Source organism: Pleurodeles waltl, chromosome 2_1, assembly GCF_031143425.1.
Source record: "Pleurodeles waltl isolate 20211129_DDA chromosome 2_1, aPleWal1.hap1.20221129, whole genome shotgun sequence".
NCBI lineage: Eukaryota > Metazoa > Chordata > Amphibia > Caudata > Salamandridae > Pleurodeles > Pleurodeles waltl.
In genome coordinates this window covers 751,306,085-751,594,442 of record NC_090438.1, presented here as the reverse complement: position 1 = coordinate 751,594,442, position 288,358 = coordinate 751,306,085, and the positions used below count along the sequence as shown (strand labels likewise).

The 288,358-nt window shown below is 44.2% G+C and overlaps 1 protein-coding gene and 1 long non-coding RNA gene across 2 annotated transcripts; one reads left to right on the top strand and one right to left on the bottom strand.

Annotated features, from left to right (window-relative positions):
- Positions 1-162,361: 162,361 nt before the first annotated feature.
- PXDC1 (PX domain containing 1) lies at positions 162,362-273,865 on the bottom strand. The gene is made up of 5 exons (XM_069217651.1): positions 273,088-273,865; positions 190,188-190,279; positions 180,123-180,240; positions 166,117-166,228; positions 162,362-163,626 (listed from the first exon to the last, which is right to left on the bottom strand). The coding sequence occupies exons 1-5, from the start codon at positions 273,341-273,343 to the stop codon at positions 163,509-163,511; spliced, it is 696 nt and encodes a 231-aa protein (XP_069073752.1). The 5' UTR covers positions 273,344-273,865; the 3' UTR covers positions 162,362-163,508.
- Positions 273,866-274,174: 309 nt separating this feature from the next.
- LOC138268213 (uncharacterized) lies at positions 274,175-285,425 on the top strand. Its single transcript, XR_011199957.1, has 2 exons — positions 274,175-274,310; positions 285,013-285,425. It is a non-coding gene; the product is annotated as an uncharacterized lncRNA (long non-coding RNA).
- Positions 285,426-288,358: the final 2,933 nt, after the last annotated feature.

Below are 288,358 nucleotides of genomic sequence, written 5' to 3'. Positions count from 1 at the left end.
TACCTTCAGCAAAATGCTAGCCTGCCAGACTGAGTGCTCTATGGAGATTATTTATAGATTAACTTGTTTTGAAACACAGGCCCAGATTTACAAAAAAATATTGTTCAGATGCTGGTGGGATGCTTAGTGGTGCTGTGCAAACCGGCACAAAGAGCAGCATCCATCAACTTTCTCTTGCGAAATGATTTTAGTGCTGAAAGTGGACCTGAGTGCAGCATCAAACTTGGTGTGCACCAGAGAGGCCATATGCCTGGCACAAACAACTCTTGAATTTGATTCAAGGCCAGATTAATTAAATTGGCATGACCTGGCTTTGTATCACTTCCATGTACCCAGTCAAACCAGCTGCAAACAAAACGGTGAGCCATGTCTCGAGCAGTGGCGGCTCAGCGGAGGAGCGTTGCTCCACCCCCTAACCCCCTACACCAGCAGCGACCACTGCAAAGCCTTTACCAAGGCAAGGATAATAAAGTATGTCTATTATCCTTGCCTTGTTAAAGGATGGGGCATATGGGGTGACGAGTAGTGCGGAAGTGCACTGTGCACTCCCCTCACTGCGCATGTATGTTTGGCCGGCCGTCTCGGGCCGGCCAAACACACATGCGCACTGTTGCTGGGCTGGAGAGAGCATGCACAGGCTCCCAGTCTGCCTGGGAACGCCCTGGCTGGGTGCTCCCAGCCAATCCTGACGCTGCTCTGAGCAGCGTCAGGATTGGCAGCAGGGCAGGCTGGGAGCCTGTGCCTACAGCAGCGATGGAGATAGACTGAGGTACGTTTTTTTTTGTTTATTGTTTTTCAATATTTTTAATGTCCCTCCTCCCCCGTGCGTCGCTCCGCCCCCTGTGACCCCTGCAAGCCGCGACTGGTCTAGAGTGATATATCAACGTATAACATAAGCGAAACCACACGTCTAACATGGCTCACTTTTGTGCAGGTGTCTGCGCTTGAAATGTGTATTTGACAGTGTACCTCGAGTAGAAATCCAATGTTGGACACCAGTGGCTCCCTTTAGGCCACAGTGCAAGGATGCGCATCGCGGGAAATAGGCTTCATTTTAATTACATCATTTTTGCTGACTTTTTTTATCCTTCACGTAATGCAGTGTGACATTTTTTCATACAGAGCTACTTGCACAATTAATAGTAAATCTAGGACATATGCTCAGTGTCAGAATCAACATCTAAATTTTGAGAGAAATAGTAAAATCTATTGGAGAGTATTAAAACATTCTGTAATTGAGGTGGGAGAAGATGCACTACAAAGCGCATGCACAACAACACTTCAGAGTCCTGGTGCGTATTCCTTCTCTGCGAAGGTAACATTTTAAAATGATGTCCAGCTAGTTGTATTAAGCTTTCCTGAGCAAAAGATAAGATCCTGCATTTGACACAGATTCATCCCCTTTTCTAAATTTCCTAGTTGAGGAGCTACTTGTCCTGAAATGGCCTCACTACCTTAGGGCTCTGCTTCTGATCCCTACAGATATATCACAGTTCCAGGCCTTCAGGACCGCCAGAGATGATCAGTCCATGGAGACCGGTAATTCAAGCAGGGGGACTACACATATACACTCATCTGTCTACATGCGCACTTACTTACATCCCCAAACATTCACCAGCATGCACACATGCGTCCACCATTCACATGTGCACACACATCCATTCACAGCATGCACTCACAAATACACAAATATTCATACATAGGCATTGACGCATGCACTAAACATTAAAAAACATAAAACTTATCCTCTACAGCTTCCTGATGAGGGAAGCCTCTGTGGCCCCAGAAGAGTTGGGACTGCTGCCTCCTCCCATAAGGTTGGGGCTGCTTCTTCCTTCTATTGGCTGACAATGAAGGGAGGTGGCAGTAACTACCTCGTCTCTGAGCTGGATGGGGTCAGTGAGACTTCTCACCCCACCCCACTCTGTGACGAGGCATCAGTGATAGACAAGCGACCCTGTGTATTTCAGCCCTTCAAACGGAAGCGCCCAGGTTGGAGAATATTAGTGCCCCCCTCTCATCATGAGAGGGAGGGCCTTGAGGCACTTTGCCATGCCGAAGAGGTCACATCCACAGGGCTGTGACATCTTGAGCCCAGGAATGTTCAACTCAGACAGGCATGTGCCTGCACATATGGTGAATGTCTAGCTCCTGGCTGCCTGATTTAAAAAAATAAAGATGGTCTGTTAGGATAAACTTTGCTCAGCCTGACAGACACTCTTTATGATGGCCAAAAGGTGCGGGGGGAGCTAAAAGACAGGCTGTTGCTGCCACAGGGAGAATCTATTCCACCAACTGAGGACTGATAGCATATATATGCCAGATCCACAAAGGTAACATACTTTTGAAGTAACCATAACTCGTGCCCCTGGCATGCACAGTTTTCTCATCAATAATTTAATTGCAAATGTTGTAGTGACATTATTATTGATGTCATAGAAGATGTCATGAGTGACGTAATATGTGGAGTAATTAGCAGTGCATGGTAAGGTCGCAAGCTGTACTTACCTTAGGGCACAAGTTACAGTTACCAGAGTACTACTGGGAATTTAAATAGTTTTTTATGTTTAAAATGTTACATTGTCACTGAATTTTTCACCTAACTATAACATTACTTTAAACTTTGATTTTTAAGTGAATATTTCAGGTCTTTTTTAAACGTAAAGTAATATTTTGTTACCATATGGAAAACCAACACCCCACTGCGCACGGCCTTCACCAGGTCATGCTTTCCAACCCCCGCAAACAGCCATTCCCACATTGCACATGGCCTTCGGCCACACCGTGTGATCAACTCACCCAATGGCAGCTAACCCCTTTGCAGGCTGCCAACCCCACGTTGCATACACCCTTTGGCGTGAGTGGTGTAGGGTTTGCCTGTGGACGCCTCGGACACTATCCCCCAGTGCCAAAACATATATATGATAAGGCTCTTGGAGGAGGGCCTGCCCCCCCCTCCTTTCTTCTTTTTACTGCTACTCCAGGGGATTGGGTCCCCAGGGAATCTCACAGGCTCCAGGATAGGGGCCATACACCCCTACCTTTACAAATATATTTTAACCAGCCCCTGAGGATGGGGCCTCTATGGGCCTCCTAAAAGCTTTGTGAGGGGGGTAATGCACTATGCAGACAGTGAGAATTGCGAGGGTGCTGGTGCACCCTGTGGCGACAGCATTGGCGACGGCTTGATCACGAGCCGGTGACAATGCTGCCACCACTTTCCCACTGGGCTGACAGGCGAAACCTTTGTTTCTGCCTGTCAGCATAGCTTGAAAGTCGTAATGGGCCCGGAGTAGAGGTAGCCAGCATGGCGGCAATTTCCCCGTTGGAAGTTCGGCGGACGGGTTATCCCATCCGCCAAATTCGTAATGAGGCCCTGAGTCCTGAGTCCTAGGAAGGCTGTCACCACTTCCAGGTTGATGTGGTGGCAGCCATTTAGACCTCAGCTTGAGGTCTGGTGGCTCCCCAGTTTCTCTGTAGCCTAAAATATACACAGTTTTTGAGGCTTAATTGCTTACAAAATACTGCACTGATTTACACCAAATCACAAAAAGCACTCGCTCTAGGTTTCTGCCAAATTTAGTGTAAATCTGTTCAGCGGTTCCAGCTGCAGCTGTGCCTGAAGTTCCTACAGAAAAATGAATGGGGAAAATGTGTTTTGAGATAATGTAAAGTATCTTTTGTGTCTACCGATAAGCCTTGCTCGTTTTCAAAGAAGTCACAAGTAGTTTTATTTCTATCGTCCATGTCTATAAGATAGGTTGAGGAAAATCAAAGTAAGGGAAAAATTCAAACATGCAAATTGAGAAAGGCAAAACTTTGAAACAAACAGTTCGAAAGTCAAATTGCTAGAAATTCATTAATGAAAAATTAAACCACATAGGTTTCAAGAAAGATTTCCAATGTTTCACAAGAATGGGCCGAAAATGAAGATTGTACGCTAGCAAAAAAGGATGTCGTTCAGGGGAGGAGCAGAGTACGAAAGAGCGAAGAGTCATAGAAATCTCATCACATGCATTCTTAAAGGGGTTATAAAAATCAATGGCCTCTGATTTACAGAATTAATCATCCAGGTGTTTCTCCAGTAATGGTTAATAAAGTCTTACTCATAGACCGGAGGATAGACTTACATTTATATCCTATAGCATACAAGTTTCGAGTAGTAATCATATTAAATTCTTCCAAGGAACACAAATAGGTGCCTAGAGGAGGTCACGAAAATGAGAGGATAGGATTTCAGATAGTAACAGAAATGTAATCAGTTTCCGCTGGAAAGGCTTTTCTTGTTTTTTCACGCCTCAGGAGCTAAGAAGTAAAAACAGCTCCACATCAGAGACAGGCACTTCCTGCGCACAATGTAAGTCTAAACAAGAAAACATAGCTGAAGCAGTTTATGATTAGTGAATTTAAATGTGTTTTACTCTCACATTTCCTCCCTTTTGCACTATTTTATCTTCGCAACTCAAGACACTGCAACGTTGATTAATCCATTCACTTTTTCCCACCCATCAATTTCACTATGTTGTAAAGTACCATATTCAATTTTTCAATAATCATTGTCATTGTTCTATGAAGTCAACTGGTAAGAAGAGGAAGTTCTATTGCCTATAGTAATGCTTGAGACTGAGGCGATACAGACTCAGTCACGGATGTATGCCAAACCCTGTATACATACGCAGGAGCATAACACAACCACTTTGATAGAGCTATTAGTTGTAATTATCAACACACTGTGGCAAAATGTAGAGGAGGGATCTAAGCAAGAGACACTGGACAGCATGCTGCTAACAAGAAGTGAATAGCAAGTCAGTGATGGTGGTCTCCTTGAACTTAGAGTACTTCAAAATATTACTGAACAACAATGGATATCTGATTGATGTCACATGAGGATTGCTCAGAAAGCAGCACCTTGAACTCTACTCGCAATGGGATAGTATGGCAACAGTGGCTAACGTTTTTGGAATGGATGTACCACTGCCACCTAATAGTTTAAACAACGGTTTCTATTGAACATTCACAAATACTCTCAATTCCAAATTGAACCCTTCTTTACAAATCCCTATTCCTCGCGAACCATCCTGTAGCTCTTGGAGGGGTGATCATTCTCAGCAGATCTCCTTTCTTCTCAAATGACCTATTATTTCAATGTTCTATTTCCAGCCTGCCTTGACTCAGACTACTGGACTGTGGTTACTGTCATACTTTTACCTACTCCGACCTAGCTTTAGTTCCTTGATGTTTACCAAAATTCCTCTTTACACAGCTCCTTCTACAAGATGGGCCTCGGAAGCAAACTGTACCTGTACGTGGCTAAGGATTTGACTTTCCAAAAGCAAGCATTCAAAGTCTCTTTGGAAAATGTTTTGTTCTAAAGCAAGAAGTCAAAGCTTATTCCAAAAATATCATAATTAGTTCAGAAATAGTCGATGCACAAAGTCAGTTAGTAACATAGAAGATTTGTGTCTGAAAACATTCTCCTCTTACAGGTGATTAAACCTGTCTTCCCCTAATGATTGGTTTAGAGTCAACCTTTCTAGTCCTGAGCACTATTGATGAACACCTTCTTTCAGCGCAATCTTGCCTATAATGTGCTGTTTGTTGATTAGCAAATGGCAAAGGGTGGAGCCTCCTTTTATAAGTGGGATCCACCTAAAATGTCCACGAGATCCTTTGATCTCCACCAGATCTCAAAAAAACTCATGCTTTTTCCAAAATTTGCAAGTATGTCGGCAGATTTTGCAGGATCTTGTACCACAGTGCAAACAATGTGAGAGACTACACTGGGGCCTAACACAATCCCTGTTGAGACACCTGGTGACTTCCACACAGGATATGACATATCCATCTAAGACCCTTAGAGAGTCATCGGTGCAGTGGATACAGGAACATGGCATGAGGTGATGGGGTTGAAGAAGGCAGAAGTGGTGGGACAAATGGGGAGCCAGGAGGGTGTTGGGCCCTAGGAGTGTAAATCAGCAAGGGAACTGTGAAAATGATAAAAACAGTCTAAAGAATATTCACCCCCCACACTCCAAAAGTTCTTTGCAAATATTACCGCACTACCTATTCTTCAAATACCATTTCATCATCGCAAATGCTAACGCGTCCCTTTGTGATAATTTATTTCGCATCAGGACTCATTTTAGGCCAATGAATCTTTTGATCCAGTTGAGAGACACCGTAGGACAAGATAGCTAATCAATATATCAATCAATACATCAATGACGTCATCAATATTTACCACAACAATACATTTCACCTTAGTCAAAGTCATTAATCAATCCAAGACGCTACCATGACCTTTCAGACATGAATAACCACACCAGTTTAATAGAATTTTTGGAATTGTATTCCGTATTAGTTACAATCTAAGATTAAGTGTGTTAACCTCAAAACTAAGAAACATAATAGCATAGTCACAATATGGCAAATTTGGTAAGCTTTCATTAAAGCAAGAATCACAAACATCAGAATATAACACGGCGTGAACATAGATCAAAATTAGCAGAGTGTTGATATTGTGTTAGTTCAACAAAGCATAGTCTCGGTCATTTGTCTATTTGCGTCAGTTTGATGAATACCTATCCTAACCACTGATTAGCATTCGCATATTGGGCTTCATGCAAAACAATTTAGAACACCAATTTGGAAAACATCTAGCTATGGTCACTGTCAAAAGCAAGCAGTTGGTACCTAGAAAGGAAAAGCGAAGAGACAAATTACAAATGCATTGTCATAATTACCCTCCAAGGATTGGGTCAGCGCACAGGTTCAGTCTTCGTCTTCAGGACATTGGTCAGATCACCATTAGTCAGGTCTCAGTTAAAGGGCAAAAAGGCACTTCCCTCATAAGGAGGAAAAGTGTAAATGGACAAACTAAGGGCAAGGATGGTTTTTCAATAATCTCAAGTCACCAAACAGAGTGACAGAGTTTCTGGATAAGATCAATAGCATTCCCTACCTAATTCCCCCTGACTTCCTGTGACATGGGTTTTTATCCCTTTTTCGTAGCACATTCCCACAAAATTCTATTGGTCATCTTCTATACCCCACTATCTTTAACCTATCAAATTAGACATTAGGTAATCCTAATCTTCACCCCATATTGGTTTACAAGTCTTTGATTGGTCCTCGTTATTGACGTCTTCAGAGGTGACACGTCCGGTATGACTTCATTTCTTGATAATCGTTTGCACATCTTTTGGTCAGCAGTTCCATTGTATTCACCGGTTTGAATGACCTTGTACATTACATTAATCTACACTGTTTCACTTCTTTTATAACATTTATTCCAGGGGCGTAGAAAAGGCGCCTGAGAATGGATTTAACATGGTTACATTCATCTTTCAAGTTTGAAGAAAAAAAACATTGTGGGGTCATGGCCCCTTGTGAGTCAGCACACTGAAAAATAGAAAAATGCATTTAAAACGAGAGCTAGGCAGCTAAACTCCAGCTCATGCTAACTTAAGGCCTATGAGAATTTCAGCACAGTTTCAATAACGCAAATGCTAGTATAAGCTTAACTAGAACGTAACATAAACATTTTGATCATCATTATTAGTTGACGTATACATTGGTGGCCACTCATCGTTGTCACAATTCAAGTGCACGTTTAAGCAAAATCGCTATTAATATAGTTTCTATGCAGCATCATCACACATTAAATATATATATAGATTATATAAGCTACACTCTCTCAGTCCCTCCTCTGATGACGTTCGTCATCACATAAACCTTTCCCTTTGAGCTTTCACTTAATTTTTCACCTTACGCATAATGCGCATTTCAACATCTTGTCCCTTGTGTGAACTTTCCCAAATTTCGTTAAACATTTTCTCCCTTTCACTCTCTTCATTCCTCCTGGTTCTTTTTGTCCAATTTCTTTTAATTTTGCATGCTCCCCATAATCCTAATAGACAGGCCAGAACAATTAATAGACCCCCTAATATTTTTGCAAGTACCCAATTCCAAATGTTGCTAAACCAGCTCCCCACTCTGGCAATTCCTTTTCCAAATTTCTCCCATACTCCAGGTTCCTTCAAATCCTTCAAATCTGCACTATCTCTAGTTAGGTTAGTAAGCATCCCTCTAATCTTTTTACTATTGTCAATTATAAATGAGCAACAATGACGCTCGTTGAGCATCTTGCAGACCCCTCCACTCTTTGCTAAAAGAATGTCTAAGGCAAGCCGATTTTGAAGAATCATAGCTCTTTCTGCAGCAAGTTCAGTATCCATCAGGAGTATAGCCCCTGTACAATTTGTCAGCATGTTATCCACAATAGTAGACAACCTTTGAATCTTCATGGAGTTTAAGATAACCCCTACCAAAGGAATTACATCTCCAAATATATCTCCGATGACAGCAGCCGCTGTCTCTCGGTTTTGTCTAGCATGTTGTAATTCAGACGTTTTAGGTATTTGCTTTGAGTCGTCAATATGGTAAATCTTTGAGAAAACTATTCCCAAATAACATGTCCCATACCATCCCTTAGGGAGACGGTAATAAGCATTAAATCCACAGATGTAATGGATCCCAGGGATCGCTGGATCATGTCCATTTAACATAAATGTCCATTTACTCTGAAAGAAAAACACATGCCTGCATTCACTCGTTCCCAAAAATAAAGTGTCTTGGTCAGATTTTGGCCTATATACACAAAGCCTACCTACATGTAATGCATCTATAGCTAGTTTGCCTTGCGTCTTTATTGCAGTGTAAGCATAATCATTTGCATATGTGCGTATTTCTAGTCCCTTTTCTAATCTTTCCTTCAATGCTTTGCGTCTATCATCGGTGTGATCTAAGAAGCTTTTCTCTATAGGTGTCAATAAACAGGTCAGATTGTTGCGGTGTGCATAAGCTGTCCCAAATGTAAACGTCAGTTCAAAGAAGCCTCTAACTAATTTTATACTATGCTCTTTAGCTAGTCTGTTCAGAAACTCAATCACAGGCACAAAAGAAAACACAACATCCAGATTTTAATAAAAGTATCGCACATGCTCTTGATTATAGAATCTTGTTAATAGCAAGCTACAGCTTATCCCATAAGTTAACGCAAGGCTATGGTAGGTGACCCCTTCTTGCACTGACGAAGGAATCTTTGTACACACATAACAGTTTTTCGCATCCATGGTCTCAACATACTCATTCAGCAAGCGATAGAAGACATTAGTAGAAAGTTCCCCCTTTGAATTAGTTCCCTTATGCAAGTGCTTTGCATCCTGTTCAAACTTTTCCCACGGTGTTAATGTTGTAGTCTCAGGTTTTGAAGCAGTGTTAGTTGCTTTCTTATCCAACCACGGCATTCCCACAATCACTCCCACAATTATTATTGCACACACAATACCTATTATAAGACTCAACCAACCACACACCTTACCCTTCTTGTTACTACCTCTATGATAAGCCATGTCTGTAAAGAATCAGATAGCACAATAACAATCAACTTGAGGACGATATAAACTTTTTCTTTTCTCTCTCTCTCTCTGCGTGTATATATAGCATTTTCATTCACTCCAGGACCCCTTTTGTCAAATCAGGTTAGCAGCTTGTCATAATCAGGTTTTTCAAAGTCAAAGCAGGTTATCAGTGTCTCATCCTGTAGTTTATAAGTCTCTTTCATTCATTTTTCAATTTTCGATTTTAACAAAGTCTTTTTCTTTGAGTTATTTCAGGTACCATAGTATTGGCCTGGTACTTCTCGATCAAAACAGAATGCTAAGAATTCTTGTTGCCATTCAGATGTCGTTGCATATGCCCACTCGGGACCTGCGTACCTTCTATTTGCGGTTCTCTTTCTTTTCAGTCTGCGTTCACCTTGCAATTCTCCTTCACTCAGATCTTCTACTCGGGATGTATCAGTCTCTTCTGTTATTGTTTCACCTGGTACACTTCTTGCTTTTGCAGCCTGTTTTTCTGGCCAGTTATCTCCCTTAGGCGTTTTCTTCCGATTTGTTCTTTCAGGACTCTGAACAGCACCCTCCTCTTGTAATATGGTGTTTTCTCTTGATGGACCTGCAACTGGCTCAGGGAAGGGAGTACTTTGATCTCTTTCCACTATTTCGCCTTCTTCTTCCTCTTCGTCTTGATCTGTAACGGGTTCAAGTTCTAACCCGTATCCGTCTATTTCTGGGAGAATCTCTCCTTGATTTAGTTCTCCTGCTGCCTCTACTGAGATAAGCACACCGTCACCTCTCTCGAACTCATTCACTGTTTGAGGGTCTAGGCTGTTCTCAGTGGGCTTTCCTGCAGTCTCAGTTCCCTCTTGACTGTTTTCTGGCCCTGAGACTTCTCTCTCTGGAATTGTTGTGCCGGAAACTTCAAGTTCTTCATCAGTTGGACACGTTACCTTTTTTGTGTGACTGGCATGTATCCAATTTGGAACGCCTGCACATTTCACAGCAGTGGTTGTTGTCAAAATTACTTGATATGGCCCCTTCCAGCGCGGCTCCAAACACGACTTTCTCACGTGCTTCTTGACAACCACCCAGTCACCGGCTTGTAGGGTGTGACCTGGATCACCGATCTGTGGCAATGTGTTAGCTTCTACCTGGTGAGAGAAAGAGCGAATCACATCAGCCAAGCCTTTGCAGTAGTCCAACACCATATCATCCGTGACATTCACTAGAGCGTTTGCAGGTACTGCGGGTAACCTCATAGCTCTACCCATTAGGATCTTGTGTGGTGATAGTCCTGTGTTCTTATCAGGGGTGTCCCTCATTGACATCAGCACTAAGGGCAATGCAACTGGCCATTTCATATTGGTAGCTGCGCACATCTTCGCCATTCTTGATTTCAAAGTACCATTCATTTGCTCTACTAATCCTGATGCTTCAGTTCAATGTCTAATGCAGCACACAAGAGTTTAATCACCTCATTGTCAAAGTGTCTGCCCCTATCTGATTCTATAGAGACCGGAAATCCGAACCTAGGTATTAGATCCCTAAGCAGCAGCTTTGCAACTGTGAGACTGTCATTTCTACGTGTGGGGTAAGCTTCAATCCAGTAACTGGAAACACACACAATCACCAACACGTACTTCAATCCTCCGTAAACAGGCATTTCAATGAAATCCATTTGCATCTTGCTAAATGGACCACCAGCTCTCCCTATGTGGCTCAAAGTTACCACAGTCCCTTTTCCGGCATTCATCTGTTGACAGATGATGCACCTGTGACAGGTAACCTCTACGGCATGTCTGAACTTTGGGTTAAACCAATCGATTTTGAATGACCTGATCATTGCATCTCTCCCGAGGTGAGCCTGTCCATGGTAGAGCCTAGCGCATTGTGACAGAAGACTGTTTGGCAAAACTAATTTCCCCTCTTCTGAGACCCACAAGTCGTCAGCCCTTTGTGCACATTGCATTCTTTGCCAGGAGCGTTTTTCCTCTTTGCTAGCACAACCTTGTAGTGTTTTTAGCTCATCTAGGGTATCAACCACCCTTAATGCAAGGTTCAAGCATGTGTCATTTTCAGTTTGCGGTAACAATTCCCACTGATCCTTGAACTATATACAGTTCAATGCGCAAAACCTTGCGACTTGATCTGCATAGCCATTTCCCATGGACACAAAGTCTTGTGACTTAACGTGAGCATTGCATTTCACCACTGCAATTTCAAGAGGTAACTGAATCGCATGTAACAAATCCTTAATTTGTTCACCATTTTTCACAGGAGAACCAGAAGAGGTCATGAAACCTCTCTGCAACCATAGTTGGCCAAAATCATGTACAATTCCAAATCCGTATCTGCTGTCAGTATAGATAGTGACTCTCAGATTTTCAGCTGCGTGGCATGCCTTAGTAAGGGCAATTAGCTCTGCCACTTGTGCGGAATATACTCTCTCGAGCCAGGAAGCTTCGATGATACCAGCTATGGTACATACAGCGTAAACGGCTCTCAGCATTCCGACTGAGTCTCTCAAACAGGATCCATCAACAAACATAATACAGTCATTTTCTTTTAACTGTGTATCTTGAATATCAGGTCGTGGCTTGGTACATAGTTCTGTTACCTCAAGACAGTCGTGCTCAACTTCCTCTTCATTATTAACTTCAGTTTTCTCAGCAGGAAGTAGAGTTGCCGGGTTCAACACAGTACATCGTTTCAGTGAAACATTAGGTGACCCCAATATAATTGTCTCATATTTGGTAAGGCGAGCATTTGTCATGTGCTGAGTTTTGGTTCGAGTCAACAAAATTTCAACTGAATGCGGAACCATTACTGTTAGGGGATATCCCATTACTATGCCTTCACACTGCGTAAGGCTCTGACCAACTGCTGCAACTGTGCGCAAACAACCCGGTAAGGCTGCTGCAACGGGGTCCAAAGTAGCTGAAAAATATGCTACAGGGCGATTTGCACCTCCATGGACCTGTGTTAAAACAGACAAAGTACAAGCATCACATTCATGACAAAACAGTAGAAAAGGCTTCGTGTAGTCAGGCATACCCAAGGCTGGTGCCCTGCACATGCACTCTCTCAATTCCATGAATGACTCAAGCTCTTCCTTGGACAAAGCTATGGTATACGGTTCATCCTTAACCTCTTTGCCTGTCAGTTTTATCAATGGTTTTGAGATAATCGAGAAGTTGGGTATCCACTTGCGACAGAAGCCCACCATTCCCAAAAACATCCTGACATCTCTCTTTGTTGTTGGGGGGTTCATTTGCAAAATGGCTGTTATTCTTTCTTTCGATATTCTCCTGGACCCTCTTTCAATTAAGTGTCCTAAGTATTTCACTTCTTTCTGGCAGTACTGCAGCTTCTTGGGTGACACTTTATGTCCATTCTTTCCCAAATGATTCAGTAAGGCAATTGTGTTGTACTTACAGTTATCCCTAGTCTTGGATGCAATCAGCAAATCGTCAATGTACTGTACTAGAGCCGAGTTAAAAGGCAGTACTAAGGATTCTAAATCCTTTTTCAATATCTGATTGAAGATGGACGGTGACTCAGAAAACCCTTGAGGAATTCTGCACCAACTGTACACCTTATCCAGGAATTTGAAACTGAACAAAAACTGGCTGTCCTCGTGAAGAGGTATTGAAAAGAAGGCTTGTGACAGGTCTACAACGGTGAACCATTCAGCATCACATGGAACCTGAAACATGATCACTGCTGGATTGGGCACTATGGGGCAACATTTTATCACAATCTCGTTTATTTTCCTCAAATCCTGCACAATTCGAACCTTCCCACAGGGCTTTTTCAGACCCATTATCGGTGAATTACATGGGCTGCTCAACACTTCCTTCAGGACTCCCTGTTTCACAAAGTCTGCAATTATTTGTGACACTTGAATAAGAACATCTTGTGCCATATGATATTGTGGCACCTGGGGAAACACTGCATTTGGTTTCACTTGTACTTTAACTGGTTCTACTCCTTTTATCAATCCCACTTCTTTTCCTGTCAAATCCCACACTTTCTCTGTCACCGTTCCCTGTAACTCGGCAGGTAAGTCGATCACTGTAAGCATCGGGAACAATGTAATCAAAGGGTACTCTTCATTTGCAGTTCCTGTCTCTAACTCTGAGAACTGACCATCTTCCCCTTCATCATCACTGTTTGTCTGTACTTCAATTCCGTCATTGGAACAGGTAATCAAACATTTTGTCTTGCACAATAAGTCTTTTCCCAGTAGGGATACCGGACTCGAATCGCAGACTACAAACTTGTGCAGTCCCTGGAAGTTGCCGATCTCAACCTGCACTGGATCTGTAATCGGATTTGTCAAGTACTGGTTTGCTACTCCGACCACCCTTATGGTACGCCCCGAAAGTGGTAATTTTGGAACCTCTGCACTTCTGACTGTAGAGCGTGTAGCTCCGGTATCAACCAAGAATGAAACTTTTTGACCCATTACCTTTCCCTCTACATAGGGTCCCCTCTGATCTACCTCTAGGGACGCTGCAAGCCTGCACTCTTCGCTATCTGAGCTGTCATCCGACCACTCCTCATTCATTCCATCCTCAGCACGCAATGGGAATTGCTGTACTGTATTATTTTGACTCATCACCTGACCTGTGACCTGCTGAGGAAGCATCACCTGTTGCTGTCCCATCGGAGCCATTGGTAATTGCATTTGTTGTCTAGGTACCATGGTTACCTGCTGTTGTACTTGCTGCATTTGTGCTGGCTGAACACGCGGCATTTGCATTTGCTGCATTGGCTGTAACCCCTGCATCTGAATCATGTTATTTTGGAAGTTCGGGTTTTGATTTCTTAGTTTTGGACCTTTCACATTTTGCAATGTACCGACATTAGTGCTTTGTTGAACGACACCATCCTGCTCCACATTCGGGCATTTCCGTTTCCAATGCCTCACGCCCCGCACGCGTGACATGGTGACATCCTTTTCATTCCCTGCACGTCATTTTGAACCACAACAGTATTCAAGTCTGGACCGCGATTCACAAAACCTCGACCCCTCGGTTGTGCCCGAAACACACCATTCACTTGCGGTTGTTGCTGTATCATCTGTTGAACTCCGTTTCCCTGTATTCCTGCCTGTGCAGCCCTTATCTGCATCACCATCACTTTTTCCTTTAACTTTTTCTGCTTCAGTTCAATTTCGTCACGACAGTATTTTGCGTACTGCAACACCTCATCAATCGGCTTCGCTTGCCAACAAATCAAATGATTCTTAATCATCTGGCTGACCTCTGGTCTCAGCCCTTCAACAAATCTAAACACGAGATTGTTCATGTCTTTCGGCTCAATGGTCTCAGTACCACTATAATGTTTGAATGCCTTTAACAACCTCTCATAGTAAGCATGTATTGATTCCTTAACCTCTTGTGAGGTCCGGTCGATTTTCTGCCAATCAGTCACCTTTGGCACCACTTTCTGCTTCAAAAACTCAATCACTTTATGATAGTACTTCATCACCTCCTCAGAGGGAGCTCCAGTCACCTTATCCCTTGCTGGCTCCTTCGTTGGCCAGTCTACCCCTCTCTTGCACTCAAGCCACAAATCAGGCAGAACAATGATCTCAAATAAGGTATTCAAATCTTCCCAGAGACATTTTACAAGCTTCACAAACCTATCTGTTTGTTGATACCACTCAATTGGTTTCTCCCTCAACCTGGGATAATCATTTGTAAAAGATAGGATGTCTCCTCTGGACCACAGACACATGAATTAAAACTCCACCAGCTGTTTCTCTCATTGGTAGTATTTTTACTGATTCTGTATCGGGTGAAGCTTTAGCCTGACTCGACCCCGGACTGTCCCCTTTCTCCTTATCTCTTTTCTTTGCCCATCTGTCTTCCCATTTTTCTAACGCACCCCAAATTTGCGCACTTTGCAGTATTTCTTTCAAATGTGCTTTCATTCCGGCAGACCTCATGTGCTCAAAGTCTTTTGAATCAAAGTCTAACCTGTAACTTCTTTTCAAATGTTTAGTGTTCTTGATATCAATGTTGTACTTGTCTGCTAGGTTCGCTAGTCTCTGATGTACCTTGCCTACCTCTTTAGTAATCTTAGGGCACAGATATCTCAGTTCTGCTTCTGTGTATGATTCTAATCTGTTTACCCCCATTGTTCCGTCCACTAGTTCAGCAGCTTCCACCCCAAATCTTACAAAGTTCAGGTGCTCATCTTTCCCTATCCTTTCTGGTTCTACTGCAGTCACTGTAGTCTTCTGTGAAGCATAGGTCTTTTCTAACCACTCATTCAACTGTTGTACTGTAAAACCTTGCAGTGAAATGTTCCCTGCATGCATCATTGGCGATTGTGAAGCATTCGTACGTATTGTCTGTGGAGTTAGCAGACCCAACCCTGCCTGTCGCATTGCCTCCAATGGCGTTTTAACTGGGCTAAGGTCTATTAAAGACCTCGGTTTCTCAACTGCCTGTTCTCCTGGGGCCATTAACTGGGGAGTTCTTATGGACCCTCCTCTTATTGCATCTTGGGTCATTACTCCCTGATCACATACGCCAGGTTTACCTTGTGCATACAATGGCACCGGCGGACCAACAGTAATCGGTAACGATATTGCAGCAGATGTCTGACCTGGCCCTAAACTTGGTGGAGCAGCGACTCCAAAGGTCTGTTCTAGTGATGCCGGGGCAGGTATTAATGGAGGACCTGCTACAGGGTTATATCCTGGTATCAGGATGGCTGGGGCAGCAATTGCGGAGTTGACTCAATCTGCACTAACCTCGATTTTGTATATATCGGGTCTGGCGGCACTATCAGATTTGTAGTAGTCTCTAGTACCAGGACGTCTGGATAGATTCTCTGTATCTGCTGTGGAGGTTGCAACTGTATCTGCATGTCTGGCGCAGTGGGTACACTGACACCATTCTGTATCAAAGCCGTATCACTAGTCTGTACTGTATCGGTAACTCCCTTCTCCTGCGTCTGGTTCCCAGGACCCGTACTAGTGCTCAGGACATTGTCGCTTGCCACATAAGGTGGCGGGCGATCATGTAATATCCGATCCATGAATTCTTCATCATCTGAATCGTCTTCCTCTTCCCAAGGTCTCTTAGTTTCCTAAGGCTTGCTAGAGTCTTTGTCTGTTTTACAGGTGGCTTTCTTCCCCTGCGTCTCTTCTCCCTGTGTTATTGCTGGGAACAATTTCAATCCATCAACTATTCCCCGTTTTGTTCTCATTATCCCACCTAGCTTCTGCATAAGACTTTTCTGCTCTTTTTAGTCTTCTTTGGAATCTTTCTTGTCTATGTTTAAGGGCCATTAAATCCCAAATCGCTAAAGCCTCATACTGAGCTGGCGTCGGAGGTGTTTTTTGTGTACTTAACATCCACCTTAGATTCTCTAGCACCTTCGTATTGAATGTCCCATGTTCTGGGAATGCTAAACTTCCCTCCTTCTCTGTTAATTTGCGCCAATGTTTCATCCATAAACAAGGCGCAACGCCTTTTTCTTCCATAACTATGTAAGCTGGAGTACCCTCAGGCAGGGTAGGCTCCCCTTCACTCGGCATAATGTATACATCTCCTTTCAAAGTACTCTTAAAAGCCTTAACAAAATTCATTTTTACGTTTTCTCTTATTTGTATTTAATCAGAAAATGACTTTAATTCCCAGGACACTCTTCACCCACCTTTCTTAACCTATTGCCCCTCACGGACGGCAGCCAATTTGTGCCCGACCCCTCTCCACAACTGACCTATCTCAGCACAGCAGCACTGACGTCACACTCACACACTGCAGCTGACAAAGTCTTGCGGCTCGTCCGCCCCTCACTGGATTCACACTAAACTGATGCAAAATTACTGCGAGCACCTTTAACAACAACACAAATCTGCCGGTTTACTACAGGAAGGGTAACACATTCGCTTCAGAACTTTACAGGGATTTCACTTGAAGCCTCGGCCGCTACTCTCTCCTTCTCAATGCCCGCATACGCAAGCAGAATTCGACCAGCAAATCCTACTCTCGACTTGTCAATGGTTCGTCCTAGTGCACTTTAGAACCTGCCAAATCTCCATCGAAGGTTTCACACATACATTTCGACTCAAACTCGACTTGTCAACCACGCCCGATTGACCTATTAAACCGCACAGATTACAACATAAACCCAAGTGTCTCCTACACTTGTCAATATATTCCGGAGTCTTAGACCACGACGGGTCCGTACATGAACAACCAACCACGTGAATAATTTTAAGCACCAAGCGCCACACTCATATGAAGTACGCCGACTTCCCTACTCTCATACTGCGGAGTACGCCCACTCCTACTAAAACAACATTTACCTGGCCTAGATACATACAAACCTCACCAATCACCTGCAAAAGGCATAAGCTGAGCAAGCACAAAACCCTATACCACACACGCTATGACGCCGAGAACATTCCCAACTCACTTAGGCAGGCTCCGAGATCCCGGGAAAGTCATGGTGAATTTAGAAACACATCATACCTCCAATTTGCATTATCACAGAAAAACAATTTAAACAATGATTCTCCGTCCTAGGGTCCCAAAGGGCCAAACAGTCGCTCTGCTACCAGAACTGCTAACGTGTCCCTTTATGATAATTTATTTCACATCAGGACTCGTTTTAGGCCAATAAATCTTTTGACCCAGTTGAGAAACACCGTAGGACGAGATAGCTAATCAATATATCAATCAATACATCAATGACGTCATCAGTATTTATCACAACAATACATTTCACCTTAGTCAAAGTCATTAATCAATCCAAGACGCTAGCATGACCTTTCAGTCATGAATAACCACACCAGTTTAATAGAATTTTATGAATTTTATTCCCTATTAGTTAGAATCTAAGATTAAGGGCCTGATTCTGACCTTGGCGGTCTGTTCGCAAGACCGCCGAGTTACCGCCGCGGTAAAGACCGCCGACCGCGGCGGTATGCCGCTGCGCGTATTCCGACCGCTGGGAGCGTTCCGCCGGAATACCGCCAGCAGCCACACTGGCGGTCGGCGGGAAAGTGGAGACTGGTCAACCTCCACCGCCACGCCAGCAGAACACCGCCCCCAGAATTACGACCCACATTTCTGTGTGGCGGTCTTCTGTTGGCGGTCTTCTGTTGGCGGTCACGTCCCTATGGCTTCCGTCGCCTCCCGGAGGACCAACGCACAAGGTAAGTTGATCGTCCGTGAGGGGAGGGGGTGGGGGGGTGTTGTGTGATGTGTGCGTGCATGGGGGTGTGTAGAGGGGGTGTGTGAGTGCGTGCATGCGGGCGGGGGGTGCTGCTGTGCCTTTGGGCAATGTGTGTAGTTCGGCGGGTGCGCATGTCGGCATGTATGTGTGCGGGTATGTGCCCCCGTTGTGTATGTGTGTGTGTAGGGGGTGTGCATATGTGCATGTTGGGGGTGCGTGCATGTCGGGGTGCGTGTATGTGCATGTCGGGGTGGGGGGGGCAGGGGGTTCGTACCACCTCTGGGGGGTGGCAGGGGGGTGGAGGGTGTGGGGGGAGGACTCGTGGGGGGCAGTGGGGGGTGGGGGAGACCCCTATCAGTGCCAGGGAAGGAATTCCCTGGCCCCGATAGTGCCTACCGCCATGGTTCGCATGGCGGTTCCCGACCGCCAAAAACCGCGGCGGTAAGCAGGGTCATGATACGGTTGGCGGTCTTGGGTCGACCGCCGGGCCGGAGTGTGCGAACTCCAGCCCGTCGGTCATGACCGCCGTGGCGGTCGGAGTGGGGAAGTGGCGGTCGATCGCGGCGGTGACCGCCGCCGTCAGAATGCCATTTTTTGGACCGCCGGTCTGTTCGCGGTCCGACCGCCGCCTCTCCGCCGACCGCCAAGGTAAGAATCAGGCCCTAAGGGGGTCATTCTGACTCCCGCCGGGCGCGGTCACCGTGCGCCCGGCGGGAGCCGCCAAAATACCGTACCGCGGTCGGAAGACCGCGGTGGGTATTTTGAGGTTTCCCCTGGGCTGGCGGGCGGCCTCCAAAAGGCCGCCCGCCAGCCCAGGGGAAACCGTCCTTCCCACGATGAAGCCGGCTCGTAATCGAGCCGGCGGAGTGGGAAGGTGCGACGGGTGCTGTTGCACCCGTCGCGTATTTCACTGTCTGCCAAGCAGACAGTGAAATACTCGTAGGGGCCCTCTTACGGGGGCCCCTGCAGTGCCCATGCCAGTGGCATGGGCACTGCAGGGGCCCCCAGGGGCCCCGCGACCCCCCCTACCGCCATCCGGTTCCCGGCGGGCGGACCGCCGGGAACTGGATGGCGGTAGGGGGGGTCGGAATCCCCTCGGCGGCGCAGCAAGCTGCGCCGCCTTGGAGGATTCATACGGGCGGCGGCACACTGGCGGGAGACCGCCAGTGTTGCCGGTCTGACCGCGGCTTTACCGCCGCGGTCAGAATGCCCTGCGGGGCACCGCCGGCCTGTCGGCGGTGCTCCCGCCGACCCTGGCCCCGGCGGTCTAAGACCGCCGGGGTCAGAATCACCCCCTAAGTGTGTTAACCTCAAAACTAAGAAACATAATAGCATAGTCACAATATGGCAACTTTGGTAAGCTTTCATTAAAGCAAGAATCACAAACATCAGACTATAACACGGCGTGAACATAGATCAAAATTAGCAGAGTGTTGATATTGCGTCAGTTCAACAAAGCATAGTCTCGCTCATTTGTCTATTTGCGTCAGTTTGATGAATACCTATCCTAATCACTGATTAGCATTCGCATGTTGGGCCTCATGCAAAACAATTTAGAACACCAATTTGGAAAACATCTAGCTATGGTCACTGTCAAAAGCAAGCAGTTGGTACCTAGAAAGGAAAAGCGAACAGACAAATTACAAATGCATTGTCATAATTACCCTCCAAGGATTGGGTCAGCGCACAGGTTCAGTCTTCGTCTTCAGGACATCGGTCAGATCACCATTATTCAGGTCTTAGTTAAAGGGCAAAAAGGCACTTCCCTCATAAGGACGAAAAGTGTAAATGGACAAAATAAGGGCAAGGATGGTTTTTCAATAATCTCAAATCACCAGAGTGACAGAGTTTCTGGATAAGATCAATAGCATTCCCTACCTAATTCCCCCTGACTTCCTGTGACATGGGTTTTTATCCCTTTTTCGTAGCACATTCCCCCAACATTTTATTGGACATCTTCTATACCCCACTATCTTTAACCTATCAAATTAGACATTAGGTAATCCTAATCTTCACCCCATATTGGTTTACAAGTCTTTGATTGGTCCTCGTTATTGACGTCTTCAGAGGTGACACGTCCGGTATGACTTCATTTCTTGATAATTCTTTGCACATCTTTTGGTCAGCAGTTCCATTGTATTCTCCGGTTTGAATGACCTTGTACATTACATTAATCTACACTGTTTCACTTCTTTTATAACATTTATTCCAGGGGCGTAGAAAAGGCGCCAGAGAACGGATTTAACATGGTTACATTAATCTTTCAAGTTTGAAGAAAAAGAACATTGTGGGGTCATGGACCCTTGTGAGTCAGCACATTGAAAAACAGAAAAATGCATTTAATACGAGAGCCAGGCAGCTAAACTCCGGCTCATGCTAACTTAAGGCCTATGAGAATTTCAGCACCGTTTCAATAACGCAAATGCTAGTATAAGCTTAACTAGAACGTAACATAAACATTTTGATCATCATTATTAGTTTGCGTGTACATTGATGGCCACTCATCGTGGTCACAATTCAAGTGCACGTTTAAGCAAAATCGCTATTAATATAGTTTCTATGCAGCATCATCACACATTAGTTCATAAACATTTCATGTTAATATAGATTATATAAGCTACGCTCTCTCACATATTTGATCTATTCAGGTAGGTCAACAGAAATGTTCAAAATAGCGGTATGGTATTCAACATCTATTATAATAGTCTCCTATCTAGGCAGCCAGGACAACCTCAGGGGCCATTCTCGTTAGCAAAATAGCAGCTCACTCAGTCACTAATTAGGTGGAAATTAATATTGGGCACTTGCAGTTGCATTTGCGGACTCCTCCAAAACATTAGCAACCCCACATATTTCAAAGAGAGTGCCATGCCATAGCTAGTAATCAAGATGGAAAAGAATTGTGACATTTCTGAAATTTCTCTGGACTGTCTTCTGCAAAAGAGCAGGAGGTCTCACGACACAGGCAGGATAACACGAGCCAGGCAAATCAAAACCAGTCCTTGAGCAGTGGATGCAGGATGAACAACAGGTGGGGAAATTGTTGGTCGGGCAAAGGCGTGGTTAAGCCATCAAGAATAATAAGAGTAGTGTTTTGTATTCAGAAATAAAATGGCAGTGCAGGTGCAAGCCCTCCACTGCTCCTTGCTGTCGAACAGAATTGAGATCATCTGCACTCCTCAATCACAGTCAATGGGACAAAAGGAGCACAACTAATATGAAAAGTGGTCTGAATTCTTTTGTGCTTATTCAAACCCTGCAAGGAAAGTATTTTTTGTAGATCAAATGTTTGTTCCAGCAGTGGAAAGCAGGCTCAGTGCAGTTGATTTCTTCCAGCCCCCAATCTGCCCTCTCCTGTCACAGCCATACAATCATCCGACCAAACACACTTGCAGCAAAGAAGGACAGCTAGACCCAAAGACGTATCAGGTAACTGGGAGGCTTCCCACTACTCTGTGTGCAGGATGTAATCATGAGCAGGAGGAAGGGCTGCATTCTAATTACATTCTTGCAGAACTGTTGCAGGAGCTGGTGCACTATGGTCAGCAGGTCTGGTATCTTTTGGATCCTTGCTCTGCTTGCTGCTTGTTGCATTTATCCAGACAGGCAGTCCTCACACAATATGGCGGTATTGGTAATGAGCAGGACTTCATGGAGGGCTTGCTACCAGGGCTGGAGTGCTGAGTTTCATGGGTGGATATTGGCTGGGTCTAGTATCAATCTGTGAATCATGGCAGACTTAAGCCAGGCTTGTGGATAGTGCAGCCTGAACCAGACTGGAAGCTGCGGAGAGAGTAAATCAGGTGTTGGCAATATCCTATATAAAATCACTTTGTCACTCAAGGGCAAACTAAGTAAAGCTGGGGACACTGGAGGGGTACCGGCAAGGATCATGCAATGGCCAATTAAAATCAAATCTCATAAGGACTTAGGGCATGGTTTAGAGTTTGGGTGAGGGATTACTCTATCACAATGGAGACGGATGTCCTGTCCACCTAAATCTAAATCCCATACGACATAATGGGATTTAGATTTTGGCGGATAATATATCCGTCACCATTGTGATGGAGTAACCTCGCTGCCAAACTCTAAATCAGGCCCTTAATTTGGTTGTCTCACCAGAGGAGGCTCAAATGTATCAGTATGCCAATGGTAAATAGTCAGGAGACACTTTGTTTTTCAAAATTCCATTTTATCTCTCAGCTTTTCTGGAAGACCCAGGGAGTTACACATAATGGAAGTGCTGACAGTTCCCTAGGAACTGCTTAGTTATTGGACCACAGTGGACACAAAATGAGTTCCTTTGTCACTCCCGATCCCAACTGTAATTCTAAACCTGGGGATAAAGGGGGTCAATATGACCCGGCGGTGAGTGGAAATGTGGCAGTAGTACTGCCAACAGGCTGGTGGTACATACCGTCACATTATGAGAATGGCGGGTTGGCTGCAGCCAACCCGCCACTTCTCCACTCAAACTGCCATGGCGGTGTTGGAAGGTGGGTCATTAGTTGTGTGGCCTGCACAAGTAATGAGTCCGCACACGACCGCCAATGGGAACCAAACACCCCATTGTAGCGCTTGACTCTCATAGGGTAGCATTGCAGAGCAGTCCAAGGCTTACTCAAGGGATGTGGTGTGGGCTAGTAATCCCCATTAACGAGCACACCAGCATGACTCTTAATAAATGATTGTCCAGTCTGTGCTTTTTCTTTTGATAAAGTAAAAGTACATTTATTACTCACACACACACACTACTCAATACTATGCAACAATCTACAAATATACACAAAGTGATGTAATCACTCTGGGAGGACATTGTGTAATCTCTCATGTCTCCTGTAAGGGAGGATATAAATCAACAACCTACATGGCAAAACAATCCCCGGTGTCCCCCTGCAACATTTGACAGCAATGTGGAATGAACACACCTGCATCTGCAATGAAGTACATCTATCTTGCCAAGAGGTGGCTGTCAGTCTCATTATTCAAATTAGCATCAACAGGGAACATATAGTACCATATTCAAGCAATTTAACCATTAGGATTACTTTTAGATTACTTTCAGATTACTTTCACATTACTCTTAATTAACCATCAAATAACAGTTGAATACATTGGGTAATACCAGCCTACTCCTCTAGTAGGCCCAGTCTCACAAGCCCGAACAAAAGTTCACGTAAGCTTGGGCTCTAACCACATGTGGCACCCTTGGGGGGTTATACTTAATTTGTCCCAACCTACCTAGGGTGGGGACACAAACTGCGTTGGAGGGAGGCTGCGCTGATCCTGCAGCTCCCCCTGTCCATGGGCATGGATTTGGTGGTGGCCTCATCTTCTGGGACCACCACAAGCTGGTTTAGGGGACTATCCCCCTGCTCCTGCCCTGTATAGCATGCTTGGGCGGCCACATATTGAATGAGCGGCTCTCCCGCTACGCCGGGGAGAGCCGCTGTGCTGGCCAAAAACAGATGCTTGTTTTGGGGGGGGTGCCAGTCCCACCCGGACACCCCCGCAAGGTAAATGCTCCCTCGTTGGAGGGCGGCACAGGGAGCCCACCTCGGGCTGCCCCCACCGGCTGCCCGCACGGCCAGCACCTCTGAGTGCTGCTGTGGGAGCCGGCCTTCTCTGTGCTGGCAGACGCGTGGAGGCTCGCGGCCGGACGGGCCGCTTGGGAGAGTGCAACGGCACTCCCCCCTTCCTCCCTGCAGCTTTGGGGCCCAGGGATGGGGTCTGGGGCCCCTCCTCATCTCCATGGGGAGCGCAACGGCACTCCCCGATGCCACCTTCTTCTTGGGGTACCCGGGATGGGGTCCGGGGCCCTCATGGGGATTTTCATGCGAAAGGTCCCAGATCATAGGGAGCCAGCCCCACTGACTCCCTGTGCAAGCCTTTCCTCTGGGTGCCCTCTTTTCCTTCTGGGCAGCGTGATCTCCTTGCACTAGCCCAGTCCTTCCCCCAACTAGTCCTTTAGGGGGTATGGGGGCCAGCTTGCCTGGCTCTGGCATTTGCCTCGCTGGCCCGGAGTCCTTTAGGAGCAGAGTCCCTGCCCCAGGGGCAGTCAGGAGGTTCTTCCTTCCAGTTGTCCATGACGCCTGTCTGCAGTCCCAGTGTCCAGCAGTGAAGCACAGCCAAGAGAGAGAGCTCTTCCCTGTGCAGGACCTTTTAAGTCGGGCGGAAGTGTCCAGCAGATCTGCGCCTCAGGCCTATCCAGATGTGCCACATCACTTCCTTGCCCCCGTCCCCTCCTTCTTGCACAGTCTTCTGGGATAGCTCAAAATGGCATCCTCCAGGAGTTAGTTGCCACATGTGCTCTGAAAGTATCAGCCCCTCCTCACTGACATTCCCCGCAGGGCCTCTCCAGTCTGCTCCTGGCACGGAATGACAGCTGGCTGATTGATGCAAGGCCCTACTCAAGCAACTGGACAGAGCAGTAATTGGACCTAATCCTGAGCTGAGTCAGAGAAAGATGACATCCATGGATGACCCATACGTTGTACAACTATGCTCTTGTAACCTACTGCATCATTCTTTTGTTACACGTTACAGTGTACTTTGGTGTGACTCTGGTCTCGGTGGACCCCAGAGAACTGGAGTTGCACCCCAGGCCCTCCTTTCCCATTGACATTTAATGAAGTATTCCCACAATGCAAATACCTTAAGCACTCTGACATTGGCATTTAACTGAGTGTCCCTACAGTGAAAACACAGTAAGCACACTGACTCTCCCTCACATGTGTACACCCCTCTCATGAGACCTACTCCAGGTCACCACCCACTCTGCATAGTTCCTCCTGCACCAGGCTTACCTAAGCGCAGTTCTTGGGCTGCGCACACCAGGAATCCTCGCCCCACAGCCCTCACATGGGTGCACATCCATGTGCACACATGATCACATGTAACCCGCCCGGGGCCTCCTGCCCTTGCTGCGTCCAGCAGCCTGTCCTTAGCACAGCGGCACCGGCGATAAACATGTGCAGTCCATTTTACCATGTGTTTACTGTGGGTGAGTCCCCTCATAGGAGGCTCCCTCACAGCAAAAAGTCAAAAACCAGGTGGTCAAAAAGTGAAAAATCAGGGCAGACCTGATGGTCAGAACCATCCTCTAACAGGCGGTATCAGCCACCAGGCTGGAAATCTCAATCTCCAGCCCAGCGGCAGGCATAGTACAGCTGATGGCATTATGAGCCTATCTATGGTTTTCGTGGCGTTAGCAACGTCACGAAAACCATAGCGGTAGGCCCCACAGGTGACAGGGAATTTATACCCTGTCCCTGGTAGGCAGCTCCCCCACCCCCAAACACACACCTGACATCCCCACCCCCGTCCATCCAAACTACCCCCACCCTCCTCTGATCCTCATACACCCCGCCACCTCCTCCGATCCTCACACCTCCCTCTGCCCCCTCTGATCCTCACACACCCCTCCAATCCCCTGCGATCCTCACACTCCCCCGACACCCCCATACACGCACACACCTGCAGATATGCACCACACATACACCTAATCACTCACACTGGCATACACGCATTCATACACACACTGGCATACACGCATTCATACATGCATATTTCCAGACATGCTAGCACACATTCCTACTCACAACCACACTGACATGCAGACACACATTCACTTCACAATTTTTACACGCATTCACTCACACACATACAACCACTCAAACAACACAACACACACAGACTCATTCACACACACACTTACACATTCATGCACACAACCAAACACCCCCCTCCTCTGTTGGAAGCCCGACTTACCTTTGTCGAAGAGGTCTTCCGGCAGGGACCGGGAAGGGGTGCTGCTACCGCCAGCAGCGCCAGCCAGCAGAACACCGCCAGGCCGTATCACAGGTCACGATACAGCAGGCGGCATTCAAATGGCATGGCAGTGCTGGAAGTAGCAGCGCCAGCTTAACACCATCCGCCAGTATGATCACTGACAGATTTCCGCCCTTCTTGTGGTGTAAGTCCGGTAGTGATCACAATATGGCGGACGGATGGTAGCCGCGGTGATGGTATTTTGGCAGCCGTTACCACGGCGGTAGGAGTTTTTTTACCACCATTGTTATAATGCGGGCCAAAGTCTTGGAGTAGTTAACTTGAGTTCACCATGTTGGACACATGGGTAAGCCTCGATTCATCCAGAAAACATACGCAGGCAAGCATAAGGCAAATAATTCATGTACTTGAGCAGAGTGCCCTTGGAGTAAATATCTGCTTCTAACAACTTCATATACAGTGCATCCAACATATCTAGCAACCAAGGTTCCCACTCCTTTTCTGAGCAGGAATTATCAGCATAGTTTACAAAGTCACAGTTTAACAAAGGTGTATCAGTGAGACCAACATGGGGCTTGGTCAGGTGGACAGTGGTGTGTGCGCAATTGTGCGATTCTCCATTAAAGGAAGTAGGCACAGTAAAGCAGGATTCTACACAGGATATGAAGCCAAGACATAGAAAGATGTTGAGTATTGTCAGTTACTAATAGCGCAGCCACACCATGAGGTACAACAACAGTAAGAAGTGACCCAGGTAACAGTGTCTTCAGTACTTCAGCCCGGTTGGTCGGCGCTGCAACTGTGGGCAGGAATGGAGACAGTCCTGCTGCCAAAGAATCAAGATCAGAGAAATATATGGTTTTTTTTGGTCACAATGATCTTGTGTCAGGACTCCTAAAGCAAAGATATCCCACTCATGGAAGTACAACATGAAGGGTTTTGTCTAGCCTGGTATTCCCAAAACAGGTGTGAGGACAAAGCCTATTTCAAAGACATAGGGTCCTATTCACAAAGGTAAATTTACACATGTAGATTTACTCACTGTAACTTAAACTTTGTTTGCTACTCACTTATCCAAATGTAAATTTAGTAGCTGTAGACTCACGTCTCTACTCCCTCAAAACCGGAGGTGAAGAATGTAAGAACAAGATTTATGAGTGTGAGCTCACTACTCATAATTTTTAACATGTAGCCAGAGGTCCCCGCACTCTGGTGTAGAACTCTCTGTGGTAAAGTGGAGGGAAAAATAATAGCATGTAATTATTACTAAAACATTACAAATATTTAATTGTGGCAAACATTGTAAAGTAACTTAAAATAATTATTAATAACCTAGCTAAAAAAATCACGTCATAGCAAAATAACTTCACAAATTAAATATTTAATAAATAAATAAAATGTATTAACTACATTTATAATTATGATTTATTAAAACAATTTAAAAAACTCAGCACTGCTACCATTGTTATATTTAATTGTACATTTTATTTAAAATCTGTTTACGTTTGAATAATTTTCATTTTTAATAAATGTTTTGAAATGTAAATGAAATACTTTTTACAAAATTAAAATAAATATGAATTTAATAGAACAATAATTTTAAATTGAATATAACTTGTAACACCTAAAATATATATATATATTTAGACATATGTGCAATTTAAAATTTTAAATAATTTGTTTTACTTTCCACAATTTCCTTTGGGGTGTTATTATAAGCCCCTGCCTCAGTTGTTTTCAAAGGGAGTTTGTTGCAGAACCTATGAGAGGCCAAATGTGGTGCTGCTCTTTGCTAAAGGCTGGAGTGCATGTAAACTGTTTTGGGACCTTTTTTAGTTGTATTAACTTTAGAAATGCAGTTTGTGAATACAAATGGTCTTACTCTGTTGTGGGTGGGTGTTGCATTTGCGTGTCCCTTCCTAAACCCCTCTTTACTGCTTCCTCAGCCCCCCTTTACCACATCGCCTCTACCCTGACCCATCCACATTTACTACTAACACATATACCTACATGTGCAGAGACCTACTTTACGTCTGTGACCCCTCCTGGGGAATAGACCATGGACCAGGACTCTCCCTTTTCCCTTGAGGGTTCCATCCGTGTCAGGGCTTGACTGTTGATGTTTGATGCAGACTTGAAGAGTGATTGAACTATCCAGCCCTAGCTCCAGTGTATTTTCATTATTTCTTGTGGGAAGACCTCCATAACTGGAAAGGAGAACTCTGCATAGTTAATATAAGGAAAGCCTCTGCATGTAGCTTGTGAACAGTATTATGTGGCACATGAGTAATCCTATTGAAGTACTACTAAACATATTACAGAGTACCTTTTGTGAATAGGCCCCACCAAGTCTTGTACTACCTCCCTGGACCAGGGCAATGGTTTAGGGATGTCCTCCCTGATAAAATATTGTAAGGGTTTAACACTACTAGAATATGCCAGAATCCATTGTCAGCAATACCCCACCATCGCCTGAAGAATGTATACCTGGAAGGAAGAGACAGGTCATGGTAGCTTACGGACAACCCTGATGAAGTTGGCAGATCTGTCTTTTTTCAGTCAAGAATTTATGACCTAGATATCAAACAAAGAGGTAACAAAACTGCAACTTGTCTCTAGAAGCTTTATGCTATTGCTTAGCTAATTCAGTGAGCAAATGCAGAGAGTCAATCTTCATTGGTCCAAGGAGTCAGCAGCAACCAGCATATTATCTCCGTACCGGACCAGAGAGAGCCCTTCAAAAAAGATGAAGGTGTCTACATATTTCTTAAGTGCCTGTTAAAAATAAGCAGAGAGACTGTATACCCCAGAGGAAGGAGTTAGTTGTGTTAATTTTAGCTGAGATCTGGAAAAACTGAAAGGGAAAAGGAACTGGCTACTGGCCCTCACGCTGGCTCTTTAGTTTGTGCAGCACAACTGCCAGGAGCCTCCTATAGTTTACCCTGGCATCCCCTGCCTGTATGGGAAAGCTCAAAACGTCTAATATATCCTCCTCCTTCTCTTCTATTGTTTTTGGAATATCAGTTGCTTGGGCATATAAATAGGGTGGTAATGGTGCTGCAGGTCTACAGGGTCAAACTTGTTGTCTAAAGTGACTAATTTGTGATCTTAATTTCTAATAGTTAACCTTCCCGCTCCTCACCTGAGATCCCTGCCTACATTTAGGCCCTCATTACAACCCTGGCGGTTGGGGTTAAAGTGGTGGTAATACTGCCAACAGGCTGGCGGTAACTACCGACAAATTATGACCATGGCGGAAAGATCTCCGAAAGACAGCCAATGTACCACACCAACCGCCAGGACAGAAACAACAGCCACCACGGCGGTAGCCACCTACAGCCAGGCGGAAGTCAATGTTCCGCCCACCATATAATGATCCTGGAAACCGCCACCTTTTCTGGGGCTGACATCAAAAGCCTGATGGACACTGAGCTCTGAAGGAAAAGGACTCACCATTGTAGACACAGGGAAGAACCACGCTGCCATGGAACCAGAACACCATGTCTTCCCCATGATCATCTACGGTCTGCTCCACCACATACACCAACGCCGACGAAAACTATGACGGTGAGCACAGCTGCCTAGCACACAAGGGAGGGAGGGAGGAAAACGAGAGTGACACACACACGCACCCCCCCACACACACCATACACACAATCAGCTGCATTACAAAAACAATTTTACCCCGTAACTCGGATGAATAATGCAAGGACAAAACGATTTTAAAAAAGTGAATGTAATGAGATCAACACAGCAGGAACAATAAGTTAGACAAGATATATACATATGTACAGAAAAAGGGACACAGCCCAGCCCACAATGTTCATAGGCCACATGGCCACAGGCCAAAGTCCAAGGCCACACATGTCACCTGCTTCAAAACGAAGAGAACACCGCAGGGGCATCAGGTGGTAAATAGGCAGGGACCTCAGGGGTACTGGGGATGGGGGGCCCTCAGCCAGGAGATGTAACAAGACCACTTGTTCTGGAGGGGGCAGCATGCCCTGTGCTTGGTCCTGGGGAGTGCAAGGTCACACTCTCCCATGTGGGTGTCTCACTCGCTGGTTCTGGAGGGGGCCTCGGGCCCTGTGCTCTTGATCCTTGTGAGTGTTGGCCATGTGGGTGGCTTACCCACTGGTTCTAGAGGGAGCCTTGTGCCCTGTGCTCCTGATCTTGGGGAGTGTTGGGCATGTGGGTGTCTTACCCACTGGTTCTGGAGGGGGCATCGTGCCCTGTGCTATTGAACCTGGGGAGTGTTGAGCATGTGGGTGTCTTACCCACTGGTTCTGGAGGGGGCCTTGTGCCCTGTGCTCTTGATCCTGGGGAGTGTTGTGCATGAGGGTGTCTTCCCCAATGGTGTTCTGGAGGGGGGCCTTGTGCCCTGCGCTCTTGATCCTGGGAAGTGTTGGGCATGTGGGTGTCTTACCTACTGGTTCTGGAGGGGGCATCGTGCCATGTGCTCTTGATCCTGGGGAGTGTTGGACATGTGAGTGTCTTACCCACTGGTTCTGGAGGGGGCAACATGCCCTGTGCTTGGTGCTGGGGAATGCAAAACCACAGTCTCTCAGGTGGGTGACTTGCCCACTGGTTCTGGAGGGGGCAACATGCCCTGTGCTTGGTCCTGGTGTTGAAGTAAGCCTCAGCAAGGCCTACTAGTGCAAGGGGTTCACCTTTCTCTGCACAAAGTCCTCCGACCATGTAGGAAGAAGTTGGCACAGAAACTAGAATAAAAGACAAAAGTTTATTAACCTCATGAGGTGGTACTACAGTTCAGACAGCACCCTTGGGTAATGTCTGAAGTAGCACACTGAACTGAGAGAGCATGGTCCTTTTATACCCACACAGGGGCTAAAAGGAGATGGTACAATTATGGAAACAAGACTTATATACATGTAAGGTCATGTGGAAAATGCACAGTCGACAGGTAGGAGGAGCTAACTGTTTCCAAGGACTAACAGCTGCAGACCTTACTGAGCATGTGCGAAAGTAAGAGATGCTAAATATAACTTGTCACTAGGCAGATTTCAAGAGCAGTTAACAGAAAGGTAGGACAGAGCACATGGTGAGCACATGGCAGCATGTAGCAGAGAAAATGGCTGCCATGAATACAAAATGGATTCCGCAAAATGTTCACAATAGTTACTAAATACAAGATGTCTTCTGCTAATGCTTAATCTAATCACTGCTAAATTACAACAGACGACCCTTTCAGCATTAGCTGAAGACATTCGTCTTTCTGGGATAATCTAAATATTCATCCTGTATATTTATGCTCATCATTTCAGCTATTTCCTTATCTAACATATGTTGTGCCTTCATTTCTGTAATATTTCTTTTGGTAGGCATACAAGCAGTAATACACATGGAGCAGAACATTGGACCACACTGAATACAGATACAGCATGTAAAAAATATTGCAATTATTACACACAGGACCTTCCAACAGGTAGTTGGTAATATCCATAGTTACCACAAACAAAATATGTATTATGTGAAGCTGTAAAACTACTATTATTTACACTCTCAATAGTTAAAATCAAGGTACAATCGCTTATCCCTACTGGAATTCGTCCAATGCTTCGTATACATAAATCTGCTTTAGTTTTTGTAACAGAAATCACAAATTGTTCTTTCTTGTCAGAGTCTTGTATATTTGTGAAGACATATGGTATTGAAACATTGTCCGGTTGATACTCTTCCGATTCCCATTTAGTTCCTTTAGCTTGGGGATACCCATCTTTGTTTTGGTAGCATACTTTATTAAGGCGAAAAAGAAGTCCGCCCTCTGTACGTTTTCCAGATGCAAACAAAAGCATGTATCAAGCTTAACAAGAACCATTGTGTGAAAAAGGAAGAGGAATGAAAGGTGTTCCTCCTTTCTTTTGATGCGCAGGTATCATTCCACATACCCAACAGTTAGTAGTATTTGTAGCATTATGAGTATGATGCAACATCTGAATGAAAGTATTATTGAAGTACGATTGACGGTGCTTCTGCTCCTGATAGGGAAGCGTAAAGTAATAGTGATCCTCTGGTACTGGAGTAGTGGCAACAAAAAACTCACGAGCAGGAGACTTCTTTTCAATAAACCATGTGATTGTTGCTGTAACCACCAAAACAACAACAAACCCCATAATACTAATAATCAATTTGTTATTCATTTTAGCAACAGTGATAATCGACCCTTTCAGAAATGAATTAAAAAACAATCGTTGGAGCTCTTATCCCTGGGCAGCTGCTGATTTCTTCACCACGGGCCAAGACGGGTGTCACTACTCTAATGCACGGCTGATCCACACCCCTTGCCACATTGGCTCTCCGTTTCACTAACCCAGGGTGGTAGCTCAACCAATCTTTTCAAACCAATTTTCAGATTCTTTGCTTGGTCTCAAATTATATTGCGACACTCCAGAAGTCGTATGGTCCGGGAAGACCTCTGCAGATTCGTCAGGTGATATAGCACGGCCTTTCTCCGTAGTCAAAATCTCTCGATGATCGGTCAGCACAGCAGGTTCCACCAAGGTAGGTAGCACTCTCTTGCAGTGAGTACTATGGACCCAATTCTTTCGGTTCGTCACTCGAACTGCTGTCCTTGTCGCAAGGAGCACCTGTTCTGGGCCTCGCCACCATGGTTCCAAGCTGCTTGATCTTTCAAAAGACTTAATCATCACCTGATCACCAGGTCGGAGTTCATGGCCTTCACCTGTAGATCTGTCAGGAAGTGCTTCTCGAACCTGTTGATGAATAGAAACCAAATTGTCGGTTAACTGTGCCAAATAATCATTCATCAGGACACAAGGTACATCATATACAGATTTTGGTTTAGGAACTCCCCAAATATTCATTGGTCTCCCAAATACTACTTCATAGGGGCTAAGGCCAAGTCGGGAGTGTGGCACTGACCTAATAGACAATAATGCCAATGGTAATGCATCCGGCCAAGTTAAGGATGTGGAAGCCTGTATCTTCGCTAATTTCAGCTTCAATGTAACATTATACCTTTCCACCAACCCTGCTGATTGTGGGTGGAAAACCGCATGGAACTTCTGTTTGATCCCTAATCCTTTCAGGACATACTTAATAACTTCCCCAACAAAATGAGGTCCGTTATCACTCCATAAAAGTCTGCAAACACCAAACCTAGGGAAAAATTCTTTCAAAAGCACCTTCGCTGTGGTAATGGCAGTATTATCCTTTGTGGGGTACGCCTCTATCCATTTACTGAAGGCACAAACCACCACCAAGACATACTTTAAATTGTTGCAGCGTTCAAGCTGAATATAATCCATTTGTAGAACTTCAAACGGTGCAGTTGGTGTAGCAAACCCTCCTGCAGGAGTACGTGTCCCTTTTCCAGGATTGTATTGTAAGCAGATCAAACAAGACTGTACTACTCTCTTAGCTGTACTGGAAATTTCTGGATGCTCCCAAACTTGCGTAAGCAACTTCGTTATTGTTGAAGCTCCAACATGTGCCAGCCCATGTGCCATCTGAACCATAGGTTGTACAAAAGCTATAGGTAATTTCCATTTATCCATCTGCTTATTCCGCCAACAGCCCTCATCATCCAATTCTCCATCTTTAGACCATTGCTCACGTTCTTTCACAGATGCAGATTTCTGTATATCTAATACGTCTTGTCTAGCATTATGCCAACGTTCAGCTTGTGACTTCACTACATACATAGAAGTAGTACTTTGCTGCATCACAGTCTCACATGCTACACTGTCTGCAAGAGCATTACCTTGCCCTATCTTATCGGTCACTTTCTTATGTGCACTACATTTCACAATAGCTAGTTTATTTGGATATGTCAATGCAGTCAAGAGGTTATGCACTAATTCTCGGTGCATTATCTGCATCCCGTGGGATGTGAGAAAACCTCTCTCCTTCCAAAGCAAACCAAAATCATGAGCCACTCCAAAAGCATAGCGGCTGTCTGTGTAAATGTTCACACTTAAATCAGTACTAAGCTCACATGCTCGTGTCAAAGCTATTAGTTCAGCTGCTTGAGCTGACTTCTGTGGTATACGAGCTGTCTCCACTACCGTGTGTATTGTGGTGATTGCATATGCAGCTGAGGTCGTACCATCTGGCAACTTCAAACAAGACCCATCAACCCACAGTTCCCCGTCTACATCTAAAAGGGGCGTATCTTGTAAATCAACACAACCCTTTGTCTGTTCTTCGGTAAGGAATATACAATCATGTGTTTCTTGTGACTGAGGCTGAGTCACCGGATATGGCAACAAAGTAGCTGGATTTAGTGTCGCACATCTCTTCAGTGTAATGTGAGGAGCCAACAATGTCAACTCATAACCTGTCATTCGGGCGCTAGTTAAATGTTGTGTCTTTGTTTGATTTAAAAGAGCATCAACCGCATGGGGTACTAGCACCAACAGCTTATGTGACAAAACTATCCCTTCACTCTGACGTATTGAGACAGCTGTTGCGGCAACTGAACGAAAACACCCAGGCAACGCTCGAGCGACAGGATCAAGTACTGCTGAAAAATATGCACAGGGACGCTGCTTATTGCCATGTGTCGGTACTAAAACTGACAATGCACATCCATCTTTCTCGTGTACGTAAAGTGCAAAAGGCTTCATGTAATCTAGAGTACCTAACACTGGTGCAGAACAAAGGGCTTGTCGCAGCTGCCGGAAAGCAGTCTCACATTCATCTGTCCATGGGAGGGGCATTGGAGTATCTTTAGTAAAAAGTGCTAGCAAAGGTTTGGCAATGTGTGAAAACCCTAATATCCATTGCCTACAAAAAGAAGTAAGACCAAGGAATGCACGAACATCTTTCTGAGTAGAGGGTACTGGTGTGTCTAAAATTGCTTGAATACGATCTGATGTAAGTGCACGGCCCTCCTTAGACAAAAGGTGACCTAAATAGGTTACCTTTGGTCTACAATATTGCAATTTCTTTCGTGACACTTTATGATGGTATGAAGCAAGAAAAGAAAGTAAGGACAAAGTGCACTTTTCACATTGCTCTGGGGTATCAGCTGCCAACAAAATATCATCAACTTATTGTATGAGAGCCACACCTTCAGGTAAAACAAAAGAATCAAGGTGTCCAAAGTCATAGTACAAGAACTAATTGCTCCCTCAACTTCCTCATAAAAGGCGGCTGGATTTTTCCGCTGGTCAGGTAATGCTGTTTTAAGTGCCATTACATCTGCCCTATTCCAAGGAGTATACACCCAATTATAAATAAAATAACCCTTAGCATCAACAGAAGTTTTATCATCACTTGTACCCAATCCTTTAGGAGGAACATACAAAGGTGTGGCCTCCTGCATTGGTTTCGTGTGAACTATCATAATCTTATCTGTTTCAAAGATGGAAGCTTGAGCCCCTTCGGTCTGAGATGCTAGTGCAACTGCGTCCGCAGCCCTTTTCTCTTCTTGCAAACGGACTGCCACAATACGTAATTTCATTAAAAGCCTGATTGCATCAGCCACCTGGGAGAAAACAAAAAGACCATCACGCATTTGCTTATGATCAGCTGCTACATCATCCGGGCTCTAACTCATCAGAATATTTCCGATATAGTTCAATAACTTCTGAGCCAAATGCCTCAGTAAAATATAGCTGCTCCTTTTCCGTCCACCCTTTCATGTTGTCTAAAAGTTCAGAAGCAGAAACAACGCTACGAATTGTTTTACGAGCAATAGATCTAAGCTCAGACGCACGGTCAGCAGGCAGCATAGAGCGACTGTCCAGCATCTTCTGTTGCTCCGAACTGGAGACTTTAGGTAACTCATGAGGGGCAGAAGGGACGACATATACGGAGGTGGAGGGCGATCTAGTGACAATAAATCATCATGTGGTTTATTAAGGATAGGATAGAGAGGTTGCCTAACAGTGTATTGGCCAGTTACCTGTAGCTTACGTTCTTTCTCTTCTAGCTCCTTTAAGTCATTTATTTCTTTCTTTCTCATTTCCAATGCTTTCACATATACATTCTTCCGCTGCTCTTTCTCAAGCAAGGCTTGCTCACGCTTCACTCGTCCACGCGCTTCTTTCTCCCACATTCGTACACAGTCAAACATATCTTGCCTAGACTTTTGCTTACACATACATTGTTCCACATACTCAATCTTTCGCAAATCAAATGACCCATGCATAGGCCAACGTAACTCAGGATCCGCGCGGGTGTATTTATTCCATAATGTGCTGTACATTATAGAAGAAAGACCATGTTTAACATACATATCTCTATTTGGCGTCCCCTCTGGGGGTGCCGGTTGCGATTCTTCCAGTCTCAAATTGGTACCATTACAAAAGCAACACATCCTACGAAGTGCGCTAAAAACAGGCATGCCAAAAATAGTGCAGAATATGCAATATTATAATCAAAGTAGCACTTAAGGTGCCGTTCAAATCAAAATTAAATTGGAGAAAATTCTCCTCATTACCTGCCTATATAAATTGCAATTTATATATCAAATCCAAAGAATACAAATTGACTAGTCACCCAAATCACGAGAGCCACAGTAAGTAGTGCTAAACTACATTACCAAACACAGGCATCAAAACCCACAGCAAGTGCCGTAAAACGGCTCTTACCAATCACAGGGTGTCCAGGTTCCAACTGCCAAGTTCTAAAATCGACCAAATGGTCACTGCATGACGAATGAACAAAAAGGATCTCAGTCGAGGACCGGCGCCACCTGGATGGTCAAGTCAGAAGGAAGGGAAAAACGCTGTGGTTGCCAAGACTCGGGTCTCCTCAGGCATTGATCGTCCGCAGCGAGATCCCAATCCTTCGTCGCGACCAATCCGTTGGGCATCCGAGTCACCGATGAGTCCCTGTTCGGGCGCCAATTTATTGAAGTAAGCCTCAGCAAGGCCTACTAGTGCAAGGGGTTCACCTTTCTCTGCACAAAGTACTCAGACCATGTAGGAAGAAGTTGGCACAGAAACTAGAATAAAAGACAAAAGTTTATTAACCTCATGAGGTGGTACTACAGTTCAGACAGCACCCTTGGGTAATGTCTGAAGTAGCACACTGAACTGAGAGAGTATGGTCCTTTTATACCCACACAGGGGCTAAAAGGAGATGGTACAATTATGGAAACAAGACTTATATACATGTAAGGTCATGTGGAAAATGCACAGTCGACAGGTAGGAGGAGCTAACAGTTTCCAAGGACTAACAGCTGCAGACCTTACTGAGCATGTGCGAAAGTAAGAGATGCTAAATATAACTTGTCACTAGGCAGATTTCAAGAGCAGTTAACAGAAAGGTAGGACAGAGCACATGGTGAGCACATGGCAGCATGTAGCAGAGAAAATGGCTGCCATGAATACAAAATGGATTCCGCAAAATGTTCACAATAGTTACTAAATACAAGATGTCTTCTGCTAATGCTTAATCTAATCACTGCTAAATTGCAACACTGGGGAGCGCAAGGCCACAGTCTCTCAGGTGGGTGACTTGCCCACTGGTTCTGGAGGGGGCATCATGCCCTTTGCTCTTGATCCTGGGGAGTACAAGGCCACAGTCTTTCAGGTGGGCGTAATACTCACTGGATTTGAAGGGGGCAGGCCGCATAGCAGCCCAATGAGGCAGGATTACATACCGTCCGCTGGCGGTGACGGCTGCTCAGTGGTGGTGCTGCTGCTGGTAGGGGGGAGGCTCCTGCCCATCCAAGCAACCTTGGACGGCTGCTCAGTGGAGGTAGTGGTGCTGCTTGGGGAGGGGTGGAGGCTCCTGCCCATCCCTGCAACCTCGGACGGCTACGCAGTGAAGGTGGTGGTGCTGCTGGGGTGGGAGGCTACTCAGTGAAGGTGGTGGTGCTGCTGGGGTGGGGGGGAGGCTCCTGCCCATCACCTGCAACTTTGGACGGCTGCACGCCCATGGTTTGTGGTGGGGGTTCCGTCACAGTTCCTGCCCCAAGCTCCTTGGTCTTCCTGGCAGCTGGGGCAGGCTCCTTTCCCTTCTTGCCTGCTGGTGCAGGCTCCTCTGTCTTCCTGGCAGCTGGGGCAGGCTCCTTTCCCTTGAGGCTGCCTGGTGCAGGCTCCTTCACCTGAGTGCTTGCGTTCATGTACCTTAGGAGGGGGGGACAGACACAGTGGGAGAGGACACAGGGGACGTGTGCATGACCGTCGCGGAGGTGTCTGCCAGTGAGGTGTGTGTTCTGCTTGGTGTGGTGATGATGCTGGTAGTGGATGATGATGTATTGCATGCAGGTGTGAGTGTAGATGGAACTGGGAGGGAGGTGGAGGAGGAGGGGGAGACAGTGGAAATTGTGGATGTTAGTGTGTCTGCATCTGGATGGTGTTTGTGTGAGTGCCTGTCGGATGAAGTGTGGCGCTTGTGTTTGCATGTACCACTCTTGTGTGTTGTCTTGTGTGCATGCTTGTCTGGCTTTGTGCTTGGGATGGGTTGGGGTTGAGGAGAATGGGACTGGGAAGAGGAAGTTGGAGGGGGGAGGGTAGAAACAGGGACAATGTCTGCCATCAGAGAGGAGGCCAGAGCCTGGATCGATCTCTGTTGGGCCGCCAATCCAGTGTGAATGCCCTCCAGGAATGCATTAGTCTGTTGCATCTGGGCTGCCAGCCCCTGGATGGCATTCACAATGGTTGACTGCCCTACAGAGATGGATCTCAGGAGGTCAATAGCCTCCTCACTCAGGGCAGCAGGGCTCACTGGGGCAGGGCCTGAGGTGCCTGGGATGAAGGAGATGCCCACCATCCTGGGAGAGTGGACATGGGCAACTCGATGAGGGGCTGCTGGGAGGGCAGTGCTGGTACAGGGGGTGTGGTATGTACCTGTAGCTGGAGTGGTCACAGAAGTGTCTGCCACCACCAGGGAGCTTCCATCGGAGAAGGTATCTGTGTCAGAACTGTCCCCTCCAGTCTCCGCTGTGGTGCTCCCCTCACCCTCCAGCCCAGTGGTGCCCTCAGCATCGGTAGACTCTGCCTCCTGGGTCCTGTGGGATGCAGCTCCCTTTGTCGCCAGTGCCTCTGCTCCTCCACCAGTTGATGCTAATGTACATAAGTACAGGATGATAAAAAGGGGGGTGGAAAGAACCAAAGGATACACTGGGTCAATGGCTGCACCAACACGACCGTTGGCGAACACAGCACCCTCACTCACAGGGAACAGGCCTACTCAATATGCCATAGCACTAGCAGAGAAATAGCTTGCCACCAAGGCATGGGGAGGGGAACACACCTCCAAATGCAGCACACCTGGGACCTAAGCAGCCTTGACCAGTAGTGGATGCCTACGAGCTAGGTAGCAGGATTATCCCTTCAAAACCTTAGCCAGCAGGGGACCTACGCTGCAATGTCAGGCCTGGCCTAGGGACTCCCACTGACACACATCCCCCATCTGAATACCACCCTACCATGCATAAGTTGTAATGATGGGCACTGTACTCACCCCTTTGTGGCTGCTGTGATACCCTCAAGTGCTCATCCAGCTCTGGATAGGCCACCACCAGTATTCAGGCTATCGGGGGTCAGGGTTCGACTGGCACCCCTTCCTCGTTGGGAGGCCATCCCCAGTTGGGCCTCCGCCGTCTTCCATGCCCAGCGACTCAGGTCCTCCCACCGACTGCCAGGGTCCGCACCTCCTTGGCGATGGCACGCCATATACCCTTCTTTTGATGGGCACTGGCTTGCAGAGGCAATACACACAGGAAAATTGAATTAGACTAACATTCCTGCCTGTTACACTTATGGCCGACCATACCCCTTCACATCACCATTTAAACACACATGGCCCAGCACACAACCTATACGCTGCCCAGAGGACATCCATCCACCCCCTTACACGAGGCCTTCACACACACCACTCCATGCATTCCTGCCAAATGCATTGTGCCCACAGTGTACTCACCTGTTGGTCTGGAGGCCCATACAGCACTCCGTACTGGGGTAGGACCCCATCCACCAGTCTCTCCAACTCCTCTGAAGTGAAGGCTGGGGCCCTTTCCCCAGTCATACGGGCCATGGTAGGTTCCAGACACAGGTCACAGCAGCACATGCAGTGTAGGTCCTCTCCTGTGGAAGATCAGGTAGCAAGTGAGGGATCAGATCGAAAATGGTGGTCACGTCCGCGGTGGTGCATACTGTCACCGCCGGCGTAGATCACCATTGGCCACTGTAACCCATAAGACCCAATGTTAACCAATGAGGAATTGCACAGCGGTTCCCAACAGCTTCCCGCCACGGCGCACAACGTCAGAGGAATTACCTCACTTCCACCTGTCCCTCAACACAGGACGAGCGGATGCCATTTCGGGGGGGGCGGGCCCTGGAAAATAGCTGTGTCACTGGTGAAATTAGGACATAGTGGACAAATCACACTGACCCATTACAAGTTGACAGCATGCAAAGTTCTGTTGTAGCTCAATTGTTCAGTTTGTGACCGGCTCCTCACTCTTTTGCCCCAGAGATTCCTACCACTGCGGATGAATAGGTGATGGAGACATACCCCATGTACAGACCCCTGGTGGACTTGACAACACTGGAGGACAGGCACATAACACTCACCTATAGACTTGACAGGGCCACAATCACAGAGCTGTGACCCCAATTGGAGCCTGACCTGATATCTGATATCCATCACCCCACTGGGATCTCCCCTCTTGTGCAAGTTCTATCAGTGCTCCATTTCCTGGCAACCGGTTCTTTCCAAGGGAAAGTGGGTTTGGCAGCAGGAATGTCACAGCCAATGTTCTCAATAGTGCTGACAAGAGTGTTGTCTGCCCTGATTAAACACATGTGCAGCTACATTGTATTTCCCCAGGTTGAAGATTTGGCAACAGTGAAGGCCGAGTTCTATGCAGTGGGACATATCCCCAACATAATTGGTGCGATTGATGGAACACATATTGTATTTGGCCCCCGTCAGAATGAACAGGTGTTCAGAAAACAGAAGAGTTTCCGCTCTGTGAATGTACAAATGGTGTGCTTGGCGGACCAGTACATCTCCCACGTCAATGCTAAGTATCCTGGGTCGGTGCATGATGCCTTTGTCCTGAGGAATAGCAGCATCCCAAATGTGATGGGCCAACTACAGAGGCACAGTGTGTGGTTAATAGATGAGCCCTGGTTCCCACCCAGTATATGTTGGTGTATGGGTACGGTGTGGGTCATATGGAATAGTGTGTGGCTAAATGTTGTCCCTCAATAATTGTAGGTGACTCTGGTTACCCAAACCTATCATGGCTGCTGACCCCTGTGAGGAATGCCAGGATAAGGGCAGAAGAACGTTATAATGAGGCACATGGGCGAACCAGAAGGATCATTGAGAGAACCTTTGGCCTCCTGAAGGCCAGGTTCTGGTGCTTCCATCTGACAGATGGATCCCTGTGCTACTCACCCATGAAGGTCTGCCAGATAGTGGTGGCATGCTGCATGTTGCATAACCTGGCCCTCAGACGCCATGTCCCATTCCTGCAGGAGGAGGAGGCTGGAGATGCCCGTGTGCCAGCAGTGTATCCTGTGGACAGTGAGGATGAGGAAGCAGAGGATGAGGATGAGGATGAGGACAACAGAACATCAGAGATCAGACAGTACTTCCAATGACACACAGGTAGGACAGTGTTACTTCACATTTCAATTAAATTTGTTTGAATTTCTGTGGCACTGGCATGCTGATATTTCCCACTTCTATGCCCACTTACTGTTCCCTCTGGCAGTTCATTTTGCAGATGTTGGTGACCTCACATATACTCCTGGTGTGATCACTGCAGCCAGCTACAGGTCATTAATGTATGCTTATTCTGTACAGTTGAATTGCAATGTTTGTACCTGTTTTAATGAATACATAATTGAAAAACATGACATACTCCAAACTTATTTCTTTCCAAGGATGTTTATTGAAGTGCTAAAATATTGAGGGGCAAGTGCAAGCGGATGGGGTGATGATGGAGGAAAGTCCAGGGTATTGTTCCTGTCTGTTTGTAGCACAGGTGCATTGCCCAAGGGGACATAGGAAGGGGAGCAATGGCAGTTCAAGGTGGACAGGGTGACTGAGCGGGACACAAGGGTGACAATCAGGAGAGTCTCATTTCCTTGGCGGGGGTCTTGGCAAGTGTCTCTGGCCTCTGTCTGGATCGCAGGGAACGTTTGCGGGGTGGTTCTCCTTCTGCAGGCAGAGGGGTGCTGGTGGCCTGTGAGTCCTGTGGGGAGGCCTCCTGGCCACTAGCGGCAGCAGAGGTGGAAGGCTGTTCAGATGTCTGGCTAGTTGTTGGGGCCCGCTGTTGTGTGACTGCCTCCCTCGTATTGTTGGCCATGTCTGCCAGCACCCCTGCTATGGAGATCAGAGTGTAGTTGACGTCCTGCAAGTCCTCCCTGATCCCCTGGTACTGTCCCCTGCTGCAGCAACCTGTTCTCCTGCACATTGTCCAGGATCTGGCCCATCGTGTTCTGGGAATGTTGATAAGCTCCCAGGATCTTTGCAAGTGCCTCCTGGAGTGTTGGTTCCCTGGGCCTGTCCTTCCCCTGGCGCACAGCACTCTTCCCAGTTTTCCTGGTGGCCTGTGCCTCTGAACCATGTGCCCACTGCCACTGACCCTAGGTCCCAGATTGTCTTGGGTATGAGGTGTGGCCTGGGGTCCCTGTAGAGGTGGACACACTGCTGATTGACGTGTCCTGGGGACAGAAGTGTGGGTACGCTGGGTGGGTGCTGTGGTGGTGTTTCCTGATGGGGGAGGCTCTGTAGTGGTGTGTGACTGGGCCTGGGCAACCAGCTATCCAGAGGTCCCTGATGGGCCAGGTTGGTCATCCAGATCCTGAAGACCAAAGTTGCTGTCATCACTGTGGGCCTCTTCAATTGGGGGACTGGATATTGCTGGCACCTCCTCTCTGCTAACACTGGCTGGGATACCTGTGGGGATGTAAATGATGTGTTATGGTTTCTGTTTCTGACATTTTGTGCTTCAGTGGCTTGCCCTCTTTGGTTGTATTTGCCCTGGCAGCTTTCACTTGTGTATGGTGGGATTGTTAGTTCTCTATGGTGTGCATGCTTTAGTGATGAGTGTCCATGCAGGGCTGTGAGGGATGTCCCTGCATTTGTAGAGCATGCAGGGCTTGGCACTGGGATGAGTGAGATGTGATGGTGGGGCGTGTGGGAAGTGGTGGAGTTATGGAAGTGAGGGTGGGGGTATGTGATGGCATGCAGGTAGGGGGGTAGCAGTAGTAGAGAGTTGACTTACCAGAGTCCAGTCCTCCTCCTACTACGGCCAGGCCCTCAGGATGCAGGATTGCCAAGACTTGCTCCTCCCATGCTGTTAGTTGTGGGGAAGGAGGTGGGGGTCCACCGCCAGTGCTCTGCACAGTGAGCTGGTGTCTTGCTGCAATGGAACGTACCTTCCCCCTTAGGTCATTCCACCTCTTCCTGATGTCATCCTTAGTTCTTGGGTGCTGTCCCACGGCATTGACCCTGTCCACGATTCTCCGCCATAGCTCCATATTCCTAGCTATCGATATCTGCTGTACCTGTGCTCCAAATAGCTGTGGCTCTACCCTGATGATTTCCTCCGCCATGACCCTGAGCTCCTCCTCTGTGAAACGGGGATGTCTTTGTGGTGCCATGGGTGTTGTGTGAGGTGTGTAGGTGAGGGTGTGTTGGGTAATATGTTGGGGTGTGTGATGTGGGGTGTGTGAGTGGTGTAAAGGTGTGTATAGTGTGTGGCTCTGGTTGTGTCAGTGGTCTTGGTGTCAATCTCCTAGCAGTAATTGTTGTTTGTTAAGGGTTGTGGGTAATGTGGGTGTGTGTTGTATAATGGTGTGGGTGTGTGGCTGTGATGTGTGTATGGGTGTCAGGTGTGTGATGTTTGGCTTGTCCAATGTGGTGTTGTTTTGTATGTGTGTGTCCATTTTGAGAGCAGCGTATGTACCGCCAATGGTTTACCGCCGTTGAATGTCCGCCGTGGTGATTCGTGGGTCATAATGTGTTGGGTGTAGTTCTGTTGGCATAACGGTGTGGGTTTTGATACCGCCAGTTTATCACTGACCTTTGGTGTGGCGGATTTGTGTCTGTGGCTGAATACTGACGGATTGGTGTGTGTGTGTGTGTGTGTGTGTGTCATAATATGGTGAATGGATATGCGCCGCGGTGGCGGTAAGTTGGCGGCAGTCAGCGTGGCGGTAAGTGGGATTTACCACCAATGTCATAATGAGGGCTTTAATGTCTTCTTCATACAATTCAGGCAAGTAAACCATTATGCTGAATTATATTTGTGTTTAGGTACTTTTTTTTTTATATAAAAATATTCGAGCACTCTCAATCAAAAGTGCATTTGTTGTATAGGACTTGTTATCATAACTATAAGTGCTCTTTATCCATTTTTCTCTATACCTGCACATGCACTTACCATACTGGCAATATATAACATAGGTGGGAATCCCTTTAGATGGAGTCCTATTCAATTTTGATTCTCTGTCCCACATTTTCCGCATTACACCCTCATTCACAGTAAGAAAAACACTTTGGTTGTCTGTCACCTTATGCTAAAGATCATCGCGTGGAGGGGGTGGGAAAGGAAAGTACAGAAGGTAAGAAATAATTATTCTAGTCAGCTGCCTGGCAAGGGGTCAGAAAGTACATTTACACTTGTCCACTGCAATTCTTGCAATCAGAATGCCTCTAGTCACAGTCTATGGAGGGTACCCCCGCCACCCCCCCCCCACCGCCTGCCCAAACAGGTCCTCTCCCGTTGTCACCTGCCCAGATGACACAACTTAATTCAGAAAATAAACACACCTAGTATAAACAGTAAACAATCAGATTCACTTTTCAATATTTTAAAACCCACCGAACACTGTCTGACCTAATCGGAAAGCTGAACAACGGGCTACCCTCCAAGCAGGCTCCCTGTGGGAAATTCTCTCTACCACTCCTGCCACCTAGGCCTTTTATGTGGAGGTCTGATCCGACTCTGGTCATCACATAAGCCAGAAGTAGGCATTTCCTGGCAAATACACCAGGTTCTGTCAAAGAAACCGCCTCATGGCAACAGGCATTTAAAATGGTGTATTGAAAAAAGACAAATTAATAGTCTGCAAATCGCAGAGTCAATTGGCCAGGGGTGCTCTAGCACAGTTTAGTGGAGGCTAGCTCATACACAGAAGGGAATATTTATATTTATAGGCTACTGTATAGCTTCAAGTATTATCCGGGTTGTAAATTTGTACAATAAATACAAGTTGATGCATAGCAGAGGTCATGAGAGTTGGAGAATGTGACCTTTAGGCGGTGACACCATTAAAAACGAGTTTTGGCTGAGCAAGTTCTTATTGTTTTTTTCATGCTTCTGGAGAAAAATGCAAAAACAACTCCATCTCAGAGAAAGACACTTCGTGTGCACAATGTTAGCTGGAGAAAGAAAACATGGCTGAAATAAGTTATGATTACACTAGTGCCAGTAGGTTTTATGTTTGCACGGAAGACTGCGGGGTTTCTGCGGATAGCTCATCATTTTGCTGGATTTAAAATGAAAAAGAAAAATGGAAAGGAGCCGGGGTGCTTGTTGAGGTTGTGTAGGCAGGGTTACATGTGCCCACCATGAAAGGAGCATTCAGCTAGGATACAGCTACGTTCAGGGAGATGCTTCACCTCATTAAGTAAGACGTTACAGATGTAAGGAGACTTTGCAAAGAGACGATGGTCACAAGTGGCATACACAAATATCCACACAAATTCACAGTTTACTAAAGCATCACATGGAAAGTGATATAGAGCCATAACATTTTGGTAAATAAGAGGAAATCATTTTCAAGTTCCCGGAAATCAAAATGTACTGCTTCAAATATGTTGACTTCCTAATGTAAACAGGAGATTTAAAATTTATTAATTCAAACATATTATTTAAAAAAATACGTAATACACTGTTCCAACCAAAAAAGAACGAAAACTAATGGCGGGGGTCCTAAATTTTAGGAGCAAGAAACCTCACACATCCATAGGATGTCATGCTTCATCATCGGTACTGCTCCTCGTCAGACCGGCGCTGCAATGTCTGACGGGCACCACCCCTAATGGGGGGGCTCTTTGCCGGAGATCTTTTGCATTGATGGTGCCGTGACCCCAGAAGTGAATGAGTGAAAAAGGAGATCGAAAAAAATCGTGGTTAAAATTGGCTCACAAAACTGCCACTGGGTCGATAGTTTTATTGGACCAGATGGACGGTCAGGGCCAAGATTAAAAGATATATATATGATATATATATCAGACCCATGATAGGGTAGGTTTTGGAAAATCCCCAATTCCCCCCTTCACTATCCTATACAGAGTGATTGAGCATTACCTCTGGTTCACTCTTTTGACTATATATATCTTTTAATCTTGGCCCTGACCGTCCATCTGGTCCAATAAAACTATCGACCCAGTGGCAGTTTTGTGAGCCAATTTTAACCACGATTTTTTTCGATCTCCTTTTTCACTCATTCACTTCTGGGGTCACGGCACCATCAATGCAAAAGATCTCCGGCAAAGAGCCCCCCCATTAGGGGTGGTGCCCGTCAGACATTGCAGCGCCGGTCTGACGAGGAGCAGTACCGATGATGAAGCATGACATCCTATGGATGTGTGAGGTTTCTTGCTCCTAAAATTTAGGACCCCTGCCATTAGTTTTCGTTCTTTTTTGGTTGGAACAGTGTATTACGTATTTCTTGACATTTCCACTGGGAGGATATACACTGGACCATAATCCCTCCTAAATCCCTTCATTTTTTGAACATATTATTTCAAATACATTGCTTTTAATTAAAAATATCACATGTATCCAAAGAAAACTACAGAAATCACTTTGAACTTGGCATACTTTACCAAGAAGGACAAAATGCGGGGGAAAAGTAAATTACAAAACACACTATTTGACCTCATTTACATCACAGACACAGACATCATTTAACAGTTTGTATTTGTAATATTTCTAAAGCACATAAGGCCATCAGGCATTGAATCACTGACAAATTGGGGAGAGAGCAGGCAATCCCGAGCCAGTCCAACCTTGCCTCAAAAAGAGGCAACCTACCCCCCACTAAAGAGTAAACAGCCACGTTTTATGATGTTTGCAAACCACTAAGGTCCTAGGACCACCAGACTTGCGGTGGCGGTCGGACCACCTCCAATGCAGTGGTCCGGCCTCCACATTACGACCGCGGCAAAAGTGCCATGATCGGACTGCTGGCACCGCCACATTTGTGCTGGCCAACGGTCTGGCGGTGCCAGCGGTCTGAATCCACCAGGGGAGCGCTGCTAGCAGCTTTGCCCTGGGGATTACGACTCCCGTGTCCGCCAGCTTTTGCATGGCGGTTCCATCCCCAAGCAAAGGCTGGCAGAGATGGGGATGGCCCCTGTACTGCCCGTGCACTTGGCATAGGCAGTGCAAGGGCCCCCATGGGAAGCCTTGTCACGCTTTTCACTGCCTGATTTACAGGCAGTGAAAAGTGCGACATTGCCGACGGCTCTATTACGATCCAGCGTCAATGTTGTGGGTAGTTTCCTGCTGGGCCAGCAGGAAACTCATAATATGGCCAGTGGGCGGAATACCAGACTGACGGTCTTCCGGACGTGCAAATTTGGCGAACGGCCTCTGCTGCGCACCAAACTCATAATGAGACCCTAAGTGAGCCTCCAGCCTGCGGCTGTGGAATTGACTATGAATGCCAGTAGCGGATGCCAAACGACCTTGATCCTGATGATAACGAAATGGACATCACTGAAGCCCAGTATATAAGATAAAGAAAAAATATACAGATAAATCATAGGTGGATGCACAAGTAAGAAGTTTAAATAACAATAGAGACCACCTGGATTAAATTATATGGGCCATACATTGAATATGAACTGTATTATTGCTTGATTCACTCCTCGTTGGTATGTTCTGAATTATAGCCACTTGGAAGGAAGTATTACCAGTGTGAAAGAGAGGTGACATTTATTTAAATACCTTTTCATGTAGTCCGAATAAAAAACCTGGCACGAATTTTAAACATTCATATGTTTTTTCATGTGTTTTATTTATGATGCATTCTAAACAGTGTGCATTGGAGTACTGAATTCATTTATTTTACCCAACTCAAAGTGCAATGTCCAATTGGGAGCTGCAAAAACTGAACAGTGCCCATCCGGAGGCTCATTATCATCTTTTATTGCTTTTAGCCTCTCTGAGGCTGGGGGTCCCACGGGCAGTATCAAAATCACAAAAGGAAAGGCAGTGGACCATCTGCTACGTTTGGTGACCCTTAATTACATCCATATTTACCCACAGGATTCAACAAAGGGTATTATCTCAGCAGAGATGCATTTTCAGCTTCTGTAACTATTGATATTTTGGGGGAAGTTCCTAGTGGGGAAGAATTACATTACTTTAAATGAGAGTTTATAGTGCCTCATCATTGAGGCCTTTTCTTCTGGTCGAATAAATGCCACAGATACACGTAAAATGTTTTTTTGTGGAATTAAAAGACGTTTAAATAACAGATGGGAAACTGGCAGAATTTCTAAGGCTGAAGAACCAGGTTAAGATGGTTTTGTAATAATGATATTTTCCCCAGGCAAATTGGCAGATGGGAGCTTAGTCCTGGTCTGCATGTGTGCGGTCTCTCATGGGATTCTAACTTGCGAGGGTGCGAGTTATAATTCCCTTTGGGCACGAGTTATTGTTACTTGAGGTAACTTTAACTATAACTGGTTAACTTCTATGGTTTTGCATGTTTACAATGTAACATAACATCCCAGTAACCTTTGTTTTATTAAGTGCATTTCTATGTTTTTTTATATTCTATTTCCTAACTATAACGGCACTGTAAACTTTGTTTTTTTCAGTGAATTTCTATTATTTTTTTAATGTATAGTAATTTTCATTACAATGCGATGTTGGCTGCAGCCTCTCTGGGTGTCAAAAACGGTGTGAGAGGATTATCTGGTGGTGAGAGTGGATGTGAGGGTGTCTTTCTGGGTGTGAGAGCGTGTACATCACTGTTTTAGTGGGTGCATCTGTGTGTGCGCAGGGGTGTGAGTGGGTGTATGAGTCTGCCAGTGGGTCTGTAAGTGGGTGTGTGAGAGTCTGGGTGGGTCTGTGAGTTGGCAAGTGAGTGTCTCAGTGGGTCTGTGAGTGGATTGGTAAGTGCCTGAGTGGGTGTGTGAGTTAGAGAAATTGATTGAAAGAGAGAGAAGAAAGCAACAGTTGTTTAGGCTTTGATGTATGATATACTTAGAAAGAGATATTTCCGTACAATTTTAAAAAAAGGTATCTGTAATTTTTGAAAATTAAAATAATTTGTACTTTTAAAAAAAGAAAAAGGAAGCAAGCCTAGCTAGACTTGAGCCCTGAGTGCTCAGGTCTGGGACCTTCACACTGAGCTATTGCTGGCTTTGTTTTAGCCCTTTATGGGCTATCAGGGACTGGAAGGGAGCCCTCAAGTGCCCCCGCGGTCCCTACGTGTATATATATATATATATATATATATATATATATATATATATATTTAAACATAAGGCTATCTGGTATTTAAACATAAGGCTATCTGGCACGACGAGGGAAGCCTTAAGGCTCCCTCGCTGTGCCATTGCTTCAGCAAGCACGGAGCTACTGAAGCATTTCATCTCTGTCCCCTGTATGTGTGCAGGGGACAGAGATGAAAGGTTTGGTTTTTGACAGCGGGCCTGCTTGACAGGTCCTGTTGTCAAAAACTGAAGTATTTACTGTGGCTTGGCTGCAGCTGAAAAGCTATAGCCACGCTACAGCAAACAGCTATTTCCCAGGGATGGGCACCCCAGGACATAACAGGAGCTGGCCCTGAGTGGTGCGGTCCCCAGGGCCATCCATGGTTCCATGAGGGTGCCACACGGCCCTCTCAACTGACTATAGCCCTGGGGAGATGGTAATGCTCGGGATCTGGGGGCCTGAAACAGACCACCACCACCTTTTTATTATAGCCACGGGGAGGTGGTGATCCCCAGGGCTGCGGGGGGCACACAGCCCTCTGCACAGAATATAAAGAATGCCTGGGGGAGATGGTGATCCCCGGGGCTGTGTGTAGGGGGGGTGCTGCACGCCACTCCCTTACAGAAGTTAATCAATGCCCCAGGGAGGTGGTGATCCCCAGGGCTGTGGGGTGGTGTGATCCCCTCGACAAAATATAAAGAATGCCCTAGGAAGGTGATGATCCCCGGGGGTTTTGGGGGCAGGGGGGCGCATGGGCCCCACACAGAATATAAAGAATGTCCCAGGGAGGTGGTGATCCAAGAGTAAGCGTGGCCCCTCATCCTAAATATTTGCAAAGCCCCAAGGAGATGGTGATCCTCAGGAGTGGGGGGGCAGGTGGCCCCCAAGCATTTACTTTTATTAATGCCCCAGGGAGGTGGCGGTCCCCAGGGCAGAGGGAGAGGGCCAGGAAGCCCAACCCCGGCATCATTATAGGAATGCCCCCAGAACTTGGCCCATCTCGGGGCTTTAAAGTAACGAAGCACTGGAGCCCACACTTCATTTTTCTTTCTGACTTTACAGCGGATCTGCTGATCCACCACGGCTCCGGCCATAAAATAAAGAAAAATGCTTTTTAGAATGCAGGGGACCTTTTGGGAACCCACCACCAGAGCTAAGGGCTCGGGGTGTTCATTCCCTGGCCACTCTTCTTTATTTTTTACCTCTAATCTAAACTAGGTCCTAACTATAACTACCTAGTGGCGATCTCAATATATATATATATTTATATATATATATATATATATTTATATAAAACCTTGTGGTGATTGACGCTAGGTAGTTATAGTTGAGACCTAGTTTCTTTATAAAAAGCGTTTTTTTACTTGCCTATATCCCCCTGGGCCCACTTGACGAAGCTTCACAAAACTTTCCCCAAAAATTTGCCAGTCGGGTCAGCGGCTGCCTGGAAAGTTTTGGGGTGATCCGTGGGGAGGGGGGGTTCGAGAAAAAAGGGGGCCCCAAAACACGTTTTCCCCATTCATTTTTCCATAGGGATTTTGAACAGCGATAGCGCAAAAAATACTGAACGGAATTGCATCAAATTTGGCAGGAAGGTTGATCCTAGTCCAGAAAGAATGTTTTTGTTGTTGTTTTGATTTAATTCCATTCAATAGTTTTAGAGAAATTTTAAAGAATCCAAATTTGTATATCTAGAGAGGCGAAGGATTTTCGACCCCTGACTCGCTCGTGCAGAGATCTGATAGGCTGATAAAACTTCAACAACAGAAGTTGTTGAAGTGTTGTCAGCCATCTTGGGACTCGGCTGAAGCTAAGTCCCAAAAAAAAGTAAGAAAGAAAAGAAAGGGGCCAGGGTACAAACACCCTGAACCCTTCGCTCTGGTTGTGGGGTCCCTAAGGGATCCCACTCAATGCAAAAAAGTATTTTCTTTTTATTTAATGAGTGGACTCACGGTGGATTCACAAATCCGCTTGTAAAATAACAAATTTAAAAAAGCACGATCTCCCATACTTCTTAGTCTGATGCCCCTGGGTGGGCCAAGTCCTGGGGGCTTTTTATAAAAAAAAGCTGGGGGGGCTTCTTGGCTCCCCCCCGATGCTCCAGGGATGGCCACCTCCCCGGGGCTTACATTTTTGTATGCGAGGGGCCTGTGGCCCTATACTGCCCTGTGGACTGCCACCTCCACTGGGCTTTTATGTAATATGTGGGGGGCGTCTGGCCCACTCCCACTGCCCCAGGGACCACCACCTCCCCAGTGTGTTGTGCTAATGTTATGCAGGGGGGCCTGTGGCCCCCCGCTGCCCTGAGGACCACCAACCCCCAGGAGCAACACTGTAGTTGGAGCAGAGGGGCCGTGCAGCCCCCCTGCGCCCCGGGTACCACCACCCCCTGGAGAAAAATGTATTTTCTTTGTGGGGCCATGTGCCCCCCCCCTTTCCCAGGGACCATCACCTCCTGGGTCAAAACTGTATTCTTAGGTGGGGGGGCCATGTGGCCCCCCGTTGCCCCAGAGATCACCACCCCCCCAGGACAAATGTTCAAAAAAAGAAAGGGTTCCCTATGGAACGCCTGTGCCCTGGGGACCACAACCTCTCTGGGCTAAGTACTTGTTGGAGGGGAGCCACTCGGACCGCCACACCCCAGGGCCAGCACCTTTTATTTCCCGAGGGGGTGCCAACTCCTGGGACATAGCTGTTTGCTGTGGCTTGCCTGCTGTTTGACAACGGGACCTTTAAAGCAGGTCCCACTGTGAAACAGCAGAGCTTTCATCTCTGTCTCTGGAACGCGTGCAGGGGACAGAGATGAAATGCTTCAGCAAGCATGGAGCTGCTGTCAATGCAGCTCTGTGCCTGCTGAAGCAATTGCACTGCAGGTCAAGCCTTAAGGCTTCCCCTGCAGTGCTAGGCAGCCCGAAAAGGGTGTTTTATTCAAATAACAATTATATATATATATATATATATATATATATATATATATATATATATATATATATACACACAAATATATATATATATATGTGTATATATATATATATATATATATATATATATATATATAAACACATATATATATATGGAGGAAACTCGGTGGAGCCTTTAAGGGCTCCCTCGTAGTCCCAGATAGCCCCTAAAGGGCATTTTCTTTTTAAATAAATAAATAAATAATAAATAAGGAGGGACCACGGGGGAGTCCTTAAGGGATCCCTCGTGGTCTGAGATAGACCATAAAGGGCTAAAAAAAAAAAGAAAAGAAAACCCACATAGCTCAATTTGAGGGTCACAAACCTTCACACTGATCTATGTGGGGTTGAATCACCTGGACTCCTTTCCATTTTTTTTTAACAAAATAATTCTTATACTAAAAAACCCAGCAAACATATCTCATTCTAAGTATATGAGATGTTAAAGCCTAAAAACTCTCTATTTCTCTCACTTTCTTTCTCTCTTTGTCTCTCTTTCAATCAATTCTCCCATTCACACACCCACTCAGACAATCATGCACCCACTCGCAGCCCAATCAGACCCTCATTCATCCACTCAGACCCACTCAGACAAGTATGAACCCACTCACATACCCACTCAGACATCACACACACTCTCACAGACCCACTGACACCCTGATGCCCCCTCTCACAGAGCCATGCACATACTGACGCACCCACTAAAACACTGATGTATGCACTCTCACACCCAGACACTCTGACAGCCACTCTTACCCCCACATACAGCCTGTCACACCTACTCTCACACCCAGAAAGGCTGCAGATAACTTCTGCAGTGCATGCGCAAAGGGCCGTGCACAGCATCGGGTTGGGTGGTTAGGGGGTTGGCAGCAGGGACTGGCTGCAGGCCAGTCCCTGTAGGCAACCTCTACTGCGCACGGCTGGGTGCTTATAGGCGGTTGGCCTTCAACCGGCGCCACACACGACCAAAGACCATGTACGGCCGTGGTTGGATTAATGTATAATAATGAAAATTACTATACATAAAAAAACTGTAGAAATTCGCTGAAATTAACAAAGGTTACAGGGGCGTTATAGTTAGGTTCTGAATTTACTCATACAAAACCATGGAAAATCACCAGTTATAGTTACCGTTCTGTCAAGTAACTATAACTCGCTCCAGCCAGAGCAAAAAAGCACTTTTTAAAAGAAAAATAACAAAAGCGGGTTCTTGCAATTATTTTTTGAAAGCCGCCACATGGGCCAGGTCTTGGGGGCATGTAAAAAAATAAGGAGGGGGCTTATGGGACCTCCTTTCCGGGCCTCTCCTTGCCATGGGAAATGCCACTCTCCGGGGCTTTAACGAAAAGTAATTCCAGGGGGCCTCACAGCCTCCCCCCCACAGCCCCGGGGACCACCACATACCTGATGCCTTAATGAAATGGTATTTGGGGCCGCATCTCTCCCCCGCAGCCCCGGGCACTGCGGCCTCCAAGGGCTTAAATGTAATGTAATGAGGGTGGACCGCGCTGCCCCCCCCCCCCCGCAGCCCCAGGGACCACCACCTTGCCGGGGCTCAAATGTAATGTAATGCAGGGGGCTGTGTGGCTGCTCCTCCCCAGAGCTACAATAAAAAAAATCAAAGGGGTCTGCTGCCGAGCCCCAAGGTCCACATCCTCCCCGGAGCAAATAGAATGGTGGAGGGGTGCTGCTCAGACCCACTCGAGGAGCCATTGATGGCCCTTGGGACCACCACCTCACAAGGCCGGCTCCTGCTTTGTCCCCGGGGGCCCACCACCAAGACATAGCTGTTTACTTTTGCTTTGACAGCTCTGACCAGGCCAAAGCAAATAAAGTCTGCTCTCTGACAGCAGGAGCTGTCAAACAGCACCCACTGGCAGAAAGCATAGCTGTCATCTGTTTGAAACAGATGAAAACATTGCTCAAACAAGCAGGGAGCTGCTATTTAAAGCAGCTCCCTGCTTGTAGGAGCAATGCTGGCTCCCAAAGGGTGAGGGATGGAAGAGAAGGAGAGAAAAAGAGAGAGAAAGGCATTGTCATTGCAATGGTCTCTCCATGAGATTACTTCAGAGAGTCAAACTAGCAAAATGTTTGGTACAAATGTTTTAGTTACGTTTGGGTTCAGAGCAAAACATGGTAATTTCCGGCCTAATGTTCAAGGTCTTGTGCTGTCACTCAGTAGGCTTAAGGTTCGAATCCCAGTATCACTTTGCAGTGTGTTTGTTTATTTACTAGTGTTTTGACTGTTAAACCTTCCTAGTGATGGAACAATCATGTTTCTTTCCAATCACATGCTTGGGTTTACTTTCATAGGTATGTCTGGAAGCAGCACAGTAAGGAGTCACCTATGGCCTAAAGGATAAGGTCACAGACTCTCACAATGAAAGTTAGGGATTCTACTCCAGGTGCGCCCATGGTCTTTTTCTTCTTTAATTTATTTTAAACTTCAAAAGTCTCACTCTTTTTGTCCATAAATATGTCATTCCAAGTATATATTCATCAAAGCCTAAAAAACCTCTCTATTTCTCTCCCTCTCACTCTCTCTCCTTTCCAATCACTTTCTCCCACTCACACACCTACTCAGACCCTTATGCACCCACTCACAGATCCACCCAAATACTTACGCACCCACTCACAGACCCACTCACAATCTCACACACCCAAAGACCCTCTGAAACACCCCACACCCCACTCACCAAACCAGATAGACATTGACACACCCACTCAGAGACCCACTAAGACACTGATGCACTCACTTTCACACCTAGACACTCTCACACTGAGATATACCCCATCACACCTATTCTCACACCCAGAGAGACAGGCCGAGACCAACCCCTGCTGCGCATGCCCAAAGGCCAGGCGAAGCATGGGGTTGGGTAGTTAGGGGGTTAGCCGCAACCACCCAACCCTGTGGCCATACCCCGCTGCACCGGGCCTGTGGCCAACCGCCCCTGCACATGGCCAAAGGGCGTGTAGCAGTGGTTGGATTAACGTACAGAAATGAAAATTACTTTATGTTAAAAAAAACACAAATTCATTGATAAAACCAATGGTTACAAGGACGTTATAGTTAGGAAATAAAATTAAAAGAACCATAGAAATTCAGTTAAGACACCAAAGGTTACTTGAACGTTATAGTTAGGCTCACATTTTAAATGTACAAAACCACAGAAATTCATCTTTTATAGTTAGAGCTATCTCAAGTAACTATAACTTGTGCCCTAAGGTAACTATTATTCGCTCTCTCCCCATGCACTGCTAATTACTGCACAAATTACAACACTCATGACATTTTTGATAACACAATTGATAATATCAATGCAATATTTGCAGTAAAATGCTTTCTGCCAAATTTGGTGTAATTCCGTCTAGCGGTTTGGGCTGTAGTTGTGTTCAAAACTCCTACTGGAATTAACATTGAAAACACACTATTTTCTACTCGTGATGACCAGTAAGTAATATATATTTATTTCCCACTTGATATTCCACGCTACAATCAGAGGCCCGGCATTATACCATTATTGACATGGTTGCTGGGTTTGAGGGCCCTGAGTAGGGTCTGCTATCTCTGTGTTGGTACTGCTCATCCTGAGCCACAAGTGAAAGACAAAACAGTGACCCTTGATGTAAAGCGAGAGAGAAAGACTGAGATACCCACCTGGTGTCCGAATTTCAAAATGTTAAAACAGATAGCCTGGAATCAATAGTGACCACCGTGCTTGTCCAAATTGCGTGCCTCTGATATTTTATTTCACATAGTCTCCTTTTTCTTTTTCTATCACATGAGTGCACTTTTAAATACTTGAGTTCAGGATGTACGCTGTACAAGCACCTTTTATGTTTGATTTACATTTGGGGTTTACATGAGTATTGACTTGCCACTTAGTTTACTAATGGCATTGTTGGGGGCAAGCCATAAATGAATCTAAACCTTTAATACATGTCTTTCTATGCAGTGATATAATCTGATATACTATGGTTAAATGTTTCTGATTGTTACAGAAATTCCCTTTTTTTAATTTAGAGGAGATTCTGTCATACTTTTGCATCATGTTTTTGCGCTATGTACGTTACAAACGTTTTAATAGCTTAGCTCATGCATGGACTCTTAGAGCCAAGCCGGACCCATGGCTTGTCTCTGGCTTGGCTCACCCTATTAATTTGCCTGCACGCCCTCCTCTATTTGCTACGCGGGCTTAGTACATGGAGCCATCAGTCACTTGATAAAATGATTTGTAAAAGGCGAAGGACCCAAAACATGAACCCCTGCCTTCATGAACCAATTTAACAACTCTATCATCAAGACCTCTTGTAGCATAGACGAATAAAAGTGCATGCAGTGAAAATACATTTATAAAAGTGATAGCCGGGCAAGGACTCCGGGCTGTTTTATTGTACGTGACCATAGTCATGAGTTCCAAGGAGTACTACCTGGCCCAGGGCAGTGGCATGGCGTGACTCCCCTCATATGTATTCTTGGTTTGGTAATTTTGTCTGGTAGCCCTAAGTTGATCTGCTATATCTGCGTCAGATTTGTTATTGTTCTCATTTCACTAACAGGGTTTAACTTGTTCATTTTTTTACAAGGGCCATGTGGGATGGGCAAGTACATAGCTTCAACAGGATTTTTTTGGGTGGGACACCCCTTAAATAGATTATTGATTTAGTAGATTGATCTGGCTGCCCTGAATCAGCTCTACTTTGCCGGTGTTGGTTTTTCTTGTAGTTCTCATTTCACCAAGAGGTTTTAACATGTTAATTTTTCTACCAGGACTAGGCGGGCCAGACAGGAACGAAGCTTCAACTGGGTTTTGGGTTGTGACACGGATTCTTGGTTTGGTAATTTGGTCTGCGGGCCCTAGATCTGCTATGTCTGTGTTGGTTTTACAAATAAATATATATATATATATATATATATATATATATATATATATATATATACATATATTAATAGAAACAGCGCAAATGAGTCAGCCCCAAACGAGGCAGGCTGTAACAGGGTCGCGAACCCTAAAAATCTACAACAAATCACTTCTTAAAAAAAGAAGAAGTTACAGCCACTCGTGTCACTCAGAAAAGAAAATTTTATGTGGCAGAATAAACAAACAGCAAATAAACTCTACTCTAATATTGTTTTCACGACTAGTTAATGCAAATGAACAGATAATTCTTCGTCCTTATTCATCCCTATAGGGTCCATCGTATTACATTTGATAATCAACCTGGATTCCAATTTTCTCAAATCCAAAGTCCTATTGCCACCTCTTAATGTCATTAAGATCCTATCCAGAACCATGAACTGTAGTTTGTTTACATTTTTATCATGATGGCCTGCGGTGGCCATTGGGGTGGTGGGCATCTCCTGTCTTTTCTAAGACAGGAGTCATGTGGTATGGATGGTTTTGATTCAGAAAATGACTCTAGGCAGGTTAGAGTCTTTTTTTTTTTTTTACTCTAACCTGCCTAATGTAATTTTTTGGTGCAAAACCCCCTTCTTCCATACCGCCAGCCCCTCCCGACTAATGTCATTTTTTTTTTACACTAGCCTACCCTTTGCACCGGCTTGCACCATTCCATAAATATGGTGCCCGGCTGATGCACAGAAATGGTGCAAGCTGGTGCTAAATGTTTTGGTGCAAAACTTCATTAGTGCAGTTTCCCCAAAAAAGTATAAATCAGGGCCTGACAGTACCTGCCTAGTTTAAGCACTGAATGTAACAATGAATGATGAAAACAGGTACATAGAATACGCATTCATAGGGACTTTTGTGGATGATGACGTTTGAATATTTCTTAGAGGCAAATGGTGTGGAGCCCTCCAGGCATTTGTATGTGAGTCAGAAGACCTCAAAGCTGATCCGAGCATCACTTGCTCACCAGTGTAGTTTCTTAGGTGAGAAGAAATTTGAAAGCATGCCTTAACACCAAAGAGAACCAGTTCCACAACATTGTGGACTTTTTGTCTGACACCTGGTGGATGGCTTGTGGCATCCTTTTTGCTGGGGATGAAGACTATTGTCCTTAGCCTGAGGCCAAGACAGGCAGATAGGTGACACCTTCATTGTGAATCATGGAATCAACATTCCCCACACTAATGGCCTGATTTATGAAAAGTTAGCGCTTCATTTACGTCATTTTTTTAACCAAAAGCGACGCTAACTTTTCATAAATCAGGCCCTAATACTGTTTGTGTGCACAATCCAGAACAATGTGTACCATCCACCATCCCTAACCCTCCTTCCCCTGGCAGCATCCACTCTATATTGAAAATGTTCCTGATGGATAGCTCCGGTGCTTTTAATGATACACTTAGCGTATCATAGTCTGAAGCAATATCTATCAAATTAACACGGCAGCATTAGTGTAGAACAATAAATATTCTCTTGGGGAGAGTCAAAAGAAAACAAGCATTTGCAATGCAGATGTTCTCGCTTTTTCTCGAGTTAGAGCTATTAGCATTGTAAACTCCTAACAGGACTTTTCATGCCACACAAATTGAAAATGAAAAGTAATATAGTTTCACTTAAGCGAGCCAATTCAAAGCACCACGGCATCAGCGTGAAGCAGCACACAAAAGGAAAAAGAAGTCCGCTCGCAGTCAAATGTATCGGCAAATGTGCAATTAGCTATGCAACAGGGGCGATGTCCAAGGCAGTAACTAAACTGCCCCAAGGAGGAACAAATGTAAAGCATTTACCTACGAAAATAAAGGGTTTCTGAAGGGTAAACCCATGAGCAAGTGATAGTGATAGGCGTGCGGTGGGCGTGGCTAAAAGCCCAGATACATAGCAACACGTAGGAAAAGCAGCGCTTGTGCGCTGCTATGCTCGACCTAAAAATCTGATAAGCTTGCACGCCATCTAGTGCAGAACTGCAAACGTTTCAGAGCAATGGAATGACTCCAAACTACAAAGACTTGTTTTTAAACAGTAATGAGACGACGGTGACTCTTCAAACTGTTTTTTTAAAACGTTGGTACGCTTTCACAAAACAGCAGGTCCACTGGCACTAACACCACACCTTTGAACCCTGAAGGTTTACACTATGCCAGTCAGAAGGCCTGGAATGTACCTAGAGGAAAGAGAAATCGCGCCTCGTGACAAACCCATTTAAATCAACATGGAAAATCAGCAGCATGTGATTGAACTGCTAATAAGGCTGCCACGAGACCGAGAGAACTAATATAATTAGCTATTCCTGATGTGTGAGTGGTCTGAAGTCAGCTGGCCGCAGACTAATGCTGCCATCTCTCGATGTGTTTTCTGAACTGCAGTCTGATTTCACTTCACTGTCAAAGAGATAAATTGGCTGGGCTTCGTGGAATCCTTCGAGATTGTTTTAAATTTTAATGCTCGGAAGTCCACATTTTATTAATGACACAGGCGTAAATATTATTCGTTTCTTCCAGGCTTTTCTTACAATAGCAGTCAAATAGTTAAAGGAATACAAAACGAAATTTACATTTGTGAATGTAATTTTGAACTTTCTTAATTCTTGGCTCAATAACTTGGGCCAGAGGTACTAAGAAATTATTCTCAAAACGTGGTCGCAAATTGCGCAGAAAATGTTTGCGACTCAATTCTGATTTTGTAAACTGGCCGTTGCAGTAAAAGGTTGGTTCACAAAATCACCATTGATAGTGGTTTGGTAACCAGTTACCAAATCATAAATTTGGTTTAGTATACTTTGTAAAAGCCAGTTAATGGCCACAGATCATATGACTTATAGAACTGCAGGCATTGTGGCTGCTAAATGACTTTATACATGTGCCCTTTTTTCCTTAGTGTAAAGTTTATTTCAGCTCAATTAACAGTGTTGTTTAATTTAAAGATGTTCTGATGGCTAAGCTATGGCTCTGTCAGCTAGACAGTGTTCTCCGTTAGGGGTAAACTTGTGAGTGTCTGCAGCCTTATATATTTTACTTATGACACATATAGGGTAAACATCCATTACTCAGGAGGTTGACTTGAATCTTTTGACTCAGAGTGTGATAATGTCCTGAATAACACTAAACATCAATTAAAACCCAATTTAAACAATCAAATTTGAATAGAAGTACATTAATTATTCATGCACCATGACCAATGTGGCCATGAATAACCACACCAAGTTAATAAAGTTGAAACATTTATTTCCCTAGATTAACAACGCTAAAGTCATGTAAATCATATGAAAAAGCAAATCATATAAGTACAAGAACAACATTGGCTGATCAAAGCAAATACAGAATCTATTTCTGCCAAGTAATTGTATTATAAGACATTCAAGAATAACAACATAGAATATCAACTAGATAATATGATATAATGAAACTGAATACATTGAGTTAACATGGTTGAATCAATAACAATTCATTTCAAATAGTCAAATTAGGAACATGACATTCTTAACTATCGTCTAATTAGATACGCATGTTGGGACATACATCCAAAAACAAAAAGCAGACAAAAATTAATTTGGAAAACATCTACCTAGGACGCTAGCCAAAATAGCTATTAGATTTCGAAAAGAGAGAAAATATAAAAACCTGTTAAGAACAAATGCACATTTTATACCTCTCCTTAATGGATTGGTTCAGAAAGCAGCACAGTCTTCACTCAAACAGGACATGAACAGGGGAAACAGTTCAGTAATGTTTGGCCTTATTGTAACTGAACCATTAATAGCATAATTACCAACAAAGCAGAGCATCGAATTGTACTCACTGAAAGTTAGAAAGGATCTCTGCTAACTTCACCTGAACTTTTCTTTTTTTAAATCCTAGAAAGCAAATAACTAGAATACTATTGGTCAGGGTATGGGGCGGTTAAGTGTTCAGCCAATTAGCTTCATTCCATGTTCAGAAGTATCTTTTCTTCATATTCTTCATTCACAATTGGCTCATCTTCTCTCACTGCAGTCACCAGTTTCTGCAATAGAATACAATTGCTGCAGGTTATATCGAGCACTGAAAATCATTGTTCTGGGTACACATCATTTCATCCCCGGAAGGGCAAGACTAAACAAATGCTACAACAGAGGAGCATAACTTTTCCACAATATGTGAGCTACACAAGATATTGAAAATCTATTTCACTAAATATTTGAAATATTATGTGAGGTCAGCAAGTGTGAACAATGAACATTGGCCTTCTAGAAACTGCTGAGAAAGAAAAACATTACACAAGCCTTTAAAACGCAGAATTAATTTTATGCCTCTTCGAGTAGGCCCACATTTATTAAATATTTTAATTTCACATTCAAACCAAATAATCATTTTAATTCATTTACATTAGTATTCAAATTAATATGGATTAATATATTATAAATCATTTCTACATTAATCATAGTTATTCATTGTTAAACCTGTATTGTTTAGGGTGTTCGTCATCTATGCCACTTTACACATTGCACATTTTAAACACAGATTCATTTCAGAACAATCTTTTAATACACATTTTACTCCTTTAATTAATACTTGAATTCTTCCTAATTGTATTAATTAACTTGCTCTCTTGCAATCGTTTCCTGTTTCAAAATGGCCTAAACCTTTTCTTCACTTGTAGAATATTCTTCAGATCTTGACCATCCAAAATGTTGTGCCGTTCCTTGTTTCAAAGAATATGAAGATTGCACGTCGACTCTCAGAACATTTGCTGCTAAACTTATTTTCTTAGAAAACTTAATTTACCCTTTTCCTCTTTCACCCTTGCAAGATGGGTAAAGTAGACATTGCACCATCCTGTGCTTCTGTCTCAACTTTTGGTGCTCTTTGGGGAGCTAGATTGAATGACATTCTTTATATGGGATTCCTAAGGACCTAGAAAAGGGGAGCAAGGAAGAGTCCCTAGCCACATTCCATTATTGCCTCACAAATAGGGTTCACCCCGAACCTGGAGTTAAAAGGCCCACCTTATTAGACCTGATGGTCACGATCAAGAAAGGTAGGCCATGCCCAAACATTTCCTGCTTTCTAGCTAGGGCAAGCAGGGCAAGTCATCCAAGCAGATAAGAAACACAGTCCATTGAAGTATGAAGATCAGGCGATCTAAATCTCAGTGGATTTGTTCTTCAAAAACAACCTGGAGAGTATAACTGACAATCGTGTTTTCTGGTGCCACTGGAAATGCGAGTCATGGACATTCAAGAATAGCTCGATCCACTCAAACCAGCCTTGAGACAAACACACTCTCCCACACTTTGGGGCAGATTTAAGAGCCCCTAGCCTCTCCTTGCACCACATTAGCGTAATTGTTTTTTACGCTAATGTGGCCTAACGAGGCCAAAATTGCCACGCCAAATATACAAAGTGGCGCAATGCATGCATTGTGCCACCTTGTAAAGCTTTGAGCTACAATATGTCTGCGCCAGGCGTAATGTATGCAAAGAGGGTGTTCCCCAATTTTGGAGGGGTGAAAGAATGGTGCAAAGAAATCTAGTAGATTTTTTGTACCATTTTTTGACACTTTTAATGCCTACCCAGAGCATGCTTTAAAAGGAGGCACACCATTGTGTGCAATAGGCTTCAATGGCCTTTGCCGGATTAGCGCCAACATTTTTTACGCTAATCCTGCAAAGCTCCTAACTATCGTCAATTTTTTTTTACGCTAATTCCCCTAACTACTATCATGATGCTCCGTATCTTAGATACAGCACACACATGGTGGCATTAGCGGGGGCGTTAAGGGGTGCAAGAAAAGTGGCGCTGCACTGGGTCAGTGCCATTTATCTTAAATCAGGCCCTTTGTGTCAGTACCAGGGACAGACATATCCTACACATGGATGCTCTCTTATAGAAAGGGTTTACACCAAGTGGCAGACATATTAACACATGTCAGGGACCAATCTGATGCCTAGCTAGCGACACAAGATTGAACCTCATGCTAAGTCTACTGGTAATATCTTTCATGTCTGACTTGCTTCTTTGATATCTGGTCTTTAGTAATTTTTTGCTTTGCTCTTGTTGAACGTCATTATTTACACTACACCTACCCTAACCCTTCACAATCCACACTATCTGTGCAATAAGGACACAGACCTGGGATTAGTGTAACCCAGCACAATGCTCCTTCACAGGATGTTCTCTCCCGATGCTTCCATGCAAGAAAACCACCAAAGACAGACATTTGAGCTACGTAACCTATAACTCTAGGCCTGCAATTTGCGAAAATGACCCATTGCATTTTAACATTCACATATCACAGGGAGAGTATGATGGACTACGAATAGGGAGTTATACAAGAATGTCTCCTTATCCAAAGCGTACTCGGCACCGTCCTACATGCCTGATGTGGCGGTGGCAACTCAACCAATGAGGTAGAGAATTAACAGTCCTCCTCATTAATTTGCTAGTTAGTACCTTTCTATCTTGTGTAACTTACTAGAGTTGTAGACCCACTAAACACTCTACATTTTAACCTAATATGCAAATGTCCTCACACCCCACTGCTCCCTCTCCCCCTTAATTGAATAACTCATGATAGTCTAAAAGAATTTTCTCTGAGCCCCACAACATTGTCCCTTTCCATCATCACTACATTGCTGCTGACACCACGAGAGTTGCAGATTGATACCCCACTTCATCTTGGCCAATCCCTGCACTTTTTCTAATTGGTGCCAATACAATCTTGTGGGCCTCTTCGGACCACGTTGTGGTGGATATCTGGAAACTAACCCTCCCTACGGATAGGGACTTTACATTTCTCTCCTTGGTCTATGGATCGAGCTTCCATATAGTTCACTTTCTGATATCCAGCAATATTGTCATAAGAATTACGGTGCAACATATGAGTGACTAGGCTCTCACATCATACACAAACCCACTTGCTATAGACGTCACCCTGATGAATAGTTACAAGAGTCTTTACCATGCAGATAAGTAACATGCAGCCAAGTATTTGTACCTTTAACAACCAGCTCTTTACCATGTAGGTAAGTTCTTTTCAAAATAACATACTAAGGGTAATGGTGATTTTAGAGCTTATAAGTAGGTAGACAGAAAGAGAGTTAAGGGTGATTTTAGAGTTTAAGAATGGGTAGAGGTAAATGACTGTAAGGGTTACACTAGGGTTTGGGGTGTTTAGAGTTAAAGAGAGTAAAGTGTACATTTTTGGATTGGGATGGATAGAGGTAAAGGGAGGTAATAGTAAATTTAAGGTTTAGGGGTAAGAAGAGGTAAAGGGAGATATGTGTAATTTTAGGGTTTGGGGTGGATAGAGGTAAAGGGAGATACAGGTAATTTTAGGGTGTGGGGTGGGTAGACAAATAGGGAAGTAGGAGCAATTTAAGGTAGGGAAGAGGTAAAGGTAGGTTAGGAGAAAAAAGGGGGCAGAGGGTTTTATGGGATTTAATGGATTGCATCCCAAAAATATTAACTATATGTAATGAGATGTATGGTAAAATCACACATAACTTTCTCTAATAGACCCCTTATTGTGGTAATCCCTACACTAGGTAAAGACTCCCTATGCCAGCCTAATTATCACTCAAAATGACTAATTAATACTGACTTTAGATTCTGTAGAAAGTACTAGAAAATCGACTGTGAAAAGCCGTCCCTTCCTTAATCAATGAATTCCTGGTAAGATTTTTCTCAGGCGTTCTACCAGACATCTACTTTGGACACTAACATACCTGTTTTGACACTGCAGAATTCACTCTATAAAGCAATGGGTGTCTTCTTCGATGCAGAGGAAGCTATTATCAAGTGGAGTAGGAATGTCTGCTTACGTTCCTTAGTAGGTTTGGCGTAGGAGGCAGCTTTATAACTAAAGTACACTGGCTGTATACAAAACCCACTGCCCAGGTGAACTGTGGTAGCTTCCCACCAGAACCCTTCCCATCCAGAGAGGTAACAGAAATGGTTGCCTCCTATCCCTCTTACTTTTCCCTCAAGACCTAAATCCATTGGACACTGCTATCCACACCACGTTGAGATCAAGTGAAGCTGCACAACAGCTGGTGAGGTGAAAGTCCGCCTTTATGCTGATGATATAGTGATCAACAAAGAGGATCCTGCATCACCTCTACCAGCTTTAATGTCTTTGATCAAGACATTTTTCACCTTTTCAGGATCTACATTATTTGGAATAAGTATGATGCTCCTCCAATTTAGTGAATGACCACCAAATCGACCATATAGTCATATTACTTCAAGTGGATAAGAAGCAACTTTGAATAGCTGGGCATACTGATCAAGATTGTACTATGGAATATTAACATCACAAATATTGCCATATATAAATATCAGCACCACAACATCATAGCCCTAAATCCCATAAATACATCGAGCCTACATAAAATGCCAAAATATTGAAATACAAAATATTGTTAGTAAAAATATCGAAACCTAACAATATTGCAAATAAAAATATAGCAAACCATAATGTCAATACAACCAAATTTATAACTACACACCATAAGAATATTAGCAAATTACAATATCAAAGGGAAAAAAACATAATAATATACATAAATACTATTTTATTACACACACACTTTAATACAACAACTAACAAATATGAACCAATTAAACTACATAATGTTAAAAAAAATCAAATACACCAATCACAACACTAGAAAATTAAATCAACCAACCAAATCTCATAAACAATGAACTAGTCAATGTAAAAGAAGTGCACAGTTTTACTATCCTTATACCTGCACCCAAATGAGAAGAAATAAGCCAGCAACTTTGACCAGACATTTACAAACCACTACAAAAAGTAAGCAAACTACAAATAATTTCATTAACTAACTCACTTAACATAATTTTAATACTGCTTCAACATGTAAGTATTAAGCAAACACAAATAGTTGTAACTAAATTGTTTAGATAATTAGCATAACACAAAAAACAAGAAAGATAAATGCTTTTACATTTCTAAATATAACAGACAACAACATGTCTGAAGAAGCAAGATACACTGTTTCCCAGAAAGGAAACCCCTGTTAGTATATGTAGGATACATCTACAGCAAAACATGTAGCAGCAAAGAATGTAGCCACTGAAATTGACATTTTATTTAAACGTGCATATGTAATTAAAACCATTACACTTATGGTAACATTCATGGTTAACACACAATTCACAATAAAATACAACGCCTCTACATACCTAGGATCTTTAAAGTGCAAATGTGCATATATTTTAAAGTGCATCAATCCCTGAGGTAAAGCTCAAAGTAATCATTTAGGCAGTCAATTTTTTTTTACTGCCAAGCAGTAGTATACCGTTTTTATGACCACAGGTTTTAAGACTAAAATAGATATGGAGGAAAATTCTCAAACCATTGATGATATTTTTCACTTCAGCAATGGAAGAGAGTGGGCCTGTGTTATGTGCTAGGTAGTATTAGTGACGGACAATGCCCGCTTCACCCTCGCAAGATACCTCACCGTTTGGGTAGTCAATCTTTGGTTTGCGGAGTTAAAACAACTTAAAACTGAATGCCTGCACTTGCTCACCCCAAGTTGTACCCATAACAGCCGCAGCAGTCTTTGTCATTCAGACAGGTTGTCGTTTCACAGGCAAAGCATGTGAGTCACAGTTTCAGGTCCAAGCCTGCATAGGCAACACGGCCCAACCTTTTCCGGCTTAAGCCATGGGCTCTCATGCCTGCTTACCGGAAGGATCCCAAGACAGTAGTGCAAATATTTCCTTTTTGTGGTGTATTTTAAAACTTCACCCAAATATAACTGAGGAGCTCGAGACTTATAGCTGTTTAAGATTAGCCTAGCATGATGCCTTTTCTTAAAAGGTATCTTGTCTTCTATCAACGACAATTGCTTTGCAACTTTTGGGTTACATTTTGAAAAGGCTTATGAATTACACTTGATAACCATAGGCTGTCCAGGCCTAGCCACTTGATTGTGGCGTCTATGTAGGCTTGGGCCGGAGAGCCAGGCTTCTTTGATATTTCCTCCCATATAAAACAGTTCATGGTGTTCTTTGTCGCATATCTTAATTCGAGGCAGAAATTAATTATATATGTTTTTTTTAGTATCATCCAGAACCCTGGAATCTCTACCACGAAGAGCAACACTTCCATAGGTCAGAGTGGGAATCACCTTTGCTACTTCTAGCAGTGGGCTGAGGGAGTACTTGCTAAGATTTCTTGAGAGCGTCCGAAGCCCTGAAGCCAAGGCAACCCCTTCCTGTCTTATTTCTTCCCTATGTCTGGTGAAGGAACTTTCACTATCAAACAAAATGCCAAGATATTTGTAGGTGGCGTTTTCTTCTAACTTGCTGTCATCTTGAGGGATTTCTTACCAAAAATCATGATTTTAGTCTTTTCATAATTAATTTGCACCCCATTCTTCAGAGAGTAAACTTTGGTCACGTTCAGTAGGTGCTTCATGCCCACCCTGGTTCTACTGAATAAAACAACATTGTTGGCGTACAAGAGGTTTGTCAATATCGGTGAGCCCAGCCTTGGTGCATGCAAGTTTGTGAAAGATAGAGCAGTTGGGAGGTCTGCCAAGAATAGATTAAACAAAGTTGAAGCCACATCACAGCCCTGTTTTAGGCCTCTAGTTGTTGAGATCCTCCTTAGGAGGCTAGAGATATCTCCCAGTTTTTTCCTGACCCAAGTTCTAGTATACAGATTTTTAATGGCTTTCAGGAGTTGTGGTGGGATTTGCCAGCTATTGAGTTTCCCCTAAAGCTTGCTACAATTGATGCTGTCCAAGGTGGCTTTGAAATCGATGAAACAGAGGAAGAGTGGAAGGTTGGCAGCCTTTGAGAGTCAAAGACCAGTGATAAGGCCATGATGTTAGTTTCTCTTCCTGTCTTGCTAGTGAACCCCGTTTGATTTGGGGGAATTATTGAATTTTCACTAGCCCAATCAAACAGATGTTCAAGAAGGACCCCAGCATAATATTTGGCTTCGTTGTCAATCAGCACTATCAGCCAGTAATTCCTTGGGTCTGATTTGTTCCCCCTTTGTAGTTTGGAGAAATGAGCGATCCTCTCCAGCATTCTGGTATTGACTCACCAGCTAGTGCGTGATTAAAAAGAGGGGCCATGACATCCGCCCACTTGGGTGGGTCAGACTTATAGATGACCTGTTATCCTCCCCTTAATGTAGCCACTGGAAATGCACCAAATACTACTCAAATGGTTGCAATGAGAGGAAAACTACTGTAAATGATGCTGTCGAAAGCACAACTGAGCATTACCATCTGCCAAATATGGCAGAAACAGAGGTCAGAAATATAGATCAAAACCTCAAACAAGCTTTGACAAGCTTATGTACTCAAAGTGCAGCAGTACTTAACCATAAAACCGACAAAATTCCAACCCACTACATAGCACAACTATCAACCGTGCCTAACCTAAAAACAAATATCCAGGAAAAGATGTTCTGACAAAATAGTTAAACAGACCCCAAAAACCTTCATAGAGATAGACATCCCCAACAATCTATTAATTGCTCAAACAAAAAACCCCACTATATGGCAATAAAATCTGCAAACATAAAAACAGTATCCTATATGGCTAAAGGATGGCAGCTTTGAAACATGTCCTCCACATTTCTACCAAGCGTATGCTATCAATGGACATCTGCATGAGAATAAAATACCATTGCTATTAACTTTACTACCCAACAAACAATCAAACATCTACTTAGAAATGGTTAGTGATATAAAAGAAAAATAAATGTAACAGTAATGCACCCTCTTAAATAATCATAGATTTTCGGTTTGCTGTGATATGCACAAAATGCAAAGTGTATCCAAAAACACAAACACAAGGATGCTAATTCCATTATGACTAGGCCATTTAGCACCACTTAAAAAACACCTTAATTATTGAAAAATCTACAATTAGCACATTCCAATTCCAACTTAAAGAAAATATTAGTAGTAGCAATATTCTAGAACTTACTAACAGATTTTAAATTTTACATAGAAAATGAAGGCAAACTAACACTGCTCCTAGATAATTTTGAGGACGCCTGTGTTGGTGGCCTCCAACACTGTGGAAACAGATGCCAAGCCAGATTCCATAATAACTGGCGAATCCCAAACAGAAAATGGAGGATAAGGAAGACACACCACATTTCAAGCCACAATTGGCAGACACTATCTAACGATCTAGCAGTTCATTGACATACTTCAAATAGAACACAGCTACCAAACCCAAAGAATACAATCCCTATCAGAACCCTAAAACCAAGAATAGGCAAACAAATCCTACACATGCATGAAATCCTTTCTAGAAAAGTAAACCTATACGAAGAGCTACTACCATAGAATCTAGAATCTAGAGCATGCATACTACTAAAAAAAACAAAATATACCAAAATAAATAAAATACACCAACAAAACCACACATAATCAATCTTTGTTTGGTTGAGAAAATAAAATATATTTTGCTCAACTAAAAATATATATTTTCACAATTTAACTATAATTCACAAAATAGAAGTACTCTTTTTTTAAACAAAATTATCATTTAAATAAAGGCATCTCAACACAAGACTAAAACCAACCGCACATACATAAAAACATTCCCAATCCAAATTAATATGAATATAAAACATATTTGCAATTCAGTAGCAATAGGGTGCTTTGATAATTTCATCATTCCAATATTAATCCACAAGGCTAAATAAATGCAAAAACCGATCAAAAAGCAATTTATAAAAATAACTGCATTACAAAATACATGTTAATGCAGTTTTAAAAATACAAAAATGTCCTAGTATAATAATTTAACAAAAATAAAGAATTAATAAAAGATATCTCTAAAATAAAAAAAACACATCCAAAATAAAGCTCCTCCAAGGAAAGCATCTTAAGTTCTGTAAAACAGAAAGCATGGGAATACACCCCACGCAACATAATCACAAATAATACTAAATAAACAACGAGAATTAACTTTTAATATACATAGCACATTTTATAACCACATCATAAAGTACAGCCCATCTTGAAAATCATCAAAACCATAGAAGCAAAATGCCTAACCTACCACCACCCAAAACAACAGCAACAAATCATAGCAAAGTAATGTAAAACATATCAACACTTGCAATATTTTATAAGTTATATAAACCTATTACACAACATTAGAACTAACTGGAACCTAAATTCTACAAACTACGTGAAATAATGCTATCTACAACAAAAACACAACTAACTAAACAAGAATACACTTACAAACACTAAGGGCCTGAATAAGAGTTTGGTGGTCGGACCGCCAGACTGCCATGTTGGCGGTCCTAAAAAGACCTCTGCGCCGGTGGTCCCCAGACCCCTGTATTACGATGAAGACAGGCAAACTGCCACCAGCCAAGCCAAAGTGCTGAATGCTAGTGGTCTGTTATCTTTGTACTCTAGTGCCGTCAGTGCCACGGCCAACCTCCACGCCTATTACAAACACACAGTCAACGTGGTAGTCCCCATGCGGCGGTTAGCCAACAGCAAGCAACCGTCACGGTATGTTTTCAGCAAAGCAACAGACAAATGCCCATTGGATGAATTAAAAAACAACACAGCTGAAAATAATGGGCCCAGTGGACACACCTGCAAAGCACACAATAAAACACACCCCTTCATAGACCATGATCCTTTGCATCTCCACTGCAGCCAATAGTTGATTTCTGACCAGAGAGATAAGGCACCCCTTTTTTCACTATCCCTAAAATCTCTTTCACAGACTTTACTCCATTTACTCCCAACATCACTTTCCTCTTGTAAGTAACTCCCTGTCATCCACTTTAATTCCCCACCACGTCAGATCTAAAAGCAACTTGTTTTTCAGAGGATGAGTTGAGAGTCATGGTGGATGAAATCATAAGAGTAGAGCCACAATTGTTTGGAGCCCAAGTCCACCACTCTCCTCTCAGTAGGAAAATGGAACTGTGGCAAAGGATTGTTGAAAGAGTGAATGCTGTAGGCACCACTCTGTGCACAAAGGACATCATTAGGAAGAGGTGGAATGACCTGAGAGGCAAGGTGCATTCACTGGCCTCCAGGCAACAGATAGAGGCCAATAAGACTGGCGGTGGCCCTCCCAGTGCCCCATTATAACTCTTTCCCTGGGATGAGAAGGTCTTGGCCATCCTGCATCCTGAGGGCTGGCCAGGAATACCTAGGGAGTGGAGTCTGGTAAGTTACAACACAAAAACTGTCACTAAACTGCAATGTCATACATGCTCACAGCTCAGCTTTTGCCACAGTTTTGTCAATTGTCTCTAACAACATTCAATACTCAGAGTATTTGAGATGTTAGACTGTCAATGTGTATTGTTGGACCTAACATCACAGCTACCATCACATGCCATAAGTTGGAATGGGGCCTGTAGGTGTTTCAATAACACAAATTCATCCCAAGACTCAGGGTATGTCTCAACATTTAAATGTATGCTCCATCCTAAATGCAGTCTGGCAACAGATATGTAACACCCAACAGCTCTCAAGTGTTGGTAAGTAGAGAGTGTGACCTGACTGCAACTCCTAGGAGGCCCTGTTTCTGTAACCCCAACCACCAGCCCAGTGACAACATGCCCAAATACATCTGTTAGTGAACTCTCAAATGAAGTTTACTCACCTGGGAGTATACCATTTGTCAAGTGTTGGAAAGTAGAGGGAGTGACCTGACTGCGAAACCCAATAGGCCCTGTTTCTGTAACTCCAACCACCAGCCCAGTGTTCACTTGCCCAAATACATTCGTTAGTGAACTCTCAAATGAAGTTTACTCACCTGGGAGTATACCATTTGTCAAGTGTTGGGAAGTAGAGGGAGTGACCTGACTGCAAAACCTAATAGGCCCTGTTTCTGCAACTCCAACCACGAGCGCAGTGTTCACTTGCCCAAACACATCTGTTAGTGAGCTCTCAATTGAAGTTTAATCTCCTGGGAGTGAGAAATATACAGATCATGCTTGACTCAGAGATGTGTCTGTCTAGCTAGCTACATTTTCACCTGGTGTCCCAAGATTAAACCATTGAGGACAGGAATTACACCTTACCAAGTGTATACACCAAGTATTCATAAAGCTGTAAGCTGCATCAGCAGACTGGTAACAGCAGCAAACACATTGACACAGCACTGCACACATGATGACTGCAGATGCATATACAACAAAGCTGTGTGTTTGCCCGTATCACACTCAGCTAGGCCTCCAAATGGTCAAATGCAAATGTTTCCTCTTCACTGTGTTGGCTTCACTGTTGGTAAGATGCCATTTTCATTTTCTCATCCAAAGTGCAACTGATCAGCACCGATAATGAGCTGCTTGAGTTTAAAAGTTTAGGCACACTTCACACATGTCATGTCAAATACTCCTAAACCATGGAAACATGGCACAATAGGCTAACCCACCACTTAAGAATGCCTCATGTCTCTAAATATTGTAACACAAAACCTTTGGAGATAGATTTCATACTTCAACCAATAACAATGTACCCTCTCACTCAACAGGTTGAGTTGGCACAGCCCCTGGGCAGAACCCGTCCACCCACCAGACTCACACTCCACCCCTGGATGAAGCCCTCAGTGATGATGAAACTCCTGGACTTGTGAACGCATATGACAGTTCTGGCACATCTGGACACCTGTTCAGACTGTAACAGTGAGTCTCACTGTGCCCACAACGACACCTCCCAGCCCTGTTGCATCAAAATTACAGGCAACAAAGCACCCCCTAACCTGTGTATCTAGCACCATTCCAACCATGTTGTGCCCCCCAGTCCTGGATCCTGAGGAGCAACCCAACACTCCAGACACTGAGGGTCAAGGACCCAGTTGGAGAGGGCATCCTGTGCCAAGGGCAGAGGGTCATGGAGGTAGGGTTCGTGGGAGGGATGCCATGGGCCAGAGGAGTTTGGACACTAGGGATCCTGTTGACCAGGATACCATCAACCATGTCTTGGGGGTCTATCAGGAGTCCAAAGGTGGGATGGGCCAGGTTTTAACTGAACTCCAGGAAATATAACAGCTGCAGAGGTACATGATCCAAAAAATAGATGACAACAATTCAAACATAGGCACCCTAACAGGGGTGCTGAGGGACATCCACACAACCCTGAGCAGTGCTGTTCAACCACCATCCACGCTTTTCTGTGGGCCAAATAACTCAAGGCCAATTACATCTGCAGCAGCCACAGGAAGGGAGGGCATACCAGAGGCACAACCACCCTCGTATACCCCTGCCTCTGCAGCAGCTGACCCCCCCTCGCAAGCGGGGACATCCGTGCAAGAATCCATGATGTGCAATGGCAAGACACCCACCACTGTCAGCAAGAAACCTCTTCCTTAAAGTTCTCTTTTGTGTATCACACATACATTTTGTGAACTTATCCTGAACCACTTTCCAGTTCCAATGGGAGGAGTACTCTGGACTTTGGACTTCCAATGGTGGCATCTACTCCAATGATTTCATTCACCTTGACTGACACCTTCACTGTACATTTTGTTTCTTTCTGTCCCAAATTATTTTTCTGTATTAGCATTGTAACAAATTCACCTGTCACAAGCTTTGCTGTCTTAAAATTCACATTTAGCTATGTAGAGCTGTATGACCATGTGAACTATACGATGAAGATACAAGCTACTTGTGCAAGCAGGGATATGTTGAATGTACAATGCGTCCAGCTCAGGATTACAAGCATTAACACCAACACATACATACAAGTGTCTTGTTTCAGAAGAGATTTTATTACATGGGCTGTCAAGATGCCAGAAACATAGAAATTCAGACGTGGCCATATCAGACTGTGTAGGACACCAATTATTCTGGTACTAACCCCCAGAACACTGTAGGAATGGACATATCAGACACTGACCTGTTAAATAGGCAAAAATGGTATGGTTGATGTCATCAGCTGGAACCATATCCTCTAGCTCTCAAAAGGAAGCCCACCTCATGTAATGCAACACCCAGACAGATGGCAGTTCAACTGTCCCTGATCACAGGCTCATTACAATCCAGTGCTACTGCATCTGGTGGTATGACACAAACAAATGTCAGTGATGTTCCACAGGCACCTTGGCCTACAATGATGAAACACATTAACAGTTACAAACAGTTCAGACAAAAAAGAGTGTTTAGCCAATGTGAGGAGGAAACTGACATGATTTTGGCCTACAACAACATTTTTGGTGACCACATGATGACACACATGAAGCATCATGGCCACACAACAACAAACAAGTCCAACAGAGCCTTCTGCACTTCGATTCTATCCCTGTGCAAGCTGTCTTGACACAGGACTTCTACACTCAAAGTCTATGAAATACATTCCGAGGAACAATCCATGTCCACTTTGTATGTACCAACAGCACAAGATATCTGCCAATGTCACAACTCTGAAATGCCCAAATGAAGATCCCATGGTGAAGGTACCTGAACAGAGAACAAAACAAGGAGTGTAGTTATGAAACCATACATATGACACAAGTCACAGAGCAAATGTCTGGAGAACAAAGTCCATTAGTAAAATCTGACACAAACAAAGCAATATCATCAAAATGTGAATGTGTCAAAAGCTTACTTATCAAACACCCTTTGGCAGAATGTTGCCTAAGCATCAGCTCCCTAACTATTTAAAAAAAATATACTCCACAACTACAGTTCATTGTACAGTCAAAGTCATGACATCTCACTACATACTTACGCTCATGAGAAGAAGCTGTCAATGAGATTTTGTCGTAAGTCAGCTCCTTCCTCTTCACCACTATCATCTTCATTGGCATTTCAGGATTCTCACCCGGTGGCATCCTAGGCTCCCCGACCTCTGGAATGTAAGAGATTTTCCTCCGCAGGGCCATGTTATGGAGCATGTAGCATGCTTGGTGATCTGACACACCTTCCCGGGTGAGTAGAAGAGGGCTCCCTCAGTCTTGCCCAGACAGCAAAATCTGGCCTCCAGGAGCCTAAAAGCCCACTTCACTGTCCGCTGTGTTCTTCAATGGGCCTCATTGAAGCAGATTTCCCATGGTGTAGTTGGATTCCTCAGTGGTGTCAACAACCAAGGGCAGTTTGGATATGCTGAGTATCATGTTTTGGAATGCAACAGAAGTGCCACAATGAGTCACTCACTTCATGATTGAAGCACCTGATAGTGCACACACAAAATCAGGACAGATGTGACTTACCAACCAGCCAGGCCCTCTCTGGTTGCAGTTGTGACATCAGCTGGGGTATGGTGCTGTTCCACAATACAAATGAATCATGGGCTGAACCTGGAAAATGGGCTCAGACATTTGAGATGTAGAAATCCAAAAAGCAGACAACTTGCATTTTAATAGAATGAAAGTGCTTCCTGTTGCCATAGACTTGTTCACTGGTCTGCAGTGGCACAAAGGCAACATGTGTGCCATCAATGGCTCCCACCACATGTGGGAGGTGACCAAAATCATAGAACTCAGTCTTCACATTGGCTAAATCCTCATGTCTCGGGAACATGATTTAGATGTCAATGTGTTTCATCGTTGCTAATAGCACGTCTCTTAACAGACCACTGAACATGGGTTGGAACATACCACCAGATACGGCCACTGTATAATGGAATGACCCTGTAGCTAGGAAGTGTAATACTGCAATGACTTTACCAATGGAAGGTATGCATCTTGGAGTGGTGTTTCCAGGCATCAGATCTGGCTCCAACTGACGTCATAAATCCACAATAGTTTGCCTATTGAGACAGAACTGTTTGATGATGTGATGTTCTTCCATTGTTTTAAGGTCTGGTAATGGACCAATACTGGAGTTTTTGGACTCCTCCTCCTTCTCCCAGAGTACCTATTGGTGGCATTAAATGAATTGGAGCATAAGTCACTGTGTCCACACCAACATACATGATGAATGGGACCTAAATCATGTGATAAAACATTACTGACTGGAAAAACATTACACCCATTACACGTCAAAGCTGTCTACTACTCAAGCGCCAAATGGGAGCCCCATGGCTGTCTACACATGTGTCAACAACATGGATTTGGGCATCACCCAACTACCTGCTCCTCATGTGTCCCCTGTAATATAGCAGTCTGTTCCAACCACCAAAATTACCGTCACCGCCGGTGGACATTGCACCGCAGTATCATGCCATCTGTGACCAGCAGCACACTACACTGGTGATTTTGTAGGAGAACCTACACAACAAGTCTGCTTTAGAATGTTTGTGATGATCAGACACATATATTTATGTTGTGACGCATTTAACATGGCCCAATACTGTATTTACAACTGCCGAAATGGCAGATGCCTGACCTAGTTCACTGGACATTAGGAACCGCCAATTACCGCTGGGGAAGTTGACCACTCGGTGGGCAGTTCTAACCATGGTGGACACAGCCATGGGCTAACATTGGTGACTGGCAGGGTCCCAGGCCCATGTCTGTGGCTATCTGCGGCGATGACCGTGTTCATGGCGTACATGTAAGCCCCGTTTTGCTAAATCACTCACTTGAGTCCTGACACTGCTGCCATCAATACCTCCACTACTTCAGCTGCTGTTTGCCACCTCTGTGTGCAATCATGCCATGCCAACCAGGGACCCTGCCTTCTCTCCTCAGTAGTTAGAGAGGCTCGTTGAGGAGGCCCTCCCCCTGTATGGCCAGCTCTATGGCACACCAGAGGGGCAGGTAAGAACCACATAGGCATATTTGACTCTGTTCAACACCATACTTTCTTTCCTCATAAGCTACAATGTGCCTCTGAGTGCCAGTGAGACTTTTTGGGTGCCTGTTGTCACATTTTGTATTCCATACATGGGATTTACATGGTGCTAGTAGTGGAAACAAGTACTCTGTGTATTTAACTTTACCGTTGTGTTGTGTAATACGCCCAGGATCCTCCTTCTGTTGCATTCATATATCTAGGCAAGGAGACTTTACAGTCCTACAATGACATATCTTTGTATTTGATATTTGTAAATGTAAAACAACATGTATGTGCATTACAGCATGAGCTGTGTATGTATACTGTTTTAGTCATTTGAGGATCTCATTAGCAATGTGTATAGCCCCACAGATCACTCAGCCCACATCTGGTCTTGCGAGACTGCTGTATGAGAACCATGTAAAAATCACTGTGACCTTCAGAGTGCCACACAACCCTGAAGCCACATAGAGAATGGGCACAGGATGTACTGTCATGCATGGAAGTGATTAAATTTTGAGTGTCACATAGGTTCTGTATGCTCAGCCTGCAGAGACCAGGGCCTGTTAAACGTTTATGCCAGTATGGGACATAGACCAGGCTGGGGTAGAGTTACTGTGGTTGTGCAGCTGTGGAACTGGGCCCACTCCCTGTAGACCTGCAGATCCTTGGATGTGGACAAAATAAGTCTTCAGTGGCAAAACTTGGCCTGAAAGCCTTTATAGATTGAGTATATTAAGAATGGGCCTTGACGTAATTCCCTGACCTAGAACATATTTGGTTTAAGCTTCATTGTCAATGTGTGTCATTGACTTATGACAGGTCCCTTACTTCCACAGCTCTGTTGTCACCTTTCCACAAGTCATATTTGTACAGTACAGGCATATTGCACAAGTGACAAACCTACAGTGCAGAAAGTTGGTTGATTTAGGGGAGGACATGAAGCGACTCATTAGCTTGGTTACATGCAACCAATCAGACAAAACATACCTTACTATGTTGAATGCCATCTCTGTCTGATTGCCACATACAGGGAAAGGTCTGTTCTGTGCTTCAAGTACATACCACACAAACCCACTTTGAAGTGGTATAAGATTATATTGGGTAGCCACCATGTCCACACATGCACAGGGAAGAGACTTTCCATGCCACCCATGGCAGCCCTTTCACTGTCACTTAAGTGTTAGGTTGTAGTCTGTACTACGGTAGTTGCCTGTAGGGACTGTATGAAGTGAGTCAATGTGGCTGGATGTCAATGTGTCTCTCCAGTCAGGCACAAGGAGTTGACCCTTCAGAAAGTTACAATAGCATGTTGTGTTTCATTGTGGCTCACATCACAGTACATTTTGCTTGACCCTGGGCTACCTCATGTCAGTAGGCTTGCTTAGTCAGTGTGGGGCATGAGCAGGGTAATGGGGTAGTCCGCAGATGACTCCAAAAGTGTATATTTATGTCCCTGTACTCATCAGCATGTGTGCTTTACACCTGTGGTGTGTTGACAATTACAACAGTTTTCTGTTTGGTGTTTCTGAAATGTGTGTGATACAAACAGTTGGCCAAAAAACTGGAATTGAAACCTTTTCATTTGTCTATTGTAACCATACAGGTCAACGTCTATCAGAAGAAAGGGATTTGAAGATCCATCGCCTGGAAGGTGTGGAACTTGGAGGTCCAGCTGTGGCTGTCTTCCCAATGTGGGGGTGAGGGAGAGGAGGGGCATACCAGAGCCTGACACCCCCCTGTAGCCTGAATTCTGGCAGTGACCTACCCCGAGCTTGATGGGCGTATGAGGGGAGCATCCTCCTGGGCATATTCTTGCCTGTTACATTGCCAAGTTGATGTGTTAGAGTCTGCCATCTCCCCCTGAAGATTGGAAATGAGTCATGTGTGACACACCAGATGAGTAATTGTTTGTATAGATATGGAAGTTGGTGCATGCTGATTAGCCTTGCATATTGGCCCAGTGACCTAGAACACAACAGTATACAGTCCACAACCACCAATTTACTCTCTAGGGCCAACACAATGCTATATACAGTGACCAATCAGGTCATGTGGTTTGTTATTGTGGGTGTAATTTGTACCCAATAGTCCACTTGTCTTCGGTGTGTCAGCCCCAACAACATACAACATGAGGTAATAGACCACTGTACTCAGCCATGTGTCTGCTCAAGTGAGTATAATGGAATCTGTCCCCTACAGGCCACTTGTCTCCAGTGTGTCACGAGTGCTGGTGCCTCACTACTGTCCCTCATGTGAAAGTGGCCATTATACATGTGAAAGAGCATACATTGCCCTTTGGGTGCAGTCACAATGCAATACTTTCCCTTGGTAAGTAGTGAATGCCCATTAAAATGATTTTGGTACCATCACTGTTACCATCATTCCTTGTGCCAACATGTTGGCATGTGTACCTTTCTCTTTTGTCATATCATTTTCACCACTGTTTCATGCATGGTCTACCTGTCTTTGTGGGATGATGTCTGATTCCCTCACATATGTGTGCATGCCAACATGTGTTAGGAATTGGACACGTGATGGGCCACAAACAGGAGTGTGTCACCATTGCTTGGTGGATCACACATACCCTCACCCATCACTCCATGTTATTTGGCATTGTACAATTGCAGAAGCAATGAAGGAAATGACAGGTAGTACTACGGTTTTTACTCACTATGTGTATTTCCATGCCATTGATGTAGAAAAATGTGTTGAAGTGCTTAGCACATGTTAGATATTAAAGATTCATTATCTAACTTTTGACATGCATCAGGGAGTGACTTGCAGGAATGTGGGAGTCATATGTGGTTGTGTACACTCATTCATCCAAGGGAATCTGTGTTTGCATGACAAAAAGGGACAGTGATGTGCCTTCCCGCTGAGCAACATATTAAGGGCCTTCCACAGGTACTGGAGAATCCCTGAGCCTCTACAACATTCAATTGACAATTGGCTTTTACTTATGCAATCTGAGTAGGGTAGTCTCAGTTGTACCAATCAAGACAGGTGATTTCCCTGCGGCTAGCTGATTTATTGTGGTGTGGATATTTGTAGACAAATCTCCTGGTCATTTTAGCCAAATGATCTTAAGTGTACTTTTCTGTGCAAGATGTATCATCTATCACAGCAACACTGGTACAACCTCCATGAGTCTATTTAAACAATGTTCATATTGTGCAGTTACCATTGGAGATTTTTAAGTGTGACATAGGTGTTTCTCTGTCACCTTCTTCTGGTTACTGTACTTCTTGCTGCAACATGGCTGGAATATTTGGCCATCATTTCATCACGATGTGGTATTTGGTATTTGAAGATTAGCTGGATGCATAATATAGTGTGGAATATGTGAGATTGAATTTGGCATTTACCATACTATTCTGTGAAAACAGTTTACTGAGGGATGCTACATAAGCCAAACCATTCAAGGTGATAAGGTCTCCTTCGTGCTCCTTTGGTATTGTGATTGCACCACTTCACCCATGCAATTGGAGTTGTCTATGATTCTGATTTTCCTTTGGACAACTGTTCACAGATAATGTAGCATGCATGCATATGGTGATGCAAACGTTGGGGCCACTTTGCTGAAGCTTGTGGCTGGGGACTACTGTACATTATGGTAATGTGTGGTAATCAAAGCACTTGTTCAAGTGTGTTCAGGCACATGTAATGACCCTATTTGTCTTTGTAATTTCAGTGTCAGCACAGGCAAGCAGAGGAGACAGAGCCAAAACCAGTGGGGAAGCAGCTGGCCACTGTACCGCCAGTCAAGAGACATCAGACACTGAGGGACCCAGTGGCCTGGAGGGTGAGGGGAGTGCCACGGAGGACACAGGATCAACATTTTATTTTCAGATTCTTCCACCAGTGGCCACCTCCTAGTGGTAGCAAAACCATCAGGACCTGTACCTATTCCATGCTTGTCTGCCACCCCCAGTTCCATCTCCTCCCTCCCTGTTGCTTCCCACCCAGTTGTCCATGCCCGCTCACCCAAGAGGGTGGGCGTTTCCTTCGTACCAACCACCTCACCTCCTGCCCCCGTTACCCCTACTTCCCTGAGTGAAGAGGCTATTGACATCCTGAGGAGTATCTATGTGGGTCAGACTGCCATTCTGAATGCCATCCAGGTGCAGGGCACCTAGCTTCAGCAGGTGGTTGTGTACCTGGAAGGCATTCATAGTGCCATGAATGGCCTACGGAGATCTCTTCAGGCTCCGGCTTCCTCACTGATGGCAGCCTTCTATCCTCCACAGTCCTCCCTCGACCAGCTACCTGTTCCTCATTCAATTTTTTCACTTTACATCTGACCGACACAGAGAGGAGTCATGAAGAATCTCTGGAATGCACTTATTAGTCTAAAGAAGACATTTATTATATCTCTTCGAAAGGCTCATGAAGGAAGGTCAGTATAACCGAAACTACGCTTTTAAAATGTGCAACAATAAAGTGAGAATATGTACAAAGAATCTTCAATCTATGAACAGCAAATATATACATGCAATGCTATATTGATGTATATATAGATATTCATAGACAATGTGAAGCAAATAATTAGTAAAGATGCATCACCGTAGGGCCTATCTGGAGCTTCATCCTTCTCCTGCCAGCAAGTCGTTGACCTCGGTATGACTGCAACGAGAAAGAGAGGAATCTAGCGTCACTGGAAATATATCAGGCATTGGACGTCTCAACCCTGATTGAGGTCTCTGAATCCCCCACTGTCGACCTGGGTCTCTTATATACACTTAAGCAAGCGAGGAAGGAGATTTATAGAAATACCCCTCCCTCTTCGCAAGAAGTATTAAAAAATGCTGGCTATTTTAGGTCAGGGTTGAAAGAAACTGGTTGGAACTGGCCAGTGTCACAAGGTGTCTCTCCCAAGCCTAAGCCCTTCGTTGCTGTACCATAAACATCATTCTAGTACATCCTTATCTTGCTGACTGACTGACTACTCCACGTTGTGTCCTAACCCTTTGGTGAGAAAAGAGCAAGCACACTTGTAGAATAGAAAACATGTTACATAACATGTTTTGTACAGGAAGATACTTGCACTTTTAATGTGGCGGTGAAGCTAAGCTGAATACAAAATGGAGTCTGTAACTTGTGACTGCTAATGTGATGGTGGACAGCTAAGCCAAGTGCAAAGTGGTGCGACATGGAGTCAGTGGTAAAAACACAAATATCACTACACCCTACCTGTCCCAAGAACACACACAGCCCCACGCACACACCTCAACAGACACAAGCAGAACACATAAGGACAGGTACCACAAGACATACCGGCACACAAGCACTCAACAGTCACTCACTCACTCACACAGACCACCACACCCACCATTCCCACAGACACCACCTCCACCCTCACTGACACACACTCCACCCACCATACCCACAGATACCACCCAAACTACCACACACCCCATTCACTATACCCCAAGACACCACTCTCACTCCCACAGACCCACACACCACACACACCATACCCAAGATACCACAACACCCACAGACCCACACACAACACACACACCATACCCACAGACACCACTCCAACACCCACTGACCCACACACATGCCCTCAGACACCACCCCAAAATGCACAGACCCACACACCACACACGCTATACCCCCAGACATAACCCCGACAAAGCCACCACATACACCATACCCCAGACACCACCCCAACACACAGAGACACAGCCACCACTCTCACCTTAGCCATCACCTCCACCTCCCGGCTCCCAAAGAAATGCAAATGCCCAAACTCACACATGCAGCAGACACCACCCAAACCCAAGCATACCTCAGGCACACATACCAGCAGCAACAACACCCACAGCCAAGACAAGAACCTCCTCAACCTCCCAACCCCTAATCCTTTCTGCAGACCCAACCCATTTTCCCACAGAAAGCTTCTTGTTTGACCTTGACCTTACCCCTGTGAAACCCCCACCTCCCAAAACCAAAAGGACCCCACCCACATACCAACCCATCCCTTCAACATTAAAGTCTTCCCCTGTAACACCTGCCCCCACCAACCCTGAAACCAGTCATACCCCTCCTGCCCCCAAGAAGAGGCCCACTATTCCCAAAGTGAAGCCAACCCCTCCCAAGGTGAAGCACACCTCTCCCAAGACCATACCGACCCATCTTTGAGGTACATTTGTTCTGCCATTACTTTTCCACCTTTATGCTGTTCCTGAGTAATTTGTGATATATGCCTGCAGTTGTGTTTGATTCACCCTGATTGCTGATCCATTCACTGCGGTTGGCAGGATCTGACTTTGAGAGCAGTGCTGGTGTCACCCAGGACAAGGGGAGATGTTCAATGGATGGATATGTGGGTGGTAATCTAATTGGGGTGTCATTGCATTGTGTGGTGTTTGATATGGTAAGTATTTCATGTTGGCCAATGTCAACATGTATTGGGTTAGATGTGTCCCCCTGATGTAGACTGAACATTCGTATCATGTGTGCAAGCTAGAGTTTTGTTTGTCCACACATGGAGTGTGTTCAATTGTGCTACCTTCCTATACATTTCATTGACCATGAGTCCATTTTAATGTATGCACCTTCCAGCTACTTAATCTAGATGTGTGACCCATGCAGTTGCTGTTGTATTTGCTTTCTTGACTTGCATTTATTTGGCATATAGGCATGTCACTTGGTTATACTACTGGTTGTCCCTGAGATACATGAAGGCCCAGTTCATGTGCAAATAGTGTTTTAGGGGCATTTGAAAATTGAAATGTATCCCAGGGCAGCTTCCTTCCTGCGGTCCCCCTGAAGCCGCCATCCCTATTCTGCAGGTATTATTTACATTGTGAGCTTTGTATATTTGTCTCTCAAAATATGTTGCATCCCATTTATCTTCCATTGTCTTGCAATGTGGGTGAGATGTGATGGTCAATGTTACAAATGGGGTCTCTAGTTGGCAGAGGTATACACCCTTATCCAAGTAGGGACCACAATCCTAGTCAGCGTAAGTCACACACAATCCAAATTATCCTGTGCCCACCCTCTGGTAGCTTACACTGAGCAGTCAGGCTTAACTTAGAAGACAATGTGTAAAGTATTTGTGCAATAACTCATGCAATAACAGAGTAAAAACACAACAAAAGTACACCACACATGTTTAGATATTTATCTGAGTGAATTAAGTTCAAAACTACCAAGATTTGATAAATTCAAGTTGAAACATCACTTTTGTAATGATAAGCAACAAGTGTCTATTGCAAGAACAAAGTAGCTGGTATGCATCAAAATTACACGCACTGAAACCGCAGAGGAGGGTATGCGAGGAAAACGAAGGGCGTGCGTCAGATTTCTGGGCGCACACAGACGATGTGTAGTTTATTTTCATGCAGCAAGGACTTTGCGTCGAATTCCGGCACGCAGGTTTGAATCCTCCTTGCGATGCCGGGTCTTTTGATGCCCAGGGACGATTTGTGGAAATCCTGGATGAAGTCACAGGTGCTGCGTGGATCCGGTGGGCAATGCGTGAGAGTTTCTGTGGCACGGCAGACTCTGCGTCGATTCCTCCCGCAGGAAGTTGGGCTGCATCATTCCGGCTCGCCGATGCGCTGATCCACTGGGCTGTGTATCGAAGTTCCGGTCGCAATGCTGGCGCTGCATCTATCCCCACTCGGGGAGCCAGGCTGCATCATTCCGGCTCAGTGATGCGGTGATTCCTTCACCGCTAGGCAGACTGTGCGTCGATTTTTGCTGCACAAGGAGTTCCTTTGCATAGGTGAAGTCTTTTTGGCCCTGAGACTTCAGGAAACAGGAGGCAAGCTCAATCCAAGCCCTTTGAGAGCACTTCTCAGCAGAGCCAGAGGCCAGCAAGGCAGCAGGGCAACAGCAAAGCAGTCCTTCACAGCAAAGCAGTCCAGGTGAGTCCTTTGGGTAGCCAGACAGCTCCTCTTGGCAGGTTGCAGGATCTGGTTCAGAGTATCTGTCCCAGGAAGTGTCTCTCTTAGTAGGGTCAGGGACCCAGTATATATACACCCAAAAGTGCCTTTGAAGTGGGGGAGGCTTTAAAGAGTGGTTTTGAAGTGCACAAGGTCCCCTTTCAGTACAACTCTGTCTGCCAGGGTCCCAGTAGGGGGTTTGGCCGTCCATTGTGTGAGGGCAGGCCACTGTCCTTTGAACTTCGTCAGGCCCTCCACCCTTCCAGCCCAGGAAGACCCATTCAGTATGCAGATGTGTGCAGGTGTGACTGAGCATCCTGTGTTTGTGGTTGTCTGGGTGAAATGCACAAGGGAGCTGTCAACCAGCCTAGCCCAGACGTGGATTGGAGACAGGCTGTAAGGCACAGAAGGATTTTAAGTGCAGAGAAATCCTCACTTTCTAAAAGTGGCATTTCTAAAATAGTAATATAAGATCCAACCTCACCAGTCAGCAGGATTTTGTATTACCATTCTGGCCATACTAAATATGACCTGTCTACCCCTTTCTAATCAGAACCTAGCACTCAGATAGTACGTGAGGGTAGCCCTGATGCTAGCCTATGAAAGTAGCAGCCCTCACAGTAGTGGAAAACGAATTTAGGAGTTTTCCACTACCAGGACATATAATATACACAGATATATGTCCTGCCTTTTACCTACATAGCATCCTGCCCTGTGGGTTATCCAGGGCCTACCTTAGGGGTGACCTATGTGTAGAAAACGAGGGGTTTCAGGCTTGGCAAGTACTTTTAAATGCCAAGTTAAAGTGGCAGTGAAACTGCACACGAAGGCCTTGCAATGGCAGACCTGAGACATGGTTAAGGGGCTACGTATGTGGGTGGCACAATCAGTGCTGCAGGCCCACTTGTGGCTTTTAATTTACAGGCCCTGGCCCCATGCAGTGCACTTTACTAGGGACTTACAAGTAGATCAAATATGCCAATTGGGTATGAGCTAATGTTACCATGTTTTAAGGGAGAGAGCATATGCACTTTAGCACTTGTTAGCAGTGGTAAAGTGTGCAGAGTCCTAATATCAGCAAAAGCAGTGTCAGAAAAGTGGAGGGAGGCAGGCAAACAGTTGGGGGTGACCACTCTAGGTCTGTCAGGTCTAACAGTTCATTACAGGGATGTTACATGGAAAGGGGTGTTTGGGTTAAATGACACATCCATACATATGGGTCTTCAATATCACAAAAGGCCATGGCATGTGAGAATGTGAGGGTATCAGTTCACTTAGTTGGTATGATGTCGATGTGGTGTTACTGTTGTGTGACACAATGTTATGTACACTTCACTGTCCCTGACATGGGGACGTGCAGATGTGTGGTTTTGTGGAGTTTAGCAGTGCAGTGTCAGTGACCTGCCCAAGGGGGTGTCATGGAGCTGTGATTGGGTCATACTTTGTGTATATCTTTGAACCGGGACAAACAGGATTATACTTAGTCCACAGACCACAGCCCCCATACCTGGTCTATGGCGACGCGTCGATTTGTTGTAGTGTTTGGGGACACGGTAGGTGTTGGTTGCGTCCATGACAGTGTTGATTTGGGCTCCATCTATCAGCAATGGCAGGACATGAAGGATCGGGTCCATGGTGGCAGCGGATGTGTGAGGCTGCCTACAGGTGAGTTTTTGCCTTATAAGCCTCCGTTTCAGCCAGCTGTGACATGGTGGTTGGACCACAACAGTCATGTCGGTGGAAGGCAAAAGTGGCACCGCCAGCCAAGCGCCACCCCAAGCACACCGCCAGCCAAGCGCCACCCCATGCACACCGCCAGCCAAGCGCCACCCCACGCACACCGCCAGCCAAGCGCCACCCCACGCACACCGCCATCACTTTTTTTTGTTTATAAACAACAAAGAAACCACTAACTAATTATAAAATAAGCACAAAATTACAAACACAAAAGCTCTAACTAAATACATGACAGAGATGCCAACCGTGAAACATATGAAAATATAAAACAGACAGCTAACGCTCACGGTATTTCCCAAAAGTTTTTCTTTGTGTTGTAACTTCTATAACAGCTGGGCACACACAGCCCAGGCTTTGAAGGGCATTCGGGGCAGTACATCCGTCTCTCCTTCCGGATTAATCTCCGGGCACATACTCTACATTTCTTTGTGGGCAAGTCTTTTTTGGGAGTGGGAGGAATGTGATCTGGAAAGTGCCGATCTTTCAATGTAGCCACATCCTCCACCACTTCTACTCTAGGAACTCTTGCCAGTTCCACCACAACAAGGCTTTCTATCACCGACTCCTGAAATTTAACAAATGTCATCCTTGACTCAGGTGAACAATCCTTGTATACAATAAAGGCATTAAAAGTTGCCAAATGAAATAAATGTAGGGCCAACTTTTTATACCACACGTAAGACTTACGAAGAGCAGTGTAAGGTTCCAATCTCTGATCTACTCTATCAACACCACCCATCTGCCTATTGTAGTCCAAAATGCACGCAGGTTTGCGCACTTCCGCAACCTGACCCCAAACAGTCACAGGGGAAGTACTCTCATCATGGATGGTAGATAGCATGTACACATCCCTCCTGTCTGAAAATTTCATAGCTAGCAGCTCATTATTCCGCAAGGCACTGCACTGTCCCCTCTCAAGTTTTTTACAGACAAGCTCCCTTGGATAGCCTTTCTGGTTAGAACGGATTTGGCCACAAGCAACAGTGTCCACTCTAAACAACTCCTTGAACAACTGCACTCCAGTGTAGAAATTATCTACGTACAAATGGTGACCTTTGTTAAACAGCCGTCTAGCAAGTTCCCACACAATATTTTTGCTAACTCCAAAAGTGGCCAGACAACCAGGAGGATCAATACTGGAATCCCTACCAGTGTAGACCCGGAAATTATGCACATATCCTGTACTGCTTTCTGACAGCAGATACAATTTAATCCCATACTGTGCCCTCTTACTAGGAATGTACTGCTTAAAAACTAAACGCCCCTTGAAAAGGACCAAAGACTCGTCCACACTTATCTCTTTGCCTGGAACATAAACCTCTGAAAACCGATCCACAAAATGATCAAGGACAGGCCTAATCTTAAAAAGACGGTCACAATCAGGGTGATCTTGTGGCAAGGCTAAAGCATTGTCTACAAAATGCAGCATACGAAGAAGAAGCAAATACCGATTACGTGTCATAGTTGCAGGAAATATAGCCGTTGCCATCAAGGGACTAGTAGACCAATAAGAAGCCAGTGACGGCTTCCTGATCAACCTCATCAAAAAAGACAAACCTAAAAACTTTTTCATCTCTTCCAGATATGTGGGAACCCACTGAGTAGCTCTAGACTGAGGCTTAAGTCTGGCAGCGTTGTCCCGCAAATATTGCTCTGCATACACATTTGTCTGCTCCACAATCTCTTCCAAAAATACATCGTCCATAAACAAGTGAAAGAAATGGACAGGCAAAAAGTTTTCCATATTAACTCTACACCCTGGGAGACCAGTAAATGCAGGTAACTGTGGCTGCTCCATGTTTGGGGCAATCCAGGTGTCAGGTCTTCTAATGGTAAACCCTTCAGCCCCAGGCTGCTGCACTCTTGGCACATCAATGTCCTCCTCTAACACAGGCCCTTCATCGGCACTGAGAGTAGCTTCCTCATCAGAAGAATACTCTCGGACAGAAAACTCACTTCCAGAATCTCCTGCTTCCTCCTCTGCCTCAGATGCAGAGTCAGTGTCGTAATCATGGTCTGAAGACGACTCAAAGAGCATGCGAACAACCTGTTGAGTGATCACTCTGCGGCTAGCCATGATCCTCACTAACAACAAATGGATTGCCAACAACAACTAGCACTAAAATAAGTAATAAACAAAGTGTAGCTTTATCACAAAGAGTTATGTACTAAAAAAACTACACCACTCACTTGCCTGAAAAAGCTACTCACCAAGCAACTACTCTGCACAGACACAGCAATCACCTATGATATCCCACTAAAAAGAAAAAAGAAAAAAGAAAAAAGCAAATTAGACATATGACAACACAAATATCATTGTGCTCACATCTAAGGACAATGTCAAACACACAATACTGCATTTAGTACACCACCTACAAACATGTCATTCATGCATGTCAACAATACTCCTTTGGAGTAAATTGCTTTCACTTACCTAAAACATGCAACTATGCAAACCGCAGGACAACTACTGCCAAAACCACAAGGATCCACAGCAAAGGAAGCAAAAGCGTTGAACTAGAAGAAAAAGAAGAAATAAATTGTTATAATCACAAATACAAATACTTCGCCAGTTGACAAACACCCCACCACCAAGAACTTAGAAGTTATCCCTGGTACCTAAGTGGATCCTGCCCCCCTCGGGGGCAGATGGGCGTAAAGCAATTGGCCAATCTGCCCCCAAGGGGGGCAGAAATGGGCAACACTTCTGTGCCCCCTTTAGGGGGCGACCCTTCCCAAAGCGGGCACCCCCAGCACAAAACAAAAAAAAGGGAAAAAAAAAAAATCCCTCGCGTATTGGTGGTTTCTGCCCTCCTTGGGGGCAGATGGGCCTACAAAAATAGGCCCATCTGCCCCCAAAGGGGGCAGAGGTGGCCAATACGAACTTTCCCCACTTTGGGGGGGCGACCGTTGCCCAAGGGGTGCCCCCAAACACACACCACACACACCACACAATCCCTGGCGCCTAGTGTGCTTCCACCTCCCCCGGGGGCCAGATCGTCCCAAAAAATGGCTGGTCTGCCATCGGGGGGCCGAAACAGAAAAAAAAAATAGCCCCCAGGGGAGCGACCCTTGCCCAAGGGGTTGCCCCCAAAATAAACAATAAAAACAAAATCCCTGGTGTCTAGTGGATTTCGCCCCCCCTTGGGGGCAGATCGGCCAAAAAATCGGCGATCTGTCCCCAGCGGGGGGGGCGAAATACTAAAAAAAATAGCCCCCCAGGGGGGTGACCCTTGCCTAAGGGGTCACCCCCAAAAGAAACTTTTCTTTACAAATAAATACCTGGTGTCTAGTGGATTTTGCCCCCCCCTGGGGGCAGATCGGCCGAAAAATCAGCGATCTGCCCCCAGGGGGGGGGGCGAAGCACTAAATAAAATGGACCCCCGGGGGGGCGACCCTTGCCCAAGGGGTCGCCCCCAAAAAACACAATAAAAACAAAATCCCTGGTGTCTAGTGATTTCAATCCCCTACCCCCCGGGGGCAGATCCACCAAAAAATCGGCGCTCTGCCCCCAGGGGGGGGCGAAATACTAGAAAAAATAGCCCCCCAAGGGGGCGACCCTTGCCCAAGGGGTCGCCCCCAAAAGAAACTTTTCTCTAAAAATAAATCCCTGGGGTCTGGCTTCCAGCGCGTCCCGGCAACACTTGATGACGTTGGCGCGCTGTGCGCGCGCTGATGTCATCAGATTGCCGGGGGGGTCGGGGGTGGAAGGGGAAGGTCTTCCCTTCCATCCCCGCCTTGGGGGGGAGGGGAGTGCACAGGGGGGGCGCGCTAGCGCTCCCCCAAGTTCTCGTGCCTTGGACGAGGTGACCTCGTCCAAGGCACACGGGAACTGTAGCCTTGGGCGAGGTCACCTCGTCCAAGGCACAGAACGGGTTAACTGATGAGACCTTCAGTGCTCTCCGACTGCAACTGCTCTGAACTCAAACTATAGAAAAAAGACTTACGCCCATATTTATTAGCCCAGTTGCATCGCACTTGCACAACACAACATGGTGCATGTGCAATGCAACTCACAAATGAGATTTCTGAAGCCACACAAATTGTTGCATTGTGTTACACTGTCCCATGGAGACATTCAATGGGTGTTGTGTGGATGTTCCCATGCAACATCCATGGAGTTTGACACATTCCCATATGTACCAGAAGTTGTGGGTGTGGGAATGAGCCAAAATGCTACACCTTCCCAGATGAGGAGTGACAAGGATAAATATCTTTATTCATCCTTGTTACTTTCTCTTTCTATGTGTACGGCATTCTACAGCACACTTAGAGGAATATGCCTCAGGGGATTGTTTTTGTGCATAAAGGTATCCCTTCCAGCACAAAAAGAATCCTCCTTACAATGCAGGCACCCTTGCACCATGATACATGGTGCAAAGTTGCCTGCGTTGGCGGTAGGCTTCCAAATTGGCACCAGAGCAGAGACAAAGGTAGGAAAGTTCTGTATTCTTTTAAATATGGCACATTCCTGCTCTTGCCCTGTGACACAGTGCAGCAAGGTGACTTGCTGTGCCACAATCCCATGAATATGGCCCTGTATACATTTAGACGTGATAAAAATGTCTTCTTGATAGAAATGAAAAATATACTAAACATCAGTAGTAGTCTATTGAATTAAAAGACTTTTATTTGTTTAAAAATATACTTAGGTACATTTTTTAAATGAGCATAAAAATTTGTATTATATCAAACCGGCACCTACAATCTACGCACTACACCAAATAATGCTATCTGCAACAAAAACACAGACACAGTGAGCTGGGACTTAGAAAAAGAAAAACTTTTTTTTAAAGTTGGAATTTTTTCTACGGGCCAGATTACGAGGCTGGCAGACTGAAGATCGCCAGCCCTTCGGTGGCTGTCAGACTGCCACGGCTGTAGCAGTCCGAACACCACATTATGAGGTTGGTGGGCAGACCCACCAACCTCCCGCCACCTCCCCCAGAATCTCAGATCCTGACGAGTTGACGGCGGTGCAAGTTGCAATCAGCCAAGGCGGCCCTGAAGTAAGCACCGCCCTGCTGATTACAGCCTTGTTCTCTACCAGCCTTTTCATGGCAGTACCATCGCAATGAAAAGGCTGGCAAAGAACAGGTGCAGGTGCCCACAGGGGGGGCCCTGCACTGAGGGGTCCCCTTGCCCCGCTCCCTTGAAATGCACACTGTCTGCTGTGCAGACAGTGTGCATTTCGAGGGTGCTGGTGCCCCCTGCTTGTGGCCCATTGTCGCTGGCTGTATTATGAGCCTGGGACAATGCTGCCGCCCCTTTCCCACTGGGCTGACCGGTGGAAATCTTAGGTTTCCGCCAGTCAGCCCAGTAGGAAAGTTGAAATGGGGCCAAGGGGGAGGTCCACCGCATGGTGGCGACCACCGCGTCTGGAGTTTGGCAGACGGGTTTTTTCATCCTTCAAACTCTTAATCAGCCCCTAAGTCCTCTCTCATATTTTGAATTTGTCACTCTTTTGAAAAAGAAAATAGAATTGGACGTTGCATTTTTGAGTGAAAAAAGCTGAGATTTTTTCTATGTCGCAACTCAGAAAGGGGCTTTGTCACTGTTTTGAAGAAAAAAGTTGAAACTGGATTTTGTCACTTTTTGGATGAAAAAAGTTTGCATCCAGAAACTGGTAAAGTCCCATTCTGAGATGATGTTTGAAAACATGTCAACTTCTTTCAAAAACTGAAATTTTCTCTAAATCCCATCTCAGAATGAGGTAAGATTATAGAAAAAAACCTCAACTTTTAGAAAACGATTTTTTTTTTTTTTTTTTTTTTGTCCTCATTCTCTTGATTCCCTGGTCAAGACAACCTCCAAACACCTTATCTAGATTATCTCAGGAGTGTCTTGACCTGGGCAAAGTCCTTCTTCGGGCTGGGTAACGCTCTGAAAAATAGTGGGTGAACCACTTCTTGGACTTTTAAGAGTATAATCATAGGACCAGCTACAGGTTATTACATGCAAACCAGATGATTAATGGCTCCCAAAATCCAGAAGCCCTACTGGTATCACCTTCTTTAGTGTCACATATTAGATTATAGAGTAATGAGCCTCTCCATTCTTCCAGAGTTGGGGGCAACGGGTTAATACACTTCCTGCATATCTCCCTTCTAGCCAACAAAATCATATAAAACAGTGGCTTAGCACCATCTTTTTTTATCCTGTTATCTCCTTGAGAAAAACCAAAAATAATCAAGGAAGGGCTTACCTTTCAATCCATGAGTAAAATCTGGTTAATACTTTCACCCACCTCAGACCAAAAACGTTGAAGACAGGGACAGTTAACAAACATATGCAGGTCTCCTACCGACTAAGCCCCACATTTGCGGCAGCATATCTTATTGCCCAACTCCAATCTTGACAGCTTCTCCGGGGTCTAAAAAAACCCTGTAGAATGTAAATAAATGGTTCCTTCTTAACCTCTTAGCTGCTGGGCCTTTTCCCCCCCAGTGCTGAGCCCTTTTTTGGCTATTTGGGGTAGTTCGCGCTTAGGGCTTCATAACTTTTTGTCCACATAAGCTAACCACGCCAAATTTGCGTCCTTTTTTTCCAACATCCTAGGGATTCTAATGGTACCCAGAGTTTGTGGTTTCCCCTGGAGGAGACCAAGAAAATAGCCAAAATACAGTGACAATTTCGTTTTTTCCAAAAAAATGGGAAAAAAGGGCAGCCGAAGAAGGCTTGTGGTTTTTTCCCTGAAAATGCCATCAACAAAGGGTTTCTGGTGCTGAAATCACTATCTTCCCACCTTTCAGGAACGGGCAGACTTGAATCGGAAAACCACATTTTCCAACACAAATTTGGCATTTTACTGGGACATACCCCGGTTTTACTATTTTTGGTGCTTTCAACCTCCTTCCAGTTAGTGACAGGAATGGGTGTGAAACTAGACAAAATTCTGAATTCAGCAAGGGGTCATTTGTGTAGATCCTACAAGGTTTTCCTACAGAAACAGCTGAAATAAAAAAATATTGAAATTGAGCTGAAAACAACAGCCATTTTTCTTTATGTTTTACTCTGTAACTTTTTCCTGCGATGTCAGATTTCTGAAAGCAATATACCGTTTTGTCTGCTGGACTCTTCTGGTTGCGGGGATATAAAGGGCTTATAGGTTCATCAAGAACCCTAGGTACCCAGAGCCAATAAATGAGGTGCACCCTGCAGTTGGTTTTCATTCTATACTGGGTATACAGCAATTCATTTGCTGAAATATCAAGAGTGAAAAAGAGGTATCAAGAAAACCTTTGCATTTCCAAAATGGGATCAAGATAAGGTTTTGAGGAGCAGTGGTTATTTGCACATCTCTGAATTCCGAGGTGCCCATACTAGCATGTGAATTGCAGGGCATTTCTCAAATAGACGTCTTTTTTACACACTCTCTTATATTTGGAAGGAAAAAATGTAGAGAAAGATAAGGGGCAATAACACTTGTTTTGCTATTCTATGTTCCCCCAAGTCTCCCGATAAAAATGATACCTCACTTGTGTGGGTAGGCCTAGCGCCCGCGACAGGAAATGCCCCAAAACACAACGTGGACACATCCCATTTTTTGACAAAATACAGAGCTGTTTTTTGCAAAGTGCCTACCTGTAGATTATGGCCTCTAGCTCAGCCGGCACATAGGGAAACCTGCCAAACCTGTACATTTTTGAAAACTAGAGACCTAGGGGAATCCAAGATGGGGTGACTCGCGGGGCTCTGACCAGGTTCTGTTACCCAGAATCCTTTGCAAACCTCAAAAAGTGGCTAAAAAAACATGTTTTCCTCACATTTCGGTGACAGAAAGTTCTGGAATCTGAGAGGAGCCTCAAATTTCCTTCCACCCAGCGTCCCCCCAATTCTCCCGATAAAAATGATACCTCACTTGTGTGGGTAGGCCTAGCGCCCGCGACAGGAAATGCCCCAAAACACAACGTGGACACATCACAGAAAACAGAGCTGTTTTTTGCAAAGTGCCTACATGTAGATTTTGGCCTCTAGCTCAGCCGGCACCTAGGGAAACCTACCAAACCTGTACATTTTTGAAAACTAGAGACCTAGGGGAATCCAAGATGGGGTGACTCGCGGGGCTCTGACCAGGTTCTGTTACCCAGAATCCTTTGCAAACCTCAAAAAGTGGCTAAAAAAACAAGTTTTCCTCACATTTCGATGACAGAAAGTTCTGGAATGTGAGAGGAGCCTCAAATTTCCTTCCACCCAGCATCCCCCCAAGTCTCCCGATAAAAATGATACCTCACTTGTGTGGGTAGGCCTAGCGCCTGCGACAGGAAATGCCCCAAAACACAACGTGGACACATCACAGAAAACAGAGCTGTTTTTTGCAAAGTGCCTACATGTAGATTTTGGCCTCTAGCTCAGCCGGCACCTAGGGAAACCTACCAAACCTGTACATTTTTGAAAACTAGAGACCTAGGGGAATCCAACATGGGGTGACTCGCGGGGCTCTGACCAGGTTCTGTTACCCAGAATCCTTTGCAAACCTCAAAAAGTGGCTAAAAAAACAAGTTTTCCTCACATTTCGATGACAGAAAGTTCTGGAATCTGAGAGGAGCCTCAAATTTCCTTCCACCCAGCGTCCCCCCAAGTCTCCCAATAAAAATGATACCTCACTTGTGTGGGTAGGCCTAGCGCCCGCAACAGGAAATGCCCCAAAACACACCGTGGACACATCACAGAAAACAGAGCTGTTTTTTGCAAAGTGCCTACCTGTAGATTTTGGCCTCTAGCTCAGCCGGCACCTAGGGAAACCTACCAAACCTGTACATTTTTGAAAACTAGAGACCTAGGGGAATCCAAGATGGGGTGACTCGCGGGGCTCTGACCAGGTTCTGTTACCCAGAATCCTTTGCAAACCTCAAAAAGTGGCTAAAAAAACAAGTTTTCCTCACATTTCGGTGACAGAAAGTTCTGGAATCTGAGAGGAGCCTCAAATTTCCTTCCACCCAGCGTCCCCCCAAGTCTCCCGATAAAAATGATACCTCACTTGTGTGGGTAGGCCTAGCGCCCGCGACAGGAAATGCCCCAAAACACAACGTGGACACATCACAGAAAACAGAGCTGTTTTTTGCAAAGTGCCTACCTGTAGATTATGGCCTCTAGCTCAGCCGGCACATAGGGAAACCTACCAAACCTGTACATTTTTGAAAACTAGAGACCTAGGGGAATCCAAGATGGGGTGACTCGCGGGGCTCTGACCAGGTTCTGTTACCCAGAATCCTTTGCAAACCTCAAAAAGTGGCTAAAAAAACAAGTTTTCCTCAGATTTCGGTGACAGAAAGTTCTGGAATCTGAGAGGAGCCTCAAATTTCCTTCCACCCAGCGTCCCCCCAAGTCTCCCGATAAAAATGATACCTCACTTCTGTGGGTAGGCCTAGCGCCCGCGACAGGAAATGCCCCAAAACACAACGTGGACACATCACAGAAAACAGAGCTGTTTTTTGCAAAGTGCCTACCTGTAGAATTTGGCCTCTAGCTCAGCCGGCACCTAGGGAAACCTACCAAACCTGTACATTTTTGAAAACTAGAGACCTAGGGGAATCCAAGATGGGGTGACTCGCGGGGCTCTGACCAGGTTCTGTTACCCAGAATCCTTTGCAAACCTCAAAAAGTGGCTAAAAAAACAAGTTTTCCTCACATTTCGATGACAGAAAGTTCTGGAATCTGAGAGGAGCCTCAAATTTCCTTCCACCCAGCGTCCCCCCAAGTCTCCCGATAAAAATGATACCTCACTTGTGTGGGTAGGCCTAGCGCCCGCGACAGGAAATGCCCCAAAACACAACGTGGACACATCACAGAAAACAGAGCTGTTTTTTGCAAAGTGCCTACCTGTAGATTTTGGCATCTAGCTCAGCCGGCACCTAGGGAAACCTACCAAACCTGTACATTTTTGAAAACTAGAGACCTAGGGGAATCCAAGATGGGGTGACTCGCGGGGCTCTGACCAGGTTCTGTTACCCAGAATCCTTTGCAAACCTCAAAAAGTGGCTAAAAAAACAAGTTTTCCTCACATTTCGGTGACAGAAAGTTCTGGAATCTGAGAGGAGCCTCAAATTTCCTTCCACCCAGCGTCCCCCCAAGTCTCCCGATAAAAATGATACCTCACTTGTGTGGGTAGGCCTAGCGCCCGCGACAGGAAATGCCCCAAAACACAACGTGGACACATCACAGAAAACAGAGCTGTTTTTTGCAAAGTGCCTACCTGTAGATTTTGGTCTCTAGCTCAGCCGGCACCTAGGGAAACCTACCAAACCTGTACATTTTTGAAAACTAGAGACCTAGGGGAATCCAAGATGGGGTGACTCGCGGGGCTCTGACCAGGTTCTGTTACCCAGAATCCTTTGCAAACCTCAAAAAGTGGCTAAAAAAACAAGTTTTCCTCACATTTCGGTGACAGAAAGTTCTGGAATCTGAGAGGAGCCTCAAATTTCCTTCCACCCAGCGTCCCCCCAAGTCTCCCGATAAAAATGATACCTCACTTGTGTGGGTAGGCCTAGCGCCCGCGACAGGAAATGCCCCAAAACACAACGTGGACACATCACAGAAAACAGAGCTGTTTTTTGCAAAGTGCCTACCTGTAGATTTTGGCCTCTAGCTCAGCCGGCACCTAGGGAAACCTACCAAACCTGTACATTTTTGAAAACTAGAGACCTAGGGGAATCCAAGATGGGGTGACTCGCGGGGCTCTGACCAGGTTCTGTTACCCAGAATCCTTTGCAAACCTCAAAAAGTGGCTAAAAGAACAAGTTTTCCTCACATTTCGGTGACAGAAAGTTCTGGAATCTGAGAGGAGCCTCAAATTTCCTTCCACCCAGCGTCCCCCCAAGTCTCCCGATAAAAATGATACCTCACTTGTGTGGGTAGGCCTAGCGCCCGCGACAGGAAATGCCCCAAAACACAACGTGGACACATCACAGAAAACAGAGCTGTTTTTTGCAAAGTGCCTACCTGTAGATTTTGGCCTCTAGCTCAGCCGGCACCTAGGGAAACCTACCAAACCTGTACATTTTTGAAAACTAGAGACCTAGGGGAATCCAAGATGGGGTGACTCGCGGGGCTCTGACCAGGTTCTGTTACCCAGAATCCTTTGCAAACCTCAAAAAGTGGCTAAAAAAACAAGTTTTCCTCACATTTCGGTGACAGAAAGTTCTGGAATCTGAGAGGAGCCTCAAATTTCCTTCCACCCAGCGTCCCCCCAAGTCTCCCGATAAAAATGATACCTCACTTGTGTGGGTAGGCCTAGCGCCCGCGACAGGAAATGCCCCAAAACACAACGTGGACACATCACAGAAAACAGAGCTGTTTTTTGCAAAGTGCCTACCTGTAGATTTTGGCCTTTAGCTCAGCCGGCACCTAGGGAAACCTACCAAACCTGTACATTTTTGAAAACTAGAGACCTAGGGGAATCCAAGATGGGGTGACTCGCGGGGCTCTGACCAGGTTCTGTTACCCAGAATCCTTTGCAAACCTCAAAAAGTGGCTAAAAAAACAAGTTTTCCTCACATTTCGGTGACAGAAAGTTCTGGAATCTGAGAGGAGCCTCAAATTTCCTTCCACCCAGCGTCCCCCCAAGTCTCCCGATAAAAATGATACCTCACTTGTGTGGGTAGGCCTAGCGCCCGCGACAGGAAATGCCCCAAAATACAACGTGGACACATCACAGAAAACAGAGCTGTTTTTTGCAAAGTGCCTACCTGTAGATTTTGGCCTCTAGCTCAGCCGGCACCTAGGGAAACCTACCAAACCTGTACATTTTTGAAAACTAAAGACCTAGGGGAATCCAAGATGGGGTGACTCGCGGGGCTCTGACCAGGTTCTGTTACCCAGAATCCTTTGCAAACCTCAAAAAGTGGCTAAAAAAACAAGTTTTCCTCACATTTCGATGACAGAAAGTTCTGGAATCTGAGAGGAGCCTCAAATTTCCTTCCACCCAGCGTCCCCCCAAGTCTCCCGATAAAAATGATACCTCACTTGTGTGGGTAGGCCTAGCGCCCGCGACAGGAAATGCCCCAAAACACAACGTGGACACATCACAGAAAACAGAGGTGTTTTTTGCAAAGTGCCTACCTGTAGATTTTGGCCTCTAGCTCAGCCGGCACCTAGGGAAACCTACCAAACCTGTACATTTTTGAAAACTAGAGACCTAGGGGAATCCAAGATGGGGTGACTCGCGGGGCTCTGACCAGGTTCTGTTACCCAGAATCCTTTGCAAACCTCAAAAAGTGGCTAAAAAAAAAAGTTTTCCTCACATTTCGATGACAGAAAGTTCTGGAATCTGAGAGGAGCCTCAAATTTCCTTCCACCCAGCGTCCCCCCAAGTCTCCCGATAAAAATGATACCTCACTTGTGTGGGTAGGCCTAGCGCCCGCGACAGGAATGGATCACACAAGGGTCAATGGTAGACCTTGCTTGAGGTCTACTGTTAACCCTGGAGTGATTCATTCCTGAAGCAGGCACTAGGCGCAGGCACACAAGCGGGGTTGTGTTTTTATCAGGACAAGTGGGGAAACATTGGGTGGTAGGAATTTTGAGGATCCCTGCAGATCCCTGGACTTCTGCTCATTGGAATGCAAGGAAAATGTGTTTTTTAAGCACATAATGTAATTTCAAGGGGATTCTGGGTGAAGGAAAACTGGTGAGAGCCATGCAAGTCCTGCACCCTTGGTCTCCCCTGGTACTAGTTTGTTAAAGTTAACCCACCACTCACACTGGTTGGTTTTAGCACCTCCAGAAATTATGGTTTTAAAGCATGATTACTTATCAAAGTATCTGAATGTTGAAACCAAGCCTTCTGAAGGTGGGCCATAAAGCCACGTCCAGGCACCAACCTCTATGGTCCATTCACACGCCATTCACGCACAACAAACAACCCTTTCATATCGCCAGCCACGGGCCCAATCCAATCAATCACTCCACTCACATTAACTTACCGCTGCCAGACAAGGGCCCATCACATTCACACGCCACAGAACGGAATAAGTTTGACTACATTTTACCACCTGTCAAGTAACTGCCTCCTTCTTCCTTAACATTACCAAATGCATGCGTAACAAACCTTTACTAATGACTCCTGTGACAGCCACCTGAGGCTCAGGAAGACATGTTTTTCATGCGCCTTTAGCGCACTCTCTGTGCTAAATCCAACTCCTTCCAGTTTGTGGATGCAAGTTGGGGGTGTCCGAGTATGCCGTACAAAGCGATTCCTCGAACTGAGTGAGCATATCTTCCTTTGAAACTAAGGGAGACATGCTGGGGATTTCTCATGCTGTTACCTAAAGAGAAGGTCATAGGCTACCTGCCTCCTTCTTCCTTAACATTACCAAATGCATGCGTAACAAACCTTTACTAATGACTCCTGTGACAGCCACCTGAGGCTCAGGAAGACATGTTTTTCATGCGCCTTTAGCGCAATCTCTGTGCTAACTCCAACTCCTTTCAGTTTTTGGATGCAAGTTGGGGGTGTCCGAGTATGCCGTACAAAGCGATTCCTCGAACTGAGTGAGCATATCTACCTTTGAAACTAAGGGAGACATGCTGGGGATTTCTCATGATGTTCCCTAAAGAGAAGGTCATAGGCTATGGAAAAGGGTAGTGTTTGGTACATAGGAGAGTCCATGAGAACGTAGCATATGTCCCAGCCAACATTATGTGCAGTGATGTGACTATAATGCACTTATACAGCAAACTGAACATCTACTAAGTTCTGATGGAGGATGAACATGAAAAGCAGGTCAAACACTGACCTATACAAGTCATTCTCCTTTAGTGCTGGGATGGCACCAATGGGTTTGAATCCATAGGTGTAGATGATGTACATCTGTACTACCTTTACTATCTGCCTTCTACCTGTGCAATAACCCTGTGAAGGCACTCCTACCATAAGCTTTCCTTACCCATCCATGTCTCTGTTCTCATCAGAGTCCTGGCTAATCCTGTATAATAGCCAAGTGAACCTATACTAGTTTGTGGAAGCAAGTTGGGGGCTTCCAAGTATGCCCTACAAAGTGATTTCTCAAACTGAGAGAGCATATCTACCGTTGAAAGTAAGGAAGACATGCAGGTGAAGAAAGGGTACTCCGTGGCAATGTGGCATATGTTCTGTCTACTAGTATATGCAGTAGGGGGAAGAAAATGCATGTTAATTGAACAGAACACCGACCACGCCAAAAGGAAGTCCATGATGAAGTAAAATTCTGTGGCTCCTTGCCTAACGAAGCAGTGGCCCATGGACGTTCGGTATCCATGCACTGCCACTGAAAGGATTACCCAACAGCAGCTCAACCTCAGTCGATTTCCCAGAACTTTGCTTTAGTGTGATACAACGTAAAGCAAGTAGGGATACAGAGGCCTGGTTGTGATGGACACTGGGGACAGTAATACCGACTCTCCTGCCGCTTTCCATGCTTTGAGCACACTTTACAGCGACGACATGGGCGATCCTTTTTGGGTGTTTTAGGTATGCGATCAGCAAAGTGTCGCTCCTGCAGCCTTGCCACATCCTCCAGAACATATGAGGTGGAGGCTGCTGCTTCTTCAGTAACAGCAGTGAGGCTTTCAATTACAGACAACTGGAAGTCAAGGAAAGTCATGAGTCTTCCTGTTGTTGTCTGACGGTAAACAACATACGCATTATATGTTGCCATCTGAATCAGGTGGGTAAACAGTTTCTTGTACCAAGTGCGAGTTTTACGACACGCATTGTATGGTTGAAGAACCTGGTCGTTCTTGTCCACTCCACCCATGTACTTATTGTAATCGAGTATACAGATGGGCTTGTGGACTTCAGCCATCTGACCCCAAACCGTGATGGGAGAAGTGCTCTCATCATGAATTGTAGTGAGCACGTATACATCACGTCTATCTAGGAACTTGACTGCGAGCAGTTCGTTAGAACGCAATGCAGTACTCTGTGATTTCTGGAGCTTCTTGCAAACAAGCTCCCGCGGGAATCCTTTGCGGTTACAACGAACTGTACCGCAGGCCACAGTGCCAGCTTTGTAGAGCTCACTGAACAGCTCTACTCCTGTATAGAAATTGTCCACATAAAGGTTATAACCTTTGTGAAGAAGTGGCTGGACAAGTTCCCATACAATCTTACCTGTGACCCCTAACGCGGGAGGGCAACCTACAGGGTTTAGGGTAGAATCCTTCCCTGTATACACTCTCAGGCTGTACACATAGCCAGTAGAGCTCTCACACAGCATGTACAGCTTTATGCCATAGCGAGCTCTTTTGCTCGCAATGTACTGTCTGAAAAGCAGCCGTCCTTTGTACAGGATCAAGGACTCATCGACTGCTATATTCTTTCCAGGAGTATAGATCTCTGGAAACCTGGCAGACAAATGTTCCACGACAGGCCGAATTTTGAACAACCTGTCATGATCTGGATGGTCCCGAGGCAATGCAGCAGAATTGTCATTGAAATGCAGCATGCGCTGCAGTAGCAAAAAACGATCTCTGCTCATGTATGGTGCGAAGATGGGAGTTACCCAAACCGTGCGAGTCGTCCAGTAGGACTGCAAGGTGGGTTTCTGTACTAACCCCATTTTGAGGGTAAGGCCCAAAAATATCTTCAACTCCGCCAGCGAAGTGGGAGTCCACTGGCGTGCCCTAGAACGGGGCCCTAGAGTGCCTCCGCGCTCCCTCAGAAATTGGTCTGCACGCAAATTTGTTTGCTGCACAACTTTCTGAAGAAAGTCAACATCCAAAAACAGATAGATGTAGTCGACTGGCAAAAAGTTAGCTGTATCGACTTTACATCCAGCGTCACCAGTAAAAGGTGGAATTTGGGGCTGAACCAAACAGGGGGGCTGCCAAGAGAGCACTCGTTCTGTGCTTGCGGCAGCAAGCACGTGCTCTCTGGGTTCGGCTAACCCAATGTGGTCCCGCTGCCCAGAATGTGCTTGCGAAGGGACAGCACGGATGTCGTCATTGTCTCCTTCAGACTCACTGGAAGAGGTGTCGTTAGATGGGACTCCGCCGACTGAAAAATCACTCCCAGAATCTGCCCCATTGTCCTCTCCCTCAGATGCTGTCTCAGTGTCTGCTGTCTCAGTCTCTGAGCCTACATCAGAACTGTCCTCCATAACCCGAGCTAGGGCTTGATCAGCAGTCATCCAACGAGACGCCATCTCTGCAACTGGCTAAACTGTCCCTCTAAATTACTATCCTACGTAGAAGGCAGATAGTCACAAAATTGCTTGTTGGTATGTTTGTTGTGTACAACAGGAAATGTCGTCACCTTACCTTCGCTTCTTCTCCAATTCTGCAGATTCTCTGAAAACACTGAAAAAAACAAAAAAAGAATGTATTACTTCACCTTACCACACACCCTGTGCAACAGTCATTTTTGGTGCTCTGCCTCCCATTACCTCCTCTTCTAATTCCCTCAGTACTATCCAGCAAAACTGCCACTACAGAAAAGACATGCATGCATGCATATTGTGTATATATATATATATATATATATATATATATATATATATAATAATATATATATATTTATATGTTTAGAAACAAAGTGGTTGAAGGGTTGCTGGGCGGCACACTCCACTGCCGGTGCCCAGTGACAGGGAAGACCAATCTAGAAATGATCTAATGCCGAAAAATTTCACCGCACTCCATGAAGTACAAATAAACGTGTATTTTATTGCAGTCAATAACCACCAACGTGTTTCAACTCACCAAGGAGTCTTGATCACGGTCCTCGTGGAGTGCGGTGAAATTGTTCACCATTATAAAACAACACACACAAGAATAACAAGCATTTACAATGCAATGGGTCTCGCATCTGCTCGAGTTAGAGCTATTAGCGTTATAAACTCCTAACCCAACTTTTCTTAACACATAAATTGATAATTTAAAGTTAAACTCTTTCACATAAGAGAGCCGATTCACAGCGCCATGGCCACCATGAGCATCATGTGAAGAGTTACACAAAAGGAAAAGAAGTTCGCTCGCAGTTAAACGTAACAGCAAAAGTGCAATTAGCCATGTACCAGGGGCGATAGCCAAGGCGGTAGCAAAACCTCCCCAAGGAGGGACAAAGTTAAATCATTTTCCAATGCCATCAAAGGAGTGGTAGTGATGGGCGTGAGGTGGGCGTTGTTAGAAGCCCAGATACACACCAACAAGTCAGAAAAGCAGCACATGGACGCTGCAATGCTTGTCCTGAAAAAAAAATATATATCTATCTATATATATATATATATATATATATATATATCTATATAGATATATATATATATATATCTATATAGATATATATATCTATATAGATATATATATGTGTATACATATATACACATATATATGAGACTCATGTCACAAATCTTTTTCTTTTTATACATGTGTGCTTGCCCTCGGCAAAGCACACATGTATAAAAAAAAAAAATGGCCCCATTGATGGTCACCCTGAGGGCTGACCACCAACAATTTGTTTTTTTTTGTTTTTTTTTACCCTGGGGGGGCGATCGGCCTCCCCAGGCAAAACTACGTTTTTTTTTTTCCCCTGGGGTCGGCCCGTGTTCCAAGGGCCGACCCCGCCATTTTTTTTTTTTTTGTGGGGGGCGCGATCGCCCCCCAAAACAGTGTAAATAATTTAAATATTGCCCGGGGGGGGGGGTGGCCCCTTTACGAGGGGGCTGACCCCCCCAAAGAAGATCCCTGGTGCCTAGGGGCGTTTCCTGGCCGTGGATCGCAGCCGCGCAGCGATCCACGGCCAGGAAACGGTGCCAGGGAGGCATCGATGGAAAGGGGAGAGCCTCCCCTTTCCATCGATGCCTCCCTGGCATCTGGGGAGGCCGTTTTGGCCTTTTTTTCCCCACCGGAGAAGGAAAGAACGCTTACCTCCGTCTCTCCTTCTCCGGTGGGGAAAAAATGTGACGTCAGCGCGCCTCGTGGCGCGCTGACGTCATAAGGGGGCGGGAGGGGGGTGGGATGGAGACGCGGAAGCTCTTCCGCGTCTCCTACGGTGAAAAAAAATAAATAAATAAATCCTCCGGTGCATTGCACCGGAGGATTTTTAACCCCCTCCCTGGTGTCGGCCACTGGTCGTGACCCGCACCAGGGAGGGAGTGTGGGCGTCGGCCAGTGGCCGACGCCCGCATTCAACGGGTTAAACAAGCTGGCTTGACTGTAGAGTACAACAAAGCTAGAGATACTTGCCATAATTCTGAAATCTGCACTCCTGGGAGATGATCTTTCCACATAGCTTCAGGCAGCACAAAATCACAATCCAACTTTTCTAGGAGGGTCCAATACCATCTTGAGAGTTCTTTTTTACCAACTTCCTCTTCTTGTAATAACTCCTCCACTGGATTTGTGCTGCCCAATCCTCCTTTAACTTGCATCACTCAACTCCTCATTTGCCAGTATTTAAATTTAGATAACTTCCCTGCTGTACCCCTTAAAAGTTCTCTATAAGGAGCCAAGCCTTCTTCTGTACATAATTGTCCCCAATGCGAAAACCCCGACTCCCGCAGCGGAACAGCCAGGATATCCTTTGTCCATTCAGGTGACCTAGGAGAATTCCAAATGGGTGCCTATTTACTATAATATGGCAGGTTAGTACCTCTCCTTATTTCATACCAAATCTGTGCTGAGTCGGCTAATACTCTAAGCCTCACTTTCTTGAAGAATTTAGGGTCTCCAAATTTATACAAAAAGCCCTCCTCCTTAAATTTTGCCACCTTCATCATCACCTTAAAAAGTAACCCAAGATCAGAGGAGACAGCCCCACTGCAAGCCTTCCTCACATTCTTTATAAAAGTTGCCCATACATACTACTGTATATCTGGCAGTGCTAAACCCCCTTTCTCTTTCCTCCACCTCAACTTTCTCCATGCTATATGGGCACTTTTGTTGCCCCAAATAAAACTGCCAATTTTACCTTGAAATTTCTGTATCCACTCCTTATTAAATCTCAGCGGTAGTGCATTAAAAATAAACAACAGCCTTGGCAGGAGCATCATCTTAACCAGGTTGACTCTACCTAAGATTGTAAGTGGCAGATTGACCCACTTCTTCATTTGCTTACAAACTTCACTCGTAACCCTCAGAAAGTTTCTTTCCGCAGTCACCTCCAAGTCTTATGAAATCTCTCTACTAATCCTGATGTTCCCCAAAGCGGTGATCTCGGGCATATTCCACACCATGATCTCTGTTTTATCTTTGTTAACCAAATAACCCGCTATTTCCCCAAATTCTATAACCGATTCTTCTAATACGGGCAGCGATTGACTTAAATTGCTCATATAAACTAACAAATCATCTGCATATAAAGCCACTTTCTTATACCAACTCCCATACTGAAAGGGGAGTATCAGAGAATTACGTCTGATGAAATTAGCCAGGGGCTCAATATATAAATTAAATAGCAAGGGGGATAGCGGACACCCCTGTCTTGTTCCTCTCTCGATCCTAACAGGACTAATTAGGGAGCCGTTAACCAAAACCCTTGCCACCGGGTTGTGGTATATCATCCATAGAGTCCTTATGAATCTGCTCCCCAAATTAAAATGTTGACAAAGCGTAACCAAGAAGGACCAGTTGACCATATCAAATGCCTTGGCGGCATCAATCATCACAACCGCCAAAGGGAGCCTAAATGTACTTGCTAGGTCTATTGTGCCTATCAAACCATGTGTCAATTCATGCATGTATCTTCCCTTCATAAACCCCTTCTGATCTAGATGGATCAATTTACCGACGAGCTTACCCAATCTATTTGCCAGGACTTTTCCGAAAATGTTATAATCACTATTCAACAGGGAGATGGGCCTGTATGATTCACATCTTGTCGGGTCTTTCCCTCGCTTGGCATTTAAAGTGATAGTTGCCTCCCTCCAAGAGGAGGGAACATGGCGGCCGGCTGACACGGGCCGCGGAGGAGCCCTGAGCCGGCCTGGAGGCGCATATGCAGAGCGCTCTCCACCCCTCGCCCAGTTTCTAGGGGGCGGCAGCCACAGCGGAAGCAACAAGGGACAGAGAAACTGCGTCTTTGTTGCTGCCCACGATTTGGACACGGGCCGCTTAGGAACTACAACGCAGAAGACGCGTTGTAGCAAAGATTCATCTTCGGGGAGAAAAAGGCAGTGTCAGCACAAGCTGCACTCCGGTTTCTTGGTCGGAGGACACTGCAAGGACGATAAATAAGGACGTTTGGTGCCCTGGAAAGATTCTGCCCTTCCATCCAGCAACTATAGAGGATAAAAGTACCGGGCTCTTGCAGGACATAGAAATTTGACTTTGTCACTTTTTGGATTTTCTGACATGGGACTTATAAAAATTACAAGTTTTTTCTTAAGTTGATTTTTTTTTCTGATTTTCATCTCAGAATGCGACTTTACTAATTTTGGAACAAAAAGGTTGAATTTGGACTTTGCCACTTCTTGGGTGGAATAAACCTCACATGTTTTCTTAGTCCCAAACTCATAATGGGACTTAAATTTCAACTTTTTTTCTAATGTTTACATTTTTCTAAGTTCCGTCTCTGAATGAGACTGAAATAACACTTTCTTTCTACGTCTTTCCAGAAACAGGACTTTGGGCCTCATTACAAGTTTGGTGATTCGTGGACTGCCGTGGACTGCCATTGTAGCAGTGGCAGTCTGACCGCTGCAACTTTGGTGGTCAGACCGCCGGATTAAGAGTTTGGCGGTTGGACCACCAGAAGACTGACAGTGGGCCACCGGCACTGCCATAGTCAGTGCAGCAGGGATAGCGATGGTCCTGATGGCAGCGGCCAATGTTGGAGATCCTGGCATTGGGTCTACCATGGTCATTACAACCTACAGGACTGCCAAGCTTTCAATGGCAATCCCACCACCATGGAAATCTTGGCAGTCACGCAGGTAAGGGGCCGAAAATGAGGCACACCATGGAGGGGTGAGGCAGGCGCCCACATGAGGGCCCCCAAAAAATTTGGGGTTCGGGGGTGCACTGTGTCCCGTGCACGACATGGTGCATGGGCACAGTCCCTCACACCCTGCTGACAGGTAGGGAACCATGGCTGGCAGTAGCTCCATTATACTGCCTCCTGCCTCCCCGGCTAGTCATGTCAGCCCGGTGGGGACCTCGTAATCCAGAGGTCTTGGGACCGTCGGCCTGACGCCCTTTGAAAAAACGCCACCATAGCAGTCTGGCAGTCTGGCGGTCCAACCGTCAAATTTGTAATGAGGCCCTTGGCCATCTGTTTGAAGGAAAAAGTTTAAAGTTGACTTTTTTGCTTTTTGGATCAAACAAGTTGATGTTTTTCATTAAAAAGAACCATTCTGAGAAGAAAATTGAAAAAACATCTCAACTTTTTTCAAAAGATGGATTTATTTGGAATGACATGGGATGAAGAAAAAACTAACTTAAAAGAATTCAACTTTTTAAAAACAATTGACATTTTTTTATGTCCCATCTCTGAATAGTAATTTGTCATTTTCCTGAGATGAAAATTGGAAGCAGACTTTCCACTTTTTGGATGAAAAAGGTTGACATTTTCCTTAGTCCCTACTCAGAAGGAGACTTTTTTGATAAAGAAGTTGAAATTGGATTCTGTCACTTTTTTGATGAAAAAAGTTGTTTTTTAATCCAAAAGTGACAAAGTTCCATTCTGAGTCTGGACTTAGGAAAATGTATACTTTTTTCAAAATTTGAATTTTTTTTAAGTCCCATCTCAGAATGAGATGAGATTTTCGACAAAAACCATCAACTTTGTGTTGTTGATTTTTTTATGTTGCAGCTCAGATTGGGAGTTTGTCAGTTTTTTAAAGAAAAATGTTTCAATTGGTCTTTTCACTGTTTAGATAAAAAGTTGCAATTATTGCAAAGTCCCAACTCACAATTGACTCTGCTACTTTTTTGGAATTTCAGAATGGTACTTTGTTACTTTTTGAAAGAAATAAGCTGAAGTTGGACTTTTTCAGTTTTTGGATGAAATAAGGTGAAATGTTTTCAAAGTAGCAACTCAGAAAGGAACTTTGTCCCTTTTTTAAAAAAAAACTTGAAATTGGACTATGGGCTTCATTATGAGTTTGGCGGTGTTCGCAGTGGGGCATGGGATGTGCAGGGGACCCCCTGTGGCCTCCAACAGTAGCTTTCTGCGGCCTTGCAATAGCAGTTAAACCACCATGGAAAGGCTGGCCTCAAACTCAACTCAGACAAGACCGAGATCCTCGTAATCGGCTCCACCGCTTCTGCCCGGAACGACTCCTGGTGGCCTACCGTACTAGGAAACGCCCCCGCTCCCACAAACCACGCACGCAATCTGGGCATCATCCTGGACTCCTCTCTTTCCATGACCCCCCCCCCAAGTCAACGCCATCTCATTGTCATGTTTCCACACCCTCTGACTCCTTCAAAAGATCTTTGAGTGGATCCCCTCTGACACGAGGAAGATAGTCACCCACACACTTGTCACTAGCAAACTGGACTGCAGTAATGCACTCTGTGCTGGCATCACCAAGAAACTGCAATCAAAAATACAAAGAATCCAGAATGCAGCAGCCAGGCTCATCCTGGACATCCCCTGGCACAGCCACATCTCCTCCCGCCTCAGAGACCTACACTGCCTCCCAGTCAACAAGCGCATCACATACAAACTTCTGATCCACACCTACAAGGCATACAAAACACAGGACTAGCATACCTCAACCACTGCCTTTCCTCCTATGTACCCAACAGACAACTCCATTCTTCCCAGCTTGCCCTCGCAGCCATTCCCAAGATCTGAAAAAGATCCTTCTCCTACCTTGCAGCCCGGACATGGAATTCGCTACCTCTCAAAGACAGACCACATCACTGAAGCAGTTTTGGAAGGACCTCACTTTTTGGCTTTTCAATTGAGTAGTGTTAAGCTGAAATTTTACTAATGAATATTCATGTATTCTAAATGTTAAATCTGCATAGAAAATGAGTTAACGTAGAAAATTAATACACAAGTTTGATAATATGCCTACTTGAGTGACCACCAATAACCGCGAAGTGTACTTAACAGCTTATTAATGTAAAATGTTGAGCTTATATTTGGATTAATGTAGAAGTATGTCATATTAATGGTTATGTATTATGTATTTGCTATATTAATCATAGGCCTTAATTTAGCGAGGTCTAGGGCTTAGTTACACGGCCTCATGTCAATTTGCATTGCTTAGACGAATCATAAAATGGTTGCTTAGAGAATTAAATTGTGATTACTCACTGCGTTGACGAAATGCTCGTAGCTGAAATTCTTTCCCATGAGAACTGCTTGCTAGAAAATGTTGTACTAGCTATAGATACTTTGTATAATTTAGTGTGTGTAAAGGCAAGGTTCCCAGGAGCAGACAATGGAAGCACTGGCTGGAGTATGAGCCGATACAATATTGATACCTGACGAGCACATCAACGGGAACAGGAGAAGAGGAGCATATCATCGGCATGTGAACACTGGGTTTAGTAAATTCTTAGATTTGAGGTTCTACTTTCATTGGACTAAATGTAAATGTACAATTATTTGACCAATAGCAACGTGGGAAGTTGTTTTAGGGAATCTAACTTTGCCAGACTGCACCGAGAGGAGAGAGGCCATTCTCCCCATTTTTCCTAACTGTCTTGAGAGGATAATTATTATTCTTTCTGAACTACATGAAAAGACAATTCCTATCTTGAACCTTAATGCTGAATTCCAATGCTTTGCTGACCGAACAAGATGTCCAATTGACGAAGACTGTTACAGCCTGCTGAACCATAATGAGACAAGGTATAAGACGATGTTACTGATTATTATGTCTATTTGCTTTTGCCTTTAGGTACCAACTGCTAATTATGATAGAGCCATAGTTAGTTGTTTCCACATTTATGTTGACTAAATTGTTTTGCATGAAGCCCAAACATGTAATTCTAATCAGAAGGTTAGTTAGGATACTCACTGATGATGCTTGCTAAATATTAACAACAGTTGATGTCTTTTCTTTGCTGAATCTAAATGTATATCATTTCATTTGCACAGTTATTCTTGCTATTGATTTGTATTGTAACTTTAGAATGTGTTGTGGTCCAAGCTTTGATTAAGTTGCGGATCTTTAGGAGAGTTGGTCAAGCAGTATTGTTTCTGTATGTTTATCATTTCATTTTGAGACTAAGTTACGTGATACTAACATTGTTAATATAGGAAAATAAACATTCTAACTTTTATATAAATTTGTGGTTATTCGTAGCCAAGACGTCATGGTACGTGGAAATTATTGCCTCCCAAGATTATTGATGTTATTGATTGGTATTGCTATTGATTTGTTTTAGGATTGGGTCTTATGTTGGGAACTACTCTAAGCACAGTCAAAAGATCTATCGAATCTCTAACGTGTCCTCTTATAATCTAACGATAAGAAACCAAATAAGGTCAGATGCCGTGACAGCAGCATGCCGGCAAACAGCGCATTGAGACCCTATGGGTGATTAGCCGTGCTTTACAAATATTGATTGATTGATTGCTCCTCCTGCCAGCCCTGAGTGGTCTGTTGCAAAGTCCCTGTCCCCTTCCTCTGCCCTCTCATATCTGTGTATAACCTACACTCCTTCCTTTTCCTCTCATGGTCCTTTGTGCATGCCCTTGCCCCCACTTGCCCACCATGGCTGTTGTGCTGTCACAAATCCTCCTGCTTACCCTGTATGGTATTTTGCGCTGACGCTAGCCCTCCCACCTGCCCTGTATGGTCAGCCTGCTGCCCCTGATGCCCTCCCACTTTCCCTCTGTTGTCTGTGTGTATGCCATTATAGTCTCCCTGTTGCCCTCCATGGTGGGTTGCACTTCCAGTGGCCATCCAGACTTACCTGCATGGTCAGCTTGTTCCTTCTGTCCTGCCACTTTGACTCTTGGCTTCTGTTTTCCTTGTGCTGTCCCCTATTCCCTCTCTCCTGCCTTCCATTGTCTGTTGGCATGCCCCTGCCCCCGCCTTTCTGCCCTTCATGGTCCACTGTGCTACAACTGCCCCCTTCTGTCTTCCCGGTATCGTCAACTTGCTGCCCTTGCCTACTTCCCTTCTGCCCTCTGTTGTCAGTGTTCATGGTCCTGTCCAATCCCTATTGCTTTCTGTGTTCCATTGTACTGCACTGCCCTCTCACATGCCATGTGTGGTATATTGCGCCCCTGCCTCCCTTTCATTTTGGTGCCCTGGAAAGATTTTGTCCTTCCATCCAGCAACTATAGAGGATAGAGGTACCGGGCTCTTGCAGGGGGGGTTATATATATGTTTGAAACCCCCGCAGCTGTTATTTCCCCGGTATGGAGTGGGTCCACCTACTAATGCTAGGATGCAGAATACAAAAGGGGTGATCCTAGGTAGAAGGAGAGGAGGAGGTGGAGGTGGGAATAAGAGAAGTGATTTGGGCTATTCCCTGAGAAGTAATAAGAAAAACTCAAGCACAAAGAGAAGCTCAGTACCTCAGGTTGTATCTCTGCCCCATGTAAGGGGCTGGAGAACTAGAGAATCGGGGGTGACTGGGGAGCAGTCACCAGGGAAGACCAGTAGCTCTAGTCAACTAGGAGGGGTTCGTCCGAATCCTAGACATTTAGGGGGTCATTTTGACCTCAGCGGTCTTTTCTCAAGACCCCCGAGGGACCGCCGTGTGGAAGACCGCCAGTGGTGGCGGTTTGCCGCTCGGTGTATTGTGACTGTTGGCAGCTCTCCGTCCTTTTTCGGACGGAGAGCCGCCAACAGCCATACTGGCGGGCGGCGGGGAAGTGGAAGTTGCTCCACCTCCACCACCACGTCAACAGAACACCGCCCACCGAATCACGTCCTGTGATTCGGCGTGGCGGTGTTCTGTTGATGGTGTGGTGTCGGCGGAGCAGCACCCATGGCTCCCGTCCCCTCCCGGAGGATCGTCGGACCAGGTAAGTCGATCGTCCGTGAGGGGGGTGGGGGGGTGTTGTGTGCGTGCATGGGGGTGTGCGTGTGTATATGTAGTGGGGATGTGTAAGTGCCTGTATGCTTGCGTGGGTGTCGTGAGTATGGGAATGAGTGCGTGTATGTCTGTAGATATGTCTGCATGGTTGTGTGCGTGTATGTTTGAATGTGGGTGTGCGTGTCTGACTGTGTGTGTGGATGTTTGTATGTATGTCGGTGTGTGTGCGTGTATGTGTGTTGGTGGTGCCTGCGTGCATGTTGTGTGTGCATGAGTGAAGTGATGTTGGGGGTCGGGGTGAGGAGGGGGGTCCTGCCACCTTTGGGGGGTGGCAGGGGTGGCGGGGGATGTAGGGGAGGGAGTCGGGGTGGGGGTGGGGGAGACCCCTATCAGTGCCAGGGAAGGAATTCTCTGGCACTGATAGTGCTTACCGCCATGGATTTCATGGCGGTTCTAACCGCAGGAAATCCATGGCGGTTAGCCGGGTCCAAATACCGCTGGCGGTATAGTGACGACCGCCGGGCTGGTCTCCAGCCCAGCGGTCGTCTCCGCCCTGGCGGGCGGAACGGAGAAGCGGCGGATGATCATGCCGTTAACCGCCATGGTCATAATTCCAAAAAAAGACCGCCAGCCTGTTGGCGGTCTTAACGCCGCTTCTCCGCCGTCCACCAGAGTCGTAATGACCCCCTTAGTCCCGGACTCTAGAAAAACCAAAATTACCCCATCACTCAGGACATATTTTAGGATCTTCCCGGACATGCAGGAGAAAGAAAAAGGGATGGAGGAAGCAGGTCTAGGGCCCCCTGATGACAGCCCGTAGGCGCGGTAGTGGGGCAGTATGGTTTCGCACATTGAACTCTCACTTAATAGGTTTCAGTTGCTTGAACCTCACAATTTACACCAGGTAAATGAGAGTGGCAGGGTTTCAGATCAAGAGGCAGATCCTACACTCTCTGTTGATGGTCCCATAAGGTGGCAAGATGGGAGACCGATAGATAAGCAGGGTGAGGAGGTGGTTCGGCACAACGTTGAGGTAGCTCCCACCCGGTCCCCAAGAGATGAACCTCTCGGCAATTCTATTGCAGGGATGATACGGGACCTAGCAGGGGAAGTGAGAGGTGGTTTTGAGAATTCAAATACTAATCAAAAAGAGATTAGAGGTTTGTGTGGAACTCTCAGGCAAAAATTGGACGATTTAGCTGAGCGGACGGCTGCTTTGGAATGTGAGGTTTCTAATTTGAGGAGAGCAACTGAAGAAAACAGGGAGGCGATTCATCGGGTGAAACAGGGAGAAGAAAGTCTGCAAGTGAAGTTGGAAACAATGGAGAACAGAATGAGGAGAAACAATTTGAGACTGCTGAAAGTCCAGGAGGAACTGGAAAAAGGGGACCTGAAGGGCTTGGTAGTCCGCTTGATTAAGCAGAGTACCCAGATTGAAGAAGAGGAGGAAGTTTTATTAAAGGATATTCAGCGTGTGCATAGAGACCCTTTTAGGAAAACAACTAATAGGGAGAAACCTAGAAAGATTTTGGTATGCTTCCACACATATGCAATCAAAGAACGTATTTTATCTATGGCACTGAAGAATAAGACTGTATCTGCAGAGGGTATTGATTTTGAGATCAGATCAGATTTATCTACTACGACTCTGAACAGGCAATGGGAGCTAGGGAAGAGAATTGACGTTCTGAAACGATTGGGGGCCATGGCCCAGTTGAAATTCCCTGCAGCCCTGAAGGTGATGGCAAACAACAAAATGTATGTATTTAAAGATATTCGAGACGTAGATGGTCTGATTAAGTCATTGGATAAGGACTACCAGCCTTTGGGATAGGAGCGCGTGTATGCATTTAGTTGTTAGATTTTTTTCTTGGTTATCTCCAGGCCGGCGGAGCCTTCCTACGGCAAGGAGCTGTGTCAGGAGAAAGGGTGGGTTCTCTCAGGGAAAGGGTGGTGGGATTAGGGGGAGATGGGGGGTTGGGGGAGGTTGGAGAAGGGCACAGGGTGGGGAGCATGTGGGAAAAAAACAAAATTGTCCTGATTCAGTTAGGAAATAGTTACTACATTCTAGGGCAAGGGTGAGAGTGTGTGTGAGGAGAGGATATTGGGAATGAAGGATGAAGAATTAAGGCTTCTCTCTTGGAACGTAAATGGTTTGAGAGTAAGGGCCAGACAACAGAGGTTATTGCAATATTGCAGGGACTCCAAAGCTACAGTGATAGTTTTACAGGAAACGCATCTGTCCGGGGATGAGTGCAGTAAGTTGTTTAAGCTGCTTGGTTGGATTCTATGCTCCTCCCAGGCGGGAGGTAGCAAGGGAGTGGCCCTATTAGTAAAGAACCATCCCGAGTTCTCTTTTCAGGGGGGAATAGCGGACAGCTCCGGGAGATGGATAATAGCAAGGTTGTTGGCTTTTAATCAGCCCCTCACGTTAGTGTGATATTATGGGCCAAATAGGGATGATGTCTGGCCTTTGCGAGAAATTTATTATCACCTGCTCCAGTTTACAGATCCAATCATTTGGGCAGGAGATTTTAATATTGTATTGGACTATGACCTTGATCGGTCTAAGTCGAGCAGGGCGAAAATTAATGAGAAAATGAGATCTCAGGTAATTAATATGGAAGTCCCATTTTGGATTGCATGATATCTGGAGAGAGAGGATGGGAGCCAGGCGGGGTGATACTTTTAATAACAAGAAGTATAAACATCAATCCAGGATCGACTATGTATTAGTGGACGTGAGAGAAAAGGAGTGCGTTGAAGAGGTTCTGCATGTGGGAGTGCATTTGTCGGATCACTCAGCATTAAGGTTGTGCTTCAAGTTTGGCAGGAGTGTAAGGCAGTTTAAGTGGACGTTAGATAGGACTCTCCTCTTAGATGAAGCTATTGTGGGAGAGTTGAAGAAGGACACAGAAGAGTATTTAAGGTTAAATGAAGGCTCAGCAGCACCAGAGGTGGTTTGGGATGCCTATAAGGCATTTTTGTGAGGCAGATTGATGAGAGCAGCCTCCTTTAAAAGGAGGGTATATAGAAATAAGATTACAGGTTTGGAAGAGCTTATACATATAGCAGAGGAACAACTTTTAGGCAAAGAAGGTCAGGTGGAAGAAAAGGAACAATTAGTCAAGGCACTCCAAGAACACCGCAATAAACTCACAGCTGAGTTAGACAGAAGAGTCAAAGAGAGGTGTGAGGTCAACAAGAGGACCCTCTTTGAATATGGGGAAAATTGTGGAAAAATACTAGCGTGGCAAATTAAAGCTAAGCAGACGAGTAATAGAGTAGTGGAGATTCAGGGGGGAATGGAGGATCTTCGTGTACAGGGAACAAGGAAATAGAGGAGGCGTTCTGGGAGTACTTCCAGGATCTGTATGGGGAAAAGTTAAAGGTGCCTCCAGGGCGGGTTCAAGCCTGGTTGCAGGGTGTAGATCTCCTGTCCCTGGGTGATGAGGATGAAGATAGAGGGAACTTGAATGAAGGAATTAGACGGGATGAAGTGGAAGGAGTGATTGCCTCTGGGAAATCTGGGAAGGTGCCAGGCCCAGATGGTCTACCTCTGGAAGTGTGTAAGGTTTTAGGAGATGGTATAACTGAGGTTCTGGTAGGATTGTGTGATGGCATTTTTAAGGAGGGAACTTTTAGAAAAAGATGACATTTTTTTTATGCCCCATCTCAGAATGGGACTTTGTCACTTTTTTAAAAACAAAAGTTGAAACTGGTCTTTTTACTTTTTTGATGAGAAAAAATGATTTTTTTTAAGTCCCAACTCTAAATGGGATTTTTTATTTTTTAATAATTTTCTAAGTCCCCTCTCCAAGTGAGTTGAGGTTTAGGCAAAATACCATCGACTTTCAAATAAATGTGACTTTTTTTCAGTCCTATCTCAGGATGGGTATTTGTCACTTTTTGGAAGAAAAAAGTTGAAAATGATCCTTTCACTTTTTAGATTAAAACACGTTGAATTTCTTTTCTAAGTCCCAACTCAAAATTGTTCTGTGTTATATTTTCTGAAAAAAAAACATTAAATTGGACTTCGTCACTTTTTGAATGAAAACGCTAAACATTTTCTAGGTCCTTGCTCAGTGTGGCAATTGATCATTTTTTGAGAGAAATAATTTTAATTTGGACTTGTTTGGAAAAAAAAGTTGAAATTGGATGTTTAACTTTCTGAATGAGAAAAATTGAAAAATCTTCTAAGTTGGGGCTTTGTCACCTTTATGAAGAAAACAAATGAAATTGGACTTTGTCACTTTTTGGATGAATAATTTAGACTTTCTTGATCCAAAAAGTAACAAACTTCCATTCTCACACGGAAGTTAGATAGAATTTAAACATTTTTAAAAGTTAAATTATTTTCTAACTCCCATCTCAAAATAAGTATTTTGCCAATTTTTGAAGAAAAATTTGAAATTGGATTTTGTCACTTTTTTGGTGGAAAAAGTTGATATTTTGATCCAAAAAGTCAGAAACTCTCATTCTAAAATGGGGCCTAAAAAGAATTTCAACATTTTTCAAAAGATGAATTATTTTTTAAGTCCCATCTCAGACTGAGATGGGACTTTGAAAAACATTCTACTTTTGAAAAAGTTGAATTTTTTAAAGTTCCAACTCAGAATGGGACTATGTCACTTTTTTTTAAAGAAAAACGTTTAAATTGGACTTAGTCACTTTTAAGATAAATTTTTAAATTATTTTTCTGAGTCCAAACCCAGAATTGGACTGTGTTACTTCTTCTGAAAAAAAAACTTTGAAAATGGACTTTGTCACTTGTTGGATAAAAGAAGTTGATTTGTTTCATCCATGTTCTGACATGGAAGTTTGACATTTTTAAAACTATTTTCAAAAAGTCCTAACTCAGAATGAGACGCTGTTACTTTTTTAGGGAAAAAAGTCAAAATGGCACTTTGTATTATTTTGAATGAAAAAGTTAATTTTTTTTATCCAGAAAGTGAGAACGGCCCATTCTGACATGGGCCTTTGAAAAAATGTCCACTTTCTTCAAAAGGTCAATTGTTTTCTAAGTTCCAACTAAATGGGACTTTGTCACTTTTTTAAACAAAAACATTGAAATTGGACTTTGTCACTTTTTGGATGAAAACTTTTGATTTTTTCCAAGTCCCAACTCAGAATTGGACTGTGTTAGTTTTTTTGAAAAAAACATAGAAATTTGACTTTGTCACTTTTTGGATGAAAAAGTTGATTTTCTGACATGGGACGTATAAAAAATTACAAGTTTTTTTCTTAAGTTGATTTTTTTTCTGATTTCCATCTCAGAATGCGACTTTACCAATTTTTGAACAAAAACTTTGAATTTGGCCTTTGCCACTTCTTGTGTGGAATAAAGCTCACATGTTTTCTAAGTCCCAAACTCATAATGGGACTTAAATTTCAACTGTTTTCAAATGTTTAGATTTTTTCTAAGTCCCGTCTCTGAATGAGACTGAAATAACAAATTCTTTCTACGTCTTTCTAGAAACAGGACTTTGGGCCTCATTACAAGTTTAGTGATTTGTGGACTGCTGTGGACTGCCAGGGTAGCAGTAGCGGTCTGACCGCTGCAACTTTGGTGGTCAGAACGCCGGATTAAGAGTTTGGTGGTTGGACAACCAAAAGACTGACAGTGGACCACCGGCACTGCCATAGTCAGTGCGGCAGGGATCGCGATGGTCCTGATGGCAGCGGCCAATGTTGGAGATCCTGGCATTGGGTCTACCATGGTCATTACAACCTACAGGACTGCCAAGCTTTCAATGGCAATCCACCACCATGGAAATCTTGGCAGTCAGGCAGGTAAGGGGCCGAAAATGAGGGGCACCATGGGGTATGGCCCCACGGAGGGGTGAGGCAGAGGCCCACATGAGGGCCCCCCAAAAAATTTGAGGTTCGGGGGTGCACTGTGTCCCGTGCACAACGTGGTGCATGGGCACAGTCCCTCACACCCTGCTGACAGGTAGGGACCCATGGCTGGCAGTAGCTCCATTATACTGCCTCCTGCCTCCCCCGCTAGTCATGTCAGCCCCGTGGGGACCTCGTAATCCAGAGGACTTGGGACCATCGGCAGATGCCCTTTGAAAAACCACCACCATAGCGGTCTGGTGGTCTGGCAGTCTGGCGGTCCAACCGCCAAACTCGTAATGAGGCACTTGGCCATCTGTTTGAAGGAAAAAGTTTAAATTTGACTTTTTTGCTTTTTGGATCAAACAAGTTGATGTTTTTCATTAAAAAAGGAACCATTCTGAGAAGAAAATTGAAAAAACATCTCAACTTTTTTCAAAAGATGGATTTTTTGGGAATGACATGGGATGAAGTAAAAAAACTATCTTTTGAAAAAGAATTCAACTTTTTTTTTTTAAATGACATTTTTTAAGTCCCATCTCTGAATAGTAATTTGTCATTTTCCTTAGATGAAAATTGGAAGCGGACTTTCCACTTTTTGGATGAAAAAGGTTGACATTTTTCTTAGTCCCTACTCAGAAGGAGACTTTTTTGATAAAAGAAGTTGAAATTGGATTCTGTCACTTTTTAGATGAAAAAAGTTGTTTTTTAATCCAAAAGTGACAAAATTCCATTCTGAGACTGGACTTAGGAAAATGTAAACTTTTTTCAAAATTTGAAATTTTTCTAAATCCCATCTCAGAATGAGATGAGATTTTCGACAAAAACCATCAACTTTGTGTTGTTGATTTTTTTTATGTTGCAGCTCAGATTGGGAATTTGTCAATTTTTTTAAGAAAAATGTTTCAATTGGTCTTTTCACTGTTTAGATAAAAAGTTGCAATTATTGCAAAGTCCCAACTCACAATTGACTCTGCTACTTTTTGGGAATTTCAGAATGGTACTTTGTTACTTTTTGAATGAAATAAGCTGAAGTTGGACTTTTTCAGTTTTTGGATGAAAAAAGATGACATTTTTTAAAAGTAGCAACTCAGAAAGGAGCTTTGTCACTTTAAAAAAGCAAACTTGAAATTGGACTTTGGGCTTCATTATGAGTTTGGCGGTTTTCGCAGTGGGGCATGGGCATGGGATGTGCAGGGGACCCCCCTGTGGCCTCCAACAGTAGCTTTCAGCGGCCTTGCAATAGCGGTTAAACTACCATGGAAAGGCTGGCCTCAAACTCAACTCAGACAAGACTGAGATCCTCGTAATTGGCTCCACTCCTTACGCCTGGAACAACTCCTCGTGGCCTACCGTACTAGGAAACGCCCCCGCTCCCACAAAACACGCACGCAATCTGGGCATCATCCTGGACTCCTCTCTTTCCATGACCCCCCAAGTCAACGCCATCTCATCGTCATGTTTCCACACCCTCTGACTCCTTCAAAAGATCTTTAAGTGGATCCCCTCTGACACGAAGAAGATAGTCACCCACACACTTGTCACTAGCAAACTGGACTACAGCAATGCACTCTATGCTGGCATCACCAAGAAACTGCAATCAAGAATACAAAGAATCCAGAATGCAGCAGCCAGGCTCATCCTGGACATCCCCTGGCACAGCGACATCTCCTCCCGCCTCAGAGACCTACACTGCCTCTCAGTCAACAAGCGCATCACATACAAACTTCTGATCCACTCCTACAAGGCATACAAAAAACAGGACTAGCATACCTCAACCACTGCCTTTCCTCCTATGTACCCAACAGACAACTCCATTCTTCCCAGCTTGCCCTCGCAGCCATTCCCACGATCTGAAAAAGCACATCAGGTGGAAGATCCTTTTCCTACCTCGCAACACGGACATGGAATTCGCTACCTCTCAAACTCAGACAGACCGCATCACTGAAGCAGTTTTGGAAGAACCTCACTTTTTGGCTTTTCAATTGAGTAGTGATAAGCTGAAATTTTACTAATGAATATTCATGTATTCTAAATGTTGAATCTGCATAGAAAATGAGTTAACGTAGAAAATTAATACACAAGTTTGATAATATGCCTACTTGAGTGACCACCAATAACCGCGAAGTGTACTTATTAACAGCTTATTAATGTAAAATGTTGAGCTTATATTTGGATTAATGTAGAAGTATGTCATATTAATGGTTATGTATTATGTATTTGCTTTATTAATCATAGGCCTTAATTTAGCGAGGTCTAGGGCTTAGTTACACGGCCTCATGTCAAGTTGCATTGCTTAGACGAATCATAAAATGGCTGCTTAAAGAATTAAATTGTGATTACCCACTGTGTTGACAAAATGCTCGTAGCTGAAATTCTTTCCCATGAGAACTGCTTGCTAGAAAATGGTGTACTAGCTATAGATACTTTGTATAATTTAGTGTGTCTAAAGGCAAGGTTCCCAGGAGCAGACAATGGAAGCACTGGCTGGAGTATGAGCTGATACAATATTGATACCTGACGAGCACAACAACGGAAACAGGAGAAGAGGAGCCAATCATCGGCATGTGAACACTGGGTTTAGTAAATTCTTAGATTTGAGGTTCTACTTTCATTGGACTAAACGTAAATGTACAATTCTTTGACCAATAGCAACGTGGGAAGTTGTTTTAGGGAATCTAACTTTGCCAGACTGCACCAAGAGGAGAGAGGCCACTCTCCCCGTTTTTCCTAACTGTCTTGAGAGGATAATTATTATTCTTTCTGAACTGCATGAAAAGACAATTCCTATCTTGAACCTTAATGCTGAATTCCGATGCTTTGCTGACCGAACAAGATGTCCAATTGACGAAGACTGTTACAGCTTGCTGAACCATAATGAGGCAAGGTATAAGACGATGTTACTGATTTTTATGTCTATTTGCCTTTGCCTTTAGGTACCAACCGCTAATTATGATAGAGCCATAGTTAGATGTTTTCCAAATTTATATTGACTAAATTGTTTTGCATGAAGCCCAAACATGCATTTTTAATCAGAAGGTTAGTTAGGATACTCACTGATGATGCTTACTAAATATTAACAACAGTTGATGCCTTTTTTTTCTGAATCTAAATGTATATCATTTCATTTGCACAGTTATTCTTGCTATTGATTTGTTTTGTAACTTTAGAATGTGTAGTGGTTAAAGCTTTGATTAAATTGCGGATCTTTAGGAGAGTTGGTCAACCAGTATTGTTTCTGTATGTTTATCATTTCATTTTGAGGCTAAGTTATGTGATACTAACATTGTTAATATAGGGAAATAAACATTCCAACTTTTATATAAATTTGTGTTTATTCGTAGCCAAGACGTCATGGTGCGTGGAAATTATTGACTCCCAAGATTATTGATGTTATTGATTGGTATTGCTATTGATTTGTTTTAGGATTGGGTCTTATGTTAGGAACTACTCTAAGCACAGTCAAAACATCTGTCGAACCTGTAACGTGTCCCCTTATAATCTAATAATAAGAAATCAAATAAGGTCAGATGCGGTGACAGCAGCATGGCGGCAAACAGCGCATTGAGACCCTATGGGTGATTAGCCGTGCTTTAGAAATATTGATTGATTGATTGCTCCTCCTGCCAGCCCTGAGTGGTCTGTTGCAAAGCCCCTGTCCCCTTCCCCTGCCCTCTCATATCTGTGTGTAACCTACGCTCCTTCCTTTTCCTCTCATGGTCCTTTGTGCATGCCCTTGCCCCCACTTGCCACTTGCTGTCACAAATCCTACTGCTTGCCCTGTATGGTCTTTTGCGCTGATGCTAGCCCTCCCACCTGCCCTGTATGGTCAACCTGCTGCCCCTGATGCCCTCCCACTTTCCCTCTGTTGTCCGTGTGTATGCCATTATAGTGTCCCTGTTGCCCTCCATAGTGGGTTGCACTTCCAGTGGCCATCCTGACTTACCTGCATGGTCAGCTTGTTCCTACCGTCCTGCCACTTTGACTCTTGCCCTCTGTTTTCCTTGTGCTGGCCCCTATTCCCTCTCTCCTGCCTTCCATTTTCTGTTGGCATGCCCCTGCCCCCACCTTTCTGCCCTTCATGGTCCATTGTGCTACAACTGCCCCCTTCTGTCTGCCCGGTATCGTCAACTTGCTGCCCTTGCCTACTTCCCTTCTGCCCTCTGTTGTCAGTGTGCATGGTCCTGTCCAATACCTATTGCTTTCTGTGTTCCATTGTACTGCACTGCCCTGCCACATGCCCTGTGTGGTATATATTGTGCCCCTGCCTCCCTTTCCTCTTGCCGTCCAAGGTTGATTGTGCTGCCACTACCTCTCGCACCTGGCCAGCGTAGTCAACTTGCTGCCTCTGCCCACTACTCCCTGCCTTCATTTGACCGAGTCCGTGCCTCTGATCTCTGCCTCCTAACAGTGTTTGTAATGAACAACTAGATTGCTAAGATTCTATATTACAAAAGTGTGCCACGCATGAAGTCATCTCGATGGAATCAAAACTGTAAAACCTAAAGCATTTCCTTTAGAAATTATAAAAATGAGGGGAGAAATTGTGGTTACTGCACTAAAAAACTAAAAGGAGGACACCTTTTCTGAGTTTTCATATAGTGGCAAAGCACTTTTACATTATTTACTAGCGTTATTTTTTTTTATCCAGTTGATCGCTTGATTACTTGTTACCTTTAGGAGAGAGGATGTGATGTTACAGCCAGAGCTGCCAGCTTTGCAACTGGGGAACGACATTTGAGTTTTGGTGTTGGCTCAACATTCTGTGATTCTGGGAAAATCCCTTCATCTCCTCGTGCCTAAAATGAAAATTAATGAGTCCTTGTATAATGTAACTACCACTCATATACAGCACTGCAATAATTTCGGGTCAAGTCCACACCTTATCGTACATTACAACAGGCCCGATTCAGGCAAGAGTCTCCTGATTTTTTAAGCAAAACATTTTTTAATGGAAGTCAATTGAAGAAATAAATTCTACTGATTACTTTTTAAAACCTCCCAATTTACTCTTCTAAAATGTTGCTATATATGCTATATAAAACTGCAAAAAAATGAAAAGAGTGTGTTGCATACTTCTGCCATTGGGCTATACTTGGGCTACATTTGGGTGAAATTTGGGCTCCTTGTTTTATTTTGGCCATCTTGGGAGACTTTTTTGTTCTGAAGCTCAGTTCAGTAAAAAATACTTTCAGTTTTCCACTTGGATTCCATTACTAGTGCGTTCAGATGTGCCACACGTTTGGCATAATTTCAAAATCTTAGCACTCTGATTGCTCATTACAACACTTTGATAAAGCTTCTGATCATCAGGGAGTTAACTGGCAGTCTGCTGTTGGTATTGAAAGTCCATGTTTCAGTCTGCATATCAGACTGTTTTAATTAAATAGAAAAGAAAGATATCCAAGAACTCATTTAAAATGTGTCCTAATTTTGCCTTCTACAGCACTAATCACAATTTCTATTACAAAATGAATCCCCTCATTATGTTCGTTTTTAAATTAAATGTTTCAAGTTTTACCAGTTGGATTCAATCAATATATCTTCAGCTGTGCCATGCTTTTTTTATAAGTAAGACTGTTAGTGCTCTAGTTGTTATTTAGAAACACTCTGGGAAGCTGCAGTAGAACACAGGGGATGAAACATTTCCTATCTAACGTGACGGAAAGTTTCTATTCTATTAAGGACACGGAGGTGAGGATTATACAGTCCTTTCTTCACTTGTATTAATTACAGCAAGTTTAAAGTTCAAACAAAAAAAATCCTAAAAAATCCAACTCCCATGATGCCATGAGCATAACCATTGCTGTCTCCCCGATCGTGTATTGTGCCATTATTGTATTTCTGATTGTGTGCTTTTCTTATTGTAACTGCCTGTATTTTTGCTCGTTTTCAGTGTTTTTGCCCCTTGTGCGCTCCCCGTTCCCTGCCGCTGCCTCCCTGCGGCCCCGCCCCCCTCACGCCCCCATTTGCCGCTCCCTCCCGCCTCCCAGCTGCTCCTCCCTCCCCCCTCCCTTCTTAATGGCTGGCGCTGCGCGTCGCGAGTGAGCGAACTCTGACCTGTTTCAGGTCCTGAGCTCGCCCCCCACGACCGCAGCACCAACCTGCTGCCCTCTGCCTCTGTCCCACGAGCACGCTGCCGTTTGCGTGTTCGAGGCCCTCCTCCACCCGCAGGCATCCTCCTGCGCCTCATCCCTGGTGGCTAGTGGGCTCTCTTGACCCGTGTGCCGCTTCCGCCGTCCTGTAAGTTGTTTTTTGGCTTTTTCGCTTTTTCAGCGCCTCGCCACCGGGGCATCTGCCCCTTTTGTGCCCCCCTGAATTGCTGTCTCCCCGATCGTGTATTGTGCCATTATTGTATTTCTGATTGTGTGCTTTTCTTATTGTAACTGCCTGTATTTTTGCTCGTTTTCAGTGTTTTTGCCCCTTGTGCGCTCCCCGTTCCCTGCCGCTGCCTCCCTGCGGCCCCGCCCCCCTCGCGCCCCCATTTGCCGCTCCCTCCCGCCTCCCGCCTCCCAGCTGCTCCTCCCTCCCCCCTCCCTTCTTAATGGCTGGCGCTGCGCGTCGCGAGTGAGCGAACTCTGACCTGTTTCAGGTCCTGAGCTCGCCCCCCACGACCGCAGCACCAACCTGCTGCCCTCTGCCTCTGTCCCACGAGCACGCTGCCATTTGCGTGTTCGAGGCCCTCCTCCACCCGCAGGCATCCTCCTGCGCCTCATCCCTGGTGGCTAGTGGGCTCTCTTGACCCGTGTGCCGCTTCCGCCGTCCTGTAAGTTGTTTTTTGGCTTTTTCGCTTTTTCAGCGCCTCGCCGCCGGCGCTTCTGCCCCCTTTGTGCCCCCCTGAATTGCTGTCTCCCCGATCGTGTATTGTGCCATTATTGTATTTTTGATTGTGTGCTTTTCTTATTGTAACTGCCTGTATTTTTGCTCGTTTTCAGTGTTTTTGCCCCTTGTGCGCTCCCCGTTCCCTGCCGCTGCCTCCCTGCGGCCCCGCCCCCCTCGCGCCCCCATTTGCCGCTCCCTCCCGCCTCCCGCCTCCCAGCTGCTCCTCCCTCCCCCCTCCCTTCTTAATGGCTGGCGCTGCGCGTCGCGCGTGAGCGAACTCTGACCTGTTTCAGGTCCTGAGCTCGCCCCCCACGACCGCAGCACCAACCTGCTGCCCTCTGCCTCTGTCCCACGAGCACGCTGCCGTTTGCGTGTTCGAGGCCCTCCTCCACCCGCAGGCATCCTCCTGCGCCTCATCCCTGGTGGCTAGTGGGCTCTCTTGACCCGTGTGCCGCTTCCGCCGTCCTGTAAGTTGTTTTTTGGCTTTTTCGCTTTTTCAGCGCCTCGCCGCCGGGGCATCTGCCCCCTTTGTGCCCCCCTGAATTGCTGTCTCCCCGATCGTGTATTGTGCCATTATTTTATTTCTGATTGTGTGCTTTTCTTATTGTAACTGCCTGTATTTTTGCTCGTTTTCAGTGTTTTTGCCCCTTGTGCGCTCCCCGTTCCCTGCCGCTGCCTCCCTGCGGCCCCGCCCCCCTCGCGCCCCCATTTGCCGCTCCCTCCCGCCTCCCGCCTCCCAGCTGCTCCTCCCTCCCCCCTCCCTTCTTAATGGCTGGCGCTGCGCGTCGCGAGTGAGCGAACTCTGACCTGTTTCAGGTCCTGAGCTCGCCCCCCACGACCGCAGCACCAACCTGCTGCCCTCTGCCTCTGTCCCACGAGCACGCTGCCGTTTGCGTGTTCGAGGCCCTCCTCCACCCGCAGGCATCCTCCTGCGCCTCATCCCTGGTGGCTAGTGGGCTCTCTTGACCCGTGTGCCGCTTCCGCCGTCCTGTAAGTTGTTTTTTGGCTTTTTCGCTTTTTCAGCGCCTCGCCGCCGGCGCTTCTGCCCCCTTTGTGCCCCCCTGAATTGCTGTCTCCCCGATCGTGTATTGTGCCATTATTGTATTTTTGATTGTGTGCTTTTCTTATTGTAACTGCCTGTATTTTTGCTCGTTTTCAGTGTTTTTGCCCCTTGTGCGCTCCCCGTTCCCTGCCGCTGCCTCCCTGCGGCCCCGCCCCCCTCGCGCCCCCCATTTGCCGCTCCCTCCCGCCTCCCGCCTCCCAGCTGCTCCTCCCTCCCCCCTCCCTTCTTAATGGCTGGCGCTGCGTGTCCGCGCGCAGCAGGCGCGCCAGAGACAAGCCCGTCTGCGCCCGTCCGCGCCTGGACCGCGCCCAGCGCCACCCCCCCTGGCCCCCGCGCCCCCCGCATCCGCTACTCAACCAACGAACTCCGCGCTTTCAACCCCGGCCCCTCCACTGAATGCTTCCGGGCGTCCCCGAAGCACACTAAAGTGCCTTTTTCCTGCCGCACCTGCAACTTCTCCTGCATCAGAACGACTAATCCAACTACTAAAATATTCAACCCCAACCACCTGAACTGCATCCTCATCAACACCCGCTCCGCACAAAAACACGCCATCGAGCTCTGGGATTTGCTCGACACCTCTGCACCTGATGTGGCTTTCCTGACCGAAACCTGGTGGAACGACTCCTCGGCTCCGGACATCGCCATCGCCATACCGGACGGCTACAAAATCATCAGAAGAGATCGAACCAACGGAATCGGAGGCGGAATAGCCATCGCTCACAAAGCTACCCTCAAAATCCACACCCACTCGGACGACACCCTCAAGACAGCCGAACACCTCCACTTCCAGATCCACACGGACTCCAACACGACCCTCAGAGGAACCCTCATATACCGCCCTCCAGGACCAAGAGCCCCCTTCAGCGACACCATCGCCGACCTCGCAAGCACCCACGCCCTCGCCTCCACTGATTACATCCTCCTGGGAGATCTAAACTACCATCTGGAAAACGCCAACGACGCCAACACCGCATCACTGACCTCCAACCTCCTCAACCTCGGACTCCACCAGCTAGTCAACACTCCCACCCACATCGCCGGACACACCCTTGACCCCCTCTTCACCTCAAGCAACCACATCTCTTTCAGCCACACCTCCGAACTCCACTGGACCGACCATCACTGCGTCCATTTCACCTATAAGAAAATCACAGAGCAACACCGCATCCAGCTACCTCCTCACCGCCGCTGGGGCAAAGTCACCCAAGACCAACTGACCAGCACCCTCATCAACAACCCTCCACCCGACGCAACCGACCCGAGCACAGCCGCCATCAATCTCCATCAATGGATCCTCGACTGCGCCAACACCCTTGCCCCACTCAAGAAACCCACCGCAATCCAAGGAAAGAAAAAAACAGCCTGGTTCACAGACGATCTAACCACCTCCAAAAGCATCTGCCAGAAGCTCAAAAAGAAATGGATCCAAGAACGCACACCCGACAACCTCGCCACCCTCAAAAACGCCAACCGTGAACACCACCAACGGATCAGCCTCGCCAAGCGCGCCCACTTCACCGAACGCATCAACAACAACGCCCACGACTGCAAAGAACTCTTCGGCATCGTGAAGGAACTCTCCAACCCAAAAGCCAACTCCAACGACATCCCGCCCTCCCAGAAACTCTGCGACGACCTCTCCACCTTCTTCCACCAGAAAATCGCCACCATCCACGACAGCTTCAACACCGGTCCACCGCCAGACCCCACCCCCGACGTCTCCTCCCACGACTGCCGCCTCACCGCCTGGACCCACGTGGACGATGCAGAAACCATAACAACCATGAACAACATCCACTCAGGTTCCCCTACGGACCCTTGCCCTCATCACGTATTCAACTCAGCCAACGCCACCATCGCCCCCGAACTCCGCAAGATCATCAACCTCTCCTTCACTTCCGCCACTTTCCCGGACAGCTGGAAACACGCAGAAATCCAACCCCTCCTCAAGAAACCCAAAGCCGACCCCAACGATCTCAAAAACTTCCGTCCGATCTCTCTCCTCCCTTTTCCAGCTAAAGTCATCGAGAAGATCGTCAACACTCAACTCACCCACTTCCTCGAAGACAATTCCATCCTGGACCCCTCACAATCCGGATTCAGACGAAACCACAGCACTGAGACTGCTCTCCTCGCCGCCACAGATGACATCAGACATCAAACGGCGAAACCTCAGCCCTCATCCTCCTCGACCTATCAGCCGCCTTTGACACAGTCTGCCACCGCACCCTACTGACCCGCCTCCAGGAAGCCGGCATCCAAGATAAAGCCCTCCACTGGATCTCATCCTTCCTCTCCGACAGAACTCAGAGAGTCCGTCTCTCCCCTTTCCGCTCCAAAGCCACCAACCTCATCTGCGGCGTCCCCCAAGGATCCTCCCTCAGCCCTACGTTGTTCAACGTCTACATGGCCCCCCTCGCTAAACTGGCCCGCCAACATCATCTCAGCATCATCTCCTACGCCAACGACACCCAGCTCGTCCTCTCCCTGAGCAAAGACCCGCTCACCGCCAAAACAAACCTCCACGAGGGACTAAAAGCCATCGCCGATTGGATGAACAACAGTCGCCTGAAACTCAACTCCGACAAGACGGAAGTCCTCATCCTCGGGCGCACGCCCTCGGCCTGGAACGACTCATGGTGGCCCTCCGACCTCGGACCCCCGCCCACCCCTGCCAACCACGCAAGAAACCTCGGCTTCATCCTGGACTCCGCCCTCACCATGTCCAAACAGGTCAGCGCCGTCTCCTCCTCCTGTTTCAACACCCTTGGAATGCTCCGCAGAATCTTCAAGTGGATTCCAACAGAAACCAGAAAGACGGTGACCCAGGCCCTCGTCAGCAGCAGACTTGACTACGGCAACGCACTCTACACAGGCATCCCAACCAAAGACATCAAACGACTCCAACGTATCCAAAATGCCTCCGCCCGACTGATTCTCGACATACCCCGCCGATGTCACATCTCCCCTCACCTGAAGGAACTCCACTGGCTCCCGGTAGACAAGAGGATCACCTTCAAACTCCTCACCCACGCTCACAAGGCGCTTCACAACACCGGACCCTCCTACCTCAACACCAGACTTAACTTCTACACTCCAACACGTCAACTCCGATCCGCCAACCTCGCCCTCGCCATCGTACCCCGAATCCAGCGCAAGACCTCCGGCGGCAGATCCTTCTCCTTCCTCGCCGCCAAGACCTGGAACTCTCTCCCCACACCTCTACGCCAGACCCAGGACCTCCTCACATTCAGAAGGCTCCTCAAGACCTGGCTCTTCGACTGCTAAACAGCAGCGCTCCACACCCCCCCCCCTCCCCTCAGCGCCTCGAAACCCTGACGGGTACATAGCGCGCTTTATAAATATTGTGATTGTGATTGTGATTGTGATAGAAACCATAAACTAATCATCACGATATCCGAATGTCCATATAACTGTCCGACGAATCCAGTCCTTCCTTTTCTTATTAAGTTCAAGCGGCCTCAATCTGTTTTCAAATCGCCTCCTAGAAAGATGTCAACAATCCGGCCTTGAACCATATGAACCTTTATGCAAGAACAATAACTTGCAGCAACCTAGTCATAAACATTGTTTGTCATAAAAACAATCGCCAAGAGATAAAGATGCAAATCAGAAAAAATGTTCATAACCACATACTGATGTCAATAATCCTATAAGTATGAAGACTACATGTGTACCGATAAATCAGTTGTCTTGATAAAAATGATAGTCACCAAATATGTCTAACATAGCATAAGGAACAATCATTATCGTACATAAGGTGAATACATATAATACCTCTAAGTGTAGATTTCCCAAACAACTGCATGTCCTGGGTACACACTCCCTGCACCAGAATTAGGGAGGGAATACTGTACCAGTATTGGGGAGGGATAATACTCACCTCCGTGTCCTTTATAGTATTGAAACTTTCCTTCACATTAGCTAGGACATTTTTCATTCTATTTCACGACCAGAGGCGAGGATTATACAGGTTCAAAGCTTACTTACCACCAACAACACAGCCTCATGTATAGGTTTGAAATAGAGTTTCTTAAACGTGGATTCAGATGACCAATCAATCTCATTCATAATATCTTCCAGTCTACCATCTACCTGTATGGCTTTAGAAGCCATCGCTCCCCTGGTGGAGTGGACTCCCAAATGACAGATATCTATGTCTGCTTCCTTCATGATCCATTGCACACACCTGGCGATAGTCGGAGTTGCAACTGCTCCATAAGGTTTCTTAATAGTGCTACGTAACTGTCTCTCTCCCGGAGGTCTTATCTCCTCCATCATTTCATCATATGTCTTAAGGCATCTTACTACACACAGCTTAGGATGGGTGTCAAAACTAGGGTAATATACCGACCTGGTATTCATTTTAGTCCTTCTGGAAATAGTAAATGTAACCCCTTCTGGGATGAAAACCCTTGCCGTAATGTACAGGGCTCGGACTTTCGAGACCCTTTTGCAGTTATATAAGACACAACAACATAGCCAATTTCGCTGAAATTTCCATCCTAGATAGGAATTGATTATCCTGCCACAATGATAGGAAGGTAAGTACTTTATTGACGTCCCATAACACAGTGTATCTGGGCTCTGGAGGTCTAGATAATCTGATTCCTTTCTGAAGTTTACTCACCGAGGGGTGTTCCCCAACTGGTGAATTGTTGACCTTACTGTGTCCTGCTGAAATGGCCGATCAGAAGTAGTTAATCATGTAGTACGGTAAACCAGAAATGTATAGCTCCGCCATTAAATTAACTATGAAAGTGACGGCAGCCCCCACGGGGTCCACTTTCCTCTCTAAAGACCAACATGCCCATTGATTCCAGGCTGACTTATATCTCTTAGTCATGCCCAGTGCCCATGATTGTCTGATAAGGGTGTTAGCGCTTCTGAATCTTGCCAATATCCCCTGAAATCCTCCACGCCATGAGGGTGAGATGCCCCTGTGCCACTAGAGGATGCAAGCATCCTGCTGGGTCCTGTAGGATCCACATGGAAGCCGGTAGCTTTAGAGGTGCCATCCATGAAAGCTCCAGTAGAGTAGGGAACCACGCTTTTGCACTCCAAATTCGAGTAATCAAAACTATGGAGCCTCTCTGTGTCCTGACCTGATCCGCCACCCGGGGAATCAGGAGGAACGGAGGAAAAGCTTATCCATGGGCTATCGACCAATCCTGCGGGAATGCATCCACTGCTGCTGCTCCCGGATCCGGTCTCCAACTGAAGTACCTGGGAAGCTGTGCGTTCAATCTGGATTCAAACAGGTTGACATTGCATGATCTCCATCTCTCCATCAGAGATTGGAAAGTCGAAGGATCCAGTTGCCAATCGCTGGAGTCCCTGAGACAGCGGGAATTCCAATCCCCCACTTTGTTCTGTATTCTTGGGAGGTACTCCGCCATCAACGAGATCTGCTTCTGAAGGCAGTAGTGCCAGAAGTCCTCGGCTAGTTCCGCTAAAGCTCTGGAATGGGTGCCCCCTAGCCTGTTGATGTATTGGACCGCTGAAGTATTGTCCATCCTTAACAAGATGCAACAGGATACCTTGTCCTGCGTTAGAGATCGAGTCTGCTGGGCGTTCCAAACAATTGATGTGTAGATTTAACTCCTCTTGTGTCCACTGACCCCCGCATGGAGATTGGTCCACCCTGGGCTCCCCATCCTAGTCTGCTGGCATAGGACTCTATTAGCATGTCCAGGAGAGAGCCGAAAATCACTCTCCCGTTCCATGCCTCCATGTGGTCTAACCACCATTGGATCTCCGATCTGGCTACCGGTGATAACTCCACCAGTTCTGAGTATGTGAGTACCTTCCTGAGAGGTGATGCTTTCAGCCGTTGAAGGGACCTGTAATGTAGCGGGCCCAGGAAGGTGGCCTCTATTGAAGAAGATTGGAGACCCACTATCCTGGCTGGCTGTCGAAGGGAGATCCTAATCCTCCTGATCACCTTTGAAAGTTCCTTCTTGATCTCGGAGATCTTGCAATCCAGAAGTTTAAATGTAGCTGGTACCGTGTCTTCTATGAACCCCATGAAAATTGTGGATGGAGATGGAATCAGCATTTGACTTCTCTCTGTTGATGACAAACCCAAGGTCCTGCAGCAAGGCAATAGTCGTGGTCACATAGTTCAGCAACTGTGTATGTGATTGGTCCATCAGAAGAATATCGTCGAGATAAATTATCAACGGGATGCCCTGAGTCCTTAGTGTTTCCACGACTGGTTTAGAAACTTCGTGAAACACCATGGTGCTGACATCAGAGCAAACGGTAGACACTAGAACTCATACACCTGGTCCCGCTAACTGGAATTGCAGAAAATGACAATGTGGCAGGAAGATAGGGACCATTAAATATGGGTCCTTGAGGTCTAGTTGAACCAGCCAGTCTCCCTAGATTAATAGGTCCTGGAGGAGATGGATACCCTCCATCTTGAAGTGACAGTAAACTATCTACTCGTTGAACTGTCTGAGATTTATCACAGGCCAGAACCCCTTGTCCTTCTTTTCGACAAGGAAGATGCGGCTCAAGAAACCCCTCGGATGTAGAGTTGTTTGGATGATGGCTTCCTTGAGAAGTGGTTGCTGTATTTCTGCTTCTATCATCTTTGAATCCTGTAGAATGGATGGAATGGGGTGAGGTCTTACCTGTTGAATTGGAGTACCACAGAATTCTATGTGAAAACCTCAGATTGTCTTCAACACTGAAGGGTCGGATGTGATCCGTTCCCAATTTTTTTTAAACATTTTCAGTGTCCCTCCCAGATTCTGAGGGGAAAAAAATGCAGTGCTTACCACTAGCTCCTCCTGGGGTTTTGGCACCCTCTCTTGCAGATCGGAAGGATCTGCCCCTACTGCCACTTCGATGAGGGAAGAAAGCTCCTTGTCTTCCGTCATTCCAGCCGTTGTTGTGGCGGGCCTGATCTCTGGAGGAGCCTGGCTGAAAGAAGTAGCCAGAGGGGCGACCCCTGCCTCTTCCGGCCCCACGGAAAAACTTCCCTGGGAAGACCTTTCTCATAGAGGATTGCGCTTTGTCTAGCGCCAAAAAAGTTGCCACAAATTTCTCGAGCTCCTTTACAAAAGGGTCCCCGAAAAGGTTGCCTTGTGCAATTGCGCCCACCTCTTAGTTAGATAATTCCCCAAGTTTGGGGTAGATCTGTATAAGGAGGGACCGGTGCCTCTCCACGGAGATGGCGCAATTAGCATTTCCGAGAAGGCAAACTGCACGCTGTGCCAACCCTGCGACTACGTCTGTTGGCATAGGGGCTCCAGATTGTCTGGATGATTCTGCCAATTCAATTACCTTCATCAGCGGACCCAGGACGTCCAGGAGCTTGTCCTGGCAAGCTCATCAGGAATGATCAATCCCCTTCTTGGGGTCACACATACATTTTGCAAAGAATGTGCACAACTTAGTACCAATGGAGGGGGTGGCCGCCACCTTGTCCTCCAGTGCGGGTCTAGGGCACTCCGCGCGGGCTCTCACCTCCTTGTCTAAGGGGTGTCTACTCACCTTGGCTACATATGTCGTCACCTTGGGATCTGGGACCCACTCCGAAGACCTGGGATGATACATGTCTTAGGGGTCAAACATGTCCAAGTCCTCTGGCCCTTCCTCCTCATAGCCTGAGGTGGTTGCAGATGGTTACCAAAGTCTGCCCAAATCGCGCCCTTCATCCGATGAGCCCTCTTCATCGGAATCACCCTCCCTCCCCCGATCGAGGAGATCCAAGGATGGGATCCATATCTAGGGTGGCTGCGCTGCCATGCTCTCTGGGCATTGCATGCTCCCTGTAGGGTGTGTTTTTCAGCATTCGAGCATTCTTATAGAAGGCCACAGTCAACTTGTCGAAGCCTTCCAGGTGCTCCCTATCATGCTTAAGTGGCCTACAAGAGGAGGAGCTGATAGAGGCACTAGTTCCAGCCTCTAAATCCCCCAGAATGCCTGGGGCATTAGAAACGTGGTCCATCAACCTGTCTACCCTATCCTGCAGGGGTGCGAGTGCCTTGGCAATTGTTTTCAAAAGAAATCTGTCGACCCCTGCAGGTAGGTGACGCTGGGGAGGCCATTCTTCCACTGCTGCCAGGATAGGAGCATATGCATGGTCCTTTAAGGACTCCATAATTAAAGTGACGGTGAGATGTCAAGTGTAAAATGGGGTGGGAGCACTTGATACACACCATGAATTTAATATAATGGCCAGCCCCCTAGCTAGTGCTCCAGGGCTACCTAATTAGGGCCCACAAATTCAACCCTGGTCTCAGCCAGGTGTAGTGTCAGGTCTCTACACCTGTTGCGCTGTGTCTGCCCCACCGGGGTGATTGATTGCAGGCCTAGCCTGCTCTTACCGCAAACGCGGTGTCAGCGAGGGTTGGGAGGGGGAAACAATCACACCAACTGTGAGGGCACGGTCTGAATGATCCCCCACACATGAGCTGGCAATTTAGATACCATGCTGTAAAAAAGCGTTGAATAAACGAATTGCCGATTGCCTGTGAGATCACAGCGCGAAAGTGCACCCCTAACGGCCCCGTGTGTCACCACACAATGCACTCAGGTCGAAGCCTGCCGCGCGACTCTCTAGAAGGGAAAAAACATTCATGAAGCACAATAATCAAACGTCCAAAGCATTATTTCACAAGGCAATCCCCGGCACCGTAATACGTGAAAGGAACGTTAAGGAAGCGAGGACTTAACTGACGGGTCAGCAGTGAAAAAAAAGGAAGGACTGGACTCGTTGGACAGTTATATGGACATTTGGATATCATTATGAGTGGTTTATGGTTTCTATGGTTATGCTCATGGTATCATGGGAGATTGAGTATTTAGGATGTTTTTTTGTCTGAACTTTGAACTTGCTGTAATTAATAAAAGTGAGCAAAGGACTGCATAATCCTCACTTCCTGTCCTGACATAGAATCAACTGACAGGTTGTTCTTGTTGGAATTATGAATTTTACGCAGAATGTCAGACTTTATTCTCTCATGGCTGAGACAGATGGTGTGATTTTACAGAAAATATGCTCTCATTTTAGCTTCCGGAGCACCCTCCATAACCTGTATGAGAAAACCATAAGAGAAAACAGTTTTGTCTCAAACATGATTCAAGAAATCCCAGCAGGAGGTCAGCATTTTTTGCAGGGTAAAATCACATTAGAACATAGCACAATTCCTAAAATTGAAATGGTTCCACCATCGATTGAATCATATTGCAACTAAAATCTGTTATCAGCCTTTATACGTGGCCCTTTATTTGTGACTCTCAAAACATGCCATTCAGTACAATGCATTTCAATGGGATCCATGTTACAGAGTCCTTTAACAGCTGCCACTTCATTGGCGCTCCTGCAAGATATCTCGAGGGACTCTTGTGGACCCAACCATCAAGATATACAAATATTTTTAAACCCCAATTTCTCAAAAACTACGGAATTGATTTACACCAAATCACAAAAACCATAATCTGTGGCCCAAGATCTAGCTTCCTCTCAAATTAGGTGTAATTCCATTTTTGCGGTAGGGCTTCTTAAAGAAGTCCATAAAAAATACATGGGGCTTTTGCATTTAGGGACCCTGCTGTTTTCTCACCCCCAGTTTCATGGATACCCCCAAAACTTTCCATGCACAAGCTAACAAAAAAGTAGCACGATTTTGTCAAGTTTAGTGAAGATTCGTCAAAAAGGGCCAAAGTTATTAGCAACACGAAAAACACATTTCCTAAGGAAACGCTGACCTCACTATTACTAGGGCTCCCGGTTTTATGGTATTTACTTTTTTTAACATCTCTGTCTATATTTATCTACATATAATTTTCTACTTAATTTATCTGTATTAATCTGTATTTATTTTGTGCTTGGTGTAAAACATAAAACTGCAATGGGTACAATTCCACTTTTATTTGACCAAGAAATGTTTACTCATTTTAATTTCCAGTGAGTTTTAACCATTTACAGTATAATACATTCACCTGAAATCATTGCATTATACAACACCTTAAACAGCTTTACTGCTGCAGTTATTTGAGCTTCATTAGGAACTTTTTATTTTTTAGCATGCATGACTTTCAGCAGTTAGAATCATCCAGATTCAGAAAACCTGTTTCCTGCACTTTCCCAAATTAAAAAATAAATACAGACGGGAAAATAGATTGTTTTCTATCTCTATTTATCTGTTAAAATCAGTAAAAATTGAAAACTGGGAGCATTAACTATAAACACCCAATAGTGAGTGAGTGTGTGTGTGTGTGTGTGTGTGTGTGTGCGCTGCCGGTGACGGAGGAGACCACCTCCGAGATAGCAATTGTAGAATTGTAGCAAAAGTAATTCACCGCACTCCAAAAGGTCACAATACAATCTCTTTATTAGAATGTTTCAGCAACCACCAATGTGCTTCAACTCCTTGAGAGTCTGGCTGTGAGCAAGAGTCTCAAGGAGTTGAAACTCGTTGGTGGTTGCTGAAACATTCTAATAAAGAGATAATATTGGGACCTTTTGGAGTGTTTGGGTGAATATAAATAGAAATACAGTGACATTCATCTAAAGATCTACTCTTCTGGACTATCCAAATTCTTTTGCATATTTTTCAAAAACGTACAGACAATCCAACTATTGATTTAGGCTTCTGTATTACTCCTCATTTACAAAGACTATAGCACACAGTCAGAATCATTGGTTGATCACATTAGTCATTTCAACAATGTTATTTAAATATAATCAGCGATGCCATCAATTATGTAATTTAACATAATGTCATGAGTGATGTCACATCTGAGGTCATAAGCTGTGTATGATGGGGGCACAAGTTATAGTTAGTTTATTAAACTATAGTTGATGTATTTCAGTGGTTTTAGTTTTTTTTTTAAACAATCCAGTTATAGTTGACTGTGCAGGTCGAAACCAGTCTTGGGGTTGTTTGTGTTACAGTCCGGAAAGGACATGGCTTGGCAGTTTGGCATGGACTGTTCCTATTGGAGCAGAACCAACGTTGGTATGCTTATGGCTGCCCCTGCCATGTGTGGTGGCATGGTAGGCAAAAGAATGATGGGTTGGTATGCCACCCGAGGAGTTTCCAGTGATTAGACAAATTGCAAATATTCCTCCCATCACTTTTTGTGTGTTTGATCAGTCACCACAATGTCATATCTCGAATCAACATGTAGTATCTATGTCTGTTTGCTGCACTTACCTTGAAGTCATGTCACACAAATCCCCTGTGTAAGGAAATGCCTCCTTGGCATGGTTGCCCCCTGACTTTTTGCCTTTGCTGATGCTATGTTTACAATTGAAAGTGTGCTGAGGCCTGCTAACCAGGCCCCAGCACCAGTGTTCTTTCCCTAACCTGTACTTTTGTATCCACAATTGGCAGACCCTGGCATCCAGATAAGTCCCTTGTAACTGGTACTTCTAGTACCAAGGGCCCTGATGCCAAGGAAGGTCTCTAAGGGCTGCAGCATGTCTTATGCCACCCTGGAGACCTCTCACTCAGCACAGACACACTGCTTGCCAGCTTGTGGGTGCTAGTGAGGACAAAACGAGTAAGTCGACATGGCACTCCCCTCAGGGTGCCATGCCAGCCTCTCACTGCCTATGCAGTATAGGTAAGACACCCCTCTAGCAGGCCTTACAGCCCTAAGGCAGGGTGCACTATACCATAGGTGAGGGTACCAGTGCATGAGCATGGTACCCCTACAGTGTCTAAACAAAACCTTAGACATTGTAAGTGCAGGGTAGCCATAAGAGTATATGGTCTGGGAGTTTGTCAAACACGAACTCCACAGCACCATAATGGCTACACTGAAAACTGGGAAGTTTGGTATCAAACTTCTCAGCACAATAAATGCACACTGATGCCAGTGTACATTTTATTGTAAAATACACCACAGAGGGCACCTTAGAGGTGCCCCCTGAAACTTAACCGACTGTCTGTGTAGGCTGACTAGTTCCAGCAGCCTGCCACACCAGAGACATGTTGCTGGCCCCATGGGGAGAGTGCCTTTGTCACTCTGAGGCCAGTAACAAAGCCTGCACTGGGTGGAGATGCTAACACCTCCCCCAGGCAGGAGCTGTGACACCTGGCGGTGAGCCTCAAAGGCTCACCCCTTTGTCACAGCCCAGCAGGGCACTCCAGCTTAGTGGAGTTGCCCGCCCCCTCCGGCCACGGCCCCCACTTTTGGCGGCAAGGCTGGAGGGAACAAAGAAAGCAACAAGGAGGAGTCACTGGCCAGTCAGGACAGCCCCCAAGGTGTCCTGAGCTGAGGTGACTCTGACTTTTAGAAATCCTCCATCTTGCAGATGGAGGATTCCCCCAATAGGGTTAGGATTGTAACCCCCTCCCCTTGGGAGGAGGCACAAAGAGGGTGTACCCACCATCAGGGCTAGTAGCCATTGGCTACTAACCCCCCAGACCTAAACACGCCCTTAAATTTAGTATTTAAGGGCTACCCTGAACCCTAGAAAATTAGATTCCTGCAACTACAAGAAGAAGGACTGCCTAGCTGAAAACCCCTGCAGCGGAAGACCAGAAGACGACAACTGCCTTGGCTCCAGAAACTCACCGGCCTGTCTCCTGCCTTCCAAAGATCCTGCTCCAGCGACGCCTTCCAAAGGGACCAGCGACCTCGACATCCTCTGAGGACTGCCCCTGCTTCGAAAAGACAAGAAACTCCCGAGGACAGCGGACCTGCTCCAAGAAAAGCTGCAACTTTGTTTCCAGCAGCTTTAAAGAACCCTGCAAGCTCCCCGCAAGAAGCGTGAGACTTGCAACACTGCACCCGGCGACCCCGACTCGGCTGGTGGCGATCCAACACCTCAGGAGGGACCCCAGGACTACTCTAAGACTGTGAGTACAAAAACCTGTCCCCCCTGAGCCCCCACAGCGCCGCCTGCAGAGGGAATCCCGAGGCTTCCCCTGACCGCGACTCTTTGAATCCTAAGTCCCGACACCTGGGAGAGACCCTGCACCCGCAGCCCCCAGGACCTGAAGGACCGGACTTTCACTGGAGGAGTGACCCCCAGGAGTCCCTCTCCCTTGATCAAGTGGAGGTTTCCCCGAGGAACCCCCCCCCTTGCCTGCCTGCAGCGCTGAAGAGATCCCTAGATCTCCCATTGACTTCCATTGCGAACCCGACGCTTGTTTCTACACTGCACCCGGCCGCCCCCGCGCTGCTGAGGGTGAAATTTCTGTGTGGGCTTGTGTCCCCCCCGGTGCCCTACAAAACCCCTCTGGTCTGCCCTCCGAAGACGCGGGTACTTACCTGCAAGCAGACCGGAACCGGGGCACCCCCTTCTCTCCATTCTAGCCTATGTGTTTTGGGCACCACTTTGAACTCTGCACCTGACCGGCCCTGAGCTGCTGGTGTGGTGACTTTGGGGTTGCTCTGAACCCCCAACGGTGGGCTACCTTGGACCAAGAACTAAGCCCTGTAAGTGTCTTACTTACCTGGTTAACCTAACAAATACTTACCTCCCCTAGGAACTGTGAAAATTGCACTGTGTCCACTTTTAAAACAGCTATTTGTGAATAACTTGAAAAGTATACATGCAATTTTGATGATTTGAAGTTCCTAAAGTACTTACCTGCAATACCTTTCGAATGAGATATTACATGTAGAATTTGAACCTGTGGTTCTTAAAATAAACTAAGAAAAGATATTTTTCTATATAAAAACCTATTGGCTGGATTTGTCTCTGAGTGTGTGTACCTCATTTATTGTCTATGTGTATGTACAACAAATGCTTAACACTACTCCTTGGATAAGCCTACTGCTCGACCACACTACCACAAAATAGAGCATTAGTATTATCTCTTTTTGCCACTATCTTACCTCTAAGGGGAACCCTTGGACTCTGTGCATGCTATTCCTTACTTTGAAATAGCACATACAGAGCCAACTTCCTACACCCAGCAACCAACTGATGTGTAATCGACAACTGAAAGAAGATGAAAATGTTATGTGTTGCAAAAGAAAAGGCAGCATACACATGTGAAGTGGCCCATGGTATTATTATGGAGTATCAGCCATGATGATTGGGCTAAGGTTGTGCTATCTGCTCATGTGAATGGAGTGCTCTAAGTGAGCAGGCAACGGCTCAAGCACATTGGGTAGATGGGCATGGCACAGACATACTTGGGCAACAGTTGCCTGTCCTCTACTGACTGTGGCATGGTGATCTTCTTTTGTACTTGACTGGTGATGCATCTCCAATATCTGGTGTAAGCACTGGGATTGGCTTCCCTGTGACCTGCCAGGCATGGTTCTTGTGATCTTCTGAGGTGATTCAGTGGTCAGTACATGGAATGCAGTGAGTACCTTGGCACTCAAAGTCGCAGTTAAACGGCACCATCTATCTTGCTGTAGAACTGTGCTTTTGTGAAATATTGGATATCATGCTATTCATAGCTCCCAAGAATTTATGGAACAACAAGTCTAAATAGTTCACATTCAGTTCATCTGGCAGACACTCCTTACTTGATGCAGTGCCTTTATTCAGATGGTTGATTGCTAGGGTATACCCTATTTATTGACAAGATCACCTCTGAGGTCACTACTTTCCCATTTAACTTTCCCTTGATCTGATGTGGACATCATCTCGAAGCTCTGTTTAATGTTCAACATTAGCTGCAGATCATTTACTTCTATTGTGTCCTCAAACCACATCCGTCTGTGATGGACCTAACAGCTTTCCTATATATTGTAGTTGGTCATATAATCTCTAACATGCCATCTGAATCATCTCCATTTGCATGTTTGCTATGCACACTGTGATCAAATGTACATGATCTGATTTATGTTTTTTCCTTAGGTGCCCCTTTACATAACAAATCTTCCTGTATCAAATCGCCAGTGTGTCCCGAATAGAAAATCCTTATTCTAATGTATCTAGGTCTATACGTAATGTTTTCTTCACACCACCCAGGTTGAGCAAGGCAGGGACCTCTAATAGGAACACTGAAAATACCCCATGGCAACTCCCTATCTCTAATAGACTGCTGAAAACATTCAAAGAACTGTTTTATTGCATTTGTGAGACAGCCTTCAAAGCCATTGATTGACAATCAGTGAATCACTGTGACCGCGCAAGTTTAGCATACCTCTGTGATATACTGAAATCTATTTCTTGCATCATAATGGCGCATGATCAGATATGGTTCTCTGAAAATGTTTACTTTTTGTTACAAGATGAAACTTGCTAGTTTGGGTAAATACAAAATTGATTCTACAAATGTATCATTGTCAGTACCCCTTTCAGAGGGCCACAGAGAATGCAGAGGTTACTGTGCCCAACAGGAGGGATTGAGGCATTTCACTCCTGATGTTCTGGGGCCATGCCTACTATGGATCCTGAGAAACTAGGCCAAGTAGCTGGCCACTACAACTCTTAGCAAATAGTCAAAAGTGTCTTGATGCCATTTCATTCCTAGAACTGAGTCCCCTGGGATCCAATAGGCTGTACTCAGTCTTACCTGCTTCAGCAGAGAGGCAGCGTCATGGAGGGTGCTCCATCTGTGGGCACTCGCACAGCTTCAGTCCTGCTCAGAAATGCGGCTGCATTCCCGATATTGGGTAGCAGTCGACAAGTCGAGGCACTCCTCTGAGCCTACGAGGTTGTCTCCTGCAAGGTAAGGTTCTGGGTTGCCAATGGGGGGGTTGATTCAGATGCTTTTGATCTCGCTCCCAGTGATGAGACGATGCATCCAGGGCATCCTCACTCAGTCCACAGGGTCAGGTCACTTGCAGTCCTTGTTGCTCATCATGACCCATGGGTCACTACAGTTCACAGTTCCCGGGTTCGAGCCTGATCTGCAAGGCACAATTGTTTCTGGGTTGCCACGTTACTGCACTGCACAGCAATCAGCACCACAGCTGCCTGGGGCATACGGAGTTGCCACTACAGACCTGCACAGGCCTCGCCCCTCTTTAACAGGCAGTATCTTCCACGGGCAGCCCCTCCTTGCAGATGGGCTGTAGTGAGGCCATGCAGGCCCCACACAGCACTCATACCACAGCTATTCTTACAGCAATCCTCTCCTGGCATACTGGGGCTGCAGACTTGAATCTGCATAAAGACAAAACCCTATTGATGTAGCAGCCATCTCCTCACACCTCAAACCAAGACTTCTCTTGACAGGCTTTCAACTGGGACTCACTCATTCCAATGCTCTCCCAACAAGCAAGCAGGTACTGGTGCTCCAGGCTCCAGAGCAAGTGGTCTTGGTTTTCCTGAGTGATGTCCCCCTACTCGGGAGGGAGACTAGCAGGCCTTTGCCCAGCAAACTGGTCACAGGTAGACGTCTTGCAGATCTTCCCCTCCTCACACAGTCTATGTGGCTGCTTGGCAGATGACACATTTTTAGGGTGTCAACCTCCCCTTCTTATAGCCCATTTCCAGACACCAAATGTGATTTAGGGTCTGTATCTTTGCAATTTTATGTTGAGATTCTGCTGCTTTTGAAGTGCACACTTTTGCTCTCCCTCTTCCTCTTGATGGGCCGTCTGTCACAGCCGGAGAGACTCTGAAGCTAATAGTCCTACAACACATGCCATGGGGGTGACTAGAGTTCTACTCAGATGTCACCCACAGTGATTTGTGCATCAAAAGGTATCCTGGGCAGCCAGCCCTAATGCTTATAATTCCCTTATCAGCCCTTTGTCCTTCCTGATCGCTCTAGGAATCAAACAGCACCCTTTGAAGTGTAAAGGGGAATTCTATCTCTCCTTTCTCCAGTGTGCCCCACTCAGCTCACAGGAATGCAGAAATCCACAAATCTGGGAGGATTCCACTACATTCTCATATTGTTCTCATGCAGACCTGGGCCACCCAAAATGGAACCCAGGGTCATCTATGTAATGTACAATTGCAGGCGCACTTCCCCTCAGCATATGTACACAGCACACATATAATCCAGTACTGTTACCTCCATGTATTGTGCCACCACAGACACACATAAATTCAGCACACACACTAACTCTGCGTGCACTGCTCAGTACTGTAGCCTTTCAGCATTGTTCCACTTGCAGGCACACATACAGCCAGCACACTATCATTATCATGTGTGTGCTGCACAACTATACATCCTTCATGTACTTTACTCCTGGCAGGTGCTCATACATCAAGAACATGGATTCACCTTGCACACACTCCACAGCACTGCATCCTTCATATAGTGCACTCATTGCAGTTGCTCATAAACCCAATACATGCATTTTACTATGCACGCACTGCACAGTGCTGTTCTAACTTCCACCTTAATGCCTTGTCTCCTCACAATAGGCCCAACAACCCTTCATTGTCCCTGCAGCCAGCTTGGAGAAAGGGCAGGGGAGGCAGGAAACTCCCTGAACTTCAACAAACCTTTCCAGAAACTTCTCTAGGAGAAGGGCACCAGGGTATAAAAATAGGGCTCTTAAGCCCACTCTTCAGTTTACTACTGGACCTGCGGAAGGACTCAGAGGACTGCCTGCTACTGTGACCTGCTGTGCACTCTGCCAGACTGATGCTGTACCTGGAAGGACTGCTTTGCTGCCTGGAGCCAGCCTTGAACCCTCAGAGGCCAGCCCTGCTGTTGAGCCTAGCATCTGCACCCGTACCCAGGACTTCAAGAAGGGACCCCAAGGGCTGGTTTGCTTGCCTCCTGTTAAGAGCCACAGGGACATAACAGACTCCCACCAACTTCATCCTGCACCTGGACCAAGTCTGAGTGAGTCCTGAACCCACAAGAGGCCTCTGTCTACTCCTGGACCCTTGGTTGTGGTGCTAACTTTGACTTTCAAAAATCATATTCATAACTCTGGTTCAACTGATTAGATTTTTGTTGTTTTGGTGTCAAATAATTGATTAAAATGCACCCTATTTTTCTAAATTGGTTTGGGATTTTTTCAGGTGTTGTGTTTTCAATTTATTATTTTTTTGTGTGCTGCATAAATATTGTATACAAAGATGTAACCGCCGTACGGCCGCCAATGCGGCCGCACTCCCGCGGTGGCCATTATGACATCCCCGCTGGGCCGGTGGGCGGAAACAGTGTTGTGGCCGTGCGACAGGTGCAGTTGCACCCGTTGCGCTTTTCACAGTCTGCATAGCAGACAGTGAAAAGCCGCATGGGGCCCTGTCAGGGGGCCCCTGCACTGCCCATGCCAGTGGGCGACCACACCGCTTCCGCCGCGGTCGGAATGACCCTGGAAGCACCGCCAGCCTGTTGGCGGTGCTTCTGTCATTTCAGCCCTGGCGGTCCTGAACCGCCAGGGTAGAAATGACCCCCAATGTCTCTGAGATAAGCCAAATAGTTTTTTGTGCCAAGCTACCCAGAGCTAAGCACAAGTTAATTTAGTGACTTTTTTGTGGTTCACCCTGCAAGGAATTGTGGCGGTTGCTTGACCAGGGCTAGGTCCCCAGTCAATCAACAACCCAATTTCTCACAGATACAGTATGGTTCTTGAATGATTTAAATGAATAAAAAAGAGTCCTCCAAAATACTGAATAATTATGGTGGCAAACTCCAACAACAAAAACCCTGTATATACTTGGCACATTAAGGAGAAACTATAAGCAGCACATCTTTGAAGTGAAAGCCCAGGTTGTCAAAAAGGAATGTGACTAAACCAAAAATCGTACTTCTATCATAAAGAATACTTCAAAATCAACCCCCAAATCAGTGACAATGGCCCCCAAGAAAAAGTGTTAAAAAAAAATCCAATTTCATCTCAGAAAATATTAGGATGACTACATTTTCTTTGGAATGCAGGCTAAAACCCAGAGCCATAACTTCATTGGAAAATATGCAAACATCTGGTATACTTTTAAAGAAATCAATCTATCCAATCTAATAGAAATCATCTTAGAATAAAGATCATCTTCACAACAGTGGGATCAAATTCTCGCCTCTTTCTTGAAAGAAATTAGGAACTCACTAGCTCCCAACTGGCTTAAAATAATAAACCTTGGCCCAAAGAATCCTCATAGAAACCCTCCAAGTGGGTCAAGTTACTCGACTTCTAAAAGAAAAACATGGCACAGGTTCCGAAGACCCAAATAGTTTTCCCTCTGTGACTAATCTTCCGTTTCTTGTAAATATACTGGAAAGCTGAGTTGAATCACAACTCAAGCTTTTCATAGAGGACAAAGCGCTGCTAAATGAACTGCAGCCAGGGTTTACATCTTTTCACAGCTCAGATGAGGATATCCTAGAAATTATCTGTGATATCCTAATCATCCTGGGTGAACGTGATTCCTATCTGCTTGTCCTCCTAGACCTGTCAGCAGCCTTCATCACAGTAAATAACAACTCCCTTCTGAAAGCCCTAGAAATAAAGGAGGGGTATAAGTGGAGTAGTCCTCAAATGGTTCACATAATGCCTAAAAAATCATAGCCAACAAATTAAGATCAACAACTTTTTTCTCACCTTTCAAACCTACACCTAGGAGTTCCCTAAGGCTCCATTCTATCATCGGTCCTATTTAACATCTACATGGGGCCCTGAGCTCATTTCCGTAACCAAACTAACATCAAATACAATTTATATGCAGATGACACACAGCAAAGATATCCTCCCCAGAGATATGGAAACTCCCTCAAAAGTCCTCAATGAGATCCAGTCCTGGTCCTACACTTTCAATCTGAAACTTATTCAAATAAAAACAGAATTTTTCCTCATCACATCCACCAATTGCACCAGCACAAAAACAAGCCAGGACAAGTAAACAACCTATTCTTAACACCACTTCAATTATCATTGACTCTGAAAAATACATTAGCCTCAACCTAAAGATATGAATCTACAAGCTCCCATCAATAACACTGCTAAAGGAGCTGAGTTCCAGCTCAGGCTCTTAGGAAAGACTCAAACAATTTATCCTGGAAAAAGACTTAGAAGAGGTAGCTCAGGCCCTGGTTCTCTCAAAACCTGACTATGGTAAATTTATCCTTGCTGAAATCCCCAAAATTAATCTCACCTCATCGAAGCAATCCTCCATACTGCTGCAAAAGTGGTCATGGTAACTAGGAAAGTTGACCATATAGCTCCCACCTTGATTTCACTGAAATAGCTCCCAAATTAAGCAAGATGCAACTTCAAGCTGGCCTGCATCACGCAGAGAGTGGTACATGATAGCACTCCAATATATCTAACAAAAAGCTTAACATCTCACGGGGTCACCACATCTATGGACGCCCCTAGAAATTTCAAAGTTGAAGAGGTTTAAAATGGCCAAACAGTCTTTTTTGGACAATGCCCCTAGACTTTGGAACTCGATCTTTCCTTAGATCAGGACAACAATGTTCTTTGAATTAAGACTAAAGCTGAAAAATCTACTGTTTGACCGACACCTTGTGCTTTGAACATCCATACCCATTTGGTATCAGCTCATATGAGAGCATCCCTAAACTAAGGTCGAGTCTGCTCCCTGCACTCTGGTTTGACAAATTACTTTGGACTTCCATGTTTAATGTTGCCTTGCTCTCTATGTTGCTGCACTATGCCTAAAAGCATGATGCTGTTCACACTTATCTTCTGAGCAATCCCTACCTGCACCCCCGATCTTACTCTCATGTTATTATGCTTTTCTATTAAGGACTTTCACACTCTCTGTTTCCACCACTATTCTTAAATGTTTTATTTTTTGCTTAATAATTTCCTTGTCAAGTGCTCTGACACTGCCAGGGGTCATGTCCATGCTTTTAAAAAACACTTCAAATAAAGTAATATAATTAGTTAACATGTACAGCTGGTGAAGTGGATTGATGCGCGCATCTGCTGCTTTGTGACATCATATAGCTATATAACAAAAATAACAATAACAGTAACAATTTATTATTATTATTATTATTATTTTGTTATTTTATTGCCACTGCCGGAGTTGTGTTTAGATTTCTCCTTGGATAATTCCTTGCATAGACATTCTGCAATACATTTATATAGGAAAGTGCCTCTTTTTGGCATGGTTACCCCACCAATTTTTGCCTATTGTCAGTGTGCTTAGACTGTTTTCACTGGGACCTCAGTGCTCTCTCCTCTAAATTTGGTTGCCTTGGTACCATTTACACACCACAGCATATGCTCTCTCCCTCAAACATGGTATCATTGGTTCATACCCAATTGGCATATTTGATCTACTTGTAAGTCCCTAGTAAAGTCCACTACATGTGCCCAGGGCCTGTAGATGAAATGCTACTAGTGGGCCTGCAGCACAGGTTGTGACACCCACATAAGTAGCCCTTTAACCATGTCTCAGGCCTGCAATTGCAATGCCTGTGCGTGCAGTTTCACTGCCAGTTCGACTTGGCATTTAAAAGTACTTGCCGAGCCTTAAACTCCACTTTTTCTACATATAAATCACCCCTAAGGTAGGCCCTAGGTAACCCATAGGGCAAGGTGCTGTGTAGGTAAGAGGCAGCACATATACCTGTGTAGTAGTTTTCCACTACTGTGAGGCCTGCTCATTTCATAGGCCAACATTAGGGCTACCCTCATATACTGTTTGAGAGGAAGATTCTGATCGGAAAGGGGTAAACAGGTCATGTTGAGTATGGCCAGAATGGTAGTAGAAAATCATGCTTATTGGTGAGGTTGGATTTTATATTACTATTTTAGAAATGCCACTTTTAGAAAATGAGCATTTCTCTACACTTAAAATCCATCTGTGCCTTACAGCCTTTCTCCAATCCACATCTTGGTTGGGCTGGTTGACAGCTCCCTTGTGCATTTCACCCAGAGAACCACAAACACAGGATACTCAGTCAACCCTGCACTCATCTGCATACTGAATGGGTCTTCCTCGGCTGGAAGGGTGGAGGGCCTGACACTTACATTTCAAAGGCTAGTGGCCTGCCCTCACAAAAAGGACTGCCAAACCCTCTACTGGGACCCTGGCAGACAGACCTGTACTGAAAGAGGACCTTGTGTACTTCAAAACCACTCCTTGACGTCTCTCCCTACTTCAAAGGCATTTTTTGGGGTATAAACTGGGTCCCTCACCCCACCAAATTAGACACCTCTAGACCAGATCCTGCAACCTATCAAGAGGAACTGCCTGGCTGCCCAAAGGAGTCACCTGGACTGCTTTGCTGTGAAGGACTGCTGCCTTGCTGTTGCCCTGCTGCCTTGCTGGCCACTGACTTTGCTGAGATGTGCTCTCCAAGGGTTTGGATTGGGCTTGCCTCCTGTTTTCTGAAGTCTCAGGCCCAAAAAGACATAGGGGGTCATTCTGACCCCCGCCGGCGGCGGTAGCCGGCGGCCTGGCTGGGACCGCCAGAAGACCGTCCCGCGGTCAGAAGACCGCGGCGGTCATTCTGGGTTTCCCACTGGGCTGGCGGGCGACCGCCAAAAGGCAGCCCGCCAGCCCAGTGGGAAACACCCTTCCACGAGGAAGCCGGCTCCGAATGGAGCCGGCGGAGTGGAAGGTGTGCGACGGGTGCAGTGGCACCCGTCGCGAATTTCAGTGTCTGCAAAGCAGACACTGAAATTCAAAGTGGGGCCCTCTTACGGGGGCCCCACGACACCCCTCACCGCCATCCTGTTCCTTGCGGTCGGAACCGCCAGAAACAGGATGGCGGTGAGGGGGTCGGAATCCCCCATGGCGGCGCAGCAAGCTGCGCCGCCATGGGGGATTCCCAGGGCAGCGGAAAACCGGCGGGACACCGCCGGTTTTCCTGTTCTGACCGCGGCCAAACCGCCGCGGTCAGAATGCCCTGCGGGGCACCGCCAGCCTGTTGGCGGTGCTCCCGCCGACCCGGGGTCGGAATGACCCCCTTAATCTCTTCAAGGAAACTCCTTGTACTCCGAAAATCGACGCCCAGCCTTCCGGTAGTGACGCATAGCCTGCCCTGCGACAAGAAAATCGCAGCACAGTTGAACAGGAATGACGCAGCCCGACTTCCCGAGTGAAAATCAATGCAGCACCTGGTTTGTGCCTGGAAATTCAACACACTGCCCTACCGGATTGACGCACAGCCAAGCCAGAACGGCACAGCCTAACTTCCTGAGTGAAGAATCGATGCAGCACCTGCCGTGCATCAGAAAATTCAACGCTTCGCCTAACAGATCGACACAAGGCCTTTGACTTCTTCCCATACGCCCAGGATTTCCTGTATCGTCCCTGGGCATCCAAAGATCGCCGTATCGCAGTGAGGAACCAGGACTGTACGCCAGAAATCAACGCAAAGCCCCTTGCAGTGTGGAAAGAAATGACGCATCGTCTGTGCCGTGTCAGAAAATCTGACCCACACCTTATTTTTTCACGCATCTCCTCCTCTGCGGTCTCTGTGCATATTAATTTTGACGAAAACCGGGTACTTTGTGCAAACAAGAGACAACTGTTGATTTCTAAGATTTAAGACTCTTTTTAAACTTGCAAAAGTGATATCTCAGCTTGTGCTTATTGAATCTTGATCGTTTTGACCTTAATTTAATGAGATAAATATCTTATATTTTTCTAAACCTGTGTGGTGTACTTTTGTGGTGTTTTCACTGTGTTATTGCATGGTTTATTGCACAAATACTTTACACAACGCCTTCTAAGTTAAGCCTGACTGCTCAGTGCCAAGCTAACAGAGGGTGGGCACAGGATAATTTGGATTGTGTGTGACTTACTCTGACTAGGATTGTGGTCCCTATCTGAACAAAGGTGAATATGTCTGCCAACTAGAGACCCCATTTCTAACACCTAGTATATGATACTTAGGTACCAGGGCTTTGGTACACCAGGGGTTCTCCTGGGGCTGCAGCATGTATTATGCCACCCAAGGGAGCCCATGCAAACTGTGTCTGCAGGTCTGCCATTTGCAGCCTGCGTGAAAAGATGCATGCACCCTTTCACTGTGGGTCACTACACCAGATCACTGTAAGTCACCCCTATTGTAGGCCCTTCCAGCCCTAAGGGCAGGGTGCAGGTCCCTGTGTGTGTGGGCACCCCTCCAGGAGCAGAGGTGCCCCTACAAACTCCAGTTCCAATTCCCTTGACATCGTAAGTGTGGGGAAGCCATTTTAGCTATGTACTGGTCATTCTTCACTACCTATGGGCCAGCTACATAATGGCAACTCCAAACCCAAGCATGTTTGGTATCAAACATGTCGGAGTCATCCCCCAATACTGATGCCAGTATCGGTGGCATGATTCCATGCAATCCTTAGAAGACCCCCCCCCCAGTATTGCTCCTACCAGTCTTTCAGGGTCTGTGAGCAGGCCACCCAGCTGCAGCCCCTCAGACAGGAGTTTGCTCTCCTGCTGTTTGCCCAGCTCAAGCAGGGGAAGGCACAACAAAGGATTTCCTGTGGGAGAGGGGCGCAACCTCCTCTCCCTTGGAAATAAGTGTTACAAGGCTGGGGAGGGGTAACCTTCCCACGCAACCGGTTGCTTTGAGGGGCACATTTGGTGCCCTCCTTGCATAATCCGGTTTGCACCAGCTGAAGGAACCCTTGTCCCGGCTGTGGCGCAAGACTGCACAAAGGAAAGGGAAGTGACCACTCCCCTGTACATCACCACCCCAGGGGTGGTGCCCCAAGCTCCTCCAGGTAGTCACTTGATTCTACCATCTTGAAAACAAGATGGGCAGAGGCCCATGGGAGGCTGACTGGTCAGGTTAGGCAGATAGCATCAGTGACCCCCTCTGACTGTGCAAAGTGACCAAGCCCCTTTTTGGGCTATTTGGGGACTCTTTTGCGGATGGGTCCCCAGAGTAAGCATGCAAATCTCCCTGATACTCCTCTGCAATGATCTCTTCTGCTCCTGGCCACTACAACCGCTGTTGGACTTCACGTGAACCGAAAAAGACCGCAATACCGCGACGACCTCGCCCCGCAACATTGTTTCCACGGCTCCTGTCAGCACTCTATCAGCACTTTGCAACATTTCCATGGCTGTGCATCCTCTGGAGTCGGCAAGACTCCAGCTGCACCAAAGAAGCAAGAAGGAATCTCCTTGGAGTGAAGGAGTCACTCTCCTGCATCTGCAGGTACCTAAGGCAACGACGTCCAGCTGCTGAGACCTGCTGTCCTCTGGATCTGCAAAGATTCTCCAACACAGGAAGTGGTTCTGAGGGGGTCCTCTTGGTCTTCTCTGCCTTCTGTCCAACTTGGGAGATGGTGATCCCTTGCCTCTTCCTTCAGGACGGAATCCCTGTGCACAGCGACTGTTGTAGCAACCACGGTTTGTTGACTCCTGCTCCGAGTGATCTTCAGGCCCCAAGTAGCCCCGGCCCCCAGCACTCTACCTCTGTAAGGTCAGTCTACTCTCAGCTGCTCCAGGAACGTGGGACTCCTCTTCAGGTGTGCTGCCTGGGCCTCACTACAACTTACTGTGCCCGCTGCCAGTGGGTTGCTCGTCGAGGCTCCAACTGCTTCTGCGGGCTCTCCTGTCTTCTTAGGGCCAGCCAGGACTCCCCTCAAAGGATCGAGTTCCCAGGATCTTGCTAGTCCTCTCTAGCCCTGCAAATCTTCTTCAGCTCCAACTTGCATTTGCTTGTACTTGTTGGTAGTCCTCCTGACCACTGACCCATCTGCAATTCGGTGACCGTCGAGGGTCAGCTCATCAGTGACTTCAGGAACTCCTCTGCAGCTCCTGCACTCAGCAGCTGGCCTCTATCCATCACCATCGACCAGGCACTTCATCCACAGAAGGGTGGGTATTGGCTCCTGCCCCACCTGGACACTCCTCGTGGACTGGACTGAGTCCCCATGTTAGCCTATGGGACGACCAAGTAACGTACCTCTGCTCTCCTGGTCGCTGGGGGTATTCTAGAAACTCACCTCTAGGGGTTCCAAACTCTCTGAGCCCTTGGCTAACTACGCCATATCCTCTGGTGGGGGACCCATTCTCGAATTCCACTATTTTAGTATATGGTTTGGCCCCCCCTAAAGGACCCTTGCTATTTCTTGCTATTTCTAATGTTTTTATGCTAATCCTTAGTACTTACCTGTGTATATTTTGTGTGTACTTACCTCCTGGAAAGGGGGGTTTGGCTATATTATTCTAGTTGAGTGTTACTATAATAAAGTACCTTTATTTTTGCAACGCTGTGTGGTTCCTTTCACGTGTGATAAGTTACTGTGTGAGTACTGTGGTATTGCAAGTTCTTCAGATTCCTCCTAGATTCCTGGGTGCTCACCACAGCTACCACTAGCAGGCCCTGGCTTCCTAGACACTGTAACACTTACTAAAAAGGGTTGCCTGGACCCGGTATAAGGTGCCAACACCATGGGTGTCGACCACACACCAGGCCAGCCTCCTACAATTTATATGAACTAATGTTGGGAACAGTTCATGTTATTTAATATAATGGTGGAAAGTTTGATTAATATTTTAATAGAAAATGAATGTTTCACTTTGATGAGGTATTTAACATTTTAGTGAATTCATATGAAGATGTGTTGTGACTGCTCACTCCCAGGTGTGACAGTTCAGGCAGATTTGAAGAGTTCGAAATTGGGATTCTGGTCAGCAGAGGTATGCACTGTGTCCAAGCAGGAACCACAATCCTAGTCACGGTAAGTCAGATACACACCATAAATTAACCTATGCTCACCCTCCGGTAGCTCGCACAGAACAGTCAGGCTTAACTTAAGACGCAATGTGTGAAGTATTTGTGCAACACTTAAAACAGTAAAACAGAGAAAACACTACACAAAAGAATACCACACCAGGTTAGAAAAATAGAGCTTACTTTAATGAACAAAACAAGATAAAAAACAACAAACATTCAATAAGTAGAAGTCAAGATATGAATTTTTAAAGATTAAATGCAATATTGTGCTTAAAAGCATAAAGTGCCAATCGGGGTTATCTGGTCATGCTACACCAGGTAAAATCTGAAAAGTCAAGCCAATTGCAAGGGAGCGTGGGGCAAATACAGGGGCCAACCTAGTCCCACTGAAAAAGTATCTTGTTGCGCCATCAACGGGGCCCAATGTATGGAGCAGAGGAGGCGATACGTCAGCATTGATTCCGCTGGATGTAGGCGATGCATCGGTTCCGAGACTCTCAATCTGAGATGTGTCATCGGTGGTTTGATGCGTCGTCGATGAGCTGTACATTCCGCTATACCACGTCTTTGTCCTCAGCGACGATGAGGGGAGATGCATCGGTTCCGATCCACCCATTGATGCCGGCGCAAGGATTTTGCAGTTGCAGAACTTTATACCCACTTCCAAGGGCCCAGGACTGGAGTTGTACCACTTGACAGGGAAAGACTTGCAGCTAGCAAAGCCCAGGTGTTGTTGCAGGATGAAGTGAAGAGTTTGATGTTGCTGAGACTTTAGAACAGGAGGCAAGCCAGCAAGCCCTTGGAATCACTCTGGCTCTGGGGATGTAGAGATGCAGGTCCAGTCATTTGCACTCCCAGGTAAGGACAGCAGTAGGAAGCAGGGCAGGCATAGCAGAGCAGGAGTCTAACAAAGTCCAGCAGAGTGACAGTCCCTTCAGCAGCACAGCCATCCTTATTCCTGGCAAAATGTTCTCAGATCCAGAAATGTACTGATTTGGTGGGGTCAATAGTGCTGCTCTCATACCCAATTGTGCCTTTGAAGTGGGGGGACGTCAAAGAGAGGCCATTAAAGTGCACAGAGTCCCTGCCCTGTATGCCCTGGCTCCAGACTCTCTACTTGAGATTATACTGCTCTTTGTGTGGGATTAGAACAGAGCCCATTCAGATGTAAGCGTCTGCTCCTCCCTCCCATCCTGCCCAGGACGGGCCATCAGGATGTTGATGTTCCATCAGTCACAGCAAAGCTCCCTTATTGTGTGGCTGTCTAGGGGGAATGCACAAGAGTCCAGCTGTCACTCACCCAAATGTGTATTCAGAGAAAGGCAGAAAGCATTCGATGATATTACAATTTAAAATCCGACTTCACCATCAGTTGTGATTTTAAATTGTGATTCGAAAGACACCAAACTTGGGGGTCCCATCTCTTCCCAATTGGTAATTACACTTATAAAATGTAATAAGGCAATGCCAATGTTAAACTATAGGAGAAATAGGCCTTGCAGTAGAGAAAAATGGATTTAAAAGTGTTTCAATACCTGGACATGTAAAACTTAAAGGTGCATGCCCAATTTTTTAAATACACTGCACTCTGCCCTTGGAGCTGTTCAGGTTCTACCTTAGGGATGACTTTTATGTATTAAAAAGGAAGGTTTGGGACTGGCAAGAGGGTTAACTTGCCAGTTCAACATGCCCATTTAAACCTGCACACACAGGCTCTGCAATGGCAGGCCTGAGTCATATTTAAAGGGATACTGAAGAGGGTGGAACAATTAGTGCTACAGGCCCACCAGTAACATTTAACCTACAGGCCCTGTACACAGGTAGTACACTTTACTAGGGACTTACAAGTAAATCAACTATTCAAACTGTGAAAAAGCCAATGTCACCATGTTTTAGGCAGAGAGCACTTTTGCACTAGTTAACTGTGGTAAAGTGCTCAGAGTCCTAAAGCCAGCAAAAATGAGGTCAGCAAAACAGAAGGTCAGAGGGCAAAATGTTAGGGGAAACCATGCCACGGATGCCAGGTCTGACAGCCCCCAACTTACAGGTACAAAGCTTATTTAAAGATAAGGTGGGCCCCCCCAGAGCTGAGTATCAGTGGTATATCTGAAGTAGAAAAAGGGGGCTGCCTTAAGAACGTAAAGAGGGGGTCAGAGAGGGGGAGAGCAGCCAGGCCAATAGGGCCCCAAAAACGTGTGACTACCCAGAAAACCTGCAACCTGATATCAATTTGAAATGGAAGCTGTCAAGCAAATCTGTTTCTGCCCAAAGGTTAAAAAAAGGAAGACCCTCCTTTAATACATTCATTAGAGGGATGTAGGGCTGCCTCGCCGCTTTTGTCTTTCCTTAAAACAATTCCTAAAGGGGACAAGGGTGCGCAGGTTTTAGAAGAGGTTAATGCCCCCCTCCCTTTACCTCCTCGGGGGTCCTAGCATTGATGGTGCAAGGGCTTGAAAACAGCGACAAGGACATGGCTCAAGCATTGTTTAGGGGGCAAATGGAGGCTGTTCACTTACTTCCTCCAGGTTCTCCAGAACCCGATTTTCTGGTGGATTCCATGCAGTCTCACAGCATAGCTGTTCAGGACCTTTTAATCTCACTAACGAAGGAGCTTAGAGAGACGTTTGAGGTCTCCGAGCATAAACAAGGGAAGATTAGGGAAGCATTTGAGGCATTGGATGAAGATAAACACATTCATGGAACGAATGGGTAGACTTGAAGTGGAGGTGGAAAAACAAGATAGACGGGTGCTTGTAAATAGCAAAGATATCTCCCAATTGAAATCTGGGGAAAAAGTTCTTCAGGAGAAGTTGTAAACTTTGGAAAACAGCTTGAGGAGGAACAACACCAGATTACTGAATGTCCCCGAGGGGGAGGAAGCTGGAGACATTAAGAGCTATGTAATTTCTCTGATTAGAGAGTTCATCCCAAATCTGGCTCATTTAAATCTTGAAGAAAATATTCAAAGAATCCATTGAGATCCTTTTAAAAGAAATGCTGGGAGGAAAGTTCCCAGGAAAATACTTAAAAACTTTGGAACATAATTAAAGAGAAAATTATTTCCGAAGCCCTTAAAGTGGGCAGTTTCTCAAAGGGTGATTGGTCTTTTCGCATGTGATCTGATGTGTCAAAGGCGACACTAGACAGACAGTGGGAGACGGGGAAATTCATGCAGGAACTCAGGTCCTTAGGTGCTACAGTTAAGATGAGGTTTCCGGCCGCCCTAAGGATCATGTGGAATAATAAGATGCAAAATATCAGGGATCCTGCTGAAGTTTGTACTCTGATTGTACAGATTAAGGCATTGCATTAGTTTCAGTTTGAGTAGTCCGGAAGAGAGCTCAAATGGGATGACTTTATGTATCCCCTAAGAAAAGACTGGAGGATTCTCCAGGGTGGGGGGGTGATATGGGGGTTTTCAAACTTTTAAGGGTTTTGTTTGCGCTAGGTGTGGGAGCATGTGAGAAAAAGGAAAAAAATAAGTGTCTCCAGATATTCTACATTTAGGTTGGCCAGGGGTTAATTGGGGGGGTGTATCTTCTCTCTGGGTACTGAGTAGATGCAAGATTGCCCAGTTAAAGATTCTTTCTTGGAATGTCAATAGTTTCAGGGTTAAGGGGAGAAGGAGGAAGATTTTTGAATTTCTAAAAACTATTGATGAGGATGTAGTTATCCTGCAGGAGACCCATTTATTACGTGAGGAGTGGGAAGACACTCTTAAGCAAATGAATTGGGTGGGTTATAGTGCAAGCACTAATCAATCATGTGCTGTTAAGGGTGTGGCAATCCTTATTAAGAAATCTTTAAATGCTATGGTGTGTAACGTACCACCAGACTCCAAAGGTAGGTGGTTGATTGTGGAAGTGGGCCTGTATGGGGTTTGGTTTACAATAGCTGGATATTATGACCCAAATATAGATGACCCAGCACCTTTTCAGGATTTACATAGTTATTTATAAACAGCAAAATATCAAATCCTGTTGGGAGGAGATTTTAATGTTTTATTAGATCCTGTGTTGGATAAATCTACCCCAAGATGAACTGTTAATTCCCCTAGAACACGATCTTGGATGAAGCAGGCAATGGTAGATTTTTGCCTAGAGGATATTTAGCACTGGAAAGGGGGAGAAGGCCCTAGATTCACGTTTAATAATAAGAAGTATGATCATCAGTCTAGGATAGTTTTTTTTAGTGCATAATAGCCTTTGTGGAAAGGTTAACTATGTAGGGCATGTCCCGGCTCATCTTTTGGATCACTCAGCAGTCAAGCTACGTTTTGCTCTTAATACTCAGTCTTCTAACCTTAGGTGGTCAGTAAATCAGGGTTTATTTTTAAAAGAGCTGATTGTTGAAGGGTTGAAGCATGACACAAAATAATTTTTTGAGACGAACTATGGATCTGCCTCTTTACAGTTGGTGTGGGATGCATATAAGGCCTATTTTAGGGGTAGACTTATTAATTTGGCCGCTTATAAATATAGGGAAGAGAGGGAGAAGCTGAAGAGTTTAGAATTTCAAATAGCTACCTTGCAGGAAGCAATGTCCAATGCATACCTGCTGAAGGATAATCAGTCAGGTTGTCTGGAAGCCCAACTGGTAAAGGCTAAAATAGACTTGGAGCTATTTCTTGAAAAAAAAAAATAGAAGCTGGGATAGCAGTCGGTATGCCCACTACGAATATGGTGAAGGCTCTTGTAAGCTTTTAGCTTTGAAAACTAAGACGGACCTGACCAGGAATTATAGTACATCGATTAAATCTGAGGTTACAGGATGCCTTAGTACAGAGGAATCTGAGATAGAGGAAGCCTTCACCTCCTTTTTTCAGACAGTTTATACAGATGATTTAGAGGTTTCAGAGGAGGAGGTTAGAGGATTCTTGAAGGGATTCATCTTCCCTGTTTTGGTGAGAATGTGCGGCAGCAGGTGGAAAGAAAGATAGATCGGAGGGAGGTAAATGATGCAATAAATAGATTGAAGAAGGGAAAGGCCCCTGTTCTGGACAGTCTGCTGAATGAACTTTATAGCTTGCTAAGAGATGAGCTAGCGCCAATTATGCTGGAGTTGTTCAACCTTTTTTTGAGGGTGCAGAAGTGCCAAAATCTTGGGAAGAAGCTTTAATTAGCTTGCTTGTAAAACCTGGAAAGGATCTGGCTCAATGTATGTCATACCAACCCATTTCATTATTGAATTCGGACTACAAACTTTATACATGTATTTTATCTAAAAGGTTTGAGAGACCGGCTAGTAGTTTTATCCATGTGGATCAGAAGGGTTTTATCAACCCTTTATGAACTCACTCATGACTTACTGGGTTCAGTGGATTTGGCACTTTAGGAGGGGGCCCCTCTAGTGGTTCTTACTTTTGACACGGCCAAAGCCTTTGATCTGGTGAACTAGTCTTTCTTGATGTTTTCTAGGGAAACCTATAAGTTTGGGATAAATCTTATTAGGGCTATTAAGGCTCTGTATAAGTGTCCCCCAGCTAGAATACTGATTAATGACAAGTTGTCACAAAAGTTCATGATTGGGCAAGGGACTCGTCAGGGTTCTCCACTATCCCCTCTTCATGCATGGAAAAAGCTATGTAGAAAGAAAGAAAATGGAGGGATTGCAGCACCAGATTTTTACAAATATTATCTTGCCTTCCAGTTAAAGAATGTGAGAATTCTTTTATGTGATAGATCTAAATACACCTCATTTTGGGAAGCAAAGACTCAGCATCTTTTAAGGCGGCGACTGTTTTTATATAAGTTTGACCATCCAAAATACTTCTGCTGTGTAGCCATTTTAGCTGTAATTTTTCACACGTTATTTTAGCATACAAATCCTGTCGCTGTGCTGTGCATTTTAATCTAGATATATTTTATTCGGCTTTGTTTTATTGTTTTAACATTAGCCACATTTGCGGTCTTGTTTTATTTTTCTATCTAGCTGTTCTTCACCTTGGTCAGCACTGCGTTCTTAAACAAGACATTTATTTCACTCTGTGCTTTTCTCAAGGCTGCAGTAAGATAGGTTGCCGGCAAAAGTGGTACGGTTTGTCTCCAATGTTCACAGAAACATACACTCTTACGTGGGGATCCTTTCTTGGAACATCAGATGTTTTATTATAAAAACACTACTTTGACCTATGTACGTTAGAGGAAGATGACCACGACTGTAGGCTGATTACCGATTGTTTCACTACAGCTGCTTATGTAGACTACAGGCCTCTTGCTCAGGTATGAGGGATGATGTCTTCCCAGGGGGAACCTGAAAGGCAGAATTAGAGCTTAACATGCTGTGCTCTAACATAACTTAGGTAGGAACTATTTCTATAAACTTTAGTGACAGTATGGTAGCATTATTCTTGAGTTTTACTCTCCTTGTCACAATTTTAATCTTATTGTGCTTCATCGTTCTACTTATTGCAATACATGCTTTATTATCAAAGATGCAGTTACTTCAATAAAACCTTATTGAACTTTACTCTGATTGTCCTTGCATATGTGAGACTAATGTAACTGAGAGAAACAGATGAGATCTGAGTGACCACTATTCCCCTGGGGAGTCATGTATGTCATGCACCCATTCGCCCCAATCATCCCTGCTCTTGGGTGGAGATGAGGCACTGCTAGTTAGCCAGAACAAACCCGGATTAGGCCAACAGATGTCATATGGTGCGGGATCAGACCCAGTCCCCCGCAGTAAAGGTGATTCTGCCGCTCGAATCCAGTAGTCTTGTTAGGATAATGAGAACCTAAGCAACACTTCAAAAAAGTTAGTTTGAAGATTCTTAAAGATGCCTGCAGGATCTGGTTACAGATGCGAGGCGCTTTAGGGATAGCCTATTACAGTTGTCTGGCCCCCGTTTGGGATTCACCGGGCACCCCGGAATGCCTTTTAGATAAGTTATCATTTCCACTAATGGCTAATGGGGTGACAAAATTGGGGGTAACTCCTGGAGGATTTCAAGTTGATACCTTGGCCTAAATTTGAGGAATTGGAAGGATATATGATTTCTAAATTCAAATACTATCAGTTGGCTAGTTAGGCTACCACTCTTCAGGTAGAAGGAGTTGAGAAGAGCATTTGGGAGGTGAAATTACTACAGATATCTGTTCATAAAGAAGTTGCTTTGTGGTATCAGGCAGTACTACAGGCAGCGGAAGAAGAGGTGTCTCCCGGAGAGGAAGTGGGGGGAGGTTTTTCCAGCTTTAGATGTTGCTAATTTTTGGAAAATATCATGCTCTACACTCTGATCTACTACTAAATCTGTTTATTTGAAGAAAAATCATTTGTTTACAATATATATGGCTTATTGGTCACCGGCAAAACTGACAGCTTTAGGGAACATTAAAAAAAAAGTTGTCCTTGCTGTGGTGATGGGAAGGCAGATGATTTGCATATGTTTTGGCATTGCCCGAGGCTTGGATATTTTTGGGAAGCCGTTGAAAATATACTTAAGGATGTAATAAGCCCAGAAGCGGAGATAAGCTTTCCGTTGATAATTTTCGGGATATGCTATGGAGAAACTCAGGGTAAGAAGCTCCCTAAGCATTATAGGAATTTACTGTTTGTATTGATACTCATGGCCAGGCGAGAAATTTGTTTAAAATGGATTCTGTTGTCACCCCCAACAGTTCTGGAGTGGGTGGCGTCTATCAATCGCCTGTGCAGCTTGGAACGCATGGGTACTCCTCACAAAAGAGATGAATTTTGGCTTGTTTGGGAAAATGCCTATCAAGTTACTCATTTTCCTGGGGTGTGTAGTCCCGGTTGAAACAGTCCGATGATGAAATTCTTCTCTTTCCACAAGGTTATGTCCGGGCACGAGAATAGTTGGCAAGGGTGTACATATTTTTAGTGCACATAGTAGCCGCTATTGGTCTAGTGTGAGGAGAGTGGAGTGACGTGCGTCGAAAGGTGTGGACCTGCTGATATTGAGGGGTCTCTCCCTGGAGACGTACGCTTATGACTCTCTCCCTCCGGTGTGAAATATCAACAAAAAAACAAACAAAAAATAAAGGGTGCCAGGTCTAACAATTACCACTACGATTAAGTGTTATTATGCATGCTAACACTGACAGCACTTTCAATATTTTGCTTGCAGGATCTAGTTTGGAGCTTTGTATAGTGGCACTGGCCAGGTGGACTTTTGGCTATTGTTTTGGTTTCTTTACAGAGCTCCACGCCACTTATACATAGGTTCCCAAACCAAGTGGGAAAACCTGATTGCAAGAGTATCGGCACATGCTTTCCCACCATAGGAAATTGGGCCATCTAAAAATGTAAGTGTTTATCATCATAAATGACATCAGCTGTCAGTTGGTCCTAAATTGTGTCAAAACAATAACCAGCAAACAGTACCTGAAGTGTGAGCCAGGTAAGGTCACTACACACACAGGTGATTACTAACTATTTTTATGACCCAGCATTTCTGTTACTCTCGTTATAATGTACACCTTTTATCACTTGTTTGTGTTACTTGTACCTTTATAGTAAAAATGTACCACTGATAGTAAAAAAGTACTATTGACAACTGAAATGGATGGGTTTCCCTAGCAGTATTTTCAAAACTGGAGATTATTAAGGTAATGCCTTGCTCTGAGTAGTAATAAGTACTACAGGTACTAATATTATTACCATTGTTATCTTAGAAACATTGTAGGTTACCACCAGTAGAATATCATCTTGAATAAAGCCCAAATTGTCTGTATAAGAATCACAATGGCAAGCCGTAAATACAACAAAATCTGTTTCTAATTTCTGAACATCCATTTGCTTTTGGTTTGTATATTTATGATTTTATGGTTAAGTGTTACTGTGTTTGTATGGTATTTTAATTTGAGGTAAAGCTTGAACTCATCAAAGATATAAGAGTATGTTCTCCAGATGGAATTGTATCACCCACAGCCAGACTATATTGAGGTCCATGGTGTCAACCAACAGTAATATCGCATCCACTACATTACTTACCATAAGATTGTCAAAGTAAGCATTTAAATATTATTTGTACCTCCATATCTACTTACAAAGACTTAACTTGCGATGTAATAGTTAGATCAATGTAGTGGATGCAATATTTTTGTCATATGATATAATGTATGCAATACAGAGGGGATATACTCCTAGAGCCTCTGCCTAATTTAGATGATCCTGATAAATATGTTTTTATATTGCCATTCTTAACTGCAACACTGGAAGGAAATGTGTCAGCTGAAGACTATTGGTTGGATTATTTCTTTCATTTTCAAAGAAAAGATATAGCACATCTCCATCACCTGCAAATATTTAATATATGTGTTGCAAGTTGTACATTTCATTTAATTAAAATAGATTTCAAAACATTGTACAAAAGAATTAGGATTCTCAATAATTTACTATTATTTACATTAGCAAATTTTTCTTGTTAGTATACAGAGCAGAAAGTGGGTTGTGTAACGTTGTAGATGAGGCTCGCTCGATCAAATCACCAAGCGCACACTGCAATTTGGAGCACATTAAAAATTAACAGCGATGAGTACTCCAAAAGTGGTTGCAGAGACTAAAGAAAGGTTAATATTTTGTTGCTTGGTAATGAATAATTTAGCATGCCTAGGCAAAGCAGGCCAAGTGGCAGACGGTGGAATAGGGTAGCAGTCTTCTCAGACTCCATGTTGTGTGGAGGAATGACCAAATGTCAATGTAGAATCCATTCTCAAACGCCTCTTATTTGGAGAATACTGAACATGCTGTAAAGCTGTTCCTCAAACTGTCAAAAAGTGAGTGTTGCATTCAGCTTCGAGACATGTTGACACTCCTTGGAGGACCTATATATATATATATATATATATATATATATATATATATATATATATATATATATATATATATACATACAGTTGTTTTTGCTGGTGCATGTGTGTCAACACTTTTTGAAGTGGTCTTCCTGTCACATTTTCTGAGCCTGTAAGACTTTTGCTTGGCTTTTGCATCAAAATATTATTAATTGTACTGTCTATACAGAAGAATTGTCTGTTCGGTAAAGAATACTCAATTGGCAGGCACATCCCTATAAAGCACTGAACCCAAGGTATTGTTTGACTTTAAACCAGCAATTTACCGCTGAGGCCAGCTTGTGACACTCCAGCACTTTCTGCGCTCATGACCTATCACAAACTTGTCCGTCACATGCATGCGTTTCATTGCGAAGATGGCTTTGCCAAATCAGACCTAAGGGGGCATCCACTATCTGCTGTGCCAGCTCTCTGGGAGGTGGAAGCAGAAGGCACGAGGACAGGCTGGTGCCACTTTGTATTGTTTTTCCAGAGTTTTGCATTGTCTACGTGGTATCCTGTGTCATGTATAGTTGAAAGGCATTTGGTGAGTTGAACCTTGCCAAGTAGGTAGCAGCAAATGCGAACAAGAAGAACTTCTGGAGGAAATCAATCCAAAATGTCTGTCTCAAATGGGACCAAGTGGTAGTAGGACAGGTTGGTGACGTAAGCAGTTGGATCGTCGCTGTCCTCTTGTTCGGTCGAAAACTCAGATCCGTTCTCGAATCTGAAAACAAATAGAATGGTCATTATTAAACAAAAACAGAGGACGTACAATCTTAAATCTCAGCATCATTGTTAGAAATGTCCTTCATCACTCTGTCACACTGAGAATTATATATGATTTTAATCTAACTCGATGAATCTGTAAAATCTAAAAAATAGGAATCCTTCAAGATCTGCCTTTGTGCACAGATAGTTAAGCCTTCATTTTAAACACATGCTCTTCATTAGGATTTGATCCAGCCACACTCTTCAGGTTGTGCCCTCAGGTTCACAGAGCCGAGGTTGGTGATTGTCCCCCTGGCACAGGTGCACATAAAAAGGGGGCAACATTATCTTTCGTTGGCAAAACATTTTAACTTTCTTTCTATGGACATCCAGCATTAGATAACTCAGTTTGCTTTGGAGGCAGTCCAAAAACGTTTACAGCATTGTGCTTTGAGTTTGATTTCATGGCTCTCTTTCGTTCTTCCCTCGATGCCATATGAGTCACAGTTTGCTGAAAAGTCATAATTTTAAAATCAAGGAACCCATAGCGTTATATAAATAATATTAGTAATGAATACAGTAGTCACATAATTATTAATGTCTGGCAAACTGCAGCCATTGGTGTGCAGCCATTTCCTATGGACGCCCATTTTTCCACTTAAGGGATATGAGGTTTGGAGAGATTCAATGATTTCCCAATCCATGCTCACATAAATTAATTGAAAACGGAGTTTAGGATTTGAATTTGAGGATTTGAGAAACTCAGTTTTCTGAATCAGCCGCATATCTCCCCTTCCAGTAATAAAGCGCTCTTCAACCCTTGTCACAATGGATGCCCCTTCTGAGGGTCACTGAATGAAGTGGGTTTGTTTCTCCTGACCAGTCCTTCTTACGCTACAATTGGCTGCAGCAAGAAGTATGCAGAGGCAGTTAGGCGAGTGATGGACCAACAGAATCAAGTGTCGCAATAGCAAATTCTGATGCAATGTACAAGACAGTGAGGTTAAGGAGGGATCTCATAGGCCTCTTTGAGTTGAACTAAGGGCATTCAAGTGCTCTACTACTGCAGAAAAAAAGCAAGTGAGATCCAGTTGCGAAAGTGATCTCAGGTTCAAAAAGATCATACAGAGTAATGTCCACAAAGACACCCAACTTCTCCTGACCTCCTCTCTGCCCAGTGCTACATGTTTGCTCCCAAACATCAGCGGGGCTGCTTGACCCTTTTGCGGTGAGGTTGGGTATATGTACCAGGACAGTTACCACCTATTACTCAAGCTAGTGAAAGGAATTTGGTCCAAAGAAAGACACCACTCACTAATAAGCACTGACGAGCTATTGAAGGTTTTTCTTCAATACTTTTCAAACTTACTTCAATATTTTGAGCAATGAATTGAATCTATTGCTTTAACAAAAGCCAATTCTTCATCACGATCTTAAAACATAAATAACGTATATTACATACTATGTTCTAAAATGATGTGCAATGTGTATTTCCATATTCCACTAACGCTCTAGAATCAAGACTTTATTTAAAATCCCATCACAAAAAATGAAGAAAAAATATATATCAACATCTTACATGTCTACATCTGATATATAAGAGAAATAGAACAAAAAAACTACATTTCAGTTATATTACATTCCAATTTTAAGAAATGTGACCAGATATCTTTACAGAGATCCAGTGAGTCCCTTCACCTGAACTTGATCTCCTCTGTAATGGCCAGATTTTATATTTCTTTGATCAATTCATCCACTTCTGGTACTCATTCCAGCTGATGTTTCCACAGGATTATTCTTTTCCCTGGCCCCTATGAGTGCAGAAAGACGCCCGCTAGTGTGGAAAACCTGATTGCAACAGCTACTCAGTGTCCCTGTCTTTTCCCTGACCATGCATAGGGACATCCAGGATCAGGAAACTGAGAATTAATACTACACGACAGAATCAAGTCCTGACCCTGATTGCACATTTATGCTGGATGGAACACCCACATGACGGGATGGACAAAGTTACACTGCACAACCTTGTTCAATTCAGGAATCAGCATAGGTCTTTATGAAGTACAAAATACATTGAAAATGCTGAACTAAGCAAATGTAAATAAATATATGCCGAGCTTTGAAAGTGGTAGGGTTCTGTGATAAGCAATCTCCCACTGCCACTCCCTCAAAGACAGCCGTTCGTGATCTAAATAAAACACCATGTTTTAGCCTTTCTTCTATCATTTTATTGCTTTTCTATTTTACCACTATATTGTATTGATAATCAGCATTATGTTTACATGCAACTTAATTTCTGCAGTGGTTACACCCTATCAGCTTTTAGCCCAGCCCTGGCGATGGTTTTACAATATAGCCTTAGAACCCGCCGTAGCGGGCTCTACCGGCTATTAAAGGCCCGCTCCCCGCCTTAAATGCCCGAGCCAAATGAGCCCCCAGCATTCCAATGTTCTAATAAAAAGTAGCAGACAGTTAAAGAGAGAAAGCCATGCTGTAATTTACTTACAAGTGTTCTGCTGTGTCCACATCCAGGTCTTCATCTTTCCCATTTGTTATGTTGTGGTCGATAACTATGGTTTCTGTGTTTGCTAAACAAAATCCATTTGATCGCATGATTTCTGGATTGGAATAAAGACAAGATGGGATAGTCTATGAGTGTCCTGCTTTACCCCAATTAACCAAGTAGTCCATGCTCTAGAACATTGCTCCCACATGCCACATTGTAGATTTTAATATTACTGTTGACTGGTGGCAGCTCATTTGTTCAAGTTTCCCATCTGGTAATGCCTCTAAGTCGCCACTGAGAATGCGAAAACATTCCAAGCGTGCACAATGATATGTTGGTATTTTTAACTCTCCTCATTTGTCCAAAGTATGTTAAAGCCCACAACACAACCTTTTGTAAAACATTTGAGGACTGAGGTTAGAATAGTAAATCATGCTTTCCTCAAATGATGCTGGGGTATTTCTATGTCTGCTCTCCGAGCAGGGGAGCACCAGAAATATCGACCCCACACTGTGGATTTCACACAATTTCACGTGCAAAAGATTGTAAATGAAATATCAACATGCAAGTCTAGATTTTCTATTTTTAAATCCACCTATATGTACCTCAGTAGGATATATCCATCTTCAAGGTACATAGATGTGGAGTTTGAAGTAGTAAATATATACTTCCCAATATGCACGTACCTTTCGATTTTTTGTCTCTCGATATACTTGTACCACAGTATTCTGTGGGTCAATAGTACTACAACCACAATGTACATCATCTCTACGTTCCTACATAGCAAATGTTACATTATTTTATGTAGTCCAATGGGTGGCATTTTACGATGGCCTTTTGGTTAGTTTGGAGACTCAAAGACAAATTAGGTTGTCCATGCTGGATGGTGTTCCTGTGTTGGATCTCATCGCAAGACCTTCAGTCTCAAACAGTGCCCATCCCTCATTCTACTTGTTTAGTTTCCTTTATCCCCTGTTATTAAAACATATATTTTGTTACTTGCTTGTTGGGTGTATTTTTCTCTTTTACTCCAGGTACTCCTTCGGGGAGACCCCGTCTTGTGCATTTCTCATAATCCATAAAATTATGCAGAGGTGATGTCTTTCTCACCATAAAAGACTTGTGGCATTGAGACCGTCAAATCACAGTTTGATTGCCAAGCCCCACACGTAGGCCGGGACCTGCATACTTTGGGTTTTTGCTTTGCTGTGGAACTATTTGCCCTAATTTTTCTTCTCTTCTGACCATCATGTAAGCTAATATGTCACTTAAAAAAACTGAAAAACATAAAAACAATTGATAGGCATACTACTGAAAAAATGGCCTATATAGGTATAGTCATGAAAATAGAAGCTAAGGAAAAGAAAGGGAAGGGCTGGGAGTAACACTTAAGGAAAAACAGAGGGCCAGATTTACAACAAAGTGGCTCAGCGCGGCTCTGCACCAAAATTGGTATTGCCGCGCTATATCACTTTAGAAACGCTGGGAAGTGCTGTATTAACAAGAATATGGTGCACCCCTGTGTTTCCCCCTGCACTGGCTTTAAATTTGCTCCTGAGTGCCTACGCAGCTACGCTTGGGCCATGGTGCAAGGATGGCTGGGTTGCAGGGGAGATTGTTTTTGTGCAGGAAGGGAATCCTTCCTGCACAAAAACAATCTTCAGTGGCAATTTGCTCTTTCTATGAGTCAATCAATCAATCAGGAATTTGTAAAGCGCACTACTCACCGGTGAGGGTCTCAAGGTGCTGAGGAGGAGGGGGGGGAGAAGGAGGGAGGGAGGTGATGCTACTGCTTGAACAGCCAGGTCCTGAGAAGTTTCCTGAAGGTAAGGAGGTCTTTGGTCTGGCTCAGGTGGGTGGGAAGAGTGTTCCACGTTTTGGCGGTGAGGTGCGAGAATGATCTCCTGCCGGTTGTAGTTCTGCGGAAGCGTGGGATGGTTGCGAGGGCGAGGTCGGCGGAGCAGAGATGCGGGTCTGGGAGTAGAAGGAGAGTCGTCTGTTGAGGTATTCTGGTCAAGTGTTGTGCAGTGCTTTGTGAGCATGAGTGAGGAGTTTGAAGGTGATTCTCTTGTTGACTGGGAGCCAGTGCAGGTTTTTCAGGTGGTCTGTGATGTGGCAGTGGCAGGGGATGTCCAGGATGAGGTGTGCTGAGGCGTTCTGGATGCGTTGCAGCCTCTTCTGGAGTTTGGCTGTGGTTCCTGCGTAAAGGGCATTGCCGTAGTCCAGTTTGCTGCTTCCGAGGGCTTGGGTGACGTTTCTTCTGGTTTCGGTGGGTATCCATTTGTAGATCTTTTGGAGCATTGTGAGGGTGTTGAAGCAGAAGGAGGAGATTGCGTTGACTTGCTGGGTCATGGATAGTGAGGGGTCTAAAATGAATCCTAGGTTGCGTGCGTGGTCGGTGGGAGTCAGAGCGGTTCAGAGAGTGGCAGGCCACCAGGAGTCATCCCATGTGGAGGGGGTGGAGCCGAAGATGAGGACTTCCAAATGCAGAATGCAGCACACATAGAAGGAGCAAAAAACGAGGAGAAATGAAAGCATTTCTCCTAGCTGTGCCCTGCTAATGCTGCCCCTGGTAAATCTGGGGCAGCGTCAAAAGGCAATGGCTGTTGCTGTCGAACGACCACAGCAACACCCATTGCATGACCCTTCCACGCAATGGGCTGCATGTGAAAAGGCTGTATTTACAAGGTGGCGTTAAGCCACAAAAAAGTAGCTTAACGCTGCCTTGTAAATATGGTGAAGTGCACAGCACTTCTCAGGTTTGTGTACTTTTATGCACTACCTGGGTTTGGAAAACGTTCCATAGAAAAATGTGTAGTTTTATACACAACTTAGGTCTCTGTAGTTTTCATAAAAAAATCTCCCACTGAATGACACCTTGCTCCACTGGGATACGGAAATGTATCACCATCTTTTCTCTTCCGTATGTATCAATTATGGACTCATTTAATTCTGGCAACCATGCCTGATCTTTTAAAGGTCAGTCCGCCTTTTAGCTTTTGCTAGTTCCAGCAGCTGGGCGTTTGCGCATTCTTTTGTATGATGTAACTTCCTGTGGCTTTCTCATTAGTCAGGATCAGTGAATGTACAAGGTGATGAGACGCACTCCTTACGGCTTCTCACAAAACTAGGCAGAAAGTGGTAACAGAGTCCATCGACAGGCCAAGGGATCATTCTCTTCCTTAAAGCAATAAGGCATGTGGGTTTTTAAAGTTACATTCAAAACTTCGTACTTCCCTGAACATTCAACACTGCGCCAAACGGGTATCTTGACAACTCTTCGACACTCATTTGAGTATAACTATAAAATGGCACGGACATACCACACCCAAAAATACCGATACCTCACAGTGTTACCGCGCGTAAGCAGGCCATTCGGAATTTTGCATCTGGAATCAGGAATAACGTGAAAATCAGGAGTGCTGCATCGAGTTCCACCTATAGGTCCCAAATTCCAGGTGCTTTTCTGGGCTTAGAGCACAGGTGTTTTTAGTAGTTGCCCAAACATCCACATGGTTTTACTGGACCAGAAAATACTGAGAAAAGCAATAGCGCACCACTTGGAATCCTGTTTCAAGCAGCTTTTTTGGGGGGCTAAAACAGAATTTCCGTCTCTTAAATGAAGCTCTAACTTGTTTCTTTATTGCAACTTAGTTTAAAAAAAAAAAACACAATATTCAGCACATTTCTTGAAAAAAGCTAAAGAGAGGCACACAACGCCAAGGAGATAAAAACTCAACAGCAGCCATACTGCGACTAGCTGAAATGTATCACAAGACTAGCAAGAGGCTCAAAAAGTTTTAGTAAGGTTAATTCTCCTCACAAATACAATTTTCCATCTGGGAACATGTAAACACAGTGACAAAGCTAAAAACACATTGTGAAATGAATCAGTTTAAATAGCAAGCAAAAGTAAAGATAATATTCACAGTTAGTGCCGTTTTCAAAGGTGTGACATAGAGAGCAACCAGAAAATGAGATATACAAATGCTGCTGAAAAAATACTCCTGGGAACCACTGCCGTCTCAAATTTACTAAAGTTAACATTTGGCATCATCTAGCGGGCACTGTTACGAACTGCATTTATCTCTTAATTACCACCACGTTTGCCTTTCCCTGGAAATCTTTACGTAATGATAATTCTGCCAACCATAGACCAGCAAATATCACTTGCCCGAGGATATTGTTTTCATTAATACTGGATTAGGAACTTCATTTTCTTTCTTTTTTTCTTACTTTAGTTCAGTCGGCTGTGGTGCTGGAAGCAGGGTTGCCACTTTTCTTAGACAAAAAGATATATATTTTTTCTTTACGTTTTGCTATTCTAGAACATTAGCAGGTGAAAACGAACTGTGTAACATTGTCAAGATTCTTTCTAACATGTAATTATTCATCCTCACTAATAATTATTCTAAAACGATTTAGACTGCTCTCACATTCTTTCTAAATTGTTTAGTTATGTGTTTGCCGTTTTCGGTTTATGTGTCAGAAGGGCAAAATGCAATATTTCTCTGCTTTTTCTAAATATTTTTTACTGGCCTGGATTTAAATATACAGCAGAGGCCGGTAAAAGGCTGCCAAGCGGCAACCCTAGCTGGAGGCGCATGTCACTTACCCCATTCTCCAGGGTGACAGATAAAGCGGCTATAACACTACAGTACAAGACTTAGGGCATCATTATGACCCAGGCGGTCTTGAGACCGCCAGTTTAGTGGTGGCAGTCGGACCACCACCAATGTGGTGGTCCGAGAGCCACATTACGACCGTGGCAGTCACGCCACTGTCGGACCGTCAGCACGCCAGATTATGACTTTACGTCAGTCTCGGTGTCCTAATCCGCCAGGGCAGTGCTGCATGTAGTCCTGCCCTTGGGATCACAAGTCCCTTTTCCACCTGCAGTTACATGGTGGTAGCACTGCCATGCACCTGCTGGCGGAGGCGGGGTCAGGGTGCCCCAGGGAGGTCCCTGCACTGTCACTGCAGTTGGCATGGGCAGTGCAGGGGCGCCCCTGTCCAGCCCCATCGCAATCTTCACTGTCTGCTTTGTCCTCCAGAGGTCGAAGAACATAACAAAAGGTATGGAAACTGTGATTTAGAGTACAAATGGAGTCATGCCAGTGACCGTGAGGGCTTGGTCAGAGGTGTGGCTAAAAAAATGTCTGTATTTTGTTGGCCTTTTGCCTTTAGGAAATGGCAATGAAAAGTAATACACACACTTTAAATGAAAAATGAGTGCAAATTCAACTACTCAGTGGGTAATGAATTATTCTGGCAGGACAGCTCAGTTGGTTAATGAGAGCAGTGCAATCAATAGGTGTTTGAAACCACGGTCTCTAGTTGGCAGGGGTATATACCCCGTCCCTGTAGGGACCACAATTCTAGTCAGGGGACGTCACAACACAACCTAAATTATCCCGTGCTCACCCTGGAGTAGCTTGGCACAGAACAAACAGGCCTAACTTAGAAGGCAATGTTAAAGTAAAGTAGCTATGCAATAACTCGTACCATAACTCAGTGAAAACAGCACAAATCAAACCAAAATGGAGGTTTCAAAGTGTTCTTGATCCCAATTAGGACTGCTCGGTACAGAAACACCTGTCAGAGGATCCACATGGGTCCAACGAGACTGGCGAGTGCAGGAAAGTCAGAGGCCTGCAATTGTGCAGACATGAATACGGACCTCTCTCTCGAGGTCAGGCATATCAGTACCTTTCTAGAGCCAATTGGGCTTGCGCTGCTTTGCTTGATGTCGGCTCCTGGTTTAAGAGTTCCTCATGAGGGTGGGCGGCTCTGACACACTGATTGTCGTAATTCACGCAACCCATCGGGGTCGCACAGCAAAAGGGCTTCTCTCAGTGTTGTGGCATTGGGAATCACAGACGCGGGAGGCGTTTTCATGGCGATGCACTCAATCTCTCAGCCACGCTGGGTTAGAGCAGAATTGTCGGTGCTCGATCCCAGCGAAGCGCTCGGAGTTGAGCCGCACAAGCTGGCGGCCAGCTCAGGGGCGATGTAGATGCAGGATGACGCAAGACTCCTCGTGGAGCAGAGTTACACGGCAGACTTCAAAGTCTTTGGTGGCCCTGAGACTTGGCAGGACAGGGGGCAAGCCAACAAACCCTTGGGTATCACTTTGGAGGGAAGGGAGGTTCCTTCCACCAGAGTCAGGGAGCAGCAGGCAGCAGTCCTTCCAGAAAATCTGTTTAGTTCAGTCCCTTGAGCAGCACAGCAGTCCGTCTGCCAGGGGATCATTCCAAGACCCACTAGTAGCATTTAATTTACAGGCCCTGGGCACAGATAGTGCACTTTAGTAGGGACTTATAAGTGAATCAAATATGCCAATTGGGTATGAGCTAATGTTTCCATGTTTAGGGGAAAGAGCACAAGCACTTTAGCACTAGTCAGCAGATGTAAAGTGCACAGAGTCCTAAAACCAGCAAAAACAAGATCAGAAAAATGGAAGGAGGCAGACAAAAAGTTGGGGGAAGACCACTCTAAGGCTGTCAGGTCTAACAATAGTATATAAATATATCCAAGCAGCATACGTCAATGTAAAGAATTCCAAATAACATCCTTAGACCAATCATAAGAAAATATATGCAATTTATTCATAAATACAAAATTTATTAAAAAATGTTGCTGCCCCCAAACACCCAAGAATATATGGTGTACGAAAAAAGCGCTTGTGAAAGAAAGAAAAGAAAATACATTTCAGAAGACACCTCTTATTTATTATACAAATTATATACATAAGAGCCTGTCAGTTGACCGTTTTACAACAATATGTATCACACTCTATTTGAAGTCTTTTTGTGCCAGGTACTGAGCAAATTGTTTTCTTTTGTACTTCAGTATATGCAGTGTGGATGCAAAACAAAACCATTGCTGTAGTGTCTGCAGACCTGACATAGGCTCATGCAGTCTGACCACAGTGTCCGCTCTAGTGGGAGATTGGGCTGTATCCTGCTTCAGTATTGAGATGCAGAAGGCCCAGCTTCCCTTTCCATTCTCAATATTGGCTCCAGGGTGATGAATCCTAGACTCTGACTCTGTGGATCACTTGGGCTTCATTTTAGTCAAAAGGAGGCATTCTTGGAATTTCTATAAATGCTAGTATTAACTGCTCTATCTAAAAGTAAGAATACGTCCAATCAACCACACTTCGATAGTCATTCTGACTTCGGCGGACAGTTTACACCGTTCACCGAAGCCCCGATGGGCAGGTTGCTTCCAGTGTTGCTGCCAGTGCGGCCGCCTCCCCACTGGCCCCATTATGAATTTCCCACTGGCCCAGCGGAAAACAGCCTACAGCATTGTCAATTATATGTAAATCATTTATAATATGTAGTTTTCTTTAATTTCGAGTTAAAGTTGGTATGAATGTGATTAACTGAGAATAATTTAATAGCTAGAGTTCATACTAAAGTTCCTTTTTTGTTCATTTGAATGAATTCATCAGCATTTACATCTCTTGTTAGGATTAATAGTAAAATAATTGAATAAAACTACACTTAAAATTAAGGTGTTTAATACAACATAAGGTTAGGGTTAACCCTAAGGTTGAAATAAAGTTCATAATTAATTTAAATTAATTTAATTTAATTAACAGTCGGGGTAGGAATTAATCAACAGTAATATTAGTTTATTTTATATGATTTAGATTATTATATTTCCTATCTTATATGACCAGGGTTAACATTATCATTAAAATAAAAGTGAGTAAATATATGGCTATGAATGGAATTAGTTTTCATTTGATGTAAAATTGATACATTAATTTAATTTAGTGTTGAGTTAAGGCTGGTATTAGATAAAGGTAACATATTTTAATTGGTTAAAATAGTTATTTTAGTTCAATTTTGAGTTAATGAGTAGATAAAACATTTATATAATTAAATGACATCAAAATGTTTGATTAAGTAAATGGTTAATATTATGGTACATTTAGCTTTATTGGTAAGAGATGAATTAATGAAAGGACGAAGTAAAGGAGACAAGGATGGGCAATGGAGGATGATGGCACCAATTATATGGGAGCGTGGCTATTTCTGTTGGTTTTGATGCTCTGGAAGTCCTGTGCACCAAACCCTGCATTAAGATGAACTAGACCTGAAGTTTATGGGGTGCTTGCTGCTAAGATCTATAATCAACTTACATGTCAAGAGTTTGACTCTAGCAATATAGCCTCAGTCTTTCATCCTTCTGCAGTTGATCAACTGAGTATCACTGACTTTAGTAATGGTATCACCTCTTTTAAGGGTAAAGATAATATGCTTTCCATGTCACAGACCTCTGTCAGGTCCTGACAGTGGGTATAAACTTACTCTTATTGTGTATATGTTCTATAAGTGGGACTTTTGCTTCTACTCCAGTTCCTCTGGCTAGCTGTAGGCCTGAATCTTCCCTACTATGAATATAGATTTGGTAGCTGTGGTATTCCTTTCACACAGTTCCTTGCAGTTAGGAGCAAGGGGTCAGTCCCAGGTGTTCATTTCTGGTTGCAAACTGCCAGCAAATGGCTGTTTCTTGTGCCTATCTGTCAGGTGCGTTACTAGGTCGCCATACTGTATCAATGTGCACTCTTCTGTTCTTCTAAAGTAAGGCCACCGGGGCCAGCTCCTGATCTTGCATTTGGTGCTTCAGTATTTCTCGAGAGAGAGCAGTGTTTGGCTTAATGTGTCTGACTTTTAATAAGGCAGCTCAGATTCTAAGTTCCTTTGGGGAGCAGGGATCCTGAAGCTCTAAGTTAAGACCTTCACAGAAATTTCCTCAAGGAGCTGATTGAAATGACCAACAGCCTGGTCAACTAGGAGGTATTTCCAAGTGAGAAAGAGTTGCATAAGCAGTGTGGAGGACTGTTCCATGAAGGCTGTGACTGGGCCAGGACAGTGATAATGGATTATAAATTGCATTAGGTTTGGGAATTCATACAAATGACTAGCCATATGACTTCACAATTAATGCTGAAGCATAGGGGTTTCAAGGTAGGCGGCCAAACAGGTTCAGAGTCCCAAAGCTTCTGTGTTTAAAATGAACTTGAAAAAGATTAATTTCACAACCAACTGGATCTTAAGAACTCCCTACTTCCAGGATCCTCAGAATAATAGAGTAAAACAAATACAGTATTATAGTACTATGTCATTAATTGTTTACTGTGAAATGTATCCTTACTGGTGAAAGTAATTCCAGACTGATAGCCTTTGGAATATCCTACAAAAACATCAACTCCTTATGGCATTTGGTCAGTTTTAGTCTGTAGGCTTATGGCCAGTACCTGGGACGGCTTAGGCCCATCACCTGGAGTGATGTACTCTTTCTGACACTTCACAGAGTTCAAAAAGGGTGCGCTCTTTCAAAATTTCATTTGACCCTAATATTGATAGTAAGTAAAATAATTCAATTATATATCTTATTGTGAAATGTATTTTTAATTTTTGTTAAATATTATTATATTAAGGTATAATTATTTTGCGATTGTTGGGTTTATGGGGGGAATCGTTTGTGTTGTTTTTGTAATAAATATATTAATAATTTGAATTTAAAAAAAATTATGTTCTTAATTTGTTTGCATGTTTGTACGTTATATATTTTGGCTATAGGGCTTATTGAGGTTTTAGGAGAAGTCTTTAAAATTATTTAATAATGAATGTTGATTGATTGTATGTTATTTACTTGGGTACAATTCTGATATAGTTTTATAATACATAATACATTTTATTTTCAGGTTGTGGCATCTATTGGGGTTGCTTGGTAGAGTTTAAGTAAATACATTTAAATTGAAAATGGTTGTTTAATTTATTAATTATGTTATTTTACTTTTACATTTTGTATCTGTATGTTTAAAAGCTTAAACCTTTAAAAATGTTTGCATATGTGTTTTTGAAATATAATTTTATGGCCAGTGCTGTGTATTATGGTTTAGATGGGCGCTGATATTTTGAGGGGTGTGTTAATTATTGCTCCTTTTTAATATTTTAAAAATGTAATTTTCTATATTTTTTCATTTTAATAAATGTTTTAGGTATGTTTGGATGTGCTAGAGGAATGAATGCATATTGGTTTTGTTTAAAGAATAGTTAAATTATAAATATTAAAAACATTTTTTATCATAACAGATTTATTACTTTTCTTTTATGTCTGTGTGTTATGTAGGGTGGTTGAGGGAAACTCTTTATTTTAGACTATATGTATTAAAATAAACAATAACTTTATGCTATTCTAATTTTTGTATTTGTTGTTTTTTAAGATTTATGTTATCTTTGACATTTAGAATATTTTACATTTATTTTTAAATGTATAAAATAATTTGTAACGTGTATTTATTTTATTTGTCGTGTGTTTGAATCCCCCAATGTATGAAGTATCCCCAATGTTTATTTAACTAGAGATAATAGAGTGAATCTGAACCTCCCTTGGTAGACTTTTTCTCCAATGTTTGCTAGACTGGAAACAGAATAGTATGTCTTACCGCTGCCCCTGTATGACTTTCTCCAATGTTTGACCTGCCCCTTAGATGTATGCACAATTCCCCAGTGCTGGATAAATTAGACTCAGAATAGTAAATCTGGCCCCACTCCCACAATGCAGCCACCCTTTCCTATCTCTGTTAAACGATGGGTTGGAATCCTACCCTGAGCAATTGTTAATGGTTAGACAAATTGCAAGCATTCCTTCCATCACCTTTTGCATGTTTGATGTACCACAGAAAGTGGCAAGGGTATGCCCAGATGTGGGTCCTGTGCTGACTATGTCTCTGGAACCAGGCTACATAGAACTGTGGAGCCCCAATCAGGGCAAAACCGGTCTTGGGTTGTTTGTGTTCCGGTTCAGGTAGGACTTGGCATGGCAGTTCAGGCTGGACTGTTCCTATTGCAGCAGGCTCAAGACTGATTTCCATTTTGATGGATCCTAACTGAAGTGGCATGGTGGGCAAAAGGATGATGGGTAGAAATGCTCTCCTGAGCGATTGCCAGTGATTAAACAAAGTGCAAGCATTCCTTCCATCACCTTTTGTGTGTGTTTGATACAACACTTAAAATACAGTGCAAAGATTTGGAAATGCATCCAATAAAATGTGTTAGAATGAGAACACAGAACCCTAACCTAATTCTGAATGATAACAATTACTCCAGAACACACAACATAATAGTGCATTATGCAGAAAAGTTAAGATGGTTGTAAAGGGCTATGTTTTTTAAAGCAACTTTATTGATTTTTATTGTTATATTCTTGAAACTTTTTATTTATAGTGCAACCTTCATTTTTCTTGAAACATATTTTTTTATTTACGAATTATAGAATGTGTGTTCTGTTTACCACTTCCTACAGGATAATTTACATTTTTACAGGAATGTAAATGTTCTGTAGTCCTTACCATTTAATGAGTTCAAAGACTGTTGGAAGACAGGCATGACCTTGCTGGAATTCAAAACCATGGACAAGTGTTTTGGATCCCTGTAGAATTCACACAGGCCATGCTATATTAAGATGCATATTTCTGCAAGTTTTGCACTTGCATTAATATAGCACTGTTATAATTATCATGTTTTTTTCTGCTCTAGATAGTCAGTTTTTAAGCTACATATGATAATGATTTTGAGACAAGTGACAAATACTTAATGCATGCTTGTTTAATGTCACTCTCCTTTGTGACGTGATAATGGAGTCTGCTCAAATATATTCAATGTGTGCTGCTTCATTCCCTGTTCTCAAATAATTGTTGCAGCATTGTGAGCAAAATGATAATTTCATTTCTCATTTATAATTATTGTTCAAAGAGCATGGCTTCACAGGTTGAAAGCAAGATAAATGCCTGATACTTTTATATAAGTTAGGAACAGAATGAAGAGAGCTAGAGCAGAACTCCATGCCAGAAGATGAGACATGCCACGTAGAAACAGGTAGTGGAATGTGAACCAGCTTGGAAAATCGAAATAGGCTTTACTTTTGGTGCTAAGTTTAACTTACTAAGTAAAATATATAAGGGTGTAATTGATGTCAAGCTAAACACCAAATATACTAGAATTGATTTTTCTTGGTCATATTGATCATAAGCATTTCTGCTCATATACCTCTAGTCTTTATTATAGTTGCAATTCATATCATGTGCACTATAATATGATTTTATTTTTAAAATATATCTTTAACATCTGCTCGTTGTTTTCTAGTTTTCTTAATTGTGCATTTTTATATTGAAAAAGGAGTGAAGAGTATAACTTTCTATCATAATATTTCATAAGAATGATTGTTACCTGAAACACATGTCACTCAAGTACTGCTCAGAGAGTTGCAGGGTGGTTGCAGTCCAACTGGCTTTCTGTCTCAGGTTGCCACATTGGCATAGTCCTTAATGCCAGGAGTCTAGAAAGCCTAATTTCCAGGCCTGTGTTCAAGAACATCTACAAAATGCATTAGCACTTCAGACCCCTAATGTCAGGATGCTATATTTATGTCTTCCATTTATGTATAAGTGCTTTCACACCACTAATAAAAGGAAAGTAATACCTACAAATATTCATGTTGTAATGCCATGAGCAGTACTAATTTCATATACTGTTTCTATAAAAGGTAAAGTTCTTCAGGCATATCACTGTCTCTGTGTGCATTGTCCTGTGATTGGGGCATACTGTCACACTTTTACTGCAGTGAGGGTGTTGTAGGGTATCCATGCTGTGTATTTATTGGTGGAATTGGATCTGGCAGCAGCAGCTTTAGACCCAGATGCTGCTTTCACACCTGTGCCATAGACACATTAAATACAAGGTCATCGTAAGTGGTGAAAAACAAAAAAACACACTCGGGAGGTGAAAGGAGTACTTAACAAAGATGGCCAATATCAGGCCAGTAGCCCTAACCCATCTCACGCAGCCTACTGAGAGGGGAGAGCTAAAGTAATTCAGCCCAATGGACGTTGCACAACTGTGACTGGTGCCTCTTCACATAAAATATTTTGCTATGCACTGTTTAAGGGGCAACCTGTTAGTAGCAGGAGGAAGTAAATGTAGCCGTCCCAGTGCTGCTCCAATTTGATTACATGCTCCAACCAGCTTCCTTGAATGCAAATGAATATGCGCTTCCATGGTAGAAGGCTTGCTGACCAGTAAGGGGGGGGGACAAGCAAAGTTAAGGGTGTGTATACTTGCATTTGCGTGCATTGGCTGCGGTAATTACAACGTATGTAATGCTTTCCATTCCTTGAATATAGTTAATCGGAATACTGTGTAGATGTTGTTTTTGCTCAGCTTCATTTCTCCTCAGTACTGACACAGGCATTCGGTTGAGCCAATAGTGCTGGATCAGGCATTTAATGGTTTGTGTAGCTCACTCTGGCAGGCCATAGTGTTCAAATGGAAACCTAAGGGAGAACACTTTTATGATAATGTAGGCCCTTGGCAAAAGGCAGAAACCGAATTTGAAGAAATAAAAAAGACAGAACTTATGTGCGGATCTATCACTATGCAAGCCTAAATACTGTCAGAGGCAATTAGATGTACTATCTAAGACAACACTAAATGAGTGATATAGTTGCACATTCAGACAGTGGTCTAACTAGTATCAAAACTATGGGTCCAAGTGCATGCAAGGTTGTGGCGATAATGTTATGATTTTCACTTAGTGTTCTTACTAACTTGCTGATAGCTAGCCTTCATTGACAAGTTGGCTTTGAGAACTGGCGTAATGACTATCAGCGTGGAAGTCTGAGGAATGCTGTCATTAGTGCAGTTTCTATCCTTCATAGTCAGACGAGAGAGTCACTGGCACTGACTGTAATCTCACCTGGTAGCAATATTTGCTGGGAGTTACTACTGAAGATTTTTAAAAGATGACATTTTCATAGAGTTCATCAGTATGAGGTGTTTTACAGTGATGTAATCGTGTGGGTCTGGTGTTACATTGAAATTATCCAATTTTAATGACATTTGCATGTTAGACGTTTTGAGTAACTTTGTGCTTTATTGGTCCACAGGCATGAATGACATGAAACATTATAAGAAGGAAATATTTACCTGAGATTTTTACTGGACTTTGAAAGCTGGGCTGGATTTTGTGGACATTGTCATTTTTTAACACCTGGTCTAGTGGAGATCTTTCGAAGAAGGTGAGGACAACTTCAGACCGACAATACTGAAAAAGAAAGAAGGAAACCAGTTAACCAAACTCCATAATATGTTATTGTTAGGAATCGTCAGGCTTTCTCTACTTGAAACTCATCTTCAACTCGGAAAGCTCTTTTTCCTTGAAGGGAACCCCAGGCCTAGAAAGGTTACAAGTCAAATCAAAAGAGCTATAACAAAAGGAAGGGGTTGAAGAAGGATTTATGAGAGGTGTCTTTGAAAGTTTTGGGTAAGGCACATGGAAGCATGGGGCCCTCAATGTACTCAGCATGTGCCTATTGGTGTGCATGTAGGGTCTTTGCACATTACGTTCATTCCAGGATGGCAATTTACTCTATTTGAACCTATGAACATGTCCTCCAAAAGGTTGTGGACTACCACACTTCCAATACTAGAGTTAAAGCAAGCAATATCCACCATGATAGAGCAAACTAGAAAGACTAAGGGCCTTATTACGACCTTGATGGAGGGGATTCCTCCATCACAATTGGGGTATATCCCTTCCGCTGTATTATGATCCCGTTATACTCAATGGAGATAGTAACACGGCGGACGGGATATCCGCCACATTTGTGATGGAGGAAACTTCTTCGTCAAAGTTGTAATAAGGCCCTAATTGTCTTTGTAAATGTGACTGTAGCCAGTTAAATGTGCTTGTTGCCAGTTAAATAGGCAATGGTAGCACAGCTACCCTTTGCTTTAAAATTCCATAGGAAGGCCCAGTTTCACTGGTGTTTATTTAAGTTTTAGTTTGGGTGCAATATTAGAATGCTTCAGGGTTATCCTCATGGTAATCGAATTTGCGACTGGTATCTTAACTGTATCATCAGAGTGGGGAATGTTAGAAAATTCTGCAATGGCAGAGTGGGGTTGGGCCCTAAGGGCAGCAACACAAATTGACAACTAGTGCTCTCTGGTGAGGCATTCAAAGTTAGCCAAGATGGTTTGCAAAATTACCCTCACTCCTCTGGGCAATGGTGCCACTAATCATGCAGCACTAATGATAGAAGATTATAAGGGGGTACCCAAATAAACCTATGCAATCCTCGGTGAAAAGGCCCTTGATTGGGAGAAACCATAGCAAACTCTCTTTATCAAAAAAATCATGATACATTCAATTGTTATCATTACCAAAAAAATCAATCATTTTCTTCACCAAACCCTGTATAACATTTCTTGGATAAGGATGGGTGTCCATATTCCATTTTAAGTCTAAAGTACAGCCCTCAAGTAAACCACTCAGGGGATCCAAGAAAAGACAGTTATTGCTCCAAAGTCTCATCTCCTTGTTGAGTTGATACTCCTATTCTTATAATTACCCAAAGGACCCTCTTTCAACCAAAATGTCGATGTGTTTCCGCATCTACAGCTGAAGGCCTCCTCAGCCACTATACAAGGGATTGAAGTGGTCCTTCTCAAAATTGAAAGGCCCAACTAATGTAGCCAGAGCTTGGTCAAAATACTCTGGGTCAAGTCATGTTTCTTTGTTTTGATTGGAATGAATATTAAGGATGGAACTCAGAGTATTTTGAAGAGAATGGTTGATTTTTCTGGTGCTGGTAAAAATTGAATTTATATTGAATTGGTGGGTAATATTTTTTTTAAACAATATTTTGTTCAATATGAATTAAACAACTCTTATGGTCTATTATTACTAGGACAATTGAGTATGTATACAAAATACTGCATATGAAGAAATGCTTACTGATAGCGACTGAGTATTATATTTTGGCTGAGAGATTTTGCTATAATTTATTCATATATAGCACTAATGATAGACCTACCTTTGTAATTGTGAGCTCGGCTGCTATTTGTTCTTTTGTTCCTTTGACAATTACTCAGAGGTTCCTCACTTTTGTGAATACTCCTTAGGAGTCTGTCCCACTTGCAGGTTGTTCCGTGGATGTTAATTTGGTCTACAGTTCTGCGATGCTTCTTCTTGTTTTGTAAATAGGGTGACTGTCTCCCTCTTAGTCATTAGGGCACTGATTCTAGTCCTGAACTTTGCATTGCAATGTTGTAGTGTTGTTTTGTTTCCATTGAAGCAATTACATTGAGAGACCTGAAATCAATAACCTGTAGGTGAAAGTTCAGGACTGGAGAAAGTAAGTTTAAGGACCTAGAGTGGGGTGCTCACCCTATTTGTGAATAAACAAAAAATGCTATATGTTCAACAACATTTTTGTTTTTTCACTGAGTTTACATTTTGGAAAAGTAAATACAATTCAAATCAAAATTCATAAGGATGGAGCCTCTGAATTTATGATTTTCTGCAGTATATTAAACTTCTTTGGACGAAGTGCACTTATAGTGGTGCATCAAATTGAGTTATAAGTATTGGAAACTTTATTACTTTGGCATCTCTGCTCTTTGGTTACTATAGTCCCAAAGTATGTTAAGTACTGAGCTCGTAGCCAGCACTTGATCCAGTATCTACTTTGAGTGATATCGGCATACTGGTCTTTGGGTCGGCAGGAGGGCGGATATCTGAAAGGTGGCCTCGCAGCTAAGGAGAGGGTGGTAATCACAGTGTAAACTATCTATAGTCAGATTTATTTAAGTACAATACATATCACACATTGACATACGCAACTTGTTTTGGTGGATGACTAAAGGCAATACATTGTAATTTTAATTCCACTTTTAGTTTTCATATAAATACTAGGCCCAGGTTAAATTGGTATTACTTCGGAGTAATTAGCGTAATTCCAGTGATTTTGTGCTACCCTTGTTACATGACATTTCCAAAATTATGCTCTAACATCTATGCGTTCAGTGCAAAAAATTACCGCAACTGTAAGGGGACAACATGAGCCACCTAGCATTAGTGGCTGCTGTTTATGGTGCTTTAATTTTTTTACCATCTTTTTTAAAGCAAAACGCATCCTCATGTCTAGAAAGGAAGCAAGGACGCATTTCGAGCTAAAACACAGAGACAAATGCGAATTTGGCGTTTTGATTAATAATGCATCATTTCATGTAATTGTGCTGGGATTTTGCGTAATTATGCAAAAACAAATTACGCTTGTTACACATATCCCTAATAAATACCCATAGTACATCATATGGTGGGTGACTGCAGTTTTTTTGGAAACACCATTGAGCCATGAAACATATGTTTAGGTCTTGTTTCAGATCAAACTATAAGCAGGGTTCTGCCCTAGCAAGCGAAGATGTGAGCAAAGCGTCTGGTATACCCATATAACATTAATCCCTCAGGAGTAAGGAATGGAAATCAGTTAAGGTGACACAGGAGTAGCCATTGAAACCCCTTGCTTTCATGGCTCCTGCTACCTGAATTGCAGTGGTCATGTAGGCAGAAGCTGGAACAGAAGATAAATGAGTCCTTAGAAGCTGTTTTTTTCACTTTTCACTTGCTTCCCTTTCTCTAGTCTCTAAGCAGAAAGTGTAGAACAAACGGTTAACTTTATAATGACATCTAAACTGCAAAAAAGTATGTTTTGAAAAAAAAACTTATAATGACATCTTGAGTCAAAAAGTGTGCAATATTTCTTCCACTACCACTGACATGTTGGGGAATTTACCTCTATGGAGTCAGGGATTTGGGCTGGCTCTAGCAATAGGCACAGATGGGAATTCGGCCAGGACAGCAGAGTTCGGGGAGGGAGGCAGTGCAGCTGTTGTGTGAGGGGCAAATGAGTGGTTGGGGGAGCATAGCGTAGTCAGTGTGATTTTCGGAGGGGTGAAACAAACAGTGGGCAACAGAGTGGATGGGTGAGATGCTCAAGGTTTGGGACTGACTGTTTACATGAAGAAAAGGGATCAGCATACGGTGGGCCTCGGTCTAGAGTGGCACAGGGGGTGACAAATAATGCATTGTAATACTACTCCCAGAGACTGAGACTGGTTAGACTGTTTGCAAGCATTCATCCCATCACCATTTGGTTGTTTGGTTGTTTGATTGTCAGTAGTATACTTAGAACTTCAGAGCGGCACAGCTTTCCAAGACTACTGCTGCCAATGTTTGTGAATACACAAAAATAGTACATTTGCACCCATTCAATGAGTACTTATAAAAGGTGCAGATGTGCTACTTTTTTCGTAAAGCAGTCACTATGTACATTTAAAAAATTAACAAGTTAAAACCTCTCAGTGGAATGAGAACCATGAGGAAAACTACCACAGGCATAGCAGAGATGACCTGGGGTCTCCGGGCCCAACTACCAAACTGTTAGACTTGACCCTCTCTCCATGATCACTCCTATATATTTTTACTTCACCCCTCTCATTTTCTGAATTTTGTTTTTGTTGGCTTTGGGATTCTGTGCACTTTACCTCTGCTAACCAGTGCTAAAGTGCTTGTACTCACACTCTAAAGCATGGGGAAAAAATGGGTTACACCTAGATTAGCACATTTAATTTACTTGTATGTCTCTAGTAAAGTGAAATACCATATACCCTGGGCCAGTAAATTAAATGCTACTAGTGGGCCTGCAGCACATTGTGCACCAACCATAACCTAGCCCTTTGAAACATGGCTCAAGCCTGCCACTGCAGCTTGTGTGCAGTTATACGTGCCAATTAGTCTTGGCAAAATAAACCATTTGCCAAGCCTAAAACTTCCTTTTTAATACTTAAACAGCCCAAAGGGCAGGGTGCATTTAATTTAAGAAGTTGTACATGTACTTTTAAGTTTTACACATTGTGGTAGTGAAAAACTCACAAGTTGCTAGAGTACATGTCCTGCTGCTTGAGGCTTACTAGGCTTCCTGAGAAGGAAGACTAGACCCTCTCCCTTAATCCCAGGCGCAGTGACTCCAAGGGTGTGTTGGTTGACCTGTTCTGAGCATCAGGGAAACAATAAGCTGCAGAGGCCATCCTGCATCTGCTTAGCTGACCTGCAGAAACCTGACCTGCCTGAACCCACAGCTAGACCTGCCTTAGCTCTGCTGGTCTCTGCTAGAGTGAGTCCCTGATCACCAAGAGGAGCCTCTCCAGGTCCAGATCCCTTGGTTGGCATTATAGTGCACTCCTCTGAAGAAAAAGGAGAAATCCTGAAGTTTTAGACTTTTTGCGACTGTGAACGGGCACCATCACACGAAGATCTCACGGCTTGCAATGACTGCCAACGTGAAGGTCTGCTGAACCCGACTCTTCAAGCTACAGCGACCACCAGCGCTGACCGGTAAAACGAGATCAGCACTTGGCACTACACCTGCGAACCCATGATGACTGCCAACGCTAATCTCCGGCTAAGACCGTCGGCAATGCCCGACTGAATCTTCGCACTACAGTGATGACCCTCTGCAATACCTGGCCTGCTCTTTGACCTACAAGGATGACCATCAGCGACGCTGTGCTTTCTGTTTGCGGCCTTCTCCACCTCGAACTGAGCTCTTTGCACAGTACTTTGAGAAGGCAACGTTTTCAGCTGGACTAACCTGGTCCCTGTGTGTGGCCTGCGCTCATTCGTGGTCAGCCTGAGCTTGTGACTTTCCCCTGGTCTAGCATAACTAGATAACCATTAGTGCCCCTTTGTGCTTTTGGGAGCTATAGTTACCTAAATCTTTGAAACTGGATATCTCTGAATCTGCAAACTGGATTTCTGTTGTATTGGTGTCAAATAATGTATTACATTTAACTATATTTTTCTAAATTAGTGTGGGATTTTCCTTGTGTTGTGCTTTAACTTTATTATGAGTGCTGAATGAATACTTTATGCATTGCTTCTAAGGTAAGCCTGACTGGTTTTATAACAAGCTAACGAAGAGTTAAGCACAGGTTAATTATGTGACTTTTGTGGTTCACCTTGACAAAGATTGTGGCTGTTGCTTGAAAAGGGCTCACAACCACCCTCAACCAACAACCCAATTTCTCACACAAACCAAGTATGCATTTTGAGGGGTATCTCACTCCAACACCCAGCTGAAGCTACGCCCCTGTCAATCCCACTTGGGCATGGCAGTTTTGCCTGGGACCTCGTGAATACATTCATGTACAACACAAAGGGCCTGAAGTCCCTGCCATGGGATCAATTATTTTAGATGTATTTTCACTCCATGTACTTTTCTTGTCCCTGCTAAAATAAGCTTTTATGGTACAGCTGCCAATTGGTGCATGAGGGCAGTGCTTCATGTTTCCAGTTCTTGCCTTTTACAATGTACTATGCCTAAGTTGCAAATGGAGGAGGGTGCACAGGCAAATAAATTATTAGGGCGAGCCAAGCCATGATTATGGCTTGGCTCTAACAGCCCGTGCACGAGCTAAGCCAAGAAAACTTTTTAGCATGTATATTGTGCAATAAACATAATGTGCAAATATGATACCTGTTAGACTTTTCATCCTTGGCGTGGTCTCCCTTAACTTTTTGCCTCTGTTCCCCAGGTTATTGATGTGTGATGGACTCTGATTTTGCTGTTTTTATTACTCTGGGCACTTTACCACTGCTAACCAGTGCTAAAGTGCAAGTGCTCCCGTTTAAAATGTGTATGTAATTGGTTCTCCATGATTGGCATATTTGTTTTACTGTTAAGTCCCTAGTAAAGTGCACTAGAGGTGCCCAGGGCCTGTAAATCAAATGTTACTAGTGGGCCACCCACACAAGTAACCCTGTAATCATGTCTCAGGCCTGCCACTGCAGTGTCTGTGTGTGTAAATGTGCACTGTAAATTCGACTTGGCAAGTGTACCCACTTGCCAGGCCTAAACCTTCCCTTTTCTTACATGTAAGGCACCCCTAAGGTAGGCCCTAGGTAGCCCCAAGGGCAGGGTGCAGTGTATGGTTAAGGTAGGGCATATAGTAATGTGTTTTATATGTCCTGACAGTGAAATATTGCTAAATTCGTTTTTCACTGTTGCAAGGCCTGTCCCTCTCATAGGTTAACATGGGGGCTACCTTTAAATCTGATTAAAGTGTAGATTCCCTTTGGGAACGGATGGACATGTGGAGTTTGGGGTCTCTGAGCTCACAATTTAAAAATACATCTTTTAGTAAAGTTGATTTTAAGATTGTGTGTTTGAAAATGCCACTTTTAGAAAGTGAGCATTTTCTTGCTTATACCATTTCTGTGACTCTGCCTGTTTGTGGATTCCCTGTCTGGGTCAGTTTGACAGTTGGGCTGGTTGCACCTCACACTAGACAGTGACACAAAAGGAGCTGGGGTGTAGTCTGCATTTCCTGATGAGCCATCTGTGCTAGGAGGGAGGGGAGGAGTGGTCACTTACACCTGAAAGGGCTGTGCCTGTCCTCACACAATGCAGTCTCCGACCCCCTGGTGAGTGTCTGGGGCCTGGCCTAGGCAGGATTTCACATTCAAAAGAGACTTTACTTTGAAGTAGGCCTACTTCAAAGGAGAAATTGGTTATAAGAAGGGCACCCAAAACCACAGACTTTAGAAACACTTCTGGAACCAAGAGGAACCTCTGCGTGGAGAAGAGCTGAATAGCTGAGGAGGAAGAGCTGCCCTGCCTGTGACTGTGCTTTGTGGAGCTATCCTGCAGTTGCTGCTTCTGCCAGAGTAAGAGGGCAAAGACTGGACTTTGTGTGCCTTCCATCTTGAGAAGAAACCTCCAAGGGCTTGCTCTAGAGCTTGCCTCCTGTTGTTTGAAGTCTCAGGGACAGCAAAGACTTCTCTCTGCCAGCACCTGGAGTCTCTGGAGAGACTCCTGCTCTGACAAGTGGTGCCCTATCCAGTCCCTGGGCCCTTGAAAGGAAAGCTGGTGGAAATCCAAGGAAATCGACTTCAGACGACTCCGGACCGACGCCGCTGCTGAATCCGGGGACGCCGCCTGCACCCGACGCCGTGACCTTCGCTGGAACGCGACGCTCTTCGCAGGCCTGACGCCACTGCAGCCCTGCTGAAGTCCGCGACTCCGTGGAAGTCGCCACACCACATCGTGACCGACGCTGCTCGAAGTGCGCGGATTCAACGCTTCGCACAGACGCCGCGATCCCCGACTTCGTGCATCGACTTGTTTTCACTCTTCACCAAAGGTACTGTACTTGGGGGTCTACGCGACTCCGTGTCCGGCGTCGCTGGTGTTGGCTTGTTGGAACGACTCCGTCACGATGCCGTGTTAACACCTCATCGAAGCATTTTTGTTTCTAAGCGCTATTTTTTTAGTTTAATCTTTAAAAATTCATAACTTGACTTGTGTATGTTGGATTTTTGTCGTTTTGGTCTTGTTTTGTTTAGATAAATATTTCCTATTTTTCTAAACCTGTGTTGTGTCATTTTGTAGTGTTTTCATTAAGTTACTGTGTGTGTTGGTACAAATACTTTACACCTAGCACTCTGAAGTTAAGCCTACCGCTCTGCCAAGCTACCAAGTGGGTAAGCAGGGGTTAGCTGTGGGTGATTCTCTTTTACCCTGACTAGAGTGAGGGTCCTTGCTTGAACAGGGGGTAACCTGACTGTCAACCAAAGACCCCATTTCTAACGATACCATTTTAACAAAAGTATAGAAAAGTGTATTTCTTTAACATGCGGAAGTGTTTCACCTTAGTACATCATTACATGCGTTACATAAAATGCCACGGGAGCACAAGGGGTGTTTGCACCCGCTTTGAGCACACCCTGGGCCCTTTAGTATTACAGAAGGGCCCACAGATGCTTGTGCAGTCCCTTCTGTAATACCAATAGTGCTGCCGAACATACAGCGCCAGCGGTATCACCAGTAGGTGTTCCCTCAGTTGCATGGGGGCTTGGTACCATGCAAATGTGGAAATCCCTTTGCCTCTGCACCAGCGCTGTATTATAGACGCTGGTGCAAAGGCAGAGGCCCAATGGCAGCGCACCACCTAAAAGACTATGCACTGTCAATGTGTTCCCTGATGGCAGCCCTTTGGAGGAAGGAAAGGATCCCCAGACATCTCCTTGCAGGCGGGTGCAGTCACTCCCTGCACCCGCCTGAAAAGGGATCTCTGATCCCTCTTAAAAGTGCAGGTGGGTTGCCGCCTGCATAGTGAAACACAGAGCAGCTTTAAGCAGCTGCTCTGTTTTTCACTTGAATGTGTTGCCGCCGGAGCAGCACGAGTTTGCAGCTGCCCTGTGGGATGCACATTGAATGCAATGGGGTGCACTTTCTCTGTTTGCGTTCGCCACACCTGTTTCAAGGTGCGCCGTGGCGCAAACAGAGAAAGTGCACCCTATGATTATAGGACCCCAGGTTATGTTACTCTATAGACGGATATTTCTTTTAAGTGATAGTTTTTGGAAACATTCATTGTCCGCCCCCAACAAAAAATGCAAATAGTGAACTTAGAGGCAAGTCATTAGTCCGGGTAACCCTAAATGTAGCTTTGATTCTTATTTTAGATAGATAAACATTACAGTGTATTAAATCAAACATAAGAGGTACTTGTACAGTGCACATCATGAACCAAGTATTTCAAAGTGTGCTCACGTGTGAAAATAAATGAAAAGGAAGTGTGAAATAAACTGTATGCCTAAGGTCACAAATCTGGACACGCAAGGAAGCCTGTGCTGATTCCATGTCATCTGGTTACGGATTTTGACATTCAGCTACTAGATGGATATCCCTGTCTCTCTTTCTCTGTCTCGTTTATATCAAAGGTCCCTGATTTGTCTTTCATTTTGGCTCATGATGAGAAAGTTCGACAGAGAGATAATAAACCTGACTCAGGGTTCCCAGTCCCAACTACCAAGCCAAGAATGCATTTATTTGGGGGGCAGGGCACAGCTCAAACACTCCCCCTGAAGCTGTGCCCATGTAATTGGTTGATTGTGGGAGCTTAAACGCACTATTAAAGGCACACCGTTAAAATCTCACATACTTTACTTTCTTTGAGAGATGCAATTATGGATTGTTATCACCTCCACAATTTCGACATCTTAGAATATCACCTCATTTTTAAGAATGCTGGCCTAGTACGTGAGGCAAACAGAGGCCAGCTACAGAAATAGTTCTTACATACTATACTGAGGCTTTAGAGTTCTATCCTACCCCAGGCCCAGGAGTATAAGGTTTAACTTACCTTCCATGGCATGTTTATGATGGTCTTGAGAAGTTTTTCTACTTCATTAAGTTTTGCTTCAATATCATGAGCTGTTTTGATTGTGATGAGCCCTAAATGCAATGGAAACAAAAGAGGAGAGTCAGGGCCAGGTAAGGGTTTGCATGTGTGAACAGACACCTCATGAAGTATACAACATAACAACATGCTTTATCACAGTCCAAACTGTCCCTTTTAGTATGCTAGATGTTCTTATTAACTTCACAAAATAATTAGTAATGGACGAAATTGTCAAACGTTGCCTTCTCATACTTTGTGAAACTTTTCTAAAGCGTTGCCATGTTTGTGAATGTGATAAAGGTAACAACGTATTTAAAAAAAATTGAAAAACTTACAAAAAACAACGACCCAACAAAAAAAGAGTCACATAACATTTTAAAAACACTTTTTAGTGGGAAGTTTGGCCTATGAGTAAATTTACATGAACCACTATGCGACATTAAGTAAAGGAACGTTTATGAACTTGACCCAAATTCACCAGCAGAATTCTAATTACATACACCACTAATAATAAAATGTCTTTCCTATACAGATGTTCACATAATCAAATTTACAAAGTTGTTAAGGTACATTTTTAAAGAGAAATTGGGGCATACTGGTTACACACTGGCAGGCTTGCTTTGGGACTTTCATTTTATTGGATTGATGGATTTAATTAGCATTACTAAAGCCCATCGTTTTCACTTTCCCACTGCTTGGAGTTGCCAGTATTGTCAAGCAGTGGCAAAGTACATAATAGCAGGCAGCCATCTTGGCGTGCTATTTTCTACACTTTCAAGACAGTCACCATGTTGTGTCTATATACATTGTAGCAGCCACTTTGGAAGAATATATTTAAAAATAAGACAAAATGACTCAACCGTATTTTTTTCAGCCCTCTGCTTTGGCTGCCCATGTATGTTTTTCTGATCTGGATCTAGAGCTTTGTGCGGGTGGTGGGAATGAACAGTCATTTTTAGGGGCCAGGACTTATTTTACATTATCAGGTTTTGGCACAGAACAGAAAAGGCAGAATGGAGGATGAAGATAAGGATTAGAATACAATTACGAAGCGAGAAAACATGGATGAAAAAGTCCTGCTAGATAAAGAGAAGGAAAAGTAGAGTGCTGGAGGAAAGATGCAGCAGGGTAAGTCATGATTTGGGATCGTATGTGCGTGGCGGGTCCTGGTTTTCAGCAATATTGGAGGCTGGATCCTATAGAAAAATCTAGGGGCCTGCTTTTTTCAAATGTAATAAGAACCCGAATTTTAAACAATGACATTAAAATTCCAAATGTAAAAAAAAATAAAAGCGATTTAAAGTGCATTCATAATTTTTAATCAAGTTTACTAAATGTTTAACAAATATAAAACTTTTAGCGAATAATGAATATTTATAAATTGAAATATATTTGATTAATTTTATTATTTAATACATACTTAAGTTGGTAAGTGAATGTACAGTAAATCTGTATTATTTGCAGGTTATTAACACATATTCTGAATTAATTTACATTTATATTATAAATTATAATATTTTTATTTTAATTTTTTGAAATAATAAACATTATTACATTTTGCAATATTTTCCATTCTGGAGCTATCATCTCCGTGGACAAAGGTATTCTTCTCTTCTACCCCAGTGACTGACATGTCTGCCTACTAGGGAGTGAGAGGGAGGGCAGAATTTTGTAAGTTAAAAACAAAAGTAGTGTTTGCTGTTTCATTAGCAAAAGTAATTGAGATTAAAAAAAAGTGCAAGAAATACGTAGGCAGCTGTCAGGCTGGTCATTTGAGAGGCACGATGTTGTATTGGCTTTTATGGAAACAAACATTACCAAATATCAATGCACCTGTCTCTCTTTTTGAATGTAGGCCTGCAATACACATAAAGGACACAGGGTTGCACCAGTACTGCATGCATCACTGACAAAATATTGAAACAGAAATATTCTGTGGACATAATATTGTGTAAAAAAATTGAGGACCAACATATCGAGAAGGTAAGGAAGGTAAGTGCAAATAGGTAAGTACAGATTTATTAATCTTAACTCCACGTCTATGTACAGTGAAGCTATATATATTGTCATGGCACATATATGTGAAATTATATAAAGAAAAACTTTACTTGGCTACAGAAACTTACATTCACCATATTTTGTCCCTTGATATTCTTGACACAATATTTTGTCCTGTGGCATTCCTGTTTCAGATACTCTGTCTAAATACTATATTCCATACCATACAGAAGAAAATGTAGGATTTACATTATTTCGAGAGATAGCCTTATTGGCAATGACACTGTGTAATCATGTACACTTCCCCAATATGTATTGTATTGTACTGTATAATAATTGGATTTATAAAGCAATTACTACGCCTGACAAGCGGCTGAAGAACTTTACGGCAAGTAGTACACTACTTTGGAACCCAAGGTTATTGATAAATCCAGTGGCTATTGTTGGGTTTGGGAATTAGTCATGTGCTCTTAATAAAAAAGAAGCATGCCATGCATTTACTCCGGTTTCTGTGTGGCACATTAGTTAGATACAAGTTAAGTGTGATCATTACTGGGTGCTTTATGGTTTCGGACAAGTGGTTGGTGGGATAAATAGATAAGATGGTGGAGATAAGGTCTTGGTCTTGGTAGGTTGCAAGGATAGGCTTTTAAAGAAGGAAAGGTTGTGAGCTATAAAATGAGGTTTTAACTACAGAATTACAATAAGATAATAGATAGTAGACAGACATGAGATTAAAAGGAGGCTATACTCCTAAATAGAAGGCATGCAGATTATGGACGGTAAGGCGAGGGTCGCTCTGAACAAAGAAAGGAGAAGACTCAATCAGAAATAAGTTGGTCAGTTTTTATGTAGGGTTTTAGAAGTATATTGGGAGGAGGCTTTCTGAGAAAGCAAACAATTTGAGGAGTAGGCTGTAGAAAGAAACAGCACTATATGGGGGGCTCAAAGTCCAGAGCAGTTTGCGTAAACATGCAAGTTCGAATGTAGAGATCTCTGAAATATTAAGAGCCCGAGACTCCTGGTGCAGTCCTCGGGGAGCCTTTTAAACATAGTCTGGCGTATCCCAAACTTGGTACAGGGTGTGTACATTAGAAAAGGGGAGGTGGCAGAAATGCCTTTTTTAGCACACAAAAAAAACAATTCAAAGATCTTCCCTCATTGTTCTGCATCAACGTTTGTTTCACTCGCTCACTAAAATGTTGTTATTTGGCACTGGCTGTTCGTCTCACCAATTTACAGCCACATTTATACATTATTGTGTAGCCTAATCCCGTTCTTGGTAGTTTCTGTGGTGCAGCAGAGCACCCACAGATATGAAATGTAAGTAGCATTAACATCCCAATTGTGTAGCAAAGTAACACAAAGCAGCGCAAAATGCTGCTTTGCCGTACTTTGTGTCCAGGGGACGTTACATGGGTGTTACAAGGGTGTACGTGTGCGACCACCCATGCTTTGTGATGCTAAACCCTATTCTGAAACATCAGAAGAAAAGGTTTAGCGCCAAAAATGAATGCCTTTGAAAAGCAGGCGCTAAATGGACAAATGTTTTTATTTATCCCTGCTTTTCCGACTTTGTAAGTGTGCTGCACTGTACAGCACACTTACAAAGTAGGAAAGGGATTCCCACTTGTCTAGGTATAGTATTTTGTACAGGAAGGTTACCCTTCCTGCACAAAACCTATGCTAGACTCACACACACACACCCCAGCACTATAGCTCTAAGGTGTGTGCGTGGTGCACAGCCGCTGAAATCAGCACTGGCGCTAGGGAGAGGGGAGGAGAGGGCCGTATCTATGTGAACATTGCACTCTCCTGCTCTCTCCTTTTCGTGCAGCGCTGCTGCACTGCGTGACACCTTCCAGAATCTGGACCTAGCTGTTTGTAGCTAGCGCTAGAAGGCACAGCATTGATGATGATTCACCAAAATGTTGACAGTATGCATCCTTTGACCCCACCCCTAGGGCTGAAGTAATCAAAAGGTGACACACAGCGCTTTACAAAACGTCTTAGTAAATAAGCAGATAAATAAACAAGAAGGGGTATCACGTAACCTGTGACTTTAGTGGCATCACACAAAATGGCATCATTGAAGTAAAGAAACTACAATAATTGAACGACTAAAGCAGATAAACATAGACTTTAGTCACCACTCTTGGGCCATGCAGGCCTTTTATGCAATTGGGCACTGGAGGCTGGATTTGAAAGCCCACGGCCACTGCTTTCACCTCTGTCTCTTTCCTTAGCCCCCCAAGGTTATTTAAGGATAAGGGTTTTCAAGTGAGAGAAAGAAGGAGTGAGGGAGGTAGAGAGAGAGAGAAGGAGATGGATGGATTGATGGATGGATTGATGGATGGATGGATGGTTGAATAGCGAAGAGAGCCAGGAAAGCAAGGGAGCAGGGCTGGTTTGAGAGTTTTTGCCAAAGCTGCTTTTGGCTCCCCAGTCCAGCCTGGCCACTCACTTAGAAACTTATGATCCTGTCCTGATACGCCAAAAGATACAGCCATTAAATGCCAGATACAGCTGCATCCCTAAAGTCAACATTGTACACATGGGAGGGACCTGAGATGTGAACTAAGAATGCTCAACCAATAGATTGCCTTCCAGTCCCACACTGCACAATCTTCACCTGGAAAGGTTGAATGGGATCTCCCCTAAAAATATGTAGGATAAAATGTACCTAAACATTTAACAGAACATGTTTTAATATAGTGCTATCTAACAGCACATTACATCTTTTATGCTAAAAAAAATAAAGTACCCTCAGAATTAATTACATGTGACAGGGCTTTCACCATATCTCCTCATTGGTCATAGTGTTTCAAATCTAATTAATACAAATAATAACAAGCATGTGTTTTATAGCGTTTCATGCTGCCCGTTCCCGTTTTTAAGTGTTGTGACTAACGTGTTAGTATTAACCAGTCAGTTTACTTATCTCGAACCGACCAAAGGCAGTCTTGTTACCATAACGGAATGTAGTGGTTTAAACGTTTTGACCTCGGAAGAAAGGAAGACTGTGAGTGCCTTTTCAGTAGTAGACTTTGCAATCTGAAGATCACAACAGATTTCAGCGAGGAGCTCTACCTCTACTACCACTGAATCATCCCGCCACTACAGTGAATTTTTGTAGTTATTTATTTCAAAGTTTTGAATAGTGCTATGAATCGTTTTAGTCACTGCGCAGAGATAGAAAAATTAACATGCTAAATAAAATGACAGGATTGTTGAGGGGTTAGAATTCAGCAGGTTATCAGAATTATTCCTGGAACTGTCATTCTGCAGTCACTCCCATTAGTGAGACAATGGTACAATCCAGTGGTTTTTAACCAGGGCTTAATTTATAAAGAAAATCGTGACCGTGCCCAAAGCTCTCCTCTGAAACACGAAGCTGCAGCATTTAAATGTCAGAGCACAGAATACTGAGGCCTAAAGTCATCTCGGGCCTCTTTAATCCATTTTACAGCCACTCCCTGCCCCTTTAGCTCACTTTTGCAGCTTTCCGCTTTTTTCCTGAGTGAAGCTTTGTCGTTTTCGTCTTCCTCTGCCTTTTCCATGTGTGCATTTTGCTTGAAGTAAATGCCTGATGAAGAAAAACTAAGTGCCGGCCCTCAAAAATAAGTGCCGGTGCCCTGCACCGGAAACCACCGGCTCAAATTAAGCACTGTTTTTCACCTTCTGACTTCTGTAGACCCCCACTTATTCATTACTTGATCCCGGGATCCTGACTGAATCATTCTTGGAATCCAGGGACCCTCACCAAGTTATTAGTGGAAGGCAGTGGCCCAAGTTAAGCACTATTGCTGAATTGAAGCTTAAAACAATACACAAATATTATAGTAACAAACATTCATAAAAAATACACAAATTATGAAATATTGTATTTATTCACAAAAAAATATAAAAATAATCAAAGTTGTGATTTTAATGAGAAAGTTGGGACTTTCTTAATTTAATTGCAGTGACTCATTGTCTATACTACATTCTGTTTGATGCCTTTGCACAAATCAATCTGAGGATAGTAACTTACTTTTTAACCACAATTTCAAATTCTTTCACATTTATGAATGCTTTCAAATTTGTAATTTTACCATTTGCTTCTCTATTTATACACACGTTATTAATTTGTTAATATTATTTCATTTGCTAATCTGTCACGGACACCCTGAGATGGCGTTGTGGACCTCTGGGTGTCCCCAAACTACAGGTTAAGTCTGTTATAGTCAAAAGCTCTTCTGAGTAACTCAGTTTTCTGATTGAAGGCAATCTGAAACAAAGTGTAGCATCACTGGAGTGTTCGTTTCCACATTCTCCAGTATGTAAAGCATCACTCCCAGGCAAATTAAACAGCATTGCCACACCAGTTTCCACATTTCTCCAATATGCACTGAAGAGCCATGAGCAGACTCCAGGCCACATCTACACTATGTACATCTTTCTGTCCTCTTGTAGGTATAACTTGCTCGCTTTTGAGTCTCACCATATGCCACCTCTGTGGTTGGACACCGCCCAAAGTGTGCTTTTTCAATAATTTTGCCGTTTACATTAAATTTGCCCTACATTATCAACATGGTCTCCTCTATCTTGGTTACAACTTCTGGGATGCAGGACAAACCATAACAAGTGAAGGGGACTTATTCCAAGCATGTGTTTATGATAGTGAGAGACTCAAGTAATATCAGAATGTAAATTCTCCTACAGGATGTTTGCCCTCATAAAAGTATGGGATTGGAATTACAGGAAATTGATGAATATAAAACATAAGACACCCACTCCTTTAACAACTTATCTAATTCAGAACTAAGGAGATACGTTTCAGGGAGGAAAACAATTGCAATTCTGCTTGTTTTTGGGCAGACTTCATGGCATGAGACCCTTCTCACGACTAAAGGTGGGTTAGTTTGGGTTGTCATTAGCCATAGAATTTGGACAAGTGAATACTGAGAGACTAATTAATAAGAAAAATTCAAGAAAAATACACTTGAATGCCTACCCATTGCATAAAAAAAGGTCATATCCACCAACCAAAGCAACTTTCTCGGTCAGCAAGGGAGTCAGAAAAGTAAAAAGTTGATATAATTGAGCAAACTGTGCAGCTCCTGCCTGAATCAGGTCGATTTACATGTATGATGCAGTAAAACTGCTCCTGTATTATCGGTATGCTGCACAATATAACAAGGAACTTAGATTGAGGCCTAAAGAGCTTTACATGGAATAGAGGCTACTGCTTGAATTTGGATTACAGAAACCAGGTCATGGTTGGAGCGCATAACTGGGGCAAAAAAACATAAGTTAATGTTTACATTAGGGCTTGTGCAAGCATAATTTGCGTAATTTCAGACATTTGATATTAGGCTTGCAAAATTCACAAAATCATGTCATGATGCGGCATTTGCATAGTTAGGAAATTATCACAAGGAGTGCAGTAATAATCGGAACAAGAAGATTGTGAGGGATGGTAATTTGCAGTACTGTTGTTTTTGGTGGTTTTTTATTTGTTTTAGGGCACATGGATGCGAGGACTCATTTCGCCCTAAACTTTAACGCTGAATGGGCTGCAAACCAGATGTCTCCGTTTCAAGATAAGAATTTAGCAGTTTGGTTAAATCTGCTAATACCGTGGTATCCTAAACTTCTTTCCAGTCTTGGTTGCACATTGTTTTAACAATGCACTGGTGTTCATTTTGACCCCTACTGAGCATGCGCATCCTTGGGTCACAGAGGATTTAAGTGAATCAAAGGGTTCGTTACATTGTGATCGACTCAATAAGATTAGATAATTAACCGTAGGCGTCGATGCCAGATTGTGGCCTAGAATTGCCTTTTGACCCAACCCTAGAGTCACAATTGATGCTCTCAGAGGATTATCACACTGGAGTGAACAATGGATGCGTTCTGGTCGATTACAAAATACATAACACACATCACATAAAGGCGTGTTTTGGGCGTTACAAGTAAGCGAGTGATCGTGACAAAGTCAGGGAAATTGGTTGTGTTTGTCCCATCTGTTGTAATCTCTCACATACCCTTTTCTTTTGTGTGCGTTCCTTGTGGCTTAAATGAAGGCAGGCTCGCTTGCCCGCTCTGGGCGCAGGGGCCTCTCTCGAGCAGCAGAAGACACGGGCCTTTGAAGGCCTCATTTGAGGTGATAGGGTGAAAACTATTAGTGGGAAAGGCCGCTTTTATTATTCGGGGTCGCACAATGCTTCTGGTAAAGTTCTGTTACATCAGAGGAACGGGCACATGCTTTCAATCAAAGGGCGAAGGGCAGCACGGGTGAGCGCCAGACGCGGGGCTGGGCTTTACTGTTTCATGACGCCACGCGACGACGTTTAACTGCAGAAGGCCCTCTGACTGAACAAGTCAAGCAGAGTGGATACGATTGTTTAGCGAGCCACGTTCTGCCTTCCATGTATTGAATCTATTAAGCGTTCTTACTGACATTTTGCAGACATATAACGCTTGCTGTCTGTACGGGAGGCCACTTCAGTAATCACTCAATGGGGAAATAAAGTGCTGCGTAGCTAACCGCCAGGTGGTCGCGTGAGGCTCGCTGGTAATTTTGAAGGTGCATTCTGGGGCTTGTAGTTTTGCTTTTAAGACTGTAACCATAAGATCAAAATATGTGCTAGGACTAGCAGAAGGTGTCACACAAGACACTGTGCTAATAGCAACTATAAATTGACCAACAGCAGTGCATGATGGGATACTGCTACTGCATTGTTATGGGCTAATTTATTGCTAGAGTAGTTCTCAAGTGGGAGCCCATGTATTTTAGAAATCCGAGTAACCATAAAGAAATAGGTCAGCTAGAAATGTAGTACAATTCACAACGATACAACTTTTCAACTACTGGATTTTTGCTGCAGAAATCATTTATTTCAAAAGCGATTTTCCAATTAGTAAAATTGAGCTAAACCAGATCTACAAGTATCAGAATGCAGTGATGTAGAAAATGACAGCCTAGGATTAGAAAGGCGTGTCCCCGTGACTAGCAGTGAAAAGGTAACGCCCACCTACTGCTTGGAGACCATCAGAATCATGTATTCTCAGGTGGCTGTTCCCTTCCCATACAATTGGTTATTAAATGTTATGCTATTAATTTCTACACTACGTAACCACCAGGTGTGGCCTATCAGAGCTGGTGAATAAGTACACGATAGTCGGGACAGCAAATACAGGTGGTCAATCAAAACCAAGGTCAATAACTACTGAGAATGAAGGCCATAAATGTAGGTGGTCATAACATTTTGGCCAATAAGATACAGGCAGCTGTCAGATTCAGAGGCTAGGAAATAGAGGTGGTCGTTAACTACAAAGGCCTAAGCATACAAAGACAAATCCAAAGCTGCGGCCATTAAGCAGAAGTGTTATCAAATACTGAGAGTGTTTAATAGCAAGAAAGCCAAATTGTATTGCTTTTTGGAGCGACACTCCAAAGGTGGCATAAACAATATGAACAAAACAAACAACACATTTTAAAATTATACATATCCCATGTTAAAACTGTGTACCAAGCTTACTGACAGGCCACAGTCACAGATAATCCCCATCAGTAGCTCTTTAAAGAACAAAACTGGGCGAAACATAGAGGGACAAGTTTTGAAAAAATACTGTAGGCTAAGCACATCAAATCCCTTCCATTCTTTTCAGTGCTACGCTAAACGCACAATAAATGACCATATCTTATTTGAAGTCCCAGCATAATAAAAAATAATTGGCAGCTTTCACATATCTAACTTGTTACATCTGTAAGTTATACTTCAGGATACCTTAAATCAATGATCAATGTACAAGAACATATCAAATGATTCAGTGGGGCAAGATTTTGATGAAACTGACTCAAAAATCTGATTACAAAACCCCCATAAAAATAGGAACAGACTCATTATTGTGTGAATGTGGTGAAATGGACAATTATAGCCCAATCCCACACGTTAGCACTATGTTATAAGAGGCTCATCTTACTGTATGGATACATGTTACTTTCGGTTTGTACAGCATCCTGTATTGTATGTTATGGTGCTTGAAACCAAAGGTGGGCAGCATGAGATGCTACTATTGAGCTATAATTCTATGTGCATGTATTTACAGCTGCGTTTTCAATATGTAAATAGTGAATGACCAACAGCTCAGTTGAAAACCAATAAAATATATTTTAAAAAACAAATGGCATGAATGAATAATTTATAGCACTATTTACAGACTGCAGGTGTAGTTGTTCTCACTGATATAATTCCAAGATTCAACATTTTTGTGTATGTCTGCGTCTAATGTTTCAAAGATCATATCGTACAGAGAGACTCATTGGAGCTATTAAATACTCTTTATATTTCCTTTAATAATGCTTTTCAAACCTTAAAATTGTTTAGATCATCTAACCACCTCTCTAACACAATATTTCTCTAATAATTTCTCATAGTATTCGTAGACGTTATTACACCGAATACCCAGATTTGTATCTGTAGTCAACTCCTCCCACGAGCACACAAGTGGAGAGCTGGGTAACAGTGTTAGCCTTAGTATTACATACCCTGAAAATCGGAAGAGCTTAAAGACTGTAACAGCAACTTTTAAATATTTTTTAAGACACCACACAAAAGAAAGACTTGTTTTAACAATGTCTAGCTGGGTCCTCCAATTCAACATGAATTGAACATCATTCCCCAAAAAAGGTTTTTCTTTGCAACTTCCACCTTTATTCCATTCATATGCCACAAAAAGGTACGCCTTTCCTCCCAAATGTTAAAGTATTGGATTTATTCAGATTAACAGATGGAAAATTATCCCAATTATCCAATGTTAGAAAATCGAGCTAGTGTTGCAGCCTAATTGGAGTTTGGTCTAAAATTACCAAATCGTCTGCAAACATTAGCAGTAAAAAATGGAAGTTCATCATTTGGAAGGGAACAAACTGGCCAAACTCAAGTAAGAAGGAGGCCCAGCAAGGTGCAGGTTAAAACGCCTGAGAGAAACCTTCTGCAGTTTAAAACTATGCTGCTTCCCATTTCTACCCTGAGAGTATCTTTCTTCATTATTCTTTCGTCAACTACTTGGAGATACATATATCTTTGTGTCTGGGGGGAGGGAGAAAGAAGAACAATTATCAATGGCCATCAGTGTATTTCACAGCTAACGTTATTTTGTGCGGGGTGGGAGAGCAGAACTCTTCTTGCATTTGAGGTTTTTATAAGGGAAATGTGCCTTACCTCTAAATTTAAGCAATAGCTTGTATTGCTACAATATTCAAATGTACTTATTATGACTCTGGAACTTCCGAATACAAACAAGAAGCTGATTAGAAAGGCAGTGTTTTGGAGACTCTCCAAAATCTGTTATGTTTTTATAGCATAAACATGATTGTGTACTTTCATCGCATTTAGATATTTTTTTAACTGAAGTAACAAAATACAGCAACGTTTGTAAAATGGGATCTTATTGTGATCAACAAAATAAGAAAGAATAGCTTTTCCATCTCATTTCCCATAGTTGTCAATTTCTCTGTGGACAGAACATGTAAATGATAATAATATTAATATTTTGTATAATGTGATAATTTATAATAGTGCATATGTAATGAAAATGTTCTGAAATAGCATAGTTTGCTCCCCATTGATGTTACTAATCTTTACTCCACTCCTTTCTGCTGCCACACCCTCCATTGACCAATGTTTGGGTTCCCAGGTGAAATTTATTCATTTTCCAGCATTGGCAGATATGATTTTGTCGCAGATGACCGAGGGCAGACCAGGAAAAGGTTCAGGAGGTTTGATAAGTAAAAGAAGAAACAGGCATCATGAGAATGACAATATGAAAGAACTGCAACCTACAACCATGCACAGCAGGTATAGCAGGGATCATGTTGCAAAAGGAGGTGGCACAAAGTACCATACAGTAGTACCTGGCAAGCCTGCTTCCAGCAAAACATCTGTTTGTCAAAGGAAAAGTTGTCCTTGCCAAAACAATGTCCTTGTCATAGTGGATGATGACTAGATGATGTTTGGAAGGACATGTTTTCTGCTACGCTAAATGTTCTTTTCTAGCACTGGACCACTCTTCGCCTAAGGGAGATGTTTGTACCTAAGCCAATTCTCTATCACTTTCAGACTTCCTTTCTTTCTATCTTCAGTGTTTGTTTGTGGGTCTTAGATGCTTATAGTCCTTCGAAGGAACGCCACTCATTTTAATGGATATCTTGTCTAAATTATTTCCAATTGTAACTAGTTTGGCAAAGTGGAACCTGCACCTTATTTTCAATAACGGACACAGCCTTCAAAATTGGAGTGAACTGGTTGCCCGATAGAAGAACACAGAGGACTCCAACTGGTCTGCGAGGGGTCCAATGACAGATTTCAGTACATTAACTAGATGTGTAGAATAATTTCATGTATGTAAATATCCTGAAAGTCTGGCATGGGTCTAGTACTTTGTGGCCAATGTTGGATACCTTTTTGATCAGTAAATGTTCTGAGTTTTTAACTTTTGGGCTCATCTAATTATTTAATTTATTTGTTAAGTTTTATGTAGCGCAAAGGTGGCCCAAAGGCATTAGAGCATTTTTCATGAGCACCAGTTAAATTATAAAAGGTCAGATTCATTTTGTAGGCACTGGGAAATTATATGATTTGCCCAGAATCACAGGATGTTGAGCAGACATTGGGGCTCGAACCTGGTTTCCCTGATGGAAAGTCGCAGCACTGGCCATAGCGCCCCATCTACACCCAAATCTTTTATCACAACAAGAGCAGTCAACTGCAATAGAATTTGTTTGTTGGAGTTTGTTTGTAGCATGTTTTTTATTTATCTAAAGGATATGCATGCATGGAGTAATAATACGGTGTAAAAAGTCCAGACAATGTATTGACTTACAAAACAAACAGTATTGGAACATTGGAATGTTGACAGCTCCATTTAACACAATGGAGTAGCTCCGAGCTTATTGGTTGGTGTATGTCTGAAGCTCCAACATTCCAATGATGTTCTTCATGTTTCTTCCAGTTTAATTTAGAACATTCTACCCTCAAGGTGTGGAATGGTTAAATAGCCTACAGTCCTTCTGCCTCAGGCTATATCAGTTCCTAAAGGACCTTCCCTTCGTTATAGGCCTTCGCCTGCAGCTCAGGCCTATAACTCAGGGCTCAACAACCACTAAAGCCCTCAGCAGCGGCCTATGATTGTATTGTATTGTAATTGTATTTTTATAGCGCTTACTACCCCTGACGAGGCGTCAAAGCTCTTTTCGGTGAGTAGCACGCTACTCCGGAACCCTAAAGGAATTAGTGGTGGATTAGTATAGGGAAATATGAGTACAGTTTTAGTAATAATATGAGTTAATTTGGGCCGCAGATATGTGAGTTTGTTAGTTGGATTGACTGGAGTAATGGAGGGGTGGAGGAAGGAAGAATCCAGAAGTGTTAATTGGAAGTTTATAGTAATAGGATTTAGGCTTGGGATGAGTAAAGGGGGGATGGAGGAGGGAAGAGTCTGTAGAAAGGGTTAGGGAGATCATAGTAGCAGGAGGGGTTTTGGATGAGTTAAAGATGAGATAAATGAGGGAGAATTTAGTAGGGTTGTTTGGGAGATCATGGTAGTAAACTGAGGTTTGGGTGAGTTAGATGTGGAAGAGGAGGGACAAACTTAGGCAGGGTTATTTAGGGAATGAAAGTAGTAGAATGGGTTTGGGATGAGTCAGAGTGGGAATGGAGGATAGATTGATAGAGACATGACATATGGTGATGGGTAGACAAAGTAAAGCTTACAAGAGAGTAAAAATATAATATTTTTTAGTTATAATTTGTTTAATATATATACGTGTCAGGGGTTGCTTTGCTCATTCCAGGTTGGCTTGTACGGTGTTTGACCAGTCCAAAGCTGTAGTGCTGTGTCTGGGGTGGTAAATGGCTGTTGTCATTTTGCAGCTCGGCGAGGATGACACTTTGTCAATCCTATGCTTAAAGATTTTGCTGTACAAATGGCAAAAGACTTTGTCACTATCTAGCTCGGCGAGGATAACACTGTGTTGATCCTATGCTTAAAATCTTTGCTAGATAAGCAGACATATGAGGTGAGCAAATTTAGAGTGTCGCTGGTGTTGCAGGGTGCTCCTTACTAGAGCAGCTCTCCACCTAAAATTGGGAACGTCCCAGAGTTCTCCTTTGTTTTTTGCATAATTTATGCGTCACTCTAGCCCTGAAAGGGCCTTGGTTTGACTTGTACTGGGTGCTCCCTTGTGTCTGGACGGGGCTATGCCCCTCTGAAGAGCTCTAATGAGAACGAAACACGTGTCAGGGGTTGCTTTGCTCATTCCAGGTTGGCTTGGACGGTGTTTGACCAGTCCAAAGCTGTAGTGCTGTGCCTGGGGTGGTAAATGGCTTTTGTCATTTTGCAGCTCGGCGAGGATGACACTGTGTCAATCCTATGCTTAAAGATTTTGCTGTACAAATGGCAAAAGACTTTGTCACTATCTAGCTCGGCGAGGATAGCACTGTGTTGATCCTATGCTTAAAAACTTTGCTAGATAAGCAGACATTTGAGGTGAGCAAATTTAGAGTGTCGCTGGTGTTGCAGGGTGCTCCTTACTAGAGCAGCTCTCCACCTAAAATTGGGAATTTCCCAGAGTTCTCCTTTGTTTGTTTTTTGCATATATATATATGTATATATATATATATATATATATTCTCCACAACGATGAGAGCGCACTCATCGTACGGCTGCACCATACCAGACCAAATATTCACATATGTGGACACAATGGAAAAATACGAATTGCCTCAATCCGAAAGTGCGCGTTTGTTTATTTCAATTACGTTGCAAAGTTTATGCCATTATCGAAACAAAAAATGTCTACGCGTTTCGGCTGACACCTTCTACTGGACATTTCCACCCCACATCAACACCTCTACAAATACACATGCTAGTCCCTCATCAGTGTTAATTACTTAATGGTACTAGCAGAATTGGTGGCCATCTTTTAACATTTCATTGACAAGGTCCAGATTCACATTACTGGTAATCCCTGACATTCCTCAATTTGATCAAGATAAAGAGTTATTCATAGTGACTTATTTGTCAAAATATTGGGTTTTGGGTAACGTAGTGTCAATATGGCATTGTACCATTGCCCCAATTCGGTCTAAACACATCACGGACATATGGAACATATTAGAATCGTTAGTGAATTGTGCAAACATGAATGCATACATATACATAAAAATTCCATATCCAATCCTATGATTTTTACAAATGTTACTTATTCTGTTTTTTATATGTCCTAGATGTTAAATAAAATGACGTGTGCATATTAGAACCTCAAAATTGTTAAAATGATTTCTGTGAAAATACACATAAATATACCTTTGTTAGTGAATATTTAAAAGATGTTTCATTGTTATATTAAAAAATATATGTTCGTAATTGTCAGCATCAAGCCTATATAAGATAATTCAAAGGTAAACATCAACTCTCTATCCAATATCTAAATTGTCAAAGTTTCATATATATTCACATTTTGTATTGTTATTTTTATTTAATTTATTTATCCTTTATTATTATTGATAGATAGATAGATAGATAGATAGATAGAGTTATTTATCATTTTATTTATATATTATATTTTATTTTTTTCTCTAGTACAGTAGGACTAGAGTAATAAATACATAGCTATGTAAGTACATAGTAAGGGAATATATGTCCAAGGAATATAATAATGGGTATAATATGAGAAGAAAAGTAGTATTGTATAAACACAGACTTTCAAGATTTGTAATAGTTGAAGTTAATTAATAAGTGTACTTTTCTAACATTTATTTATCTTTACTCAATTTTTGAATAGCCAAATACCTACGATAATAAACATTTGATCAGTGTGATATAAAATGAGAGCAGGGATTCATAAGTGTCTAATATAACAACTTATCTAGGAGCTATGCAATGACCTATGAACATGTTAAGCATAGAATAACAGACACACACATATATATATATATATATATATACACACACACACATACATACACGCATGAATACATACACATATACACATATATATGTACATACATATACATATTTTAACCCTGAGTAAATATACATTCGTTTTTTTTTTTTTTTTTTAAGATCTCTTTTATTGCTTTATAATTGCATGAAAACGCATACAGAACAAAATAATTTCCCATCTTTTTGTAACCCCCCCCTCCCCTTCCCTCTCCCCTTATGCACTTTCCATCAATTATACAGAGGTGTTTGTTCGGTTCACAAATGAGTTACTTATTTGGTCCCTTGTACAATCTTCAACAGGAATATCTTGGTCAGCTATACATGATCTGGTTCTGATAAATTTGCCTCTGCATCAGAGTTAGAAGTGTCGGGTGTTCTAAAATTGTCCAGTATCGTGTTCCAATGCTGAGCATTGTCTCTAGTTCCTAGGCCCCTGAGTGTTTCCCTTAGCAGTACTGTCCCTTCAGTTTCCGCCCACTTGATTAATGCATTTCTCCAACGGTTTATCTGTGGGCCCTTCGGATCTTTCCAGTGTGAAGTTATTTCTCTCCTTGCTAGTATCAGAGCAAGGTCTATGAATCGGTTTGTGATTTTATGCTTGCTAGGGCGAGGGAAATCTCCCAAAACCGCCACCATGGCTGATCGGGATAATGTTCTGCCCGTGCAAGTGGAGAGTGTCTCAAATATCCCCGTCCAGTAGTCCCCGATTAGTGGGCAACTCCAGAGCATGTGCAGCAACTCTGCTGCTAGTTCTGCACATCGAGGGCAGCTGGCATTTTCTACGCCATAAATCTTTGATATCATATAGGGGGTTAGGTAAGCCCTGTGAAAGACATATATGTTTATTAATTTAAACCTGGCGTTTCTGGAAACTGTATATATGTGTGAGGTTATTCTGGTCCACTGTGTGTCATCTATTGTAACATCTAGTTCCCCTTGCCATTTGGTCTTAAGTTTATTTAAGGGAAGACATATGCTGGTTAGTAGAGATGTATATAACCCTAATATCAACCTCCCTTGGTCTCCTATAGTGCATATTTGGTCACAGATAGTATGTCTGGGGGGTTCTTCTAGTCCTGTGCCCCATTGTCTACGAAGAGTTCTGGCAATTGCGTTAAAGGTTAGGAACAGCCCTGGTGGTAGCTGGAACCTTTCCTGCAGTTCTGCATAAGAGCACAGTTTCCCATTATTATATAGAGCCCCTAGGGTGTCGATCTGAAGTGCCATGAATTGGGTAATACCCCTTATCACGTGATTTCCTGCGACGGTTCCTATACAGATCAGGGGGGCCTCTGGCGAGTACGGTGTTCTGGTGTGTGTTCGTTTTAGGTATTGTTCCCAGCAGTGACGCAATGCTTCCTATTCTATCGGAAGTGGTTTATTCTGTTTCTTGGGGTTTAGTAGAATGCCCAGAATTCTATCACGGGAGCAGTGGAGAGGGGCTCTCAGTGCTTCCCCCACTGGGGGTGCTCTGACGAATCGCGCCAGCCATTGAAGTTGGCTCGCCCAATAGTATAATTCAAAGTCAGGAACAGCCAAACCACCCTCTGCTGTTGTTCTCTGGAGGGTGCGCAATGCTATCCTTTGTCTGTTGGTTCCCCATATAAATCCTGTAATCAAGGACAAAATTGTTTTAAATACCACCCTCGGTATAATGAGTGGGATGGTTGCGAAGTAATATAACACTCTAGGTAATACTATCATCTTAATCAGTGCAACTCTCCCAGTAACAGCTAGTGGAAGTGTCTGCCAGAATACCATGCTGTTTTTGATACTCCTAATCGTGCTCTGAATGTTCCCTTCTAGTAAATCCTCAGCGGAGTGATAGATATTAACCCCTTAAGTATTCGAATGTGGATGGGGACCACGGGAGACCCCGGTTGTCTATTGGTTCTTCGATACCCCTAGTAGCTGGAAAAATGGACGACTTCCCCCAGTTTATCCGGAGCCCAGATGCAGCCCCAAAGTTGTCTAACATTGTCATTGCTCTTGGTAGATCGGCCTCTGCGTTCCGGAGGAAGAGTAACATGTCATCCGCATAGAGAGCAATATGATGTGTCCAAGCATTGATTCTAATGCCTTCGTAGAACCTCTGGGACCTAGCTGATTGGGCGAGCGGCTCAACTGCCAATGCAAAGAGCAAAGGTGATAGCGGGCAGCCCTGTCTTGTACTCCTACCTATGGCAAAGGAGGGGGATATTGTACGGCCAGTGCGTACTCTCGCTGTGGGGTTTGTATAGAGAAGCCTCGTCCGTTTGACAAACCCTTCTCCTAGTCCTAGCTGCAGCATCACTCGTTCTAGGTAGTCCCATCGTAGGCTATCAAAAGCTTTCTCGACATCTATCGAGATGATTACTGCTCTAGTTGCGTCAGAGGGCAGGGCATGAAGTTGTGATATCAATCGACGGATATTTTGGGCAGTGCTTCGCTTTGGGATGAATCCCGATTGGTCCTGATGAATTAATGAGGACATGTATGGTAGAAGTCTGTTAGCTAGTACCCTGCTTAGTATTTTATAATCTAAGTTCAACATTGATAGTGGGCGATATGATCGAACTTCTGTGGGGGGTTTGGTGGGTTTCAGAAGGGGAATCATTGTGGCTTCTGTAGTGGAAGGAGGCAAGCTGTTGTTATTCCATGCCTCCGCATATAAGATGCGGAACTGGGAGGTTAATGTATCCTGATATGTAAGATAGAACTCCAAGGGGAGACCATCTGCTCCTGGTACCTTGCCCCTTGCCATACTCTGGATTGCAGTCTTTATTTCTGTAAGCGATATGGGAGTCGCCAGGGCAATTCTATCTTCCCCTTTCAATGCCGGGAGGTTGAGGTTCCCCAGATCTTGTAATTGAGCGTCGCTGAGTACTTCGGTGGGAGGGGCATATAGCTCTGAATAATATTTAAGAAAGGTGGCATTGATCTCCTTCTGTCCATATACCTTAATTCCCGGGGTGGTCTCAAACTCCACCACTATGGTTTGATGTTGGGGCGGTTTGGCCAGCCAGGCCAGCAGGGCACCTGCTCTGTCGCCCTCTGTATGTTGCTTCTGCAAGAATTGCTTGTAATCGAAACAAGACAATCTAGTGTTAGTTTCTATTATTCTAGCCCTTGTCTCTTCTAGTTGTGTTGAGAGGTCGGGTTGTGTTGGGTGCTTACGTTCGAGATCCCTAAGGGAGTTCTCGAGATCGCCTAGTTCTATCTCTAGCACCTTCCGTACTCCCACAGTTGTGCTAATACAATATCCCCTGATCACTGTTTTAAAGGATTCCCATTCGACAGATCTGGACGAAGCAGTTTCAGCATTGTTCTCGAAGAATTCTGTGATCTGCGTGCCCAGTTGGGCTCTAAAAGCCTCGTCTTCAAGTGACTCTGCTCTCAGACGCCAAGTGGGGATCAAAGGTCTCTCGCCGCACCAGGCCAAAGAAATCAATAAGGGATTATGATCTGAGATGGTGCGGCCAAGATACTCGGCCTTCGCCACTACAGATTGTGCCTCTGGGGACGCCAAAAAGGTGTCCAGTCGTACATGCAGGTCGTGAACTGCCGAATAGAAAGAGTATTCTCTATTGGGGGGATTAAGTTTGCACCAACAATCCGTTAGTTGCCAGTGATTTTGCCACTGCTGGAAGTGCAGTGCTGTTTTATGGGTTACGGATTGTGACAATGGTGGGTGCGATCTATCCATTGCGGTATCCATTACACAATTAAAGTCTCCTCCTATTAACATAGTGCTAGTGAGAAGTGTGCTCATGACCAGTGATAGTCTGTCTAGGAATCTTCCCTGCTCGTGATTTGGGGCGTATAGTCCCGCAAGAGTTAACTCTCTCCCGTCCAATCTACCAGAAATCACTACGTATCTCCCCTCAGTGTCGATCAAGGTATGAAGAACCTGTAATGGGACGCCTGGTCTGATCCATATCAACACTCCCCTCGCAAACGCTGAGTGGGTAGTGGCGAATATTTGTCCCCTCCAGCGCTTTTTCAAGGCCTTGATCTCCTGCTCCAACAAGTGAGTTTCTTGTAAGATAGCTATGTGCACTCCCCTTTGTTTAAGAAAACTGTGAACCTTGTACCTCTTGGACATGTTATTTAGGCCCCTGACATTCCATGTGATTATCTTGTATTCTGTGGTCATGATTTAAGGGGGGACGTAGAGGCGGTCTACTAACACCGCTCTATTACTACTACTGGACAAACCTATTGAGTTTCGTAATCTAAGGTGTGAACCGTTTGGGCTGCGAGATAGATGTGCCTGATAAACCCTGAAAACAACACAACCAAAATCAAACCCCCTTTGTAACTCCTTCTCCCCAGGACCGGTACCTACAACTCTCCCCGTCCAAACCATTACAACTATTCTAATCTTAATTATCAACCTATTGGAGGGAGGTGTGCCAGAGACCAAGAGGCAGCGCCCCGGACCCTTCCCCAGGCCCGATCATGTGTAATGTACCGGTTAAGAAATGACATCCAGGTTCCTATCGCTCTATATTCACGGTTGGGTCCTAGCAATGTCCCTAAACAGATTGAGGTTCCCCCACAATTGTCAGCTCACTTGCCAACTTGTTCTTTCAACGAGGTCAAATAATCTCGTCCGCCGTTCTTGGGGTGATCAAGGGCAAGCCGATGAGAGTGTCCTGGGAGGATATTGAGGAATGTTCGCAGTTTGAATCAACGTCTGATGCAGCATCTGGGGTCCGGCGTGTATGGAAGTCTCCCCTGCTTAACGCTGCTGCTGTTTCCACCGCATCACGCATCTCCTGTTGTGACTGACATTTCGATGGTTCCGCTTCTGTTGTCTTCTTCCGGGATCTGCTACGTTTCTTCCCGGGGTTTCGGAATGTTCGGTCGTTGGTTGCTCTGCAGTGGATGTTCAGCGATTCGAGCCATTCCATCGCCAGCTGAGGCGTGAGAAAAAAATGGGTCCTGTTATTGTATTCCACTCGGAGTTTTGCCGGAAAGAGCATGGCATATTTTATACCATGCTCACGCATGGCTCGTTTTACTGCGATGTAGGATGCCCTTTGTGCCTGTGTTTCTCTCGTAAAGTCAGGGAATATCATGATCTTTTGGCCATCCAATTGAATCTCTCCTTGTTGGCGGGATTGTGACAGTACGTAGTCTCTAACTTTGTGGTGGAGTAATCTGGCGATTATTGGCCGTGGCCTGACTCCCGGTGGGGGTGGTCCGCTAGGGATCCTGTGGGCTCGTTCCACCGCAATAAATGGTGAAAAGCCCTCTGATGCTATCGTGTCTCTAAGCCACTGTTCCAGAAATATTTCTGTATTAGCTGCGGTGGTCTCCGCCCCCTCCGAAACCCCCACCAATCTAATGTTGTTCCGTCGGGCTCGGTTTTCGGCATCCTCTGCCCTTGCCTCCAATGTTTTCAGCCGGGTGGTTAGGTCTTTGATTTCTGAGGATGAGTCTTTGTGTGCCACTAATACCCCTGTCAGCGTAGTCTCGTGCAAACCCACAGTTTCTTTTAATTTACAGTGGTCGTCTCGCAAGAGGAAAAGATCTGCGGTGAGGTTATCGATTTTACGCTCAAGCGCTTCTCGGGAATCTTTAATGGCCAGCAGCACAGTATCCAGAGTAGTTTCTTGTTGTTCGTGTCCTGCTTGCGATTCTCTGGCGGGCGTTGGGGGTGGATTCTCAGTGTGCGAGGAGTCCTCTGCTGTTGATTTGTCGTGTTTTTTGGGTTTTACCATTGTAATAGGTCTCAGGTTGGCGAAGGCCGTTCGTATTAATGGAAGGTGGTATCGTTCGTCAGTATCGTCCAGCCCGTATGTCGTCTGTCTCTGTCCCGGTGATCTCACGTGGTGAGTGCTATTAGAAGTTCACCGTTTTGAGCTGTTTGACCATGAGGGAGTTCTCTCATATTTATGCCCGCGTTGGTGGTCGGCATTGCATACTGTTCTGATAACAGGGGGAAGCTCTGTGCCGGAGTTCGTGGGCTCCCTTTCCAGTGCGAGACCACGGTCTCCGATTCCTCTCAATGTGCCAGTATTAGTTCCTGTCTCGGGAGGTGGTTTCTGCGTTTTCCCTGGTCTTTCGGCAGCTGGTATTCCTACTCACCGGAGCTGTCTCTCTCTCATTCGATGTTCCCGGCACTTCGTTCCTTATCTGCTCCTCTCTATTCCCTCCGAATTCGTTGATGTTCCGCTTCGTATTGTTGCTCTCGCCGTTGGTGGCGAAGGTGTTTGAGCCCCTTGCGCCCCTCAATGGATGGTGTGGAGGTCCTCACCTCCGCGGGACCTTCGTATCCTCTCAGCCGAGGGCCGCGGTTGTAGCGGGTTCACTGCTCTGTCGCGGCCGCCATTTTGTGTCGCGGCAGCCGCGAAGTTGTCAGGGGGAGTTTTTTGGGCGATCTCTACCCCAAAGGGGAGCGCCGCGGTTCCTACTTGTGCTGTATATTCTCCGATCGCTTCTCTTCAATTTTTAAGACCTCTGGTCGTTATTATGGCAGGATTTAAGCTTCGGGTTTGGATTGTGGCCCGAGGGCGCCGCATTACGCCGCATTCGCTGATGTTCCGCTTTGTACTGTTGCTCTCGCCGTTGGTGGCGAAGGTGTCTGAGCCCCTTGTGTCCTTCAATGGATGGTGAGAGGGTCCTCACCTCCCCGGGACCTTCGCGTCCTCTCCGCCGAGGGCCGCGGTTGCAGCGAGTTCACTGCTCTGTCGCGGCCGCCATTTTGGGTCGCGGCAGTCACGAAGTTGTCAGGGGGAGATTTCCCGGCGATCTTTGCCCCAGGGTGGGGCGCCGCGGTTCCTACTTGTGCTGCATATTCTCCGATCGCTTCTCTTCAATTTTTAAGACCTCCGGTCATTATTATGGCAGGATTCAAGCCACAGGCCTGGATTGTGGCCCGAGGGCGCCATACTATGCCGCATTCAATGATGATCCGCTTCGTACTGTTGCTCTCGCCGTTGGTGGCTAAGGTGTCTGAGCCCCTTGCGCCCTTCAATAAATGGTGTGGGGGTCCTCACCTCCACGTGACCTTCGTATCCTCTCAGCCGTGGGCCGCGGTTGCAACGGGTTCACTGCTCTGTCGCGCCCGCCATTTTGGGTCGCGGCAGCCGTGAAGTTGTCGGGGGGAGTTTTCCGGGTAAACTCTGCCCCAAAGTTGATCGCCGCGGTCTCTACTCGTGCTGTATATTCTCCGATCACTTCTCTTCAATTTTTAAGACCTCCGGTCGTTATTATGGCAGGATTTAAGCTTCGGGCCTGGATTGTGGTCTGAGAGCGCCGCACTACGCGTGCAGCTCCATTGGTCCCAGGCCACGCCCCCGTAAATATACATTAGTTAAACAGGTTTAAAGAGTATGTGGTAATTTATTGTTATGACATAGTAGCGATACATATTTTCTAAAGAACTATATATATATAGAATATACACATAATCAGATAAAAAATATTTATCAACACAGGCATATGCAGTCCATAGCCGTTTGAATATGGTGGTTATGAAGGAAAGAGCCAGCTCTTGAGTAGTCTTCTGAAGAAAATATAGTTATCTGTGGATCTTATAGTTGGGGGTAATGAATTCTATAGTTTGTCTGCTTGAACGGAGAAGGATGTACCATCCATAGTCTTTTTCTTGTATGGTGGTGTTCTAAGGCGGGGTGCCAATTTTGAGCGGAGGTTTCTTTGTTGAAAGTATTTGGTTATTTTGTTTCTGATAAAAAGCGGTCCTGTTCCATGTATAGCTTTGTGGGTGATACAAAGCAGCTTGAAGGTGCATCTTCTGGCAACGGGTAACCAGTGTAGTGCTCTAAAGGCAGGGGAGATGTGGGCTTGTGGCTTTACATGTAATAGTAGCCTGGCTGCAGAGTTCTGAATACGTTGTAGTTTTTTCATAGTAGATAAAGATGATCCATGGTAGAGGCCATTGGCATAATCCAGTTTGGATAGTACAAGCGAGATAGTAGACTGCACCTTGTGTGGAAATCCGAGGTGGTGGAAGATGCGTCATAGAGTCTTCAAGGTGATGAAGCTTGTTTGTGCTAATTTGTCCACTTGGGGATTCATTGTTAACTTGGAGTCCATGGTGATTCCAAAGTTTTTAACTTCCTTGGATAATTGAGGAGGTGGACCGAGATCATCAGGCCAGGCGCACAGTGGGTCATAATTTTTCCAGTCACAACATATGAGTATTTCTGTTTTGGAGGCATTCAGTTTGAAATGCCTCAAGTCATCCACTGATCAACGGCTCTGAGGCAACTGAAGATTTGTGAGTTTTCAATATTTTTGGGGCAATCTAATTTAAGTAGTATTTGTGTGTCATCTGCATAGCTGTAGCTTTTGAGATGCAAATCATTGATCATTTCTGGTAATGATATCATGTAGATGTTGAAAAGCAAAGGTGAGATGATTGATCCTTTGTGGGACCCCTGCTTTTGTGAGGTAGGGTTTGGACGAGAAGTGGGGAGAATAGATTATATTAGTGCTTTTTTGAAGGTAGGATGTACTTGAGTCGAAAGCAGTCCCTTCTATGCCGGCTTCGTAGAGTCTTTGGATTGGGGGTCATGGTCAACCGTATCAAAGGCAGCTGAGAGGTCCAAGAGAAGTAGTGCAGCAACTCCACTGCGGTCAATTGTGTTTTTAAGATCATCCCAAATTGCTATGAGTGCTGAGTCAGTGCCTCTTCCTGGGCGGAATGCAGTTTGGTAGTCTGAAAGTATAGAATTGTCTTTAATGTATTGACATCTGAGTGAATGCTGCTCTTTCTATCAGTTTGCCCAGGCTACAGGCTATATTACAATCATAGAAACCATAGTATGCACAGACTGCACTTATATTGTACAAACAGCTAATTTGATAGGTGGTTTTGATTTATTCTGATTGCTACAGGAAGTGACTTTTACAGAAAAGAAGCTGTTTCAGAAAAATATTAAGAAAGACCTTTATTTTGGGGCACTCCTGGTGAAAATGCTCAATTTTGTTGCCAAATAAAGCACAGTCAATGCAGGAATGGACAGCCTTAAAAGTAAGACAAGCCATTGTTAATTGAATGCAGACTTGTAGCAGGAGACATTGAAACTATCTCTAGGAGTGATTGGGTCAAGTCTCCTGGCCTCTGACCCAAGTTTGGTTGCAGCATGAAATCCATGCATGTAGTGGTCACACAGCTGTTCAATAAATCTCATCATGCCCCACGAGAGTTAGCCAAGTTTAATCCAACTTCTAACATTCAATATTGAGACAAACTCCCGGAGAAATGTCACTGATTAAATTTCAGCCATGTATAGAGTCCCACAATCTCCTGGATTCAAACTAAGAAAGATCTTATAACATAAAAGGGACTGAGTTGGCCCTGCATACAATAGTGGATCACCTAAGAATAGAAGAATACCTCGTTGGCGTAGGTGTATTGATCCTGTAGGGCCTATTTGCAGCATTCAGTGCTGTCTTCCATACAGTTCTGTTGTCATGCTTCTGTCAAATTTATTTTAGATGCATTCTGACCTGATGCCAGGCCTTTGCCTTGGGTCATACCCAATTTCTTGCCATCTCCGCCTGCACATCTGTGCCTCAGCCACTGAAATACTGTCTCGCTAGGGCCAGTCTTGAAGCACTGTAGGCTCAGAGATCCCCAGTAAGCAAGCAGAGATCTCTAACTGTGGTGGGTGGTCCACAATCAATGAAACCAAGGTCAGGGCCTCTGCCGAACCAACACACTAGGTTGATCGTCCACACAACGTAAAGTGACCTACCTAATCTTTATCTCACAATATCATCTCTAAATATTTTAGCATTAGATACAGGTGAAAAAGGCTCTTCTAACTAATTTGAAATCTAACCTGTCTAGATGACAAAGGCTTGTCATTTCAATTGATGATGATGATGATTATTATTATTATTGTTGTTATTATTATTAATATTAATAAAAACAACAACAACAATAATAATAATAATAATAATAATAATAATAATAATAATAATACAATAAGAAATATTATAATGATTATTATAATGATGATGATACAAATAATAATAAACAATTGTAGCATTCCTTGCTCTAATATTTTGTTCTTTATAGAAGTTGCACAAAGTGTTGTAGGGATTCCAGAGCTGATTCCTCTAAAACACATTCCTTGGAGTTCTCAGTCCTCCTTTCCCATCGTCAAGCCCTGTTGCCGCAGAATGCCAGCACTACATTTCAGGGCTGCCGACGCAGCTATCCAAATCAATCGGCCATGGACATGAGGATGATTGCGGCAGGAATGGTCTAATGGCACCTCGTTAATATTGATGTGTTTGTGCTGCATAAATGTCTGGGAAGAGGCATAAATTATAGCTGGAGTAATGGCAGCACAGAACACAACCTGCTGAAATAAATATAGTGTACCATCGCAAGCCTATGCATCTACAAGGGTGATATCTAATGCTATGAAATATTCAGGGGCCTCCTCTCAAAGGCGCTTTTTGCCATTATTCTTTGCTACTCTATGAGAAAGTCCACCAGCGGTGCCCATCGTTTCCTGAAAACACGGCCTGCATCTGGCCTTCCTAAAGTAGACCATTCAATGTTCAGGTTTATGTGCACAGGGGGGGACACAGACTTTCACTGACAAGCTTTGCTCTTCCTCCAGCTGTTGTCATGAAATGCAGCTTTGGGGTAAGGTTTGTGGACAAACCTCAGAAACTATGGAACTTAAGACTGTTTAAGTGAGCCACAAAAAGCGCCAGACATAAGGGTGACTTGCCTGAGGCTTACAAAATGTATCTGCATAAATGTATAGTATTTACATTTGGGGACTAGCATGTTTTTAGTAAACCTATATATGGGAATTTTCCACAGTACTGACTTGGACATTGAAGATATTTTTGAATGCAAAGGCCAGACACACCATCTCACACAGTGTCACTGTGTGTCACACAATAGCGCCTCTCTTCGCGCGGTCTCTGGTTGAACAGATTGTATCATATGGTGGCGCAAAGTGAGCTGGAAACCCCGGCAGACATAGGGTCTCCAGCTCGGGTTTGGAGGTTCCTGACAGTCAATGTCCATCAGGAGTTTTACAAACACTCCAGGATGTTCGCAAGGTCCTCAAAAGCTCTTCTTGTTTTTGTGGGAGGGGCAGCATGGGCAGTGTCGGGCTCTCATCCCCACCGTCTCATGGTTGGGAAGGTTGTGATATGTTCAAAGCCCTGCCTACCTCAAGACCCCACCCCTTCTCACACGGTAAAAGTATTTTAAAAGTTAGCAGGTCTGAAACCTTTCATTTCCATCACCACCCAGTTAAAATGTGGTAAACCCATGCACTTGCCACACTTCCTCCAACATGTGCACGTGTGCCACAAGTGTAGATCGCTATGGAAAAAGATACTGTAAATGCATGTGAGAAGCAACAAAGATATGTCTTTGTGAGTGTTCACCTAAATTGCATTGTATTTCCTTAGCCTCCCGCAACACTTACAAATGTGAAAAAATAGCTGTTTACTTTGCGTAGCTACAGCACTAACAACTAATGTATCCCCATAGAAAACTACACCAATCCAACCTTTGAGACTACACAAAAAGTTTTAACTTGATAAAGCTCCGTGAGGCATGCAAAGTATGTTTTACCTACTGCCTCATCTACATATCGTTGCCGGCACAGGGCAGGCGTACACTTAGGATTTATGAGAATTATTTTTTGCCATCCCTCTGTTTTCCCATTTGTATTTCAGGTTTTCAGTGGTATATTTAACAATAATCAAGGTGCACTTTAGGGAGAGGCACTGCAGAACATTAATGCTTATCGAGGTCACAGGTGAAAATTGGTACTAGCCAGTCATAGGCAGCCAATTTAATGGACAAGTCTTGGAAGTGGCAACGGGTCAACATTTTTTTTTTAGTCGACTTGATGTGAGGTGAAATTGAGTTACACTTTATGAACAGTAAAGTAGCTAGTGAGGAATGGAAGCCATCTCATGGGTGTGACACAGTAGTATACTGCACATCCATACTGCTTCACGTCAGATTCACTTATTGGTAAATCTGGTGATCTACCGTATGTTCTCAGTATGTGTTTATGCTGTTCATTTAAACATTTAGTTGCTCTCTCCAAATGTATTTACATGTGGTTAATTGACAATACGTTATGAATTGAGTCACTGCCTGTACTCATTCATTCACAGTGAGCTATAGAGATCGCAACCCTCAAATCCTCCTAATCCGACCAGTATGGGCACATCTTTGTCTGCACTGGTGAAAGGCCCTACCATTCTTTCCCTAATCGCAGGCGCCATCTTTGTATGGGTATTCTAGCACATTCCTGCATCTGAGGTACAACCAAGGAATATCTGCAGGTGGCCTCGTAAACTGATCCGTCAACATGCTTTCACTAACGGCCACGATTGCCAATGTAGAATCGATGGACTCAAAGGAAGGATGCACAGCAGGCTGGTTAGGAGAATGATTTGCAGCCCTTACGCCTGACACAGTTTAATGGGCTATCTCTCCCAGTGAACGCTGTCTGTTTAACTATTTCACAATAATCTACAAAATGGAACTCGGATGTGAGAATTGAATCCAGATGACAGAAGGGCGAAGTCAAACAAACCACTTCTTGTGTGTTTGTCTTTCTTTCTCAACCAACAGAGTGTGTGTAATTGCAGCATAACGTGATCAGTGCATGCACCATTTCAACAAATTAGGTAAGGCTTTGCTTAGCTGCATACCTTTCTAATCAGACACAAGTGGTTCAAGCTGTTTTATAGGCTGGCTATTTTAATTTGAATCCGTCTCGGTTTGATAGCAGAAGTCTGCGCAAAGTTGTTAACAGCAGAAAGTATAGTTCTATTATAGTTCTATCATTTTTCTTATGCTGGCGTACATTTTAACTTTGCTATTTGTGTAAATGTTTCAGTAGTTTTCAGTGAGTTTTAGACTAGCCTTTTTCTGACCGAAGGTACATATACCACTAATTTACCTGGACATTTGAGAAAATTCCACACTTACCTAACAGTAAAAAACAAACATTGTTCCTATTTGAGCAGAAACCAAGGCCGAGTTGCAGATTCCTGGAGGGGCAAAAGGCGCTTAAAAATCAATTCATTAAAATGGGTCCCAAAGTAATTCCAAGACACTGAGATCGTTTCACGCATTCCACCTATCGCATTTGTGTTTTTTATTGTGGTGCCCAGATGTGGGTCTGGAGGCTCACTGTGCCATAGGACTCATGCTGCACCATGGTAACAAAGCCCAACAGTTGCTTGTAGTCCCATTCATGGCGGACGTGGTCTGACAGTTTGAGCTGGACTATTCCTATTGGAGCAGGACCAAAGCTGGTTTGCATAATGGTTGCTCCCTGTATTTAGTGGCACAGTGGGGAAGAAACATGGTGGACTGAAATGTGGGCCAAAGTAATTACTACTGGCTGAACTTAATTCATGCCTTTGACAGATCACTTTGTTTTCTCAGTGTGACGCCCTGAGTGCAACAGGTAAGCACAGATCTATGTCTTGTAGCGCTCTGTGCCCAAGCACTCATCTTATGCATCATCGAGGACACCCATCAAGGCTGAAACTGGTCTGGGGATGCTTATGTTCCCATTCAGAGAGTATTCAGAGGAATGCGACTGGGAAGTTTGGTATGGATTTATCTACCGGAGCAAAACCAAATCAGATTTGCATGTTGCTGCCCCTGTCTGGAGGGCAGAGTGAGCAAAAATAATGACCTGGAACACAGCCCAGAGTAATTACCAGCAGGTGGCATTCATTCAAACATTGGTCCCTTCAATTTAACTTTCACACTTTCCTAAACATGACATCCACTTTAGCGTGCTATTGCAACCAATATAATGAGCACATGTGAGGGTAACCCACAATTCAGTGTTGGTACAATATGATCAGGCCCCTAGCATCCTGTGAGACATTGCTATCCAAATACTTTGGAAGAGGCAGAAAAGACTCCTTGGCCCACTTTGAATTAAGGCTTTACCATAAGACTTTGCCTAGCTTCACTACTTACATTTTCTCTCAATGAAGAACATTTTTTAGCAAAGCTAAGATTACGCAACTTAAAAATGTAGAAGTTAAATGAGATTGGGACAGCCTCCCATAGGTACTAAGAAGGTGTTCTTTTTTGGAGCGGAGCTTTGAAACTTTAGAATAGTTGTTCATTGATAGGGGAAATGACTATAAGGGTACAATTGAGAGCTCTGAAGAAGCCATCAAAAATATACCTTTTCTACCTTTGCCTAAAAGAGTGCTTTCACCATAGTGAATTCTGGCACAGTGCATATAGACAAAAGGACAGTGAAATTATCTTATATTATGAAAACCAATGATTTGCTATGTTTGAATGAAAACCACTCAACCAGACAAAGGGAGCTTGGACAATCCCTATTCAGACCTTTATAGGTCGAGCGTGCATCGCTTTGACCTTTTGTAAGTATTGTGGATTTTTAACCACTCCCACCTCACGCCCAACACTTTCACTCGTTCATGGGCTTGCCTTTCAAAAATCCTTTATCATCATTGGTAAATGCTTTATGTTTGTCCCTCCTTGAGGCGGTTTTGTTACCGCCATGCAGACTGCTCCTGTTACATGGATAACTGCATGACTGCCAATACGTTTGACTGTGAGCGAACTTCTTTTTCTGTTTGTGTCTCTCCTTCGCGCTCATGGCGGCCATGGTGCTTTGAATCGGCTCGCTTATGTCAACTGTTTTACTTTTCGTTTTCAATTTATGTGGCAAGAAAAGTCCGGTTAGGAATTTACAATGCTAATAGCTCTAACCCGATCAAGTGCGAGACCCATTGCATTGCAAATGTTTGTCTGCTTTGTAGTACTATAACAGAGCATGGCCGGGAGTGATGTTACAGCTGGTAAGTGGGGCAAAGTGCATCATTCTCACTTGGAGACCTACCGCTAGCTTAACCGCTTAGCCTTTCCACTCATCTTAGCACAGACTGGTAGCCCATGTCCTAACAATGGATGCAGTGGTAGCATCATGTAGGCCTCCGTTTATCACATCAGGCACAGGATACTGGGGCACAGCACAGCATCTTCATGTAACCTCTCCCTTCATTGTCTTCTTCCTCTCTTCTCCCCTCTGCTATGCATAGGGTCTTCTCACTATCAGATGCTCTTTTGTACACTGCTCCATTGCTCTGCAGCCACGTTACTCCTGTGTAAGGTTCCTACAAATGTAAATAGCAGTATGCCCCCAATGCTACCGGTGGTGTCCATTTTTCTAATTCCGAATTGCAACAGAAGCCCCCTCCCCCTGCTCTCATTCAAGGTAAAACCATCATGACGTATAGGGAGACGTAGGGATGTGCTGTGGCACAGTGGGTGTCCAGAGAGCTTGCTCTATGGCATGATGATTCTAAGTGGCCATCTAGGGCACCATCAGCAGAGGCACTGCATAGGCCATACAAACACCAAACGCAACCCCATTTTTGGGGTAAATGTGTAAAGCTTTCACTTTTTGTAAGACCTTTGAAATCCTTGCTTGTCCCTGGTGGTCGCCACACCTCTCGCCCAAGACCCCATGATAGTGCTGGTTGTTCCTAGCTTCAGGTAAGGAACCATCCCCCAGGACAAGAAAGTAAACTCATTAGGTGAGGATAAGTAACAGCATGACTGGAGCGGGCATGGATGGGTTTGCAATAATGGGCTTTGCTACTCACATAGGCTGCCACTTATCAAGGGCTATATTAATGCATATCGGTGAAAATAGAGCTCCTCTCAGCTATTTCTTGACAGCACGAGCTGTACTTCTGCTGCTGGTGGGCACCCAGGTGGAAGCTTTTGGTCGAGGAAAGATAGTTGTGCCATTCGTACACCAGCGTCTTGTTGAAATCCTGTGGATGGAGCTGGGCGGACTCGAATTTGTGATATCTGTAGCCCAAATGAATGACATATTGGCCAAAAATAGTTTATTATAGTTGTGTTAAAAGTAAGAGAAAGGAAAGTAAGAGAGAGAGGTTGAAAGATAAAGAGAGGAAGGAGAGTTGTAAAAGAATAGATAGAAAAAAAGGAGGAGAGGAAGATAGAGACAGTGAAGGCAGAACTACAGGGAAGGAAGGAGATACATGCAGCCGAGAGAGAGCGTGAGAGGGACTTAAAAGGAGAAGAGGAGGGAGGAAAGAGATAAAAGGAGAAGTATAAGATTGGAAGAGGGAGAGGAAAGGGGAGCCTTTAGAAGAGGGAGAGAAAAAGATGTAGGTTGAGTGGGCAATTGGAAGAGAGAAAAAGGCAGGACAGAGAAGGGAGGGCAGAGAGATACAAAGGGAGGAATGAGATAGGCGAGAGGGGATGAGAAACAAAAGCAAAATCAATACAGCTGAGTGCAGTGGAATGACTGAAGAAGAGAGGAGCAGTAGAGCAGAATACAGAGTCAACATGGTGTGAGAAGAGAAAGAGGGAAAGCTAGTCTCTGTCCACTATACCACCGGCATTGAGCATTCCCAAGCAACTTTGCATAGTATCATTTAAACAGTGGCGAAAACTAATTGTGAAGTGTCCTATAATGGAAAAATGTGAAATCTCATATCTACAGCTGCCCAATTGTACGGCATACAGAAGTCTGACTCATACCAGGGACCAGAGCCAGTCCTACTCTGAAAGCAGTGACCGAGCTGTCCCTACTCCCACGTCTGCGAAAGTGGGCATCAGAAACATTTTGGAGGGTATGAAACATTTCCAGTGAACCCTGATGGAAAAGATCATCTATCCTGGTGATTCTACATCTCTCCCACAGTGGCTGGAGAAAGAGCTCTCTGGCAATCAGTAGTCCTGCATTCCGCCATGAGCTACCCCTGCTTGAATGTGGCTGCACACTTTCAGTTTAATGTGTGAAGAAGTCCACAAATGTAGAATAGTTTTGAGTGTTGGGGGATGTGCTGCTGCCTGTGTATAGTTCTTATGATATAAGACACCACAGTCAATGTATGTACCCGACGGCACCTGTACAGTGGCTGTCCACATTGAGGGAACTGGGCGATCAAGGTCCAAAAAACTATTTTGAGAGTTGATGAGCCAGGTTATAAAGCTCCATAATCCTTAGTAATAGCCCCTTGAAGATGCGGTGGGTGTTTAACTTGGTAGGTGTGAGTCTCCGTTTTCTGTCTGCCCTTATAAAGTCCCCAATGCTTGTGTCGATGGTCCTCGGGAGCTTCCGAGAGCTGGGGACAGGCAGCATCCCCAGCAGGTAAATAATGATGGTGCCACCACCAACATAACCACCTGCCACCCCCACTCTCTAATGTCTCTTTATCTAATTGATAACTTTGGCCCAAGTATTCTTTTAACGAAGCAGTTTATCTGTGTTGGGGAAACAAAATGCTACGAAAAACTCGAACACCGAAGCTAAACACAAAATGCCATTCTTGGAAGTCTCCGAGCAGGGTCTGGGGCTGCAGAGATGCTGAAAGATGACAACAGGGCCTGGAATGTCGACTTGCTTTTGTGTCACGGTTGTTAGGCAGCAACGTGAAGTCATAACAAGCGCCCTTCCTGGGCACTGGAGGCTTGCCAGTTTCTCAGGGCTCTGCGTTTTGTTGGGCAGCTGTGGTATGTCCTGAATCAGCCCATCTGGGCCAGTCCTTCCCGTGCCGACAGGCCCTGTTTGTCTCAGCTATGAAAGGGTGCATAGAGCCACGGTATGTGAGCGCATCAGGAACCTGTGGAAGGCCGCTGCCACATTACTGACATTCCACTTGGCCATGATAACATGCTGCTTCCTCCCGTGGTCACTGTGGGAGGCAGCCGTGTGAGCGGTGTGAGCCGCAGGGGTAGAAAGAGGCTCTGCTCCCTGGCGATATTCCAAGTAACACAAATATCATTGAACAGTTCTGATACTCAGCACAAAACAAATTCTCAACTCTGACTCTGTGACATCACCCTAGCAAATTAGATACATTTTTTTTTAGGTGCACTGATGGCTTAGTAGGGAGGAGATTATTTGAACCCTATCATCCGTGCAAGGGGTTTGTGTTTTGCTGGCAGCCCTTGTAGACGAGAACAAAGGGCCTTATTTAGAGTTTGGCAGACGGTATAATCTATTAAAAGGTGGCAGATATCCCGGTCGCCATATTACATGTGCCATAGGCGATAACATACTTGTAATACAGCAGAAGTGACATCCACAATGTCTGTGATGGAATATCCTGGTCGCCAAAATCTAGATAAGGCCAGAGTCACCTTTATCTTGGTGGTATCCCAGCCTTGGAAGAAAATGACATTTTTAGCAGGCAGGCAGCCCAGGTTTTTTCAAAGCTTAGTGAAGGAAAACATTTGGTTGAGAACATTGGAGAAGAGAAGTGGCAGGGAGTGCTAGTTTGATTGTGCGCTACGTGCATCTCAAGTACTACAAATTCATGGGGAACATTTAGAGCAGTGTCTTGTCTAGATTGGTTCTAGAGAAGGCGAAGAGTAAGTGGTACTCAGCGCTGTAAGTAAAAATAAATCCTCTGGGACCCCTTATGTTGTAGTTTAAAGATTAGCCACAGAAAAGTGGTGTAGTGGGGCATGCCATTGTCAACTCCCACATTAATTCTTTTAAAGGCTGTGCTCAAAAGAAACTGGTAACAAGGACAAATGTGATAGTAAATATGTTCTGGCTTATTTGATTGGTCACAGGCTGCATTTAAAAATGTTGTTCAGGTTAATACATGTGCTGCACAGGTCTTTAAGTATGCCGCAATTTCCAGGGTATTATAACAATCAGATAACTCTGCTGATTTATGTACTTCCTGTGTGCAGTGAAGTCACAGATTCGACTCACTATAAAATTGCATAGAGGGTACTGAGCCTGCTGTAGTGCACAATTTTAACATACAAGCCGGCCACAGATTCTGATGTTATTTAGACAGCTGAGTGGGTTAATGCTCTTGCTGCAGAAACCCTTGTGTTACATGAGGTGTATGTTATCTAAATTAGAAACAGCTCAGTTTGTTATGAATTGGCACCAAGGAGATGCATTCAAAACTGTAAGACTTAAGTGTTGACCCTTATAGTTTTTTCCTAAAATGTTCTGTTGCAATCAATGATGGATGCTCGTAGGTTATAAAAAAAAGTAGGTTCGTTAGCAAAGTTGTAGGTTACAGATAAAGCCTGATCCAGGAGCAGCATCCTGCCGCTCAGCCCTTCTCACACCAACTGTCCACTCATCCGAGCACAAACACTGTCAACATTCAAACCATACAATGACCTCACTCACTGGCTGAGCAGCAGGGAACACTAAGGTAGTGGGGGAATGCATAAGATAGCAAGAGGTTACAACACTTTTCCCTCTTATGGAAACAATTAAATATTCATCAGAACAGAAAAAGGCAAAATACCCCCATCAATTGTCCTTCAAAATTATGAGTATTCCATTGAAATAAACAGAACAGATTAACAAACACTCTCTGCTTAGCTTCAATACTCCAATGGGATGTAAGATGCTAAAACACAGTTAATCAATACATTCCATAAATTCACAAAACGAGTATACAAATACCTCGAAACTTCCCTGCTCACCCAACAGAGAACACTAACTACTTGTTCCTCTCCACATAATGCACACTATAACGGGACCAGCTCGTTGCCTTCAACAATTCAACACTCAACAGGAGTTTTTTCCACCTCTACTGCACTGGGGTGTAACGACATACCCCCATCACCATACACCTAAACAGAACCAGGGTCTCACCTGTCCTCCACTGCACTGAGGCACCAACCCTCAAAAGCATTGGAGTGCAACCATGAACTCCCATCACCCTATACTCAAACACGACCAGGATTTCACCTACCCTCTACTGCATTGGAATGTAACCACCTACCCCTTAACATTAAGCGTAAAACACTGACCCCACATCCTTAACCCCATAGGAAGGACTGACACATATCCATGGGATGTACCCCCCCCCTTAACATTGGGATTAACACACTGCCCACACATCCTTAGCCCCATAGGAAGGATTGACACATATCACTGGGATGTACTCCCCTTAACATTGGATTTAACACACTTTCCCCACATCCCTAACCCCACAGGAAGGACTGACACATCACTTTGGTGTACCCCCCTTAACATTTGGCTTAACACACTGCCCCAACATCCCTAACCCCTTGGAAAGGGTGGTCAAAAACACGACCCCAAATACAGACCAAGATACAATATAACAACCTTAAAATGTCACTCTGCACATGAAATTCTAGGATCCAACCTCAAATTATTCATCTCTAGAATCAAGCATGGCTTTAAAAAGTCAGCCCAATATACACACGCCAAATGTGGTTAGCAAAATTTAATGTTTAAATAGCATCAGGGTGCATCTCCCATGCGTAACATACATGCCACGACTCAATAACTTTAAAACACTTCAGTAACAGCATAACATTTCTTAATTCAATACTGCATAAAAAATCAATTTCAGCAGCTGCAAGCATTGTCAGCATAAACATAACATTATTCAATTCAACCCAACGCATGTTTAAAATCCAGTATAGCAGCATTGAAAAATGCACTCAAGCAATGTATGGAATTGAGTAAAATGCACATGACAGTATATCTAAAGTTAAATTATTCAACTAAAAAATATTCAAATACTCCATGCGGTGAGTGACTTCTCACCCGAATACATTGCCACTGTATATTTTATTCCATTTAAATGCACGCACAGTTCTATATCCTCATACGAACAATTGGAACACATGCACTCCACTGCACACAAGCTGTTCTCATGTGCCTGCCAGGTCGGAGCTCTAGTCTTCCTCTCAGAAAACTTCCTGGAAAGAGATCAGGTACCCAATGACCTCTCTAGCAGAATAGGGGGTGGGGAAACTCAGCAACCCAGTCAACAGGAAGACTGTACCTGTTACTCAAAATGTGTGCCCTTAACCACAGCGCTTCAAGTGACTGCTGCACAGGTTCACTGATCACTCTTCAAATAGTGTTTAAATGCTGACACCAGTTGCTCCTCCAACTGACTTTCTACTAGATTGTCAAATGATCAGTGCCATACATTTTTAATTCTGTACACACGGAGTTTAGCAGACCATTCCTTCAATATACCCAGTCCATACAAGCAGGTACAACAGGTCTGACTCAGCTGAGCAGACCACCTTCTCAATCTGCAGGCCACTGCACTTCCTGTTTGCTTCACCCAAAGTAGATTAAACAGCTTGCCTTGAAGGTGAAAAGGTCACACACCCTCTAAGTTCTGTTGAGTACATGCTGTCTGGTAGAAAAGACACTGGTGGGGCTTCCAGGGCGTTCTTCATTTCAATATTCATTTTCTTTTGCTTCATATCTTTCACTTAGATTTTCAATCTCTCTTCTCTTTTTTTTTTTGCACAATCTGGTTCCTCCTTAGATTTTCTGTAGGTTCAGTTTCTTTCTTCTTTCACGCATTGGTTCTTCCTTAAATCGTCACCAATGTTGCAATCGATGATGGATGCTTGTAGGTTATAAAAGAAGTAGGTTCATTAGCTTAGTTGTAGATTACAGATAAAGCCCCACCAGGAGCAGCATCCTGCCACTCAGCCCTTCTCACTCCAACTCTCCACTCATCCGAGCACACACATTGTCAACATTCCAACCATACAATGACCTCACTCACTGGATGAGCATCAGGGAACATTAAGGTAGTGGCAGGAATGTATAAGATAGCATAAGGCCACAGCATTTTCATTCATCTTTGTTTGCTAAAAAGGAATTATTTGAGTAATAAGCGCTATAAATGGTTATTACTAATGTAGGCTGATATATCTGACATTTTCACACTGCAAGTATTTCTCCTACATACAGAGATCAAACCTGCCTCCAATTCATAGTTGAGCTCAAGCGTTTGTGAAGTTAAAAACCAAGGGCTTTATTTGCTCAATAGCATTGCTATCCAGGTGTTTGGCTCCAGCTAGCCCTAAGCTAGGATGACACTCGAACAAGAAGAGCTTCAATGGGCCTTTAAGTGAAGCATTTGTATTGGACTTCGCTGGAGCTGAAAGAATGAGGCCTACCTTGCCTCCTCATAGTTGCTTCAACCAAACACAAAGCAAGCAAAGTGTAGGTGCCAGTGAATTCGTCCTAAAGTCAGAAATTTGTAGGAGGACAAAGTCAGCATGTTTCACTGAGACTGGCCCAGAATCAGCTCAGTAACCGCTGCCTGATCTGGCATCTGGATAGATCCTGCTCATTTCTAGCACTGGTGGTTTTAGCAAACAGACACCACATTCACAAGCTTTTCTTCCAGCCGCCAGAAGGGGGGTGGTCACAGAAATTGATTTCCAGGCCTGTGATCTTCAACGTATTTTTAAGTGCTACTGTAGAAAGGGAACACCTATTGGCAGAGGGCATAAAGTCAGTATTATGGTTTAGAGCTAAAGAGAGATTGAAAGAAAAAATATAGCTTGAAAAACTGGGAGGCTGGGAGTTGGTCAAGAGGTTGACATTAGAGATGAAGCTATCATAATTACAGCATGAGCAGTGACACAGGGGCCCTTGGGTGTGCAGGACCCAATGCACCCTTATTATAGATAATCAACCAGTGGGTAGCAGGACAATTTTCTAGCAGGGCCCATTGTTTCTGTCTAACATTAAAGTCTGTGTCATCCTCGCTACGTCAATAGTTGGCATCTTAGCAAAGGAACAACCAAGAGTTATGGAGACCCAAAACTCTGGTTCACACCAACCAAACACCCCACAAGTAGAGGCTCAAGAATTTAAACATATTTCCAATGGAGGAAACGAGGCCGAATGAACAGTTCAAAGTTAGATTAATTAGATATACATTTTTCTCATGGGGATATCTAGATACCTGCCATTTATCTAGGCCTCAAAAACCCACTTTAGACAACAATGAGGTAATATATATATGTTGAGTGAAGACAGACATGTAAGCAGGCTCGTAGAGACCGGAAGTTGCTACCTTGTGGTCCTTACCTGTCATTAAAGACTATGGCCCAGATCTACTAACCCTTGTGAATATTCGCTGTGCTGCATTGCATAAATGGTAAAAACATTGCACAGCACAGTATTTACGAGTCTTGTGCCAAAGATGTCATCGGCCGCACTGACTCTTAAAAAGATGTTTTAGCATGAATCTAAGCATTGCGGATTGACATAAAGGTGAATCACCGCTCCCTTGAATGAGATTTGTATTTGAGGTACATGCTCCAAAACATATTTCCCTATTTCAAAGCATGGACAGCCATCCAAGGGTAAGCTGCATAAAATGTGTAACTTTGAGTTAACTACACATCTTTCACTTAGTAACATCAAACGATATATTGAGTTTGCTCTTTCAGTGCTCCTGTTGCCTCAGTTGCCCCTTGGATTTCATGCAAAGCCAGTGATGCTATTTCATTGGATTTGACTTTGTGAGAAAAACCATGGGGGTCTGCACTATTTTCACCCATTCACATCTTATTTGCATAGATAATGTTGAGGGTGGCACTCTTCAATGCAAAGGTATTTTCCACTGTGCTTTTGTCTATTTTTCAGAACAAAATATATTTTGCATCTGGAAGCTGACCAGCACTGGCCTTTGCACCACTTAGCACCGTGAAGCACCATGTGAACGCCTGTACTAAATAACAGCAAATCTGGGCACTTGTTTCATGAAAGATTAAAACTGAAAAATAGGTCATCTCTAAACAAACCGCTTGAAGGGTTCATTAACTTGATATTTTACATGAACAGCCCCCAATAATGCCAACAAGTATGTTGGTTACTAACATTATCCGTTGATCAATACATATACTGTTGAGTGGGAAACATAAGGGCCTTTTTACAAAGGCTTTCGGGAGTAAATAAAACAGTACTCCTAAGGTACTGTTTTGTGTATATTTACATGTCTTGGTGAACCTGCCCCAGAACATCAAAATGGGAATATTCACACATAATTAGTACAAACAGAAAGGACGGTGCCCTCTTCGCTCTTTTACCAATAGGAAGTTGGCCTCTTCGGGCCAATTCACAAAGACAGTACTCCTGTAGTATTACTTCCCATACCCACAAATGGTTTTGAAGGTTATGCTCATCAACACAGCAAGCATTTAAGATTGTTATGTAAAGAGGCCTTTGCTGCTGCTATTTTGTAAACAGTCTCTCAATAAACATGCACTACATATCATGCAAAATTTGAAAAGCAGAAATATGTGAATATGTGCGCTCTTGCGTTAATATTTCGCATCAAAAAAGCTGATAATCTCAGGATGTCCATTGGTGCAACAGGTGTTTTACCAAATGCTGCAATGTGTATATTGAACATTGGCTTAGATGCACAGAGTATAAACCCAGTAGTGAAATACATGTTTTAGAGTTTATTGCCATTCAGATCCTTACTATTCCTATCTATGCATCAATGGAGCGTTAGCAAACCAAAAACTACCAAACATGCGAAATCTTCTTGTAAATTGACTTCCCTGCTTATGTTCTAACTATTCCACCCAATGGAGAGGTCTCTGGGAGCTTAAATTCATGCACCGCAGGTCGTGGGGATTTCCCAACAGCAAAGACAGGAGAGGTGGAGGAGATGATTCCCCGTCATAGGTTGGTAAACTTCATTTTGTTGTAAGTAGTACTACTGTAGTGATACTTTACATACTACAAAATGCAGTTTGTGAATCAGGCCCTGAGTCTTAAAGCCACACAATCTGTCTTGCACTCAGAGAAGCAAGAAACCAACATCCATCAGCTCTTCCACTCCATTCCAGCTGGGACAGAGCTTGATTCAATGAGCCCCCGAGGGCGAGCAGCGTGCCGGACCCTCCTCCTACATTGTAGCAATACATGGCAGGGATCACAGGAGGCTAGATGCCTACCCTCCAGTTCATCGCTCTTGGAATCACCGACCACTACCCGTATTAATGCTGAATATTTTCTTCAAACTTACCTGGAAACCGCAAGTGGCCATATATCGTGGCTTTTAGTCCCTTAACAATTTCACTCATGGGGGAGGGGGTCTAAAATGTATGTTTGTGGTGGGATAAATGGAGAGATTCGTTCCCCGCTGAAAACCAGAGCCAAAAAACTGCCATCGATGGATGATAAATGGAAAACCATAGATAATTATGCAGTGTCCATGAACAGTAGAAAGGCCACCCAGGAGACACCCTTAGAGATTTCACCTCACTGACTTCCCAGAAGACTTTCAACTGAAACAACTCTAATTTGCTTTTTTTCAGTTCGCAACTTGTGGAAATTCTAGTTGTAAACAAATACGTTTCTGCGCATAAAACAAAATGTTGTCATTAATTTGACTATATGCTATCTGAAAACGTCCCCGATAAATCATAAGAAAGCAAGGTTAATTTGCAACTTACATTATTTTAGTGCATACATTTATACAAAATATAACCGTAGGCAAATACGGGTCTGTATTAAAGTGTGAACTAATGAAGTTAAAAAGAGAGTAAGCTTCACATAAAAAAAGTATAGCGTGGTTTGTGTCCGGTGCTCAGTGCAGACTTCACTGCCCCCTGTGCCAAAAGTGCAGGTCATTATTTTTTGGAAGCCCCATGTTTTGCGGGTAGGTCTTCCTCGTTGTACACGAGTGCAACTCACTAAGCCTCATAGCGCTAATACGTGATATTTTTGAGCCATGCATCATTTATTTGTGAATACAATTGTTGTCACATTTCTTTGAAAATGCCGTGGCACCCTAAAAATATCATATTTTACCCTTTCTGTTTTAATGTCGAATGTGGTAAGCTTTGATGCTATAAGCATAGCTTTAAGACATACACACAACTGCTTAAATTGTCTCAGAGCATCTGAAGCAGGAGGCCACACACCCTTTCTCTTACCCAATTAAGAATCCTGGGGTCAAATTTACTAATTCCTAACACTGCACAGACTCGATGCAGACTCTAGGTCTATCGTTGATTCCACATAATTATAACATGTTACATGTAAATAAAGAGAATCATATATAATTGGCCATTCAAAACAACATGTACAATTCTCTTGCCACACAATTCTGCACAACGTCATAATGATCAGAATGAAGCTTTTAACAGAGTAAAAAAGCAAGTCGAGTGGTCCTGCCAATGTTTTATTTTACTGTCTTTAATCTCAAACATACCAAAAGCCCAGTTGATGTTTTAAAAGCACTTATTATGTGGCTCTGTGCACTGAAACGTGACACTGCAAGATGCCATCTGAACCATGCCCACCCCGCTGCCCTGAAATGTGCAGTTAATGAACTCTACAGAGCAAGGCTGGTGAGATGCAGTGCACAGGAAGTGACACCCCTAATACTAGAATACATCAGAGGTTTTCGAATATATAGATCCATGGCTTCTAAAATTGTAGCTGAGGGTTGTACTACAGCAAAAGAGGACTAAGGACTGTGCATATAAAAAGAAAATAGATGTGAGTCGCCTCAGGCATAGTTTTCTTACATGACCAGCCCAGCGGAAGTACTGGGCGCATGGAGTTCATTATTTGAAAACAAAACATCTGGTTTTCTCCTGTAAAGGTATTTTGCTGTTTCACTTTAATGACCCTTTCCTTTGAAGTTCGCCTAACTTCTCGCTACCTCCTAATAATTACGTGGCCACCCTTCCCCCCGCCAGGTTTAGAGCCTCTTTCAGTGGCCTTTTTCAGTGACCCAGTCTCTCTGTCACACATTGTTGAGAAGTAAGAGATTCAAGGCCTCAGCTGTGGCTTTCCCTGGAAGTCACGTGACATAGTTTCATTGCTTCTACCTTCCAGATGTCTACTTTGTTATTACCTTTAGAAGTCTGACATTCCAAAAAGCTTTAGCTGCCTCACAAGACTGCTGTTTTCCCCCCAAAAATGTATGTATAGTATACATATTGTAGTGTCTTCCATGCTTTAAAACGGAACCTTTCTAGCTCCTAGCAGACTCCGTATCAGTGTACAATAGAATGTACTGAAGGCTTGGTTTAGGATGTGGGAGTTCCAAGGTACATGTAGAGGAATAAAGATGTGTGATTAACAGCTGTGTTTGTGGTGTAGTCATTGGCAGGTACCCAAGATGGGGAATATGCTACACATACCTAGAAGGGTTTTGGTCAGCACGCTTGATCAATTGGCCTATTGATTTGTCATTCACACTTTTCTCCTACCCACCCCAGCATTCACCACAGCGAAGTGGGTCAGCCCTCTATCCATTGGCTCCCTTCACATTCAAATCTTGTCTACACTGTTCACATCCACGTTAAAGTACTTCCTTTATCTTCAGTGACAAAGCTCTTTCAAAGTGGGCTTTCTAATTTTATGTTAGTATATTATCTTTTAAGAAAACAGCCATTTATTTTGCCTGCACTTTTAAAGTGTCTGGTCAAATAATTATTTATATCATGTCTCCTTTTTAAAGTTGCTGTTATAACGTGTACATCACACTTTAAATAGCAGCTGCCTGCAATTTGACAACTTCTTTCAGTGATGATTTCTTTTCATTTTCTCAAAAAGTAATAATAAAATCTCAAAAGTCTCAAAAGCACCAACTCCCATGTGCATAAGTAATCATGAAAGTATGTGTGATTTTACCTAGGAAATAGCATTCATTAGAGTAGCCATATGTTCACAGTAACAGAACTTCCATCTATTTAGTAGGTTATTTATAACTTTGGGAGTGAATTCCTACCACATCACTACTACTTGTTGACAAGATGGCTCAGTGAGTTAATGTGCACCACTGACATCTGCAATGATACAAGTTTGAATCCCTGCGAGACAGACTTAGCCCCTCATTACAACCCTGGTGGTCTTCTGACCACCAGGGCCACAGTGGTGGTCTGCCAATCACTAAAGCGGTGGTCAGACCACTTGGTGGTGGTCAGACTGGCACATTACGACTGTGGCACAACGGTCAGACCGCCAGCACTGCCAGTTTCCCTCCACTGGAGGGACTGGCGGTGCTGGTGATCCCAATCCTCCAGGGCAGCACTGCATGCAGCGCCGCCCTGGGGATTACAACCCCCCTCTCTGCCAGCTTTTACATGGCGGTAGCACCGCCATGTAAAGGCTGGCAGAGATGGGGTGCAGGGCTTCCCATGGGGGCCCTGCATTGTCCATGCCCTTGGCATGGGCAGAGCAGGGTGCACCATGGCCAGCCCCGTTGCAATTCTCACTGTTTACTTTGCAGACAGTGAACATCCCGACGGGTGCTGGTCCACCCTACGCACTGCCACATTGCTGTCGGCTCAGTTATGAGCAAGTGTCAATGTTGTGGGCTTTTTCCCGCTGGACCAGAGGGCAGAAACATCTGCCTGCTGACCCAGCAGGAAACTTATAATGGGGCCTGTGAGAAGGCAGCCACATTGGCAGCAACTAGACCGCGGGAGTTTGGTGGATGGCCTTTTCCGTCCGCCAAACTCATAATGACCCCCTTAGTCTTTCATCATTCCGGGATCTGTAGATTGAAGATAGTTATATTGGGTAATGTTATTATTAGTTATTTGAAGAGCCTAGAAATGACAGAATTCTGGTCTGAGGCACTATTTAAAAGTGTAGGATCACTTGTTTTGAGAAAGTGAATTTGGAGAGGGGAGCGATGACCTTGGTTTGTAAACAAAGTTCGGTATAATGCTGAATAATTTAGGGATCCTCCCAATGTTTCTTTGAGCAGTCTTGCACCTTAGTGATTCAAGATGGCAGCAACACCATCGCACTGTACTCGTTTTGTGGGTACAGCCTCTGCAGAGGTGGATGGGCAGACAACACGCTCATGGTAGGGCCTGGGTGCGCGGCGTGTGGGGAGTCCATAGAGTGAGAGGAGCTTTTTGAATCAGTGCTAATGCTTCTATCTTCCAGTACAAGCCTGCCACTCTAGCCATGATTCTGCTGTCTGCGATTGGCTGTCCTCTTCCAAATGGCATGATTATGCTGTGTTCATGGACACTTGGGTGAGGTCCAATCGAGCCTCTGCCTAGGTACCCCCATTAGTGAGAGTTGTGAGATATATGTATACAAGTAACATTGCAGAACATCGATTGAGACGTTAAGTTCAGATGGGGGCCATAAGTAAAGAAAGTGTGAAGCTTCTGGGAAGAGAGGACATGTTAACACATTGATTCACTTAATGATTCTGACACGTATGACACCAAAAGTGCAAATATTTCTCATGCCTCCCGTGGGCTCTACTTTGCTCCAGAATAGGACGCAGAGGTGAAAATCATCAGTATTGTCAAGCGTAGCTCGGTCTGAGAAGAAGAAGCATTGGAGAACCAAGACTGGCCTCTTAGGCTTTGCAAGGAGAAATCATTACCGGTTTTCAGATCTAGCCTTTGGCTCTGATACATGTTATCATCAAAGCGACTGCAAAGGAGGCAAGAGAGTCCACCGTAAAGATGATAAACGGGGTCTGTTTATTAAAGATGATCAAGCACTCACCTTTGTGACCCAAGATGTCTACATCTTCAATGCCCTTTACAGGGGACCAACACCAAGAATGTAATCGTGTGAATTTGATGATTGACTGGGCTTCCCTTAGATACAACCATGTTATAAAATAAGGGCAGATTTCATACACCCATTGATCACTTGAAAACGCTGTCATGCCATAGCTGAATATTCCCTTAGTGGGGTTTTGGAGCAAGTTCAAAGAACTTCTGGTAAAGGCCTTTAAACTGCTCGCTGTGTCTGCCAAAGTAAAACCTGATGTTGACAGGCCATTAGTTGTGATTGAGTAGTGACAATTTGGGTCAAATAATTTCCAGTTTACAATACCATTCTCAGAAAATGGAATCAAAGTCATATACTGCCACAGCGAGTAGATCTGTGCTGCATGGGGACATGCTGATGTGTACTAATTCAGCTATTTTTAATGTTAGTTATTTTGTAGTTATTCATACTGTATTGATATTGTAGATATTATGGGGGTAATTTTGACCTCGGCGGTCTTTTTTCCAGACCGCCGAGGGACTGCCTTGCGGAAGACCGCCAGTGGTGGTGGTTTGCCGCTCAGCCTATTATGACCGTTGGCAGCTCTCCGTCCTTTTACGGACGGAGAGCCGCCAACAGCCATACTGGCGGGCGGCGGGGAAGTGGAGGTTGCTCCACCTCCACCGCCACGCCAACAGAACACTGCCCAGCGAATCACGTCCTGTGATTCGGCGTGGCGGTGTTCTGTTGGCGGTGTGGTGTCGGCAGAGCAGCCCCCATGGCTCCCGTCCCCTCCCGGAGGATCGTCAGACCAGGTAAGTCGATTGTCCGTGAGGGGGGTGGGGAAGTGTTGAGTGTTGTGTGCGTGCATGGGGGTGTGCGTGTGTGTATGTAGAGGGGGTGTGTGAGTGCGTGTATGCTTGCAGGGGTGTTGTGTGTATGGGAATGAGTGCGTGTATGTCTGAATGTGGGTGCGCGTGTATGACTGTGTGTGTGGATGTTGGCATGTATGTCAGTGTGTGTGCGTGTATGTGCGTTGGTGGTGCCTGGGTGCGTGTCGTGTGTGTATGTGTGATGTTATGTTGGGGGTCGGGGAGGGGGGTCCTGCCACCTTTGGAAGGTGGCAGGGGGGGTGGCGGGGGTAGGCGAGGGAGTCCGGGTGGGGGTGGGGGGTAGGATTGAGACCCCTATCAGTGCCAGGGAAGGAATTCCCTGGCACTGATAGTGCTTACCGCCATGGATTTCATGGCGGTTCAAACCGCATGAAATCCATGGTGGTCAGCCGGGTTCAAATACCGCCGGCGGTATAGTGACGGCTGCCTGGCTGGAGACCCTGTTCTCCAGCCAGGCGGTCGTCTTCGCCCTGACGGGCGGAACGGAGAACCAGCGGTTGACATGGTCATGATCCACACGGTGAAGACCGCCAGCCTGTTGGCAGTCTTACCGCCGCTTCTCTGCCGTCCGCCAGGGTCGTAATGACCCCTGATGTTTTTTATCTTTTTTTAGAGTGTAAAGCAAATGAAATTAATATGATTACAGTGACTATAAACTCACTGATTTACCCTGGTTCGAAGAATTGCCAGCTCAGAGGGGTCCCCTACTCATGTAAACATTAATAAAAGATTTAGGCAACTATGGTACAACTTCACAGCCCTGGAAATAGTGCAGTCCTCTACCAAAAATGTTTTAATGCTAAGGTTTTTGAATGGGGAGAAGATGACAGGGCCGACATCTGGTCTGTTCAAAGCTCCCTGGAATGTGGGTCAGGCTCCTCAACATAGAGGCACAAACAGTCCTTAGCCTTTCTAGAGAGCACGTTAACCCCTGCCATTCTCCAGTGACTATTTCAGGCATTACTCTTTCTTCCCGGGCAAAGGTAGGTGGAAGGTTTCTCTATTTTTCCACAAACCAATCCAAAAGCACAGATGAGCAATATGTAATTCAATTTGTTATAAGATGAAATATCAACCACAAAAATATCCACCGACAACAATATTACCTGCAGAATATCTACTTACACAATATCATTAAGGTGGGCATACACAGGGGAGCATAGATGGGCTATTCTAGCTGCAGTTCAGTCAACTGCAGTCATTATGGCTACAGGTCAATATTTTAAAATCTTCATATTTTAATAGAAAAGACCTACAAATGGATGTGAACTATTGAATAGGATGTTAATTGTACAGGATTTAAGTGGCAACACCTCAACATTTTTAGTTTTCAAAAGAAAATAACCTTCAAGATGATCATCGTCATTCATTCATGTGTTATGCACTCAGGGGTCTCTAAGCAGCATTTCCACTGAGCATGAGAGAGGCGCAGAGCATTTTTTCATAACAATTTATGTGCAAATTACAGTCATTTAGAAACTAAATCATTTCTTCTACAGTGGAGTATCCAAGACAAGTGCTTGGCAGCCTCGGTCTGTTATCAGCATCAAATGTTTCTAAAGTCAACTATTAAGATGAAATGACATGTCAAGTAGGCTTGGCCAATTTTAAATTACGCCAGCATAATTTGCCTAATTTCAGGAATTTTCCGATACACTTGTAACTTGAAATTTCTGAAAATTACACCAGTAAGCCTGCTTCAGGTAACTGCACACTATTCATGGTAAACATTTACAGCCAACATAAAATGATCACGAATGAAAGGAAACCGGAGAGCGTGTGGACGCATTTCACACTAAAATACCGCTATAAATAATGGATTTGCATTTTGTGAAAGGAAATACCGTGAATTTGGCACTCCCCTAGTATGAAGTAAATAGTTTCACATTCGGACTTTTTTCTCTGTTGGGCTTGTCGCACCTATTTAGGTTCAGGGTTTGCGAAATTAAAATAACATTTTCCAAAGTTGACAAATTTTGTGACCCTCAAAAATGTGTAACTAGAGACCTTTTTCACCAAAAACTTTCTCTTATGCAAGAATTTTCTAAAAATCGAATCTGCAGCGCTTTTGTCTTCAAGAAAATCTAATTATTTTGAGGTCTTCATCCGTAGCTTTTTAAAACTTTGCCAGCTTTGAGAGATTTTTGGAAGCGGAAAAGGTGTTAACAAAAAAAACAACTTCGCTAATTTCGTATAGTCCTAAAACGCCTCTTACCCTTTTGTTGAGTGAAATGGGGTCCTTGCACAATCATTTATAGGTCCATACACTGTTCACGTCTCCGAGTTTTGTCATTAGTAAGGTGGGAGAGATAAGCTACTCGAGAGCCTGAATTTCATATGAAATTTAGAAGAACCCTTCCTAGTTCATCCAGAGCAATGAGAATGTTTAGGCTCTGTAGTGAATTCCTGGCAAGCAACTCTCAGACTTCCTCGGGGGAAGCTGAAACAAACACGAAAGCAGGTTCAGGTCACGCTCCAAAGGGACAGGATTTCCTTGCGGATCTTGGCTTGAATTGTTAGAATGCCATAAGCATCAATGCAAGACATTTTCTCAGGCATCATCTGCTGCAGGGAGAGTTAAACTTACAACGTTCTACCTGGAAAAAAGAAATGTAGCATGACGTTTTCATTCTCCTTTCAGAGGAAAGGAGATGAGAGTTCTTCTGCACCAAGAACAGGCTTAGAATGGAAGACCGAGCTATGCAACACATTTCGTTTTTCTCCTCATTTTCCCATCTTCCTTTATTAAGTCTGGGTTTTGACAGCACGGCAGTCAAACGAACCTAGGGCCAGATGTAGCAAGGGTTTTGCGACTCGCAAACGGCGAAAAACACCGTTTGCGAGTCGCAAAAGCCTCACTGGAATGCAGAAATGCATTTTGCGAGTTGGATCCGACTCGCAAAATGCATTTCTGACTCGCAAATAGGAAGGGGTGTTCCCTTCCTATTTGCGACTCGCAATGCTATTCATTTTCATTTGCGACCGCAAGAGCGGTCGCAAATGAAAGCGCAGTTACCATCCACTTGAAGTGGATTGTAACCCAGGCGCAAACGGGAAGGGGTCCACATGGGACCCCTTCCCCTTTGTGTCTGGAAAAAAAAATAGTTTTTCAGAGCAGGCAGTGGTCTCATGGACCACTAACTGTCCTGAAAAATACCGAAACTAAAGGTTTCGTTTTTTTTTCAAAGTGCAGCTCGTTTTCCTTTAAGGAAAACGGGTTGCACTTTGAAAAAAAAAACTGCTTTATTAAAAAGCAGTCACGGACATGGTGGTCTGCTGTCTCCAGCAGGCCACCATCCCCATGAAAGCCCCTACTCGCAATGGGGTCGCAAATTGCGACCCACCTCATTAATATTAATGAAGTCGGTCTTTGCGACCCCATTGCGAGTTGCAGAAGGTGTCTGAGACACCTTTCTGCATTCCAAATTGCGACTTGCAATTTGCGAGTCGCAGGGACTCGCAAATTGCAAGTCGCAATTTGGAATCTTCCTACATCTGGCCCCTATTGCTTACAATTTGCATAGAGTGGACTTTGGGTCTGCCCATTTCAACCATTGGCTTGCCTTGATCAGCCTCTTTCAGCCAATGTCTGGAGGCATCGACAATCACTGCTTTGCTCAACACATTCAAGTATCTAGCTCTCACCTAATGCTATTGACTGTTTGGGTGTATTCTTCCGCCTCCACGAGTGTTTGCATTTAAATGCACTAGGCACTACCTTACAATTATGGCCCTCTCTTTTCACTTCTGGTGGCTTTACAGTGCTTACACTGCATACATTAGCAGAAATGTGAAATATTCCCAAACATGGGTTCTCAATTCCCCTCTGGAGCACTGTCATGGACTGATTCTGACGCTTAAGCACTGTGAGGGAATGTATCCATGCGCCAATATTCTATGAGTCATTTCCTAATGGAACGTTTAGAAATGTCCTGAAATCCTGCCCAGTGATAGCCTTAGCAAAGGTTCTTTCAAGCATTCGCCTATGAATTGCTTAGACTTACTCGGAATTCACTAGGTATCAGAAGAATCACTAGAAAAAAACAACGCGGACGTATAGCATTTACAATGATTTTCTATATTAAGAAACAAAATAGAAAATGCTAACTTTCATATAAAGAACTCCAATAGCTACGTCTCTGTTGCCTTCCCTGGGTGCCATAACCCCAATCAAAATCCAAGCAGCGCACTAGCTTATGGGCAAGTGCAATGATGAAAAAAGGGCTTATTTATTAAGAATGAAAGTCAGTTTGCAAACAGATGAAAAACATTGTGAACTGGCCACACTGGCACTGTGTACTTTGTCATCTAAGCGGCTCATTTGTGACTCCCTTCACAAAGGAAATCGTAAATGTACTCCGAGTTGTTTAGAATAAGCATTAGCATTACACATATTTTTTCTGAATCATAATAAAATCAGGAGTACAATTGTGAAGCTGTGACAGAGTTTTCCTGGAGTGCTCGCATTCATAAGCTTTAACACATATTAAGATACATGGTGTACAAACATTTATGCCTGTGTAAATGCTTAGAAAAAGTGTACCTTTACTTGCTAACTTTTTCCCTTTTTACTACAGAGAATATACTTCACAGTCACCCCCACCAATTTAGGATGTGTGACTAAATCCCTTTGCTACGTTTTGTGAATAATAACCACAAGTCACTTGCATTTTGGGGCCATATCATAGAAAGCCCTGGCGGCGCAACACATGCATGAGCCAGTTGTTTGAGCCTTGGCACATTTTGGTTTTACAGGAGGTGCTGCAGAGTCTTGTGCAGACTCTTTTGTAAAAATGGATTGCACCCGCATTCCCTTATTTGCATAGGGGGTGGTTCCATGCAAACGAGGGAACCCGTCACCATACTACAGACCCAGACTGAATGGCAAAAAAGTTGTGAAGACACGCACTGACATATAGGTGATGCACCCTCCCTGATGGTGCCATTTGGAAGGAGACCCAAAGAGCCTTGAAGGCGAGTTGAGTCACCCACTGCTTCTGCCTTTGGGGGATGCCTGCCCCTGTTTCAAACAGAGGCCATGTCTCCGTCTGCAATGAAGGGCAGACCATTCGTTTCAAACTTCAGTTTACTAATGCGCTGTTCAGAGTGCAGGCAAAAATGTGTGACTGCACTCTGAACAGTTCATTTACTACAATGGGGTATACCGTCCCAGTCTGTGCCTGCAGCATCCAGTTAAGAGTTTGTGGCAGCACAGAGGTGGAAGGTGCACCCTCTCCATAACACAGCACCTTAGGTGTGCAATGACCTTCTGGATTGGGCCTGAGGAAGTGAGCTTTTGCTATACAAAGGTTATATGGCGGGCATTTTAGTTATGTAGCTGCTGTCACACTCTTCAATGAACTCAATAGTTTAAGCGATGGAACAGCAACAGTGCTTTTAAAAGTCAAAATCATGTCATGTGAGACAGTGATTACTTTCCTTCTAACGTTCCAGGAGAACCATTTCATCATCAATCTCTGGTAACCAGAATTTTAACCTTACCAATGCCGGAAGCAGCCACGGGAGCTATGATATCACCCCTCTTATCCTCTCCTGATCAACGGAGATGATCAGAACTGTCGCTAGACTTGTCTATTGCTCAACACCCCAGGTCCACAGATGAAGAAGGCGACGGACGATGCACGGTGAAGCAGGGAAATCTGGCATGCGCGGTGGAGGGGGAGGAAGAAGACTTGATATATGCGAAAATTAGAAAAGCTGCTAAGCACATGGGTTGCTTAGAAAGAGGAATTATGTTACTTGAAAGCCCAAGGAGGAAAACTCTCACTTTTTGATAGCGACCCATATTTGTTTTTATTTTTTCTGTATCGTCCTCATATGAGCCAACTCTGGCACTCACAGTCTATGATATGTGTGACAAATCGAATGCCTGCTGAGCCACGCACAATGAACTACTGATCCCTGTGTTTGTGTGTCCAACTTCGAATACTGTGACACCATTTGTGAGCGTGTCCTGATAAACAGTATTAAATGCAAGCCCGTCACATGACTTCAGTAGACTGCCTTGTAATAAACACAGGTCCAGAAAAGACCATACTTTTACCTTTCTAATGATCCTACAATGGCGCTTTGTCTCAGCACAGGTGTAAACATAACCCTGAAGAAACCCTAATGTGCAGAGGGGCCCCAAACCCACAGTACCCCCAATTCCACAATCATTTCCATAGCCTCAAACACTGGCAACAACTACCTTCCGCATTAAAACCAACAAATGTTTTTTGAGGATGGGAAATCTCCTAATGATTGTTGATGCCAAGGGTGGCAGATTCTTAGACGACCCCCAACATGATTTGCAAGAGGACCGTATAATTTTGCATTACTCCCCTTCATCTCAACAAAAGTTACATTTTAGTTTCTGGCACTGGTCTGCAGTGATACAGACAAGGAGCCTGCTTTTCTGGTTATCTCCCAGTCCATGAAAAGCTGTTTTGGACGGAGGGGAGTCTCCTCTGCTGTCCCGAGTCTTAAGATCTATGTAACAAGTACATTGAAAAAGCACTACCAGCAACCTCTCGCTGGCATGTTTTTCACTTGTCCTGGAATTTAAGGAAACATTATTTCTGTTGGTTCTAACTGTTAACCTCTCCCAGCGCCAAAAGGCAGCCGAAAACACCGAAAGCCGCCTTTGACAATTAACCTTATATATTACCAGCATACCTCCTGCCAATTATTGGATATATCTGTAAGAGCTAGCAAAACGTTTATGGTAACCTTATTACTGGACATTTTATCTCTTCAGAACCAATGCTGGCAGGTCTGACCTGAGGAACTAGGATATTCACTAAATAATCCCTAGAATAGACTACAACCTTCTTTCTACAGCATTCTTCTGAATTGCATGGCCGCATATTGGTGTTTTTCTTATCATTTTTAATGCTTTTATAGCGCTCGTGTGGCTGCTTCAGAGCACTCATGGGTTGACAGTTGAGGGGTAGGGTCTTGATAAGCAAAGACGAGCTTAGTCAGAGTCTAAATCATACCCATGGTGGATGAGGTGGGCTTCACAGCGTTTGTAATACTTTCTGAAATTCACCTGGAGTGTCTGGTGCAAAGGTATGGAGTTCCAATGGTACAGGTTTTGTGAACTGCTTGTATCGCATGATGCACGCAAAGAGATGCTTCTGGCAGTGCAGCTGACAAGGGAGCATCAATACAGTGAGAAACTGTGTAGCGTTGCAGTGCAGTACCTTGCGTCCGGTGCAGACTTATATGCAACCATCTGCTCAACCTGCAGCCCAAATGAGCACCATCATTACAAATGAGGTATGTCAGTTCTTTTTATTTGAAGATTGGGTGGACAGGAACATTTTGTATTCTACATATCTTGCCAATTAGTTGCAGCCTAATTTATCGAATACTTTCTAAGTCACTGATGCGTATTAGCTTTGAGAGTATATATTTGCATTTTCTTTCATTTTTATCTCATAGTTAATCAGGGAAACAACACTTTAAGGCCACAACTAAGCCACTCGATAAGAAATAACTATTACAAACTATTGCAATGTAGTTGTAGGAGAGGGCATCTGAAACCAATGCTGCATATACATCCTAAGAAAAACACTGGCAAAGATTATGAGCACTGCCAGAGCCCGTGGATCTGGGTTTTATGTGCTGATCTATGCAGCATTTAGCACATTAGAGTGCGACACACAGGATGGGTCCAGTAGGAGCGGATAGCAAGAGCTATAGTTGTAAAGTAGTCCCTCATTAAGTTCAATGCAAGCAACCGAGTGACGGTGGGAGGATACACTTAAAGAGCCAATAGCATTAAGAGAGAGAGTGTACTCTACTGGACTGAGTGAAGAAGGGACTGACAAAGCCTCACGTCAGTTGTAGAAATAGAGTGCTCAAAAAGCCGTTGCTTGAAAGAGGTGGGCACAAAGCCCACTCTGCATATATTGTTAGACATATACCTGTTAGACAGCTGTACTGTGAAAACCCAAACCCAAAGGAGAACTTAAATTCTCATCATTTAGCTCATCATGTCTCTCCCTCTACAACTGCCAAATAAGATACAGAAACATCTATAGTGAAATGAGGAAAGCTTTAACAACAGGATTGGTTTTGACTAAATGATTATAAAAAAAACTGATATGTAGAATGTATACTTCTATCTAAGCTGTTATTTTTTATTTCTGTGCTTGCACATTATTTCCCTGCCTTTATGTGTAAGGATGTGGTGCACTCATATCTTCCTTATCTTTTTTGCTTCCTCGGTGCACTCATATCTTCCTTATCTTCTTTGCTTCCTCCTCTCTTGAGGTTTGGCTCTGCACGTTCAAATGATGGAGTGTATTTTTGGTAGCAACGCAGGGGACTGTTTGCTTCTGGCACTGGCCTCTGGAGTAGCAGTTTGGCTTTCTAGTACTTAGCGGCTTCCAGCAAATCTTCTTTCTATGTTCTCTAATTGCAAGAGAAAGAAGACTTGTGCAACCTCGCCCAACACCTAGTAAATAACCTGCAATGTTTCTGTTGCACCCTGAAGGCAACAGATGTTATGTGGATGCAGAGAAATCTAATTTACTATTCTGATTCTAGATAGAGAATGCCAGAGGAAAGTGCATATGTCACCCCCAAGGTATTCCAAGGGGCTAATTTACTGTTCTACCTCCAGTGATGGAATAGGTTAAGGACAGTCTAAAATTCTCCATTACTGTACGGTGGATTAGATATATAATTAGAGTCAGTGCAATGCCTGCATCTGATGCCCTGAGGGTGCAGCTGAAGGCAAAATACTAGGAATCACTGGCAACAGCCAGCAGACAGCACATGGACTACCAGCAAAACTGGCTATTCCTAGCTTTGTTGTTTGTGATAACGTTTTTTCTTGTTCCTATTTTTGTCATAATCTTAGTTTGTTATTTTAGGGTTTGTCTTGTTTCAAACTACATTATTACATAATGTTATTCTGAAAAGATCTTTTCAAAAGACAAACGGGGGAAGAAATTTACAAGGCCTGGGGAAAAATAGAAGGCAGCCTCCCATGTATTCATTTCAAGCCATTAAATATAAGCTTGATTACATCCTTAAATGTTTGCCTATGGTGATGTGTCATGGTCCTAAAGCTGCAGCACGCGGTCATGCTGAGTGGTCCACGCGGTAAGACATTAATACACGTCATCAGAGCCCCATAAGAACTTGCTGTTTTCCACACAGAACTACTTGTCCCAAACAACTGAACAACTGTTAGAGGAGGATACGTTTGTAATACCATCTAAAGATAAGTGTTATATAAAAAACTGTTTTTCATTCTAGTGTTGTTTTTCTACTGAGTGTGCTTTCTGTGTTTTCTGGGAACTACTAATTATATTTTTACTCCGATTATAATACCAGCTCAAGAAGTGTATTATAACAAGGCTGAATGTAGGGCAAGAATTTCTTGTAGCCTTCTGGGAAGGGTCAACAGAAATTTGCAAAACAATTTTCATTGATCTAAAATAACTTTTAAGAGCTATTTTTTCTTTATGAATAGCTTTTACCTATAAAATAAAAATAGCATTACCTGCGAGTGAAAGGTACGAGTGAGTGAGATATTTTTCCAATCTAAATTTAGTTCCAATATTTCAGCTCCCTGTGTCAAAAGTCGCTCCTCCTACAGGTGGAATGGAAATATCGTGGGGTCACTTTTGTTCCATGCTATATTTTACAAGTTGTGGCAATTCAACATGAATAACTTTTATCACAGACATCTTTTTGTTCCACCTACGTCCTCTGAAAAATAAAGGACTGTGAATCTTACCTAGGCCAACTGAAGTTTTTTTCAACTCCCAAAAAACATCATTATAACATGTTTTCAAAGTTACCTACCACTTTTTCTCAATATCTGCCCTAAGTTAAACAGGCATCAAAAGGCAGTGGTACAGAAAGTTATTCCATAATACAGCATGGTGGTTGATACTATTTTAATGAGGATTTTTGTGTAAATTACCTTTAAACAATGGTGTTACACTGCTTAATTGGTAGGTGAGAAGATGAATATTTTTATTTAAAAGCTCACATTTTTATATGGAATTGCGTGACTGGTACTAAATTAATACAGTGGTTGGCGGACACTTAGGGTTGGCTCCACCAGTCATGGTGTGGGGCAGATCGCTCCAAGAAGCATTATATCTGACCCCACTTTCAGAAGAGAAGAGCAGAAAAAAGTGGCAAAGTTTCACTTTGCACATGGACCAAAAATCATCATTGATCTCGCTCTGCTTATTTAGAGCGAGTAAAACTAGTAGGTTGACCATGACACAAGGTGAAACAAAACGGTGTTCTACTGATCAAGCATAGCCTCCCCCTAAAACATGCCCTTCCTGTGAGATTTTTCTTCTGTTTTTTAATTGTGAGGGAGGACATAATTACTGTGGCCGCTCCTGCCGTACAAGGAAATCACCTCAAAGCCTGGAAGCCACTGCAGGACAACAGCCGCCATCCGACACAACCTTCATTTCCAAGATGCAGGTAATATAGGCTGGAATGTCTTCACAGTAGCTCGTTTTATGTCCAAAACTGGATATGGTACCAGCTCGATTCAGTAGGAACCATTTGAAACTGGTTAACCGGAATTTCAGCAAGGGATGCTTAAAATGGTTTGCTTCAAAATCTTTTACTTTCTATTAGATTTTGAAGCTTCTAGACGTGCATCTCTATGCCTCAAGCTGCCCTAATTCCAGTTGTTTTTAAATTCTAATACTCCTTAGTCCAGGACACTAGACTCGTTGCTAGCATCTGGCTTCATTGGAGAACAATACAATTGGCATTTTTTATCTGTTTTTTGCTCTTATATTTGGTTCCCCGCTAAACTTGGTCCTTTGGTTGCCTCCTATTCGGCTACATGGATATGCTGCCCCCATATCATGCCGTCAACTCCATGACACCAAGTGTGTCTAGTCCTGTGGTCTCCATACATTCTACAGTGCTGGTCAAGTTTCAGGGAAAGCAACCAGTTTCATCCAAAGTTGACAAATGGCTTGTGTAGCTTTGATTTTTTTCCTAAAGCGCTGTGGGTGTACTCAGTGCCGTACAACTGAGTGCAGAATGGTTTAACAAACTGAATGAATGAATGAATGCCCCATGCAGGAAGTATGTGATTTAACATTCTGAATGGATCCTGTCTAATGACATGTCCTTAGCCATAGACTGAAGGCTGCTTCTGTGTGTTCGTTTTGCAATAAATCTCCACTGAAGAAATTGCATAAATATTTCAGTAGCTTTTATTTCAAAAGAAATACTGGCGAGTGAGAAGAAATGGTAATGGGCTGCTTGGAAACATTAAGGAAGGTTTACCCTGTTTTTTCATGGGTGTCCTTCAGATATAAAACAATCGAATAAACCGGTGTCAGGCAGTGAGCACGGGAGGGCTTGCGGGTGCCATTTTAGAAACCATGTTACATGACTTCAGCAGTAGTATTTATTCATTGTTATTTAAAACTTTTGCTAAAGTGCAATTCACCCCTCAATGATAGCAGGGTGCTGTCTGTAAAGAATCTGAGCACCTCCACCCAATTCAGTGAGAAGGAGAAAAGATCATTTGAAGGCAAGGTGTGAAACATCAGGTAAAAAACAAAAAACACAAGGCATAAGCAAGGATGACAAATTGTGCCTTTTTGTGATATACCCTCCCTATTCAACCTTCCCAAACTGAGCACTCCAGGGGCATTTTCCTAAAACAAATTTGTTCCCGCCAAGGAGATACAGTAAATTTTGGCAGCGCCCTGAAGTAAATATCCTTTTATGCTGGTCCTCCCACATCCCCTTGTCAAAAGCGGCAAGAGAACACCCTCGAACACTGCGGCTTCATTCACCAGCGCGTTCATCCCTCTAACATACCTTGAATATAAAGGGAGGATGAGGGGTCCGGAGGGGGAGCGGTAGCTGAGCTTCTCACAGCCCTCAGAAGCAAGGATTGGATGCATCTGATCTTGTGGACTCCGAGTTTTTATAGTAAGTTGAGCTGTTCCGGTTGCTGGAGCTGGTGTAATCTTCATGTTTCTGGATGACTGTAGTTCACTTGGTGTGTTCGGCTGTGTTGTTGGTGGCAGCATAGAATATCACAATATTGTCCACTGCTCTCAGAATAAAAAAGGCTTTGAGTCTGAAATGTTTAATTTTGGTCGTCTGTCAGTATGTTTTTCTGACCTTGGTGTGACTGGTGGTTTTGTTGACCCAAGAGATTGTGATGAAATACTAGTCTAGGCTGAAGTGTTTTCACATGGTTTTTCATGTTAAAGTTCTCTTGAGAGTAAGGCGATTAGTGATTCCATTGATCTAATGGACTGCGGAGGGACCGCTCCTAGAACCAGAGGCATCTTGCATATTTTTCTACTAATCACATTTCCGCGATTCTCATGTGTCTTCCTCCTTAGGTGCCACCTGACAGGCACACGTTCCTCCTCACCTGAATCTCACCACTGCTGTTAATGCTTCTTATCTTATTCTTTTTGGCTGTCCTTCTTGTTTTATTCTTTCCACATCAGTATGTTTCTGTTTATTTTTTGACAGGGTGGGCACACTCCATCATGGCTGCAACACTTCTACATTCCAGCTTGGACTCAATCTTGACATTAAATGGCCGCTCTCTGTTTTCCTATGAGAGCTCCTGGCCTTGAATTGATTGCCCTATTAGTTTTAATTATGTCTGCCTGACTTAAAGATGGGGCCACTTCCCCACCTGGGAGATTTCATAGCCCCGAAGATTCTTGCTCATTTGCTTCATGATCTGCGTCCCGCCCACGGTCAGAAGGGCTGCTGAGAGTTGTGGTACTATTTACTTCCTGTGTTCTGGATGGATGTGCGTGTCTGTGACTCTCCTATGTTTCTGACTCTGATGCCCACACTAAGACAAAAAGGCTTCACACAAGATGTACTTCTATAGCAACACTGACTCTCATCTCTGTTGATAATGTTCTGTTGTTACCTTATCCAGTTATTCGGCCTCATTGGCCCATGCACTGCGTACCCCTTAATACCTCCCCGTCAGTTTCATCAACCATTATTTTACATTTCATTCTTTCTTTGTCCTAATTATTATAAAACAATATCACAAAATCATTTGTTCACATACAATATTTAAAATAAATAATATTAGTACTCAGATTTTTATATTGCCTCTGAATGTGCAATATTGAACCCTGATTACTAAAGACTTGCATTGTTTATTTTAAACATCGTATATGAACAATAATGTTGTGATATTATTTTGCAATAAATAGGAGAAAGAAATAATTTCACAGTCCCTGTGCCATTGAGACTGAATAATAGGATAGTGTAACAACGGAAAACTATCCTCAGAGGGAAAATTTATTGTTTTATTTTTCTTGAGAATCCTGTCCACCTTGTTGAATGAGGGTCGCGCTCTTATTTGGAGGTTAACACTGGCTCTCACTACACTCAGGGTATGAGGGTCGCTGGGTCTCCGCTTCCTGAGGTGCAGCGTTGTACGCACACAAACATAGATCACTCAGAGACCGCCGGCAGACCTCCACTCGTTCATAGGCAACTCCCTGTCTGTATACATGTAGAGCGGATCTTGGGACTGTGGGGTTTTCTTTGGTGCTTTACAGAGTGTTGAACATCACGAGGACACTTGCTGCTGATACCAGGGGTTGTACAGGAGTGACAGCAATTGAGATATTGTGGTTGGGCAATGAAGAGTACTTGCACACCGGGTTAAATATTCACAGTATTTATTGGTGCAGCATGATGTTCCTAAGAGATCAGAGTAGAGTACCTCAGGGCTGGCAATAAACATGCAATTCTCTTTTCTCTTCGTCGCCATATGTTATATTGGGCATGTAGCACTGTATAGAAGCCTGTGAACCAGCCACTTACACTAACTATATTTTATTATGAATGCCCTCTCTGATATATCTCTTCTTCTACTTCTGAGGGAACTTGTCTCCACCCATGCAGTCCCTGCTAGGCTCTACACAAGAATGCCTTGCTCCCCCAAACTTCTGTTCATCCCCTGAGCAAGAAGGTCTGCCCAGTATCCTAAGTATTTTTTCAGGACTATTCTATCATGCAGGATCCTATTGTCCTCCATCATGTTCTGACAAGGAAGGTGCACGGGGTGTGACTGTCTCATTCTACAAAAACAATATATCATAAAACCCTCACTGTAAACCTTTTTCAGAAAGCAAGGAGGGTAGAAGGAAGATATGCTGAAAGTGGTAAGGAACCGTCTGTGGACTTGGTTGGAGTTGCAGAAAATACTGGCCATACATTTTAGAAGGTCTGAAGAAAGAAATGGCCAGTCTCTCACATCCTGACCAGGTCTCCAGACACTAGTAGTTTCTCAGCCAGATATACAGACCTGCCAAGGACAAGCACCAATCTGTAATAGAGCAAATCCCAGAAAAAAAATGTTTGTGCAAAGGAGACAAGTGCAATGGTTTCAGAATAGGAAAATGCACCCTAATTACTTCGACTGTCCATGGATGAGGCTTTTACTTCAACCATGGACATTACCCTGACCTTAACTTGGCCTAAGTGCTTGTACATTTAGGAAAAGATTTAGGACAGTTTTTTCATCATTTAACTTTATTTCGGTAAGTAAAAAACAAACCTTTAAAGTACAATACACAACAAAGAGAAGAAAAGCTTCATTGAAGCAAGAGGGTACTAAAAATAAAAATAAAAGCACGATTAAAAGAAACAGGACAAGTTTAAAAGCAAACACAAAATAAACAGCCAGATAAACATCACTTGATATAATGAAAGGCTGTACTCAATAAGGAAACTAGATCCATAAAACAGTGATGATTAAGAATATAATACACCAATATCTATATCCTGAGGAGTAATCACGCGTCCAATTTGATAAATATACATAAATAAGTCTAAAAATTAGTTCCCCAAACTTACTCCTTAAAATTGCTAACCTCAGATGTCAGAATAATACAATTTTTTTTACCAATAATAAAACTGTCAGGGTGGGTAAATCACATTTTAAAATTCTCACAATATAAAATGAAGGATCAGTTCAATAGATCTATAAGTAATCCATAATAAACCGGACCAAAGTCTATATCCTATACAACAAGGACTACAATCATACATCCAAATTAGATAAATATACACGAATAAAACTAAACATTAACTACACGATTTTATTCCTTAAAATTGCTAATCTCAAGCGCCAGATTGACTCAAGAAAATTTGCCACTGGTAGAGCTATCTGGACGGACGGGTCGCATTTTTAAATTCTCTCGGCGTGAAGACAGGATCTAACCCCTAATTGTTTGCAAAGCGGGATGAGCCAAAGTGCTCTTTGTTTATGATACGCTTGACAGTGGAAGAAAACGTGTAAAACGGTTTCTTCACTTTTACAACCCATCGGGCACTGTTTAGATCTATTAGATGAGCTGGACCATTTATACGTAAGACTGCACAGAGGAAGAGACCCGATCCTAAACCTAATAAAAAGGGCACGAGCAAATGGAGATAACTTTGCGTCCATAAAGGGCTCAAATTCATTATGACATTTAACAAGTAAAAAATTGTCGGACATAGACAATGGAATAGAACTAACAAATTGTCCAACCTGAACATTATGCCAGAAAGCGTCCTTTAACAGCTGTGCAGCATTTTTAGGAATAGAAATAGGGTCCTGCCAAAAGGACCCTAAGCCAAGACGAGAGAAAGACTGTTCAACAAAGACACACCATTTAGTTTTAATATTAAAATCGCGGCCCACCACGTTGAGAAGGCCACAACGAAAAAGGGGTTAGGGCATCTGTTGTCCACAACCGAATCCAAAAAAGCAGGGGCCTTAAGGCAGCAATCTGTGAAATTGAAAAAAGATTTAGGTCCAGGCGAATGGGCAAGGATGGGGTACTTGAAGGAACCTTTAGCATCATTTTTAGAAACTGTTTTTCCGCCCTGGCCAAATTCGCCAGATTGCAGTGGCCCCAAAGTTCAGCTCCATATAAGGCGGCCCCCCTAGCTTGAGCTTTGTATATTTCCAGAGCAGGGGATATTGCAAATTTTGGAGAGCTAGAGGCAAATCTGACAATGCCACCCGCCCTCTGCTTCAGGCATAATAAAGATTTTTGGCGTTGGGCATGCCAAAGATGCGAGTCTTCCACCTTAATGCCTAAGTAATCAAAGGTACCCACCCTTTCCAAGGGGACACCATCTAAATACACAGGCCTCTTCATTTTTTCCCTAATATCTCCGAAAACCATGTATTTTGTTTTAGTTGAATTAATTGATAGCCCATGGTCAGTGCAAAACTCCAGAAATCTGGGGAGCAGCTTAGAAAGGCCCATGGCAGTGCGTGATAACAATAGGGTATCGTCTGCAAACAGAAGACAAGGACTCTTCTGCCCGCCCAGGCTAGGGGCATCGCTTTGACAGTCTAGGAGGTATGGCAGACAAGCATTGATAAACAAGAGAAACAAGGTGGGCGCCAAGACGCAGCCTTGCCTCACACCCCGTACAGTTGGAAAATCAGGAGTCAGATCGCCAATAGCGCCCCAGCGGACTTTAGCACAGTTGTCAGAATAAAGATCCTTGATGATGTTAATCATAGAACCCGGAACACCGGTGGTACTGAGAACCTCCCAAAGCTTGGCACGTGGGACAAGGTCAAACGCAGATTTCAAATCAACAAAGGCCACAAACAAGTGGCCTTTGTCTGCGTCTACGGTCTTCCACTTAATGATGGTAAATCGGAAGATCTGATCGATGGTGCTGATCTTGTCCCTAAATCCTGCCTGAGGATGGCTTAAGACCTGATTTTTCGTTATCCATTGTTTTAATCTAGTTAGCAACTGGTACGAAAAAAAATTCTGCAAGTTGTCTGATAGACTAATAGGTCTATAATTCCCAGGGGAGCTCTTGTCTCCTTTTTTATGGACGGGGTCAATAATCGCCATCTTCCACGAAAACGGATAGGATCGAGATGCCATGGCAGTGTTTGATACCCTATTGATATATCGGGTCCAAGCTGGTAGATCTGTTTTATACAGATCCGAGGGAATACCATTTTGGCCAGGGGCCCTACCAGATTTTTGAGCGCAAATTGCCATCTCTGTTTCTTTCAGGGTGAAGGGCGGCATTTCGGGCTGGCACAGTGCATAATCTGTAGAAGTATCATAAAAATCCAACCGAGAGCCATACAATTCACAAAAATAAAGGAACCAAGTTCCTGGGTTGATATGACATTCAGGAGTGGATGACAGGGCTGGGTCGCTACGCGCAACCAAAGTCCAAAAGAGCTTGGCGTCGCGAGAACTAGCCGCCTTCGTCAGACACTCCCATAAATGCTCCTCATATTTGAGTTTCGATAGCGCGCGAGTAGACACATAGGGGTCATTCCGACCCTGGCGGTCCATGACCGCCAGGGCCGGGGACCGCGGAAGCACCGCCAACAGGCTGGCGGTGCTTCCTGGGCCATTCTGACCGCGGCGGTAAAGCCGCGGTCAGAAAAGGGCAACCGGCGGTTTCCCGCCGGTTTACCCCTGGCCCAAGGAATCCGCCATGGCGGCGCTGCTTGCAGCACCGCCATGGGGATTCCGACCCCCTTCCCGCCATCCTGGTCCTGGCGGTAAATGCCGCCAGGAACAGGATGGCGGGAACGGGTGTCGTGGGGCCCCTGGGGGCCCCTGCACTGCCCATGCCACTGGCATGGGCAGTGCAGGGGCCCCATCACAGGGCCCCATAATGATTTTCAGTGTCTGCAACGCAGACACTGAAAATCGCGACGGGTGCCACTGCACCCGTCGCACACCAGCAACTCCGCCGGCTCCATTCGGAGCCGGCTTCATTGTTGCTGGGGCTTTCCCGCTGGGCCGGCGGGCGGCCTTCTGGCGGTCGCCCGCCGGCCCAGCGGGAAAGTCAGAATGACCGCCGCGGTCATTTGACGCGGTACGGTCTTTTGGCGGTTCCCGCCAGGCGGGCGGCTTCCCCGGAATGACCGCCATAGTTCTTTCTCGCATATATAATGTCATCCCGGTTCTTTGACTTTAAGGCTACAGATAGAAGATGCCTGGCCACCCGGCACTCTTTGTCAAACCATTTGCACCTAGGAGCAGATGATTTTGATTTGGATTTAGAAGATTTCGTGAAAAGCTCCTTAAGTTCCGCAAAAAAACCCGCATGGGCGGACATAATTTCTGAGGAAGATAATACGATGGAGTCCTCAAAAAGTTGGTGACAGGACATCATAATGCCAAGCTTATGATTCAATAAGTTGGATTTCAGAAACGAAGGCCACTTTACCGCATGCCTATTAGTGGAAAGTTTCAACACATCACTTCGACCAACCAAACCAATGGGTAGATCAAACAGGGCTATGTTATATGCAATTTGCAGGGGGGCATGGTCGCTAGTACGGGGAAGACCCACCTCTATGTTGGTTATGAGATGCCAAACTCGCAAATCTAAGATGACATAATCCAAGCAACTACTATAATTACCTCTAAAAAAAGTGGGCCTAGCAGGGTTATCGTTTGGAAATTGGTCCATTTCCAAAACGCAGTCCATATGAAAGTGCAAGGTCTATTATCTGAGACACCCTAGGGGAAGGAATACGTGGCGTAGAGTGAAATTGAAGTGGGGGGATATTCCACACTAAGTCCTCATCCTGGGTGGACTCAGCAAAGGCTGAGCCAAGTTCAATTTGGGCGTTAAGATCACCAGCAATGATGACTCGATAATTAGAATGGAATTCTGATAAAACATTGTGCAAGCGATGAATGGTATCAGACTGTTGGTTAGGAGGACATGGACGGTTATAGATATTAATACACAGCACAGGGGTACCAGACCTAGTCTGTATTATTATGGCTAAAATATCACAGGAATCAACAGCAATTTCCTTGACCCTGCCCATCTCAGACGACTTGACCCAGGTACATAGACCCCCGACCGCCCTTCCCCTAGGTGATTGGGTTGCCTTTTTAATAAAAGAACGGTAACCTTGCCTATGCACACCATCCGTATCCCAAGTTTCCTGGAACATGCAGATAGAATAAGATTCCACAAAAGCCCCCCACTCCGGATCAGGCAGTTTGCTCTTAATACCTGCCACATTCCAGGACAGCAAATACCCTTCAGAAGATGTAGTATTACAAATAAGCGTACCAAAATCAGTGTCCGTAGCTAAATTAGGATTTGCTATTGGGATACAGAGTGAAGCACTTGAAATAGGACCACCTGGGCTGATTAAAGGACTTTGAGGTGATACAAGTGGACCACAGGGTATGCAAGGATTAGAGAAGCGTAGTCAATCCACATCAGATGTGTCCCCTAAGGTAGCGGGGTCTTGAGTACCAATATGTTTAGGATTGTAAGCCAAAGCAGCTCCGTCAGCAGGGAAGGGCAACAACCCAGTCTTAGCAACAAGAACTGGAGCACTGCAGGGGATTTCCTTGGGCCTAAAAGGATGGGGGGGCAAGATCTTGTGACCAATAGCAGGCAAACATTTGCTAAAATGTATATCAAGGTCAGTTCTTAACATATTGCGGGCTTCCGTCTGCAAAAGCCCCCTAACTAGATCAGGATTAATGAGGTTAATTTTGATGGTGTCACGTCCACCGGGACGACCCCGCACCCGAGAAGCACAGACAATGTCAGAATGAATAACAGAAGCACAGCCCCTGGTGTGGCGGATCCAATGTGTCACCTTATTAACAAGAGAGGGAGTATCTTCTCTGATATGAGATGTAAGAGGGGGAACATTGCACAAATAAATACAATTTGAATTAGACACATAAGTAGAAGGGGCCACAACTTGTCCAAAATCAGAACAGGAAGATGCCGAACGTACTGTCGAGGTAGCCAGTTGTTTTCCATGGGTTGAATTATTGGAGGGGGCCTTATTAAGGTCCCCACTTGATGAAGAAATAACAGGCAGTGCAACCGGGCCCAGAAGACAAGAAGATTGTGTTGGCACAGGAATCAAAGGACGGTGAGGAGATGAGTCCATTTTTTTAAGAAGATTGAGAACTTCAAACAGTAATCCCTTTAACTCCCCGACTTCACGTTTCAAACTAGAGACTATTGTTAACACGTCTTCACCTGGAGGGTCACAGGAAGTGATAGCGGTAGAGGGATCAAAGGTTGTTTATCACCCACCAGATCGGACTGGTCTAAGATAGAAAATCGATTAGCACAGGGGATGCCACTAAGAATAGGATCATGAGAAGTAGCATCCAAGTTATCCATTGGACCAGGGAGGGTAAAAGATGTAGGCAACCCCAACAGGCTAGATAAGGCCGAAACTTGCACAGGGGATTTCAAAGGCTGGGCTTCAATAGAAGGTTTAAGGCCTGCTGTTAAGAACGGAAATAAAGTCACAGATTTCAGTCTCTTGCAGGCTTTGCCCTCCTTTTCCTAAAGAATAGATTCCACCTCCTCAATTAAGTTATCAATTTCTCTTGAGACGCAGTTTGAGTGGACTTGTGCTACTCTATTGAGTTTTAAGTTTTTAGATTTAACTCCTGCAGCATCAGGACTAGTACGCGCCTTACGCTTCCCCATACTTGGAAAGGAAAATAAGGAAAATAAGGAAAGCCGAAGGCTCTCACTACACTCTTGTGAGGCACAAGGAAGGAATTTTGAAAAAAAAAAAAATACCCAAGGGGGGTGGCCCAGCCCAGCCTCTTCCGGGAACTGACGGGCAAAGGACGGGCCCGCCCTTGGCCCGGGCTTCGCCCGGGTGCATCCCGCGCGCGTCCCGCGAAGCAGGCGCGCTCTGACGAAGTTTAAAGGGCTCAGAGCCCCGCCCCCAGGATACAGCAGCTGGCCTCCTCCTTCCCGGCAAGATAAACGCGCGACCCGCGAAGCGGGCGCGCTCTGACGAAGTTTAAAGGGCTCAGAGCCCCGCCCCCAGGATACGGGCGCGCTCTGACGAAGTTTAAAGGGCTCAGAGCCCCGCACCCAGGATACAGCAGCTGGCCTCCTCCTTCCCGGCAAGATGAACGCGCGACCAGTTAATCTGCCCAGCCTCTTTAATGACAGGTTGACGTAATGGCCGTCGTTTTTAGTGGCCATGGTAGGAAATCAGTTTCAGTCTCAGTCATTATTAGTCCAAGTAATGGTGGTCAAAAGGATGAAATATAGCAGAATGGAAGTGATCGCATCAAACCTATAAGTACCAGCTTTAATATCAGCAGCTGAACATAAACTGCTCTTGAGAGGGGTAAGTGGTAATACAGGTAACCCTAACAGTGTGATACTTCAGCCACTCACCCAAGGTGAAGCAAAGGAATAGACACCTGACAAAGGTCTCATAAGAAAAAAGTACTTTTTTCACAGGAGAAGACTGAATAGAGCTAGGCATGAAAAGCATAGACATGAGAACTGTAGGTAACATTAGAGTGAAGGAACAAAGCTAAATGATGTGACAGAAGCAGCAAAAGACAGGGTGATGTTCTTGTAGGACAGATAGCACTGTCTATTCACGACCAAGCAAAGAAGAAGAGATAAGAAAAAAAATCAAACGTCATGGAACTAAATTTGAATGAGTGCAAGGACATCCAGTCCTCAACTTTATGAGCACAGGCTATTTGGTATTAAGCAATTATATAAAAGCCAAAGTTCCCCCTGCCGTAGATTATGAGGATGTTGCAAGTCACCTAGAAGTTCCGTGGCCATATAAAGAAATGAGGTGGCATGCGTAGTTCCCATATAAGGTCACAGAACTCTGAGGTGACTTGCAATATCCTTTTAATGAATGGCATAGGCTAGTGTATTCCTTAAAATACATGGTCACACCATCCGCCTTCTCAATAACTGCTTAAGTCTAGACTGCCTTTCTCTTTCATGTTCATTGCAGACAAGAAGACTGAAAGCAGGATCTGTACTGCAAAATTAAACACAGCAAAAAACTATAATTTTCGAAAAACAATAACAGAATCAGTTTAATGTAGATCAGATTTCAAAATGCTGTGCCTCAGATTGTGTAGAAATGTGCAGAGATTCCATCTTTCTTGTAATGACCTGTAGCATGGAAAAAATAAACATGTTGCCATAAATATTTTAATGTTTTCTTTTAGGAAATAAAACATCAGAAGAAGGGAAAGTCCGCGCTCCCGTTTTCCTTGTTTCAAATGTAGCTGGGTGACCTGTATTTGACCCTACCTGCTGGCTCTGGCAGCATGCACTGTGATGTCAGAACTCAACTGCAATAACGTATTACAGTTTAGCGGCTATGTCATTTCTTAATTATAGGTGAGTAAATGCGTCAGAAGTGTCCTGTAATATGGAAATTAGAAAAGGGCGTTTATACGAGGAATGCAGGCCCCCGTCTATTATAAATGCTTGCAGTTACTAAAGCATAGCCCTGGTTATTAATTCGTTTCACCTTTCAGCAAAAAACTGACCTGCAACCCATCCTGGTGGCATCCAAATACTGAACAATTTTTAAAACAAAAAATCAATCTAGATCAGAGCAAATGAGCCTCAATGCAAGGATGAGTCAATGAGGATATGTGTATGCCGCCTGATTACAATGTAAATACCTGTACGAGGTGATATAGAAGACTTCTGTACTCTAGGTGCTTCTTTGCAATACTTTTGGGGCTCCCTATTCTACTATTGTCTGATCTCGACCCAGTCCAATTTATCCAACAGTTTATAGAGCGCATAAAGTGCTATGCCAAGTATTAAACACGCCCATGCTATACTCCTGGTAAAATGTCCTTTCCCGTGCCCCAATCCCTTCTCGGGGCTTGACCAGATGCCTCTACGGTTCAGTAATGTCCTTTCTTTCAAGTAATCCTTCTTCCCTTTCTAGAATTATCGGATATACTCTGTTAGATTTACCAAACACTTTCTTCGGCCTCATACAGCTAAACACTAGTCTGCTGTTGTTGTGCACCCTCAAATGGAAACCACAACACCGGGGGGAGAGATGATCTATAGATTCACTAAGCAGGACCTCTCTGCCACTAGATCTCATTTAAAGGAGGGAGCTTTCGTCCCACCATGCTGACCCTGTGCTGTCCTGCCCTATGCTGACCTTTGCCCCCACACTCCTTCCTGTTTCCTATCCCACACAGGAAGCGGTGCTCGGTGTCCACCTATCAGCTGTCATAAGGGCTCTCTGGCTGTTATGTGTAAGTGCCCCTGATATGACCCCGGGGCTGCTGTTTTTTAGATGCAGCTGCTCTCTCGGTTATCCTCGCCAACACTCTGGAACAATGTGCTTGGACCGAGCACCTCCCACGGGAGGTGTAGAAGTTGCTTCACACCTGGCACAGTTCAAACACTGGCCATGACTGTTTGTCTACTGTCTTTGTAAACAGCATGAACAGGGATTCCATGAATGTTTTTAAGATAGGAAGGACATGAGGTTGGTAAACTTTGTCCAGGTGAGGAAACTGACCTGGAATGAAGAGGTCAATGCCGCGGCAACCTAGAAAGGCCATGGCACGATGTACCTTCCAACCTGGTAAGCATCTGTCAGGCACAGCTGCAGCAAAAAGCAAGCAGACACGGGAGATTAAACATAATATCAAACAATGAGCTCACTGGGCACACCACAAACCAAATTATCTATAGTTGCTGGTTCAACAGGCTTTAATACACCTCTGGCTTATTCACCTCGGAAAGATTAAAGGCGGATTGCACCCGGCAGGGTTTTGGACATGTGATATGCAGGTCGTTGGATAGATGTTTTTCCCACTGAGCAACCTTACAGAAAATAAGGTATGGCAGAATGAACACCTGCCAAAGTACCATTACTTTGTCTTTCTTTACAGAACACTATGGCCCTGATTCACAAAGTGTTTTTCTATAAGTAGTTGTCTCTTACTGCAGTCCTCGGTGTGAATTAAAAGTGAATATCCAGACCAAATTCACAAAGCATTTTCTTTAAGTGGTTTCTGGAGTAAAATATACTCAAGGGAAACACGAGGAATAAAGAGTTATAAAAAAATCTTTGCGAAACAGGCCATGGGTGTATCAAAGAGGAGAAATACAGTCATCAAAAACACAACAAGGGTATCATTTTGGCAGCATTGTTTCTTTTACACAATCAAAGCATGTCCTGCATGAAACTACAAGTGATAGCAGAGTGTCAGGGAATCCGGGTCACAAATAAACTTCAAATACATGTTAACCCAATGACATCTATACCAAGGCTGTCTAACACTGGTCCCCGAGGGTTGGAGCCATGCCAGATTTTCAGGATGACCCCAGGCTATGTAATTGATACCAATTTTGATTCACTGTCTGCATCACATGTGGATCTCATGATCATCTGGCAGGCCTCCAACCCTTGTGGGTCAAAGTTAGACACACTTTGTGCATATATGCCAACATTTGGAATCAGGAAGGAGGCAGATTTGGAAAAGTAAATCGGGGGTTCATTTTCCCTACTGACTTGTATTGCAACGGGGGAAATTTAATGCAGGAAAAAAGATAAAGTAAAGGCATTTTTTGCTTCAAAGATTGGGAATCTCCAACTGAAGTTGTGGGTGTTGCCACCAATGTCTGTACGATGCGTAAACTTAAGGGCCCCATATTTTCACTCTTTTTGATGAAACAAGGAATTTGTTGTTTTAGGAAATGGATGGGGAAGAGCATCCTTAATCTGAACTCCCAAGGCTGGTCCTTAGGTGCCTTGTTCTGAAGCCTCAATTGTTTTATATGCTTATCCTCTTTTTTAGTATATTTCTTACTTGTTCAGTATAATATTAGATGTGTTATAGTACGGAATATGATTTTTAGTAATTCTGTATACACAATATATTTCTATCTATCAGATCTTAAAGCGTCAACTTAGAAAAATATGCATTCTTTCATTCTTAGTTCATTCGGACTGTTTGTCCAGTCGTCAAAGTCCTAGAAACACCGTTTACTGTGACCCATGTAGGATATGTAGATAGGTTTAGAATGTTGTTTTAGATCAGCTACCTGGCACCCTAGAGAAACTCCACGCAACTATGGTGAGCTCTCCCTGGTAAACTTTACCTTTACGGTGTTGAATCTCTGTATACATCATCCTCAGGGACCAAACTAGCTGCCACCAGAAGGGATAAGAATCTATTGATATAAGATATCACTTGCCTCAAATAAAGACATCATGTCATCCTCTGCTTGTGAACCGTATACTTGATGGCTGGTGCCCAGATTAAGAATAACATTTTTTTAAATTATAATTTATGATCGTTTATTCCGGAGTTTTCTCATAAAAGCTTTTGGGTGGCAGTTTTGCTGGGTTTATTCACTCAAACACTACTTTTTGAAATATTTTCACTCTTTTTTGTTTAACCACCACGACTTTCAGGAACTACAAAAGGTTTCTTTATTTATTTATTGTTATCTTATTAAACATGGGCGGCTACCCATAGTTAGGATGTCTTAGTGCTAAAAAAATGTAAAAAAACACACACGAAGTAGGAGAAACTACAAGCTAAGTCTGAAGGAATAACCGTTATTTGAGATTTGTTTTAAACAGTTCAAAGCCGGGCTGTAGTTGTGAGAGATGGGGAGCAGATTGAACTTTTTGGCCACCAGATAGGAAAAAGACCGGAAACCATGTTTGCAAGTGTGGATACAAAGAAATACAATGGTGACTGGCAGAGCAAAGGCCCATCTGGGATGGTAGGGTTTCAGCCTCTTATTCAGGTAGGCAGGGCTGAACTGATAAAAGGCATTTGTGGGGAAGAACAACATTTTGAAGGGGGAACACTTTTTAGGGGGAGCCAGTGCAGATCGCGACGATGGTGCAAGATGTAACATCTGGCTAGAATATTAAGGATCAACTTGGCTGCAGAGTTTTGAATCACTTGTAGCCGATGGGTCAAATAGTCAGGTAAGCCAAAATATTGGGCACTGCTGTAACCTAAGTGGGGCATAATCAGCCCACAGACAACAGATTGTTTTCGTGCTGAGGACGGCAACCAAGTGAAAGTTTTCCTCAACATTTTTAAAGTAGACAAACCGGTTGCCATGACTTTTGTAATTTGCCCATGGAAAGATTAGAGTCCAGATTGACTCCTAAACTCTTAGCAGCCCTTGTAGAACAACAACATGTGTTTATTAGTGAAGTTCCTTTTTGAGCAGTTGGTCTTCATCCATGAAGTAATGCCAGCCATACCAGACTGAAAATCTGCTGAGTAGCATTAAGATTTTCTGAAAGAGAGACAATAATTTGAGCATCATCGACGTGCATGACAATTTCAAAGCCAATGGATCTGACAAGGGGACAAGTATAAATATTGAAAGGGTTGGACTGAATACTGGGGAACCCCACATGATATGTTATAGCAGTTTAAAAAAATTACTTCTCAAGGATGGTGGTGCCCAACTTTGCACACCCCTATTGTATAATTATTAAACACTTCGAAAGTGGCTGTCCTTTATGGTGGAACTTTGAGTTTCCAAGTGTATAATTTACAAATGGGTCCTACTGGATCCAATTGCTCACATTTGGGGTTTGAACATAAACTACTATGGAAAAAGTTCTAGTTAACTTCCCCTGAATTTGGTAAATGTTTAGTAGTGTCCAATTGTGTCTATTGGTTTCAAGTGTTACTTTGATGTAACCAGTAAAATCAATCTTGTTTTTTTTCCATTAAACATATAATGGCCATAATTCAAAGCATCGAATGCTACAACAAGATCCAGTGGAATCCTTTTATAAGAAGCTAAATGGAATTTCCAACAGGGCTTGCTTTTTTCTATGTTCATCAGTATATCTATGCCATGCTTTATTTTTTTTGATAATGTAAAAACATCCAGACTGATATTTTTTGCAATTTCTAACAGTTTCTAGAGCATGCCTACAAACAGCTTTAGGTGTCTGTTAGGAGGAAGCCTATTATACTCGATTTAGACCTAGAGTGTGCTTTGAGTCAGCCCTTAACGCATGTACTTATGAGTCAACAGCATTTTGTCTGTCTCAGTTCTCTGCTCTTGCTTCGATGGCTTTTCTTTTTGTTGTTTTGTTTTTCTGGTTCAATGAGCCTTTAAGTCTCACAGTCTTTGGACTAGATGAGTTGTATCTTTTCACTGCTAATTTCACGACTTTGCATTGCAGTGCAGAAGAGCTTATTTTTTCTTTCTCGTTCTCTTTATCCGTTACCCCGCTCCCAACCCTCTTTTCCTGCCACCACTTTTTAAATATAAAAATTGGCTTCCAAAGGGCCAGCTCGCACCACCACGCTCGATGACCACCTACCACTAATACTGAGGAGGGTGGCCATCTTCAAATGTCTTGACCGTTTCAAAATGGCTGTCCCTGAATGTGCAAGCATGTTGAATGCACTTGCATGGGCAGGGCAGCCATCTTGGAGAGCTTTTTCTTAACCTTTATGAAAAACTATTACAAGATGACATCCGTGCAAGCACACACACAGGTGTGACATGAACTCCAGCCTCCTTGGAATACTTTTACTTAAGGACTAGATATCACTATTCCAAGATGACCACCAATGTCTGTGCACAAATGGCAATCATATGGGAAAAAATGCATTTGCAAAGCCAGAAAGTTTTCCTGTGCCCTTTGACATATGTGAAACCTATTGGTTTGGCCAGTGCTTGTCCTTTCTTACAACTATTAGCTAACGGAAGCAAAATAAACTAATTCAACAAAGGCTTCATTGGATTTCTCTTCCTTTTCCATTGGTGACTTAATTTCTCTTGTGTAACATCAGTTTAGCGTCATGGCGAATCTTAAATCGGATGAGCTGATTCATATCTAGGGCCAAAGGGCGACAAGGGGAGGTGGTGCAGGCCCAAAAGGAACAACAGGAGTAAACATGCCTCCCGCCTCGTGCAGGTCAGCTGGTGCTTGCATACTTTGTGGGGGGAAGCGGTGTCTGGTTTGGAAAGAGTCCCGGTTTAATGGATGGGGAAAAATGTGTGTCCCTGTGAAAACACAGAGAAATGCAATGTCGACTTTTTTTCAAACCGTAAGAAAGAAAGATGTAAAGATAAACATTTGAGACAACACCAATACACTCTTGCAGACTAGAATGTGAGATTTGAGACAACTTAACCTGATGGGACAAAAAACAAGCGTTGACCAAGGAAATGGTTTTGGCTTTTGTATAATGACGTTTTCGGCTTTAACTTAGTTTAGCCCCAAAGACACTTTAAGGCAAGCCTGGGGTCACTGGGTCATCGGCACTCAACCTGCCATAGTCTCGGTTACAGAAAGTCGAGCCCAGTTCGAAATGTTCACTTAATTGCATTGGCCTGATTGGATAAACTTTTAGTTAGGGAGTAGTACTGGTTCAAGCAAAATTATGCGTACAGTAAGTTTGAACCATAAATGCCATGTGAGACCTGTGTGCTGCGAGTGAATAATGCCAGATGTGCAGATGCCTGTTCCAGGGCCCCTTAAATGGCTACTTGCTTACTTTTTGCTCTGATTGGTACCGGGCAGCACAGGTAGGAATGTTACTGGTATGAGCTGGCAGTCAGGCAAAGGAGAGATCAGAAGGGAAAGCTGCCGGAAGTGTTAGGACAGACATGGTAATTGAAGAGCAGGGAAAATGAAAAAAGGAGAGGATGAAACACAAGAAGGAGGAACAGAGCAAGAATGATTAGAGTTGGCACATCAATAAGGCAAGGTAAGGCGCTACACTATGCAGCCCTAAAGTGCAAGAAAAAGACCTGAAAATTGCCTTTGTATTACATGACGGGAGCGCTCCAACAGTAAAAGGCTCTTTTGCTCGGAGCACAAGCTTATCTACAAGCGATTAAAAAGCAAGAGACTGAAAAAGAACAAAAAAGTGAAAAACAGGAATGAAGGAATACACATCACATCCTGGAAAAACATCAACATGCTAGAAGAAAGATATAGAAAGTAGAATGCAGGTCTAGACTTTGGCATCAACTTAGGGGGAACTAGCACGTAGTTTTGAGAGTTTATCTTTTTCGTTCAGAAACCCCATTTGCTTGTACGGGGCTACATTTGGGGAAGAGTGATTGGCATATGTAGTCGTACATTTGCCAAAGCATTATTTGTGGAACGTGAATGCCAGAGCAAAGCTTGTTATTCTTTTTTAAGTCTGCATCCAGCGCCGGCTCTAGCGCTGGTGGCCCCCGGTGCGACAATGTTTGTTGGCGCCCCCCAATGACCCCCTCCGCCACGGATTCCCTCACTACCGTCCTTTAACAGTGCCCCTAAAAGTCTCCACAATAACTCTCTTGCAGATGCACTTAATTTGTTTTATATCTCCATTCATACCCGTGTAAGGTGTCAGAGCACATTATATCACACACATTACACAGAGACAATCATCATATGTGTGTAAATCAGTGTATAGGAAATGGTACATCAGACAGAGGACTACAAGGTAAGGAATATCATGTCATCCATACTGGTAGGCAGAATAGTTTGAGTGCTTTGCCTGGAGAGGCACAAACCCAATTTAAGACGTAACACCATGGTTGGGGTTTTTCTTTAATAACAACTTTTACTCAAATGAAACCTTTTTGCAATAGGTTAAAGAAAGACTGGGTTAAAATCATAACGCTCTAATATATACCTTGCAGTTTGCATGCAGCTCCTTGATGACAGTTAATTGCTCACTCTTTCTATATTAGAATTTTAATTTATAAACTGCAAGCAACAAAAGGATCTGTCTCACAAAAGCTGTAACCCACTGACCTAGTCACATTGAATGTACTTTGCGATCTGAATGTAGACATTCTTTGCAGAAGGCATAGTGACCCTCTGCACTAGGGCTACCTGATAAGTCAAAACTTCCACTAGACAAAAACATCGATCTGGAACTATCTTGAAAATGTTATTGTTGCCTGAAAACTGCTGGAGACAAGGAACGCGGCAGCAGTTGCTTCTAAAACAATAATATACATCCAAACATGGCAACCCCCACCCGAAGTCAGTACCCGGTGCAGTGGCACCAGTCACACTGCCTTAGGGCCGACCCTGTCTGCATCAAACGGGATCAGTGCCCAAGTGCACATCAGCATGCAATGAAACATGCCATGAAGCAATTGACCCACATCAGCATGTAATGCAGCACGCCACAAAGCAAGGGACCCACTTCAGCATGCAATGCAGCATGTCACAAAGCAATGGATCCACATCAGCATGTATTGCAACATGCCACGAAGCAATGGACCCACATCAGCATGCAATACAACATGCCACAAAGCAATTGACCAACATCAGCATGCATTGCAGCATGCCACAAAGCAATGGACCCACATCAGCATGCAATGCAACATGCCACAAAGCAATGGACCCACATCAACTTGTAATGCTGCATGCCACAAAGCAATGGACCCACATCAGCATGCAATGCTGCATGCCACAAAGCAATGGACCCACATCAGCATGCAATACAACATGCCACAAAGCAATTGACCCACATAAGCATGTATTGCAACATGCCACGAAGCAATGGACCCACATCAGCATGCAATACAACATGCCACAAAGCAATTGACCCACATCAGCATGCATTGCAGCATGCCACAAAGCAACTGACCCACATCAGCATGCATTGCAACATGCCACAAAGCAATGGACCCACATCAACTTGTAATGCTGCATGCCACAAAGCAATGGACCCACATCAGCATGCAATGCTGCATGCCACTAGCAATGGACCCACATCAGCATGCAATACAACATGCCACAAAGCAATTGACCCACATAAGCATGTATTGCAACATGCCAGGAAGCAATGGACCCACATCAGCATGCAATACAACATGCCACAAAGCAATTGACCCACATCAGCATGCATTGCAGCATGCCACAAAGCAACTGACCCACATCAGCATGCATTGCAACATGCCACAAAGCAATGGACCCACATCAACTTGTAATGCTGCATGCCACAAAGCAATGGACCCACATCAGCATGCAATGCTGCATGCCACAAAGCAATGGACCCACATCAGCATGCAATACAACATGCCACAAAACAATTGACCCACATCGACTTGTAATGCTGCATGACACAAAGCAATGGACCCACATCAGCATGTATTGCAACATGCCACGAAGCAATGGACCCACATCAGGACCCACATCACCATGCAATACAACATGCCACAAAGCAATTGACCCACATCAGCATGCATTGCAGCATGCCACGAAGCAATGGACCCACATCAGCTTTCAATGTAGCATGCCGCAAAGCAGTGGTCGCACTCTATTGTGTATTTAGGAAATATGAATCCCACTTTCTTCCCCAGATGCCCACTCCTATTATTCCAGTGAAATAGTTACTCGTTGTAGCTCTAAGGAGGCATTATATCTAATCTAATAAACACTATCCCAGCCATTTGAGATTGCGGTCCCCAGGTCTGCTGGTTTGCCACTCTCACATCTTCCAGGGAAACCTCCATGGAAGCATGAATAAATCTGTTTGAAGGTTAGAGTTTTTCCCTCTGGCCCTTTCAAATCTAAACAAAAACTTCTGCACAACAAGTCAAAGGCTTTTTCCCGAAACACTACTAATGCTGCGTAAATACTTTTTTTTTAATGTCCCTTTTATAGCCAGTTCCAAGATTCATTACAAGATGAGGGCAGACGATCAACTCTTAATTACACCCCTCTTATCGACAGAGTCAATGTTGAACCAGATGTGGTTATATTCTAATCCTGTTGGTATAACAATCAATAGTGCACTTCCTGGACCATAATGCCGTTCGGTAAGGACTGAAACACCTTTTTCTATTTCCTCTAGAAGTGTGTTGCGCACAGTATGGTAGCTGTAATTACGGGCCTCGGGCTTGTTAATTAGACTCTTGCTGGTGGCGGGCCAGGGGTTGTCTGTGCCAACGGTGAGTGAAAGGGGATGCACATGACCACAACACTCAGTGGCGTTGAGAACAACGGAGTCCATTTTTCTCATGGAAACAGGCCCAATGCTGTGGAAAGGCCTGTTTAATGAGGGATGCCCCGAGCGCTTGTTGTGGCAGCAAGAGACTCCAATGACCTCAAATCACCTACCCAACATGCACATGGCACTGACAGTCTCCATTGAGGTGAGGGAGTGCTGTGTGAACCAGTCAGTCAGTCAATCAGGCGAGTGAGTGAATCTAGGAGTCAATCAGGAGGTTAGGCAGACAGTAAGGGGCTTCACTCAGTCCTTCATCTCTAACAATCACCAAAAAAGGCATCCTTGAATGTTCCTTTTGATTGGTGATGTCTGCTTGGGTTTTTAGGCCTACTGTGAAAATGAGCGAGTAAGCAATAGAGTTACTAGTCTCTTGGTGCTGAACACACATACAAACCCATTTCTCTGAATTAGACCCCGGCGTTGTCTTGTTATAAAAGAAATCATGCCTCCCCAACATATTTTTTTCAAAGTGAGCATCGACGGGTCTAGACATGTCTAGATGCCTAAGATGTATAGATGTGGGGAAGTAGTTGGAAATCTACATGTGGATGAGCACTAGAAGGTGGTTTGTGCAAAGTTGTCCTTTATTTATCCTATTAAACAAAGAGATGAATAAATGATCTGACTTTTTTACATTAGGTGGTGTATGTACAAAGAGCGCAGGCATAATCTGCTCTATGGTCTTATAGATGTGAAAGGGTCTAAAGTCTGCCTAATTTTTAAAAGAAATATTGTCATTGTTCATAGATTGCACTCTGAATATACTCCCGGGTGGTCGGGGTGTGCGAAGTCTTTATTATTCAAGCAAAATCTTGCATAGATCTTGATTAATGGCCTACCCATAAATGGCTGACTTTTTCCAGACTTACAGCATGCCACAGCTTTTCCCCACAAAGAGACAATATTTCCTAGCAAGTGCTCTTTGGTGCTGAAAATGGGTGTGCAGTTTTTTCCTCAAGTTTGTATCTGGGTGATGATGTTGGCATTCTGTTTTTTCTGAAAACATCTTTGAAAAGGGTAATTAATTTTTTGATTAAAGCGTAAAAACACATGCAGAAAACTTTGCAAAGTACAGTTAGTGACCGTACTATTCGCAAGAACTTCGAGAAAAGCCTTCCAACTTCCTACACATGCCTCCAGCTACGGGACCAGCCGTCTTTTCTGTATCCTCTCCTAAAACATTATTCGAATCCATTTGAGACCGACCATAAGTATACGATTCTAGGTCTGTGCAAAGTGTAAACTTTGTCCAAGTAGCTGGCAAACACTGGACTTTGCAAAGATTGTGCAGTTTACCACTGTCTTCCAAATTTTCTTTGCAACACAGTTCTTGTACAAAAGTGAGCTGTTGACAGATTTATTCCCAAAAAAAGCATACTTAGTTCATTAATTTATTTGCTTTTTTCTTTTACAGGCAGTTCTGGAGCAAAAATTGTTGGGATTGTGCATACCCCTAATTATTTTCCAGAAGGGTCTGTTTCAGAAAGACCTAAGGGAAACTTTCAAATTGCGTTTGCATCTTGTAAAGACTAGCTTTTTCCTTCGCTTTCCCCTCTTTTGACTGAATAGCAGATGTTTATTGTTACCCAACTGAATGGTGCTCATTATATTAACAGAGGCAAGTTAAAAGGATGAGTGGAATTGCCACGATTTGAATCTGGAAGCATAAAGCCAAACACGGATTCCTCCAGAATGTGCTTGTGTCTACTGAGCAACCAGACCCTGTTATAAAACCAGCTTTGGTAGGTTTTAGATAAACGTCACACCCAAATTGTCGCCACCTTTTACAAAGCAAGACTCTGGTGTTGGGCCAAGAGGACCCTCTCCATGCCAGATTCCCAGTATAATTACTAAATAAATGACACCCATTTAGATTAATTGTATCTAACATATCTTATCTGGGTATCCTATGAATCTGGCATAGGCCTGCCCTTAGAAGACCAGAGTTACACACACTAAACACCAAACAGCACATTTTATTGTTGCACCCTGTATCTGGGAGTACCAACAGCAGACAGCTGCAGTGCATGCCCATTGGCTCCTCTAGAAGGAAAGGGAATGTCAAAGAAAGACGCACAAAACATGACTAACCTATCAAAAGTCCTCTGGCTGAACATCTGGAAGCCACGTGACCCTCCCTCACTCCGCCAGCTCTGATTTGAGTTACATGCCGATGACGGATACAGAGCTGTGAAGTGTTGGCAGTAACAATAATGGCCGTTCCTACTCTTCATCCAAGCAGCTGCAATGCAGACACCTTCCTCAACGGTGATGCCATAGCCCAGTGAAGTTAGACTGGCCTGGTGTGTGCTGGACAGGGAACACTTCCATGAGCTTGTTCCAGGGACTGTGTTATCCCTTACTTGATTGACACTAAGAATATTGCAATCTGCTGCGTGGGCTGCAAACGTCTGTCTGGGCCCTGCCTCTGGAGAAATTACCGGGTTGCATATTTGGGCCTAGGATCTGCAGTTTTCCATCTCTAACCACACACCACATCTTTAAATAGCTCGTTGTTGGAGGAGCCGAGGCTCCGGTAACATGCCTCTCCTTGCCTTGTAAGACTGGATCTTAAAACTATGTGTCATCTCATCATACAATAACATTTACAAAAACAAAATGAAATGTTACTGGTTTGCATATTTAGTTTAGTGGGAAGCTGGCTTCAAACTTAAGTTTCCTAGCTTCTTAGCTCAAAGAGAACAGTATTGCCAAACATAAATAGTGATATTTAAAGAGCGTGCTTAACGCCAAAGAAATTCTGAAATTAAACCTAGTCTAATGGAATTCCATCAAACAACGCTAGCCCCACCACCCTAAAACAATCAGTGTAAGGTATCATACTGAGGTACTTGCCCCACACATCTCGAGGTGCATCCAGAGTCCAGGGACTTCCCAAAATCAGAATAGCTAGATCACTCATTTAAAATTCGTGGACCCTAACACCCAGTGATGTGGTCTTTGGAAACAATATTATTGTGTTGAGGCATTGGTTGAATCACAACGGAAATGATGGCTCATTAAGTTGACTTCTGCTATCCAGTTCCAGGCTAGTGGAAATTGGATTTAAAACTTCACACACATTGATTGAATGAAGCTGGTGTCACTTTAGTGGACCTTGTAAGGTGTGTGTCAATCTCTTCCTACAAACAACTGTCTCAGCAAGTGGTGATCACTGAGTGGCATAGTCGGGACTATCATTTTTCACCCATTCTGCCATTGTAGATAGAGACCTGCCGTATACAAATCAGCCTTTGTCCGTCTCCAGCAGGATCAGTCCAGCCTGAATTGTCAGGCCACCTCCCCTCCAGACAAGAACACAGACAACCCCCAGATCCGTTTAGACCTACATAGGTCTCGTCAGTGACGTGAGGCTTGAGTCCTGTGGCAAAATGCACAAGGGACCTACATTTGGGCATACTTATCATAGTTAGGGTGCCTACTTCAACAAATGGGGTGATGAAAGAAATCCTTGAATTAGTCGCAGTCACTGGCTATCGCTCAGGCTGTAATGCAGATAACTATTTTTCATTTTTTTCCCTGCTATGCCACTCTAGTCTGAGACCTGCCATATGCAAGTCATTCTTGGTGCTGCTCCACAAGGAACAATCCAGCCTGAAGTACCAGGCAGCTCACATGTAGAGCAGGGTCAGTGTCAATTTGCATAGGACGGGCCTCTCTCTGGAGTGGCCAGGTGGGTGAAAAAACATGGACTGGAATATGGCCCCAAGCAATTGCCAGTAGCTGAGCTTAATTCAAGCATTCAATCCATCACCTTGTAGTTTGTCGCTTCTCTCTTTATGTACACATATCCTTGTAATATCTCAATATGCGGATTTCAGTGCCCCTTCAAGAAATGCAGTTTAGAGTTTTTGGGGTGGTAATTACTCGTAACTCAACAATTTTTGGCACCTCACAATAAATGAAAAACCCATTGACGTCATTTAGGGGTCGTCAGGGTTTACAGCTGCGACCCCTGGCTTGCCTTTTGCGGCCCCGGCACTTTCTTGGCGACCACTGGCCTCAGAGGTGGCAAAATCAGTGCCAGTAACACACTGGCAGCTCGCCCTTATGTTCGTCAGTTGTGGCCCAACTCTGCATTCTTTCAACGTTTTTATTACACTAATAGTGAATTATGTTTCATTATTCAATGTTAGTGCAATAAAAAAATAGAGTAAAATTAGCTGGAATTTTGCCTTCCCTGACAGCTAAGGTAAGTAAAAAAAGTGCTTTTAAATGTATTTTGTGTGCATGCTTGCGTGTGTGTGTTTATGTGAGAGAGAGTAAGTGTGTAAGTATAAATGAGTGTATGTGTAAGAATGTAAGAAATTGAAGGTCAAAGGGCTTGTGATGTCACTACCGCTACCCCAAGCATTTTGGTGAATTGACATTCATAAAAAAAAAATGCATTTTCTGATAATGGTGGTGTGTTTTGGTCATTTGGGCAAACAACACAAAGTGATTTGACCAGAATTATAGAGCATGGGCGATAAGAGAAAGCTAGACTTCAAATTTAGGACTTTCGGATCCTATATCTACGGGCTACCTTACCCAGAATGTCCTTCTTTAGAACTTTCTAAAGGTGGCCAGTATGCTTACTATAGCTGAAAGAAAGAATAAACTATTTACTAAGCACTGGTTTCAATGGGAAGGTACTGTCCAGTATAATTTGGTAGACACAGAACCTACACTTCTCAGCACTGCTACATTTAACACTTCTTAGGCGCACACAGGCACTTTAAATAGTGAATACCTGCTATAATGCAGTTTAAAGCACTGTTGCTAAGAAACTGTTCCCAGCTGCAGCATCCGCAGAGATAGGCAGGTACAGTGAAAAATACAAACACCTCGGCGTGCCGTGACCCGCGGTGCTGGGGTCGGAGGGCGCCGAGGGGGCACGCACCTTGCAGCAGCAGGGACTGCGAGAGCTCGCCGCCGTCCTCGGGGAAGGAGTCGAGCAGGCGCCGGAAGAGCCGGCCCAGGTCCTGGTAGCTGCGGTGCAGGTAGAGCACGTTGCGGTCCGACCACTCGGTGCGGATCTCGAAGAACTCCTCCTCGTCGCCGCGCCGGTTGATGATGAGCCGCCGGATGCCGTTCACCCAGCAGTCCCGCACGAACATGTTGACCAGGGAGGTTCCCTGGAAGACGGCCGAAGCCATGCTAGCCCTCCGCACCCCGGGGCGGGCGCATCCCAGCCGGGGGCCGCGGGAAGGGCGGCTGCTGTCCCTGCCCCGGAGAGGCTCCCTCCCTGAGCTGTGGTGCCTCGGACCGCGGCAGTGTCAGTATAGCGCCGTTCCTAGGGCAGTCCCCTTCGTGAGTCCATAGGATACCCCTTATTCCGTAGCACGTCTGTTGGTCACTGGTGTGTCCTTTCTGTGGGCGCCGTGTCCGTCTGTCTGCGCCTTTTCATTTTTCACTGTGTGACTTCGAGGCGCTATCCACGGTCAGGAGGGCATTGCACTGTTCCGAGGGGGCACCTTTATGCGACACCTTTGATCTACCCCAGTTGGTCACTGGCTGTGGCTGCTCGCCTAATAAGTGGCCAATGAGGTGGGTGTGTGCGCACTTGCTTTTGAGTTAGTAGACTGGTGAGTGAGGGAAGAGGGGACGAGTTAAAAGGCTGGGTGATAAGTGGGTGTAGACCAATGACACAGTCTTTGAGTTGAGAACTGAGTGCGTTGATGTGCGGAATGAGTTAAAGGAACGAATTAGGGTTGGGTCCAGTGAGCAGGTATGTTGGGCATAAGTAACGGGGAAGGGTGAGTTAGTGAGCTGGGGTTCGGGTGAGCGAGGGTGGGGGCGGTGAGTGAGCGAGTTAACACATCTCCCTGTCTCATTATGAGGCACAGAGCAGTTCCGTGGAGGGGACATTCATCTTTCTCCTTGGCAGTGCCAGCCAGCATCGATCTCCTGGGTTCCGGGTAAAGATGAACCCCTCAGCAGTCCCCGCTACAGTTAGCCCGAAACTACAAGTTCCTCTGCAGTCCCTGCCGCAGACCCGGCCTCATGACTCGAACCCGGATAAAAAAAGATCTGCTTCCACTTTCGGAAGACGTCGCCTTCAGTGCCTGGAAAACAACTTTTTGAAGAGTTTGCAGCCAGTGAGCCCGTTCCTCCCTTCCTCGCGTAAGTTGTGCTCTGTTTCTCCTGGTCTCCTCGGGTAGCGGGTCCCCGGCGGACAGCAGTCTCTCAGGCGGCCTGGGTGGAGAGGGAATCCACCGAGCACCGACGGCTGCCCGGACCGGTCAAGGGCTGGGGCCGGAGGCTGCGACGTGTCCTCCCCGCTCCTCCTCGACAGGCGGCGTCCCCTCCTCTTCCTCCCAGGACCGCTGCTCGAGCAGGATAACTTGCAGGCGCAGAGTGGTCCCTGCCCTCCCTCCTCAGTCAGCCGCCTCTGACACTTCCCCGCCTTCCTCCTCCCACCGGAGCCTGCGCCGCGGATCAGGCCGAGGGGGGCGAGGAGCTCAGCAGAGGAGGCACCGTGTGGAGCAGCGCAAGCCGAGGCCGGTCTCTCAGGAGCTGTCACAGGCACCGTCTGCCTCCCTGGACCCGGACTCCGTGTCCTGGGACCACCCCCCCCCCCACGCACAGTCCCTTCAGGAGCTCGGAGGGAGAGTGGGATGTAAATGGGCATGTAAATTAATTACACCAACAAGCATTGACAAAGCAATGCTTCTCGCTTATACAAACGCTATTGGCTTTTCCAATGCGTTTTAGCCAAGTTGCACACCAGCGTGGCTGCGCTTCAGCGTGGCTAAAAGTGGAGTAAAGTGGAATGGCGAAGAGCAGAGTAAAATGTTGTGGAGTGGCAGAGAGTGTTGTGTACCTGAGTGGCATATTGTGGAGTAGTGTAGAGTGGCGGAGTAGCAAAATAGAGTGGACTGGTGTAGAGTGTTGCATACTATAGTGCTGTAGAGTTCAGTGGCATTGAGTGCAGTGGCATTGAATTCAGCGGCATAGAATGTAGTGGGGTAGAGTGGTGCATAGAGTGCAGTGGTGTAAAGTAGAGTGTCAGAGACTAGAGTGCAGTGGTGTAAAGTGGAGTGGCGTAGATTGGTGCAGAGTGGAGTGGCATAGAGTTGAGTGATATAGAGGGCAATGGCGCAGAGTGAAGGAGTGGTGTAGGGTGCAGTGTAAAGTTGAGTGGCATAGAGTGCAATGGTGTAGAGTGGTGCAGAGTAGAGTAGCATATAGTGGTGCAGAGTAGATATACTGCCGTAGAAGGCAGTGGCATAGAGTGGAGTAGCGTAGAGTGGAGTAGTGCAGAGTTGAGTGGCATAGAGGGCAGTGGCGTGGAGTACGGTGGTACATAGAAGAGTGCAGTGACGTAGAGTGCAGTTATGTAGAATACATTGGTGTAGAATAAAGAGGTGTATAGTGCAATTGTGCAGAGTAGATCAGAGTGGCATAGAGTGGATTGACATAGAGTGCAGGGGCACCGATTGAGTGTTACAGAGTAAAGTGCATTAGCGTAGAGTGTATTGGTCTAGAGTGCAGTGGCATAGACTGCAGTGTTGGAGAGTGGAGTTGTGCAGAGTAGAATGGTGTGGTTTAGTCTGGAGTGGTGTACAGTGCAGTGGCAAAGAGTGTTGTGGTGTAGAGTGGCGTACTGTGAAATGGCATAGAGTGCAGTGGAGTGGTGCAGCGTGCAGTGGTGTGGAGTGGTGCAGAGTAAAGTTAAGTGGGGTAGCGCGGACTATGCATGGTATGGTAGGGCACTGCCATTACAGACAACACATTTTCAATTGAAATGCCCATTACATTTGAACAGACAAACAGTTTTTCTAATAAAACTATACAGTGCACAAACTAAAATGTGTGGAACCTAGAGTAATGATATGTTTTGATCATATTACATTATTTGTTTCCAACACACTTCAGAAATAATAAAAAACGTGCTTCATTTGTGTTACTGATTCTGATAAATTCTGAAATACATAGTTCATTAAAATGTCACGTTCTAAGGAAAAACTCTCTCCTACCCACAGTACCCAGCAATATTGCCACATAGCGATAGGTGTGGGTAGTTCACTGACGACTGTCTCAGCGTTAAATCCTGGCTGATTGATGGGTGTGATATTTACCTTTTCTAATACACATACCTCACCCACAGGCCTTAATGGACTGTAGTCTATTGCCATTGCAGGAAGCTGTCTCATTCTCGTGGTCTCACTCCTAGGCTCATTTTGCCACGTTCCCATTGATTGCTCTTTCTTTCATATCTCTTCCCGGGCAGCTGTTTCATCTCCTGACTGTGCACTTTTTGAAAGCGACTTCTTTCCGTTTCATTCTCGTTTCTCTGCCAGCCAGTTCTTTGGTTTGCAGTCACTCTAACACCCGCATCTTCTGTTTGTGGTAGCTGTCTTTTCCTAAGCCCTCGGCGAGAGCTGCCCTACCTAAACTGTGAATGACGCTGTCACCCATGCCCTCACTGGCACCAGTATTTTACCCATGCCTTCACTATTAGCCGTCTCTTTCTCGTGTCCTCACACAGAGCTGTCTCTTCCGTCACACCCTCATTGACATCTCTCTCTTTCCTATATCCTACAGGAATCCCATCGCCCCACCCAGCCCCCACTTCCCTGTCTCCTCAGTGAAAGGTCCTTTTGTCAGTATCCGCATGCACTCTAGCAGCCTTCTGAATCCACGCCAATAGCCGTCTCTTCTTTCGGCCGCCGCCCGCTGACGACTCTCGTTCCTGTATCCTTCCTAATAGCCGTATCTTTCATTTTGGTTCAGTGTCCGTTGTTTCATTCCCCAGCGACAATTGTCTTTTCTGCACCCTCATCATACACGCACAGATCTCTCTTCACTGCGCTCAGAAACACTAACACCCCTCTCTTTCGTTTACCCTCTTATCTGCAGTTTTTAAAATATATTTAGTATATATCACGAGATGGACCGGTACATTACAAAAGACACGTCCGTTCTATTTTTTAAGGCACAGGGTGATTACGTGCTTTGCCCAGAATCACTGGTTGCCGAGCCTTCGCCAAAACTCGAACTGGCCCTCCAATTCCAAGTTGGTAGCGCTGAGCGTTACCCCACATCCTCTCCATTCTGGCTTCGATGCCAGCTGTCTCATTCCTGTGCCCTTCCTGGCAGCAGTCTCTTTTCCACAAATGTATATACCGCATTTTCCCTACTGTCGCATACACTGTCGCCTTTCTTCTTTTCTGTGTTCTTGATAACAGCTGTCTCTCTGCTGTGAATTCATTCTAAACTGTCTATGTGGTGCCTCCTTGCTGACAGCTGTCTCTTCTTTATAAACTGTTACTCTGACAGCTCTCTGTTCATGTGTCATCGTTTCCTGTGCTCTGACCGATAGCTGGCTCGCTTCTCTGATCCTTCATTTTCGAGAGCTGCTTCTTTCCTCTGTCTTCACAAACATCTGTCTCCTTTATGTACCCTCGTGGCCCGAGAACTGCCTGTTTCCGGTGTCTCTTTGCTGCGTGCGTCCCTCCTCGCTGACAACTGTCTCTTCCATATACCCTTACTGACCCTTTCCTGTGCTTTCGTTGGCAGTTTTTCTGCTCTGACTCCAGTGACACACGGCGTAGCGTGCTGCATATGAAGCCTCTGCGTAGGGGCAGTAAGCGCTATATAATTGTTACAGTACAATAACAGCGGCGTCACAAGGCCCTCCTGGCTCGAGTTGACTCGTTCGCTGGCGGGGGCAGTGGGGCTCTCTCCTCCTAACAGTGCACACTGATGTCATTCCTGCGGTGGAATTCCTGACTTCAGTTACGACAAGGGCTGCACTGTCCTGCAAGCCTGGTGGAGGAAGTGTTAGGGGAGGCATGGGACTGCCCGAGTATTTGGGGGCAACTTCCTTTTGCCGTGTAACCGAGGAAACAGTACATTTAGGCCCAGAGCTACTGAGAAAGTGTGTAAATCAGCAGCGCTGCGACAATGGTAAAAGAACAAGCATTGGCAAAGCAAAGAGGTCTCGCCTATGCAAGAGCTACTGGGTTTGCCAATGTGTTTTATTCATATTGTACCCCAGCGTGATTGCTGTTCAGCATGGCTAAAAGTTAGTGGCGTAGAGGAGAGTGGCGTGGAGTAGAGTGGTGTAGAGTGCAGTGGCACAGAGTGGAGCAGAGTGGCATAGTGTGGTGTGGCTTCGAGTGGTGTGGAGTGGCATAGTGTGGAGTGGAAGGTTGTGCAGTGGCATAGAGTGGAGAGGAATGTCGTGGAGTGTAGTGGAGTAAAGTGGAGTGAAGTGTCGTAATGTGGAATAGTGTATTGTAAAGTGGAGTAGTGTGGAGTAGAGCAGAGTGGTGTACAGTGGAGTAAATGGCATAGAGGAAGTTACATAAAGTGGAGTGTTGCTGAATGGAGTGGCATTGAGTGCAGTATAGTGTCTTAGAGCAGAAAGGTGTAGAGTGGAGTCTTGTGTAGTAGAGTAGAATAGAGTGGCGTACAGTGGAGTGGTGTAGAGTGGAATAGAGTGAAGGGGCATAAAGTGGAGGTGTACAGAGTGGAGTGGAGTGTTGTTGAGCAGAATGGAGTAGAGTGAAGTAGTTTGTTATAGAATGGAGTGGCACAGAGTGGAGTAAAGTAGAGTGGCATGGCATAGAGGGAGTTATGTAGATGAGTAGAATGTCATAGAGTGAAGTGGCACAGAGTGGAGTAGAGTGTCATAGATTAAAGGGACACAGAGTGTAGTAGTGTGTTGTAGACAAGAGTGTCATAGAGTAGAGTGTTGTAGAGTGGAGTTAAGTGTCTTTAGTGACAAGTCATAGAGTGGATTGTCATAGAGTGTTCTGGAGTGGAGTAGGGTGACATGGAGTGGAGTAGAGTGGCATAGAGTGGAGTAGAGTAGGGTGGTGTAGAGTGGAGTGAAGTGATGTAGAATGCAGAATAATGTCAAAGAGTAGAGTTTCCTAGAGTGAAGTTTTGTAGAGTGGAGTATCATAGAGTGGAACGTCATAGAATGGAATGCCATAGGCTGGAATGTCATAAAGTGGAGGAGCATAGTGTGGAGGAGAGTAGAGTGGAACGTCCTAGAGTGGCATAGAGTGGAGTGCCATAGAATAGAGTGGCATTGCTTGGAGAAAAGTGGTGTCGAGTGGATCATAGAGCAGAGGGATGTAGAGTGAAGTGTTGTTGAGTGGAGTATAGTGGCCTACCGTGATGTAGAGTGTAGTGGACTAGAGTGGAGTAGAGTGTTGTAGAGTGAAGTGGCATAGAGTGGAGTGGAGTAGAGCTGTGCAGAGTGGAGTAGGGAGTAGAGTGATATAGAGTGGGGTGGCATAGAGTGTCATACAGTAGAGAGTCAAAGAGTGGCAAAGATTGGAGTAGAGTGGAGTATGCATGGTGTGGTAGTGCACTGCCAATACTGACAACACGTTTTTAATTGAAATGACCATTACATTTGCACAGACACACAGGTTTACTGATAAAACTAACAACACACAAATGATGATGTGTGGAAATGGCATCACCTAGTGTACTGATTTGTTTTGATTGTAATTTGTCTCCAGCACACTTCTGAATTACAGAAAGTGCATCATTTGTGCTTTCCTAATTATGATATATTCCAAAACATTTTCACAGTTCCTTTACAGGCATTTAACTAACTCTTCAGCTAAATCTGAGTCAGAGAAAGAAAAGTAAATACCAAGCTCCATCAGAAGGCAGAGCTTGACATTTGACCTCTGTCTTTGAATGCACAGCAAATATGACAAGATAAGAACAAAATACAAAGGCCTTTTTACATAAGGTCGAAGAATACAGTAAATAGGCTATGCTACATGGGAGGGACAAAATCATGCTCGACCGCCTAAAACAAATAAAGCCAGCAAATAAAAAGCAAGCAAATCTGAGTTATAAACCACAAAGCCAATGGTGAGCAATGGGTGGAATTTGTTCTTAGGTCAGATTTTCGAATGTTCCTAAGAATTATTATGCAGCATCATATTTATTGAGAGTCAAGTGCCAAGGAGTGGTACTTGTACCAAAAAAACTGTTTTTGTGTGATGTTAAGCATTGCACCATGTCATAAATGCATAACTCTACATGCAGATAAGCAGCAATGGATAAACCACACAATTTAGTGGAAATTGCAAGTGTTCCTTACAGGAAAGTCACACAATGTTCCTATTGTCCATTGTACATTCACTTGGCATTAGGATTTTGAACTAACTCATGTCAAACCACATTAGTAAAACTGGCCTTGTGTGTATTCCTAAGGGGTGTGTGTGCTGTTCCAGCCCGTTACTTTCCCTCTGAGTACGTTAACAGTAGTTGGGAGCTACCTGATGCAAAGCCACTTTGCTGTAAGCTTGTGTCATGTTTTGAGGACAAAAGCATTTTACCCACAAAAGTTCATCAGAGCTCTAATTTCCATCACTTTTCATCAGCACAAAACAATAAATCTGGGGCCATATCACAATACTTAATTTTTGCCGGTGGTTTCTGGTGGTCAGCACCAGCAGTTACATTTCAACACTGGCAATTATGACAGTCTGCCACATGGTGGTGCCCTTTGTCTAATTTAGAGATGAACACAGCAAAAGTTGTTTCTTAATTCAATATACATTAAAAATGACGTCTGCTGGCTGCCCAGGCCATTCTTATAGCTTTTGGGGCCTGGAATAGTCTGAAGAGTTATGCTCGTAGGAGTGTAGTCTGAAGTGTCATGCTCGTAGGAGTGTCATAGTTATTAGTTGTGTTAGTACCATTATTTGCAGCGCTGGCAGGGGCCTTAGGTGGTGCAAGCTACACTAGCCTCTTGACTTAACACATGTTTACAAATTAAGCACTGTATCATGATCCCATGTCCCATGCTGCACAGGCATTTCTCTTCTGCATGTATAGCGCATCCATTAACTAAAAAAATCTCCATGCATGTGCATGTTTTCCTGACAGCAAAGCTCAGGAGGCACTTACCTCCCTGTGTTTCTGTGCTATTCAGTTTGATGCACGTGCACTAACTTGTACAGTTTTTTGTGTTAAAAGATGCAGTGAAGACACAAAAATTAAACACACACACCCTGTGTGCACCAACGCAATCATAGATTATGATATGGCTCCTGAGGGGTCCAGCTTTGAGGCTTTGCAGATCTGTAAATACCTAGTTGGAAATTGACCAAAACTTTGTTCCAGGTTTGCAACACAAAAGTGCCACAAACCCAGTGCAAAGTGTTGGGGTGTGTTTTCCAATGCAAATCTTTATTTGCATTGGAAAGTTTCCTAAAATAATGCAAAGTACTGCTATGTGGTACTTTGCATGCATGGGACGTTCCATGAGTGGTGTCCCATGAGTGGTACATGAGCATTCCGATGCAACCACCCATGTTTTTTGACATAAAGACCTATCTACTAAACTTGACCTATCTACTAAACTAGAACTTTGCACTAAAAATGTGCATTTTCTTGAGGCAGGCATAAGGTTTGAGAAAAGTTTTCTTGTTTGTAAACTTTTTAAACTTTGCGTGTGCTGCACTGTACAGCACACATCTAAAGTGGGAAAAGTGTTGAAGCATACTTTTTGTACTGGAAGTTTCCCTTTCCCTGTGCTTGACATAACACATACACTGTTGCACCATGGTGAAAGTATGTATGCGTCAGTGCATGGCAGCCTAAAACGGGCAGGCACAGGGAGAGAGGACAGTGCTGTACCCTAGCAGATATGGCGCTGTTCTTCACTCTCACTTTCATGCAATGCAACGCAGCAATCAACATTGTGTGAATAGTTACTACATATTATGTCAAGACCGGAGGCTCATATTATGCTTCTCTTACTTGCTTTATTTCAATACCAGCAGTCAAGAAACTACAATTCCCATAAGGCTTGAAATACAGAAAAGCCAATAGGAAAGCAAAACGTAACAAACAAAGCACCAATCGGAACGTTAGTGGATATATAATCACTATGTTTGACTGCGACCAGCCCTCTTTCTTGCTGCTCGCAGTCAAGATAAGTGACGATTCATTTCTTCTCTGTTTATTAATGTTGTCATTGTTTAAGTTAATTGTTTACAGTTTAATTTGTGGCGCTCCCTTTTCACCTATTTGAATATATTTTTTCATACTGTCAGGTGCTCCCGCGCGTTAGCCGTTGCTGAATGTTTCTTTCAGGCCCGTCTTTTTAGAACGCTTGCCCACGTTCTGTGGCAGTTCCAACTGTCGTTTCTGCAAGTTGAACGGTCACGCATCTTACAGTTCGCTTCATTTTACCTCAGCTCCCGGCTCATTCAATGCCTTTTACCGCTCGCTTCATCCACCCTTCGGCTACCAGCTGATATCACCGCCGCTCCGCTCCTTCTTTCCGAACACCGCTGCCTCCCCGGGTTTTAACTTACTCAGCCACGCCTTTATGGGCGTGTGTTTAATCCTGCTCCTCTTTCTCTTCAGCTGTTAACCCTTTCAGCTCAAGGGATTTTGACAGACTTTTTTGTATATCGTTTTTTTCTCTCTCTCAAGATGGAATTTCAAGGCTCTTTTGACAACGTGTCTGACAATGATGAAATCAGAGCCTTTATTAATGAGGCTGTTTCTAAGGCTGTTTCAGCCACTATGAATAAAATGTGTAAGAACATTGAAACTTCTGTTCATAATATGGTGTACAAATCCTTTCTGGCCCATTCTGCGGGGGATAGCAGAAAAAGAAAATTCAAGGATTTGTCTTCACAAAAGCCATCCGATGGCGCTTCATTGACTGGTGAAGTTTCTTCACCCTTGACTGAGGACTAGCCTCCTCCCAGGCCTCCTTCCCAGGAGGGGAATTCTAAGAATACTTACGTAAAATGTAAATCTAAAACAAAAAATGTTGTAACTCCGCCAAAAAAGATTGTGATTTCTCACATTTCGGATACCGATGATGATGTCGGTGATGCTGATGATCTGGATGATGTTTCAGATATCTTGGGTTCGCTGTCTCAAGCTTCCCCTTCAAAAAAGCCTAAATTGGATATTTCTGATCCCTTTTTGGCCAAAACTATTTTTGATTCGGATGGTAATCCTATGTTTGGTCCTTCTCTCCTACATCATCCCAATTCCACAGAATGGACTCCTTCGTCCCATGTTGGGAAATATATTGGTTCCAGGTTAATGCTTCCCCTGGATAAGCAGACTAGAGCCAAATTAAAATCCGAATGCCCCAGACCTTCTCTTTTTTCCAGTATCACCTGGACTCCAACTATTGACCAACCCCTTCTTATCTTTTTCTAAAAATTCAGAAAAGATCCCCGTAAAGGGGTAGACAAGGCCTGGTCGAATTGCCAGGATAAACTCCTTGACCTGTTGGGCTCTCTGGCCCGTATCTTTGATTTAGCGGAATCTGGCAAGATGGAAAATGCAGATATTGATCCTACGGAACTTTCGCTATGGACCCAAAGAGCTTTTTGCCTCCTAGGTAATGCAAACGCCACCATTACCCACAAGAGGAGAAAAGGGCTACTCCTCAAATTAGACCCCAAGTTGTCCAATCTAGCGACTATGGACCCCGGAATTAAAGCGGGAGGACGTCTCTTCGGGGATTCTTTTATTAAAGATGTGGGAAAATTTGTTTCCACATTTGCCTCCATTGATAAGGCTCAACAGAACATTAAAAAGGTCTTTAACAAGCGGGTTTTTGCCAGGGCCAGTACAGACAGGGGTCGCTCTACTGGCCGATCCTTTCATCCACAAGGATACAGAGGCTCCTCCTATTCCACCTACGGATCGCAATCCTATAAACCCCAGTTTTATCCTCAACGAGGCAGAGGCTACAGGGGTCATGGACAGCGTGCCTTCAGGGCCAATAACGCACAAGGTAAGCCCTATTTCTGGCCTTCCTCCAATAGGGGGTTTTCTTTGTTGTTTCATCTAAAAATGGCGCACTATAACAACAGATCCATGGGTTCTGAATACTATTCAGGGTTTCAGCAGATATAAACTACATAATAACTCCCCAGCTGCGCAAGCTAGTGCAGGTAAGTCATACAGGACGATCAATTTATATAGGTCAGCCATTTCCATGCATCATTCTTACGTCGATGGAAAACCAGTCGGAGAACACCCACTGCTTTGTCGGCTTTTAAAGGGAGTAAAATTTTCTATTCCTCCTTTACCTAAATATTTAAAGTTATGGGATGTCAATGTTATATTGAATTTGTTCTTATCTTGGCAAGATAATTCTGATCTTTCTTTGAAAATGCTTTCAGCCAAGCTTACCATGTTACTTTGTCTGGTTTCCATTAAACGTTTATCTGATGTTAGAGCCTTAGATATTACTTCTCAACAGTTTTCCCCTACGGGGGTATTGTTCTCCATTAACAAACGTACCAAAACTAATTTACGTACAGTTTTTTATCCGTATTTTCCCAATCAACCTAAATTGTGTGTAGGACAATGTCTCAAATGTTATGAGGAACGTACGGCCAATCTCAGAACTTCTTCTCTTTCCCAACTACTTATTTCTTTCCGTAAACCCCATAAACCTGTGTCTTCGGCGACTCTCGCCAGATGGGTCCTTTGGTTAATGACTTTAGCGGGTATCAACACCTCCGTTTTCGGGGCTCACTCCGCTAGGAGAGCTATGGCTTCCAAAGCTTTCTGGGTTGGTTCCAGGTTAGAAGACATTCTGTGATCGGACGACTGGTCCAACAATAATGTTTTCAGAACTTTTTATTGTAAACTAGTTCATACCGCAACTTCAGTAGTGATTAACATGCTTTAAAAAAGCATAATATGAGCCTCCGTTCTTGACATCAAATGTAGATTTTCCTAGTATATTATGACGGAAAGTCTTAATTTTATTAAAGACATGGAGGCGAGTATTATCCCACCTCAAAAATGAGACTTTCCTAATTTTGTTTTTTGTTCTGTCCCTCCCTCACAGCAACCTCCACTCATCCCCAATCTTCCACCTGATCGAGGGATGGATCTGCCGGCTCCATGCTTGTCTTCAAGACACCCAGCTCCTTACAAGCGGAGTCTCCCTACTTCCTTCCGGATCTCTTCTTCATTCCGCTCTTGGTTGAACTTAATTCAAGAACTTTGTTCACTAATTTTAGCAGTTTCAATTGTTCTGGCTATTTTTCCTTTGTTTTCTCGCACTGACTAGCCTTCTCGCATCAAGAAAGAGGGCTGGTCGCAGTCAAGCATAGTGATTATATATCCCCTAATGGTACGATTGGTGCTTTGTTTGTTACGTTTTGCTTTCCCATTGGCTTTTCTGTGTTTTAAGCCTTATGGGAATTGTAGTTTCTTGACTGCTGCTATTGAAATAAAGCAAGTAAGAGAAGCATAATATACTCGCCTCCGTGTCTTTAATAAAATGAAGACTTTCCGTCATAATATACTAGGAAAATCTACATTTGCCCCCTAGACTTTGGTATCACTTACCTGGCATTTTTTCTATACATAAAGAACATGACTCACAATGTACCTGCAAAACATTGATCTTTTTAGCAGTTTTACTCTCTCCCTCAAATGTTAACCTGTGGAGTGTTACACAATCCATATGATAGTTATTTTATCAAAATGATAAAATGTTGAGTCAGACCACCCAGCAGTCCAATATGCTGAGACATGAGGGAGCACCCTATCTACAAGTGAACGGGGTAACCCACTGAGCTACATTACTAACAGCTTTAAAACCTATCCTTTGGCGACTGCAATTTCTTCTTACTGATGCAAATTCTACGGCTGCATAAGAAAAGTCTTAAAAACGTCCCCTCCTTAAACCCTCCATCCCCCAGGAGCCGAGAAGGCAGATTCCAAGAAAGCAAAACTCACATAACCAAGGGTTAAATAGGGTCGTGTTTCTACTGAGCTTACACTCTTCATGTGTCGGCGGCTTCCAGTTCAGATGCCCAGTGCGCACTGGGATGGGATGCCCTCAAATAGCTCTCATTGATAGGAAGGCCAATGAGTGATGATTACAAACATGCCCCATTAGGAGATCTTATCCATTAGCCCAACACATGTATATAAGCCAGACCATAAATTAATTATGCTAAAGTGCTGCCCAGTTAAAACACTCTCAGAAACCTAAATGCAGCGTCTCACCGTGGGACAGAAAAGAATGCATGAAGCAGCATCTATGCTGCAGTGAAAGTTCACCAGTATCGTGTTGTATTGAAACAATTTTGTATAGCGCTTACTACCCTATGTTAGGGACTTAGGCACTTGTCTGCATGGGCAGCATATGTCCTGTAGGGGTGTGGTTGGAAGGGTGTTGTCTTTGTTTTGATCCTATGTGGGAAGTGTTTCCATGTCCTGCGTGATGACCACCAAGAAAGTGCAAGCTTGTGCACAGCAATTGGTAGACATCACTTGTCAGTGAAAATGAAGGGACTAAAGTGCTGACAAGGGCATTGTTACACCTAGACTGGAAGTCGATATGGCAAATGAAATGCACAGCAAAATGGTGCCAAAAGAGAGAAAGACTTTTATGTTTATCATTTACAAACATAAGGCACTACAAGATGAATAGGCTCTTAGCATTGCACATGGCAAATAAAACGCAAAGGAAAATCGTGCCAAAATGGGGAAAGAACTTCATGTTTATGGTTTAGAAACATAAGATGCTACAAAATGAATTGCCTCCGACACAGCAGCAAATATAGGCCCAGATTTAAGAAGGCCTAGCGCTTCCTTGCTCCACATTAGTGTCATTTTTCTATGACACTAATGTGGCTCAACGAGGCCAAATTTGCCGCTCCAGATTTACAAAGTGGCGTCATAATGTATGCAAGGGGAGCATTCCCCCGTTACGGGGACTGCAAAAATGGCGCAATGGAATCCATGAGATTCTACTGCAACATTTTTAGTGGCTATTCTTAACGCCTGCACAGCGCAGGCATTAAAAGGGGCCAACCATTATTCTTAATGGGCCCCTATGTACTTTGCAGGATTAGTGCCAACATTTTTGGTGCTAATCCTGCATTGTACAACAATAGCGTAAAAAAATCTGATGCTATTGTCCCTAGCCTGCTGCATGGTGCGCCGTATGTTAAATACGGCACACACATGGTGGCGTTAGGGGGGAGCTAAGGGGAGCAAGAAAAGTGGCGCTGCATATAATGCAGCGCCACTTTTCTTATATTTTTGAATTGTCACAAGTTTCCCATGCCATGCCGGTTAACGTTCAAGTGGTCTTCAACCCACTTGGGCAAATCACACCTTTCACAAGCTCACTCTGTTATGGTAGTTATAAACTAATAGGCAGCCCCTTGTTAGAAACCAACTCAATATGGCATCCTTCACTTCATACTCTGAATGTCCCAACTCTGCAGGACGTGTGAGAGGTAACTGATTTGTTTAAACTTCCAGGTGATGCCGTGCCCAGCGCCTTGGTAAGTGGCAATAGCCTCTTTTCACACACCATTAGCACCAGTACCCTCTCGCACTCCCGATTAGTGACTTGAGTACACAAGGATAAAGGAACAGCTGCACTTTGTCAGGTCATACTGAGAGCTGCTTTTGTTAATCACCGAAGTTCCATCAAAAGATGACTGTGTTTCACATTGAGCATAGCAATTAGGCGGTGTTACATGTGCACGTGCTGTATATGTGGGGTTAACAGTGTAACCTTTTCCAGTGAGCCTTAACTGCATCAATCTTACAATCTTTAGTTAACCAAAATACATCTAAATATCACAATGTCATTAATGAGCAAAATTGAACCTAACTTCAAAGAAAACAAATAATTTCTACTCCTATTTTAAGTCATATGAAACTTCCTTTTATTTTTTTTTCGCTCCCTGTGTCAGTCACATACTGTTTTCTCACGTGCTGCAATTTGTCCAAGATCTACCGATCTAAGCACTTTTTCATCACATTTAGAGAGTTGATTGAAGTCAATGGCTAGCTCATATGCTGCTCTGCTACTGTTGGAAATGTCTGAATATCTGAAACAAATATTATTTGCCCTTCAAGTAATACAGAGCCAAGCCGACCTTCTGTGTGTGGATATTGTACTGTCTGATTTCGAGTTAGCAAGAATTGTCCTCATTCCTAGTGGGAAAAAAAGCCAATTGGAATGAATCCAGATAAACCTATGTCCTGTGTACCACTGACTGAGTTTACACGTAGCCACTCTGACACCCCGTTTGTTGAAAATATCCTTTATATAGATATTGATTCCCACCTCACAGGATTAACAAGCTTACATTAAGTCATCAAGTGGGTCAAGTCTCCACTCCCTTCTGCACTGTTGCACTTCCAGCATAGATCGGTTG

Coding starts and splice junctions, on each gene's coding strand:
- PXDC1 (XM_069217651.1), bottom strand. CDS start 273,343: ATGGCTTCGGCCGTCTTCCAGGGAACCTCCCTGGTCAACATGTTCGTG. Junction 190,280..273,087: donor GCAGTCCCTGCTGCTGCAAG/GTGCGTGCCCCC, acceptor CATTGCATTTAG/GGCTCATCACAATCAAAACA. Junction 180,241..190,187: donor TCATAAACATGCCATGGAAG/GTAAGTTAAACC, acceptor TTTCTTTTTCAG/TATTGTCGGTCTGAAGTTGT.